The sequence below is a fragment of the Eulemur rufifrons genome, chromosome 28 (genome assembly GCF_041146395.1).
Source record: "Eulemur rufifrons isolate Redbay chromosome 28, OSU_ERuf_1, whole genome shotgun sequence".
NCBI lineage: Eukaryota > Metazoa > Chordata > Mammalia > Primates > Lemuridae > Eulemur > Eulemur rufifrons.
This window is the reverse complement of record NC_091010.1, coordinates 61,697,813-61,986,170: the sequence shown is the minus strand read 5'-3', so window position 1 is coordinate 61,986,170 and position 288,358 is coordinate 61,697,813. Positions and strand designations below refer to the sequence as shown.

Below are 288,358 nucleotides of genomic sequence, written 5' to 3'. Positions count from 1 at the left end.
TCTAGGTGCCTATATATAGAATAGGTATCACAGTTAAGACATGTTATATCTAGACCTACATAAATACAAATTTAAGAATATGTACTATTTTAATATTGCAAATTATTCCTCAGGAGCCATATGTAATTGTTGCAAATACTGTGCTAATTTATGAATACTCTGGAACCAAGAATTGGAACACAAAGAGAAGAAAATGAACACTTGGCACTACCAAGAAACAATAACACTCTATGCAAGAATCTATCGCAAATTAATTACAGATAAGTTAATTCTCCTTTCTTTACCTTGGTGCTCTGCTGGTCAAATCATTTTTACGCTCTCAGGCAAGTCCAACACAGGCAGCTGCACAACCCCCAAATCTGTGGCATTCAGATACAGTTGCTTTGCTTCAAGGACATGGGGCCAGAGATACGAAGCAGTGTTCCCCTGGGACCTGAATGGTGTTAGTCACAAAAGCAGATGTTTAGGGCTCTGAATCCTGCTGAGCCTGTGTTGAGAACCAGTTCCTAAGTGGCAGAGCTGCCCATTGGTTCTTTGACATTTGTGTGTGTGTGTTCATGACACACAAGACTCTAAAGCACAGGGCGCAGGACACCTTCTTGTCCAGGTGTAAATGCAGCACTGCTTGTGATATCTCCCTTCAAGTTTTCATCTGAATATATTCACTTTTTTGTTATTGTTAAGATCTGTTAATTTTTAATTATACAAGAAATTTGTGAATATATTTCTTTTTTTTCAAAATTGTTTAGACATTAAAGACAAGGCTGAAATTCAACCCATCCATCTACCCCCACCCCACTGTTAGAACTTTGGCTGTAAGTTCATTACAAATCTTTCTATGCATTATATCATAGTAACAGCTAACACTACCAGTATTCTAAGCATTTTACAGCACCAGCTTTTATCTTTTTATTTTTTTTAAATCTTTGTAACAATCCCATGAGACAACTACTTTACATAAACATATTCATATATTTACTTATAAAGGATCTATAACAGTATGTGTGTGTGTGTGTGCAACATAAAATGTATCATACTTAAGTCTTAGTCCTGAAATATATTTGTACTCTTTATACATCTTAGAGACCTATTCATGTCAGAAAGTTTAGATCATACTTTCCCTCTTAATAGCAAGAGGTAGATGTAAGTAAAATTTGTTTTGGGAAGGAAACAGAAGTTTTCTAAAGACCTTCAGAATTGCCCATTTACTGAGATTTCTAATTTCTTGATTTCTAATTACTTTCAGCCTCTGAAATCCACAGGCAATTAGCCACCAGGTGAAAGGTTAGCCGCACAGCCGGCCAAGGAAAAGCCTCCCTGTGCAAAACTCCAATTTGCTGTGTAACATTTTTCTTCCACTAGAAACATGACAGCTCTCGAAATGAGAAAAAGACAAAAGTCCCACCAGCCTATTTCAGGATGATTTTCTAATAAACACATACCAAGGAGCAGGAATTGTAACGTTCACACAATTACTCTTTCATTGGAGAAGCCCCACCTCCTTCGGACTAAATCACTGAAGTGCCAGAGTCCTCTCAGCCCTTTCTCCCAACTCCCAGCACCTGTACCGGCTGCCACTAGGAATTTTCTCTTGCATTCCGAGAAAACGCTCCTCCACTTTTCACAACTACTCACTCCTCTTCTCCACCTCACACATGGATCTATTCCTAAATGTAGCTTTCACTTGGGTGTAGGAAGAAAAATCATCTAAGTTATGAAAAAAAATAAGAAAAATCATCTAACAAGTGAGTGGCTGATACTTCCCCTCTCAGAACTGTTCAAAGGATGGCTTGTTTTAATCTAAACAACTCTCTATGTGGTAAATTGATGCTCTTTGGGGGAGACATATATAGGGACAGGGAGAACACTCAAATACTTCTTTTTATTGTCAGTAGGAAAGACAAACTAGCTCATTAGTATTTATGATGCACCAAGCAAGATGAGATCGGAGGGTGAGGCAGAGTAGAGCTGAACATGAATACACAAATAAAATGGTCATCATGAAATAACCAAGGTTGCTGGCACCATAGGCCTTCAGGCAAGAGCTGAAAGGAGAAATGGGGCCAAATTTGAATGGGAGATTTAATGAGAATGACTATTTTTATCCTTTCTTCTTTGCAATAGCAAAGGCGAATTCAACTCTTTTAATAATGAAGAATTTGGTTTTTAGCATGCTAGAACTTTTCTGTTTCTTCATGAAAAAAAGTACCTGGATAATTTTTCTAACATTTTACTATTCGCCTCCAGATTCTCATTGGGGCAGTTTTCCACCATCACCCAGAGTCAGTTAAATAAAATTCCTGAAATCCTCTAGGTCCTGTCTCTAGGGAATTCTCCATTGCTTTAAGTTCTCTCACCTTTATGTGTAAAAAAAGATTTGTAACACTTACCTCCAGCAGCTCTAAAATATAGACCCAGTAGACTTCACACAGTCGTTAAGTTTAACCAAGAGAAACGAGGTGGGTGCAGGCCTCAAGAGCACCTTAGATTCCAGAACAACTCTGCCCGGAACACTCAGGCCCCTCCCACCGCCTCTGATGCCCCACCCCTTCCTCAGCCTCTGATGCCCCGCCCCTACACGCCCCAGCCTGTGGTGCCCATCCACTCTTGGGCTGCCTCCACCTGACAACGGTAAACGCTGAAACAGGGAGGCGAGCTGCTTTCTAAACAGGGGAAGGACAACTTCTGCACAGATGGAACCCAGCCTCGATTGAGAGGGAAGCAGCCAGGGAGTCACCCAGCCCCTGAGTAGGGGTGCTATCAGCTGGCCATGAGAGCGGCCTAACAGGTGGATGAGAAAAAAAAGCCTTAGAATCAGGTGTATTTGCCTTCCAATCCCAGCTCTGCAACTCACCAGCTGTGGGAACTTGAGCTTCTCTAACCTCAATTTCCTCATCTGCAAAATGGGGGTAACAGTATCAGTAGTTGACTCATAAACCTGTTGTAAGAATTAAGTGAACTAATGCACGTGAAACCCTTAGTGCTCCATGAATGTTTGCTGCTGTCATTATCCAGTCAGCAGACAGTCTGGGCAGTAGAACCGCCAGCATCAAAGTAAATTTACAAGAGACCGTGCATTCCAGGCCCAGCACAGGAAGCAAACAGGGACCATGGCCAAGGAGTCTGTGCAGCAGATAGAAAATGCAGGGGAGGGTATTCCCAAGGTCGTGTAGAATCCAAACACAACCAGTACAAGGACAAGAGAAAGTGCAACTGTGGGAAAAGTCACAACCCACAGTGCTTCTGGAAGGAGTTATTTATGTAAATTAAGTCCATGATGAAGGCTGGGACTCCTCCTGTCCCAAGTGCCTCGGTCTGTCTCACGGGCACTTACCAGCCTCTGGCCTGCCTCCTGACAACGTTATGCAAAACAGCCTCTGCTTGGAAGACGAAAGGGAAATCTCCCACCCCACACTCCCTCCAGTCCTGCTGGAGACAGGTTTGTCTGATTTGTACTTAAAATATTAAAGAACCTGCTACGGTCTGAATGTTTGTATCCCTCAAACTTCGTATGTTGAATCCTAACCCCAACATGACGGTATTAAGAGGTGGGGCCTTTGGGACGTGATTAGCTGATGAGGGCTCTGCCCTCATAAATGGGATTAGTCCCCTTACAAAAGTAGCCCAAGGGAGTTCGTTCACCCCTTCTACCTGTAAGGACATCCAGAGGTGTCATCATGAGAAACTGGCTGTCACCGGGCACTGAGGATGCTGGCACCTTGATCTTGGACTTCCCAGCCCCTAGAACTATGATCAATAAATTTCTGCTGTTTACAAATTGCCTAGTCTAAGACATTTTTGTTATAGCAGCCCAGCAAGATGAAGACAGAATTCTTCCTGAAATATGTGCTTGGGATGAAGGATTCTAAAATATCTGAAGGATGGTGCTACATAAATACTCTTTTAAACAGTCACTAGCAGCTGAGTATGGTGGCTCACGCCTGTGATCCCAACACTTTGGGAGGCTGAGGTGGGAGGATCACCTGAGGCCAGGTGTTTGAGACCAGCCTGAGCAAGAGCAAGACCCAGTCTCTACAAAAATAGAAAAATTAGCTGGGCGTGGAGGTATGTGCCTATAATCCCAGCTACTTGGGAGGCTGAAGTCTGAGGTTGCAGTGAGCTATGATAACGCCACTGCACTCTATCCTGGGCAACACAGCAAGACTTTGTTTAAAAAAAAAAAAGAAAAGAAAAGAATACTGAGCTAATTTATATTACCTTTCAAAGGAACTTTCTTTGTGCCAAGTCGTGGTGAAAATCAGTGAAAAGAAATGCCTTTCAAACCTTATGGGACTTGGATGTTTCTAAGAAGAGCCTCACCTTAAACCCATCCTATTCAGAAACACGGACCTTAAAAAGAAGTACGCTTCATAGTAATGTATTACTGTGAAATAATCCCATTATTTACTTCACAAGGCAACTCACCAAGTTTTTCTTTTAAATAAACTCTTTTGCAGCATCATAAATAAAATTTTATGTATAGACCATTATCTTTACACAACCTTTCAGAAACATAAAATAATAATAGCTAATATTTATTCAGTACTTCATGAGGTGACAGTCCTAAGTCCTTGATGTGCTTTGATTTATTAATCTAAAAGAGAACTTCACAAGCTAGTTACTACTTCCCCCCATTTTATATGTAAGAAATATAAGGCTCGAAGAAGCTAAATTACTCTTCTGAGTTCACACAACAGGTGAGTGGTGGAGTCAGGATTCACGCACAGGCTGTCTGACTCCTGAACCCATGTTATTATATACAAGGAGGTGCCCTGAAAAACATGAAACCTAAGGTACTACTGAAATACGATGAGAAACTAAGATTGTCAGCTTCACACTCTGGGAGGCCGAAGCAAGAGGATCACTTGGAGTCAGGAGTTCAAGGCCAGGCTCAGCAAGAGCAAGACCCCGTCTCTACTAAAAATAGAAAAATTAGCCAGGGCGTGGTATTGCGCACCTGTAGTCCCAGCTACTCAGGAGGCTGAGGCAGGAGGATCGCTTGGGCCCAGGAGTTTGAGGTTGCTGTGAGCTAGGCTGATGCCACTGCACTCTAGCCTGGGCAACAGAGCAAGACTCTGTCTTAAAATAATAATAATAATAATAATATTGACAGCTGATTTGACATTCTCTTCAGAATCCTCTTTGGGATTATTTAACATCTATGTTGGAAGATCCAATGGAAAGAGACCCTGAGGGGCCACGGTAGGGTGCAGGTTTCTTTTGGTTAGGCACTTCCTGGGACAGCTGGAGACAGGAACAGGGGGGTTTGTGACACCTACTGGTGGGCAGGGACCTCTGGGGAAGGTGTTCTGAGCTCACCCTCCAACACTCGCACTCAGCTCCTGGCACTTAAGCCAGAACAGGCTTCCCAGAGAGGGTGTGGCTAAGTCACCGATCTGCTGTGGGCCAGCTGGGTGACTATGGACAGGTGAGTCACCTTCTCTGAGCCTCATTTTCCTTGACTGCCAGAAGGGACATGGGCCCTTTCCAGGGCTTTGGTGAACCACGCAGAGGCCTCAATAACAGCTGCTGTTCCTGTCTCCTCTCCTGACTGCAGCCAAATTCTCCGTCTTTGCCACAGCGTCCTTACAAAGGCAGCAACGTAGCAGAGTCCAGGCTGAACACCTGCTGTTTGACATAGGCCCATGGTTCCCCCCGCCAAGTGTGCATTTCACAAAACTGCATGTAACTCTTTATTCCCTTTAAAATAACATAGAAAATGTATGGGGAAATATTTTTAGAGACCTACTTTAAACTTGTGTAGTAGTTTATCAACTCTTCTGTGTACCAGGCATTGTGTAAGTGCTTTAGAGACATAATCTTATGACTCTGAGAGTGGATATTATTTCATAAATGAGGATAGGACACAGGTATTGTTACCTCTGCTTTGCACATGAGTAAACGGAGACACCAGGAAGTTAGGTCGTTAATAACAGCAATAGGTAATATTAAGTATTTACTATACACTAATCTGTTTACATATATGAAATAAAAGTATAAATGTGTGTGCATGCCTAGTACATACTAAACATTAAATGTGTATTAATGACTCAGTATTATAAGGAATTTTCATTTTAATCTTCCCAACAATCCTATGAAGTAGGCACTTTTATTAGCCCCATTTTACACGTGAGAAAAATGATGTCATAGACGGGTTAAACAAATTACCTTGGTCACACTTCCTAAGTGGTGAGCAGCGATCTGAACTCAGAGAGCCCAGGTCTCAACTACACAGTATTCTGCTCAGTCTCACAGCTGGCGAGTGGTAGAGGTAGAATGTGAAACCGTGACTGTCTGACTCCAAAGTCCATGCGTTTTACCACCTTGAGAATTTGTGAAGGTCATAATTCACTTACTTAGAGAAAGCTCAGACAGCCTCTGTGTTCAGGCAGGAGCTGAGTCCACACTGACCCCACAGACCCTCGGGACTGTGCCTTATTCCTAAGCCTGCAGGCAGCAGCGCTGTGACAGACAGCCAGATAAACAAGCTAGGCAGCTAGGATTCCGTGAATAATAATACCCATGTCCATCAGACTCTAGAGTAATGCTGCTCTCAAAATTTAGACACCCGAGTTTCTAAAACTTTCCTAATTTGCTCTCTGGGTGAATGTGAACTCTCCAAACCCTCAGAGCACTTATTGGACTCTCTCAAGGAATGTCTCATATTCTGATTTACATTATGGTTCTTGGAGGACAACTCTTCTCACCCCTTCTAGAGCTAAGTGTCTTGAGAACTGTATGGTTAAAAGACGAATTTGGCTGCTGGGTAAGAGGCCCCTTCAGGTAACAATGGCTTAAACGAGATGGAAGTTTGTTTCTCTTGCACGATCATACAGCTACAGAGTGTGGGGCTGACGAAGGCTCTGCTCCACAGTGTCATGCAGGGATCCAGGCACCTTCCAGCGGTGGCTCTGCAGTCCCCAGAGGGTTGCCTTCATCTGCCTACCGTGACTCCACTCCCTGTCTACATTCCAGCCAGTAAGAAGACAAAAAGGCAGCCAGGGGAGGGCAAGCCCTGACTTTTACAGGCAGAACCAAATTAAAAGTTCTGTTACTATCAAAGAAAGGGAGAACATATACCGAAAGGAAATTAGCCATCTCAGGTGGCCATGTCTTAGGAAATACATTCAAAACGATGTTGTGTGCATGCAGACATTTCTTCATTCAACAAATATGTATAAAATGCCACCATATTTCAGAATCCAATGCTAGGCGTTTATAAACAATGGATGGATAAATGAATCAGCCACTTTTATGAAAAGGCAATCCAGAGGTAAGACCATGAAAATTTTATGAGGGAAAATAATTTAAAATATGGACACAAGTAATTTTTTCTCATAGAAAGTTGTAGATAAAAACAGACATATTTAAAGCTGAATTTTCTGTGGCTTGCTGAAAAATATGGAAAATCAATTATAAAGAAAGTAAACAAACAGCCCTGATTTATCAGGCTATGCTGCCACTAGCAAAATATATTACAGAGTCTCAGTCTTGAATTTTTACTTTAATGACTTTTTCTGTATTTTATTCCGAAACACATTTTTATTTTTCCCTATACAAAACAAAACAAAGAAATTGTCACTTATTGCATTTAGATAAATATATGGGTCCAAAATTGAATTCTTTCTGTGTCTTCTATAAGATAAACATTCCAGGGATTTAATCTGGGAGAAGAGCCAAAAGTCCAACTCCAATGTATTATTATTTCTAAATAATATATAAACCACCACATAAAGCCTTTAATAATAATGTTGGCTGAGCTGCCACTGGCATGCATCACTGTCGTCAGCCGCAGACATCACCAACTCAGCTTTTCTCATTTTCCAAATTCCATTAAGATTTATTTCCACCATCTTCCCAGATGGCGCCATCGCCCTCTCCACCTCTCACCACCATGAAACAGTCCAACAAATGATTTGCACTTACCGTTTTAACTACAATGCCAATAGTAATATGCATAGTAATATTAACGAGTGAAAATTTTAAATCCAAATGTTAAGAGATGGTGAAAGTTTTACACTGAATTAAAATGAGTTGTATTTCATTAGAATACAGTTTTCAGAATTTAGGCTTTCGGTTTCAAAGGGGCAAAAATGAGTCTTAGGAATTTGTATTTTCTTCCTTCATGCTGTTGCCATGAGATGTTTTTCTCTGTGTACATTCTCCCGAGAAACCTGACTTAATGCCTCCTGTCTCTCCTGGGCACAAAACCCACTGTACTTACACAGTGTGCTGTTTCTAGAACAGCTGTATCCATTCCGGCAGCTTGCTTTGTGTCAACTGCACTGGGCTTGCCCGAGAATAATTCCTAGACATCAAATAAGACTTTCCCATCTAGGGTAGACAAAGCATTGTCCCTCAGAAAGAATTTTGCAATTCTCATTGTATGTAACTGAATTGAATATGCACATATTTAGCTAGTGCAGGTAAAGTACTTGGCAGTGTATCTGGCACAGAGTTACTATTTCCTTAGGACTTACTATAATTAAAGTAAAATCTAAGTCCTCTGAGGAATACTGCAACTCATTGGTTCATTAAAAATACTGGCTGGGCCAGGCGCAGTGGCTCACGCCTGTAATCCTAGCACTCTGGGAGGCCGAGGCGAGTGGATCGCTTGAGGTCAGGAGTTCGAGACCAGCCTGAGCAAGAGTGAGACCTCGTCTCTACTAAAAATAGAAAGAAATTATATGGACAACTGAAATATATATATATACAAAAAATTAGCCGGGCATGGTGGCGCATGCCTGTAGTCCCAGCTACTCGGGAGGCTGAGGCAGGAGGATCGCTTAAGTCCAGGAGTTTGAGGTTGCTATGAGTTAGACTGATGCCACGGCACTCACTCTAGCCCGGGCAACAAAGCAAGACTCTGTCTCAAAAAAAAAAAAAAAAAAAATACTGGCTGGACGAGGTGGCTCACACCTGTAATCCCAGCAGTTTGGGAGGCTGAGGCAGAAGGATCGCTTGAGGCCAGGAATTCAAGACCAGCCTGGGCAACATAGCAAGATACCATCTCTGCAAAAAATTCAAAATATTAGCGAAGTATGGTGTTGTGCACCTGTTATGAGAAGGCTGAGCCAGGAGGATCATTTGAGTCCAGAAGTTTGAGGTTACAGTGAGCTATGATCATGCCACTGCACTCTAGCCTGGGTGACAGAGTGAGACCTTATCTCTTAAAAAAAAAAAACAAAAAAAAAACCCACTTATGGATCACTAGCTATACATTCATTCACTCAGCATATATTTATGGAGCAAATACTGTGTGCCAGTCATCATGCTAAGTTTCCAAAACAAATACAGTCCCTACCTTCATGGATCTTCCAGGCCCGTGGGGAAAGGCAGGCAATCAAATAATTGCCCTAATGAATGTAGATCTAAATGCTGATTGCAATTAGTGTTATAACCTGTATAAAACCTGTGTCCCTGTCGTTCAACTTCCTAGCAGTGTCACAGTCAGAGAAACACAATCCAGCAAACAAAAGTAATTTCACTAGAGCTCAGGTCTCTGGCAAGGTCAGGAAAAACAAGGAAAGACTGAGAAATTGACATAGACAGAAACTTATCATCGACTGGAGAGATGTGAAAACTAAATACAACGTGGTGCCCTGGTTTGGCTCCTGGAACAGGAAGAGGATATTAATGGAAAAACTGGTAATTCCAAATAAAGTCTGGAGTTTGGCTAATAGACCATATAATTTGGTTAATGAAACTGACCAATGTCAGTTTCTTAGTTTTGACAAACGTGGCAAGGTAACGTAAGAAGATGTTAACAATGGTGAAAACTTGGTGAGGGATATATAGAAAGCCTCTCTACTATCTTTGCAACCTTTCTGTAACTTTAAAATTATTCCAAAATAGAAAGTCTATTTCTAAAAAAATAGGTCATATCGTTACTTGAGTTCTCAAAGACATATAACATTATCTAAATATAGGTAACATTTATAAAAGTCTCTATTTGAGATTTATCTCTTATGTTATCTATGGCTTCATAACAAATGAACCCCAAACTTAGCAGCTTGAAATAACACTGAGTATGTCATACGGTTTTTGAGGATCATGAATCTGGGAGTGGCTCAGCTGAGAGAGCCCGTCTCAGGCTCTCCCATGAGGCTGTAGCCAAGCCGGAAGCTAGTGCTACAGTCATCTCAAGGCTCAACTGGGACTGGAGAGTCCAATTCCAAGCTCACTCGTGTGTTTGCTGCCAGCCTCAGTTTCTTGCTCGTTGCTGGTGGAGTCTTTATTCCTCCCCGTGTGGGCTTCTCCAGTAGGTGGCTCACAAACATGGCTGTTGGCTTTCCCCAAAGCACGTGACCAACACAGCAAGAACACACGTCCAAGATAGAAGCCACAGTCCTTCTATCACCTAATCTCAGAAATGACATGCTAAAACTTCTGCCATATTCTATTCATTCGAGGCAAGATAATAAGTAGAGCCTAACCACAAGGAGAGAGAAATTAAACTCCACCTCTTGCAGGGAGCAATATCAAAGAATTTGTGGACATGTTTTTAAAACTACCACACCCCTACTCCCTCCAAATATCCCCACCAAAAGTACAGAAAAGGGGACAAAGACTAGTATGAATTCATAAAGACAAGGAAATCACAGGAGACAACAGCAGGAAAATTCAGAACTGGGAAATCAGGAAACTGAATCAAACTTAGAAAATCCAAGGATGCTGAAGCAAACGGTGGGGAAAGCCAGGAGGCCACATAATTTGCACCACAGAATCTCAAGAAGTCACATAAATTAGCAGCACTAGGTACTTCTGGAAGTGAAGTAAAGGATTAAGCTAAGCATTCTAGGACTTGGCAGGTCTAGGTCTGTTTAAAAAGTAGTTAGAGTACGTCCCTTCTCCTCAGGCATGGGCTGTACATAGCAGCTTCTTTCCAAAGTATTAATATATCATAAGCAAAGGGGGATCAGAAGAGTAAGTGAAGAAACCTCACAAACACTACCTCAGCTAGGAGACCAAAGCCAACATCAACAGTCATAAATCAATGTCATCAATCATGACATGATGTGACGAAAATGGCACTTTATCTCTGTGGTCTTCCTCCCAGTCAACCATAACCTCAGTCTTGCCATGAGGAAAACATCAGGCAAAGGCCATTAGCAGAGCATCCTACAAAATACCACCTGTACTCTTCCAAACACTCAAGGTCTTAGAAAACAAGGACAGTCTTGGAAACTGTCACAGCCGAGAGGAGGCTATGGAGACATGACAGCTAGATGTAACGTGGTATCCGGGATGGGTTCCTGGAATGGAGAAAGGGTGTTAGGAAAAAACTAAGGAAATCAAAATAAACTCTAGATTTTAGCTAATAATAGTATGTATCCATATTGGTTCATTAGTTATAAAAAACACACCAATGTAAGACGTTAGTAATAGAAGAAATCGAGTTTGGGGCACATGGGAATGCTCTGTACTATCTTCTCACTTTTTCTATTAAGCTAACACCATTCTAAAAAGAAAGCTTATTTAAAAAGAAGTAGATTCCCTAGGTGCTCTCCCCAGCTAGGTGCATCCCGGCAGCTGCCCCTCTGCCACCCTGGCAGAAAATGAGAGGTTTATTCATTGAAGTGGGGAAAATAGACCAAGGCACCAGCCATAGTTGAGGGACAGAGTAAGATACTGAAAATAATTAGATTAAGAGTTTACATATTAATGAATGCTGAAATACCCAGCCCTCCTCCCTGACTCAGAACCCAAGAGGAAACCACGCTTTTACATCCCCAAAAGGAAATTTAAAAATTCTTCTCTGGGCCAGGTGGCTCACGCCTGTAATCCTAGCACTCTGGGAGGCTGAGGCAGGAGGATCGCTTGAGCTGGGGAGTTTGAGACCAGCCTGAGCAAGAATGAGACCCCGTCTCTACAAAAAATAAAAAATTAGCCAGGTGCACCTGTTGTCCCAGCTACTGGGGAGGCTGTGGCAGGAGGATGGCTTGAGCCCAGGAGTCTGAGGTTGCAGTGAGCTATGATCAGGCCACAACACTCTACCCAGAGCAATACAGTGAGACTCTGTCTCAAAAAAAAAAAAAATTCTTCTCTGGACAATTCAAGAGAAAAGAAAGATACTACAATAGGAGAAGGGGAAGAGTTCCCCCAGTGAAACAGCCCACCTTACCGTGTGGTTTACACTCATGCCCAATCCCATACATGGGAGTTTTTAGTGCCCCAGTCTTAAAAATAATTACCAGGTATTTGAGGAAAATCCTTAACATGAAAGAAAAGAAAAATAACAAAAAGTAACCTAGAAGAAACAGACACTACAAAAAGGAATAATGCTTGAAAGCTATATTTAATTTTTCAGAGATATAAGAGAATACATTATCTCCGTGAAACAAGAATAAGATGCCATAAAAATGAACATCAAGAAAGAAAAACAGGGTTCTTGGAAATTAAATTTTTAGCAGCCAAAATGACAAACTTAGAATACTTAGAAATAAGAATAGCAGACCAGTCTAGGAGTTCCAATACTCAAATAAAAGCGGTGCCAGAAGGAGATTACAGAAAAACAAAAGGGAGGAAAATTAACTTATTCATATTTCAAGAACAGTTTTCAGAATGTAAAGAATGAGTCTGTGCATTGAGAGGGAACTGACAGTGGACAGAAATAAATCTACACCCAATCATAAAATCGTGAGATTTTGAAATATGGAAGACATGGTCTAGCCACACAGCAATTCCAGTCCTCCTGCCGGTGACGGGTTTCGGATTGCGCATGCAGTACAGTTCGATCCAATGAGACATCAGGGAGTGTGCTTTGGCCGTCGGGAAAGGTTTCAATAACTCAAACAGGGAGAGAGACTTTCCTTTTTCTGTGTCTAGATGTTCGGACCTGCCTCAGCCATCTTTGAACCACAAGAGCAGACAGCTTAAAGGACACACATTTGGAAAGTGGAAGAGCTAGGTCTTAAATCTGTCTCCAAATCGCATGCTCTTAATTTAGCTCACAGTCCGCACTGAGAGACCAACCAGGGGAAAGGGCCTGCAATGAATCATACCTGTGGCTCCTATTTTGTCACAACAGTTCATATATCAAGTGCCTCCAATTAGCTCATGTCACTTTTCTGGAACCTCAGCAACTTGAATTTGTATACTTCTGAGTGCCAGAAAGTAACCCTAGATCATAAGTCCTTGAATATCAATAGCCTGAAGTCATAGTAACAGCAATTATCAGTTCGACTTACAACTCATTTAAAATGTCATCTTCTATTAATAACAACCAGATGGCCGGTTAAAGCACAGTGCTAGAGAGGCCAAGGCCATGACTTTGAATCTCCAGGTATATACTAGTTTACTTTCATCATGTCGACTGTTATAATCTCCCCACTAATTTCAACCAATAATCTTTCAATCAAATGCAGACTCTAAAATAAGAGGCAAACCACGTGCAGCATGGCTCACACCTGTAATCCCAGTACTTTGGGAGGCTGAGGTGGGAGTTGGAGACCAGCCTGGGCAACATAGTGAGACCCCCATCTCTGCAAAAAATAAGAAAAATTATCCAGGCTGCCACTTGTAGTCCTAGCTACTCAGGAGGCTGAGGCCAGAGGATCCCTTGAGCCCAGGAGTTTGAGGTTACAGTGAGCTATGATCAGGCCACTGCACTGCAGCCTGGACAATAGAATGAGAGTCTATCTCTAAAAGAAAGAGGTGAGATTTGTTAAAGGATACAAAATCACAGAGAGGTAGGAGGAATATCTCTCTTCTCGGCCTTTTGGTTAAGATCAAGCATAGATAGAAAGAATAAGTTCTAGTGTTCTGTGGCAGAGTAGGATGACTGTAGTTAACAGCAGTATATTATATAGGTTCAAATAGCTAGAGGGCGGATACTGAATGTTCCCAACACAAAGAATGATAAATTTTTGAGATAATGGACATGCTAATTACCATTATCCGATCACTATCATTATATGTATCCCAACACCACTATGTACCCCATAAATATGTACAATTTTTATATTATGTGTCAATTTTTTTAATTTCTTAAATTTAAAAAATTAAAAATTAAATTAAAATAAGAGGTGAATTTTATGTGACAAAAAGATGAGGAAGTGGTTGAATTGCGGAAAAAAATTGCCATATTCTTGCAACAAAAAAAGGTATCATGATTAGAAAGTGTCTTCTTTACAAACAACAGGAGGCATTGTTTTTTATGATTCAGGCAATTATCTCACTGTATCCAGTGAAATTAACTACCTCCTGGGGATTGACAACACCCAAATCAACACCTTTGTCCAGACAGCTCTCCTAACCCCAAGTCTCATAGCCACCTGGGATTCTCTGTCTCCTCCTAAATGTGGTGTGGATACCTCAAACTCAACCCGTCTAAAACTGATCTCGTTATCTAACCTCCCAAACTATGCTTTCTCCTTTCAATCTCAATGAATGGCACCTCCATGCAACAAGTTTCCCAGGCCAAAACTTAGAAATCGTTCTTGACCACTCTCTGTCTCTCAACAATAGGTGTGTACATCCTTCCTTCTCAATATTTCTTCACTCTGACCCCTCCTCTGTATCTCAATGGAGGCACCTCTTTCCTGTTCTGTTTCAGTGGATTTCTAACTTGTCACTTGCTTCTAGTATCTTCCCTCTCCAATCTCCATGGTCATGAGAGTCATACTAAAATGCAAATCCAATGGCGAGGAAAAGAAGGAGGCAGTGGAGAGGTGGGTATGGGGTCCCTCATGCAGGCCATATACGGTGTGTGTGTTTTATCTTCTGATCAGGGAACCTCCGAGGGGCTTTACACACGGGGGTGACGTGATTTGCCACCTAATGGGTCTCATCACTATTTAAATGTGTGTTTTTCTGATTGAGGTTAAGCATGTCCTCATATACTTACTCATTCAAGCTTTCCCTTCTGTAATTTTCCTATTCATATAATTCCCTCTTTTTCTTTTTCCTTTTTTCCAAATGTGTTTCCTGTTTCTTTCCATGACGATTTTTAGGCATTTTTCTCTACATTCTAGAAATTAATTTTTTCTCAGTCACAGATGTTGCAAATATATCTTACCAGCTGGCACCTACTCATTTACTCTGATGATGCTGTTCACCTTTCGACAGCAGCCCCCCAAAGTATCTTTAATGTATTCAAATCTATTTTTCCCTTTATTGTATATACTTTGAGGATCCTATTGAGAAATATCTTCCCTAACCAAGACCACAAAGAATACTCTACATTTTTTTCTATTAGCATTTCACTTTTATCCAGGAGTTTGCATCTGGATATGGTATGAGATGAGAATCTAACTTTATTTTTCTCCAGTAAATGACCAACTTTCTCAAGATTATTTACCAAATATTCTACCCTTTCCCTATCTCTATAAAGTATAAAGTTCCCAAATATACAGGTCTATTTCTGGATGCTCTTCTCTTCCATTGGGTCTGTTTTTATGCCTGGATTTATACATATGCCAATATCTAGTAGTATAAGTATCTGGAGCTTTGTTCATTCATCTAATTTGTAGAATCCATTTATTAAGTCCCCCAAAAATACCCACTTTTAACTGGAGTTGCTTTGAATTTGTAATTTATAATTAGATGAGAATCAACAGTGTTATAATGTTGTCATCCTATCCATAGCTCTTTTTTTATAAACATCTTATTTTATGTCCTTTAATAGTTTCCAATTTTTCTTCATAAGCATCTTGAGACTTTCTTATTATGTTAATTCCTAGAAAATGGATAGGTTTATGAGGTTTGGGCTTTTTTGCTATTTTAAGTGGTAGCTTATTTTCTTTTACATGTTATGATTTATTTCTAGAGTAGAAGGTACTATTAATATTGATTTTGTACCTCCAAACCTTGCTGGACTTTTAATTCTCTTATTAGTTTTAATGGTTTGTTTACTCTCTTGGGTTTACTATGTAAATTCTGATGCTATCTAAAATAATGACAATTTTGTCTCTTCAATTCTGTACTAGTTATGATTTAGGTTCAGCCTTATGTAACAGAGACCCAAAATAACAGTGGCTTAAAAAAGATAAGTTTATTTTTCTGTCATGTGAAAGTCAGGATGTAGGAAGTTTGAGTCCGATATGGTAGTTCTACAGTCATGTAGGGCCCAGGGTAGCCCACCTGCCTTAGGATGTGCCTTCATCCTCATGTCTGAAGATATTGCTCCCGGCATCACACCCACAGGATAAACAAAGAAAACACCTCATAAGTTGCAAACACAGCTCTTATATACAACCTACTAGCTAAAATTTAACTTCAGATTTTGAAAAATCATCTATTAGTTATTTATTTTACTTTATAGTTCATTCATTTCTGCTTTCATCCTTTTTTTTTCAAATTAACTCTAATTTTCTATTTCCTAGTTTCCTGCATTGAAAGCTGAGCCCATTTATTTTTCTGTCTTTCCCGGTTCTTGTTGTATTCAACACTATAAACTCTCCTCTCGGTGTAGTTTTAGTTGCATCATACAAATGTCACCATGTCCCACTCTGATTATCATCAATCCTAAGAATTTTGTCGTTTCCCCTTGTCTCCTGGTACTCCTGCCCTCGTGCAACCCTCTCCCCTAGAGTGAGGGCTGGTCCTAGAGACTTGTTTCTAGAATATCACAAAGGGAAGGAGCTGTCAATTCCTAGATGAGGTTGCAAAAGCTACTATGCTTCTCTCACTGGCACGCTGTCTCCTACTCTGATGGAGCAAGCTGCCACAGTTCAACAGCCTGCGCGGTTCTCTGCAATTCCAGATGCCCCTGCCCTGGACTCAACACTCCCCTTTCTCCAAAGAGTTTAGGATCAGTTGCTGAGTGAGGCTTCGAGTGCTGTCACCCTCCCTGTCTCATCTCAGGCGGGGCTGAGATCAGAAGTTGTTGGCTTCCTTGATGAGAAGATAGATTCTAAATAGCCTGTAACAGAGATCTACTGTTCTTGCAAGAAATCGCACAATTGTCTGTTGCCTATAAATCAACTTAATTTCAGTTTTGAGCCTCTCCTGTGGTTGGGCTGGTGGGAGACTACATGCCCTTTTCTTATTTCCATTAGGTGATATATTCACATGGCTCAGAAATAAAAAATATATAAAAAGTGATACTGTGAAAATCTCCTTCCTACTCTCATATATAACCACTAATATTGGCTTCTTATGCATTTTCTAAAGTTTCATTATAAATATACAAGCAAACATAAGGATGTATTATATATGCATATTTCTCTCTCTCTCTGCTCCCTTTTCCGCAAAGGACAGCACACTATATACAAACTACTCAGCATTTTGCCTTTGTTATTTCACTGTAAATGTCTGGTAGATGTTCTCAACAAAGAGGCTGATCATTCTTTACAGCTATCCAGTACCCCATGGTGCGGAGGACTGTAATTTATCTAACCATCTCCCGGGGATAGACATGTGTGCTGTTTACAATCTTCTGCCATTACAAACAATGCTGCACTGAATAATGCCGAGAGTTTAGACAATGGGGGCAAATGTAAAAAAAATAGCTGAGGCATTTCACTATGCATTCCCCAGTAATGTCTTTCCCCTGCTGCTGTTTCTTCCTGCTGCATTTTTATTTTCCTGGAAGCCAAATGTTGATGCTTTACTGCAGTTTGCACATTTTTCGGGGTCATGTTAGCCATTGGAATTACACAATAAAATAGAAAAATGTACGTTTGTGGAAGTCCTGAAAGTTAACAATAACGACAACAAATCTCGCACCCAGCCAGTGCCTCCTGCAGCCCTGGTGCTGAGACAGACAGCAGGCCGGAGCAGGTTTCGCAAGTTCAGCACACAGTGACACGAGCAGAGGCAGACAACCCCCTCCTGTCACAGCAGCCTAAGAAGCACAGGGTGTGCCGGCCAGGCCACTCTCGCCAGAGCTACTGACACCATGGGATTTTTTCCCTAGGTGCTCTACTGATCTCACATACGTACCCAAGAGAACTGAAAGCAGGAACTCCAAGAGAGATTTGTACTTCCACGTTCATAACAGCATTATGCACAATAGCCAAGGAGTGGAGGTGACCCAAATGTCCACTGACCAATGAACGAACAGACAAAAAGTAGTGTAGACACACAATGGAATATTATTCAGCTTTAGAAAGAAGGCGAATCCTGGCACATGCTGTAACATGAATCTACCCCGAGGACATCATGCTAAGTGAAATAAGCCAGTCGCCAAAGGAAAAAAGCCTGCTATATGATCCCACTTACATGAGGTACCTACAGTGATCAAATTCATAGTGACAGAAAGTAGAATGGTGGTTGCCGGGTGCTGGGGGACGGGGAGGGGGAGTTACTGTCTAATGGGTACAGAGTTTCAGCTTTGCAAGATGAAGAGTTCTGGAGATGGATGGTGGTGATGATTGCACAACTATCAGCATGTACTTAATGACATTGAACACTTAAAAATGGTTAAGAGAGTAAATTTTATGTTACATGTATTTTTCCACAATTTGAAAAAAAATTTAAGCTGGGAGACCAAGGCGGGAGGATCTCTTGAGCTCAGGAGTTAGAGACCACCCTGAGCAAGAACAAGACCCTGTTTTTACCAAAAATAGAAAAACCTAGCCAGGCATGGTGGTGCACACCTGCAGTCTCAGCTACTCGGGAGGCTGAGGCAGGAGGATCACTTGAGCCCAGGAGTTTGAGGTTGCCGTGAGCTATGATGATGCCACTGCACTCTACCCAGGGTGACAAGGTGAGACTCTGTTTCAAAATAAAAATTTTTTTTAAGAGCATTAAAAAAACAAATATTGGCAGCCCCTTGGTTGACGTCAGTCTTTCTGTAGAAGCAGCTGTATGCAGAGCCTTTCTGATCAAATCGTTTCTCCGTGATCCATTTCTCCGCAATCAGCGAAGAGAGGTGCACAGAAAATATCTCATCATGAGGATGATACCGGTGAAAATGCAAGTTCATGCTAATCAAGGCCCCACTGAGCAAGGCACTAAGCTGAGCTCCTTACTTCATCTCATCTAATCCTCATTAAAGCTCTGCAAGGTCAACATCATCTGCACTCTACAGATGAGAAAACTGATGTTCAACAAACCCAAGCAAACAGCTGAAAACCATTAGCACTAATCGAAGCGAGGAGTAAGGCAGACGGACGTGCAATACATGAGAAGGAATCAACACTTGCTTAGTGCTAACAACCACCAATTTGAAATTGTTTTTTAAGAAATCCCATTCACAACAACAACAAAAACTACAAAATACCGGAAAAGGGTTGTAAAAATCTACTGAAGAACTATTAATATGCGTAGGAAAGGGATTAGGACAAGAGAGTAAGAAAATTCACTTTTAATCTGGCATATCTCCATATGGTTTGAATTTTTATAACAATCATTTTTGTAACAACAAATAAAACTTAATATAAAAGTGAGGTTAAGAAAATTGTCCAGCGTCAAGATTTGAAAGCAAATCGGTCTAAATCCAAAGGCCTTTATGTTCTGCCATCCTTAGAACCCACCCAGGACACTGGCTGATGCCAGGTTTTATCTAGAGAGGACAGGCATATGGAAAGGACATTCTGGATTATAAAGCCAAAAGGAAAAGAGACGTGATTGGATTGTAGCTTCAATAGGAGACATTGTATGTGGGAGGTGGGGGTGGAGGGATAGGAGGGTTCTGTTTTTGTGGGATTTTTTTGCTCTGTTTTTGTGTGTTTGTTTTCTAAGGAGCATCATCAAAATGAAAACACAAAATCCAGATTGCCGTGGGGGCTCAGTGGTCCACTGCCATGCAGTGCTCACACTCCAGTGTGAACAATGTCACTCTAAAGGGTTCCCTGATTTAGGAACTTTCCATGCCAGGGCCACTGTGTGAGGCTGGTGGGACAAGGCTGGTGGGACCGTGGTCTATGCAGATGGCCCCCTGGGCCACAGCTCCCAGGAGAGCAGTCCAATTTCTCCAGCGCCTTGTTCCATGTCACTGTCCCCAAGGACTGGCTTGGATCCAGTTGTCCCCCTTCCCAGATCCCCTCACTGATACTGTCCACCTTCACCCCTGGGCACGACTCCTGCTTTCCCTTGGCACTGAGGAACTCTGGACCTACCCCGTGACAGGCCCGACTCCAGGAACGCCAGCCAGGTCAGGGTTCTGGGGCTTTCTTGAGAGAGGGGTCCAGGCAGTTTCCTGAGGGTGGTCCAGAAAAATCCCATCGCTTGCCTCTCTGGGGGAGTACATTCCCCTGGGAGGATCCCTCTCATTTACTCTAGTATCTCCCCAAATCCTCAGCTCTTTACAGGCCCCAGAGCAATCCACAGCCCAGAACTCCCAGAAAATGATGCTTAACCACGTGCACTGACTTCTGTCAGTCCCTCTCCCTCTCCCTCCCCCTGTGTGCTGTTCTTCCTGTTCCCCACCCAGACTTCTGGCCCAGCAGGCATGCGCATCTCTTGTATAAATTCATTTTCTGTACAGCAAACCCCTCCCTACAGTCAGTTTCTCTAACAATATAATAACAAACATTTGTAAAACACTCTGGCTCACATACCTTGCTTCACTTGGCCCTTTCGCATGATCTGCCTGGGCAAGCGATGAACACAGTAACACTGATAATAATGCCCAGCATTCCTGAGTGCTGACTGTGTTCCAGGTAATGTGCTAATAATAAGCATTTTATTTAATCCTCAAACCACTCTCTGAGGTTATTATTTTACAAGTGAGGACACTGATGCTCAGAGATGTTAAGTAACCTTCCCAAGGTCACACAGCTAGTAAGTGATGCAGCTGCAATTCAAAGACAGGTCTATAGACTTTGAAGTTCTTGTTACATCGTGGCTCAGAGAGACATGGTGAAAAAAATTACAAATGCCAATGCACGGTGAAGGGGGAAATAGGAGAACTATAAAAATCAAAAATGAATTCAGAAGCACATAAATCCAGGCAAATGACCCTACTCTCCTCCCTGGAACTGAGTAAGTCCCTGTATTACAATGATTGACGCCATTTACTCAGCATCAATGCAGTGCCAAACCTAAGGGCTTCATGTATAATTTTTCTTACTAGATGTGTGATCCTAATCAAATCTCCTGACTTCCCCTACTCCCAATTTTGTCCTGTAAAGAGACAACAATGCCTCCTCTTAGGGCTGCCGAGACGAAGCATGAGTAGCACTCAGCACAGGATGGAGCAGCAACCAAGACTGTTGCAACAACTATGATTCTGATCAAGGTCGGAAAACATCCCATTCGCCCCTTCCTAGGAGCGAGGCAGCCTTCCCAGAAGCACCCGCCCGCCCTCGCCACTGCCTCTCCTCCCCAGCACTGGCCACCCCCAGGCATCACCAACCATCACCAGCAAAGGGGCAGGGGCCACGCTTAGGGCATGTGGGGTGGAAGAACACAGTCCAAACAGGCAAAAATCATTTAAATGAAATTCCTTTCCATTTTATTTTAACTTGAGCCCCTCCAAAAATATTAAAAGGGATCCAATTCATAAACTTCAGTGATATTTCTCATATCCCCCTTTCTCACCACCCCCTTTTCTCCACAGCCCCTCAGGAGACGCCTCCTCCTAAGGCTCTTGCTTAGCCCCAGCCCTTTGAGCTTGCTTTCTCTCCCGCCCCAAACCCAACCGAACAGAAAACCCTCTGGCCTCTGCCTCCAAACCAGGTCCCGAATGCAGCCAGTCCTGACCCTCCCTTTCCCGTGGAGGTCCAGGGGCCACCTGCTCTCAGCCAGACCCCAGCAGGGGCTCCCCGGCTCTGGAGTGGATGCCGGGATACAACACCCAGTCCACCCTTCACACCGAGGCACTCCACTCACTTCTCCAGCTGCCAGAAGTGTCACCTGCTGATGGCTCTCAAGACGAGTCCCTCCCAGGAACTGTCCTCAAAGAAGGCTGCCTGGCCTTCTCTCACAGTAATTCCATCCCATCACATAAATGAATTCTGGGTCATCTCCCTTATAGCAGAAGCCTGCCTTGTAAGTGAAGATGGCCACCAATTTAAGTGACCAAATTTACTTATATTAAAATCATATTTCTGCCTAGCAAAAAAAAAAAAAAAAAGAAAGACAGAAAGACAGAAAGACAGAAAGAAAGAAAGAAAGAAAAGAAAAGAAATGATGCCCTTGGCCCAAAGTAAAGCCTTCTCCATGTGAACCTAAAGACTAAATGAGACCATGGCGATGGCAACAGCTTCTCTTCGCCCAGTGCCTGTCACACAGTGAGTGCTTTATGAAAGGCAGATCTAGCTATTTGTTTTAAATTTCTTATGATGCTCCTCAGTGCTAACCCAGGGAGAGGCAAAATATCAGACAGGTTGATGCCAAGGGTAGTTGGGTTTAGTCTTTGATATTAGATGAAATTTATTTTATTTCCAATTTTCTATATTAGTTATATAATTACAATTTAAATTGTATAAATATGTATTTACCTAAGAAGGAATACAATGAGGGTGCAATATATTTGAGTAAAATACCTAGTATATTAGATGTAAATAATTATAGAAAATATATATGAATTCATATGAACATGTAAAAAATTCTTATGAATACAAGAAAAAAATTCATTAACTAAGAAGTAATAGTAGTAGTCAGGTTAACACACACTTGAGTTAGGAATACAAGATTCCATTAATGGAAATTATTATGAAAGAATTTTCTAATAGAGAAAATTATCGATACATTTTATTCATCAATTTTTTTTTTTTTTTTTTTTGAGACAGAGTTTTGCTCTGTTGCCTGGGCTAGAGTGTCATGGCATTAGCCTAGCTCACAGCAACCTCAAACTCCTGGGCTCAAGCAATCCTCCTGCCTCAGCCTCCCAAGTAGCTGGGACTACAGACATGCGCCACCATGCCCGGCTAATTTTTCTATATATATTTTTAGCTGTCCATATAATTTCTTTCTATTTTTAGTAGAGATGGAGTCTCGCTCTTGCTCAGGCTGGTCTTGAACTCCTGAGCTCAAACAATCCTCCTGCCACAGCCTCCCAGAGTGCTAGGATTACAGGCGTGAGCCACCGCGCCCAGCCTATGCATCAATTTTTTTTAAAGGCAGAAATAGGAAACAAATTTAAATTAGGTCAGAGCAGTTAACTTTTATTATAAAGAGAAAATCCCTTACCCAATCTAGGTGATTTATTTGATCCTATCAGGGTCTGACTTCTCTAGCTCTTTGGAAACTTTTTAAACTTAATGTTCACTTCTTCGTTTGAAGGGTGAGGTACACCAACTCTTGTACATAGATTAATTTTTAAGCTCTCTTCTCTGATATAAAATGTACACCATGTCCTCTCCTTTCACATTCAGTTCCCACTTGAGCAAACCAGGCACAAAACGTTTGAAGGAGCTTCAGCTATTATTAAGGGAGAAATATTATATGTGGCCGCAGATCAGCTGAAGAAATGGGTCAGAGGGATTTAAAAATAAGCCCATCCATTAATTGTTTTCTATATGTCAAACACTCTACCCTCCATGAGCTCATTTAAATCTCATAACAACCCTAAGTAAGTACTGCTGCAATCCTTCTTGTACATTTTAGGGCACTTTGAGAAGTGAGGTAGCTAGTCCAAGATTACATGATGAGTAGGTAACAGTGGAACAAGGACTTGAACAAACATAGACTTGTTTGAAGCCCATGCTCCTCCCCACTATCCTACACCCCATCCAACCCCTCAGTGATACGACACAGGGGGAGATCTGCTGGGCAGATGACTAGGCATCGGCACTGTTTCTCGCCTGAACTGCCCCCTACCTCATGGATGTGTCCTTGATAGCCCCTGGTCTGTTTCATATGCCTTCATACAATTTCATATATTGTGATAGCTTAATTTAAATATAATATTAAACATGTATACTGCCCAAACTCATTTCACTTGAACTGAAGCTGAAAGAAGTACTAAACGAAGAGCCTGCATTATTTTATAAGCTCCCGCTAGTGGTAGCAACAATGTGAAGTTATTTTCAGTGTTCTGTGGGGCCAATACATCTGGGAAAATCTGCAATAGAGTTAACCTTTTAAAGCAGGAAAAAATATCATCAGGGAGAAAAGAGGGCAGAATTTAGGAAGGAAAAAAGTGTTTTCTTGATCCTTATCCCAAAATGAGTTTAGAGGAGACCAATCGGGGCATGCAGAAGCTATCCAAAAGTGCTATGTGAGAGCCCCAGTGACTTGCATGAAGACAGGCAAACAAGCACCACCAACCGCTCCTCCAATCGGAGCCATTGGCTCCTCGCCCTCCTTTCCAATGACTGCACCTCCTCCCAGCTGGCACACCCCACCCCCTGCAGACATCTCACAGGCCTCTGTGAGCAGACTCTAAGCCTCACCCTGGCGGCACTCAACCCTAAGAAACCTGGCCAAAGCACTACCGAGAGAGGACAGGAAGTGGAAGTGACCTGGAATGAAGACCTGGGTCTTCCCTGGACCCGAGTGCTCATGGTAAAAGAACAGTAACAGTAATAATAATGAGTTAACATTTTGTGCACCTGCTGTGTGCTGAGTGCTGTTATACGTATTTTACTCATGTTTTCATTTAATCCTCACAACTCCTCTATGAAGTCGAGGAATTTCAAGATAATAGACACTGAGCAAAAACAAAACAAAAAGCGCTTTGCTAAGAGGTAAGGGGGAAGAATGTTGCACAAGGATTCACAGCTAAGAGGTAGAGCTTTGGACACAAATACAGGACACTAGAGCTCTTTATTATGCTACTAAGTTTTTGGTAAGCTCGATTTAGAGGTGAAATACCAGGACAAGACTGATAACCTGTTGAAAGGATTATAGGAATAACAAGACAAATCAGCTGCAACCCTTCCTGTGCGTTGCAGGGAGATAGTCAACAGCAGGAACACACTGTCAGCACCTCAGTTCATAAAAGCACTGAACTCTATCAACTCCCCTCAGAGGACCCAGCCCTGGGGAACTGACTCGTACTAAGCCAGAATGACAATTTATTAAGTTACAATGGGAACTAGAACTTGGAAGAAAACCAAAACAATCGCTGCAGTTTAATTTACCTTCTTCCCAGATGGCAAAATTCACATCGGCAACCAAGTTACCACCAGAAAGTTGGTTGTCAACACTAAAAGGTACAGCACTAAGATACTTTGACACACCTCAAGTCACAAAAACCTGGAACAATGGTAGTACAAACAGCAAGGCCAAATCATCCTGGATTTCCTGGGATAACCCCGTCTCCAGCACTTCTCTCACAGTCAGACCAAATGTCGCGAGTTACTATTTCAAATAATCATCTCTGCCAAGACAGTAGTATTTACTTTCTCATTTTCAAGGCTCTATATAGATCGTATCTTTCCAATAACATACTTACCTCAGAAATCACGATAATCTGTGGTTTCCTTATAATCATACTGGTTTTGAGAAAACACCCTTATCTGGTTGGATTCAAGAAGCACACGTGTCCGTCAGACGTGGGAAGCAGTTTCTTCTCGTTATATACCATATTACAGACCAGTCCAGAACAGACTAGGCCTGGGTCATCCTCATCAGTATTACGATGACTACTTTACCTTCAATTTCAGACGCTGATGCTTTTTTTTGTGCCAAACTCTACACATCAAACACTTTCGGAATGACTGGAGACTTGACTTTGCTCATCTGGGGAAAACGAGGGCATTAATCCAGACTTGGGGATGGGATGGGAGGTCCCCAGGGCATGAGCTACTCCTGAGGAAAAGGGGAAGGTCAAGTTTCACTCAGTAGCTATACTCTCACCTGGTTTATAGACTGAAATCTGGCAAAAGTTTTCATTAGAGAAAGGGTTCTGTTTTTGCTTTTTAAAAGTTTGCTAACCACAGCACAATTCACAATAGCAAAGATGTGGAAACAACCCAAATGCCCATCAATACATGATTGGATTAGTAAGCTGTGGTATATGTATACCATGGAATATTACTCAGCTATAAGGAATGATGAAGATACGACATCTCTATGGTTCTCCTGGAGAGAGTTGGAACCCATTATATTAAGTGAAGTATCCCAAGAATGGAAAAACAAGCATCACATGTACTCACCAGAAAATTGGTTTCCCTGATCATCACCTAAATACAAATCTGGGAACGACACCAATTGGACATCAGACTGAGGTGGGGGGTGGGGGAGGGGATGGGGGTATGCCTACACAATGAGTGCATTGCGCACCGTTTGGGGAGTGGCAACACTTGAAGGTGCTGACTCGGGAAGGGGGGGTGGGGAAGGGAGGGATATATACCTCATGATGGGTGCAATGTGCACGACCTGGGGAACAGACACGCCTGGAGCTCTGACTTGGGGGGAAAGGCGGTACAGGAGCAACATATGTAACCTGCAATTCTGTATCCCCCATAACAAGATGAAATAAAAAAATAAATAAATAAATAAAACAAATAAAAAAAAAAAAAGTTTGCTAACCACTGATCTGGACTGGTCTTCCAAGCATTAAATTAAATCTGGACTGGTCTTCCAAGTACTAAGTTTTTGATTTTAAAAATTCAGTTCTTCAACAAATATTTGGAAAGTGCCTTACTATGTGGCAAGACTGTGCTAGACACAGTGGTTGCAATAATGAACAATATGTTAATAAATATAGACTGCCCTCAGGCAACCTACTATTTTTTGGTTTTTAAGAGATTCAACAGTGATATAGATATATGTGCATGGGCAGAGTTACCAAAAAATTCTATTTTCTGTTTCCTCAAGTATTAAAACGAAAAGGCAAGATTCCCGACACCCTGCTGCCACACATTTCTGCAGACACCAGCCCAAGGGTCCCTTCTCCTCTGCCCATTACTCAGAAGTCACAGGCTGAATGACACAATCAAAACCCGGGTGCAAGTTGAAAAATCAAATTGGATTTTATTAAAGTATGCATAAATTACCTTCATTTTTCTTTATTTCATCAGTATTGTGAAGTGAAGTGAAAAGTAAGTAAAAAGCAGTAGTCATGGTACAGAGCAATGAAGGCTGAAAGGGAATCAGGGAAACCATAGTCCAGTCCAGATCTGCCACTAACCAGTCTGGGAAAGGCATTAGTGTCTTGTCCTCAGCTATAGAATGAGGTGATTGAAGTACATGTTGTCTGGGGTCAACTATAGCTCTAAAATTTTGCTGTTCTAATTCTATTATTAGGAGTAAATGCTGAGGTTATGAATTAACTATTTAGTGGGTACTAACAACGAAAAGGGAATAAACACTGAACTCATAGGAATACTTTTAAGAAAAGACAAGAGAAATATAGAAGTTTGCTTCTTAAAAAATGCATTGATGTTACTTCTTTATTCACACTAATTAGAATACATACACAAAAAATGTGTATCATGTCACTTTCAAAAAATTCCATGTTCCATGAGAACTATGTAAACAATGTAAAATGTTTCTACTATATAACAAAAGAAGAAAATCAGCATTCTCATGTAGTATTAGGAAAATATTTAGATAATTTGAATTTATAGTAAAACAAAGTGAAATATTACAGAGCGATCTTTTCATAAAGTAGCCTTACAGCCTAGAATCAATACATTTCCTATTTTCAAACACTTTGGTATATAAGTGAAATTAATACAAACCAAAACAAAAAAAAAAAGGGAAAAACTCTACTTTGGTTCTCACATTAATTGGAACTTCAGCAACAAGGCAATTGCACAGCTACCTTGGATGAGAAAATGAAAAATCTCCCATTTGCTCCCCTCTCCTACTGGAGATGGACATGGCAGGAGAGCTTTTTGTAGGACTTTTGTAAAATAAGGTGCATTTCACTTCCTTCCAGAAGGAGCCTTTCAGCAATAGTTTAAAGGCTTTATAAAATCTCAGGTTCGGCCTGAAATATAAGTGATCTTGGTTACTTCCTCTTAACAAATACAAATGACCCTGCATTAAGGCAGCTCAGAACTATAATTCACATTTAAAGTAGAACATAAATTTCTTAAAAATCATATTATTATAGTTTCTCAAGGAGGCCACACTTGAATAAAAAGAATATATTGCATTAACAAAAAGAAAAATGCAAGTTTAGTAGCCCATTGACAATAGTTTTTTAAGAAACAGAAATAACCATTTGCATGCTACAAATATTTCTTCATTGATATTACACATAACTTTAACAACTATACGACTAAACTGATCTGAGGAATTTTTCGCTGCATCATTTTTATAATTCATTTTTCATCTATATTGTCCAAATGTGGTACTGATTTTTTTCATTGTCTTTAGGTTCTGTGTATTGTCTTAAATGAATCCCTACATCTGAGAATTATTTCTTAGCAACTGTCAGTGAATCACTTTTCTGTCATCCATCACAGGAGCACACTGGGAACGTCTTCTTAGGATTTTCCCAGCAATGTAAGTCATACTGGAACTTTCTGTGAAGACAAGAAAGTCTTAAAAAGAAAAAAAAGAATACTCAGTAAACTTTACAAACTTGCAGTCATAATACAATAATGCATTGTTGTCCCTATCTGGAGTAACAGAACACAAAGTTAAGTGCTCAACTTTACTAAACAAATACTGCCAGTCAGGCCCAGTGGCTCATGCCTGTGATCCTAGCACTCTGGGAGGTGGAAGTGGGAGGACTGCTTGAGCTCAGGAGCTCAAGACCAGCCTGAGCAAGAGCGAGACCCTACCTCTACTAAAAAATAGAAAAATTAGCCGGGTGTGGTGGCACACACCTGTAGTCCTCAGTTAGGAGGCCGAGACAAGAGGACCATTTGAGCCCAGGAGTTTGAGGTTGCAGTGAGCTACAATTATGCCACTGCACTCTACCTAGGGTGACAAAGGGAGACTCTGTCTCCAAAACAAAACAAGACAAAACAAAAACTGCCAACCGCCTCCAAGGAACACAGCCTATGAGCACAAGTCCTCAGGCCTTCCAAAGGGATGAGACTGCGCAGGGAGCATTCAGTAATATTAAGTAACATGATAACCTTCATAACAAAGCAAGTATAGGAAGTAAAAGAAAATTTAAAGTTAGTTATCTGTCAGTTAATTTCAAGCTTTTTAAACAAAAATTCTAAAAAGGACTTTTTGGACTTTTAGACATAAACATAAAACAACTACTCAGCAAAACTAATGCTTGAATGAACCACATAGAGAAGGATTAATATTTTAAATGAATTATTTTATGGTATTAGTACAGTATTAGGAACCCAAATTCTTGCCTAAATTTTTCAGCCAAGTAAAAGAAAAAAATAAAACAATTACAGTGAACAAATTATTAGTATATGTGAAATAAAAGGTTCTGAGTCTTTCACATTAGGCAATAGCAAAATCCTAGTATTACTATTATTTATGTTTTGTTTGTTTTGCTTTGTTTTGCTAGGGAAGAAAGTGTCAGGGGCACTTAATTTCAAAATTCATTTGGAATAATGAGAATTTGTATTGCCAGATATTAAAAAGTATAAAGTTACAATTACTAAAACACCATATTTCACCCAGTCTAAGACACCGTCACTCGTAAGATACTCCACTGTTTTATGTACCATGAAAAACAAAGATGCTCAGGAAAGGGAGTCTCAAAGGAGACAGAGACCCTCACAAAAAGTGGGAAATCAAATAGCTACAGCCTTGAGGAAGGGTAAAAGAAAACCATCCACCATGCAGAAGAAATGGCAAAGAAGCTACACACCTCTTCCTTGACAATGGCAAGAGAGAAAAATAATTCCTTGATATTTGAACTCGTACTCCTACCCTACCCCACCTGCAAATTTTGTACGCTCAATTCACACTACCAGCGCAGCCCAAGAAAATCTCAAGCAGGGAAATTAGCTTAAGCAGACTCAGGTTGGTAATCCCCGCCCCACTCCCCCCACCCAGCGACTGGCAGAAGAAAATACAGGTCGTTTCATCCAGGCAACAGCTGATTTTAAGATGCACTTCAAATTTGAAGATGATAAAATGCAAAAAATGTGGGACTTAAAATCAATGAAATATAATAGACAGATAAATAAATATGAGAAACCCTGGAAAATAAATATTAGGCATATGATAAAAATGTCAAACAATAGCAAAATATTTGGCATATGATAAAAACATCAAACCAATGACAAAAGGGTACATTATTCAAATATGTCACAAACAAAAACAACTACATAAGAAAAAGTTAAATCCCTCTCTATACCATACTCTTCTAAATTACAAAGTCAAATTAAAAAACCTTTAAGAACTAAAAGAAAATAAATGTAAATATCTAAAAAAATAACTAATCTTAAAAGACTGGTCTACATATTTTTAAAATATGCTTCCTCCCCTCAAAAAAATCAAAAGCATATGCAAAAATAAAAGGCTAATGTCAAACTGGAAAAAAAATTGCAATGACAAAGGTTAGTATCCTTATATACAATAATTACAAATCAATAAGAAACAAAAGTACCCTACCCCACACTCCAGAAGAATGCTCAAAGGTCAAGAACAGTCAATTGACAAAAATACAATCAGCCAGTTAAAATACACCAAAAGTGCCTGACTTCACTAGTAATAGAAATGTAAATAAAAATGATGAAAGAAACAATTTCTGGCTATCAAATTGGCAAAATTTTAAGAAACAGTAAAACCCAGGGGTTGGCAAGGGTGTTAAGAATCCTGGCACTTATATACTGATGGTAGATACGAAAACTGGGCAACCTTTCTAGAATGCAGTTAACTTAGCAAAAAGCAGGAATAAAAAAGCCTTTCAAAATGTGCAATATTCTTAGAGCTAACCTCTACTAGGAATTTATCCAAAGCAAACAGTCAAAGATGGGCAAAAATTAGGTCAGTTATTTGTAATGGTGAAAATCTGGAATATCACCTAATACACGAGGGATAAATTAAGTATTTTAATAAATAAAATGACTATAAAATGGAATGAGATGCAACTATTAAAATATGTATCATTCAAACACTGTTCATACTAATAAAAGATTGGAATAACCTAAATGGCCATCAGTAGGGGACTGGTTAAGCAAATTATGGTGCAATAGTCCATGGAACACATCAGAAAGAATGAGGCGGCTCTCAAGTTCTGAAATATGTTCTTCTCTCAGCCTGAAATAATCTTCCGCAGATCGCCACCTGCTCACACGACACTGCCAGTAAGAGAGCCATCTCACATAACTGCAACTTGCTCCATCGCAAACGCTCTCCTCTCCTCCTCAGCCTTCTGCTCTGCATTTCCCTCTGGCACATACTTGCTTCTGTACTGTCTGCCTTCCTCAGAGGAAGTAAGATCCTGGAGGGCAGAGACTTTGGTCCACTGTGAACCCAGTGCCTGAAACGGTACCCAGCACTTAGGTAAGGCGTTCACCATCATGAAATACTGGATCAATGGATAGATATGGAACAATCCTTAAATGGAATAAACCAGCTACAAAATAGCAAACAGTACAAAACATACAGACTTAGAAGATTACAGGTGCCTACTGCTGCTGCTTGTTTTTTCTGTATTTTTCTCGGGTTCCTATATGAGGCACTCTTACTTTATTGCTCTTCAGTACACAACGCGTTTGTTTCAGATTGCAGCAGCACCCCCAAGGTCCTGTCACACAGCCACGGCCTGCACTGCCCCAGCAACCCCACTCCAAGGCTCCATTCTCTGGCCACAGGCTCCCATCCTAACCCTTGCATCACTGACTGGGGGACTCCCACCCCTGCAATTCCCCAACCTCATCCTACTGCCGTCACTTCCTTTTCTTCACTCTCTATCACCCCTTAGCTCTCTTGCCTTTTTCTTCCCATCCCATTCACCTGGCAAAACCCTAGCCCTGGTAAACTCAAATATCTGCTTACTCTGAACCTCAACTAAGAGTGGAACATGGCCAGAGAAGTCAGGCAACTGCCCTAACTCAACTCACTTCAAACTTATGACCAAAATAGCAAATAGGCATTCGAGCCTGCAACACAATCTTTCTACACTGTGCTGACAAATTCCCTTTCCCCGCACTTGAGTATCATTCTGCTCCTCGCTCTCCTCAATCTCCCACTAGCCCTCCACTGGTGACCTTACTCTCAATGGATCATCTTCCTGCACACTTCAGAGAGAAAACTAAAGAAACAGGAACCCTTCCCTTTCCCACCACTGATTCTACCACCCATCTGTATCCACATCCTTTGCCTTCCTCCAGAACAATGAAGGACACTTCCTCACTCCTCTTCCTTTTGTTCCCTTTATTTTTATTTATTTATTTATTTTTTTAGAAACAGGGTCTCGCTATATGCCCAGGCTGGCCTCAAACTCCTGCATTCAAGCAACCCTCCCTCCTCAGCCTCCCGAGTAGCTGGGACTATAGGAACCATTACGCCTGGCTTCATGTTCCCCTTAAGGCTAAGCTCTCCAGCTAACCCTGGCCCCTGCCCCATGAGTGCACAAAGAGTTCCTCCAACAATTACCCCCTTTCACTCCTGCCTTATCAAGTTCTCCCCCAAATATGGGCTCATTCTCACTGGCAAACATACGCACCTTAGTATCATGAAATGCCCCCCTCTGCCTGATCTCTGTTATCTCTGATCCCTTACCTCGCTTCAACCACTCTGACCCCTGCCATGACATTACCACAGCTTTGGTCAAGATCACCAAAAATGCCCTATGTCTTCCTGGAGCCAATGGCCAGTTCTTGGTCCCCCTCTGGCTTCACCCCTCAGCAGCATCTGCCATGGCTGGGCACTCTTTCCCTGAAGCAATCTGCCCTCAGCTTCCCTGAGATCACCAACGCCCTGGATTTTCTTTCACTTCACTGGCTCCTTCTCCCCTACATCCCTTCTCTTCTCCACCTACACACTCCTTCTAGGTGATCTAAGCCAGTCTGTGGCTTCAAATGGCAAGTATATGCTGATGATTCTAAAACTCTGAGCTTTAGACCAACATCAACTACTGACTTGACAAAACAAAACTACTCATTCCTCATCCCTCACACTCCCCAAAAAACCTCCTGTCCTACAAGCCTTCCCAGGAAAAGGTCACATCATACTTAACTCTTCTTTCTCTCACACCCCTCAGTGACTTCGTCAGCAAGTCATAAAAAACTCTACCTCCAAAACAGACCTGCATTCCATCACCTCTCACCACCCCTACCACCAGAGCCCTAGCCAGAGTCGTCGCCAGCCTCTTAACTGTAGGCCCTGCCTCCATCCTTGCCCCACTAACGGTGTATCCTCCACCCAGAACCCAGCGCATCTTTCTAAAGTACAAACCAAATCACGTCATTCTTCTTCTTAAAAGCCTCCAACATCGTCACTACACTCAGGCCAGACCCCTGGCGTTCACCATCATGAAATACTGGATCAATGGATGGATATGGAACAATCCTTAAATGGAATAAACCAGCTACAAAATAGCAAACAGTACAAAACATACAGACTTAGAAGATTACAGGTGCCTACTGCTGCTGCTTGTTTTTTCAAGCACCTACCCCTGACTCATCTCACTCCGCTCTCCCCTTATTACCCTCCAGCCACGCTGGTCTGCATCCTGTCCCTCAGACACCACTCGGCACCCCTGCAGCTGCTCTCCCTTCTGCCGGGAGTGTTCCTCCCCCGTGCCACGTCCTTCTCACCACTCAAATTTCAACTCAAATGGCACCAACTCAGCAAGACCTTTCCTGGAAGCAACCCCAGTCGTTCCCACATCTTCCCATTTCATCTTCTCCACAGACGCTATCCATATTTGAAATTTACTTATGTATTAGACTACAGGTTTACTGTCAATCTCATCCCAGTAGAATGAAAGTTCCTTGAGGGTGAGAACGAAATCTTGTCTACTGCTTACCCCTAGCATGAAAACTGGTGCCTGACACATAGCAGGTATTGAATAAATATTTGTCAACCAACTGAATGACTATTTTATAATTGAAAATCTGGACCATTATAAATTTTGACATTATACTCAGCTTATTTTAATATTATAATATCAGAAATGGTGAGAACTGATAAAATAATATGCAGTGTGATTAAGAAATAGTTTCTTAGAGCTTTCACTTCCTCTGTTAACTAAGACTCCCTAATATACAGCATAAAAAACACTAAAGATGACCTCAGTGTTCACTAACAGAAACTAGCTAAATAAGATGGGATGTAGCCATACAGTGAATTGTACACAACCATTAGAGAGAATGCGAAAGGCCTACACGCACTAACACGGAACGCTGTGCAAGCTGTCTGCCTTACTGAAAACATCAAGTTGCAAAACAATACAATGAATGAAATATCTTTGTTTTAAAGGATTTTAAAATGCATGCATATTTGCTTGGACATGCACAGAAAAATTTCTTTTAAGGAAACTCTACTGAAATTGGTTAACCTCTTTAAAATGAGAAGGTGGAGGTTGAAGGAATCTTCATTTATCATTTACCATTAGAAAACCAAAAACACTAGGAACTACCTTTGATTTCAGTAATTTAGAGCTCAAGATGTTGTATTTCACCCTTTCAATGGCTTTACAATTTCTAACTTTTTAAAGAACACATTACCTATTTTTTAAAGTGATGCATAATCTAGTGAAGAAAAATAAGTATCTGGTGTCTCAGGAGGACACTTGGGAATATAGAGCCTGGCAGACTTACAGGTTGGCTCACCCAGCACAAATTTAACCCCTTCTCTATTCCGTACCTCTAGAAAGATTGGGAATGCTTAAAACATCACTTTTGCAACATTCCATACACACAGGCTAGGGTGAAAGGCTGACATGTAACATGGGACACAGGCCTAGTCAATACATATGAATGAATTTTTAGAAATGCTTTTGCTTTGCTAATTAAAAGGGATAGATATGACCACTCTTACCCTCTCCCTGCCTTATTCCTGTTGTGAATGTGAATATGATATCAGGAACTGTGACAGAATCTTATAACTATAAGGCAGCAAGAGCCAACATTCAAGTGGAAAGATGTAAGCAGTCTGGGTGTCTGCTGGTATCATTCAACAGAAAAACTCTTCCTGTTACAGAAGAAAAACAAACCTCTATTTGTTTAAAGTATTGTGAATTGGGTTCCGTCACCTACAGCCAAAGTAATGCCTGGGAATCTGTTTTAAAAAGAAAATAAAAGGACCTGAATTCTATACAGTTTTAGAAAGATTATAACAAGTCAGAAATGTATATTGCAAACCAAGTCCCTTCCTAATGTCTCTATTCTGAATCAAAAAAAAAACAGGCCAGGGGTGGTGGCTCATGCCTGTAAATCCTAGCACTTTGGGAGGCCAAGGCAGTAGGATCACTTGAGACCAAGAGTTTGAGATCAGCCTGAACAACACAGTGAGACCCACCTCTACAAAAAATACAAAAACTTATCCAGGCATGATAGCACGCACCTGTAGTCTCAGCTACTTAGGAGGCTGAGGCAGGAGGATCACTTGAGCCCAGGAGTTTGAGATTACAGTGAGCTAAGACTGCACCACTGTCCTCTAACCTGGACAGCAGAGCAAGACACTGTCTCTTAAAAAAAAAAAAAAAAAAAAAACCTACTCAGAGGAAACAGAAATGAGCAAAGCGAAAATCACAGTGAACATCAACTCCATGCAAAAGACCTCAGAATGCAAACATTCAGAATTTATACATATAATAAGAATAAACTCACATAGTAAAACTGAAGTCTGATCAATGCTGGGGCTGTTCTGGACTAATGTTCATTGTTCGATAAATTTCTTTAAGTAATAACAGGGCAGTATCTTCAGATTCCCTATCAAAAAAAAAAAAAGCACATTTACTTAAGAGCCAATTAGTAGAAACGAGCTCCTATGTACAAAGGTAGAAAATGCAGCTTTTGTTCTATTCAACTCTATCTAAGCAGGGCAAATGACAGCAGTGTAATCTCAGTGTAACAAAGCAGTATAGTCTCACAGCTGCCCTTAAAAACTTGGTGGATACTGATCAGTTCTAAAACAGTGGTGCTGCAATTCTCCTTGGTGACAGGGATATATAAAGGAATGGCTTTTCAAAGTCCCTACCACTGCCACTGTGAAAGGCATTCCTACAAAAACAGTGTGTAAGTACAGAGGGTCTTTGGTCAAAGGAAGATGACATACTGCCATCTTGTGGAAAACTAAAGGGGAAAAATATTGATTTTGAATATTTAAGAGTTCAAATGAATATTCCATAACGTGATCTATCTTTAAAAGAATCTCACTAAAACTAAAACTGCTGCATGTGCTAGCACCTAAAGGCTACTCGAATGTTACGAAGGTTAAGAATACTTACCAATAGCATAAGTGACTCTGAAGAGCGAAAAGATACTCATTAAAGCTCTCTATTGGCTTTTCTTGAAGAACGTAGTCAATTCGGCGGCCTCCGTTTAACATTCCAACCTTTCCTAAGTAGTCCTCATCCTTGGAAAAATCTGGACTTTCAACAATCTTTTCTGCTAGAATTTAAATCATTTCAATATCAAAGTCAATCACTTAATCATTATCCTTTGACTTTAGCTGACTTTCTGGGCTCAATGAGAATATTGCTTGACACTCGTAGCAACCTGGGGGAGCTACATGGCTCACTCCCCATTCCTCCAAAGAGCCAGGGGAAGAGGGGCTGGTTACCCAAGAGAGAGGAGAAAGAGCCAACAGCTGACAGAAGTTGTGAAGATAAGGGGCGAGAGAGAGCATTGCAGAAAGAAAGGAAATATAGGATTAGAATCTGAAAAAGTCAAAAAACATCATGGTTCAATGACCTGACATTGCATAATGAAGTCAATAACGAAACAGTTAAACAACAGTATCAGGAAGATAATTTTTCAGAGTGAGTCTTTAAAATGCCTGAATACAAACTTAGTTCTCAACTCTGATTGGCCTTACTAATCTCAACAAAATTTTTAAATTACAGAGGAAAAAGTTTAGTAACTATTAGGTAAAAACTTAGTGAAAAAAAATATGACATAAATTTTGAAGTAATGCAACTGACAGTACAGTTTATCATAACAGATTTTCCTTTATAGGAAGAGCTTCTACAGTTTAATAAGAATGACTAGAAGGGAAAAGCATCATTATTTAATTTATAAGTATTATGTTCATAAATAATATTTGTATTGGAAAATGCCTCAAATGTCAAATTTACCTTCAACTACTTGCTTTTCTTCCTCTTCTTTGATTTGATTGGCCACCTTCTCCAATTCTTCTTGCAACTGAGTTGAAGAGGTATGAGCACGGGCAAACTCGTTTAATGTCTGCCAAGCACTTTTCAGGGAGCTAATAAAACCCTGCTTCAAATCAGATCCCATACGAGAGAGACTTTCTTTCAACTCTAAAGAGATTAAGTTGATACACCAAGTTAATTAGTCACTAGCTAAAATTCTGCATCAGAAAAATTAAAAGTTAACACTCTTCTCAGACAGGATAAGGCCTCTTCTTCCTCTCTTAAATGTAAAATATATGGAGTACCTCAGCCAAGAACCCTCAATATGTCAAAATGTCACGGCAAGACTTATTCTGTCATTTTTTTTTTAACAACCAAACTAGATCCAGCCAAAACCAATAAATTTCCTCTCTCCAAAAAAAGGAAGTTCAAATATCATAAAAATATAAGCACATTCATCATAGCCTTTCTTTTTTTTACTGTATGTTAAAAAATGGGCCCACAAGATAAAAAAATCACTTTTTCTAATCTGTAAAAATGAAGAGCTTTTGAGAATTTAACATTCTGATATAACCACAATTTGAATTTCTAATTTAGAAAAGAAATCCCTGCCCCTTCACTTTTTCTACTCTTGTCTAATAATCGTATTTGTCAAGGTCTTTGAATTATCAAATTTCTCATCTTAACTTCAAAAGGGTTAAATATTTTTAAAAAGCGAAACAAACAAAGCAAAAAGCACACTTTTTAAATAAGAGGGGGCATGATCACTTTTCCTTCTCTTCCCTATACTCCCATCCCTTTCACCCAAACTTTTAAATCTTGGGATACGTGTTGATACACAGTGTTAAAAGGCAAAAGAGAAATCTAAACCCACTTTGGAATTATCAATCCATTAAGTTTAATGAATTTTTTTAATAGGAAAAGTCTGTCTAGTTAGCAAGAAATAACAGCTCAGTTGAGTTAGACATCAAATTTGTTTATTTATTTATTTTTTTTTTAATTTCAGCTCATTATGGGGGTACAAAAATTCAGGTTATATATATTGCCCATGCCCCCCCATCCTCCCAAGTCTGAGCTTCAAGCATGTCCATTCCCTAGACAGTGCTCATCGCACTCATCATGGTTTGGTAATTAATTTAAATGTTATTCCTCTTCCCAATTTCAAAAATTATAACCAAACTCTATCAAAATCTAATCATGCAACTTATGACCTTATTACCAACACCCCTCCATTCCTAACTATCTCAACAATCAGAATGACATCAAAGAGAAGGAATTCATTCGTAACTTCTTTATAGCTCCTCCAAATCCTTAGTAAAAAAGTTCTGAACATAGCAGGCACTTTAAATAACATTAATTCTATCAGAAAGAATTTAGTGTTAAAATTTTCATAATTCATCACAGATTATAAAACCACAGGAAGGAAACAAGTTTTTATAGTATTGGCTTTTTACCTAAATGAAGTCTTTTTCTGCCTTTGTGATGTGGAATGAGAACCGCTTTTAGGTCCAAATCTGGAACAATCATAGGTTCTAATCTATATGCCACTGGATCAAGCTGTAACCAGAATTTATAAAGAAATGAATAGAAGAAATTTAGGAAAAGCTGTTTTGAGATATACGCTATGCTTTAGCTGAGTAAAAAATAGATAACTGGCAAACCATAAACTTTGATTTTTTTTCACACCTTATTTAAATACTGGCAATTATAACATTTTCAAGTTTGTGGGTAAAATTACTTTGCAAGCAAAGCAACAGAATTATCTCCTTGAATAAAGGCTTCTGGTAGAAAAGTTTATTGGACAGTATTGAACTGTATCTCTTAGGCCAGAGAGCTGAGCCTTACAAAATCAAAGTCAGTATTAATTCCCAAGAATAAGAATCTGAGAATCTATTAGGATAAAGAGGACAGGTTCTTCATCTTTTTCAAAAAAGAAAGTAAACTCAATTCACTCACTGGATGGTAAATATTGAAGAATCCTTTACAGGTAGGAAGCCTGTAATTCTCATCTATCCTATCAACTCCTCGAATGGTGAGAAACATACCAATTGGAGATCCCAAGGCAAAGAAAATCTCTGGTTCAAAGTCTAATGAGTTGTAAACAACAGAAACCTAGAAAAAAATCAAATAACAATAAAAGACCATTCCAATGTTACATAATACAAAATTCTATTGAATTTTCAAAAGTTCTTAGAACTGCACTTACTTAAAAGAATCCAAACACAGATGATATGCTGCGTTTTCACTGACAGCTATTGCTAGCTTAAAAAGACTAAAAAATTTCTGTTTAAAATCATTATAGACTACTACATCCTCTCACTATTCTTTTATTTATTGTCTAGCATAATATATATAGTATATAATTATATATATATATTTATTATGGTTATAAATGTGGTTAAAACAGCAGACTCTAGAATCGTGTCACCTGGTCTGAATCACGGCTCCACTCCTTACTCACTGTGTGACCTTGGGCAAGTTTCTTAACCTCTCTTGCCTCCACCTCAGTTTCCTCATCTATACAATGGAGACTGAAACAATGCCAAACTCACAGGGTGGTTGAAAAACAAGTAACTTGATCCACATAGTGTGCTTAGCACAGAGTTTAGCATATCTTAAGCATTCAATGAGTGTTACTTCTAACTACCACCCTCTCTAGTTAAGGCAAGTTTCTTTTCATCAGAAAAATGATTTGTCCTGAAAAAGCCCCTGTTTGGGGTAGCTTGCATGTAGTCTCTCAAGAGAAAGCACCAACATTTGAATAGCACTCTGTCATCTACAAAGCTCTTTCATTTCTCAGTGGCAGGAAATGTGTCTTCTCAATGTGGTATCTTAAAAGCAAAGAACAATGAACAGCATAACCCAAGGGAGCAACAGAGATCCACAGAAAGAGGGAGATAAGGCAAGAATCATCATGCCTACAGTGAAGCTCAGATATGTGATGTGACTTACCCAAGAACACACAGCCAGTGAGTGGAAGAATGAGGACTTAGATCCAGGACTTCTAATTCCAAATCCAGTTCTCTTTCTACTACACCAGGCTGCCCCTTCTAACAAAGTCTAGACTTCACATTTCTAGGCTTGCCCTTATATTTGCAAATTCAATAGTTTTGCTCCAGCAAAAAGAAAAAAGAATCTTAAAAGAAAAATTACATGATGGAAAAATTATTTACAACATATATGACAAGGGGCAGATGGCTTAATATGCAAGTATTTGTTAAATATCAGTAGAGAAAAAAGAAACCCAATAGAAAAGCAAGTAAAACCAGCGGTTCACAAAAGAAAAATGTCTAAAATACATATGAGAAAATATCTAACCTCTCTTTTGCTCAAAGAAATACAATGTAATTCCATTTTCCCTGTAAAGTTATCAGAAACATAAATGAAATACTGAGAAGAAAGTAAAAATCTATTTTCATATTAAAAAAGTTTCTTGGCCGGGCGCGGTGGCTCACGCCTGTAATCCTAGCACTCTGGGAGGCCGAGGCGGGTGGATCGCTGGAGGTCAGGAGTTTGAGACCAGCCTGACCAAGAGTGAGACCCCGTCTCTACTAAAAATAGAAAGAAATTATATGGACAACTAAAATATATATATACAAAAAATTAGCCGGGCATGGTGGCACATGCCTGTAGTCCCAGCCACTCGGGAGGCTGAGGCAGTAGGATCGCTTAAGCCCAGGAGTTTGAGGTTGCTGTGAGCTAGGCTGACGTCACGGCACTCACCCTAGCCCGGGCAACAGAGTGAGACTCTGTCTCAAAAAAAAAAAAAAAAAAGTTTCTTTAGAAGAAAATTATGAAGGTGAGACCGCTACATATTTTTAAAGGAGAATGATGACACCAGTACTGGCAAGGGACAGGTGAGCAAGGCAACCTTATGAACTGCCAGTAGAAGGGCAAACTGGTACCTTTCCAGGGGTAAGTAACAGAAACTACCCAAATTTTCACCTGTACATTCTTTGGCCCAGCTACCCTACTTCTACCAATTCAACTGAAAGAAATATTAATATTAATAAAAAATGTGTACAGAAAATTGATTTTAAAATGTTTATCACTGGATTGCATGAAAGACTGAAAAACTGGAAATTGCATACATGCTAAATGTTATAGGTTGAACTCTTGTCTCCACAAAAAAGATTTGTTGAAGTCCTTACCCCCAGCACCTCACATCATGTATAACTTTGTTTGGAAACAAGGTCTTTATAGAGGCGATGAAGTTAAAATGAGATCGTTAGTGTGGGCCCTAATCCAATATGACTGGTGTCCTTATAAAAAGGGAAAATTTGGATACAGAGCCAGACATTCAGAGGGAAGATGATGTGAAGAGGCAGGGAGAACAAGACATGAAAATGCAGGATTAAGGTGATGCATCTATAAACCAAGAACTGTCAAAGGTGGCCAGCAAACCACCAGAAACTAGGAAGAGACAAGGAAGGATTCCCCTCCACTTTTCAGAGGGAGAATGGCCCCGCTAACACCTTGATCTCAGACTTCTAGATCCACATTTCCACTGTTTAAAGCCACCCAGGTTGTGGTACTTTGTTATGGCAGCCCTAGGAAACTAATACATCCAATAATAAGGAGAAAAGAATAAATTATTATCTTTCCAAACAGTGAACCAGAGCAGTTACCAAAAATGAAGTTGTAAAGGAATATTTACTTACTTGGGACTATATTCATAATATGCTGTTTAAAAACAGCAGTATAATGTCTTAATAAAACATAATATATTTTCCTATTTTTGTTAAAATATGTACATAAATGTATGCTCAAACAAAAGTCTGGAAGCCCTTGCTTAATTAATGGTGGTTGTTGATTAGATTACAAAGTTTTTAAAGTCTTCTTTTGCTTATCTGTATTTCTGGACTTTCTGGAAATGAATGATGCACATGGTAGTGGTTACCTGGATTGTCCAACAACCCTTTCGTCAACACACCATGGAGGTGACATGTGACCCAGGCTCAGTCAATCAATCTGTGCCCTAGGCCACAAGAATTGGTCCAGAATGGACTCAAACCAGGTTAAGTAAAATCTCTCCTTGAAATTTTCTCAGCTGGACCTAGCAGGCTAGATTCCTTTTCCTCAGAGCCACCAACACCCTTGATTCCTGTTTTGTGGAGGAGGCCACCTCCCAGACAGGCATGCAGCAAGTGTCCCTTCTACACGCTCACTCTTCACAGGAAGGTGAGGAAACCCCTGCCTTTTGTTTGCTAGAATATGTTCAAATTTGCTCATGTTTTAAAAAGACAGACATTTTAAAAATGCAATCTTTAAGAAGGAATTGGGCTTAAACAGGATATATCAAACATCCAGTTCCATTTAATTCCTTCATGAACACACTTAGGGCAATGGACCCCTACATATACAACTGTAAATATACTGAAAGTAACACTGTCTAAAAGGATTTTAATACTTCTAAGCCATTCAGATACAAGTACATTAAAGTATATTATCAAATGCAGTATTATCAACTACTTGGTCAATTTTTATAGGAATTTTTCTCCAAGGGAAAAATTATGAGTACTTTTAGAAAACTTAAGTTGAGTGAATACAGCAAGTTTCTCTCACAGAAATTTAAGTATAGTCTGAACATAATTTTCTAGCTGTAGCCACTTTTGTTGTTAAGTGGCTATGAAGACTAATGCTATAAAATTATGAGTGGTGGAAAAACTGAAATAAAAACAATTTCAAAAGTTAGATGACATTGTTCTGCACATGTTTAATCCCTTACTTTGACTATTTATTAAAGAACCATAAAATTTTTACTAAGGGAAAAATCCGTTTTCTCCACACAGCCCCAAATAAATGTTAAATAAATATTTCAAGAATTTAAAGCCAACCCAAATGATAAAGATGTATGATTCCAACATAAAATACGCCACACTCTAGTCAATATGTAAACTTACCTGTCCTGTGCCAACTTTGAAAGAATCATAATCAACACGCACAGAAGAAACGTAAGCACCAACTGGAAGTTTCCTCTGCGACTCGTTAGATTCTGAGGGTAGAGAAGCCATTTCTTTAGTTTTCTGAGTACTTTCCTCTTTTGTAGAAGCGGCCATCACTGCCTTCTTTTCTGATGCTGCTTTTTTCTGTTCCTATGAAATAATAAAATTTCATAATATAATCTTGAGGAAAGGTTCAGTTCTCAGCTATCACTACAAGATATGCTATCTCAACATTAAGGAACGATTAGTAATTTCTTAGCCATAACAACAACATTGTTATTGAGACACGTCCTTTTTAGAGATACATACTAAATACTTAGGGGGAAACAGCCACGATGTCTATATTTTAAAATTCTAAAAAGACTAAGAAGCAAAAGAAAAACACGGCAAAACAGCTACAATTAAACATGCAAGTACTATCATTAGATGAATCACAAAAAAATTATTTTGAGCAAAAGCAGCCAGGTACACAAGAGTACATAATGTTCATTTTACTTATATGAACTTGTAAAATGGGCAAACTCGTCTATAGTAATAGAAATCAGAATAGTAGTTTTGTTGGGGGAGAAGTTAACTAGAAAGAAGCATGAGGAAGCCACCTGAGGGACAGAAATGTTCAGTTCTTGTTTTCGGAAGTGATTACACAGGTACATACAATTGTAAAATCTTTTATACCAAATGCTTAAGATCTATGCATTTCCATAAATAAATAAACAAAAGCTTTGGGGGCATCTATATAAAAGGTGTTATCTCTGTAATGAAACAAAAGCCATTCACATTGGTTTGTAATTATGCCTTGAAGACAGCCACAACAATAATATCAGCGGAAGGTAAATAGTTGTCATGGGGGACTTATCTATTCCCCAGAAGCATGGAGTTTCAGCAACCCTTATTCCCCAGGCTGTGAATGACTGTTAGTCTCTATTTAAACAGCTGCCCACAGTGCCTAAACGTTGGCCAAACAGGCCTTATCTATTAATTAATTCCAAATACCAGGAAAATCAGAAAACAAGTCCAACTGGTTAATTCAAAAGGCAATATAGAAAAAAGAAAACGTTGGATAACTGATTATACCATCAACATTTTGGAAGGCTTGATTATCTCTGCCCATTGGAGGCAGCAAAAAAAAATAATATAAAATCCAAAATAAAGCACATTTTCCGGGTTCTTCTGTTTAAACTGTCTTTCTCACAAAGAAGTACTTTCCATTTTAGTCATAGAACTTAACATTCTAAATTGCTAAAAGAGCTGTCTAAAGAGATCATAAACTGTCCTATTGCCAAGAGTTGCTTTGTTCCCTTAAGATTATCTGCAATAACTTTAAAACTAACTGAATCAACATATACATACTTGACTGTAAATATTCCCAACACTAAGAGCTATTCCTTTCTGAATGAAAATCACTGATGGCTTACAGACAAAAGAAAAAGCACATCCGCCACAAATATTTGATCTCCTTATTATAAAATAATGGGCTAATTTTGGTCCCATTATTTCAGTTACAGTAAATCAATAGGACACGCCATATTATCTTCTTATTGATCTGGCAGCACCTTGTTATCTGTGAGAAATGTAGAGCAATCAATGGCAATGCGACTGAGAAACTTTCATGGCTCATCCAAAGGCAATTACTTTTGAATTTAAAAAATAAGATCACTCTATAGATTTCTACTCACTTCAAAACATTCTTCTAATGCCATTAATTTATATATCCAAGCAACTGCAGTCTATAAACCAGGCTCCTAGAAATTTTTCAAGAACTATGGAATACTTTTCTAATTTTTTTTTTTTTATTACAGAATAAAATTAAGAACATAATATAGGGCCTGAAAAAAAAAGCTTCTCGTTTCTTGTTTTTGTCTTTTTGACAGGCTTTTGCTTCACTGATGTGTACATGGAAACAAAAAATTTTAGGCATGGAGCACCCAGCCTGATATACAGGAAAAATACTAACACACTTGTGTTCTACTCTCAGTCTAACCACTGTGCTCATCAGAGACAAATATCTGGGGATCTGCTCACAGGGTCGTTGTGAGCCACAAGTGAGACAAAGAGCTCTTTGTAAGCCAGAATTACAGAATGATTTGACATGCAGGGGAAAATGAGATGAAAGACACCTATCAACTGCCAAAGCTAATAACCTTTCTCAACACTTAATCAAGTGTTGAGAAAGAACATGCTCCTGCTATGTCTCCAGTGCCTTTGGAGTTGCTCCCTTCCGTGCCACCTTCAAGCTCATGCCCCTCCATCTCTCACTCAGACACTGCACACTGACAATTACCCATCTAAGAGATTCCCCACAGCCTCTCTATCTTCAGCCCCTTCCAACTCCATCTGTACACTGTAATCAAGAGAACTCTCTAAAACACAAAAGTTAAAATTAAAATTCAGAATAAATAGACGATTTGGTGCTAAATCCTAATTTGTGATAGAGTTAATAAGCAGGTCAGCATTACCATGATTTTCATGGCCACAAGAACATACATGAGAACCACTCCCTCACAAGAGAAAATCCAAACTTTCACGCCTGCCATTCAGGCCTTTGGAACCCTCTGCCCCACCCCATTCCCAGCTCACCTGAGGTTTCAGCTACAGGAAAAGACATGCCAGCTCCTGAAGGCCATTTCCCTGATCCTACCCTCCAACTTGAGCACCAACACCTTGGGGAAATATTCTCTCACAAACCCCAGTCCACTTCTCAACAAGCCAAAACTGCCACCCCTCGTCTGGCACTGTACAGCACAGACAGCACTCTATTAGGGACTGAAGTGTTGTCATTTGTGGCCAACTCTCTCCCCCTAACTAGACTGCGTACTCTTGGTTCATCTCCAAATCTCAAGAATTGAGCACAGTGCCTGACCTAAAAGAGATGTTCAATAAAATGGTAAATGACTCAATTCCTTAAGCTAACTACAAAAAAAAAAAAAAAAAACCAGTTCTATGACTGTATAGTCATTTTCCACATAAAGAAGTAACATATGTTAAGTTCCAAATAAATAGCACAAATAATAGAACCCCAGAAATCCAAATGATGGAAGGATCGTCATAGATCATGTTAATAAAATAAAAATAAAATAGCCACCCTAAGTATTACCTAATTAGAAAATCTCTGTAAAATTAATTTGACCAATAAACTAAAATCAAATAAAACAAGTAAGTTTTTCCCAGTTGTTTTATTTTGAAATGCTTTTTGGTTCTTGCTTTGTTTTGTACTGTTAAGAATTTTTGCTGTTTGGTGATTATTTAACACATTGACTGCTACTGAGTTGTATTTAACTCAGGCCAGTTTTGAGACCAGGGCCTCATGAAGCAAAGTCTTGCAGTTGGTTCACAAAAATCTTACTTGCTGGTGTTCTCACTGTTACAGTTAATACTGACAATTTAATTCTAAAAACATGGATTGTGTTGCATACAATTCACACATAACAAATAATAAATAACAAAAATTAGAAAGGATCGTTTGTTTCAATAAAACACTGTGGCCCCAGGGAAAAATTTTTTTTTCTACTGTGGTGGTCAATGTATTAATGAGATTTTAACATTTTATTTTGTTTTTTTTTCTTTTGAGACAGAGTCTCGCTCTATGGCCTAGGCTACAGTGCCATGTCATCAGCCTAGCTCACAGCAACCTCAAACTCCTGGGCTCAAGCGATCCTCCTGCCTCAGCCTCCTGAGTAGCTGGGACTACGCCCAGCTCATTTTTCTATTTTTAGTACAGACGGGGTCTCACTTTTGCTCAGGCTGGTCTTGAACTCCTGACTTCAAACAATCTTCCTGCCTTGGCCTCCCACAGTGCTACGATTATAGACGTGAGCCACCACACCCAGCCTACTAATGAGATTTTAATACAGATATGTTTCCTCATCTCATTTCTGCAGTCCCCGACTCCTGGGCCACGGACTGGCACCGGTGTGTGGCCCGCCAGGAACCCGGCCACACAGCAGAAGGCCAGTGGCAGGGCAGTGAGTGAAGTCAGGCCCCACCCCCGTCAGATCAGCAGGGGCATTGTACCCTCACAGGAGCGCAAACACCACTGCAAACTGCACATTCCAGGGATCCAGTTGCACTCCCCATGAGAATCCAACGCCTCATGATCTGAGGTGAACCCTCCCCCCATCTGTGGAAAAACTGTCTTTCATGAAACTGGTTCCTGGTGTCAAAAAGGTTGGGGACCACTGCTTTAGAAGAGGAGGAGGACTGGGAAGAGAGAAAGCGAGCTATTACTGGGAACTAACCTTTACACACATTATTTCATGCTCACTCCCATTTTAGAAATGAAAGAATCAAGGATCAGAAAAATTAAGCAAATTGTTCACGAATATGTAGTTAATGAGTGGTTGAGCTTCGAATTAGGGTGACCAACTTAACTATTTGCCCAGAACTTACCAGTTTTGCAACAGAAAATCCTCAAATATTAGTTTTAAAACTGAAAGGCCTTTGTCCCAGGAACTCTCTCAGTCTCAGGAAAACCAGAATGGTCAGTTAGCCTAATCTGGATTTAAATCCAGTGCTGACTAGCTTCAAAGTCAGCTCCATTACTGTGCCCTGGACAGGGAGCAAACTAGCTTACCTAACCACACCAGTATTAAAAATTTCTAAAACATAAATGAGCTGTTCACATCATGAGTTTTAGTTTTTTTTCAGAACAGATATGAACTTTACCAGTTTGGCTGCTTTATGTTCTACAAAGTTAGCTATCTTCTTTCTGGGTCCAAGGGGTATCCCCATTTCCTTCAGGTCATCAACTGTACACATAAGCTTTAAAAGGAAACAAACAAACTGATTAATAAATCTAGTGATAGAGGAACTGAAATTGGAATAGGAAAATTATAAAAAGAAACTGTATCATCTAAAGTAATCTAAGAGCCAATTTTTTTAAAGTTAGTTTTTTGGTTCTTAAACCATGTATTAGTTTAGGCTTTAAAATCTCTGGCCTCCACACCTAAATCATTCTTTTAACAGAAAACACATGCATTTATTTATTTATTTATTTATTTTTGAGACAGAGTCTCACTTTGTTGCCCAGGCTAGAGTGAGTGCCGTGGCATCAGCCTAGCTCACAGCAACCTCAAACTCCTGGGCTCAAGCAATCCTACTGCCTCAGCCTCCCAGGTAGCTGGGACTACAGGCATGTACCACCATGCCTGGCTAATTTTTTCTATATATATTTTAGTTGGCCAGATAATTTCTTTCTATTTTTAGTAGAGACGGGGTCTCACTCAGGCTGGTCTCGAACTCCTGACCTCGAGTGATCCACCCAGAGTGCTAGGATTACAGGCGTGAGCCACCACGCCCGGCCAACACATGCATTTTGTACAAAATTCTAAAGCTACAGTCAAGCATAAAATGAAGTCTCTTCCCTCCATTCTTGTCCCAACCATCCAATTCTCCACTCAGCAGTAACTGCTGGTAATTTGCTCTCTTTGCAAAGATAATCTTATATATACACAGCATCTGTGTGTACAGCCTATAGCCTACTATGCACACAGCACTGAACTTTGTTCTTTTCATGTAATGTATCTTACAGATCACTATCTCTGACATTGCCTCATTCATTCAACAGCTACAGAGTACTCCATTACGTGGATGCACCATAAATGATTTAACTAGTGTCCTACCACTGAACACTGAAGAAGTTTCTAAGGTTTTGCTGTATTACAAACAGTGCTTCAGTGAGTATCCTTGTAGATATTCTTATGTGACTATTTCTCTATAGGAAGTATTCCTGACAGTGAACTGCTGGGGAATTTTTATATTTTGCCAAACTGCCCTCCATGGAGGTTGTACCAATTTACACTCTGACCAACAATATACAACAGTGCTTACTTCCTTTCATCCTGGCCACACAATATATTATCAAACTTTCTATTTTTTTAAACTGATAGGTTAAAAAGAAAATCTCATTGAGCTTTTAACTTACATTTCTCTTATGAATTTTCATATGGTAAGAAACATTTGTTATTTCCTTTTCAGTAAACCAAGTTTATAGTCTTTGTCTATTTACCTATTACACTGATGGTCTTTCTGTAACTGACTGTAGAAGCTTTGTATATAAAAGAAATAAACCCTCTGTCTATAATGTGTGTACCAAATATTTTTCCTATTCTATCACTGGCCTTCAGATGTTGTTTACGGTTTCTACTGCTAGACAATTTTTTCTTCTATGGCTTCTGGGTTCATACTTAGAAAAGCCTTCCCAGATTATAGAGAATAAAAATTCTTCTGTGTTTTTCAATCTTTTAAACATTTCAGTCTTTGGCTTATCTGGAATGTATTTTGATATCAAAGTATTTAACTCATTAATTTTCAATCTTATGCACAGGGAAACCAGTTTTAAACAAAAATGAATCAAACTATCATCCATACCAGAGATTCCATATCAATCTTTTCCTTTTCAAAAGTGCCAACATATTCAGCAAGGTTAAGTGCTTCCAGAGTTTCTTGCAAAGATAGGACTTCACTTTCAACATCAAGATCACATGTCTCATCCAAAGTCAGCTTCGGTTCTTCAGGTATCTTCAAGAAAAGTAGCGGAAACATTACAAAGCTCAGAAAAACTCCCAAAAAATGTCTCCTGATCTATGGAAAATCTTAAACAATTTTGCTCTATAGACAAATCATAATTCAGATAGAGTACTTTGCCAAAGTTCAAATATTCTGAAATTATATAAATTTAATAAATCATCCATTCCCCACTTTCCTACAATTTATATTATTTAAGATCATAAACTTTCACATTTAAATTTATAATCTATAAGGAAGAAGAGAAACTCAAACAATGAGCCATCTGATTCCACTACACTTCTAAACCTCAGTGTATTTTGATATTTAAAAACAGTTTCAGGAAACAATTTGGGTTTTGGAAAACTGTTCAGCTCCAACTCTAAATCTAAATGTTACCTGGGCCATGTGCAGACATACCTGCTTTTCCTGAAAATATGGCTGCTTCACAACTCCATTAGCAACAGCAAGAGGCCCAGGAGATTTTGATAAAGTCAAATCTTTTTGATTAGACAGGATGTCAAACAGTATTAAAGAACCTAAGAAAAAGAAGTATTTTGCTTTATAAAGTACTAGGTGCTTTTATAATGCTAAATAAACTCTCCTTTTTTTCAAAGTTCATAGGCAAAAGTATAAAAAGCATGTAACCAAGACCTGATAACCAATATTCTTACTTTAACAAACAGTAGAATAAATTAAAATACAGGGTATTCCTAGGTAATACTAGAGGTTAATAGCAAAGGCAAAATCTAAACCCAAAGCATTCATTTCTACCCTTTATAAAACTTAAGATCTGTAATTCTAAATTTTGTACTAACAATGTCACCTACACTGAAAACAGTGATGACTCAACAAAAGTTATGTTTAAAATGTTACCTAAACTGTGACCAGCAACAGAGACTCCTCCTTTGAAGTCTGGGTTCCGACTCATAAAGAGTGCATATAGACGGTTTATCTCCAGTCCTACTTTTTCCACAATTGTCTGACAGTAGGTGGGGCTATTATAAAATAAAATATCTAGCAATGTTTCATTGGTAAAGTGACGAAACCGACCAATACTGGATAAGGTGATTTTTTTGATATTCCTGTTTAAAAAGGAAAAAAAAAGTATGTTCAATCAGTATCCACCTTAAATCTAACAACTTTTAAAAGTTTAGATTTTGATTCCCAAAAATACAAGAAACCCTACAGACTAAATATGACTTGATTCTCTAGAAAGTTATAAATCAAGATAAAGCAAAAAAGAGTTATTTGTGACTATAACTATACTACGAATTTTGGGATTCTCTCAGGAGTTGGTATATAAAATGTCACATGCAAAGATTTTAATTTTATTTTTAGAGAGGGAAACTTCCATTTTTCTTTCAGTTAATTGGAAATCTGGACACGTACAAAAATTGTGTGTGGGAAGGACAAAAGAGAATGTCACATGGAAAAAAAAAGGTGCTTGATGGAATGAAAACTTTTCTTGATTTGAGAATGACCAAAATAAAGTTCACGAACATCCACAGCGAAAGAAAACACCCTCATAATGGGGCCTAACATAGACAGAATGCTGTTTGTAGAATTTGTTCTATTAAACCATGTGCCATGAACATTATGATGTTCACTAAAATCCAGACATGTTATTAGCCCTGTGTGCCAGCATAAATATTACCTATATTTGTGGTTCTCAATTGGGAGTATTTAAAATTGAATAGAGTATTATTAGCTGTCACAGTGCATGGTAAGCACTGCTCCTATTTAGTGGCCATCAGACTAAGGATGTTAACATCCTTATGTAGCTAAGAACTGTCCTGCCAAGAGCATCTCCACTGAGAAATAACACTCTGAATGAGTGGTTCTCAGCCAGGAGCTATTTTAACGCCCAAGGGTCATTTGGCAATTTCTAGAGACATTTCTGGTTGTCACATTGTGGGGAAACGGCATGCTACTATTATCTAGTGGGTGGAGAGGCCACTAAGCAACAACTATAGAGATTAGAACAGTATTTTAAAACCAGCTAAAATATCTTATATTCTCTTAAATATTTACAATAGGAATACATACATACAACACACACACATACAGAAATGTAGCATGTAAACTTTACAGCCAATATTTAATCATATGTCAGAGCCAGTATATAATTTTTAAAAACATATCTGAAGGCATAATAAACTATTTCATATTATGGTTTAAATTTTGCATTTAAATTTGGCTAATCTGAAAAACAAGTTACCAAAATCCACAAACCTGTCAACACCTGTGGCATCGCCACCCAAGGAACTGTGCCAATGAACCGGAAGGAACTCCACTCTGCTTATTTTCCCGTCATCTAGAGATTTCTTGAAATGTGTCTGCAGCAATTTGAGAGATACCACCCTAAAATCATCCACTTCAAAAAAAAGAAAATGACGGAAGATAAATTAAATTGATTAAACTGTCCTAGCTGGATAGCTAGTTAGCAATTACCTCAAACATGCCAGTATTTTTACAACATAAAGATACATTTTTAAAAGAAAAAAATGAGGATAACAAAATTAAAAAAAGAAAAAGAACAGCCAACTCCTAGAAAGCTTTTTTTTTTTTTTTTTTAAATCGTGAGTAGCAGTATCTTTGAAGATTCTCCCCTCAACAAGAGATTCGTTATCCAAGAGTTAGAAAGCTCTTTTTAACATTTCATTATTTTAGAGGAATGTATAAATGCCTGAGAAACATCAGGTTAACTACCACTACTAGATGCAGCATGGAACCCTGGGTAAAGACCCTGGAATCAAACTATGTGCTATACGATCAGGGCTTCAGGACCTATTGACTATAAGGGAGAGTTTCACTCACCCCTGGGCCCCTAATAATGGGGATAACAGCCATGGCAACTATACCCCAAAGGTTTATTTGTGATGGTTAAATGACAAATGATTATATGCAAAGTACTTAGCACATACAAAGTATTCAACAAATATGAACTATTATTATATAGATATACAGACATAAAAATAAAACTTCAAAAATTTAAGCCAAGTATACACATTCACGGTTTCCTTAAATAACCTCTTACAACTCACTATAAATCAGTTCAATGCACAGGTGCTCCTAGTTGCTGGAAGTGCTTAGGCAGAGGCTCTCTGTCAGAAAGTATAAATTATTTCCAAGATCCCTTCTAATTCTTCAGACTTTAAGATTTTATGAGTTATATATGTCATAAGAGCAAATCAAGCACAAATTAATATTTCCCACCAATCATTTAAATCTCCCTTACCTCTCAGCAAGTAGTACACAACTGGGAAATAAGCTAAAAATCAATACTTAAAAACTCTTCTATTACTTCTCAGATCATCCCATGAAATAAAATATGACAAACGCTTACCACATTCGATAATGCTTCTAAAGCGCAAGTCACACACAGGTCCAATTCCATGCACCATGAACACCAAATGGTCAACCTGAGGCATTTCCCCTATTAAAAAAAATACACACATACATTCATAAAAGCTGGGAATTTATTTGGGTTTTCCTAATTCAACAGCAATATTCTAAATATCCCTTTTGTCATTACAAACTTGCTAAAGAAATTCATGACCCTTCCAAGTGAATAAGCCTCATTATCCTCTACACCAAATTAGAAGAACAATTCATCCATCTTGGCAATAACAGCAAACTAGAACAAGAGGTGGAGGAAACAGGCTCTCTCTGTCCCCAGTGGCTATCAGCATAGGATGACCAGCATCTTTGTACCTATGAAGGCTCCATAACCTTATGATTGCTTCAGAACTCCCCAAGGCACTAAGCCCCACATGGAGAAGCAATTTGTCAGCATAAAACTTTAAAATCTTTTCTCAAAATCTTTCCCCTTGATGTTAGATTCATACGCTATTGTTTCTACTCTAATACTTCAGATTCCATAATATGTGTACCTATTTTATGATTTTATAAGACAATGAAAAAATCATGAAGTCTATGTAATTGTCAAAATTAAATCCATTCTTAAATGGTATAATAGGAGAAAACAAAGTACATACACTAGAGCAGGAGTTGGCAAACTACGGCCCATAGGCCAAATCCTACCCACTACCTTTTTTTATTAATACAGATAAAATTTTAATGGAACACAGCTATGCCTGTTTACATACAGTCTACAGCTGCTTTCACACTACAATGGAAAAGCTAATTAGTTCCAACAGAGTCTATGTGGCCTGCAAAGCCTAAAATACTAGCTATCTGGCCCTTTATAGAAAAAGTCTGCCAACCCCTGCACTAGAGTAATACAAACCAGTGAGGAATGAAAACATAAGCCCAAAAGTATTGCCAAAGCTTAGTTCCAACAAGCAAAGTGCTTCTTCCTAACAAAACATATTTTAGAATCCGCATTATGCGGTTTGCATATCTTCAACAGAATTCCAGATTTAAAAATAACGGTATGTGCATGTTCTCACTCATATGAAGGAGCTAAAAAAAAAAAAAAAAAAAAGTTGATCTCATTGCGGTAGAGAGTAGAGTGATGGTTACCAGAGGCTGGGAGGGGGAGGAACAGAGATTGGTTAATGGGTACAAAAATCCAGGTAACACAGGAGTAAGTTCTAGTGTTTGACAGCAGAGTAGGGTGACTACAGTCAACCCTACTGACTACAGTTAACTTATTTTATATTTCAAAGTAGCTAGAAAATGTGAAATGTTCCCAACCCAAAGAAATGGTAAATGTTTGAGGTAATGGATATCCTGATTACCCTGATTTGATCATGCTCGTATGCACTGTTTGCATGTATCAAAATATCACATATAACCCATAAATATGTATAATTATTATGTATCAATAAAAAAATAGGCCTTTTTTGTTATGACAAGGGGTCCATTCATCATCTGTGGCAAAATGTACTTCGCTCACTCTATAAACCTATATCTGGCTCTTGTTCCATAGTCCTATCTTTCCCTCCTCAATAAACCTCATTTTCGTGCTTAAAAAAATAAAATAAAAATAAATTAAAAATGAGGATATAAAAATAAAATCAAAAAGAAAGATATGTGCCAAACTAGCTGATTTCTGCAAACTATGTCGGGTAATCCTAATAATTATGTTTCTTTTTTTATCATTCTAAAGAATGATGTTAAAATAGAGATGACTAAAAAAGACCTCAGTCACACACCGTTAGGAATTTCATCAAGGTTATCATCAATTCCACGCTTTACAACTCGAGGCCTTGTCTGTCCATCCTGTGTGGTCCCCCATTCATCTGGCACTGAGGAAGGCTGGAACTGAACAATAACCTTCAAGACACAACAGGATTATGACAGAGCTCATTACAGAAATTCTTTTCCACTCTAGGCTAAGTAATTTATTTTAATACATGAGAAACTATATTTTGTAGTGTGGACAGCTTATAAATCAAGTATTAGTACTGTTCCCTCAAAACCAATTTTGTAAGAGTCCTGCTAGCGTTAATTATCATCAAAATTAATGTTGGAAAATCATACAGCTAAATCAGTAGTATACTTAACTTAAAAATCTAACACAGAACTCCAGGCTTACACATATCAAGGACAAGTTACCTGCAGTTGAGTCATCTTTGTTTTATTAAAAATACAAAGCAAAACCCTTTAAATGGCAAGATTCCCAGTTAATTTACAAATTCAATTTCAATGACAAAAACTCACCACTTTTTAGGAAAAAAATCTATTCTGTTCAATCAACTGTATTAAATTCAGCCTTGTGTCATACAGAAATTTAAAAATATACATACATATAAATGATAGTATGAGGCCAGGCAAGGTGGCTCATGCCTGTAATCCTAGCAATCTGGGAGGCTGAGGCGGGAGGATCGTTTGAGCTCAGGAGTTCGAGACCAGCCTGAGCAAAAGCAAGACCCCCATACTAAAAATAGAAAGAAATTAGCTGGACAACTAAAAATATATAGAAAAAATTAGCCAGGCATGGTGACTCGTGCCTGTAGTCCCAGCTACTCGGGAGGCTGAGGCAGGAGGATTGCTTGCTTGAGCCCAGGAGTTTGAGGTTGCTGTGAGCTACGCTGACACCACGGCACTCTAGCTCGGGCAACAGAGTGAGATTCTGTCTTCAAAAAAAAAAAAGGATAGCATGAAAAATGGTTTTGTTTGTATAAAAAAGCAAAAGTTTACGAGTGGCTACCATTGAGAGGACAATGAGGAGGGCCGAGGTAGAGTTTATTTTTCACTTAATTCCTTTTTAAACTGTTTAAACTTTTTTGACATATGGATGTTTTTATTTAATTATTTCAGTATCAATAAGGACTACAGAAGTGGTTAGACTGAATTTTTGTTTTCTTTTATACTTTCATGTAAAAATAGATAAATAAAATGCCTACTTCTCAGAAACTACTGTGTGCCAAGCCCTATGATAGATACTTTTGCATAAATTACCTCACTTAATAAAAATTATGACCCTTGGAGGTAAATATTATTGCAGGTGAGGAATTCGGAGCTCAGAGAAGTTAAGGATGGTAAATCAAAGAATCAGAACACTACTACCAATCAATATTTTTTAAAAAAACAAGTTCATAGAAACAATACAAAGAAAAAGAAAAAGGACATATTTTTACTTGAAAGATTAAAACAAACCATCATCAAGTGCAGGTAGGCAAACTATGGCCCACAGGACAAATCTGGCCCACTATCTGTTTTTGTAAATAAAGTTTTATGGAAAATATCACACTTATTATGTTATCTATTATCTTTGGCTGCATTCACATTACAATGGCAGAGATGGTAGCTGTAACAGCGAACAAATGGCCTGCAAAACCTAAAATATTTACTCTCTGTTCCCTTAAAGAAAAAGTTGGGGCCGGGCGCGGTGGCTCACGCCTGTAATCCTAGCTCTCTGGGAGGCCGAGGTGGGCGGATTGTTTGAGCTCAGGAGTTCGAGACCAGCCTGAGCAAGAGCGAGACCCCATCTCTACTAAAAATAGAAAGAAATTATATGGACAGCTAAAAATATATATAGAAAAAATTAGCCGGGCATGGTGGTGCATGCCTGTAGTCCCAGCTACTCGGGAGGCTGAGACAGGAGGATCGCTTGAGCCCAGGAGTTTGAGGTTGCTGTGAGCTAGGCTGACGCCACGGCACTCACTCTAGCCTGGGCAACAGAGTGAGACTCTGTCTCAAAAAAAAAAAAAAAAAAAAGAAAAAGTTGGCCAACTGTGATCAAATGAAAAATGTATCAAGTAACTTCTACAGTGTATACTAAACTTCAGTTAACATATTGCCATACAGAGAAACTCCATGAGAAGTTAAATTGTGTTATTGTTTCCATGATCAATGTGAACTATTTTAAAAGCAACACACTTGTTATAAATATACCTATCCCACTGTACAAGTTACTAAAAATGAACATTTATCAAACACATACAGCAAAATAATTATTAAAATGAACCTATCACTTCAGTATCTTAAACAGTATCATTACCTTTGGATTGTGCATAACAATTGTCTCTCCACTTGGAAATTCTAATCTTCGGTGCCACTGATTCGTAGTAACAGCTTTTTTATATTCGGCCTACAACAATGGAAACAACACATAATCCAATAGGACAAGTCTATATCACACTGAGAAAGAGTGTGGAGGAAAATGATAACTAGAATGATGATAAAAATACCAGTAATAGCAGCTCTCATTACTGATTGTTACCATACTTCTTTAAAATCACCTTAAATTATATTATCTTATTTAACTAACTTCTCTCCATCACTTCTAAATAATATGCTCCCCACTATATCGAGAAGAAAACCATGATTTCAGTTTCCTAGGGTACAATAACCTGGGTGTCTTAAAACAGAAATTTATTGTTCCATAATTCTGAAGGCTCTAAGTCCAAAATCAAGGTGTTGGCGGGGCCATAGGCCCTCTGAAACATACAAGGAAATCCTCCTTGCCTTTTCTTGGCTTCTGGTTGGTTGCTGGCAATCTCTGCCTTCATCATCACATGGCATTCTCTCTGTGTATCTGTCTTAACATGGCTGTCTTCTTATAAGGACACCAGTCATATTGGATTGGGGCCCACCCTACTCCAGGATGACCTCATCTTAACTAATTATATCTGCAATGACCCTATTTCCAAACAAGGTCACATTCTGAGGTACTGAGGATTAGTACTTCAGCATACTTGGGGGGAGGGGAGGAGAGACTATTCAACCCTTAACAGACATCTTAAGCACTGTACACAGTTGCACATGATTACACAACTGGAAAGTAGCAATGGCAGAACTGTGGTTCATTCCTACTCAGAACTTTCTGACTTCAAAATCTTGACTGTCCAACCATCTTCTTACTCTTCCTCCAGATACACAGTCTTTCCTTGGTATCCTCAGGGGACTGGTTCCAGGACTCCTCACGGATACCAAAATCTCTAGATACTCAAGTCCCTTATATAAAATGGCATGGGATTTGCATAAAACCTACATACATCCCCCCTCCCATACACTTTAAATCATCTCCAGATTACTTATAATACCTACGATAATGTAAATGTTATGTAACCAGTTGTTACACTGTAGTCTTTCTTTATGTTATTTTATTGTCATATCATTATGTTTTATTTTCCTGAATTATTATTTTTTTTTTAAAGAGACCAGGTCTCACTTTTTCACCCAGCCTAGTTTACGAGAACACCCCTGTTTCTAATAAATATACATATATATGTGTGTGTAAAGTGTGTGTACTAAATCTCAACATAGGCCGGGCGTGGTGGCTCACGCCTGTAATCCTAGCACTCTGGGAGGCCGAGGCGGGTGGATCGCTCGAGGTCAGGAGTTCGAGACCAGCCTGAGCAAGAGTGAGACCCCGTCTCCACTAAAAATAGAAAGAAATTATATGGACAACTAAAATATATATATACAAAAAATTAGCCGGGCATGGTGGCACATGCCTGTAGTCCCAGCTACTCGGGAGGCTGAGGCAGTAGGATCGCTTAAGCCCAGGAGTTTGAGGTTGCTGTGAGCTAGGCTGACGCCACGGCACTCACTCTAGCCCGGGCAACAAAGTGAGACTCTGTCTCAAAAAAATAAATAAATAAATAAATAAATAAATCTCAACATAAAAGGTACTTCTTGGTGGCGCATGCCTGTAGTCCCAGCTACTTGGGAGGCTGAAGCAGGAGGATGGCTTGAGCCCAGAAGTCTGAGTCCAACTCAGGCAATATAGGAAGATCCTGTCTCTTAAAAAATAAAAAATTGTGTTTCTTACTATGAGATGAAATTAAAAATGTTTGAAGCTTCTCTCTCAATAAGCCTCTTTTCCAATTTTCTTAACCCCAACTAAACTGTCTTATTTTAGGCCAACACTTACATTTTGGTATTGATTTGGTTATAGAACAGTATTTTAGAGTCACTACTATAGAGCTTTATATTTTCAGAGTAGGCATAACTAATAATGTCTAAGAACTGCATTTATAAAAATTTTTTTTTAAAAAGCAAAGTATCCCACAAAAAAACCTATAATTGCTAGGAAAAATATGTATATGGATAAAGTACAGTCTAAAAAATATTTTTACATGTAGAGTTTGATTTGAAAGAGAAGACTATAATTGAATTTTTTATTTCTATTAATTATATGTTCCTCAAGGGAAAAAAATTTAGTAACTAATAGTGATATTTGAACTGTCAGCTCCTAAACAGAACATAAGGAGTAGTCCTTGCTTGAAGTTATTCGAAATATGAATCTAGGGACGATTAACATTTTAGAAACCCCTTTTAATATTAATGTTAGAGTTATTTAAAGAAATTTGAAGAATTATTACATTAAAAACCGGTTAACAAAAATATTTTGTATCTCATTTCCCATGTATGCAAGTGAATTCATTTAACTTATCTCAAATATCTAATACTCAACTATTAAGTAGAATTAGCACAAGAAATTAACACAATTACATAAAATAATTATATAAAACATTAATTGCCCCAGTTTGAAGAGGGCTAATAAATCTCATGACACTTCTTCCAATTCTGTTTTGTACTTATTTTCACAAATCAGAGATTAATTTCAAACCTTTTACTAAACATAATTTGAAAATATCCATATGCTTGGCGTCTGTTGTCAACAACATATCCCAGCAGCCTAAGTTCTTTTGAAGGTTTGATACAAGTACCTTATTAATCTGTGCTGTACCTCTGAAAACCATATTCTATCTTTGGACACAGAGGCCACAATTAGTACCCCATGAACAACAGCACCATTTAAAAAGCCATCTTTGTGAACAGCACCAAGACAGGCTGTCTTGTAAATAAAGTCAGTTCCAACGTTAGTGATGTTACATAATGGTTTTTTAAAGAAGAGTACCAAGGAATAAGCACTATGTTTTTTAAAGAAAAGTATAAAAGAATAAAGCACTCATACCTCTAGTTTTTCACTGAACTCCTCTGTATAGGGAATAAATCTGCTATCTGTGTCCCCCTTGTAAAACCACGTACAGCGTCTCACTTCAGCCGGCTCCTCTTCCCAGTATACAGCTTTCCTCATCCGGTCATAGAGGTACACGTCGTAGCGCCCTCCATCCGTCCCTAAGACCACATTCTCAGGGTCTGGCTGCACTAAAGAACAAAATCAACACTTTACCTGACTGCTAAAGGAATATTTAAAAATAATATATAATGAATATGATATCTAGTCAATAAAGACAAAGAACTAAGCTCATTTTTATTTAAAAATAGAAGATTAGGATTAATCTGTGCTGCTCAAAATTATGACTCCTATAAGGTGAAAAAGAAACAGCAAGGACAGGCTGGGCGTGTTAGCTCACGCCTGTAATCCTAGCACTCTGGGAAGCTGAGGCAGGAGGAAACACTTGAGGCCAGGAGTGACAGACAGGCCAGGACAACAGAGTGAGACTCTGTCTCCAAAAAAAAAAAAAAAAGAAAGAAAGAAACAGCCAGGGCAAACTTTAAACATCTGATCATAAAATAGTTCAAATAACTGGTAGGGGTTTTTTTAAATCAAAGCAATAACACCTACATACAGGAATGCTCCATGGAATATGTTTCTAAAGGATAAAACAGGTGATTTTTTTAAGTTACATGATCAAATAACATCAAGATAAACAAAGAAATATATTTCTACCCTGCAAGGCTTCTGACAGCATTAACACATTCCTGCACACCATCACTCTCAAGAGGAGGACATAGTGAGCAGCATTTCTAAAACTTTTTTCACAGAGCATCTCCAGGATCAAGAATTTCACAGAAAATGTTTTATAAATGCCCCCGTAACTACAAACGAATAAGGGAAATAGGAAAATTGAAATCTGGATTATATAAACTACTCAGCTTCTCTGATTTAAAACATCTTTAAACAAAGGACATTGCTACAACATTTCTTCAAATACCTTGCTCCGCTAACTCAGGACTTACATTAGTATCACTGTCTTAAGGTATCGAGTCTGGTGGGGTCTACAAGGATTAAAGTATTTGACATTCACAAAAAATAGGCCATGGATAAATACTCTTCATTTCTTCTCTTCCTAAAATAAGATATGAGTGATGCAAGACCAGTACTTACCTGAATTATAGATTTCTTCAAGATTCAAAGAGTCAAACACACTGAAAGGCAGCCACAGTTGTTTGTATTCTACCTCCTTACAGTAAAACCAGTGAGGCTGAATAGGTTCATATTGGTTTTGAAGGAGAAAAGGAGGTGGCACCTGCACAGAGGGACCCCCAGGTCTAGCAAGTACCTGCTGCTGTGTTGGTGACTGCACGGAAGGAGGAATCTGGAAAGCAAAGTTAAGACTGTCATGCTTGTCCAAAAGAATAATTTTGTTTATGCTTCAGATCCAAACTGACACAAGTAATAATTATCCTACATATATTTCTAGATATTTAGTGTAATAACTGGACCCCAAAGCAGTCAAAAAATATTTTTCATCTAATCAAACCCAAAATCAGTTACAAGATGAACTAGAGTGTTTCACACTGAAGGTAAACTAACACTTTCACAGAAATCAATCCAGCAATACATCTCCTATGATTTTACTTAACCTTTAAAACGTGCATATTCCCTAACTCAGCCATTCCATTTCTAAGAAGTTATCCTACAGATATAATTAAAAAAACAAGTAAAAATTTACCCACAAGGATGTATACCAAAGGGTCATTTATAATAGAAAATCACTGGAAATAATCTAAATGTCTAATGGAAATCTGATTAAATAAACTATACTTCACTCAAATGCTAGATTCTCTAGAGTCATTAAAAATGTTTTAGAAAAAATCTTAATAACATCTAAAATATTTCATAGAAAAAATATTATAAAAAATACAGGTACTAGGCCGAGCGCGGTGGCTCACACCTGTAATCCTAGCACTCTGGGATGCCGAGGCGGGAGGATCGTTTGAGCTCAGAAGTTCAAGACCAGCCTGAGCAAAACCGAGACCCTGTCTCTCCTAAAAATAGAAAGAAATCAGCTGGACAACTAAAATATACACAAAAAATTAGCCAGGCATGGTGCTGCGTGCCTGTAGTCCCAGCTACTCAGGAGGCTGAGGCAGAAGGATCGCTTGAGCCCAGGAGTTTGAGGTTGCTGTGAGCTAGGCTGACGTCACGGCAATCTAGCCCGGGCAACAAAGTGAGACTCTGTCACAAAAAAAAAAACAAAAAAAAAAACAGGTACTATATGATGTTTGCCTAGAAAAAAGATAACAAAGACACATATCAAAATGGAAAGAGTGGTTGTCTACAGACAATTTTTATTAATTTGGCTATTCTGTATTTTTCAAATTTTCTACAGTGAAATGCTTTTAAAATCAAAACACAATTATTTTTAAATTTTTTAATTACTGATTTTGAAGCAGTATATCAACCTTAAATTTACTAAAGCTGACAGCTATACTGTAGTTATGTAAAAGAATACCCCTTTTCTTAGGAAATACACAGTAAAGTACCTAAGAGTAAAGAGTCATAATATATTTAAATAGCCTTCAAACACTCCCCCCAAAATCACATATGTATACATACAGAGAGAGGATGAAAGAGAAAAGGCAGGGAGGGAAAGAGGAAAGGGAAGATGGGAAAAGGGGAAGTGGGGGAGGGCTCAAACACATTAGAGTGTGCACATACACAAACTAAAAACAAACAGGCCGGGTTTGGGGGCTCATGACCATAATCCTAGCATTTGGGAAGCTGAGGCAGGAGGATTGCTTGAGGCCAGGAGTTCAACACCAGCCTGGGGACAAGACCTGTCTCCACAAAAAACTACATAAAAATTAGCTGGGCTTGGTGGCACACACCTGCAGTCCCAGCTACTCGGCCTATGGCAGGAGGATTGCTTGAGCCCAGAAGTTTGAGGCTGCAGTGAGCTATGACGACACCACTGCACTCCAGCCTGGGAAACAGAGCAAGACTCTGTCTTAGGAAACAAAAAAAGAGAGAGAAATAAAATGTTAATGATAGGTAAATCTGGGTGAAGGATATTGAAGTGTTCTCTGTGCTATTTTTAGTTTTGTAATTTTTTCCTTAAATTTGAATTTTTTTTTTTGGAGACAGGGTCTGCTACATTGCCCAGGCTGGCCTCAAGCTCCCAGGTTCAAATGATTCTCCTGCTTTAGCTTCCGGAGTAACTAGGACTACAGACGTGTGCCACCATGCCTGGCTGAAATTATCTTTTCTAATTCTTACTTTAAAAACTTTAAAAAATTTAATCAGTAAACTGTCATTAGTTTGCTATAGTTAGCAAAAATACTAACTATACCACATGCTATAAATCTGGTTACTTTCCAATATGCTAAAATCCAACATGATCAAGAATTTGTATAATTAGTATGATTTAAATGATAAAACAAAACCCATTCTCCTCTTCCAAGAGAAAACTTAGGTTAGACTTTGATCACAATACTGTCATCACTACCACATTGGATTGGGTTCTCAGTTCTTTTTAATCATCTCCCCACTTCTTTTGTTTTCTATCTGGTTGCTTTTTCTTTGGAAGTCAGTTGAATTAGTTGGGAAAAAAACACAAGAGAATGTCACAAAATTTTCCCAAGACAAATGTTATTCCATCACCCCCCCCTTGAGATAGAGGTTGACTGTCTAGGTCCAAACTCTATGAAGAAAAGAAATTATTGGAATAATTAGTTTTAGTCCCTGTAATTGAGTGCTTTGATTGACCTGTATAGTTAAAAGATGAGAACCTGGCAGTCTGTTAGACAATAATTGCTTCACCTCTCACATGTCTCTAGATGACATTTATTACTGGTATCTTACACTAAAAATCTGGAAATACTGGCATATAGCCAATTCACAAAAATCAATTATCACTTCAGTAACAGGTTATATGCACTAAAATATGAGGTATCCAGTGAGCTACCTCTAAAAGAATGTTAACTTCAAGGCATGAAGCTTACAAAGAATACCCTCTGAAAATAACTTGTCATCATATTGATTATAAACTGCACAATGTTTTCTAAAACATAAGCTAAGGTGAGAGAGAAAGAGAAGAAATTAGAGTCTGTAAGCAGGACATAAAAACATGTCTCCATACCGGTGGCAAAGATCCCGGAGGCATCTGGTACATCTGAACAGGGGGTCCAGAGGGTGGAGGATGGGTGGGGTGGCCTGGAGTTTGGCACTGCTGCAGCTGGGGTGGTGCAATGTAAGGATTAGCCCTGCTGCTGACAGGGGTATGGCGATACGGATTGTGTCCTGGTTGGGGGGTTCCTTGGGGTGGGCTCCCAAAATTCGAATGAGGGAGACTACTCGGTTGAGAAGGCAGATAAGTATTTATTCCCATTGGTGAGGAAGGTAGAGCACCATGTTGAGCCTTCAAAATGGATGGTGAAAACGCATTTGACACATCTTGGGATCCAGGTATAAAAGGGTGTGTAGTCGGGGGCTTGGAGAATGTTGACTGTCCAACTGATGTTGCTGCAGTTGTTAACGGTGACTGTCCAATATTGCCAAAAGGATCACTACTGCTTGATACCTGAGAGAAGTAACTAAATGTCTGTGGGGTAGACGTGTGAATCGAAGTCTGACCAAGGAAGCTGTCCTCCTCACCAACATCTGTGGAATCCTCTGAAATAGAACAGGAGAGCAAATGGCTTAAAGGTACTCTATCATTCTGCAGGTATGATTCCACAAGGAAGAGCTAGCAATTGTACTTCTTAATTTGTTATTCAAACTTATATTTCTGCATTATAGAAAAAAACTTTTTCTTTGAAAACTTGTTTCTTTGAAATGAAAAAACTAGGAAATATGAATTTAAAAAAAGCAAAAAGAGGGAAAAACTATAATTCATTCACAAGCCCACCTCCCAGAGACAATCACTGTTAACACTGTTAACATTTTGGTACATACCATTCCATTAATTTTTAAATAAAGGTATTTATTATTTATTTTGTAAGTATACATTTGTATGTAGGAGAAGTTTTTGAAAATAAAAACAAAATTTACACTTACTACTTTTACATATTATTTTTAATCTTTTTTTCTTGGTAAGAAATAAATCAAATGTTACTCCAGTATCCAAATACATATAATTTTATTTCTATAGTCACGATGAGAAACTAAAGCACAGATATTAACTCTGCTGACAAGAAGGGGTGTGCCAAGGCTCTTACCTACAAAGCACTTACTGTGCAAGTGAACACGAGGCATCTGTATTCCCAAGGAAAAGTAGGTCAACTTGGGGATTGCCATCCCCAAAATCATGCAGTACCACACCACGTATCATTACAGAACACCAAATTGCTAGAAAAGTCACCTTCCAACCAAGGAAAGTTCTCCTCACTTGCCTTTGCCCAATTTGATCTTCACTGTGGGTATTAACAACTCCAAACAATTTATCTCCTGTTCTACTACCAAGTTGTAAAATAAAAGCCTTTTCCCTCTATATCACCTCAACAGTCTGCCTTAGTCTTCCTTACTAAACTTTTATGCAACCTTAGCTTACAGCTTTCATCTTTCTCCTCCTAATCTTCTTGCTCCTGTCTCATTCCCTCTTACCTCACTGCTGGAAGCATGGAGTCCATGAGAGGGATGGACCCCCTCTCAGCACACAGGCATACTTTGGTCCCCGTCCTTGGAGACCTGTGAAAGGGCAGCCCTCTTCCAAGCCCTGGACTCCTTCCTGATGTCTACTAAAGGAGGCTACCGGGCTCACAGATTCAGGCTTGAGCTCCTAGGCTGCACCAGTTATAATTCACACATGTCAATTTAACTAAGATACCTCACTATGCAAAATACTCCTCTCACTAGTTTTTGTACCTAAAAATAAAATATCACTTCCTGCACGAGCCCTTTGCTTGTATCATTCCATTTCTCTGATATACTTTCAGTTCCCACCCCTTTTCAAGTCCTTCTTAGTTCATTTACCAACAATTAAAACCATGGAAAAAACCTCACTGGTACCTTTCATCCTTTAAGACAGAGGTCCCCAAACTTTTTGGCACCAGGGACCAATTTCATGAAGACAAATTTTCTACCGGACTGGGAGGGGAGGGGGTGTGGAGCTCAAGTGGCGATGTGAGCCATGGAGAGCAGCTGTAAATACAAATGAAGGTTCCCTCGGTCTGCTCCTGCCCCCGGGGCCACAGCTCATCTCCTCGCTTCCTGCTGTGGTTTCATGGAAGACAAGGTGGGTAGGGAGCGGAGCTCTGACAGCTGGTCCCTAACAGGCCATGGACTGGTCCTCGGACAGGGGGTTAGGGGCTTTAAGAAAACTCAAGATTGACCTAGTCCAAGAAACTTATTTCCGATTAGCACCAATTACAAATGAAATGCTGATCTCCACCACGGCTAGCCTCACCTCAGGGGCACTGTCTACTTTAATACAGACACATAGAGCATCTAGAGCCATAACTTTAAAAGGCACTGGTACACTTGTGACACTCCCAACTCCATCTCAAACCGAAACTGTTCTCATGTGTTCCAGAATCTATTTTCCAACAACTTCCTCAAAATACTTTTAGCAGACTCATCCACATATGCCTCAAACTTAGTAAGCCTAAGACTAAATTTATTCTCTTAACTGTTCCTGTGCTCCTTTTACCATATCTCCCCACCTCAACAGAAGTCTGCCTACATCCAGCCAGACATCAAACCAGAAACCTCAGGACTCCCACACACAGCCCTTCCTCTCTCTCCTGCCCCTCATTTAATCATTCAAACACTCATGTGAGAAATATTTAGATAGGACCCATCATGTGCCACGCACAGAGCTTCATCTAAAACTGAACAAGCTCATGCCTGTAGTGCCAGCAACTTGGGAGGCTGAGGTGGGAGGATCGCTTAAGCCTAGCAGATCAAGGCTGTAGAGAGCTATGATTGTGCCACTGTGCTCCAGCCTGGGTGACAAAGCAAGACCTCTCTTAAAAAAAAAAAAAAATTAAAACTGAACAAGAATGGGCCTGGGTGCAGACAGACAGAACTGACGGTCTGGCCTCCTGTGAGTCACTAAATCCCTACAATTGTATAGTCTAAAAATCTCTCACATCTGCTCCCCGCTCTTCATACCCCACGTGGCTGACTTGGGCTAGACTGCCATCCACTCCTGCCTGACTCTTGCACTATGGCCTCCATACTGACCCTTCTTGCTATAGTCAGCTTTATTCCAGCGCAATCAGAGAAAACTCCAGTCTTTCTGAAACAAACCTCTAATTTCACTCCCGTGTTTAAAATCCTTCAAAGGCACCCCCATACCCCACAGGATGAACTACAAACTCCTGAGTACGGTGTATGAGGTCTATAGACCACTGGAGCCACTCCCCTGTAGATACTCTAGTCACAGTGACCTTCTTGGGGCGGGGGTTGGGTGGAGAGGAGAATGGGAAGAGGAAAGAAGAGAGAGGAGACAGAGGGCAGACAGCTCCATCCCTGTCCCATACCACCCATCACCAACTCCTGCCAAATCTGCAGATTTTCTCACGCCTCCAGACTTTTACATATGCACGTCTCTCGAGAATCCCTCATTTCTATGCACCCTTCAACCTCAGCTCAAGCATCACCTCATCTATGAGGGCCTGAGCCTAATGGATATCCACTCCTCACTCAGTCAGCCTGAGACCCACAGCGTTCACAGCAGCCTACCAACCCCTCTAACCCTTCTAAACCTGTATCACCATCGCTTACACGGAAGGGTATTTGTGCACAAACACACACTGTGCAGTCACTGAGGGCAGAGCTGTCTGCTCTTCTGTCTCCCTGATATCTGGAACAGAATCCATGTTTGTTGAGCGCATGAAATTGCTTCCTATGTATCTCTTTCACTGATGTGATTGCTGCTTCTAAGGAGACAGGTTCTTCTTTTGTCTCTGGAAATTCTCCAACTATGCAATCTTTTTTTTAGAAGTAGAAAAATACTTATTACAGAATTTTAGTTCTAAAAATTATTAATGTTCTTACCAAAAAAAATAAAAACCAACTCTGTCTCCAAGAAACAGGAGTTTTAAAGACAGGTGTAGTTATCCTATATTTTACAATGAAAATGTTTAGCATTAATTGATAGTGACACACACAAACCAAATACAATACAGCAAGGATGATGGACATGAACCAAACAACATTCATGAAGCAAAAGATATGAAACCCCACGTATGACCTTATTTATTCCTGCATCATCCCACAGCATCCTGCTCCAGTCACACTGTTTCTTCACCAAAAATGGCAATGCCTAACCTTTCAAACCCATTGTCAAAATGAGACATACATCGTTTGTATGTCTAACTCCCATCTTTCCATTAATTCAACAAATATCTACTGAGTGACCGGTCTACTGCATACCAGGCACTATTCTAGGCACTGGGAATATAACAGTGAATAAAGCTAAGTCCTTGCTTTCATGGAGCTTACATTCTGGTGGGGTAGAACAAACAAACATGTGTAAGTGTTCAGGTGATGAGCATCAAGAAAAAACATAACACAAGGGAAGGAGAACTTTCATGTACACCTGCTTCCAGTATGTCCTTCTTCACTTCTCGATAAAACTTTCCTTAGCTCTCAAAGCAAGAATAAATTATTCACTGGGAAAAAAATCAGCATTTCATGGGGATCTATGTATTAGGCACTAACCAAGATCCTGGAAATAAAAAGGTAATTAAGTCATAGTTGCAAACTTCAAGAAGCCCACAGTCCAAATGGAGGGGGAGATATGTTTACTTCACAAACATTACATCACACTGTATACCAGGTTCCATACTTGGCGCTTTAGAAAAATTGACACATTTCTCATGACAATCCTAAGAAGCTGTACATACATACAAACTGAAGCACAGAGAGGTAAAGTAACATGTCTGTGGTCACACAGCAAGTTACTGGCAGGGTCACGACTGGTACACAGACCATCTGTGCTCCTAAACACCATGCGCTGGGTTATGTCTACATAATCATCAAAAAACAATCTCCCTGGACAATAATAAAAATATGAACAAAGAGCCAGGGGAGCAGATAGGAATGGTTGCCTGAGAGAACAAGAAAAACCTTCTTAGAGGAAATGATAGACTGTCTTGAAAGACAACGAATGCATTCTACCTCTACTATGGAAACACTACAGGTCTATCCTAGGAGATAGCTTACTGTAGCCTAAGAGATATTCTACTGTAGTAGAGTACAGGAGTCTTCTAGTACGAGATGCTCTACTGTATCCTGGCAGACGGCCACTGTCCATCCTAGGAGACATCTTACTGTACCCTGGGAGATATCCTATTGTATCGTAGGAATCTACTAGTGGGAGTAGCCACCTACTGCATCCTAGGAGAGGGCCACTGTCTAATTTATCCCCATCCCCTGCCAGCAGCTGGTACACCAATGTTCACCAAGGACTTGCAGAATGCCAGTACACGAGTGTCCAGACTCTGGACAACTGGGAGAAGAGGGTTTCTTTGACGAAGAGCAAGCTCATCACCTGGTCCCCGCCTCCAACATCCTAAAGCCCTGGCCCACTCAAACCTGGCCACTGGAGGTCCTGCCAAGCTACCCAGAGGGTGAGTCGAGGCAGAAGAAAAACCGCCTGTCTGAGCCTTGTCACCCCCCGACCCCCGCCCGCCGTCCCGCACACACTCGCCTGGCGGGACCGCCCTCCCCTTACTACCTCCGGGCAAGAGCAGGGAGGCCGAGGCAGCGGCGGCTTGGGTGACCGGGATGAAGGGTACGTTGAAACTGAACTCTGTGGCCGAGGAGGAGAAAAGTAAGTTTGTGCCCGACGAGGAGGCGGAGGCGCCACCGCTGCCACCGTTAGGTTTTCTGTCGGCCATGGCGGCGGCCTACCGTCCGTTACACGTCTCCGGGCAGCCGGTGAGACACCACGGACCGGAAACCGCTCACCCTCGGGGCCAGCGCACTTCCGCACTTGCGCACGAGAGCCGGAACTACTGGAGGCTGGTCAGCTGCCCTCCCCGTTCCCCTAGCCAGTGCCGCCAAAAATCAACATGGCGGCGCTGGCTTCACGCCCGAGCCTAGCACGTGACACCCTCTGCGGCTGCGCAGGCGTGACGGGACGCTTAGGGCCAAGGCCGGTGCGGGAGCTTAGAGGAGCTGGCCGTGCGGGTTCGGGATCAGAGCAGGAATTGACGCTTAATCAGGGAGTGCGGGGGCCGCTATGGTATTGTTGAAAGTACACACGGGGTAGTTTTACCAGCAAAGATTTTGGAGGAACAGCGGAAGCCCCCGGGAGCAGGTAGCAGATTGCCGCCAGCCGGAGGGAGGGAGGAGAGGTGGTTGGTGTGGGCAATCCGCAGCCCAGGCCAAGCCGCACCCGCCCACTCGAGCACCCACGTGTCTTTCTTTACTGAACTGAACTCTCGTCGTTGGCCCAGAAATAGAAATGGTAAAACTTTTTAAGTCTTTAAGCCATAGGGGGAAATTGTTTAAAAGAGCAACCAGGGGATTGGGATGTGACTTTTTACATAGTTTTCTATATCCACAGTCTTCTTGCTAGTTCAGTCCAAAATGCATTGTGAATAACTTGGACATAATTGTCATTGTTCATAGTTCGAGATTATGAAAGAAAAGAATAACAGAAGCAATCTTTCAGCTTCTTGCAGAGTGGGAGAGGAAGAGGAGACCCCAAAAGAAGCCTCATATAATGAAACTCCCCCTCCCAGCTGTTTACACATATATAAAAACTAAGTTTATTAATTAATTCAATAGCTAATATGCTTACTGTCAAAAATTTTTTAAAAAGCTGGACACTATTTAAAGCAGTAAGATAGATTTTATTTAGTAATAATTCTTGAAGTCGGGAAGAGGGTCCAGCATGAACTGAGCTCAACTTTTCTGAAACAAAAGGTTGGAGACTTTTTAAAGGCTGTAGTGTGCTAAAGGAAAGGCACTGAGGCCTGTGAAGGGAGGTTGGTCCCCATGACTAGGAGTTTGTTAACTGGTGCTTATCCAGAGGAGACACAAAATTGTCCCATCTTCATGACAGGCAGTGGTGTAAATTAGAGCAAGGAAGCAGCGAACTGGGAGAATGAGAACTATTATATCTCTTTGCATGTTTACATTTCAAAGAAGTGGCTCTCAGGCCTTTGGGAAGACAGTTTTCCAGGGTTAAAGATTTACATCTCAAAGGAGCAGGGGAAGGATTTATAATTGCAAGATTTCTAAAGTAACTGTTGTGAGAGAGGGTTCAGGGGCCTATCTGCCTGTGGCCAGGTTTTGACTGGAACAAACAGTAAATTCTCCTGGCAGTGTTGAGCTTTCTCAGGCAGGCATTTTAAGGAGGTCCGGGGTCATCCCAGATACATGCCCTTAAGCTGGTAGAAGCCATGCTAGAGTTTGGTCAAGGAGAGAGTCTTTGTCATTGTTATGGGTGGACAAGGCATTATACTAAACACCAGGGATACAGTGGTGTACAAGGTAGACACAGGACCTTTCCTTCTTGAAGTTTAGGGTCTGATCAGAAAGACAGACAACTAAACACATAATAACAATAAACTGAAGTGTGATGGATGTTATAATGCAGAATTTCCCAAAATGTGTTACATGGAACATGGACATCATTGGGGAGGGAGGTACAACCCTTTCATGGGGAGAGAGAGCAAATATTTCAAACCTTCAGACCATCAACAAACGACTTAACCTAGTCTGGAGTGATGTGAAAGGCTTCCCTGAAGAAGAAGAATTAAATTGAGACTTGAGAAACAATGAGTACAAGTTAACTGGAGAAGCCTGGGGAAGGCTGAGGTGGGAAGAAGCAGTAGAGACAATTTCACATTAAGGAACAGTATGTTGGAAATCTGAGATGCCAAGTTGGGATGTTTAGAGAAACAGAGGTTACAGTAAGGCTGAAGCCCAGCGAGCAACAGGAGGAAGTTGGGAGATGAGGATGAAAAGCAGACAAAGGCCAGTTGGTGGAGGGTTTTATAGGTTAAGAGAAAAGGGAAATCAAACAAGGGTTTAAAGGAGGGTGGAAAAATTATATTTGTTCTGTAGAAAGTTCGCTCTGACTTCAGTGTAATAAAATAGTTAAAGGAAGAGCAAGCCTGGAGGTCAGAAGAAAGTTGGCAGGCTGTTGCAATGAACCAGGTGAGCAATGATGGTGGCTCAAATTATGGTGATTGCAGTAGGTATGAACAGAAATAGGACTAATTTCTGGGAAGGATGTCAGATTGAACAGATGCATCATCATTTGCTTCCTCCTGAAACTCTGTTGAAAGCACAAATAGGTTTTGTTTTTAAGCATAAACCCATAAGGATGCAGAGAATGGGAGAGAGAATTTGACAGCAAAAAGATTTTGGAAGCAGCAAAAATGATGGACAAGTAGTCTGATTTAGCAAAGCAGCAGAAGAGAAAGCCCAAAGTCAACTTGATTTATACCATAGAATTACCAAAAGGTGCTGGGCACAGTGGCTCACTTGTATAATCCCAGCACTTATAGGAGGCTGAGGGAGGAAGATACTTTGAGGCCAGGAGTTCCAGACTAGCCTGGGCAACATAGCGAGACTGTGTCTCTACAAAAAATTTAAAAATTAGCCAGGCATGGTGGCACACACCTGTAGTCCCAGCTACTTGGAAGGCTGAGGCAGGGGGATCACTTGAGCCCAGGAGTTTGAGGCAGTCGTGAACTAAGATTGTGCCACTGCAATCCAGCCTGGATGACAGAGCAAGACCCTGTTTCAAAAAAAAATAAAAAGAAAATGAAAGAAATTTATTTCTATATACTGGGAAGTCCAAGATTAAGGCACCAGCAGATTCAGTGTCTGGTGAAGGAGAATCTGTTTCCTTCCTGGTTCTTAGCACCTTCTCACTGTGGCCTCATATGGTGGAAGGGGCAAGAGCTCCATCTCCAGCCCTTTATATAAGGACACAAATACGATTCATGAGAGTGTTCCCCTCATGATGTGATCACCTCCCAAAGGTCCCACCTTCTGATACCATCACCTTGGGGAAGAGAATTTCAACACATGGATTTTAGGAGAATGCAAACATTCAGGACACAGCAGGAAGAAAAAAAAGCTAAAAAAAAAAAAAAAAACTCAATAAAATCTTCAGAGAGATAAGAAGGTTTGGAACAAAGAAACAAAATCAGTGTGCTACTGAAAGAAAGAAAGGAAAAAGGAAAAAAAGGGAAAAGAAAGAAAGAAAGCCCCACCTGGGGTTGGTGGCTCACACCTGTAACCCTAGCACTCTGAGAGGCCGAGGAAGGAGAATTGCTCAAGACCAGCCTGAGCAAGACTAAAACCCTGTCTCTACCAGAAATAGAAAAAATTAGCCAGATGTGGTGGCCTGTGCCTGTAGTCCCAGCTACTTGGGAGGCTGAGGCAGGAGATGGCTTGAGCCCAGGAATTTGAGGTTGCAGTGAGCTATGACAATGCCACAGCACTCTACCAAGGCAACAAAAAAAATAAATAATAAAAGAATAAAAGAAATATAAAAGCAAGATAAGAGAAAGTTAAAACTCAGTAGAAGGAAAGTAAATATGAGAAAATTTTCCAAAAAGTAAAGCAGAAAGATAAACAGATGGAAACTAGGAGGGAAAAAAACATAAGAAAATTGGAATACCAGGCAAGGAAATCCAATATCAGAATATTAAGAGTTGTGCTAAGAATAGAGACAGAGAAAATGCAAGGGAGAGAATCATAAAAGAAAAAAAAAAACTTTTTATTTCTAGAAATGAAGGATACCATTTTCCAGACTGAAAGCATTGAGTACCCAGCACAATAGTTGAAAGTGGACCTACACCAGAGCACTGGAACAAAGAGAAGATCTTAAAGGTCTCAGCAGGACAAAAACTGGTCAAACACTTCCAAAATATTTACCTCTCAAAGATACTTTCTATGAAAGCAATTAGAAGTGTGTTACCAAAATAAAGGAACAAACTAACAAAAATCTTTCTATGTGGGATACCAGAAACATGATATCCAACACAGGTATCGTAGGGGACTGCAAGCTATTGTAACAAAAAGACCCCAAAATACAATGGCTCAAACAAAATAGAAATTTATTCTTCACTCACAGAAGAGTACGTGTTGGTGACCAGCTTTTTGTCTTCAACAAGGGCTTCCAAGACTACTCCAGTTGTTGACATCTAAGCCAGCAAGAAGGGTCAGAGAAGTTCAGGGACAAATGTTTCATCTTTTTTTTTTTTTTTTTTTTTTTTTTTTTTGAGACAGAGTCTCACTTTGTTGCCCAGGCTAGAGTGAGTGCCGTGGCGTCAGCTTAGCTCACAGCAACCTCAGACTCCTCAGCTTAAGCGATCCTACTGCCTCAGCCTCCCGAGTAGCTGGGACTACAGGCATGCGCCACTATGCCCGGCTAATTTTTTCTATATAGATTTTTAGTTGTCCATATAATTTCTTTCTATTTTTAGTAGAGACGGGGTCTCGTTCTTGCTCAGGCTGGTCTCGAACTCCTGACCTTGAGCGATCCACCCGCCTCGGCCTCCCAGAGTGCTAGGATTACAGGCGTGAGCCACCACGCCCGGCCCAAATGTTTCATCTTAACAAGGAGAGAAGAAGTTGCACACATCACTTCTGTTCACATTCCACCAGTGAGAACTTCAACAGAAGGCAGTTCTAGGTGCAAGAAGAGCTGGGAAATACAGTCCCCACCTGGGTGGCCACATTCTAACCACATATAACTATGGGGGAAAGAAGACTTGCTGGGCAAACGACAATTGCCACCAAAGTCTGCCCCTCTGGCAACCAGATACCCAACCCTTCCCAGGCATAGAACCTATGTCTGTGTCCCTTACCAGAGGACGCATCCAGCTGCATCCAGCTTAAAAGTCCATGATCTTTGGGTATAGCTCAGCTCTTTCCATTGGATCTGGATGTGGCCTGTTGTGGTCTGTTGAATTATAAGACACCCAATAGACTACAGTGGAGCAAGAGCAGGGTAACTGCCATGAAGACCCCGTTGGAAAAAAGGAAGAATGGAAAACATACCAGTCACTTCCATAGAAATGATTGAATCCTGCTAGGCGTGAACTGAAAATGCCCCCTGCTCTGACGGTGGAGAATTTTCATGGTTAGTCTTGGCTGCTTCTGGTTGGCCCCCTGGAGATAACTCCCAGTCCTCAGTCCTCTGAGGCCCCAGCTTTGCCCTGGGTGGAGGGGGTGGGTTCCTGATCCAGGATCTTCCATAGCCATATCTAAAACAGCATTGGAAAGCATGTCCTCTTTGGGGGCTGTACTGTTTTCACAGCCCGGTTCCTAACTGGTACAAGTTTAGGGCCTAGGACTTGCTTTAAGGCTTGAACAGTTGCTGGCTTTTTCAGGCAAGACTCCTAGTGTTTTATTTCCAGTGAGTTCCAAGTTATTTACTTCCCCGTCTGATTCAAGATTGTTTTTCTCAGCCTAATGGAAGGTTAACTTAAGGCAATTTAAAACAATAGGCTCTGGTGGGAGAGCAACATCCTTAATCCAATCTTTGCCACGAGGCTGGATTCTTCATATTACCTGAGAAGTCTCAAAGGACCCTTGGAAATGCCTTTGAGCAAGAAATTTTACTTCCTTTGGTTTAAGTGCTAAATTGACTGGCTTTTCCCATCCTGTAAGGCTCTAATTTCTCCTATGCTGTCCAACCTGGTAGCTACCTGTGGCTATTGAGCCCTAGAAATGTGACTATCTGAATTGAGAGGTAAGTATAAAATACACACAGGATTTCAAAGACTTACTTAGTAAAAAAAAAAAAAAGTATCTTTTTTTTTTTTTTTTTTGAGACAGGGTCTTGCCCTGTCACCCAGACTAGAGTGCAGTGGTGGCATCAGAACTCACTGCAACCTTAAACTCCTGGTCTCAAGCAATTCTCCTGCCTCAGCCTCCCAAGTAGCTGAGACTACAGGTGCTCACCACCACATCCAGCTAATTTTTTCTATTTTTTTTTTTTTTTTTTTTTGTAGAGATGGGGTCTCGCTCTTGCTCAGGCTGGTCTGGAACTCCTGACCTCAAGTGATCCTCCTGCCTCAGCCTCCCAGAGTGCTAGGATTACAGGTGAGCCATCGTATCCTGCCTGATATCTTACTAATAATTTTTTAAGCGACAAGGCCTCATTCTGTCATCTAGGCTGGACTACAGTGGTATGACCACAGCTCACTGCAACATCAAAATCCTGGGCTCAAGTGATCCTCCCACTTCAGCCTCCCAAGTAGCTAAACACCACAGTAGCATGTCACCTTCCCCCCCCCCCCAGCTAATTGTTTTCTTTTTCTTTTTTCTTCTTTTCTTTTTCTTTTTTTAGTGACAGGGTCTCACTATGTTGCCCTGGCTGGTCTCAAACTCCTGGCCTCAAGTGATCCTCCACTTTCAGTCTCCCAAAGTGCTGGGATTTACAGGCATGAGCCACAATGCCTGGCTGGGTTAAATATTAAAATTAATGTTACTAGTTTATCTTTTTAAAATGTGACTACTGAAAACTTATAAATAATATATGAGGCTTACATAATGTTTCTGAGAAACTGAATATACAAACAGACAATGGCTAGACTATATTTAACAATCAAACTCTGACCCACAACCTTGGTAGCAATTGGCCCAAAAAGGTCAGTAATTGGTCAATGAGTGCCAACTTCCGTATTTTTTGCACCTGTCCCCACAAAAACCAGAAATAGTTAAGAAATTCCCCCAACTTTTTGTGTTTCTTGAGAAAGGATTAACAGCAAAGGACCACTTTGTTCTTTCATATTCCAAATAAGACCCAACTCCACCCTTCCTCTATGACATACTTATTTTATAAAACCTCAAATATTAACCCTCCTCTTTGAGATGTCCCTGAACAAATGCTCTCCCTATTGCAACAGCCTGAATAAAGTCATCTCTTTAATTGTCTGGGGCATTTTTTTCTTTCATATATCACCCACCCACTATTCAACCACTAAACTAGAGCCACACTTTCTGTTTGTTATGATAGCACCCCATTTCTGATACCAATTCATAAATTATTTAGAGTAATGCTAGCAGCTGTATAAAAAGACCTCAGAATGCAATAGTCATATAAAAATCCAGGTGTCTTTAACACAGGTCATTCTAGCCATCACTAGCCCATGCATCAGGAAGAAGGAAAGAACATATCCAGGGCCAAATCTCTTCCATTAAGAAATGGAAGTAGACGTTCCAGGCGTCTCACTCATTCACAGTTCGTTGGTAAGAACCTAATGACACAGCCCTACCTAGCTGCAAAGAAGGCTGGGAAATGTGGTCCCTCACTGGGCAACCACCCTCAGCTATATCTCTATAGCTGGGAAATGCAGTTCTTCACTTGGAAGAAAAGGAGAACAGATTTATTTTTTATTTATTTTTTTTTTTTTGAAATCTCAAGAAGAAAAAAGAGGAAAAGACAATCTTTAGGATAATGGGGTAGCAGATCCCAGGAAGACAATTTTGGACTGTAAGTAAGGGCAACCTTACTTTTGACCTTTGAAATAGGTCAAAAGGCTCTGGAAAAGATGTCCAACAAAAGGAAGTAGATGTAAGTTATGTGTCTAGATGTCTAGAGGTGACATTTAGGCAGTTTATGGGAGGGGTGCATTATTTATTCAGCAATGACTTATTGAGCACCTGTTATATGTCAGGCACTATTCTAGGTGTTGGGGCAAAAACAGCATACAAACACAAAAATCACTGCTTCAAGGATCTCTTATTATTTTCTTAAAATAGATGGATAATGGAGTAGATATTTTTTTTAGAGACAGGCTCTTGCTCTGTTCCCCAGGCTGGAGTGCAGTGGCGTGATCATAGCTCACGGCAGCCTTGAACTCCTGGGCTCAAGAGATCCTCTCACCTCGGCCTACCCAGTAGCTGGGACTACAGCATGTACCACCATGCCCAGTTAACATTTTTTCATTTTTTTTTAGAAGTGTGGGGGGGTCTTGCCATGTTGGCCAAGCTGGTCTCAAACTCCCAGGCTTAAATGATCCCCCCACCTCAGCCTCCCAAGTCTCTGGGATTATAGGAGTGAGCCATTGCACGTGCCCAAGAATCTTACAATCTAGTGGAAATTCTAGTGCACCTGGGGTTGATTAGTGATAAGTAAATGGAAAACTAGCAAATGTTTAAAAGAAACATTTGGCCCAAGGTGGGGGCAACTACTTTGAACTCTTTTGGCTGATTCTTTCAGTATTTCTATATTTCTAAATTAACATGATTCCATTGTCACTTCTGATTTTTCCTTTTTCTTCCCCTTTGCGTTATCTGTTGACTTCCCAGATGAAAGATGAGGATTTTGCTATTTTTGGTCTTCTTCATCCTTATCACATGTGAATGCTTCTCGGCCCCCTAGACTCCCAATATAGTATAATTATAATGTTGGCTAGATCAATATTTAAATTTTAACTTTATTATGAGTATTAATAGACAAATCATATAGTAAATTGTGATTATTTTAGTTTTTTTGTACAAGTTTTTGTTTTCAAGTTCTAGTGTAAATGTCATATTTTCAGGGAAGCCCTGAAGCATCTGTCCCTCACACCACAACCCCTTGCTTGGTCTTAGTCTATTTTGTGTTGCTGTAACAGACGAGATCGGGCACATTCAGAGTGGTATAGGCTGTAGATGTATTGCTGTAACAGAATATCACAGACTGGGTAATTTATAAAGAAAAGAAATTTATTTCTGATGGTTCTGGAGGCTGGGAAGTTCAATATTGAGGTGTCAGCATCTGACAAGGGGCTTCTTGCTGCGTCATCATTGGCAAAAGAGTGAGAGAGAGAGAGAGAGAGAGAACAGAGCTCACTTTTATAACAAACCCACTCTCACGATAACCAATCCACTCCTGTGGATCGAATGAATTAATTCATTCATGAGGGCAGAGCCCCCATGACCTAATCACCTCTTAAAGGTCCCACCTCTTAACACTGTTGCATTGGGGATTGAGTTTCCAACACACGAACTTTGGTGGACACATTCAAGCCGTAGCACCCGCTCAGTAGCATAGATGCCTCTGTTTGTTCCTCTTACAGAATTTCGCTTATTCTCAGCCAGCAGCTATTGTAAATGGATAATCATTTAGTTAGAAGTCTCCATAGTGGACTGTGTGTTCCACACTTCTTACACTGTGTGTAAGAAGTGCCCTCTCTAAGAGGATTGGAGCATCCTTATCTCTGAAGATGAAGGGGCACAAAGACGAATTTAATGCACAGGCCTTGCTAAGTTTTCCCCAGTTTACTACTCTTAGCTGACACCTTTTGTCCTATCACATTCTTCCACGAGGACGCTCTACTGCTCATCAAACCTAACATAAAAGCACTCAGCTTTAACCACTTCTTCAGATCTTCATTTCCTTATGAAGGCTCTGATTTCTTGTAAAGCTTATATGAAATAAATTTTTATGCTTTTCTCTTGTTAATCCGTCTTTTGTTACAGGGGCTTCAGCATAGAGTAGAAGGAAAAGATATTTTTCCTTCCCTACACTAGCCACTGCTGAATGGGTATCAATCTGCAATTTAGATAAAGCAAATATGAAATTATGATGATTTAAAAGCATTTTCATGTCTACATTTAATTTGCCTGTTACTAGCCATGAAGCTAAAATGCAGGATTTCCCTATACGATACCAGGAACTTGGCCACCCTCTCTGCTAAATGAATGAATGAATGGAGTGGTGGTAATGTCCTGGATTTGAAACTCTGTTTTTTCAACTCACCTAAACTTGTAAGAACCAGATGCACAATTTAGTGTGCCAATTAATTAATTTACAATGAGCCCAGGCATGGTGGCTCATGCCTGTAATCCTAGCACTCTGGGAGGCCGAGACAGGCGGATCGTTTGAGCTCAGGAGTTCGAGACCAGCCTGAGCGAAAGCGAGACCCTGTCTCTACTAAAAATAGAAAGAAATTATCTGGCCAACTAAAATATATATATATAAAATTAGCCGGGCATGGTGGCACATGCCTGTAGTCCCAGCTACTCGGGAGGCTAAGGCAGGAGGATTGCTTGAGCCCAGGAGTTTGAGGTTGCTGTGAGCTAGGCTGACGCCACGGCACTCTAGCCCAGGCAACAGAGTGAGACTCTATCTCAAAAAAAAAAAAAAAAAAAAAAAAAGATAATAATTTACAATGAGAAATACAAACTATTCTGCCCTGAAATAAACCACAATGTCACCTGAAAATATGCCATTTTGGCATAAAAATTATTAATAGAGCTGAAGGCAATTGAGAAGAAGTAGATACAGATGGTCCCTAACTTAACAATGATTCTATTTAAGACGTTTTGACTTCATGATGGTGTGGAACCAATACCCATTTAGTACAACCATTCTATTTTTCACTTTCAGTACAGTATTCAATAAATTACATGAAATATTCAATACTTTACTATAAAATAGGCTTTACGTTAGATGATTTGGCTAATATAAGTGTTCTGATCACATTTAAGGTAGGCTAGGATACGGTGTGATGTTTGGTAGGTGAGGTTTACTGGGGTGTCACCCCATCATATGTTGAGAAGCATCTGTACAAGAAAAGCTCCTTGCCCTTTCACTATCTGCTGAAAAGCAGGACATAAATTTTCAAAGGTGTCCCTCCTCCTCTCTCTAGCAGGAAGGACAAAAGTTAATCACCAATGGGAGCACTGCCTTTTGCCTGTAGTCTTGGCTAGTTGGGAGGCTGGGGGAGTAGAATCACTTGAGCATAGGAGTTTCCAGCCAGCCTGGGCAACACAGCAAGACCCTGTCTCTAAAAAAATAGAAAAAAATTAATCATCAGAGATAACTTTAGACCCTTATCAGCCCACAGATGGCACCAGAAAAATCCACACACCAAACTTTACTAACTAGCCTCGGTGTCTACCATTAGTTTCCCAGTATCTTTACCTTCCCACAGTTTGCCGCTTTCGGAAGCCTAAAACTGCATTCCTTTGTCCCGTCATTTCTCTACAAATTTATTGTTCTTTTTTGAAGATACTGTATAAACCCAAATTGTAAGCTACCTCTTTGATTTACTCTTCCTTGAGTTTTTCCCGTGTATATCTGTGATGTACATGTTACTCAACTTCTGTTTTCCTCTTGATGTCTGGCTTTGTTTTTAAGGGCTCCCCAGTGGAAACCCTAGAAGAGTAGGATTTTTCCTCTCCCTTCTTCCCCCAAGGAGGGCTTGAGATGCAGGTTCAGTGCTTGTTCTTCAGCTCCCCACTTTCTAGATGCCATTCAGATCATCTCCCTTCTGTTAACGTGCCCTTTTTCCAGCTGAGTAGATACATCTAGCTGATGAGACTGGGGTTTTCTTAGGTACATTGCAGGCCCAGCAGAAAGAGTTTCATTTTTGGACTTGGAAACTTCCCACATTTCCTCAGCAAGAAGTTGCTGTAGGGTTGACCTGTCCCGTGTTCATTCTCGAGGGTATCCTGGTCCGCATGTTGTGGAGGTACCTGCCACTGCTCCTCCACGGTTGCCAGCTTCTAGGCCGAAGCAGGCCGGGGTGTGTTTTCGCAGTCAGCAGCACAGGGCTGGGCCAGCGGTGAGTTTGTAAGCGCTCACCTCGCAATTAGGAACCAGTCCTCTGCTACGATGCCCGACGCGACTGCAAAGGGGGCGTGGGGGCTCTAAAAGTTCCCCTTATCTGAATGTATATATACCCCCCTTAGGGAGATCTTATCCAGCTGAGGGAAAGTCACCACAGGGGGTATCGGCAGGGCGCCATATAAAAGAGTTGCCACCAGGAAAAAAAAAAAAAAAGGCACGAAGAAGAGGTGGGTGGACACCAAAGGCGGCTTCACCCAGTAACAGTGCCCAGGGAGGACGCTGAGGTCTCTTTGAGCTTTTGCTTTTTGGCTGTTGTGCAAGGACTCGCACTATGAATTAATAAGCCGACTACAGGAGTTTCCCCTTCCACGCCTGCAAAGTATGACAAACAGCAACACGCCCACTCTGGTGCGCGACGCCAGTCTCCGCGCGGACAGCCTCCCGGCAGAAGCGCTTGCACTTCCTACTGCCCGTCTCTAAGATGGCGGCCGTTGCGTCGCGGCCCCGCCCCCGAGCCGGGCGGCCCGCCCCGCCTCCTCGCCGCGCGGGGCCGCGCAGCGCGCTCCCGCAGCCCCTCCCCACACGAGCTCCACCCAGGTCGCAGGCAGCGCGGTCGGCGGCGGCTGTTTCCCGCCATTGTGCGAAGTGGAGGCTGGGGGCTGCACGCGCCGCGCCTGACGGCCTCCAACAGCTCGGCCGCCGCCGCAGCCGCTGCTCCCTAAGGCACGCGGAGGCCGGGCGGCCCGCGCCCCGCTGTGCGTGGGAGGGTGCGGGCGAGAGGCGGCCGAGCCCCTGAGGAGAAGCTGGGCGCCGGCCACCCGGGCCGCGCCGACCCCGGCCCTCCGCGAAATGCCCTGTGGGGAGGACTGGCTCAGCCACCCGCTTGGGATCGTGCAGGGTTTCTTCGGTGAGTGGTGGCGTCGGGGGCGGGCCCGGCGGGCCGCCGAGTTAGCCGAGCCCCAGGGCCTGGCCCCGCCGCGCGGCCCCCACGCGGGACCATCTCGCGGGCTTTCGCGGCCCTAGACGGTTCCCGGAGCCGGGACAGCCCCTGCCCGGGCCGCGGCTGGCCGGGGCCACGGCAGGTGCCTCCCACCTGCCCGAGTCGCAGCTCGCGGCGTCCAAGGTTAGGTCGCGAGGACCGGGCTGTGATTGACGGCCTCGCCCCCGGTTCGTGGCACAGCCGGGGGCCCGAGCCCCGAGTACCGCGAACTCGGAGAGGTCCCTGAACCTCGGGGAGGGCTCGCGGAGCCGTGGGGAGGGAAAACCACTTCGCCTGTGGGAAACCGACAGGATATTTCAAAACTTCCGGTGTGTCGGGGGAGTGCTCGCTGGCTTGCACAGAAGTTAGCTCTAACTCCGGTATTACACAGAGCCTCTCTTTTAGAGATAAGATTTCACGTTGTAGCTTAATTTTTATGCTGGGATGACTTTAAGAACCCGTCTAGCCTGTATCTGCCTCTGTGCCAGAGCTAGCAAGAAACGAGCTACTGAAATGAGTTTCTACATAGAAAGAGCTGAGAATGCGACAGGCTAGTTTAGTAAATTTTAGTGGCAATTGTTTTTTTGTTTTCTTCTCTTTTTTGGTTTTTTACATTACCGTGGCCATGGGGAAGGTTGCAATTGTTATTGCTACTTTTCTGCTAAGGGTACATGAAGAAAAACTTAACACTTGTCGTTAACCGGACATTATGACAACCCCTCCCCCCTTCCCTGATGTCTTCTTGCGCTTAGGAGTGGTGGAGACAAACCCAACCCGAAATCACTGTGTTAGATCGCCATCGCCTGACTTGTCTGGAGCTTAATTAGAGTTGTAGAGGGGCCTTAACTCATTAACACTAGGGAGAAAAGCTAGTAAAAAGCCAAATAATCCTCAGCACCTGAAACTGATGGCATAAAATGCAGCTTGTTTCTTGTAGGTAAGCCTCTAGTGCTCACCCAGCAACTCTTTATTCATTTTACCTGTGATTCTAATTTGTGTATTTATATGGTTTCTCGGGCTGAAACTGAAGGCAGCACATGTTAGAAGAAAGCCTGGTTAGACATCCGGGTTGTAGCCAGTAAACACTGGCAACCTGATAGAGGGAATAAAAAGTTATGTATGTATTAAAAAACAAAACAAAAACAGGCAGATTCACTATATAGCAGTCAAGGGTGCTTTGGGAAAGTGGCATATATTCCTCCACTAAATCCTGGTAATTGATGTTCATAATACTGTGTGGGACTGATAATTGATGTTCAAGAAATGGCCCCTAAATGTCAAGTCAAGATTAAATTGTATTGGTTTAAGAGAGTACAGACATGTAGATACTTTTTAGGAAAAATTCTTCCAAAGTAAAAAGGGTTAGTGCTTAAAGGATTAAATTACTGATATTACAGAATTTATTTATGAGAAATACCCCATATCCTGGTCTTGGATAAATGAGATCATTTTATATTTGATATAGATACGAATGTATTTGTGTCAGATTTTGTCTCTTATGTGTATCATGCTAAGGGGCATATCTCATAGTACAGAAAAGTATAATTTGGTTATAAAATACTGGCTTTATAGTATTTTATAAGTTCTGCAGATCATTGTGGGAACCTGAAGCTTACTGATGTGTTTCTCACCCGAATGTCCTATTCTCAGGTTGTGTCTTACAGAGAAGTCATAATGTTGTTGTTAGAAGCTATTCTGAAGTACGGTATAAATTTTTGCTGTATTTTCCTATCACTGTGACTATACTGGATAGCTTGTAAAATGGCATTATAAGTATTTGTGCGATAAGTAAGTTAAATTTATAGACACTTTTTGGTTTAGTGGGAAATTATTTTAAATCTATTTTTTCCCCAGATAGAAGGGTAATGCATGTTTGTTGTACAAAAAAAAAAAAAATTCAGTAACATGTAACAGAATACAAAAGGCCTGTATAATCCTTCATTTTAAAGATAACTACTGTTTGGTTCATGGTTGTCCAATTTATTTTCTTTGCATATATTTAGACAGTTTTTTTTGAACTGAAAAATGCAATTTTGCTGTGTATATTATTCTAAAATATACATTTGTTAATACATCTTGAACATCTTTACAACTGAGGGGATTTTTTTCACATTCTTACTGTCTCTGTCATAGATCGTCATGTAAACTTATAAACCCTGTCATATTATTTTAGGTTAGATATCTCAGTCTAGAGCTGAGCTGTCTAATACAGTAGCCACTTGTAACTATTTAAATTTAAATTAATTAAAATTATACAAAATTAAAAGTTCATTTCCTCAGTGTTACCACATTTCAAGTGTTCAGTAGTTACATGTGGATAGGATGCTGTTGGACAGTACAGATACAGAATACTTCTCAGTCCTGTTGTACAGTGCTGATCTAGAGTACTTTCTGGTTTAGAATGTGATGCTAGTTTTTTTGCTAACCACGTGTTTACCAACTCTTCTTTCTCTTTTAGGTTCTGAATTCTGTCATGTTACCAGTTCTAGTTCTTAAGTATCTCTTGAATCTGTCCAGAGACCTTCATCTCCAACGCTACTGTCATAAATCAGGCCATTTTAGTCTCTTTCTTGAACGACTGGAAGAGCCTCTTAACTGGTCTCTTGCCTCTAGTCTTGCTTCTTTCTTCCACTCTGCACACTGGAATCAAGTCCTTTGATGACTTCTTGTTGCCGTTAATATCTGATCCAGGCCTTTTAGAGTGTTTTATGAAGCCCTTCTTGGCTCCATCCTTGCCTATGTCTCAGACTTCATCCCTGCATTCTCCCTCATATTCTCCATCCCAGCCATACTGAACTCGTTCAGTTCTTTGATTTTGAATCTCGTGTGTAGGCCTTTTGCACCTGCTGCTGCTTTTGCCTGGTTCTCCCTACCATCCCATGTCTGCTCCCCTGGCTAAATCGAAACTTTTCCTTTGGGAGCCTAAGTTAGGTACCAAGGTGGGTACCCCTTGCTCTGTGTTCCTGCAGGATCCTGTGTGTACCTGGAAATGAACCTGTAGAGTGCATTATTGAATTTCTTTGTTTCAAGGGTCCCTTTGCTAAATTTTGGCTCTGCGAATTCAAGGCCAGAATCTGCATGATTCACCATTATATCCTCATTGCCTAGCATATGCCTTGTACATTGAAAGTGCTCAGTGGACACTTGTTGAACAGAGGCAGTGGAAAGACTGATTAATCAGAAATGTAAATTGGGATGGTTACTATGACCACAAATCTTAAGTTTAGGACACTCCTGGTGGGCCTTATGTTGGTTCAGAGAATATGATCATACAGGGCATGAGTTACTTTCACATGTAAATCCTAATTCTTCTTGGTTCAGATAAGAAACTTTGAAATTCTGCAGGTGGCCAATCCTAGCTCTATGAATCATAATTCATCTTTGTGAACCAATCTGTGTTTTGAATTTATATCTGTCATATTACAGTTGTTCTTGTGTAAAATTTTTCCTGTGAACCTTTATAAAATGCCTCTAATGTTTCAGTTCTATTTTCTAACTGATTTTATATATAGAAATTGAGGTCCAAGGGCTTAAGTTTTAGGAATACTTACTTCAGTTCAGCAGATCTTTATTGGGCTCTATTATGTGTATAATGTTAATGGCTTAGTCCTCACAGTGAGTGTTCATTTACTGACCCATATCAAATTGCTTCCCTTAAATAAATGTAGGAACCTTAAATTAAAAAAAAAAAAAATTTTTGTACTCTATTTTTTCTTATAATCATTTTTTTCACCTAAGAAAGAAAATTTTCTTTCTTTGAATTAATAACTTCAATAAATAACTGATTTTAATTCAGAAGTAGGAGTGTTTATCAACTGATTTCTTTCACTGTTTTCTCTTTTGGATGTTGGTTGGACCAAGATGATTATTTTTGGTTGTATTTAAAGTTCTTTGGTTGTATCCGATAGAACTAGACTAGCTCATGCAAAAACACAGTGTTTTGTGGAGGAGGGCAGGGTGGAGTATTTTATCACCAGCATTTTAGAAAATTTAAAGCAATAATAAAATGAACTAAAAGTTGGTCTGCTTTGTATTATCAAATTCACACCCTTATTGTATGTGTCCAGCTTTGATCTCTCCTACCACCCTGTCCTTGATAGGCCACTGAAAAAAGTAATTTATTAATTTTTTAAAGTTTTATTTTTTAGAAACAGGCGTCTCACTATGTTGCCCAGGCTGGTCTCAAACTCCTGGGCTCAAGTGATTCTCCTGCCTCAGCCTCCTGAGTAGCTGGGATTACAGGTGTAAGCCACTGCATTTGGCTCAAAAAAGTAATTTATATTAAGACTATAGACCCCAAAGGCAGAGAGAGTGGTTGGGTATTCTAAGAGACTGAGTGAGTGGACTGAGGACTGGAAAGCTAGCAGGAATCCAAGCAACTCTTCTCAGTTTTTCTCTTAAGCTACATTCATCTCTGCACACTAACTTTCTCTTTCTTTTTTTTTTTTTTTGAGACAGAGTCTCACTCTGTTGCCTGGGCTAGAGTGCCGTGGCATCAGCCTAGCTCACAGAAACCTCAAACTCCTGGGCTCAAGCAATCCTACTGCCTCAGCCTCCTGAGAAGCTGGGACTACGGGCATGCGCCACCATGCCCAGCTAATTTTTTCTATATATTTTTAGTTGTCCAGCTAATTTCTTTCTATTTTTAGACCAGCTCAGGCTGGTCTCGAACTCCTGAGCTCAAATAATCCTCCCTCCCGTCTCGGCCTCCCAGAGTGCTAGGATTACAGGCATGAGCCACTGCACCGGGCCTAACTTTGTCTTTATCCATTCTGTAGCTACTGAATTCACTCATTCTCAGTTCCAATCCACATTAGCTAGCATCTTTATATCTTTATTCTTTTTTTTTTTTTTTTTTTTTTTTTTGAGACAGGGGGACATCATCATAACTTACTGCAACCTCAAACTCCTGGGCTCAAGGTCTCCTCTTGCCTCAGCGTCCCAAGGAGCTGGGACTGCAGGCACATAACACCACGCCTAGCTAATGTTTTTTATTTTTTGTAGAGATGAGATCTTGCTATTGCCCAGGCTGATCTCAAACTCTTGGGTCACGTGATCCTCCTGCCTTGGCCTCCCAAAGTGCTAGGATTACAGGTGTGAGCCACCATGCCCACCCTCATTTTTTTTTAATGACTGAACATAACATTCTGTTTTATGTTTATATACCACATTTTGCTTATTCATTCGCTGTTGAACACTTGGGTTATTTCCAGTTTTTGTGGTTTTTTTTTTTCCTTTTTTTGGATGCAGAGACTTACTCTGTCACCCAGGCTTGAGTACAGTGGCACAATGATAGTTCACTGCAGCCTCCAACTGCATCAGGGAATCCTCCTGTCTTAGCCTCCCTAGGACTACAGGTACATGCCACCATGCCTGCTAATCTTTAAAATTTTTTTGTAGAGACAGGGTCTCACTGTGTCGCTCAAGCTAGTCTTGAACCTCCTGGCCTGAAGCAGTCCTCCTGCCTCAGCCTCCCAAAGTGCTGGAATTACAGATGTGAGCCACGGCACCTGGCCTATTTCTACTTTTTAGCTATTGTGAATAGTGCTGCTATAAATATTCGTGTACAAGTTTTTGTGTGAATATATGTTTTCAGTTCTCTCTGGAATTTACTTAGAGTTGGGATTGCTGGATCATATGATAATTTTATGTTTAACTTTTTGAGGAACTCTACCAGTCTTTTCCATAGTGGCTGCACCATTTTCCATTTCCACTAGCAATCCACATCCTCTACAGTTTCTCCATCTTCTCTCCAACACTTGTTATTTTCTGCTGTTTTGTTAGTTATAGCCATTCTACTGGGTGTGAGGTGGTATCTCATTTTTAAGTTTCATCTGCCTAATAATTAATGATATTAGCATCTTACTGTGCACATTGATCATTTTTAACATAGAGCTTTCTTAGAGAATGTCTGTTCAAATTCTTTGCAAATTTTTAAATTTTTTTTTATTGTTGAGTTATAAGAATTTTTTATATATTCTGAATTTTAGACCTTTACCATATGTGACTTGCAAATATTCTCTCCCACTTTGTGGGTTCTTTTCATGCTCTTGATAGTATTCCTTTGCATGAAAGTTTTTTTTGTTTGTTTGTTTGTTTGTTTTAATTTTTTTTTTTTCTTTTGAGACAGAGTCTCGCTCTGTTGCCCAGGCTAGAGTGAGTGCCATGGCGTCAGCCTAGCTCACAGCAACCTCAAACTCCTGGGCTTAAGCAATCCCACTGTCTCAGCCTCCCAAGTAGCTGGGACTACAGGCATGTGCCACCATGCCCGGCTAATTTTTTCTATATATATTTTTAGTTGGCCAGATAATTTCTTTCTATTTTTAGTAGAGACAGGGTCTCACTCTTGGTCAGGCTGGTCTCGAACTCCTGACCTCGAGCGATCCACCCGCCTTGGCCTCCCAGAGTGCTAGGATTACAGGCGTGAGCCACCGCGCCCGGCCTGCATGGAAGTTTTTAATTTTGATGAAGTTCATTTTATTTTTGCTTATGCTTTTGGTGCCATATTTAAAAAAAACATTGCCTAATCCAAGGTCTCTAACATTTATGCCTATGTTTCTTCTAAGAATTTTAGTTTTAGCTCTTACATTTAGGATTTGATCCATTTTAAATTAATTTTTATATATGGTATGAGGTAGAGGTCCAAATTCATTCTTTTGCACATAGATATCCAGTTGTCCCAGATTTGTTGAAAAGACTATTCTTGGCTTGTTGAATGGTCTTGGCACCTTTTAAAAATCAATTGATCATAGATGTGCAGCTTCATTTATGAGCTAACAGTTCCATTTCATGACCTATATGTCTGTTCTTATGCCAGTACCATGTTGTCTTGATTACTGTAGCTTTGTACTGAGTTTTGAAATCAGGAAGTTCATTCTTCTTTTTAAAGATTGTTTTGGCTACTCAGGGTCCCTGGCATTTCCATATGAATTTTAGGATCAGCATGTCTGTTTCTGCAAAATAGGCAATTGGATTTTTGATTGGGATTGCATTGAATCTGGGGTGCTTTTGAGTACACATTTAATGGGCTCTAGAGCTAGATTGCTTCTTAACTCCAGGGCCATACCCAGGGTATTTGACTGTCTGAGTGAATCAGTCTTTAACACTTGCCTTCTCTATAGTACACAATTATTTTCAGTAATAATTATAAAATAGAGTTGTACACAATGCTGGAGGTATTACGTATTTCAAAATAGACCCAGACATTCCTTCTCTCCCCCACAGTATTTATAGCTACCTAGTAGTTTGAATTTTGGTCTTTTAATTATAGTTTAATATAATAATATTTTATATAAGTGATAACTAGTAAGTAAATTTTAATAAAATTGAAATGTCACAAAAGACACAAGGAGGGTAACTACCAAATCATACCACTGGTGGGGCTAACACATTTTCTTAATTCTTAACTGTGCCTTATCTAGATATTTACCTAAAGAAATGAAAGATTATGTTCATATGAAAACCTATAGATACACGTGTTTATAGTTGTTTTGTTAATAGGTATCAAAACCTGGAATCTAAATGTCCTTCAGCAAGTGAATGTTTAAACAATTTTTGGTTCAGCTATACAGTGAAATAATACCTAGCAATAAAAAGAAATGAAGTGTTGATTTATGCATGTGTTTGGGGGGTATCCCAAAACCAGCCCTGTGTTCAAAGATTTAGTGGAAGAAGTATGTGACTCATTATATAGTTGTACCCATAAGACTTACTACAGCTGTGCAGTAAGGATACACAGTGGGATCATAAGGGAGAAAGACACAGATGGAGTCTGGAAGAATCCAGATGTAGTCTTCCTTATTGCTCTCTCCCATGGGAGAGTTCATGGATCAAAGACTTGATATGAGGCATCATTTCTCAAATTAATTTATAGATTCAACACAACCTTAATTAAAATTTTAGCAGACTTTACATAGAAGTTGACAAGTTGATCCTCAAAATTATATAGAAATATTGAGGATCTAGAATAATCAAGACAAAAACTTGAAGAACAAAGTTGAATACCTTAATTATCTGATTTTAAGACTTAATACTATCAAGCTACAGTGATTGAGACAGTATAGTATTGGCATAAGGATAGACAAATAGAGAATCTAGAAATAGACTAACATAGTGAGTTGATTTTTGACTGAATTGCCAAAGCTGGAAGGAAAGTCTTTTAATAGTTGTAGAACAAGTAGATACCTGCTTGGAAAAAAATGAGCTTTGACCCCTATTTTGCACTATAAACAAAAACATTTATTTCATTTGGATTAATTATGGCCCTAAATGTGAAAAATAAAAAACATAGAATATCTTCATGACCTTAGGATCAGTAACCATAAAAGAAAAAAATTGACAGATTAATTGATCAATGAAAAAATTCTCATCAAAAGACACGGTTAAGGCTGGGCCCGGTGGCTCACGCCTGTAATCCTAGCACTCTGGGAGGCCGAGGCAGGAGGATCGTTCAAGGTTAGGAGTTCGAGACCAGCCTGAGCAAGAGCGAGACCCCCGTCTCTACTAAAAAAAGAAAGAAATTATCTAAAGAGCTAAAAATATATATAGAAAAAAATTAGCCGGGCATGGTGGCACATGCCAGCTACTCGGGAGGCTGAGGCAGAAGAATTGCTTAAGCCCAGGAGTTTGAGGTTGCTGTGAGCTAGGCTGACGCCACGGCACTCTAGCCCGGGCAACAGAGCGAGACTGTCTCAAAAAAAAAAAAAAAAAAGACACGGTTAAGAATGTCAAAAGGCAACCTACAGATGAGGAGAAAATGTTTGTACTACATATATCTGATAAAAGGCTTGCATCCAGAATACATAAAAGAATTCGTAGAAATTAGTGATGCCACAACAAAACCAGTTTTTGAAAATGGGCAAAATTGTGAGTAGGCCCTTCACAAAACGATTTATTAGAATGGTCAGTAAACATCTGAAAAAGTATACAACATCATTAGTCATTAGGAAAATGCATATTGAGACACCACTGCATACCCAGCATAATGACTAGAGTTAAAAAGATTGACAAGACCAAGTGTTGATGAGGTAGAACAACTGGAACCCTTGTACACTATGGGTGAGACTATAAAAGCCTGTATATTGTCTCTCAGTTCCCCAGACTACTTAAACTAGGGCAATATTGAGTGCAGTGGTGCTCAAATTCAGATGGCTAAGAATTCATGGTGCTCTTTGTGGAACTCTGGACATACAGTGATATATGATAGCGTGGTATCCAAGTGTGCTAAGCAGGATTTTTGGTTGCAAATGACCCAACTTGGTCTTACTTAAACCAAAAGATGAATACATTGGTTCATGGGTGGGCTGTTGTCAGGCTCACTTAAAAACAAGTACATAAATGATGTCTACAGGAATTGCCTGTTTACTCTGCTTTCCTCTGGGATGGCTTAGCCTTTACAGATTTTGGTCACAGTGGCCACATGTAGCTTCAGGATTATAACCTATCAATATTGCAACCCCCATTACTAAACCTATTCTTGGAATTGTCTTTGATTCATTCACCCCGAAGCCAAACAGCAGAATCATTGTGAGGCCTAAGGTCAGGTACAACCTTGAACTGAAAAGTGAGGGTGCAGTGGTTGCTCCCTCATAAAGAAAGTACGTGACAAAAGGTGGGGAATGGAAGCTAGTCTTGCAAAACAACATATTTTCACAACGTTAATTCCTTGGTAGCTCTTATGTCCCAGTCTTTGCTAGTTCCTGGGGACATGAAGGTTAATTTTGAATAGAGAGCAAATTTGTGGGCTGGTATTGAAAACTTGATATGTATGGCCTCGTTTAGTTTTTGTTCATTGGTTTTATTCTCTTACAAGCACTTAGTACTCCAAGTACTTGACTTTCTAGTAGTGCCCAGCCTTGTCCTTGGATTACCATTATTCTTCCCTCAGGGTGCTCTACATCTAGAATATGTGATTCCTTTACACTTCAGCATGTTTCATGTCTACACCTCTTTCAAGGCCTGGCTCAAATACCATCTCTTTCAGAAACCCTCTCTGAGATTCTTTGATCCATCTTAGTTTTTCTTCTTTGCTTTTAAGCCATTATTCTATTCATAGCTTATTTTAGCTCTAAATATCCTTGTAGCACCTGGCAGAGTGCTGGGCAAACAGTAGGCTTAATAAATAATGAACAGTTATTGCTGCACTCTAGATTTTGGGGGATTATCTATTCCTTTAATCGTCCGGCAGTACCAGGTACTTCTAAGTTGGCCTTTACTTTAGACAATTGTGTTGGTATACCTGCAAGTTACTTAGAAGTAACTTACTGCTCCCCAATTACTGCTTTTTTTTTTTTTGAAGACAGAGTCTCACTCTGTCACCCGGGCTTGAGTGCACTGGTGTCATCATAGCTCACTGCAACCTCAAACTTCTGGGCTCAAGCGATCCTCCTGCCTCAGCCTCATGAGTAGCTGGGACTACAGGTGTGCACCACAGTGCCCAGCTAATTTTTTCTATTTTTGGTAGAGACAGAGTTGTTCTTGCTCGGGCTGGTCTCAAACTCCTGACCTCAGCTGATCTTCCCACCCCAGCCCCCCAGAGTGCTAGGGTACAGTTGTGAGCCAGGGCCTGGGGCCCCCAATTACTGTTTAATGTAGCTCCATCACCCGTTATCTGGTATGCTCATGTTTCTTACAGAAATGCAGTCAGAATAGTATTGCTGAGGTCACAGTCATGGCTGGGTAATAAGTCTTTTCTTTAAACATCCATTTTGGCTACATGCAGAAATACTCCTTTTTTCCCCCCAATTCATTGATCATTTATTGGTACACGTCTAGTAGAGCAGTGATTCTTAAACTTCAGTAGAGTCACCTAAAAGAGTTTTTAAAACATGAGTTGTGAGGCTCCACCCCAAGAGTTTCTGATTCACTAGGTTTGGGATTGGCTGAATAATTTGCATTTCTAACAAGTACTGAGGGGATACTAATGATACTGGTCAGGAAACAGGCTTTGAGGACCAGTTTACTAGTGGGTTTAATCCTCATGCATCAGAATCACCTGAGGAAGCCCCCACTCTCTCACTTAATTTTCAGAACTGGTCTTTGTCCAGTTAAGTAAAAATGTTTGGAAGCTCTGCTAAAGCATGGTGTTAGCAGGATTTTATGAGCATTTCTAACAGAATCAGCTCCATAACTAACGTGGACAAAATTTTTTTACTCCACATCTCCATAGCACCTGTGTGATAAATATGAATGGTGGCAGGATTGGCCAACTGTGTGGTTTGGTGGTTTTAGTTCACATAAATCTGTATTCCATCAATAACTCACTCTTTGGGGTCTTGGCCAATTCCTTTAAGTGCCTTCTGCAGATTGTTTATTAATTGTAAGGGATAAATAGTAGCTATACAGTGCAGAAATTGACTATCACTTTGACTGGGTGATTAAAATTACCATTACCAAAGAGGGAAAGATGGATATCATGTCTTTCCAGATACCATACCTTTAAAAGGACACAACATCACTTATATAATAGCCTGATTGGTCATACTTGACTGGAATCTATCTAATTATAAGAATTGGACAAATCCAAAATGAGACGCATTCTATTTTTTTATTAAAGGACCTGTCTTATTCTTAAATAGCAATATCATAAAAGATAAAGATTGAGAAGCTATTCCAAATTAAAGGAAATTAAAGAGATGTGATAGCTAAATGCAATATATGATCCTAAGCTGGGTCCGGTACTGAAGGGAAAAAAGTACTGTAGATCTGCAGTCTCCAACCCCTGGGCTGTGGACCGGTACTGGTCAGTGGCCTGTTAGGAACTAGTCACAGCAGGAGGTGAGCAGCAGGCAAGCAAGCGAAGCTTCATCTGTATTTATAGCCACTCCCCATGACTCGCATCACAGCATAAGTTCCACCTCCTGTCAGATCAGCAGCAGCGTTAGATTCTCATAAGGAGTGCACAACATAGATCCCTTGCACATGCATTTTATAGGATTCACGCTCCTATGAGAATCTAATGCCTGATGATCTGAGGTGGAGCTGAGGGGGTGATGCTAGTGCTGGGGAATGGCTGCAAATACAGATTATCATTAGCAGAGAAGTTTGACTGCGCAATATATGTAATGCACTTGAATCGTCCTGAAACCACCCCCCACCCCCACCCCCGTCTGTGGAAAAATTGTCTTCCATGAAACTGATCTCTGGTGCCAAAAAGGTTGGGGACCACTGCAGTAGAGGACAGGATTAGATCATGTGACAAATTGGAATATGGAGAGGTAAAATAATGTATAATAGTGAGCTTAATATTAAATGGATCAGAAAAATATATATGAGAGAGCAAATGGGACATGGATACAGGTGTTCTTTGCAACTTTGAGATTATTCTCGAATTAAAAGTTAAAAAAAAAAAACAAAAAAAAAAAAACACCCTCTGCTCTTCATTTCAGGGTAGTTGAAAAGATTTTTTAAAACCTACCTAAAAATGTTTTGAAAAAACAGAATGTTTCACAAATGCTGGCTCATGTGCTGCTTAGTCTAGGTAGCTTCATAGCTCATGTTCTCAGCTAGCTTGTAAGCTCCAGGGAGCTTGCAGGAGGTCAGTGTCCTCCTGATTTGTAGTAATATCCAACCCACAGTAGGGCAGCTTCTTGAGTGTCTCGTGTACTGCTTCAGACACACTGAAGTATAAAATTCATCATTCTATCTAAAATTCATTCTATTGTAGTAGCAAATTTTAGTTCAGTTTTGAACTGGCTTAAACTAATGTGTGATACACCTGATTGTAGTCTGTCATTATATATTGTACCTTTTAGCTTTGAAAAAAAAATATTTCTCTTTCAGCCCAAAATGGAGTTAATCCTGACTGGGAGAAGAAAGTAATTGAGTATTTTAAGGAAAAGCTGAAGGAAAATAATGCTCCTAAATGGGTAAGCTTATTGCTGTTTTAGGGGAGAGGGTTGGGCAGACTATAGTTTCTCTCAGTAGAGTAGTAACCCACATGTAATTTACAAATGCATAAATTACTGTGTACTTCTGCTTTAAATACATTTGTATAATATTAAAAGATTTTGGTCTGTTTTGCAACTTAAGTTCAAACAGTTAAATGCTTCTATATTGTGCCTCTAGGTGGCAGTAAATGACCACATTACTTCTTAAGGCAAATCTTAAATTGCCAGAGCTTCGATTACCTTTGTTTTATTACCTTCATTTTAAAAGAATTGGCATGTACTATTTTGAAGAGAAGAGCTCAACAGTGTATAATGCCTTTTTGCTAACTGAAAAGTATATTCTGAAGGAAAAGCATCCTTTTACATTATGGTCAAATGTTATCTTACAAACTTGTAAGAACTTGGAAAGTACTTTTATCCCAACGGTTATGTTATGTTGACCATTGAGACTATGTGGCTCCCTAATGGAGCCAGTGATGTATGTGTTTACCAGTTTGAGTCTATTATATATGCTTAATGTTTTATAGACAGGATATTTTATTTGTTTTCCTTTAAGGTACCATCATTGAATGAAGTTCCGCTTCATTATTTGAAACCTAACAGTTTTGTGAAATTTCGTTGCATGATTCAGGATATGTTTGACCCTGAGTTTTACATGGGAGTTTACGAAACAGTTAACCAAAACACAAAAGCACGTGTATGTATTGCTTTTTTCATGAAACTTTCTGCTTATGATTTGTGGTATTAATTTTGTTCTTTGTTTATAGTATTGTTGATTCTGGTATATTGATATAATACTGTTATCCTATATTTTGGGTCATAGGTTCTTCATTTTGGAAAATACAGAGATGTAGCAGAGTGTGGGGTATGTATCTTTAAGATATATAAAACATTTTTAATAAGAATTTTTTGCTAAGCAGAGAATTCATTTGATCTTAAATTTATCTTGTGTGTAAAGAACTTTTAAGAAATCATGTAAAATGTTTTCTTCATTTGGCTTTAAGAGTTTTTCTGATATGATTTTTTTTTATTTTCCAAAGTTCTTTTTAGAAGAGGGAATATTGTAAATGATAAAATAAATTTCTTTTTCTGATATCTATATCCTTGGTTAAAAAATTTCACAGGTTGTGATCAGTTCTTTTAAAATGAAAGTAGGCCAGGCATGGTGGCTCATGCCTATAATCGCAGCACTTTGGGTGGCCAAAGTGGGAGGATTGCTTGAGGCCAGGAGTTTGAGACCAACCTGAGCAACATAGTGAGACCCCATCTCTACAAAAAATAAAAAAGTTAGCTGAGTGTGGTGGTGCATGCCTGTAGTCCCAGCTACTTGGGAGGCCATGGTGAGAGGATCATTTGAGTCCAGGAGTTTGAGGTTACAATGAGCTATGATCAAGCCACTGCACTTCAGCCCAGGCAGTAGAGTGAGACCCTGTCTCTAAAAAAGAAAACTAAAATACAATGAAATGAAAGTAGAATATTAACTTAGGGTTTAACACTTGCGTGATTAAATATAATTAAGTCCTGCCCTTTTTTCCTGGGAGAAAAAATCTTTTTAATGAACTTAAACAGTAATAGAAATTCTTACATATCAATAATGGGAGGGAAGAAAGCAGAACATTGGATATAATTATAATTCTGAAAGGGGTAGTCTTAAGAAACTTACTAAAGGAGCAGATGTAGAGGAACCACAGTATATCTGCATTTTGTTTGCATTGTTTCTCTGATATAGGGCAACAATATGCAGAATTAAACAGAATTTCATTCTGACACCTCTTCAACATGCCTCGTGCTATAGCTGGGGAAGGTTTAATACGCATTTCTAGTTTAGTAGTAAAAAAGAGGCCAGGTGCGGTGGCTCATGCCTGTAATCCTAGCACTTTGGGAGGCCAAGGTGGGAGGATTGCTTGAGACCAGGAGTTCAGGACAAGCCTGAGCGAGACCCCATCTCTACAAAAAATAGGAAAAAAAAATAGGAAAAATAATTATATCAATATGTCAAAATAAATATGTTATCACCAAAAATGTCTCCCATAGTTTGCTATTTGTTTTTCAGGTGGTTCTGTTGAAACACAGACCCTGATTTTCAACTGTTGGAAAGAAAACAAGTACCACAGGTGGAGATTGACTAGGCAGGGGCCCAGTAGAAAAGTGAGACCTTTGGGGAGTTACCTACATTCTGGATCTAGTTCTCTGCTTTGTGAATCCTGAATCTTAGTTTATCAGGTTATCTGGTCCTCGGAATCTAACTCCTGCTTACTGAAACCTCAAGAGATGACTATATCAGACCCTAATATTAGCCTGTTAAATTCACAGTAAAAGTTTTTCCTGATTGAATAAAGTATTCTAGATCAGTGGGCAGATCTGGACAGAAGGGCAGCCCTAATTTGGAAGGTTACTGCAAAGATTATATTAAACAAAAATGTAACTTCCAACAATTATTTAGAGTAATGAACTCATTTGAAAGATGGCTCTTCAGGTCTCCCAATGTCTTTTTTCTTTTAGAGTGTTTCCATAAGATAAATGTTGTTCCAGGTCTAATGGATAAACTTTATAAATGCTTACTGTATCCTTTATTTAAGGAGCCCTAATACATTAGGGTAATATATTAATACATAAGTTTTTCTAGTACACAATAATATAATGTAGCTCAGTAATCTCAGCATTTGAAAATGGGCCAGTGAAATAGATGAGACTGTCCATTTGTAACACTACCAAAGGCTAAGACAGGGTTTATATTAGGTCATTAAATATTAAATGTCCGATTTCAAATCAAAAAGGTAGCTTATTGTATCTCAAACAAGCAGTACATTAAGCAAAGTATGCACCTAAACTGGCGACACAGTTTTGCCATCTTAACAGTAGCTTGTTTATGCTAGCAGCGAAGAAGCCTGGAGAGCAAGTGGCAATGAAATTGTGAAAGGCGTTTTCCACAGCTTGTTGAGAATTGAATATTTTTCCTTGGAAGAAGCGGTCCAAAGCCTGGAAGACATGGTAGTCAGTTGATGCAAGGTCCAGTGAATATGGTGGATGACAGAGAGTTTCCAAGTCCAGCTTCTATAGCTTGAGCAGCGTTGTTCGTGCGACATGTGGTCAAGCATTGTCTTGTAAGAGGATTGGGCTGTCTCTATTGAACAATCTCAGCTGCTGCTTCATGAGCATCTTTGTCATTTCATCCAATTGGTTGCAGCAGACATACAGTGTAATCGATTGATCAGGTTTCGTGAAGCCGTAGTGGATAATACCAGCGCTGGACCACCAAACAGATACCATTAGCCTTTTTTGATGAATATGCGGTTTTGGACTGTGTTTTGGCACTTCATCTTTATCCCACCGTTGGGCCAAATGCTTATGATTATCAAAAGAATCCATTTTTCATCACACATAACAATATGGTGTAGAAATGGTTCGCCTTTATGTTGTGACAGCAAGAAAGGCAAGCTTAGAGACAATTTCTCTGCTGATGCTTGTTTAATTTGCATGTATCCAGCTGCTTTACCTTGCCGACTTGTTTCAAATGGTCCAACGTTTTTGGACCATTTGGTCAAACCTTGCTGCACCTGTGAGTTGAGATGGATTCGCTTCCACTGCAGCTTTCAGCTCATCATTATCCACCTTGTTCTCAGGTCACCCATGTGGCTCATTTTCAAGATGAAAATCACCAGAACAGAACTTCTCAAACCATCAATGTACTGTATGTTCATTAGCCACATCCTTCACAAACTCTTCGTTGATGTTTCAAGCTGTCTGAGCTGCACTGGTTCCATGATGGAACTCATTCGAAAATAACACAATTTTTTGACTTATCCATAGTTTCACTAAAATTGCTCTTTAAAAAAACTTGAAAGATAATCACAAGCCGCAAAGTGCGTTTGCAGACTGAGGATATACCTTCACAATAAAATAAGTGTCAAAGTGAAATGTCAGAGATATCAACTATCAAACTTAGTAGTTAAGGAAATCAGACATTTCATACTTAATAATCTATATCTTTGTTTCTAAAGAGTTAAGAATAAAAGCCCCATTTCAGGAAAAGGGGACCTTGGGACTGGAAAGAAGGAAGCAACCAAAAATCCCAGCTTGTATGCATTATCTCAGGCTCAAACTTGATGTCTCTTGAGTCCTTTCTTCCTCTTAGAGTTTTCTATGTATATTTGAAATAGAGAATATACCTTTCCTAAGGAGTAATATCTGACTTTTAAATCTCATCTAGAGCTACTTAATAAGGAATAGGTCATTAAATTCCTGTATTGTAATAGGCTGATTCTGATACTTTTCTCTAAAAGAGGCAGTGGGATTACCATGTGCTTTGTCTTTGAAAGGATTAAAAAGGATTTAATTTTGTAACCTTAGGGTACTGTGTATTATGGATTTAAGAGATAGTGTTTTGATTATTGCATTTGAAATGATTTTATATCAGTTTTCTTTTTAAAATGTTAATTGGAGTTGCTTGTTAATTAAATTAGTTCTATGTAGTATTTGCTGTGGTTATAATGTGAAAATGTGGTTGCTAATTTAATATATTTTTTTAAATTTCTCTTAACGTATTTTAAAAATACTTTTTGTGTACATCACAGCCTCAACAAGAATTGGATTTAAACTCTCCAAGAACTACCACTTTGGAAAGACAGACTTTCTATTGTGTTCCAGTGCCTGGGGAATCTTCATGGGTAAAGGAAATATCCTTTATGTGAAACTTCTTATGTATTGAATGGTTCCTAATTATTTTTTTAATGAAAAAGACCACAATTCAGACTTAGAGTTTCTAAAACTTAGTCTTTTTATCCTAGTGAAGTTAGCTGGAAAAAAATTATTCTTCATTTACAAAGCTTGGCTCTATTTTAATTAAATGTGTTTCATTTGCCTAAACAGGAAAACCTATAAAACAACCTAAATCTTCATCCCTGAGAAATGCTAAAATTGTGGCACATGTTTATAATGAAATAGTGTTAAAAAGATTGAGGTAGATTTAAAGATACTGAAAAAGAGAGTAATCATGATAAGTTAAAAAAAATAGTTTCAGACTAGAATTCATTCTGATTTTCTTAAGGGAAAACAACATGTTGGTTCTTTTGAGAGGAGATTGTGGAAAGATCTCAGTCTCCATTTTTTAAAATTAATTAATTTTAGCTAGTAATTTTTAAAGGCGTGGTTCACATACACTGAAATGCACAGATTTTAAGGATACACTTCAGTTATTTGGGTGAATCCATACACTTATATAATTTATACCCCAGTCAAAGTAAAGAACTTGTACTTGAAAATTCCCTTGGGCCACTTTTCAGTCACCACTTCCTTCTTCTGTAATCACCATCCTGAATGCTTTCACCATAGCTTAGTTTCACCTATTTTTGAGTGTCCCATAAATTGAATCATATAGTATTGTGTCTGACTTCTGCAATTGAGAGTGATCCATGTTGCGTGTATCAGTGGTTCATTCCTTTTTATTGCTGAGTGTTAGTCTCTGATTGATAAGCACATTTATTTCCAGTTTTTAGCCTGGCATTTTCTTTGTGAGATGGTTTTAAGTTAATCAGTTTTGTTTTGTTTTTTAACAGGCATTTTAAGTCAATTGTGATAAATTGTATCTTTCAAGGAATCTTTCGAAGTCATTTAAATTCAGTTGAATTTATTGACGAAGCTTTTCGTCGTATTTCTTTATTTTCCTTTTAATGTCTGTGGGATATCTAGCATTGATCTCTTTCATTCTTAGTAGTGTTAATTTATTTTTCTCTTTTTTTGATTAGTGTTGCTAGGGATTATCAACCAACTTTTTATTCTAATTTTCTCTGTTTGACTGTTTTCTGTTTCATTGATTTCTGCTCTTACTATTTCCTTTCCTTTTGGTTTGGTTTTAATTTGTCTTTTTCTGACTACTTAAGGTGGATGCCCAGGTCATTGGTTTAAAATTTTTCTTGTTTTAACTTGACTCTTGTAACAGTATACTTCTATATATTTCCCCGTTCTTTGTACTGTTGTCGTATATTTCATTGTGGAGCTCATGATATATTATTACTATTTTTGATTTAAACTGTCAGTTGTCTTCTGCATAAATTAAGACATGGGGAAAAATGCATCTTTTATATTTATGTACATATTTACCATTTCTAGCTCTCTTTCTTCTTTGTTTTTTATATGGAATTATTTCCGTTAGCTGTTTTTTTTTTTTCTTTTTAAGTACAGATTTATTGGAGATGAATTCTGTCTGTTTCTATTCAGCTAAAATGTCTTTATTTCACTTTCATTTTTGAAATACATATCCACTGGATATAGAATTCTTGATTGACAGATACTTCCCCATACCAGTACTTAAATGATATTGTGCCATTGTCTTCTGGCCTTCACTGTTTTTTGATAAAAGGTTAGCCATCATTCTTATTGTTCCGCTGTATGTGATATGTCTTGTTTTCCTCTGGCCACTTTTAATATTCTTTCTCTTCAGTTTTCAGCACTTTGACTATGATGTGCCTAGGTATGATTTTTTTAATGTGTTTATCTTGGGTTTTGTTGAAATTTTTGGATCTGTGGGTTGATATTTTTAAGAAAATTTGGGAAATTTCATAATTAAGTCTACTTGTTATTGTTCTCTAGGTGACCCAGGCTCTGTTCATTTTTGTTTGTTTTTTATCCCTTTTCTCCCTTTGCTTCAGTTTGGATACCTATTATTGACCTATGTTCGAGCTCACTAACTTTTTTTTCTGTTATCGCCAATCTGCTGTCAAGCCTACTAAGTGATTTTTTTTCATTTCAGATATTTTATTCAGTTCTAGATTTTTCGTTTTGTTTTTTCATTGTTTCCATTTCTCTGCTAATATTCTTCATCTGTTGACTAATTATATCCATCTTTTCTTTTAAAATTCTGAATTTCGTAATTGTGTTTTAGTGTCCTTGTCCACTAATCCCAATGTCTGGGTCATTTTCTGGATTTGTTTCTATTGACTGTAATCTCGATTATAGGTCATATTTTCCTGCTTCTTCACATAACTAATTAATGTTTTGTTGTATGTTGATTTACAGCATTGTAGAGAGTTTAGTTTTTTTGTCTTCTTTTCAAGAATGTTGCATTTTGTTCTGACATATACTTTATTGGATCACTTTGATCTTATCAAGGCCTGGTTTTGGGATCTGTTAAGATTGGTGTAGAGCAGCGCTTGCTGTATAAGACATAGTCCTTATTCATGAGGTATGCTCTTTCCAGGTCTTACCTAAATGCCTGGGATTCTTGGCAAAGTCCAGCCCTAGTACTGTACTACTTCCAGAGTCTCTATTTAACTTTTGGCCAAACAACAGGTGTTCTCTGCTAGGCTTCAAGGAATCTTGACTTATGCATCCACAGCTTAGTATTTGGCCAAGGATCCAAACAGAACCTGCACAGATTTCTGGGTCTTCTTCCATATGCAAATGCTTCCTTCCTAGTACTTTTCTGCAAATTCCAATTGCTTCAATAGCTGAGCTAAGCACTATTTTTTCTCCACCAGTAAGAGCAGGGAGTTGCTTTTTGTTGCAGTTTGGAAAGTGCCTCCCAGAGAGCTGGAAGAATGTGAAGTTTACCTGGTGTGTTTCTCCTCCTTCGAGGATCATAGCCTTATGCTTCCAGTTGTCCAGTGACTGAAAAGAATGGCTTCATGTATTTTGTCCAGTTACATAGTTGTTTACAGCAGAGATGGCAGAATACAGTTGTTACCTGTTACTCTCATGAACAAAAACTGGCAGTCTAGCCTCCTTTTAAAAATACATTTCCATTTAACTGAATTGCCAAACTAGTAATCTTTTATAAGTTACGATTAGCATAAAATTTAGGATATTCCTCAGTTCGTGGTAGTCTTTTCTTAACCTTTCATTTAACGCCTATGTTAATGCAAACCAAGCTCGAGTCAGTCCCTCAACATCCTACACTCCCAGTCGTCACAAGAGGAGTTATGAAGATGATGAAGATATGGACCTACAGCCCAATAAACAGAAAGACCAACATGCAGGTGCCAGACAAGCAGGTAGTGTCTGCCAACACGCTTCCTGTAGACCTCTGCTCGCTCACAGTCAATTGGTTTTCAGAATAAATTGTTTCATAACACAGCTCTAGATTTAGGTGTTGGTGATGATGTGGCAACCTTGCTTTCAAGTTTATCACTATTATACACAGTTTTGAGAGTTTTTACGGTACTCTTTGGTCAGACTATGGTTTGTAACTGAGCAATTAGACATCACTTAGTGAGAATTGGCTGCTCTAAATATATGTTTTTAGAGTCTCAAGTGGTTAGCTGGACAAGGTATTTTCAATCCTCTTATTTTTTTCCCCAACTCTTAAGTAATGTGGAAGGATGGTACTTTATCCTAAAAATTATTTATGTTAGAAAACATCCTTTCTCATTTTTTTTAGAATATTGGTACTTTTATTTTGTAGAACTAAAAACATCAAGGAAAACAGAATTGTGATGTACCAGAGGCATTTGTAGTGGTTTATTTTTTTAAATATACTTAAAGTACTATTTCTGATTAAAACAAACAGACCAAAAGTTGAAATTTCCTGAGAACATGAGAGAATTAATTTCTTTCTTTCTTGCTTGCTTTCTTTTTTTGTAAAAGGAACTATTGGAACCAAAGAATTTCAGAATTGCTATATATTATTATTGATTTCAATTACAGCTTTTATAAGCAGTGAATTTCTTTGTTATGGCAGGTAGATAAGTTTGTCTTTATTTCTCCTTTCTCCAGTCACTTCCCTTTAGCACCTTTGTTCAGAAGGAAAGGAGGTAAAACAGATGGATCTAATCATTTACTATCTGCAAGAATGGGTTAAGAAGGCAAATTTAACAATCAGTGGTAAACAAAAACTTGCTAAAGAATTTCGTGGAACCATATATTCTACTTTATAAACTTATAAGACATATTTTAATGTTTTTAAAATTGGAATGTTTTACAGTGAGCACATACAAATGAGGTAGTATTCTTTTTCTCCACCCACACCCAAAGTTTATTAAAATTAATGGTGTATCATAATAATAAGTGATGTATTCAAGTCCAGGAAATATGGTAATTCTCTTTTTTATCATTTAAGTAGTTGATGCCACCTTATGTTTCTTACCCTTTTTGTTTGGGATTTTTATACCTTTGAGTACTTTAATTATGTAAAGTTCAACTTGTTGATTTCTAGTCAGTCTTTTAGGCTATACATATTTTTAACCTTTTTATTTTAAGATAAATGTAGATTCACATGCAGTTATAAGAAACTATAGAGAGATCCTATATGCCCTTCTCCTACTTTCCCCCAATGGTGACATATTACATAATTATAGTAGAATGTCAATCAAGAAATGGACATTGATATAATCTGTCAACCTTATTCAGAATTCACTTTTTTTGTGTGTGTGAAGGTGGGAGGAGTGAGGATGGGGGTTCAGTTTTTTTTTTGTTTGTTTTTTTGTTTTTTTTTTTTTTTTTTTTTTTTGGAGACAGCATCTCACTCCGTTGCCCGGGTAGAGTGCAGTGGCATCAGCGTAGCTCACTGCAACCTCCAACTCCTGGGCTCAAGCAATCCTCCTGCCTCAGCCTCCCGACTAGTTGTGACTACAGGCACAGGCCACCACACCTGGCTTTTTTTTCTACTTTTGGTAGAGATGGGGTCTTGCTCTTGCTCAGGCTGTAATCGAACTCCTGACCTCAAGTGATCCTCCCACCTTGGCCTCTCAGAGTGTTAGGATTACAGGCATGAGCCACTGCCCCCGGCCTAATATTAACTTTTGAAAGTACTTAGACATGATTTGATGGGAGGAATTTGTTGCCATTTTATAGTAGGAAAAATATTAAAATTTTCAGATCTTCATATTTATCCTTGTTCTCTTATAGGTCAGAGAACTTTGTTAGTATGTGCCATTTTCTTAAAAACTGTAACAACCTGAACTTTGTGAGCTCACAAGCATCATTTATATCAAACTTGAAAGGCAGTTATGGAATGTTCTTTTTCTCCGGGAGGCCTTAGAAATGACTAAGTGCAATGCTATCCTTTGAATTTAGGGAGTATTGGTGGACTCCAGTGGTGTGGAGAGCCAAAGCGTTTAGAAACTGAAGCTTCTACTGGGCAACAGCTGAACTCCCTGAACCTTTCTTCTCCTTTTGATCTGAATTTTCCATTGCCAGGAGAAAAGGGCCCTGCATGCCTTGTGAAGGTAATAAAAACCTTTCATAGATCTGACATGGACATGTTATATGTCTCAGAAGTTAAAATGGAAAACTCTTAGTATTTGTATTCTTTTATTGCTATAATGAATCACTACAAACTTAGTAGCCTAAAGCAATATAAATGTATTATCTTACAGCCTTTAGGTCAGAAGCCTGATAGGGGTCTCACTAGGGTAAAATCAAGGTGCCAGCAGGGCTACATTCCTTCTGGAGGATTTAGGGGAGAATCTGGGTTGGGATTTTTTTGTTTGTTTATTTTTTTTTTGTTTTGTTTACCTTCTCTGCCTTCTAGAGGTCATCTGCTTGCCCTGGTTTGTGGCCCCTTCCTCCTTATTCACAGCCAGCAACGTTGCATCTGTCTAACCATTTTTTTATAATCATATCTCATCTGACCATAGCCAGGAAAGGTTCCCCGATTTTAAGGACCTGTGTGTGATTACATTGATGATCCAGGATAATCCCCCATTCTCGAGGTCCTTAATTTAATCACACCTGCAAGTTCCTTTTGCATGTAAGGTAGCATTCACAAGTTCTGAGATTAGATTGTGGACATCTCTGGGTAGACCCTTATTCTGGCTACACAGCGTTCTTAAAGAGTCAAATATTTTAAATGTAGAAGTGGAACAACATTTTAATTTATGTCTACTTCCTTCCTATATCATTTCTAACTTCGTAATATCTTCTTCATTGTTACCATTCGTCTTTCTCTTAGCAAAACTCATTTCGCACTTGTATTTAAAATAAAATAGAAGAAGAAAACCTTCAATGGTTTTTTGATCCTGATAATTGAACACATGATAAAAGTTTCAAAAATGGTCATTGACAATTTCCATTCTTATTCTTGGTGGTTTTCATTTAAATAGCCCTTCAGTGATATGTAGCACAGGGGCTGGAATTTCCACTTATTCCCCTGCCATACTTCTGTCAGGTCTCACCAGTAAGAAGCTTTGACAGTTACTAATGTCCATCATGACAGACAATTTTGAAAGTTTTTTTTTTGTTGTGAAAAATCTTCTAGCCAGTTTAAATTTTGTGTTAATCCTTCAAATGTTGCATAGTTTATGAATAAGCCCGAAGTTAATAATCTTGGGGGGTTTTTTCCCTTCCGTTGGTATGGTTAACAAGTTTTGAGATGATGCGTGTTTGTAGTTTGAATTGACCATCAGCCTTGAGAAAAGTCTTTTCTTTGAAGTAGTGTGGTATATTGAAATCAGACATTGATCTAGGAGTTAGGAATCCTATGTTATAATTTTAAACTTATTTGGTAACTAGCAGAATGACTTTAGACAGGTACCTTACTTCTTTTGGTCTCAATTTATGAAGTAAAGGAGTTGCTTTAAGGTCCATTTCCTGATCTGAAATTCTAAGATAATATTATTAATGTTACTTCAAGACTAATAGCTTAGCCTTTTTTTGTGTTAGCCCTAACAATGTGATTTCATGTGGGTCTCTTGTTAGGTCTATGAAGATTGGGATTGTTTCAAAGTAAATGACATTCTTGAGCTATATGGCATACTATCTGTGGATCCTGTGCTAAGTATACTGAATAATGATGACAGGTGAGTCTGTTTGCTCTTTTTGGTTATTTTTTATTTTGCTATAACTCCAGACTTTCAGGAAAGTTGCAGGACAGTTATCAAGAATTCCCTTTTTCCCCATTACCCAGATTTACCAGTTATTAACACTTATGCCCCATGTGCTTTCTCATTCATTAGTGGTCTCTATGTACTTTTTTTTTTTTTTTTTTTTTTTTTTTGAGACGTAGTCTTGCTCTGTTGCCTGTGCTAGAGTGCCATGGCATCAGCCTTGCTCACTGCAACCTCAAACTCCTGGACTCAAGCAATCCTCCTGCCTCAGCCTCCCAAGTGGCTTGGACTACAGGCATGCACTACCACGCCTGGCTAATATATATATATATATATATATATATATATATTATTTTATTATTTTTTTTTCTTCTTCTTCTTCTTCTACTTTTAGTTGCCTGGCTAATTTTTTTTTTTTTTTTTTTTTCTATTTTTAGTTGCCTAGCTAATTTTTTTTCTATTTTTAGTAGAGACAGGGTTCTCACTCTTGCTCAGCTGCTCTCGAACTCCTGACCTTAAGTGATCCTCCCAGCTCGGTCTCCCTGAGTGCTAGGATTACATGATCTATGTACATGTTTTTCTGAAACACTGAAAAGTACATTGCAGACATCAAACCCTTTTATCCCTAAATACTTGAGTCAGCATTTCCTAAGAACAATGACTTTCTCATATATAATCAGAGTATAGGTATCAAAATTAGGAAATTTATCTTAAACACATGATACACTAATCCACAGTCCATACTTACTTTTGCTAATTGTCTCAATCATGTTCTTTTTTGTACTCCCCACTCCTTACTCTTGGTCCAAGATCTACAGGATCACTCATTGTATGCATCTGAAACAGTCTTTAGCCTTTCTTTGTCTTTCATGGCCTTGACACTATTTGGGGAGAGAGGGATGGGCTTAAACAACAGAGATTTATGTCTCACAGTCCTGGAGGCTGGAAAGTCCAATATCAAGGCACCAGCAGATCTGTTGTCTAGCAAGGGCCCACCCATTTCCTGGTTTGCACATGGCTGCCTTCCGATATGGTGGAGAACAGAGAACCTTGACCCTTTTTTAGAGTATAAGCTAGTTATTTGGTAGAATGTTTCTCAGTTTGTGTATCTGATGTTTCGTCATGATTAGATTCAGCTTATGCATTTTGGGCAGGAATACCCACGTTCTTACAAAAAAGAACATGAAGTGAGGTGTCCTCAGTGCATTGCAGTAGGAGGCACATGATGTCAGTTTGTCCTATTACTGGTGATGTAAATTTTGCTCACTTGGTTAAGGTGGTGTCTACCAGGTGTCTCTCCTATAAAGTTACTGTTTTTCGCTTTGTACTTAACAAGTAAGTTAGAGGAAGATACTTTCAGACTATGTAAATATCCCATTTCTCATTAAACGTTTACCAAGTTATCTTAGCATCCATTGATGATTCTTGCTTGAATCAAATATTGCTATGTTGGCAATTGTCTAACTCAATCATTCTTTCTGTGTTTATTTTCTGGCATTCTACTGTAAGAGAGATTTCTCTTCCACTTGTTTATTCAGGTAATTTATTTTCTTATATCAGTATGGACTGATTCTTGTTTTATTCAGTATTAGTATCATTATTTTGAGACTCAAATTTTCTCAGATTTGGCTAGTACAAGCCATTTTAAGCAGGCTCTGAGTCTTTTTTTGAGATGACCTTATCATTTGTTAACACGTTTATTGTCTGGCCCATTAAGCTGTTTCAGCCTTATCTTGTACTTTCCATGTGCCAGCCCCAATGTTAGCCATTTTTTTCAAAAAGTACCGGTTTCTTTAAGTGGGGAATTGTTTTAAAAATCAAGATCTGAGTGCCAGGTGTGATCATTGGTACTGCATTAGCTTTGCTTCTGTGCCCTTTTAGTGGACAGAGCTGGGATACATACACATATCCATATATGGATATACACATTTACACACACATATATACTCACATATACATATGTCTTCGTATATTTCTACATCAATGAAAAAGCACGAGTTCATACTACACCTGTGATTCCAGTTCAACACCAGAGAAGCCATTCTCATTGTCCTTTCCAGATTTGTAACTCTCTTTTCTAATAGAAGCTTGACTCTCATTATCCACAGTATATCATCTGCTCATTTCTACAGTGCACAGAAGGAAATTTTAGAATTGGTAGCCCTAGAAAACACAAACCTAGTAACTAGAGTTCAATGTTTATTTCTGTTTTGGTTTTTTTTTGTTGTTGTTTTTTTGTTTTAAGATGTGATCTGTCATACAACTGGAGTGCAGTGTTGCGATCGTAGCTCACTGCAGCCTCGAACTCCTGGGCTCAAGCAATCCTCCTGCCTCAGCTTCCTGAGTCGCTAGGACTACAGGCACATGCCTGGCTAATTTTTCTTATTTTTTGTAGAGATGAGGTCTCACTATGTTGCCCAGGCTGGCCTCAGAACTCCTGGCCTCGAGTGATCCTCCTGCCTTGGCCTCCCAAAGTGCTGGGATTGATGATTCTTGTTTGAATCAGTTATTGCCATATTGGCACTTGTCTAACTCAGTCATTCCTTCTGCATTTATTTTCTGGCATTCCTTTTACATTTATTTCCAGGGCAGCCACTGTGCCTGGCCTCATTTTTATTTTGGTAGGAGGCTATATAGTCAGAGTACTATGTTCCAAGGTTACTTGGTTAACTTTCCACCCCCTTCAGCGTGATTCCATTATATGTTTTATAGAGGTTCATTTGGGTCTGATTGTGTTTCACTTCAGAGTTTTTTCTCCACCCCTATTGTTTTGATTTTTTTTTTTAAGTGTAGGAAATGTTAGCATTGTTGCCAAATCAAAACTATACAGAAAGCTGTCAGGAGTACTATTCCCTGCTATCCCCATTCCTGCTTGCCTATTCCCACCCAGCCTCCTTAGGGAACCTTTATTCTCGGTTTCTGATTTATCCTTCATGTATTTCTGTTTTACAAAAATAGGTGGATCTGTGTATATTCTGTTCCCACCATTTTCTTCTATAAAAGGTGGCATAGGATATGTGCTCTTTTATACTTTAATAAGAATAGAAAGGGGGGAGGTAGTGAGGTTCAATTTCCCTTTTTTTTTTTTTTTTTTTTGAGACAGAGTTTCATTCTGTCACCCTGGGTAGAATGTGGTGGTGTCATCATAGCTCACTGCAACCTCAAACTCCTGGGCTGAAGGGATCCTCCTGCGTCAGCCTCCCGAGTAGCTGGGACTACAGGTGCATGCCACGATTTTTCTATTTTTAGTAGAGACGGGTCTCACTCTTGCTTAAGCTGGGTTCAAGCAATCCTCCTACCTCGGCCTCCCAGAGTGCTGGGATTACGGCATGAGCCACCGTGTCCCACCTATACTTTTGTGTTTTGTTTTTTTTTTACTGAACACAGTATATCTGGGAAATCTAGATCTTTCTTATGCTCTTTTGTTCTGAGGTTGCCAAGAGAAAGGACTGATGTTCCTGCTCTACAATAGACTTCCCTTGTTGAATACTGGATATTTGTCTTGATTTCTGCATAGGAAGAACTTTACATTTTTCATACTAAAAAGAAATGTTGCAAAATAAAAATTTTAAACAACTTTAATAAACTTGAATAACAATCTCTTAATTATAGTATATAAAATTGCTGATATTGGCAATTTCTGGTTATGATGACTTTCCTGCTTTAGTTACTTCATTATTGAGGCAGTTTATTTAGAGGTTAACAGCACAGACAGGCAGATGGCCTTGGGTTGGAATCCTTATTTGCCCACTTACTAGCTGTGTGACCTTCAGCTTGGTTTCCTCGTTATAAATAAGGGTAGTTGTGAGGTTTTAATGAATTTATGTGTGTAAAGCGTTGACCGTTGCCCATCATGTGTTATGTACTGTGTAAAAGGTTGTCATTCTTGTAGTAGAAGGAAATAGTCGTATGAATTTATTACTCTAGAGTCTGTAGAATCTATAAAAGTCTGAAGATATAAAAACATTTTAGTCATTTGTTTCAGTCATCTCACAATAAATCTATCATCTGCTAATTTATTTAGCAAATCTGAAAAATTTCGCCTTTATCTTCATAGCTTGTCCACTCACTATTCAAGGAAAGTATCATGCAAGAATAAAATTTAGGAAACATAATGAGCAAGATAGAGATGAATAGATTCTCCACACAATGAATAATAGATACCAGATTGCATTTGAGAAAAAGACCCCAGGTTTTTTGTTTTTTTGCTTTGTTTTGTTTTGTTTTTCCAGAATATTATGGGGGTACAAATATTTTGGTTACATATAATGCCTTTGCCTCATCCGAGCCAGGGCTACAAGCGTGCCCTTCCCCCATACAGTGCGCTTCGCATCGGTTAGTTGTAAGTTTACCATCCCCCACCAGCCTCCTCCCACCTGACCAGCACCCAATGAATATTACTACCATGTGAGCACCTTAGTGTTGATCAGTTAGTACCAATTTGATGGGGAGTACATCTCGTGCTTCTTTTTCCATTCTTATGATACCTCACTTCGAAGGATGGGCTCAAGCTCTATCCAGGATAATACAAGAGGTGCTAGGTCAACATTTTTTTTGGTGTGGCTGAGTAGAACTCCATGGTATACACATACTACATTTTATTAATTCACTGATGTACTAATGAGCACTTGGGTTGTTTCCACATCTTTGCTATTGTGAATTGTGCTGCCATAAACCTTTGAGTGCAGATGTCTTTATTATAGAACGTCTTTGTTTCCTTTGAAGACCCCAGTTTTTGAGATGTGCTGTGAAGTGTTTGATATCTCAGCTGATAGTTAAAGAAAGAGTATCTGTATTTTGAAATAATGTTAAAATGAGTAACATCCTGGATCCCATTTATTGCAGTGATAGCATACTGAATAAGAAATATTATTGTTCTTAAAGAATGGAATAAATACATTATATCATAATATGACCTAACTAGCTCGAAATCTGTGTGATATAACATTTTACAGTGAGAAGCCACTTTCTGTTCTTACAGGACATGTATAGGTAGAAATATTCTTGGCTTGAATTCTAATTTTGTCTTCAGAGATGCATATTATTTTTATATCTGTACAGTTGATATATCTCCAAATTGAAGCCTCATTGTCTCTCCACAGGGATGCCTCTGCACTGCTGGATCCAATGGAGTGCACAGACACAGCAGAAGAGCAGAGAGTACACAGTCCTCCTGCTTCATTAGTGCCAAGAATTCATGTGATTTTAGCCCAGAAGTTGCAACACATCAACCCATTATTGCCTGCTTGCCTTAACAAAGAGGAGAGCAAAACCTGTAAGTGTAAGTGTTAAAGCCTAGTGAACTAGTGACTGTTGGCCTCAGCGTGTGTCTGGAGCTGCCTGTAACATATGCTTATAGTGGAATCGAAAGTCAGGTCCTCATTTGTCAGAATAAGTTTTTCCAGTAATCTCTGTTTCTTTCCCCCATTTTCCTCTTAATTGTCTTCATTGAAATTAGGCCACTTGATGTGTGTTCAGATCGATTCGGGGGAAAGAAAAAAGAAAAGAAATTAGGCTGGAAAAAGAGCATACAAAGCTGTCTTACTTTTAAGATTGGCATCACTTACTGATCAATATTTCAAGTCTATACTAGTCATATACTGAATTGTACTTTGTTCACATAGTTATTTTTTACCACAAGACACTTGCAAGGAACTGGTGTTTGTATTCTGAATCTGTTCTCCCTTCCTCCTCCAGTTGTTTCAGGTTTCATGTCCGAGTTATCTCCAGTCAGGGCAGAAATGCTTGGGTTCCTCACTCATGCCCTTTTGGGGGATAGTTTGGCTGCTGAATACCTTATATTGCATCTCATCTCTACAGTGTAAGTATATATTCCTGGTGGGAATTCAGGGAGTTTGATGTGTGTAGAAAGTGGAAAACAGCAGGAAAATTTATGATGTAATTTTTATGTTTTAGTTTATTAGGCCTCATCAAGTGGTTTTTATTTGTTCAGTGCAACAAGTATTAGACCAATTCGTAAACAAATTCCTTTTTTCACCTTTTCTCACAGTTTCACATTTAGCATTTTGATTATGTCCCCTTAAATATTAGAGCCAAAATAAGATAAAGAACTTAGCTGATGAATAAAATGAACTATTTTATTCTTTTTGCATTCTGAATTCTCTGTTTATACATCCCAAGGCTCTGCTTCTAAAAAACAGTCAACAAGGGTACATCGCGTGCACATTTAACATTTCTTTGTTTTCTGATTTGAAAACTAATGTACTGCTTTGACAAGTTTCAAGAACATATAAAAGAAAATAGAAATCATCTGTAATCTCACTGCTTAAAGATAATCCTGGTTAACATTTTGGTACATGTTCATCTTTGTTTTCTTTCTGTGTACGGATCTGCACAGAGCTCAGTTATACTCTAAGCACAGAGCTATATCTTGTTTTTAGCATTTAATATATATTAAACATTTTCCCACCATAACACTTTGTGAACTTTGTATTTCATTGTATAGTTGTACCATGCTATAACCATTTCCCTAGATGTTAGGTTTTCCTAGTTTTTCTCTATTATAAATAACACAGCACTAACATCTTCAGATGGGATGTTATCTTTCCTCAGATGGGATCCGAGGCAGTAGTGCATAATGGTTGAGAGTACAGATTCTGCAACCAAACTACTTGGGTTCAAATCCTGTCACTCCCTGGGTAGCAGAACATGTTACATAAAATCTCTGTGCCTCAGATTTCACATCTGTAAAATGAAGATAATAGTACCTACCTCAAAATCTTTGGGGATTAAATGAGAAAACATTTAAGACTTCAGAACAGTCCGTGGCATGATCAGCACTTATAAGTATTGGCTATGATTTGTATTGCTGTTATTCTGATAAATAACTGGTCAGAATGTTCTTTATTTTTAATGATAATATTAAGCTAATTTTATTTGCTTTTCAGTGGAAATCAGGAAATAACTTCAGTATCTTATTGATTTCTTTCTTTTCCCCCCCAGATACTCAAGAAGAGATGTTCTTCCACTAGGAAAATTTACAGTTAACTTGAGTGGTTGCCCACGGAATAGTACTTTCACAGAACACTTATATCGAATTATTCAACACCTTGTGCCAGCTGTAAGATCAATATAAATATGTATTATAAACCTAAGCACACTTAACACATCTAGCTAATTGCCTTTTATTCAACCTAAATATTTAACTTTGAATTTTAGTAGATCTCATTTAAGGGGAAACAAAGCCTGCCAACATTATGTAATTTAAAATCTCCTCTCCCCGAAACATTTCACTTTTTAATTGCCTTAACACAAATTTCTGTTAAGTCTAACAATTAACACAATTATAATAATTGCTTTAAAATTATACTCTGTTGATGCCAATTTTTTTGTGCAATTTGGTATCCTTTGTGTTAAAATCTTAAATCTAAATAAACTCTAAATTATAGGGGCATAATTCTTTTAGCTGAGGTTATAAAGATCTTTATCTCCATTGCCTCAATTTTGATTCCTGTTTGGAAAGTTGAGCTAACTTTATTTGCCAGGCCATCTGGAATACAGTATTTGTGTGGTGGTAAGATCTTGGGAAAGGGGGAATTGCTTCTGATTAGTTGTGTGGCTAAAAATACTGATCACCTCTTGGGAAATTTAAGAGGTTGCACTAGATCATTCACTGAGTGAAATTTTGTGTGTCTCTGAGTGCTAGCTCTCTTCCAGGCCCTCAAGAAGCAGCAGTAGACAAGAGTAGACCAGCAGTTCTTACTCTCCTTAGATTTACTTTACATTCTGAGAAAAGTATTGAGGATTCAAAGAGTTATTTTTAATGTGGGTTATATTTATCATTAATTTACCACATTGGAAATTAAAAATGAAATATTAAAAAGAATAAATTGATTACATATAAACAAACATTTTTACAAAAGCAACTTTTCCAAAACCAAAAGAAATTAGTGATAAAAGTGACATTGTTGAACATTTCTGCAAATGTCTTTTATGTCTAGATTCATAAGAGTCGATTGGATTCTCATATTTGCTTCTGTATTCAGTCTGTTGTAATATGGTGTTTTGATTGAAGTATATGAAGGAAAGCTGGCCTTACACAGATGGAAAAATAGTTGGTAAAGGAAAGACTGTTTTAATAACTTTTTCATACAACTGTGGATATTCCTTTTTGATATTAGACCAAAGATGTCCACATGGCATTTTCTTAAATATAATTGAAGTGTGGAATCTAAAATCTTTTCTTTTTTTTTTTTTTGGCAGAGGATAGGGTCTCACTCTCTCACCCAGGCTGGAGTGCAGTGGTACAATCATAGCTCACTACAGCCTCAAACTCCTGGGCTCAAGTAGTCCTCCTGCTTCAGCCTCCTGAGTAGCTGGGACTATAGGCATATGCCTTGCTAATTTTTAAAATTTTTATAGAGATGGGATCTCGATGTGTTGCCCAGGCTGGTCTCAAACTCCTGGCCTCAAGTGATCCTCCCTCCTCCATCTCCCAGAGTTCTGGGATTACAGGCATGAGCCACCATGCCCAGTCTGAAACTTTTCATACTCTGCTATAGTAAAATTCATTGATCTATATCGCACATTGAAAGGATCTTTTATCCATGCATGATTTTGACCTGATTAACCCCATAAAAGGGTTTCAGCAAGTCCCTGAGGCTTCTTTAGACCACATTTTGAGAATTACTGAAATTGTCAGATCCTGTACACTTACAGAGTTTAAATTTTTGTGGTGGAAGACCAACAAATAATATGTATAGTATGTCATTTAAGTGCCCTGAAGAACAATAAAGCCCCAGGAAGGCGGGGAGAGGAGTGCTGACAGTGGGCCCGGGGGCAGCTGCCAGTGTGTACGGTGGAGACAGGGAAGGCCTTGCCGACAGGGTAGTATTCAGGAGAGACTTCATGGAAGTACAGAAGCAAGCCAGCCTCATGGCTGCTGGGAAGTGTCCATCCTATGCAGAGAGAACAAGTGCAGAGGCACCGAGGCAGCAGTGTGCTTGGCGTGTTTGAGAAGTGCCCCAGAGAGGCCAGCGTAGCAGCTGTAGGATAAGCACTGGTGAGAATGGAGAAGGTGAGGTTGGAGCGGCAGCCTGGGGCCACTCACTCTATGAGGCCAAGATTTAAGTAGCACACACATTATCAGGATATGAATTATATTTTTAAGTGTGAAATGGTTTTCTGAGGAAGGTACTAAAGGTTATAACATGATAAGGTATTTCCTTTTGATTCTTTATCACTTTGCAGTGGGTTTGTTTACTTTTTAACTTTTACTATATCTCATTCCCTTACGTTACTCCTGTGTTTATGTCTGGCTAGCACTGTGAACTTTTTCAAAACACTTGCCTCTAATATTTTATTTAGTTTTCACAACAGGTTAAGCATGAGTGACCTGCCTGTGCTTATATGGCAGAGCTGAGGCTGGACCCCACCCACAGGCCCTGCTTCTTTAGGGGCTGTTCATTTGTATCTGTGATGTGGTCTCTTCCCTGGCCCCCTCAACCTCCATGTCCACCCCCACCACACGTCCTTTCTCAGCTAGAGTGGTAGGAGAGGGGGCTGGTACATGAAGCAGTGAAGAGAGTGTTGAGAGTGGCGGGCTCAGGGTGCTGGAGGAGGAGGTGTCACTGGGTTGGGTAGATAGTGTGTTGGTCTGGATGAGAAGGCGGCACACAGCCTGGGTGGCGTAAGTCATGAGAACTGCAGCACCTCACCACAGCTTGGTGTGCTGTGCTCCTTGGTTTTTTACTGAAAAGTTTGTTCAAAAAAAGTCTGTAGTAGTTTCTGATGAATGAATATAACTCAAAGAGCTTAGAGGAAAATTAAATTCCCTCCCTATCTTGATGAATAAAATAAACTTTTTTTTTTTTTTGCTAGTTTGTATTACATAAAAGAAGTTAAGCTTCTGGATATCCAATATTGGTATGTCAGTTGTCTACCATCTGCATCATTGGTGATAAAAATTATTCTTCAAGAATATTGAACAAGAATTTGAGAATAAAGCAGCTCATGGGATAAATGAAATTCTAATGTATGATATAGATATTATTTTTGCTTCCAAGAATTCAAGAAACCATATCACTATATCACTGTTCCCTTAGAAACTTATTTTTTCCATATAAAACACAGTGCTTAACTATAAATGTATATTTTCTTAAAACAGGGAAACTTACTTATTAAAAAATGTTTCTTTGCAGTCTTTTCGTCTACAAATGACTATAGAGAACATGAACCATTTGAAATTCATTCCCCACAAAGACTACACAGCCAATCGGTTGGTCAGTGGACTTCTCCAGCTGCCGAACAATACTTCACTTGTAATTGATGAAACTCTTCTGGAGCAAGGGCAGCTGGACACCCCAGGTAGATACATAGATGTTTCCCTTCCATTTCTAAATTCTCTCCTGCTGAAGCCAGCTCTAGTAATGACTTTTTAGAAGAATGTCTGTGGACAAAGACAAATTCACATTTAACAAATATTTAAGATAAAGGCTTGACATGAATTCGATTAAGCATATATTAAAAACTAAATTATGCACCACAACTATGTTTTGTCATAGTATTTTGGAAATAGTACCGTAGAACAAATAACTTTTTAAAGACTGAAATGGGAAGTTTTGTCTTTAGTCATGTTACCCCCCAAAGAGAAGTGTAGAAAAGATATATATATATAATAAAATGTTTTTTATTTCCCATTATGAAGTTTTAAACATTTTTCAGAAAATCACTGAAAAAAATATTTAATAAATCAGATGATTTGAAATAACCTGAATTATGGTACATGTTATAAAATTACAAGCAGCAGACTGCTTTGTCAAATGAAGAGAATTAAGAAGACACTGCTGGTTATAAAGAGGTAAAGGTAGAAAAAATAATGGGCACATTTGAGGCAAAGGTATAAAAGCAGTAAAGTTCACTTTTATCTATGTATAAAAATAGCTTTAGTCCTACCATATTATTTTAGCCCTGTGAACACACCTAGAAAGTGATCATACTTAGTGAGAACCTATTTTATGTCTGGTTGCATACCAGGTGCTAGGTATTAGATTTTGGGAAATGTTAGCCTCAGAAAGTTCTAGCTTAACTAGTGCTGTCTGTGAAGACTATTACCTAGTGAACATTTAGCTTAGTGGTTTAGCTTAATAACCGCATTTCCTTCATTAAACCAGTAGAAACCTCATGTCTTATAATCAATGTCAGCAAAACTAATTTGTTTAGGTGATTAAAGTCAAATGACTGAAAATTTTCTTTTGTAGGTGTTCACAATGTGACTGCCCTGAGCAACCTGATAACTTGGCAAAAGGTGGATTATGATTTCAGTTACCACCAGATGGAATTCCCCTGCAATATTAATGTTTTTATTACTTCGGAGGGAAGGTCACTCCTCCCGGTATGATGAGTCATTTTTAAATGGAGGGAGGTTGATATTGGAAAGATATCTACATTTATGTTGTTTCTTGGTGCTCCTTATTATTGATAAGTTACAATTGTTTAAAAAAAATTGTGACTTGACTGCTGATTATTAAGGGAGTTGATTATTTTGTACTGCCATGGGATGAAAACTCAGCAAATCACTAGATGAGCAAAGCTGTTGGCAGCAGAAACTCCCACACGTAAGCATAGAAAGTAGTTGTCTATAAATTGTCTGATTAACTTCTAGACGTATATTCTTATTGCCTTTGACCTGTTGTTTTCTGCCAATCTTATGTGACAGATATTTTAGTTCCTTTTAATATGTCCCTAATCACTTGGTAATTATTTTTATGCTTTATGGAGAAGATAAAGAGATCTTTTAATTCTGAGGATGATGAGAAATACTCCCACTTGTTTAAAAGGTGTATAGTTTCTCTGTATAATAGTGTTCACCTATGATTGATGAGAAACAGTCTTTGACTAAGAATGAAATGGCTCATTGGTAAATTTTCTGTGGGAAAGTGTGATAAACATTTTTAATTTGCTGCTCTTTGGAGGTTGGCTACTTTTTTGGTATGCTTACTGATACTGCTGAGGAAACATAAGTAATCAAGAAAATGCTAACTTTTGTAATTGTTGCTAAGATGTAGTTATAAAGAGCATGTAAATTACTGTTACAAATTGATTCTTCCCTCGTCCTAAGTAATCAGTGCTATATTTTCTAATTCCTCTAGGGGCTGATAGAGATGATGCATCTCCTTAAAAATGTAGATTAATTTAGGAACTTGAAAAATACTGTGTACTGTTTTCTCTTTTCAGGCAGACTGCCAGATTCACTTACAACCCCAGCTAATTCCACCAAACATGGAGGAGTACATGAACAGCCTTCTCTCAGCGGTGCTGCCTTCTGTGCTGAACAAATTCCGCATTTATCTAACCCTTTTGAGATTCCTGGATTATAGCATATCTGATGAAATAACCAAGGTATGTTTGGGTTAAAATAAAAGATTTCCCTGTGTTGAATTTAGTGTTTAACTAATATACATTTGCTATAATTGCTGATAATTTTGCTGTTTGTTTTCTATATGTCGTATCTTTTTTGTTTCTCTGTTACTTCATTGTCTTTTTTTGTTTGAAGTAGATATTTTCTATTGTCCCTTTTAATTTGCTTGAAGTTTCCCTTACAACATTTTTAAAGTTACTTTCTTAGTGGTTGCCCTGAGGGCTAAAATTAATGTGTTAACTATAACAATCTGTTACAGACTAAGGCCAGTTTAATTACAATATACAAAAACCTTGCTCTTTTATAAGTCCATTTCTTCTTCTTTGTTCGGTTTTTGTCATACAGGTTACACCTTTATACATTGTATGCCCATCAACACATTTATAATTACTGCTTTTACAATTGCCTTTAAATCAGAAAAAAAGAATTGTAAACAAAAAATACATTTATACTCTTTTTTTTGTATTTATCTATGTACTTACCTTTACCAGCATTCTTTATGTGGGTTCCGGTTAAAGTTTTTGTTTATCTGGAATTCCTTAATTTCTCCTTAAAGCCTGGGATGTAGAATTTGTGGTTTATAGTCTTCTTATCACTTTGAATATGTGCTCTGACTCCTTTCTGGCTTCTGGTTTCTAATGAGAAATCAGCCAATTTCTGATGAGAGGATTTTTTATATACAGAGTCATTTTTCTCTTGATGCTTTCAAGATTCTGTCTTTGACTTTTGACAGTTTTGACTGATGTGTTTAGGTATGTATCTCTTTGAATTTATTCTGTATGGAGTTTGTTGAGCTTGGAGGTATTAGATTAATGTACATTTGGGGGAAGTTTTCAACAAATTTGGGAAGGTTTTGGCCATTGTTTATTTAAATTCTTTCTGCCCATTTCTCTCCTCTCCCTCTGGCATTCCCATGATATGTATGTTGGTGCATTTGATGTATCCTGCAGGATGTCTGTTCATTTTTTCTCATTCTTTTTTCTTACTGTTTCATAAACCAGATAATGTCAGTCAACCTGTCTTCAAGTTTACTGATTCTTTCTTCCTGCTCAAACTGCTAAATATCTCTAGTGAATTTTTTTTTTTATCAGTTACTGTATTTCTCAACTCCAGAATTTTTTTTTTTTGAGACACAGTTTCGCTCTGTTACTAGAGTGCAGTGGCGTCAGCCTAGCTCACAGCAACCTCAAACTCCTGAGCTCAGGTGATCCTCCTGCCTCAACTTCCCAAGTAGCTGGGACACGTCACCGCACCTGCCTAATTTTTTCTATTTTTAGTAGAGATGGGGTCTTGCTCTTGCTTAGACTGGTCTCCAAACTCCTAAGCTCAAGCGATCCTCCCACCTCGGCCTCCCAGAGTGCTAGGATTACAGGAGTGAGCCACCACGGCCAGCCTCAACTCCAGAATTTCTATTTGCTTCTTTTAAAAAATTATTTATGTATTTTTATTAATATTCTCTATTTGGTGTGACATCATTCTCATATTTTCCTTCAGTTCTTTATATGTAGCTCCCTTTAGCTCTTTGAATGTATTTAAAAGAGCCAGTTTAAAGTCTTTGTCCAGGAACCCTGATGGTCGGGTTTCCTCAGGGAAAGTTTTTTTGATTCCTTTTTTCCCAAATTTTGGGCCATACCTTCTTGTTTCTTTCCATGTCTCATTTTTTTGTTCAAAATCAGACATTTTAAGTATAATAATATCACGACTGTGCTCTAGAAATCAGATTCTGGACATTAAACCTCCCTAGAGTTTGTTGTTGGTTGGTGGTTTAGTGACTCTTTGGCACTAATTCTATAAAGTCTGCTTCATTGCATGTCCATTAATTATTGGACAAAAATTTCCTTAAATGCCTGGAAGTAGTAAGTCTCCCCGTGTAAGGGTGAGGAGCTCCGCATACATGTTGGTGCATGCCTTCAACAGTTAGCCGTACAGTTTACAACCTGGCCTTATCCTTCATTTCCTGCTTACACAGAGCCATGAGGTTATCCAGAGGGTGTGAGCTTAAAGTCTCTCAGCATGCGTGTGGCCTTCTAAATTCCTAGAAGGCCTGGGAGGTTTTCAAAGCCCTCTGTGGACATCTCATTCCCCAGCTTCTCTATTTAAGGGTTTTGGTTAGCCTGTCATTTGCCACAACTATTACCCCCTGTCTGAGGCAGCCAAGAGGATCAATAATTTCTTCTGATTGTTTTTGATAAATACCCTGGGGAAAGAGGCTGTTCCTCCTGTGTAGGCTTCAAGTCAGGTTAAAGAAAGACAACCTTACAAGTGGGTTCTTCCAGGGGACCACTCTGGGAGTGGCACTTTGAAGGAGCTCCAGGCCTGTTCTGCCCTCTCTGGTGGTTGCCAGGCTGTTGGTTTTCAAGGCTGTTGACCCAGTGGGACAGGGGCTGGAACATGGGAATAGGGCAAGGTAAAATGCCACAAAGGTCAACATTCTTACCAAGAGTCACCTGGTTTTCTTGCACAAATGCTGTCTGGATTGCTGGAAGTGTGTGGTTTATTTCCAGACTTTTGAAGAAGTTAGTTTTGATCAGTGTTCTTGTTGCTTTAATGGTGGAGACAAATTTTAGAGGTCCTTGCTCTGCCATTTCACTAGTATCACTCTTCCCTTTGTTGAAAAGCATCATGTTTGCTGTGCTAGTTGCTGATGTATATGTGTGACCTTCTCAAATTAATCTGAGTTTCATTATTTTGTTTAAAATATTTTCATCAATAGCATTATTTCATCAGTATAAAGTTTTGGTTCTCAGTGTTTTCACCCATATTGTCTCCTTTTGTCTAAGGCAAGGCTGACATCCTCATTTTTAAAGCAGTCAAGAGACCATGTTACTTTCCTTAACCTTACAACACCACAAATGTCATTTCTTAAAACTGTTCATTAAGGGGTAGTTTTAAAATCCATTTACTCTTTTGATAAAGGCAGTTGAGGATGACTTTGTGGAAATGCGTAAGAATGACCCTCAGAGCATCACCGCTGACGATCTCCACCAGCTGCTTGTGGTGGCTCGGTAAGTGGCGCACGTCCGTAATTGCTCTTTCAGTAAGCTGTGTGCAAGTCTCCTGATTATTCAGCATTAACTGAGGCAGACTTCTAAAAACGGAAACGAACTTTTCCTTTTAGTAACACCGCATGAAAGGGCTCATTGAGGGAGAACTGTGTTTGGCTGGTGATCTGGTCAGTGAAACAGGCGTGCTGCTTGTTCTCTGCGTTTCAAAGAGCGAACCACCCGGATGCCTTTGTAGAACCATAGCTTGCTGTTGACTTGTGTGTAGCTACCAGACGCTCTTGTCTCCTAACATGGACTGTTACATTTAAAAAGTATTCCTAGGTCTTAGAAAAAATTAAAAACTTACTATGCTGGCTCTAGACTTAAATTTGTTTCTGTATTTCACACCAGGTGTCTGTCTCTCAGTGCTGGTCAGACGACACTGTCAAGGGAACGATGGCTAAGGGCAAAGCAGCTGGAGTCTCTAAGAAGAACCAGGCTTCAGCAGCAAAAGTGTGTGAATGGAAATGAACTTTAAAGATGGGAGGCCTATGAAGAATAATGGGCAAATTGTAGTTGCATTATTGTAAAATTCAAGTATCATTTATACCACATTGTTTTATAGATGATTTGTATCACAAACCAATGACTTTTCCTGAAATTAAGCCTGGTAACATCTGAAGTTTATATGATACTCAGTAAGGGCTTTTACCTTACTGGTTTTATGGAGCTTTTCAAATTTGTTTTATAATTATATAAATTAGTAATGATGTAAAAATATTTGATATTAAAAGTTTAATATTGACTAATATTACTGATTATACCATTTCCTTAGCTTCAGGTAAGTCATAGGCCAGACTCTGTTGAATTGCTGATGTTAATTTCATACGAGAGTTGTGCACTTCATATTTCTGTCTTTCTAGTTAACGACAGGGCTGGGTGTGCTCAGTGGTCCAAAGTTATGGGACTCGGCTGTGATTGCCCTTGATTCACAAGACGATGTGAAATTCTGTCTTGTCGTTTCCCAGGCACTTGGCCACAGAAACTTCTCCCCACTTAACAGTTATCAACAGCCTGCAAAACTAGTCTTCTGCATGGCAGTGGTTCCTAAACTTTTGGAATTCATGGGTCAGCAGTAATATTCCCAAAAAGTTTGGGGACTATAGAGTTACCAATTTATTTTACCAAGTAATCTAAAAGAAATAACTGCATTATCACTTTTTTTCATAAAAGGACAATCTCGGAACACGAGATAAACCCCACATTGTCCTTATTCTTCTCATTACATCCCAATGCATTTGGGAACCACACTTAAGGGAATGCTGCCCCACAAAGTTTTGCCCAAGTATGAAAACAAAATAGTACCTCTTTAGAAAGAATGGTTTCTAATTATCTTCCTAATATCTCATTTACTTTGGTTGACTGTATTAGATTTTTAGCTTTTTATATGAGTTTATCAGTTCTAAATGTGTTAAATCAACTAATATCTGCTACTTCAGTAATGGCCTGATAGAACTGCAGGTAGGTTTTCCCGAGACCAATTAGTTTTAATATCCAACTTTTAAAGGAACAAAAATATCAGAGCAAATTACTATATGTAGTATAATTGGGGCAACAAGGATCTTCAGAAAGGTTAGAATGTTACTTTAAGCTATGAATGGTAGGTATAAAGATTAATTTCTTCTAGTAAGTAACTTACCTAGTTGGAAACAGATCAATTAAATGATCCCTTAAAGTTTTTCCAGTAAGGCCTAAATTGACATTGTTAACCAAGGAAACAGGGTCAGCCTTGAAAAATCAAGGAATTCATGCCTAATGAACTGAAGTAAAAATTACTAGTTCAATATCAACTTTTCCTAAATTTAAATCTATTTTTATAAACTAATGTAAATAATGTTTATATTAGAATTCTAACTGGTTTTCATTTTTATAACTGGTAGACTAGACCTTCCTTAAACTTTTAGAAATAAAATGAAAGCTTAACTGGATTTGTGAGAATGAAATACATTTTCTTTAATTGTCCTAGAACAAAGTAGATTAGTTACCGTGTGTTTATTGTGCCAATGTAAATTGTAATTCACCAAAGAGAAATACGTAATTTGCTTGGTCTTGGACAAACGTTCCCTTGAAAGAACCCTCTTTCCAATAAATAAAACTTCCCAAATTACCAGTACCTTGGGCTCTTGTTCATAAACTGTAAGATTCAGCATCCCATGTAATCTTAGATCATGGCCTCTTGGTGGAAAAACATGACCGAGCTACATGGAAGTGTGGAAGGAGATGCCCTCCTACTCAAGGCCCTCCCAGGCAGCACAGTGGAACTCTCCGCTGCAGAGCTCTTTTCTCCCTTGCCTATGGGTGTGAACAATCAAGTTTGTTGCTGTGATTTAAGGCAAGATGTTAGTCCTATGTGAATGACCAGGGAACTGAACAAACGTGTATATAACCCTGGTTGGAACTAAACACTGCCTTAAGGTAATTTTAGTTTTGAAAAATCTCTTTGGAACTGATTTTGGTGGCGCTTAAACATGGATATTTTATCACTTAACATTGGCTTTTACTTTCTTTGTTGGGAATACTCAATATTTTCAAGACCCAGAAGAAAAGTCGGCAGCAACAGAGTAAAAGCATTCAGTTTAGAGTGTTTGGGTTTTAAAATAGTTTGTGATCCATGTCATCATTTTTGAGATCATGAGAATACTTCAAAGGAGTAAGTAAAATATTTGGGACAGCTCAGACCAAGTGTTGAGTTATGACAAATTCACCATTTATGAATTCTTTGATTTAAAATCAAATCCACATCTTTATTATGCAAGGGATTCTAACACACACTGTCACTTTAAATTACAATGGTACTTTAATAGTCACAAGATTTGACATTTCAAAAAAAAATACCACTAATAAATAACAAAAGTGGAATGCTTATCAAAGTTACAACAGACATAAATGTTCAGCTGAGAATCACTTCAATATAGAAAGGCTCTAAAGACACCAGACAAACCGATACTTGTTGAAATACTCCAACTTTCCTATGTGGGTTACAGAGGTGGCCCTTGTTCTGCGTGGGCAGGGTTATAGTCATAACACCGGTTTTAGCACAATTGTGCTGCAGACCAAATTTTCAGTAGTTGTAGAGTCTGTAGACAGTATGTTGAGGAATGCCCCATTGGAAAAAGTTAAAACTTTTAAGACTTCTAGAATTTCCAGTAGCCAATATATGTACATTCTTATATTTCTAAAACCAGAGCAAAATGGAATTTAGTAGATGCTAGTATTCACGTTTGACCTATCAGATTTATGACAAGTCTTAATGCTCCTAGATTTTTGGACATATAGGCAGCAGAATATTTTAAATTTGTAAAAGGCAGAATGGGGGGAAATTAGGATCAAATGAAAATACATTTCTTGACTTTAGTGTCATCCCTCAATCAACTCACAGGGAATGGCTAAGCCATCAAAACTAAAATAGCTTTTTATATTCAAATGCTTCTCTGTACTAGTTAACACTTTAAAGTCACGAAAAACTTAAGTGTACAATTTACCCTGTAGAGGTAAGACACAGGAATGAACTAATAAACAACAAATTATGAAAAACACAATTCCCTTAAGTCTGTCCATGTCCATCCTTTATGTGTCTACTTCATATACTCCACTCACCCCAGTCCAACAAAGGTTCAGGTTATATCCCAAAGCGACCTGTTCCTGAATTACTTTCAAGTGAGCAAAGTGCTCTGTAGTGTAGAAGCTACTCAGGTCTACCCATTCGACGGTGATGCATTCCTGTAGTCCTTGCTCTCAAATGTGGAAATCTGCTCAGGTTCAAACACCTTTTAAAACCCTTCCCCAAAAAACAAATTTGGGACCCCTAGATTCAGACAGTACAAGTTTAAATACCCTAATATGTGAAAACTTTTTTGAATTTTTAAATAAAAACCATGGAAGGATTCTTTGTGGCTAAAAACTAAATCTGAATTATACGTGTCTGGCATTGTGTAAACATATTTTTAAGTTCATTTTGCTGGACTTCATTAACCACTTCAGGTTCTGCAGGACTCTTTTGAACTTTTGCCACTGCAAAGTTTATCCCATGGGTTAATCCAGCTTGGGTAATATTAGCAACCTGGACCATGGAACTTCGAATCTTTGCAAAAGGAGAGACTGCTCTGCTACTGCTCTCTGAAGGAGGAGTTATATGAAGCCCTGTCTCAAGTTCAAGCATACTGGAACCGGAGCTGGGGGTCTTTTGAGATACGACTGAATGTACTGGTTCAACTGACAAAAACTGTGGACCTGTTGCAGAAAAAGACACATCTAATTGAGATGGTCGGGAAGGTGTCTGTTCCGTTGATTCAAATTGTGTTTCTTCATTGGAAACTTGATTGGTCATTTGATTTCCTTCCTCACTAGCCTGCTGAGACACAGATCTGGACTCTGACAGCTGGGTCATTTTGTTTTGTGCATCTTGCACAAATCTGTGGCAGTAAATATCCACAGGCTTCGCAAAGCTAGTCAATATGTGTATGTTGTCGGCAGAAGGACTTTTTGTCAAAGGAGACTCCTGGCCTTTTCCAAGCCCACTCCCATGAGCAACAGTAATCTCTGAAGGAGCATGGATGCTAATGTCATTGCTGCTAAGAGACTGGGATCGACTACCTAATCGAGGTGCTGAAGCAATAATACCACAGCTAGGAAGAACGTAATCTATCGGCCCTACGCTTTCTAAAGAATTAGCTAGCTGCCTGTCTTCATCAGACTTGGAATTGGTAAGGAATTCATCAGAGTGGTATGAGTCATTATCTGAAGATACGTCCCCATCAGACTCTGCCTGGACCTTATTGTCCATCACTCCTGTGTTTTCCATGGTTTCAAGACTATTATCTGATTTCCAAAGATTTACTTTTAAGTTTGGTTTTAGAAAGTTAACTTTCATTTCAGGTTTTGTAAAATTTCCTAGCTTTCGTAGGTTGCCAATATTTACATTGGATTTGGTTTGCTTCACTTTTTGATTTAGAGATGAAAATTTGCTCATTAAAAAATTTTTCCCCTGGGCCAAAGAGCCTTGGTTTTGAGATCTGATACCAATGATGTCTTCGTGAGGTTTACTGCTCTTCCTACAAATTAGAACAGAAAAATAGTTAATTCCCCATGGAATCCAATATACCAGTTCCAATTATTAATACGAAGTGAAAACACTTTGCTTATTTCAAGAAATTGGTTCTAATTTGTTGAAAACAATGCATTGCTAATTGATAAACAACAATCAGTATTCACACCTTTTAAATTGGATTCCCAATTTTGGGATGCTATTCTCAGGAAATTATCCTAAACATGAAAAAATACATGACAAAGATATCCATCATGACCTTTTTATACAAGGAAAAAAAGCCTGCAGCAACCAAAATTTTTAGCAACTGGGTTTAACAGCTGTGTGCCAGGTGTTATTCTAAGTGCATTATCATTCAATCCATGCAACTCTGACACAGACTTTGTTATCTTACCTTATAGATAACAAGTGGAAGTAAAGGAATACTAAGTTATTAAAGACAAGGGAAGATTGAGGAACTAACATAAATTAAAAAAAGTATGGAGACAACTAAATGCAATGTGGGATCCTGGAATGAAAAAAGGACATGAGTGGAAAAACTGGTGAAATCCTATTAAGTTCTGTTCTCTGGTTGACAGTATCATGCCAAAGTTAATTTCTTAGTTTTGATAAATGTCCTATGGTTATGTAAGATGGTAACAAAGGAAAGCTGAATGAAGGGTAAATGGAAACACTCTGAACTATCTGTGCAACTCTCTGTAAGTCTAAAAATAATCTGAAAATTACAGAGAATTTAAACAAAAAGTGTCATTTTTTGATCCAAACATATGGTATTTACCTCTCTAAATATCAACACATTACCCTAATGTGATCCCCTCCAACTCCCTGCTGCAAATACTTTTAAAGAAGTAAGACCTTGGATGATAACGTCTTTATTCTTGAGAGACAATCCCAAAGAAAATCTTGAGAGACTTAGTATACTCACCTCTCAAGTTTTTTCTCAATTATAGGTACATCCAATCCCATGGCTTGCTTGGTGATCTGCAGCATCTCTGCAATGCACTGAAGGGTATCTGAAACCCAGAGATAACTGCTTGCCAATTTCTCCAAAAACATACTAAAAAAAATAGCAGTTCTAACTCATACAACCTTGAATAAAATCTGTGGTTGTACAATACAAATTTATTTGCTACAATTTATAGAAAATTACTACCTGTTCACTAATCCCCCAACTAATTCAAAATGTTCTAAAACAAATTTTAACAGAAAAGCAAAGAACAAAAGAACTAAAAAAACTGGAATTAAAAGTGTGTTTGCACTTTGCTAGATGCCAAGGCAAGAGCTATAAACAAGTCCTGACTACTGCCCGCCAGAGAAGCATGAGGTAGGAAAAGCCCTGACACCTATATGGCTTCTGACGAGACCAAACACACTGAGAATCCCCACTATAGCGTCTCTTGCCAAAAAACACACAATCCATACAAATCATCTCCCTGCACTGCTGGAAACAGCTGCTATTTCATGGTCTCACATCCCAAAGCTATTCCCTGGATCAGTTCTCATTCCAGTAGGTTACATTATAAAATGTCCCCAGTTCTATTTGGCCTCGTAAGAGCAGATACAAAGTTATCACTGCATACTTTCAGCTTTTCCTCTTTTTACCTTTTCCATCCTCTTCTGGATTTCGCATTACAGCTCTCAGTGTGTGGAAATAACCACTTGCTTCTTTGTATCTGTAGTGCAATCGCATGCAGGAGAACTTTGGCTTACCAAAAAGAGTGGGTTCAGGACCTAAAAACCCAAATGAATGTGTGCAGTTATATCGTTCACGTAACATTTGCTTTCTTCTATATCTTCAAAAGACCAATACACATTCACCAATTAGGTATTTAACCCATTTTTCTTCATATCTAAATGAGAGCACAAAAAATATGAGCTTATCATGATCATTTGGTTTGATGAGGCTATAAAAACTGTTTCAATTATTTAAACTAATCTTCACAAGGTAAATAATAAAAGGAACACAGTTACTATCATTAGACTACACATCTGTCACTAACCTCTAAAAATAGAAAGGAAGTCCTAAGAAATAGATGGCTTGGAATAGCCCTTTCTGGTTTCTAACAGATGTTATACCAGTTGCTTAAATAATTTGAGCCACTCTTGGAAGCAACACCATTTGCTTTCTATGACACTTTGTTAGTATGTTAAAATTTACCTATTTCTATTTTTTCCAGGTCTTCTAGACTTAGTCGTTGATATTGGTTTACTTTATCAACTTCATCATCATAACTAGATAAATGGAAAAAAAGAGGGTTAAAATCAAAAAGCATATATGGCTTGTCACCTGAGGTATAATACTAGCAAACTATTACATGCAGTTAAGATAACAATCTTCCACAGCACAATACATACCTGTTGAAAAGTTAAACATAAGAACTATTTTAAAAATTTGATTAAACAAGAATAACAGAGTTCAAAACGGCTAAAGAAACCTCAGTTTGTAGCTCTTCTAGTAAACACAATCAATTACAAGGTAAAAATAATTTCAGTTTTATAAAAACCTGTGTAAAGTGAAAATGAACCTAAAACCTCATCTAAAAGGCAAAACACACACACACAACTATGTATTTGGGAATAATACAGCAGATAAATTTGATATCCAAAATCAAGAATGAAAAATCCATGTGATCTATGCCAATAGGCATCTGGGCCAATGACTAAAAAAATGACAGTTCATACAAATCCAAACTAAAGTGAATATTTACTTAGAAAATATACTTTAAAACTCAAGTCTGGTGTAAGGTATGAGGAAACAAGTACTTGTATTTTGCTAGTGGCACTGTTACTCAGTAGTCTTTCTGGAGATAAATCTGACAAATCACTAAAGTCATATAATTCATCATACCCTTGTGACCAAAGAGAAGCACGCATGTGTGTACACACACATACAACAAGTTATCTGCATAAAGATAGCTCATCATTCATAATAACAAAAAATTGGAAGTAATTCAATACCTAACAATGGGAAATACATTATAGTAATACAAACTGATATATGGCCATTAATGACAAAAATATATGGAGTACATCAAAACCTGGGAGATATATAGGAAATAATACTAAATGCTGAAAGAACACAATATTATATAAACATTGATTTTAATTTTAAAATCATTTTCAAACCATAAAAGGAGGTCAGAATGATGTTAACAGTTATAAAAAAGTAAAGGGGTTCAATGAGGTTTCATAAAATATACAATAAAACCAGATTCTTACAATTTTTCTACTAAATTCTAGGAAGAAAATTTACTCAAGTTTAAAAAAATCAAAAGCTTTAAATCAATAAGCAACTTACTAGGCCACGTAGTAGGCAGAGTTAGAAAGCAGTAACAGCACATCCACATCTCTGTGAGTAGCATCAATGAGGCTAAACAAACATGACACAGGGAATTAAATATTTTCATTTTCATCTGCATTTTTTGCCAAGAATATTTCTACAGCAGAACCACTCCGGACAAAAGATTGGCCAAGGGAAAAAAAAAAGAAAATCAAATAAATCAATCAATGAGTTCTACTTCTGAAGTTAAACATAACACAATCTATCCATTTGGAAAATCTTTTAAAAAACAACAAAAACCAGATTTGGGAAGTGGGGGAAGTGGAAGGAAAGGCTGGAGCTGAGGGGGAGGCAGGAAACCAAAGGAGAGGGGGGCTCAGGAGAAACAAGATAATGTGGGAGGGGGATTGGCGAGAGTCGGTTATTGGGAAGAAAGGAAAACGTGAGACTGAGAAGGCATTATCTATTCTTAAAAATAACAGACCACATACTTAGGACATTTTTACACTCACGCAATATTCATCTTTTGAAAGAATTTTACATAAAAATAACATTTATGTGCAAAAATGGAACGAGTCCAAGCTACTTTTGCATTTTTCTCACTACAGATTAATTTACTTGGCTTTCAAAGAACAAGCAAACATTTTCTTACTCTAAGTCCATTTTACCATATTTATACCCACTCTAAAATCAAAGATCAAATGAAGACTTAGAAACTAGGTTGAGTGTTGATGAACCATTAAATCAAATCTACAGTAAAATGTACATCCTTGTAAAATTACTAGTAAGAAAACAGTCAATGTATAAAATCTACAAATAATCAACAAATAGGCAGAATGTGAATTAAAATGAAACTTTTAAGATTAATAATAACAGCTTCTTTTTGTTAAAAGGTGGAGATTAATCTGCATTTTTATACTGGTCTCCAAATGCCACTGTAAGAACCACCAATATTTCTGCCTTAGGATTTCATACCTATTCATCCTAGACCTTATCAAAATGCTACTAAAAAACAAGACGATGGTGAAAAAAATCATTTGTAGACGAAACTTAAACCACATACTTAATCTGCATAAGATTGAGGTCACTGCTTCACGGGTACCGCAGAGAAGGATTTACCAAAATCTTAAACTGCAGTTTTCTACATCAGTGGCACCTTGGTGCAGCTTAAGTCTAACAGAATCTTAATCTAAAATAACAAATTCACCTCAATTTTCATGTAAAATCATATACTGAAAAATGCAATGAGATAATAAGACGCCAAAACCCGATAACACACAGATGGATTCTAGGAGCCAAAATCTGAGCACCAACCAATTAATCAACGGGAAGAAGAAAACTACAAATGTAATGATCCCGACAGCTTCACCAAGAACACCGTAAAACGAAATTTAGTTTTGTGCACTGATACTTACTCTGAAAATTGTTGCTTGAGCCAAGTCATAAAAATTACGTCACAACACATATTTTACTATGAAATAAATTCTATTGTTACTAATTACAGTATTACTTTTTCCTGGTTTCCTGTTTCGGTATTAATATTTACATCAGCTAAACATGATAGTCAAAAACATCATGTCCTTAATGAAAAGCACTAGGGCACGTAACAAGCGGTCGAAAAATGTCAGCCCTCCCACCGCCCATTTTTACTTTAGTCTTAACTACAGTAAATACTCAATTCCCCTCCCCAACCACCTTTCCCCTTAAAAAAAAAAAAAAAAAAAAAAAGCACGCTTAATACGACCAAGTTGAGCAAAAAGAAAACCCCTTTAGGCACTCCCCCGCACCCCAGGTCTGCAGCTTTGTGAGAAAGCTGCTCTATTCGTTTTTGTTTTCCCGCCACTGAGGCAAGCCCTCCTTCCACACGATGAAAACAAAAATTGCCAGCACCACATGGAGACCGACCACTGCCACGATCGTCGCGTAAAAGGCGCTGTCTTCAGGGGACATTAGCATGAGACTTTGGAAAAGTAGTAGTTTGCAGGAAAAATACAACCCGACGGGAACTTTAACCATAAGTCCTGCAAAAAGGAGAAAAATCTTGAAAGTCATAGCCAGGACACCGTCAGCCTTGGGCTCCGCGGCAGCCGCCGCCGCCCGCTGCCCGGCAGGAGGTCTGTGAGCGCGCGGCATCGTCAGTCCGTCAGACCGTCACTCCGCCCATCGAAGCTCTCACTCCGCTGCCTGCAGCCAGCCTCACCCCTGCAAGCGAATGCGGTGAACGCCGCAACTGCGAAGCGGCCGCGCAAGTCACGCCCAGGGGACGAGTCTATCTTCCGGCCCCCGCTTCCGGTTGCGGCTGGCACCCAGTGCGCATGCGCATCCTGTACTGCGCAACCTGTACCGCGCGTCCCATCCCGCATCCCACGCCCTCTATGGAGGATGCGGATCCCGGTCCAGCCGGGCTCCCGCGAGAATTCGTTCCCGCCTTTGCCTTCACACCGGACAGTGTTCGCCCCTTGAGGGGATGCCTTGAGGGAATGCTGGGGGTCGCGGGACACTGGAGGGCTAGCGGGGGCACCACGGCGGAGTGTCCATCCCCTGCACCACCACATGCCTAAGGGACAGTGGCTGCTAAGCGCCTGGCCACTCAGCTACCGCATCTGACTTCAGGGGATGAAAAGTTGCAGGAGGTTGGCAAAGCGAGTTGGCTTTATGTAGATGCTGCCGGGCAACCGGTGCAGTACCCGATTCCCTTCCAATTCCAAACTCCTCTTTCCCGCTGTCAATAAAGTCAGAGGTTTTCCTGCTGTAAACTAAAATAAAATTTTAAGACTCACCCCCCACCACCACCGGCTAAACGGACCCCTTCATGGCCTGAAATGATTCTGATTTATAATATTGAAGATCATCTTCTTAGATTTCAGCCTAAAGGCAAGCATTCCATCTGGTGGATAAGTTTAGATGACACTGTTCATTGATATTTTGAAGAACCACTTGAAACTGGATGCTTTTTGTTTAAAAAAAAAAAAAAAAAAAGAAAGAAATGTTAAGTATTTGTTGGCCTTTTTATTTTATGAAAGGCCAGGACCACTTCCTAACTGATAAAAATAGCCAGCGTCGCTGTACCTCTTGCTGCACTCACGGGGAGTACGTTACTACAATAAACCTAGAGTCCGGAGGTCCAGGAGAGGAGGTGGACCCACACAGCCAGCTGCAGGCTGTAGTTTGCCAATTTGAATTTCAAAAAATCAAATATTGCCTTAAAATATTTCTCTTCATTACTGAGTTTTTAGCACCCCCTTGATTTTGTACGCATGGCGAGTGCCTCAGTCAGCTTGCCTTAGTACCAGGCCAGTATTGGAAATTGCCACACACCATGCATCCATGCCCACAGCTGTACGGACAACTGCTAGCGTTAATCATGACAACTTACAACATCAGAAATTAAGCAAATTAGTCATCAGGAAACAAGTCTGACGCACCTGGGGTCACAGTCAATGAGGGCCCAGCCCCCGTGGAACTTTTCATCATCAGGCAATAGTAACTTCATGTAACTCTGTAAGAGCTGGCTGATCAGTTCCTGGTGACTTCTCTGGTTTTCCTTATGCAAAGCTTCATGCTCTTTCTCCTTGGTGAATATGGAATAAAGATCTTCTGTCACTGGAATGCCTTGCATCAAATCTAGGGTAGAAGTGTTAATATCTATCATCATCTTAGTTTACTAATATATTTTTAAAAAACAAAAGAGAGTGTAAGACCTAAAATTATAAAGCCCTTAGAAGAACACACACACACACAAATCTTTGTGACATTGGATTAGGCATAATTTTCTAGATGTGACACTAAAATCATAAGTAACAAAAGGAAAAACAGACAAACTAGACATCATCAAAATTAACAACTTTTGTGTTTCACAGGGCACTATTGCAAAACCGAAAAGATAACCCACAGGAGAAAATATTTACAACTCATTTATCGGGTAAGGGACTTGTATCCAGAATATAGAAAGAACTCCTACAATTCAATAATAAAAAGCCAATTTAAAATATAAGCTAAAGATCTGAATAGACAAGCTATTAATAAGTTCCTCTTGGTGGGGCATGCAGCTCAGGCCTTAATATAATAAATCATCATACTCCCTTTCCCAGCAGAGTTATTTGGGACAATGAGACTCAAGGAGGCTTCTGAGAAAGAAGATCTGCCAGCCACTGGCCCTACAAAGGGAAGTGATGAGCCCAGACTGCTACTTCCTTCTCTCTTCTCACCCTTGAGGAGAGCAGCTTCACGGGGGATCAGGAAGAAGCTGACGCTATGGATGGCTGAATTGGGGGGAGGACAACTGAGAACCTGGGTCCTCAGTGACAAAACTCAGTTGCCAGATCAACCAATGGAAGCAAGGTATCTTATTTTTTCCTTAAATAAACTGCTAAACCTTGTGCTATTCTGTAGTCAATAGCACGCACCACCACCTCCCCATCTCTGGCAAATAAATCAAACATCTTCTTTATATCAGAAATCCTTAAGTGGCTTGTACCTACGCCCTATCAGACTAATGTGTATGCTAAATAATCAGGTAAAAAAATGGGATTTTAAAAAGATTCGTGGGGACCACAGATCAGCTGTTACATGTGGTTCTAATCTAGAATATTCTCCATTAACTTTAATCCTATAAGGTAATATTTTCATGGAAATTAAATTAAAAACATGTCAATGCATAAACTCTACTGGATCATCTACTCTTCCATTTCTTCTAAAAAATGATAAGTTGGTTAGGATAATCTCTAAATCTGGTACCTTAAAATCCTGTTAAACCCTGCTATGGAAAAGGATAGTGGATTTGTCCACATCAAGAACATAAGATAAATGGCGCACAGGAAGAGAAAAACCATCTGGTTTTCTTAGCCTTGCATAACAGGAAAGCAAACAGAATATGAAGTTCTAGTTATTGTGGTTGAGGGCACTTATTCCACACCCCAGGAGGTTCCAATCCTGCTTTCCATTACATGAGTACCAAAGTGATGATTATGTATGGAAATGGCTTCTTTTGTTGCTCCAGTCAAAAATATTTCAAATTCTAATCTTCTAAAAACTTGAATTTGATTTATTGGGTAAGATGCCCAATATAGAGACACAAGTATATTACAAAACATAATCTATGTTAATGAAGTTGGTTTCTGTAAAATGTTGCTCACAGAAGGAATAATAAATTTTGAGGAAAGAAAAACATTTCTGTTCCTTACCTATAACAGCTTGCCTATAAGCATCCTTAAATCGATTGAGGTAATACCTATTTGCTGAGTTAACTCCATCTTTCATAACTCCTGCTAACTTCCTTTCTCCTGTCCTTGTAAAGTCACCCTGTCAAACAAAAAGGCATTTTGACTATTTATTCAAACACAAGAATGTTCTCCCAAAATCAGTTGTGGGCTTTCAGTTCAAGACTTCAGCATAAAAGCCAGAATTCTACAGGCTTTTATAATTTCCAAACTTTTATAATTTTCAAACAGTGTAGTTAAATTAAAATATCTACTAGTATTTGACTCTGATCTAAGTATGTCAAATAATTAAACATGCTGTTTGTGACATCAGGTCTTCACAGTTAGTGCTTTAGGGTAAAGCCATTTTTGGCAAATTGTAGAATTTCTAGAATTTACAGGTCAAAACCAATTATATACCAAACACAAAAACAATAAAGATTTCAAGCCTCAAATTGGTATAATATTCAAAAACCAAATTTCTGATGTACGAAATATGGACAGTTCCCTAGAGTTTGTAATAATAGGCTTTAACCTGTATGTGTAGATGTAGACAGAGAGCAAGACCAGGGGTTTCCATACCTCACTGAATATTACAATCACCTGTAGAACAATCCAATGAAGATTTAAATTGTTTTGTTTCCCTTGCTTTTCACAACAAAGGTGTCAGAGGAAGTCCCTAGAGAGGTGGTGACTTAAACTTGAGGCAAGGAAGGTATAGTCTCTCTTTTCCCTCATTCCAACCCCACTATTTCTACCCAAGGCAATCTCAGAAATCTCAGGCCTTATTCTAAATCTGACAGTTTAGGTAGAACATGCTGCCACTTAGGCCATTCACAGGGAATATTAGTGTAGCAACAAGTATCTATTACAGAAGAGAGAGGCATGAATGCTGATCCCAAAGAAGTTTAAATTCAAAGGGAAAAAAAAGTATTTCTCTTATTAAACAATAACTTGTACAAGGACTTCTAAAGTTCACTTTCCTTATTAAATAAAATGCTTTTGATATTTATCACTCAACCAAAAAGAGAGACTATCTGATGCCTGTTGAGTCCTTGATGGTACAATTTGTTATAAGAAATATCCTGAAATGAACCATTACCTTAAAGAATGATTAATATGAACCTAAGTTAAACTAATTCAACCACTTCCTATTGCCCACCAAGGGCAATGCCCTCAGAGGGACTATTTAGTTACTAGGGACTACATTTAACATTTAACTTAAAATTCTGTGAAGACTAGCTCTGCAGGATCCTCAAAAGACTTTATTTACAATAACAATATTTTTTGTTATTATAACCCAAATTTCTTCAGCATTTACTATGATGCATTAATGAATATAATTCCCTGACAATCTTTTGAACTAGGCCCAGTAGTACTCCCATTTGACAAACAAGACAGAATAAGCAACTAGTCCCAGGTCACAGAGCTGGTAAGAGGCAGGGTTGGGATACAAACTCAGAGAAGACAAAGTATCACACTGGGGGCCTAATCCCACCAGTAGACATGTTTTGCCTGTATACAATTTTAAAAACTAATCATTTCACCTAAAATTCTCAATTTCCAGACCCCCTTGAAAAACTGGAAGATCTGACAACACAGTACCTCACAAGAAACAGCAAACTGGCCCCTCCCAAGACAGCATATGCTCCTCCTTGGGTCCACACAGCCCCCCTTCTCCCTCTGATCTAATGGGTGTCCTGCTGGAGTCACATTACCTGGCCCCTGACCCCTGCTTTAGCAAAACATTCCAGAAAGGAGTCAACTACCCAGACCTAACACCTGTAGCCCACGCATGTACCTTTTTAACCCTGTGTCCTACAAAATGATCCACAAATGCTTGCTGCAGGTATTTACCTTCAGAGCAGCTGTCCCAGCGTACTGTCTGCTAATGGAGTCACCATTGTTAGCCCACATTATCTGGTAGATCCGATTACATTTCACAGGTAATGGCTGCTCTGGGGGCATCACACCTAATTTTTTCAGCTAAAATGAACACATTGGTGGGTTAACTATGTACTGCAGAAAAAGGAAACATATTCATATACAATTCAGGACCCTTAAATTTTTAAAAAATGGTCTTTTCATACTTTTTAAAAATTAAGTACTGCTTCAAAGACACCTTTATGAAATGCTACAGCTGAATAAATATAATGAAATATACTGTTTTCATATACATTTTAATGTGTAGGATCATACTATTATATTGTCTTTGTTTTAAATTCCCCTATGTAGTGAATCTATCAAAAAAGCACATAGAAACAATATTATCTGATCACAGCATGATTGAAAAAAAAGAAACAATAATAATGTTAATAGTAGCAGAGTAGTCAAGTGCCCAGTAAATGGTAACTCTGTGCCAAGGCTTTTACATAAATTATCTCATTTAATCATCATAACAACCCTATGCAATCAATCCTGTTATTACCCCCATTTTAAAGATGATGAGACTGAGGTTTAGAGAGGTTCAGTTCTTTGTACAGAGTCAACACCTAGTACATGATAGAGCCAGGGCTTGAACTCAAACCTGGTTGCTTAAATGCTACATTAGAGGAACAGATTCCTGTCCTCAAAGAATAGTCACAAGGTTTTATAAGAAACAAAACTAGAAACCATGCTAGGTATTTCTACATTGGGAATTTAATACAGGGACTTTGTCATCCAGATGTTGGAGGGCTGAAAAATCTAAAAGGGGACACTAAGGTAACAGAGATGATGGAAGACCATGAAGGAAGCAGCTGTCACCCCTAGGGCTGGGGCACAAAGGGAAGAGGCTGGTTTTGTGGTGTCAAAGGAACCAACAAGCTGCGGACAGGAATAACACAGGTGAAGGGCCTTGTGCCTTTTTCCTTCTCTCGCCTCATGGTCTTCCTTTGGCGGCCCCTGTTGGCAGAGCCAGCTGTCTAAGCAGAAGTGTGTGCAGACTCCCAGTCCCAAAGACACAGGAAGGGTGAGTTTGGCGGTGAGAGGAAAAAGGTAAATGAACACACAATGCCATCCAACAGATTTTAAAACGTTGGCCCTCACATTTTTGAAATAATTAAGAAAATGCCACTTTGTTCATCTTATTTCTAATGAATATTGTTATTTCCAAGTTTTAATGCAATAAGGATGGTTGTTATAAGTATTCTACAGATCATTTGATTTTTGAAAAAGTTCTCATACTGCAAGTATTGGGAAAAAAGAGAAAGAATAAGAAAAAGATTCTAGTTATTTAAGTACTCGTGAGACAAAGCATTTATTAAATAAGTATCTACAATCCAACGGACTCTAAATTACCTGCTGTTCCATGACCACTCTTGAAATGGCAGCTTGAACCACGTTGGTGCGATCCAGGCAGTCCATACAATTAACGCGAAAAATCCCTTCTTGTTTACATATTACCCCGGCTTCGTCAACCCTTTTCAAAAATAGTATGGATTATTTAACAATATAATAACTTTAATATGTTTTTCAAAAGACAGTTCTTTAAAGCATAACAATAATAATAGCAGCATTAGCTATCAATTTGCTTGGAATATCATTATGTGCCGGGCATTACTGAATCCTTTATAGACATTATTGTTAATTTACACAATAACTTGGCAAGGAATATATTATTATCCCCACTTAAAAAACACACAACTGAGGGGAAGAAAGAGTGACTATTACCAAGTCCTACAACTACCAGGCAGAGCTGACAAGACCCCAAATTATGCTTTCCTACACACTTAAAAACCAGAAGGTACTTTAAAACATCTTGTTCCTTTTGACTCAAAGTAGAAATGCATCTCAACTATCTGAAAAAGACTAATTTACTTTACCACCCAGGGAGGAGTCATGCAGCATGCCTTGCTCATCTAATTTCTCTGGCCACCCGCATAGTCTTCAAATCTAATCGAATGTTCTCTCCTGTCCTTTAAGCCAATTTATGCCTCCTGTAGTCTGAGAATCATTTCCCTTTTCTGATAATTTTGAAATGCCTAAAAACTGAGACTAAGTACCTCTAAGCCTTCCATCTTAGGGATGGTGAGAAAGAGGAGAAAGATAAAACGTGGACCACAGAGCAAGAGAACAAATAAACTTATGTCCTTAAAGAACGGCCACAGAGCATTTCACTTCATTTTGCCCGACTGCATGACACCTTCTCCCTGTTCAAAGCTAACACGCCTATGATCAATGACATTCTCTCGAAAAGAAGAATAGGAACTGGGAAGCAGAGCAAACAAAGCTTTCTCAGCATGCTGCTATTATTTTAATGCTTAGTGGTACTAGACAAATACATATATTTCACAGACCAAGAGTTTGTCAAAATGACTTGTTATGAAATACCCACCAACACCACTTCATGTCCAGAATAATGTCATAAATGGCATCTGTGAGTGTTTGAACATTCTCAAACTTCATCCCTCGGCTAAAGCCCATGCCAAAGGAAACAAAAAAATCTTTAATATGATGACAGAATTATTTTTTGAAAACTTACTTAAGATATGACATTTAAGGTAGCTTGGAAAAATTAAGAAGAATTATTACGGTATGTATGTGAGGTTATTACTACTATATGTTATATGGACAATTATATAAATGTTTTTTAATTATTCTGCATTGTGGAAAAAAGCATGCTTAAGAATACATTGAAACGTATTATTACAGATATCAAAAGCTTCTTTCCCCATCAAATTTCTAATACCTAGGTAAATTAACCCAAATCAGAGTCAGGATTATGACAAAAGAAACTTGTTCTCAGAATACACACAAGTTAAAAGCACCATCAAAATAATTCACAGATTATTTTTCCAGAGCAAACCCTAGTGCAGTTTATCCACAGGGAAAGAAATATTACTAACAGAGCATGAAGATGAGCCAGCTGGGTAATTTTTAAGTAAGGAAACTCCATTACTTCTGCTCAGACTCAAGCAGAAAGGAAATGCACCAGAAGTTCTTTAACTGGTGTGATTAAAGTAAAAACGGAACTATAAGTCTCCACGTCATTTTGGAAGAGAAAGACTAAATATTTTGGGAACAAGTAACTCAAAATTTGAGCCAAAATAAAGCCCATATGAAAATTAAGACTATGTAAACAAATGCTACACTTCCCTTTCTAACAACGAGGAGAAAAAATTTTTTCTTCCCAGCAGAGAAGAGAAGCTAAAGCTAAGGTCCCTGGGGCAGTATCTACCACAAACATTGCAACTGATCAAAACTCATCTCAGAAGTGATCTTACCAGTGCTCATGGAAGTCAAATGAAACGTAAGTGAGGTGTGAGTTGTTAAAGAGCAACACTTGCTTCAGGTAAGCGTCACCAATAATTTTCTCTCTTCCTGCCTGGTCTACCAAGTTAATAATAACCTGTAAGAGTAAAGAAAAGGAAAAAATTAAATTTAATTAGACAATAGAATCACAGTGTGATTTTTAAATGATTTATTTGGAATTATATTTTAGAAATATTTTATAGCCATGCTTAGAAAGTAATCCACTCAAGCATCAGTTTTTCCCTATAAAATTAAATTTTCATTTGTTTCATAAATTTAAGTTTACCAGAATTGCTTATATCAGTAGCATTAATAGTTTTTCTATATATCTGCAATAAACCAGCCAGAATACATAATGAAAACAAGGTCATTTATAACAGCAAATATTTTAAATATCCAGAATAATTTAAAAAGAAATATATAAAACCTACATACTGAACACTATAAAAGAAAATATGCTGAAATACATAAAAGAAAATCTGAATAAATGGAAATACATACCATGTTGATGGATGGCAAGATTCAATATTGTAAAGATGTCAAGTTTCCCCAAATTAATCTATACACTCAACAATCCCAACCAAAATTCAATCAGGATCTTTTTATCAACTTGACAAGTTAATTCTAAAGTTCATCTGTAAGAGTAAATATGTGGAAAAAATTTGCAAACTAATAATAATAAAGGGGACTTACCCCATTGGAGAGAAAAATATACTCTAAATCTATAGCAACTGAAACTGTGGTACTAGTGTAGAAATAGACAAATGACTCAGTAGAGACAGATCTATGTACACTGAGGAATCTAAGATATGCTAACAAGACCACTGTGGAGGCAAACATGGACTATTCTATAAATGGTATTGGGATAAATTATCTATATGGGGAGTAGCTTACATCAGCTCCCAACATCTCATTAATTATGCACAAAATTCTAGATGCATTAATGATCTAAATATTTTTTCTTCAAGTTATAAAAGAGCTAGAAGAAAATTTTAATGTTTCCTTAATTGTAGGGTGGGGCAAGACTTTCTAAGCATAACACAACACTCAGAGGGCATAAAGGAAAAGAGGGGCAGATGTGATAACACAAAAATTTTAAGCCTGTGTACCAAATGACAGGATAAGCAAAGGTAAAAAAAAAAAAAAAAAAAAAATCAAAGTAATACCCAGCAGAATATATCTGCAACATAAAAATCAATAATATATAAAGAGTGCTATAAATTCAATAAGGGAAAAAAGTAGACAAAGGATACAGGAGATTCACATGAGAAAATATACAAACAGCCAATAAACATGAAACTGTAAGTTTTTTAATAGTCAAAGGAATGCAAATTTTAAAACAGAAAACTAGTTCTCACCTCTACACAGGCAAATGTGAATACTAAATGCAGACAGCATTGGTGTATATGTGGGGAACTACTGTTGCCGGGAGTAAAAACTGGTTTGATCTTTTTGGGAGCAACAGAGTGGTAGGTATCAACTTTAAATATATATACTGTTTGATCTGGCAATGTCATTTCCAGAAATGTATTTATTTTGGGACATTTGTGTCCCAAAATAAATAAAAGATGTTTTTTGAATAATTTTTATAATAGCAAAAATAACTAGTATATCCTAAAGGTCTACCAATGGAGAAATGATTAAATAACAGCCATTAGATCTTAAGTGAAAACAGGTGCAGAATAGCATATATGGTAAAGCCCTCTTTTTATTTCTATTTTGAATTGTTTATATGCACGTGTCAAGGTGTTTTTTCCTGCAAATGACAAATAATTGACTCAAAGCTCAGAACAAGTCTGGAGATAGCATGTTCTAGAATGGCTTAATTCAGGGGTTCCCAGTACATTTATTCTGCCAGCTCACTATTTATCCTGGGGCTTGTTCCTGCACAGTCTTGACATAGCTGCAGCAGTTCCACATCAAACTCAGATACAGCAACCACAGGGGGACTATTGGTTCCTGTGTCTCTTTTTATTAGAGCAGGAAACCTTTCCCCAGAAGCCTCCTATGGGACAGTTCCCCCACATCATACTTCACTGGCCAAATCCCCGGTGAACACACATAGGCCCTCGCCTAAACCAATCACCGGCAAGAGCAATGGTGTCACCACGGCTGAGTCAGACCAACCGTGGGCCCAGCGCCCTGGAAAGTAATCAGCCAGGAGAAGGTAGATAAATGAACACTGCTGGGGTACTGTTAGAAATCAGAAAGTGTCTGCTCAATACACACACCTATAAAATTGATGTGAAAGTCAAGAGGGAACAGGGACAAGCATGGGAAGTGGTTATTTCCTTTGCTTATACACCTTACTACTGTCTCATTTTTAAGATTGTATGTTACAAAGAATAAACCACATTTTAAATGTAACTATTAACACTTATAATTACACATATTGCTAATTACACTAATTTATTCACATTGAAAGAAATTCAAATGTAGAATAAGGTAAAATCCCTCCTGACCACAACCCAATCCCACGGCCCTCCCTGGAGGTAACTCCTGTTATCAGCTGGGTGTGTGCTCTTTCAGCTCACATACTGCATCTCTATGTAAATGTGCATGCCATATGTGTGTAGACACAGATGGAATAAATGGAAGATAACCACATATATGTAAAAATGACACGATTTTGTTTCGTGGGATTTTAAGTGATTAACATACCATATGCCATTATAGTATTTTCTCGTCTCACTCCAAAATGTGATTTTAAGATCTTTCCATGTAAGTACACATAGATCTACCTCATTCTTTTTACGCATTTATAATCAATCCTTGAGATATGCCATACTTTATTTACCCACTGTTTTCAGGATGAATGATGTGGTTGTTTCTATGCTACAATGAATGTTCTTGTACATGCCTCCTTGACTGGACACATCTCTCTTGGATAAATTAAAATTTTTATCTATTAAAGTTCGAATTGCTCCGCATCCTTGCCAAAACTTGGTATTTCCCATCTTTTTTATTTTAGCCATTCCATTGTGTGAGTGGTGGTTTTAATTTGCATTTCTCTGATAATTACTGAAGTAGAACATCTTTTCATATGTTTATTGCCTTTCTGGATATAATTGTTCATGAAGAATCTGCTCAATTCTTTTGTACAGTCTTCTTTGGGGTTGCACATCTTTTTAAATGGATTTAAAGTTTTAAAAAATATACTCTAGATATGAGATCGTTGTCACATATAGGCCACCAAAAATCTTAAATATCTTACTTTGTGAACTGCCTTTCCATTCTCTTAATGATGTCTTTTAATAAACAGCAGTTCTTTATTTTAATAAAGTCAAACTTATCAATTTTTTTCATTATGGTTAAAGCCCTATTTAATTTTAACAAAGTTTTAATAAATAACATTTATAGTATTTAAATATTTAAAATTAAATAAGTTTTAATAAAAATAAATTTAAAGTCAAATTTATCAATGTTTTTCATTACAGTGTTATTGTTTTTAAAACAAAAACTATTTCCTAAATGGGCATTAGCCTTTATTAAACTAATAAAATATGTGATAAATAACAATACATTGAAAACACGGGACAATAGTGCTTTCTTAAGTTCTATTTAAGACTCATGGTCAAAAAGATATTCTATATTTTCCTCTAAAAGCTTCATTGTTTAAACTTTTCACATTTAAATCCATAATCCATCTCAACTGATTTTTATAAAGGGCATATAGGATAGCTTTCAAAAAGTAAAATCACTGGGTTAAACAGTATAAGCATGTTTAATTGATAATGCTATACAAAAATGGCTGTACCAACTTATGCTCTTTCTAACAACGTGAAATTCTCCTTTTGAAACTCAAATGCCTGCCTTTATCTCTTAGTATCAGACTTCATAAATTTCTTAAATCTAAGGGTTTGCTTTCTATTTCCCTGCTGAGATTTTGTTTGGGATTGCATAAAATCTATATATTAATTTGGGAAGAACTAAAATCTATTCAATATTGAGTCTTCCCTTCCAGGAAACATGGTATTTCCTCTCCATTTAAGTCAGGGTTTCTTTTGTGTTCTTCAGTAATTCTTTTTTTTTTTTTCTTCTCCATATACATGGTATTTTTTTGTAAGTTTATTACATTTTAGGGTACTTCTGCCTGTTTTATTTCTGTTGCTGTAAGAAAAATGCATTACACATTCATTATACATTCCACGGCATTACACATTCAGACTGGTCATTACTAATGGATAAGAGGGTTACTGACTGTTACATATTAACCTTGTATGGAAATGACCGAACTTGTATTTCACCTAACAGTTTTCAACTGATTTCGGTTTATATGATTGCATTCCTATATTGAGTGTATGAATACATATGGGCAGAGAAAAAAAGATATTGAAAGATACACACCAAATTGTTATTTCCAGGAGGCAGAACTATAGGTGGTACTGAGGGATGACTTTCAATTCTTAGTCTAGATACTTCTTGGATTGTAATAATTAACTGATAACAGTCTAATCTCTTTACGTTATCCAAACACAGTCTAAAGTATCTGACTCAATGATTATTCTTAAAGAATATTAAGAATACTCTTAGCTTATGTGTTTTTTAACTTCATGATAAATGCTATTTTAATTATGAATAGTACAATGTTATTTTCATGAAATTTAAAGAGATACACAGTCATTTCTAAATATTAAGGAACATTTACTACTACAGATCAAAGCCCACCTGTTTTTTGTAAATTTTCAGTTGTTCTTCGAAATGGGCACAGAAATAGGCAACAGTTTCCTTTTCACCTACAAAGAAGTGATACAAAATCTTTTTTTCCTTCCCATGTTTAAAACAGATATCAGTGTCTATTCCATCTTTACTCTTAATTTTAAATAATTTATTGACAGTCCAAATGTAAGAAAATTGTCTTAAAACCATCATTTTAAAGTGAAATGCTAAGCCAAAGATCCGATTTTTTTCCCTATTAGACTAAACTAAAACATATCTGAAAGTGCACACTTTGAAATTATGAGATTATGTATCAGTCTACTTCTCCAAAAAGGTTCTATGTGGCTTACAAGAATAAAAACCCCAATAAAACATTTTAAAAAATCAAGTTATACTGAACTCTCGCAAATACAAATTGAGTTTTGAGAGACAAATATAACTATTTTTAAAAATCAACTTCATTTAGTAATCTTATTAGATTTAAATGATTTAGCTATTCCAATACTAAAGTTAAAATACTGGAAGAAATTAAATGCTCAATATTTAAAAAAAAAAAAACTATTATGAAGAAATATTTGAGTAAAGCCATCTTATGGATTTTTGGTAGATTCCATCTTAAGACATTTTCTGCTTCTACAAATATTTTCTATCTTTACTCTTTTCCAAAGTTGAACATTCAACAGAGTATTCTTTAAAGCAAGAGCAATTTAAATCTGTGAAATAAGTTGTTTTGATTTATTAAAGAAATTTTTTACTGTTAAATAAATGACTTAGTCAATTATTACTCCAGTGATTATTACATTTCCCAATACAAATTATTATTTTGAATGAAATATCTGGCAAAGCAAATCCAAACCTATCAGGTATCTAATTTTTTAAAAAAATCTTCTATTTGAAATCATCATTTGCAAACCAAATACTTGACATGCTTACTTCTGTCCAGACGAGGTCTTGGATTATATCGATACCCAACTTGGCTCCAAAAGACAGGCACAGAGCCTCGTGTTTGAACAAATGACAGCGTATGGTTATGAACGTGAATTAACTGCTCTGTCTCCACATAATTTGCAACATTTCCATTTTTATCCACACCTCTTCGTTTGTAACGCATTCCTGAAAAGATTTAAAACAGAATTCAGCAACATTTTAAAAAATTTTTTTAGTCTGACTGGATTACTCTTCCTAATCAAATGTGTATCTTCCAGGAAAGCCTTGGGGATTAAATGTGCAACTGCCAAGCAGAGCAGTATCAACTTACCCAAAATCACAACTGTACGCATCATCATTTTTAACAAGTTGAAGCTAAGATAGTTCCTCTGAACTAAAAGAGAAGAGTTTTCCCAATGGTATTAGCACTCAGGAAGGATTTATCACTGTGATACAGGCTGTCAGTTGGAATGCTGGTATGCAAAAGCACATCCCAAGCGATTTTCTTCTCTTCTCTCTCTATATTTACTATGTACCTCCTTTTCTTTCTTATTTTGCTAACACTCCCCTATTCATCCCTCCTCAAAAATTAGTCTCCAATTACTGCACAGTATTTAGAGTCACCAAGCACTCTGAGGCCAACTATGCTTCCAAATCCATTACTGTCATTAGCATTTCAACACATCTGCAGCTCTTCCATTCTTGCCAGGATTTGATTTGCATGCTATTACAGCCCTCTACTCACCTGCTCTGTGCCTACTTCGGCGTGAAATGAGAGCCACTAGAAATCGTGGGTGAATGTCATCTACACAGGTGGACTCCTGAGGCGGGGTCTCTGGGCTGCTTTTCTCATCATCAGATGATTCATTATAATTAACCACAAGTTCTTCAATCTGCACAAAACCTTGGATAATGGGGATAATCCAAAAGTCCACATCTGGTGTCTGAAAATAATATTAATATATTGTTTCTATTCTGTACAGCACTGCTGCTTTCTTAAATCCAAACAGTAGCCAGCATGTTTGTCAGTTTATTAGAAGCAGAAACCTTCTATCCTTCAACCATATTCTCTGCTTATTAGAGAACACTATGGAAGGCAGGGAAGGAGGGAGGGTCTCTCCTTTTCTTTATGGTGATAATTCAAAAAGAGCTGAGAGGGAACACAGCATAGAAGTCACACTGCTGGGTACAAATCCAAGCTCCACCACTTACTAACTCACTGAGGGGAACCACCCTCACTGTACCTCGCTGTCCTCCTCTGTGAGATAGAAATAACAACTACCTCACAAGGTTGTTGTGAAGATTAAATGGATAATACACATCAAGTGTTTAGCACAGTGCCTGCCACATGGTATTTAACTAATGTAGCTATCATGATTATCCCTATTGGTATAGAAAAATAAAGCTTAAAGACTGATTCTCAACTCCCAGTTGTATTAAGCCTTTAATAAAATACAGCCAACTCTGATCACTTTACTATGAAACACATAGGTCTACTTTATTTTCTAGTGTAGAAAAAAACCTGCTTCACACGCTAAAACAAGCTACAATCTAAGTAGTAAATGAACCGGAAAAAAGCTCCTTTCCATAAATGTATTTTAAAATGTCACCCAATATAATTAGGAGAGTATTGATTAAAGTTAAAGATATCCTCTTCTGTGTCTTTCAGATTCAGAATACTCAGAGTTCTCAACTGATGGCACGCACAGACAGAACAGGATAAAAAATGCTCCAGACAGTCGTTCTGGAGTCCTGCTTTTCCTCTTATCTCCATAAGCAGTACCCAGCCTTAATCTCAGCATTAACTCCAAATCCACATCTTCTTCCATCACCAGCTACTCCAGGTCCCATCTCACAGTTTTGTTTTGTTTTCTGAGGCCTGCAGATAAGATCTCAGGAAGGCTGCTAGAGTTAAAAATAGTGAGGTGAAGGGACTATCTGCATTCATTTTTCTTATCACCATTGCCATTATTTATATTTTTGTTCTAGCAATAAATGCAAAACACTTGACAGAACAGAGAAATGTATGTTGAAATGTATGTCACCTTTATTTTGAGTTGTCAGTTTTAAATGGTAATGGAAAAGCATCTGCCAAAAACTGCAAAATGTTTTTAAAGCTCAATACTGTCGGCATACAGGACAAATGCTCATTACAGGTGCCCTTATTGTCTCTTCTATCACTGGGTTTTGATGTCATAGTTTGATCAGCATCATAAACAGAAGTGAAACAATCTCATGACTCATTCTCAATAGAGACATGATAGATATCTGGTGGCAGACACCGCTAGATAAAGTAAAAATCATTTATGCTAACCACCACTAAGGGGGAGAAACAGCAAGAAAGAAGCTTTGAAATTTCTGAAAGGTTAAGAAAAAAAATACATCGTCCTATTCAGCTATTTGCCTGCTCTGTTTAAGTGTCCAAAACAGTAAGTGACACACAGCAGGCCTTCCATAAATATACTGATCAAATGAACGAACTGTCTTTGGACAGTCATAATTTTCCAACATAAGCGACAGAGCTGAGGAAGAAAGTAATCATCAAACCAGAAGCAATTTCGTGCAATAATGTCACCATATTCTGTGTCTTCCCTGAATCGAATACTAGCAGCACTGGAATGGCCTTAGAGAGTTGTCTACTCCCATTCCCAGGTGAGAAAACAGAGGTCAGGGAAGGTAAATGACTGGTATCATTACAGAAAAACTGGGCTTCAACAACCCCAGGACAAACAAAATACCTCTTACAGGAAATGCTATAGACATTAGCTCCACAGTCTTAAACCACTCCTAACCTATAGGAACCTGCTAAAAAGATAGGCCTATGGGTAGGCAATGGAATTGTAAAGTGCCTTAAAATAATGCCTTGGTTTTCCCTAGCTAAATGATTCCCATTCTATAGGGGAAAACATTCCAGTGAGATTTTAAAATTTATTTTATAAAAGAAAAAAAATAGCTGGGCATGGTGGCACGCACATATAGTCCTAGCTACTTGGGAGGCTGAGATGGGAGGATCACTTCAGCCCAGGAGTTTGAGGCTGCAGTGAGCTATGGGCAACAGAGTGAGGCCCTGTCTCTAAAAAATTAAAATATAAGTAAAAAGATAAATAAAATTTATCTTAATGCAATTAAAAAACACTCATTTAACAACTATAAATTTAGGACATTTAAAAAACAACTACTCACACCAATCTCAGTAAGGTCTTGTATCATATATTTATTCCAAAAAAATCGATCATCAACCTAGAAAAGGTAGAGAAAAACAGTTCAGAAACACAGTATTTCAGTTTTCCCATAAAAGCCCAAACAGGCCATCATTTGTTCCAGAGGGTAAACCCTGTTCTTTGAGCTGTGAGTGGTACCTTTTGCCAAAGGGGCCGGCCATCCCTCTCCCCAGCGCTCTGTCTCTGCACCGAATTGGTCAGGTCATAGGTCAAGCTGTAGTAAAAGGATTCCGAGTCCATGAACATCTTCAGCAACTCCTCAAGTAATCTTCTCTCCAACTTTTCTTTTTCTTTACTTTCCTTAACCTGTAAGAAATGAATCTATTACTACAGGAATTAAATGGAAAGTATTTTGTGGATAATACGTGACTTCCAAGGAGAGAAGTGAAAATAATCCCAAGGACATGAGCAGACAGTACTTCAATATAACAAATGGTTTGAAAATAAATTTACTGAGAGGAAAATTACTCCTCAATTTAAAATTAAAGATAAATTCAAAGCCTGTATCAATTAAATTCTTACTTTCTTTTTATTAGGAGCAGACACATTGGATTTAATATGTGTAAAGGTCTTCAGTAGAAACTTCGAGTCATCGGGAGATGGTATAATCTTCTCTGGTTTGTTAATCCCAAAGTGATGCTTCTTACAGAGCTAAATAATTAGGAAGAGAAAGATGATTTGTTATTACTTATATCTGCTTGTTAAATGTTCAAGTTGGAGTGCAGAAGTGAATGCTACTACTCATGCATTTGATTAAAATGACCTAGTAGACAACTGACGGAAACGCAGCTGTGGTTTCCAAACCAGAAAGCCACGAGCAGAAGACACAAAAATACAGGGCAGCATATACTTAGGATTTAGAGGTGGAAAATTCAGGTTAGGATCACAATGATAAGTTCTTATCTAATGTAACTGAAGAATAAAATGTTCTGGTTGAGGTTACTAAGGCTTTGAAAATTAGCATCTAGGAATAAAAATGTTGAAAATACACATTTGCTGTGCTTCAGGGTCATCACTTTACAGGTATCTGTGCTGAATATTCATTCATGCTAATTAACTGAGTGTTCTGGTTGAGAAGATGTCTTAAGAGTCTGCTCTAGGGGAATCTCAAAAGCTGGACATTTCAACCACTCGCTCGCCTCCCATCCTCACTAATGAAATCAGCTTATAACACACGCTTTGGGTCCAGAGAGAGTAGTTAAAAATTTGAAGAAGCAGTAATTGGGGGCTGCAGGAAATGTGCAGGCCCACTGACAGAGGTGAGGAAGACAATGGGAACGTGGCTATGTTAAGAGAACCCATGGAGGGCTCTAAAGAAAGTCAAGGGTTTCACATATAATTTCATGTGGCTCAACACACAAAACAAATATTCTCAAAGGTACACAAGAAGTCTATTAAAAATACACAGACCAATTCCATTTTTGTCAACAAACTAATTTTATTGCTACACTAAGAGGCAGACTCCTAGCAAGAGCTAATAGTTACTAAATGCTTATTACTAGTGTTTTACTTACAAGATAACTATTAACAGATGATAAATGAGGAGAACAAAAGCTAGTTCAAGTCTTGATTATTAAAAAAAACAAAGAGATCATCCCTGTTTTATCAAATTTAAAAGTAGAGACAAATAACAGGACCAAGTTTTCAGATGCAATGGAATCTCCAGCTAAATTTATGCCTTTCAAAATGACAGCTATCAAAAACTAAAAGCATTCACACGGGTTTCATGCAGCTTTAAACTGCTACTGCCCTACCATTAAAGACAAAGGAACTAAAGATGAGGCAGAAAAGATTTATAGTCCTACTGCCAAAACTGAGCTAACTTAATTTTCCTCCAAATAAGCAAAATTAACACGATCTTGAGCTGAAGGGGAGGAAGGAGCAAAGAACCAAACCTCTCCTTGCCCTGCCCTGATCCGTCTGGCCAGCACACAGGTGGGCGTTGCTCGCCTCTCCACACCTCCGCGCGGCCTCTTCCTCAGCTAGCCAGCAGCCCCGCACTTTGTACTCCCCGCCACCTCCAGCCCCACTCGCCCTGTTCTCTCTCCCCAGCCCACTCCAATCTGGCTTTGGCCCCCCGACCACTCTCTCAACCTGCTATCTTCAGCATGATCAATGACCTCCACTTCTAAACCCAACGGTCAGCTCTTGGTTCTTATCTTAACCTCTCAGTAGCATCTCATGGCTCCTCACTCCCTCGTCCTGATACACGGCTGCCCTTGGCTTCCACTGGGGGCCCCTCTATCTCTTCAACTCGATCCTTTCCAACCACCTGACTTCTTGATGTCCAGGCTCCCCGAGGTTCAGTCCTTGGTCCCTTTCTCCATTTGCATTCACTCCTTCAGTGACTTCATTCAGTCTCGCGGCTTCAAATACCACCCATGTGCCAGCCCCTCTCTCCCAAATGTGTATTTCCAGCCCAGCTTGCTCCCCAAACTCCAGCCTCACATATCCCAATGTTTCCACTTGGGTTTCCACCAGGCATCTCCAACTCATTATGTCTCAAGACCTGACTCGGTATATCCAAGACCAGACCTTCACCTCCACCACCCTCACCTCCTCCCCTCCCTCCCGTGCTCTCACTCCACCCACACTGGCCTCCCTGCTACTCCTCAGCGTGCCAGGATGCTCCCACCCCAGGGTCGCTGTTCTTTCTGCCCAAATGCCCTCTCCCCAGATATCTTGCCAGTCTCCACTCCTGGGCACTCCCCCTCCACTACCCTCACTGTGCTCAACTTCTATTTCCATTAGCATGTGTTACTTTCTAACATGCTATGTAATTATCACATTGATGTTTATGAGCTGTCTCCCCTTTCTATACATAAGCTCCATAATGGCAGGGATCCTTGTTCTGTGGACTAATATCTCCAGTGCCTTAGCAGTGCCTGGCACTGGAGGTTTCAATAAATATTTGTTAAATGAATGAACGGGCTCTGATGCTGTTAATACAAACACAAGTGGAACGCCATATCCACATATGGGGCACATAGTAGTCCTGGGGAAACCATCACTCCCCTGCTTCCAGGACCACATGGTACACACCCCACCCTCCTTGATATGGCATCACTGTGGCAGCAGAGAAGCAGTTTTTAAAAGCTGCTCTCCCTTTAGTCCCTGCTGCTGCTTTGCTTGTGGCACTAAGCAATTGTTGGATAGCAATTTTTATACAGAATGTTGGTAATTATTTAGTCATTCACAACACTTTCTTTTAAATATCTGAAAACATGCCCCAAACCTAGTTATACATTATTGCAATTTTAATATTCAAAGCAAGATATTATGCAGTTGCCAGACATAGTTATCCCTTAAGAGCATTCAAGGCAGCAACACTCCCCACCAGGAATACATCAGAGCTCAGCTATCCTGAAGTACACCTGCAGTGGCACGCCCGGTCTGCACCCACATCCTCACCCTCGGAAGGACGAGTCCGTCCTCCTCGAGGGTCAGGACCTTGCCTCATCATTCACCCCTTTCTCCTCTCCCAGCCTCTCTCCTTCTAACAGCCCCTTTCCTAACACCTACTGACATGTTTACGTATGCCAGAATCTTTTGTTTAGATCCATTCCTCAATCCTGGAATCCACTCCAAGAGTCAGTAGGATACAAACACTGTCTGTCACAGTCCCTGGAATTCTGAGGACTATAGTGGGACTGAGAGAGCTCAAAGAGTGAAGGCTCCAAGGAAATGGCTCAGGCTTCCTCAACTCAGAAAAAGAGAGAAACGTAAACGTAGGGCACTGATGACCACTCCCTTTTGTCTCCTCCTCTGGTCTCCATGACACCCATCTGAGGGAAAGTTCTTCCCCCACCTGTAGCTGCTCCTTCTGTTTCCTCTGTTGATGTCTTTCTGTCTCTAAACGTGATGGTGTTCTCAACCATCTATCCTCAGCTCTCTTGTCATTCTCCCTGCTCTGTCTAGAAAATGTCACCTTCTTTCCTCATTTTAACTAGTACTATGCTTGTTAACCCCACTTGTTCATTCTGAGCTTGAGACCCTTATATATGACACCTCCCTCTCACTGAGACACACTCGTCCCTCCAACGCAGCATCTCCAAAACTGACCGAAATCTGTTTCCCAAATCTTGTCCTTTCTTTTGTATGCCCTGTGTCAGCTACAGACTACATCACACTCACTGGACTACCTAAGCAAGACAACTTGGAGTCATCTTCCATTATTCTCCTTTAAGTTCTCCTACCAACCCCAACCACTTCATGCCCACTGCTACTGTGTTAACTCAGATCTTTATCTTTTGGCCAGACCAGCGCTTCTCCATGGAAGTGCTCCTGGCACAGCAGGCAGGAGATTCTTTACGCAGGATTATCCTACTCAGTGCAGACAGTCTGACAGCCACCTCTCATGACCTGGGAGCTCTACCTGAGCACCAAGCTTCAGGTACTAAGCATGGCTCCAGGCTCCCACCTCCCGTGAAGCCCTTTTTCGCCCCCTTTACTGTGTAGGGGCCAAATTTCCACCTGCTACTGCCGGCTTCTGGATCTAGACCCAGAAGGCCAGACTTTAGTTCGATCTACTGTTCCATTTACAGTCTATGAAGATGCTTCTTAAAAAGCCTGGCAATGTCTTCTTTGTTTTCCTGTTTTTCTTTCTTTTATCTACCCTCATCTCAGGCTTGGAACAGAGTTGATATAGGCCCATCATCTCTTAACTTCCTTATCTATAACTCCAAAATCCAGAAAACTCTGAAACCTGAAAGTTTCTTTTTTTAAGTTTGTTAAAAACTCACAGTTAATGGCAAAACATGCCCTGAACAGATATGAAGATATCGATAGTCATCATTTACCTCCCTTCATATGAATATTCACACGATTCTTTAAGAAATATTAACGTGCTGTATTGGGGGTAATGCTCCAGACCCATGGGAGTGTAAAGAGTATGTGGAATAAACTTTTGAAAACCCCCCAAAACCTGAATTCTAAAACCAATAAGGCCCCAAAGTGTTTGGAAAAGGATCATGGGTCTGTATGACAAAGCACAAACTCACTGAACCACCTTCACTGGAAGGCCTTCTCTCCCTCAAAACTGATTTTTCTAAATAAACATTTTGCATTACTATAAACACAAACATTCCCAATGAGTATTTTAAATCTTTAGAAGAGAAAGTACTATAGACCACTATTCTTCCTGAAATGGTTAAATTCAGTCCTGCCAAAAAAACAGGGATAGAGAAAATTACTTCTTGGGATCCCTTCCAGTCCTAAGATATTTTGTTTAGACAGAGCCCTTGGGATTACAACGCAGAGTGCTGACAGCAGATCACCTTCCCTTTTCCAGAGGCCCGGCCAGTTCTGTGTGGTGTGTGGTGTGTGGTTAGGCCCTTATCACAACTTCGATATACACAGTCTCAAAAAGAAAACCACTACCACCAGCTCTATGGAACTCCCCTAGTTTTTCTATTACTCTTGCAACTTACGTTTCACAGCCAAGATTAAGGCTTGATATTGCTGCTGCTATCTCAGAAAAGGAAAATAAATGATTTTGCTTTAAAAGTTGGTATCTATATCCATCTGGAGCTAAAATTTCAAACAGATGTCTGATGAGAAATTAAATATGGAAAATGATACCGTTATCTATTAAAGCAATGAGATATAGCAAACAAGATATGCCGACATGGAACAGAAGCCTATAAAACTTTAAAGGGTATTTTTTCAAAAGAAAGAACATCTATGTTTTCATTTATTTGAACCCTACAGATTCGTCATACTTTTGTATAGATCATTTTTTTAAAAATGGCACCTTGCTTTGAAAAACTGGTAGTTCCTCAAAAGGCTAAACAGTTACCATATGATTCCACAATTCCATTCCTAGGTATATACTCAAGAGAGATGAAAACAAATGTCCACCAAAAACTTGTATGCAAAATTGTTGATAGTCATATTATTCATAGTAGCAAAAAAGTGGAAACAACTCAAATGTCCATCAACTGATGGATGGATACAATCTGGTATACCCATACGATGGAATATTATATGACAATAAAAAAAATAAAGTACTGATACATGCTACGACAAGCATGAACCGTGAAAACATTGTGCTAAGTGAAAGAAGTCAGTCACAAAGGCCACATATTATATGATTCCATTTATAAGAGATGTCTAGAACAGATGAATTTAGAGAGACAGAAAGATTAGTGGTTGAAGAGGGCTGGGGGAGCTTGGGTTTGCAGGGAAATGAGGAATGACTATTAATGAAGACAGGGTTTTCGAGGGAGGTGACAAAAATGTTCTAAAATTGATTGTGGTGATGGTCACATGACTCTGAATATACTAAAAACCACTGAATTATATACTTTAAATGGGTAAACAATATGGTATGTGAATTACAAAAAAAAAATCTGGCAAACAAATAAGGCATACACATGAGGTAAAAAGGCAACTGAGGCAGAAAACTAGAAACTCTATTAACACCAGACTCTGAAATACAATTGCTTCTGCTCGAGTTGCAGAGGACAGACGAGGCTTTAGCAAATCTGAGAACAGCGACCACAATAACGAGCCCGAGGGTGCTGCTGGAGAGAATAAAAGCAGCCGATTACTCAATGTGCTACACAGACACCCAAATCATAAAGACATACAAAGAAGACAAAACAACTAATTTTGTTTAACAAAGTCTTTTTATGTGCATATGTCTGTTCATAAAAATAGGAGTTAAGTAGGAAAAAATATGCAAAAATGCAAAATATAAAAACTGTTCTGAAAAACTTAAAAACAATATTGTTCCTCCAAAGAGCTTGGGGGCAAATGGAAACAACCACTGAGACTCCCTAGAACACTGACAATGACTGTTTCTAGGGGGTGGGATTTTTTCCTTCTCTTTACAATTTACTGTATAATCAGAGAAACATAAAAACGATTAAGCTTTCAAAAGCTCCTTTTAAATGGAGTGATTTGGAAACTGAAATAAGGACAGCACTATTTAAATGAACATGTTAGAAGAAAAATAAGAAATTCATGATTTTCAACATAGCTGTTCTTTGCCCTTATTATTCACTGCTACAAAGTTCCTTTACTATAAAACAGGATTTAAAGAGGCACAAGTACAAATTTCTAAAATTATAATCTCTTGAGAGAAAGATGTACCAACCTATTCACTGAGATAGGACGCAGAAATGCTTTCTCCAGTTACTTTTACCCCTAATAGCAAGAGTCATTACATTACGTAGATCCAACTCTCTCCACGGACCATAATCTTTGGTGCCCTGATAAGTGCTGCGGTTTACACTGTACAGCCCACAGCTACAAAAATACTCAACTATGTCATGCGGGGGAAATCTTATTTTCCTTTCTATTTGAAGATAACCTCTTTTCCTTAGCCTATAGGGAGAGAAAAGGAAAAGTCTGAAGAATAAAAAAATTCTTAAAGCTTTCATAGTATTCCCATTTTTGTTTAAAAATTCCATGTAAATGTTGTTTTCTTCCCCACCCCCCCCATTTATGCTATAGTCAGCTACTAGTCTCAAAAATATTACAGATTGGTGGCCATGAAGGATGTCAGAAAATCTCCTTGAAAAGTCCAACAAGGGCCCCAATCTTCTCCGGAGGAGGCCTGACATTTAATTTCCCCAGGGCTGGGACTGCCAAATATGCAAATTGATGACTGGGGGTGGACAAAGTGCTGGACAAGCCCGTTCCCTGCTCTCCATCAAACTGCCAGAGACCCCAGGCTTAATGCTCTCAAACTGTGTGCCGGCCCAGTGGGAAAGGTGGGTGACAGGAAGTGATGCTGATCTTTCAATCCATCAGCAAAGCCATTCAAAAGACACTGATGACAAATTTACTGGCTTAGGAAACCAGTACAATTTTTGTTAGTCTGGCTGCTCCTCCCCCAAATAAAATGCAAACAAAAACTGCCAATATCTGCTTTTAACAGGCCTAATTAATGGCCACCTAAATTCTTTGTCTCTGGATCAGCAACAGCGAATTAGTTAAATGGTATGCTAGCACTAGTACTAAAAGGAGAAGTACTCTAATCTTTTTTTGATTCCTGTAACAAATAGTTAATATCAGGGTCCTCTTAAATTCATTTTAGTTTCTTAAAATTAGATTGTCAAACTTCCAGTGAAATCTAAAGCATAAAAATAACTATATTTTTACTTTTTTTTTTTTTTAAAGCAATTTAACCCTATCCCCAAACATCTTCCCCAAGAATTGAGCACGGAAAAACATGTATTGAGTTGTGGGGCCGTATGTGCTTTCCTGTCTGTTACCTGCTGTTCGGGCGACAGGGAGGCAGCTCAGCAGAGTGATACAGGCCCAGACTGGTCGAGTCCAGATCCAGACTCGTCTTGTGCCAGCTGTGCGACTTAATCTGTAACAGTGCCCACCCCATAGGGTGGTCCTAGGGACTAAATGTAATGATCCATGTAACTCACAAGGCCTGCCTGGCACATCACATAGTGAACAAAACAGGCTATGTCAGAGAGATGACAATCTCTAGATGTCAAATCCCCACACCCATAGCAGACAGGATATAAATGCTTTCATGGGTTACTGCTACCGGGAGGCAGCACCTTGTGGTAAAAAAAACAAAAATCATTTAATAATGAAATTATTAAAAAATAATTATTATTTTGGCTTTAAGTCACTTTACTTGGGGGCTTAAGCCCTTCCCTGTAAAATGAAAAAATTACACTAGATCAGTAGCTTTCTTTCTTTAAAAAAAAACTTAAAAAAAAAATTACAAGAGAAATATATGCTTTTGAAAAATTTCAAGAAATATAGATAAAAGAGGACATAGGCCAGGCACCATGATTCATGTCTATAATCCCAGCACTTTAGAATGCTGAGGCAGGATTGCGTAAGGCTAGGAGTTTGAGACCAGCATGCGCAACACAGGGAGACCTGGTCTCTAACAAGGACAAAAAAATTAGCCAGGTGTGGTGGCATGCCTATAGTCCCAGCTACTTGGGAGGCTGAGGTGGGAGGAGGATCTCTTGAGCCTAGGAGTTCAAAGCTGCAGTGAGCTGTGATCTCAACACTGCACTGGGTGATGGAGTGAAACTTTGTCTCAAAAAAAAAAAAAAAAAAAAAAGGATATAATGAAAGTTAAATCTCTCCATTTTGACTCTACGGTTTCTCCCAAATCAGGAGTTTTCAAACTATACCGTGCAAAGCCCTAGGGCTCCCCGGAAGCAGAAGGTGGCTTCCTCAGGAGAGACCAATTGGACAGGGTCCCAAGGAGCCCCCCCGGCCCCACCCACCAACACCACCTCAACCAGAGCAGTCCTGCTTTTGTGTGTCTTATACACTGATTTTCACAGATTTTGAAACAAGAGTTCCACTACTAAAATGTAATTTGAAAACTACAAGATTAAATTATTTTAAAGATATTATCCAGCTCTAAAAATGCATGTTTCTGGCAAATCCTCATATTTTTGCTATTACATTTATATAAGGTTTCCATAAAATTTCCTTTGATTTCACTTTACCTCTAGTTCAAGATCCTGAGGTTCCATTTCAGAAAGTGACAGCACAGCAATTTTGGTAACTTTACAGACCTCATGGTCTCCTGGGAGTTTGCCCACCAATGCTTTCTGACGAATTAGAATAAGCCACCATGGAAGATCTGTAAAAGAAAAGTTATATTAATGTCTGGTATTTATAGAGTGCTGTTGTTCTGGCAAGTTGAAGGTGAATAACCTAACAACAACAAATAAAAAAAATGTTCGTCACATATAACCTTTTACAGAGAAATTTAGCAATACCTAACAATACAACATATGTACTAACCTTTTAATACAGCAATCTCACTCTTAAGAATTTACTCTGAAGATATACCTCAAAAACAAAAGTATATATATTCAAGCCTATTCATTGCAGCAGTTTATAACTGCAAAATGCTAAAAAGAATATAAATGCCCAAACACAGGTTGAGTAAACTATGACACATCCATGCAACAGGATACTATGCAACTGAAAAAAATAAAAATAAAAAATAAAATAAATTAGAACTGTTCTATGAACTAATGAGGAATGATTCCTGAATGCATTAAGTGGATAAATTGAATATATTATTAATATACAGTTATCCTTTGGTATCCGTGGGGGACTGGTTCTAGGACACCCCCCCGCCCCCGGCTCTAGATACCAAAATCCACAGATGCTCATGCCCATTCCATAAAATGGTGTAGAATTTACACATAACCTACGTATGTCTTCCCATGTGTACTTTAAATCATCTCTAGATTGCTTATAATACCTAATACAATCTAAATGCTATGTAAACAGTTGTCATTCTGTATTATTTTAGGGATAATGAAAAGGAAAAAAGACTGTACATGTTCAGTACAGATACAACCATACACTTTTTTTTAATATTTTCAATCCATGTTTGGTTGAATCCATAGATGCAGAACCCACAACACAGAGGCAGACTGTATATAATAAGGCCATATTATAATGATACAATAAAATATATTATTAAATCAAAGCACAAAAGAATATCTCGAGTGTGCTACCTTTCAAGTAAAAAAGAAAATATGAGGTTATGGAGTGAAAGAGAGAGAGGGAGGGAGGGATATGCACCACATAAGACGTTTTGGTCAATGACAGACTGCATACCCAATAGTGCTCCCACAAGATTATAATGGAGCTTAAAAATTCCTACAGCCTAGTGGCATCATAAGCATGGTAGCACAACGCATTATTCACGTGTTTGTGGTGATGCTGGTGTACACAAATGTACTGTGCTGCCGGTCTTATAAAGGTATAGCACATACAATTATGCTCAGTACATAACACTTGGAAATAAAGGACTATGTTACTGGTTTATATATTTACTATGCTGTACTTACTATTATTTTAGAGTGTACTCCTTCTACTTATTAAAAAATAATTAACTGTAAAACAGTCTCAGGCAGGTCCCTCAGGAGGTATTCCAAAAGTTTAATTAATTATTGAAGAAAAATATTTTTACATAAATGTAGTGTAATCTGAGTGTACAGTGTTTATAAAGTCTATAGTAGTGTACAATAATGTCCTAGGCCTTCACATTCACTCACCACTCACTCCCTGACTGACCCAGAGCAACTCTAGTCCTATAAGCTCCATTCATGCTAAGTGCCTTATGCAGGTATACTATTTTTTATCTTTTATACAGCATTTATACTGTACCTTTTCTACATTTAGATATGTTTAGATACACAAATACCATTGTGTTACAGTTGCCTGCAGTATTCAGTACAGTAACAGGCTGTACAGGTTTGTAGTCTAGGAGCAAAAGGCCATATACCATATAGCCTAGGTGTGTAGTAGGCTACACCATCTACGTTTGTATAATGTAAGTGCACTCTAAGATGTTCCCGTGTGATGAAATCACCTAATGACGCATTTCTCATCCCCATCATTAAGTATCCCCATCATTAAGTGATGCATGACCATATATATCTGCTCATTTGTACCAAAAAAGAAAGAGGAGAGATATGCCAGAAGTTGATGAGATTGGACACCTAGAGGGAGCAGGTGGAAATGGGGTAGGAAGGAGGAGGAAATGGAAATGGGATAGAAGGGATGAGGGAAATGACAGTTCTCTGAGGATACCCTGGCAAATGACTGGTCTCCCAGTATAGCTCTGACTCTTAGAACAATGGTAACGTTTCACATGTCCCCCAAAATAAAGAAATGTGGGGGGAACTCAAAACAAAACACAAACCCAACTCTATTACAAATTGAAAATCGAACCACACGGTAAGGAAACAAGGAAGAAAGTTATTTATTTTCTAAATATCCTTACAAAATACTTTTTTCTAAAGTTAAAGACAAAAAGAACTGTATGCAATATAGTATTTTGGTTGGAAGACAGTATTTTGTAAGGATAAAGACAAAAAGAATTGTATACAATATAGTATTCTGGTTGGAAAACAGTATTTTGTAAGGATAAAGACAAAAGAACTGTATGCAGTGTTGTACTCTGGTTAGTAAATTTATTTTTCAGAAGGATATGAGTTGGCAATTTCGAAACTACTTTATGTGTACATCAGGATTGAGCAGATAAGTAAACATTGAGGAGAATGTGGGGAAAATGGTAAAACAAATGAAAAAAATCTTTAATAAATATCAGAGAGAAAGAAGCAAACACCCAAAGGCCCAATGGTTATCTTTCCAATCCAAATTTCTACTTCTCACAAAAGATTTTTAATTAAATGAAAAGTAGTCTACGAAAAAAGCAATTTTTCAGTTTATGAGGCTATACTGTTAAAAAAAATTACACCGAAAACCAGAAATTATTGAAATAGTGTTTCAAGAGTTTATTATAGAAAAACAACATGATATATATTTCCCATATGAAAAATATTTTTAAAAAGATATATAGTATTTCAGTTTACCCTATTTTCCCCCCAAATATTAATCAACCCTCATTTTAAGGATAGTGCTTTAAAGATATGCTTTAAGCATTTCATAAATGCAACAGTTTAGAACATTTCATAATCTTTTAAAAAGTAGGGTAGAAATTTACTCCAAAGTTTCAAGGCTTTTACAGGCCATTTCACTATTCATTATCCCAAAACATTAACTGAGGACCTATCACGTGCTGGGAAATTCACTGGGCATGGAGAGAAGTTACCAAGCACCTAACTTACAATAAACCTAACACATAGCATATAATAAAGCACATAGCATGTAATAACCTGTTGCATGTCAATAAATTTTGTTGAATAAAAGGAAATTCTTACAATAGGTCTCTTAACCTCACAGGAATAATTTATATTTTACAGTGAGCAATTCACAGTCTGCAGTTGACCAGACAAGCCAAGACAAAGCTCTCTTCCTAGTTTGCATCTTCTTGCCCTGATTTCCTCTGGATTCATTTCATAATACTGTAAATTATGATTTTAATAAATTCAGCAATGACAAAAACACAATGTGCATTATATCAAATATAATAAATCTTTCCAATAAGCCATATAATGGTATAATACCAAAAATATAAACATTTTAACTTCTATTTTTTTTTTTTTTTTTTTTTTGAGACAGAGTCTCGCTTTGTTGTCCTGGCTAGGGTGAGTGCCGTGGCATCAGCCTAGCTCACAGCAACCTCAAACTCCTGGGCTTAAGCGATCCTACCGCCTCAGCCTCCCGAGTAGCTGGGACTACAGGCATGCGCCACCATGCCTGGCTAATTTTTTCTATATATATATTTTAGTTGGCCAGATAATTTCCTTCTATTTTTAGTAGAGACGAGGTCTCGCTCTTGCTCAGGCTGGTCTCGAACTCCTGACCTTGAGCGATCCACCCGCCTCGGCCTCCCAGAGTGCTAGGATTACAGGCGTGAGCCACCTCGCCCGGCCTCATTTTAACTTTTAGACAGAGGTTTTACTCCATACCCAAACTCACTTGGAAAAACAAAAGGCATCCTTTTTTCAACAAAAACATTGGTACTGCCAATATTTAAACTCAACTTACAAACTCAAAATATGCATATTTTTAGAGTTAACTACTCATACACAAAAATGTGAAAAACTGAGGTGCTTCTTTAACAAAATGCTACAGACTGACATTCGGTATGCCTTAGAGTTATGAAGAAGAGTAAATCTGAGAAATTACAACATAAATGATCTCAAATAACAGAAACAAAATTTCATAAATAGCAGTCTTCCTTTTTCAAGGAGGCTTCAAATGTCCTGGACTTTGAGGTCAGAATTCAGACTCAAATTTTAGTTCCATTACTTATTTCCTGTGTACTTCACAGCATAATATGTAACTGCTCAAAATCTGTTTTCTTATCTGAAAAATGGGAAAAAACTGCCTACTTTGGAGAGTAGCTATGAGGATTAATTTTTATAATTCACGTTATTATTACTAAGAGTTAATGTTTACTGAACATCTACAATAAGGTAAGTATCACAAGGTAATTTACTGATGCTTCTTAACACAACACCCTGGTAGCAGATGCTATTTCCATCTGACAGTTGAAAAATTAAAAACATTCAAATAACCTGCCCCAGGCAACAGAGCTGGTAACTGGCCAGATAGGATTTTCAAAAATTTTCCATTATAGACATTTTCAAATATACACAAAAGTAGAGGGAACAATAAATCCAAATTCACCCACTACCCAGGCTCAATAGTCATCAATGTATGACTCACAGTCTTCTATGACGTTCAACTTTTTTTCCCCAATGACTCTGTACCTCTCTTTTAATTGGAAAAAAAATTCAAATCTGGAAAATAAAGAAGAAACCCCATGAGCTCTGGTTAAATGCCTGAGTCACAATCCTATTTGAAAATCCAGTTTCTTCAAAAAATAAATGGCAAAAAAGGTTTTTGGTTCTACCATAATCATATATACCAATATTTTTCTTTTTTTTTTTTCCAAGTAAATTTAAAGGAAAGTTGAGAGAGAAACAAATTCCAACCACTCATCATACCATTTTCCAAAGAAGAGAGAAATTAAGGTAGATTAATTACTTAGATTATAACTAGTAAGTATCTATTTCCTTACAAATTTTACTTCAGTTTTTTCTTTTTGATCAACTGTGAGACTGAAAAGAATAAGGGAGGAAATTAACATCAAGCCTTTACCATGTGTTAGATCATTTTCCATTTTCTAAACCTTGGCCTCTGGGAAAAAGCATGGGCTCCAGATGCAATACCAAAGGTGAAAGAATACATACAGTCAAGAAATGAAACCATATTATATACTTGGAAAAATTTTTAAACCTTGAGAAACCAATAATAGTAAAGAAGAGAGTCCACAGATATAAATATAAACATACAATAAGCATTAATATAAGCCACTTCATATATAATAGAAAAAGGTCTCGAAACATTAGCAACAGGAGAAGTAAAATTTCTGGTAATAATTCCAATTAGAAATGTCTAATACCTATATGAAAAGTACCACAGAACCTTTGTTTAGAGCATGCAAAAATTAAATAAATGAAATCACAATATGTCTGGATGAGCAGGCTCAGTACTAGTATTTCAAAGTTGCTGGTATCTCTCAAATTAATCTTTAAATTTCAAGCAATTTAAGTCAAAATTCCAGTGAGACTTTTAGTGAAATTTAAATCTATTTTAAATTTCACTTGAAAGACTTAAATGTGTGAAAATATCCAGCAACACTTTCAAAAAGAAATTGAGAAAATACTTGCCTTCCCAGGTAGCAAAATGTACTCTAAAACTACAGTAAATAAAACAATGTGAAACTAGTAAAGGAATGGATGATAAATGAATCACCAGAATAGAGAAGCCAGACACAGACCCATGTAAACATGGGCGCCTAATAAATGATGATAAGGATGAGGAAAGATTGGTGTGTCAGCAAATGGTGTTGAAATAACTGGTCTCCATATGGAAAAAAGTTAAATTCCTTCTGCAAACCATACCCAAAAATTAATTATAGATGGGTTAATGCTAAAAATACAAACAGAAAAAAACAAAACATTAGTAGAGAATATAGGAGACTTTTTATAATCTTAGAGGAGAAAGACCTTTGGAAGCATGCTACATAATCCAGAAATCACAAAATGGACAGATTTGATTATATGAAAATAAAACATATCTGGATGGTAAATGACACTGTAAACAAAATGAAAAGCAAATGACAAATAGGAAATTATCTGCAACACATATGGCACACTAAAGGTTAGTATCTGTAAAATATAAAGAGCTACATCAATCAATAAGAAAAAGGTGATATCCCAATAGTAAAAAAGATATAAATCTGCACTTTACAGAAGGAGTACAGACAAACATAAAACACATAATTAAGCTCAGCAAAATACACATTAAAAATAGGAAGATCACTTTATCAAATTGTCAAAAAGAAGGCCGGGTGCAGTGGCTCAAGCCTATAACCTCAGGACTCTGGGAGACCCAGGCAGGAGGATCACTTGAGACCACGAGTTTGAGAGCAGCCTGAGCAACATAGTGAGACCCCTATCTCTACAAAAATAGAAAAATCTGCCAGGTATGGTGGCACACACCTGTAGTCCCAGCTACTTGGGACGCTGAGGCAGAAGGATTGCTTGAGCCCAGCCCAGTCCAGGAGTCTGAGGCTGCAGTGAGCTATGATGATGCCACTGCACTCTAGCCCGAGCGACAGAGTGAGACTCTGTCTCAAAAAAAAAAAAAAAACCTATCAAAAAGAAATCTCTGGTGAAGATAATACTCAGTGTTGCGGATGCATCAAAATTCAAACTGTAGATGCTTTATCCAATCTGTTCCTCTCCTAGAAATTTATTCTATAGAATTATTTGGAGAAGTTGGAAATACACATATATGAATTTTTAGTAGCACTTTTGAGACACTAAGTGAACTTTGAATATGAAATAATTTTTTTAAGATGTAATAGGATTGTAGTTATGCTAAGGAAGAAAACCCTTCGTATTTAGAGATACATACTGAAGTGTTTGTGCAGATAAATATGATACCTAGCATCTGGTTTGAAATAATTTAGCAGCAGGGAGTGTGGGGGCCACGGACTTGTTAGGAGTCCTATATACTAAAGAAGGGACTATAAAACTAAAAAGTGTATTTTCTGCCAAAAATGGAGGTTATGGTAGTATAGCCTATTAATTCTCGAAATATGTCAACATTTGTAAAAAGATGTAGCTGTCTCAAGTAGTGTTCAAAGGAATAATCAAAATTATCACAGCGAAAAGAATAGAAAAATTATGACCTGAACACTGAGCTATTTCTAGGCAAAATCATTCACTCTAGACAACAAAACAAAAACAAAAACCAGTCAAGGAAAATAATGGCAATCTCTATTCCTGTAATTATTTGGCTTTAGGTGAAACAAAACAAAACCACTCAAACACAAAAATCTGAGAAGACCAGCAGAAATATGTATATTGAGTTACAGGGTTAAATGATCTAAATAATATTTTTTATACTCAGAGTTTTAAAACAAGACAAATGTAAAAATATAGCATCACTATTGTTGAACAACCCCCAGTATCCATCAGGCATAATTTTAGAATAAAACTTTTTAAAAGCACCAAATCAGGCTATCGTACCCACCAGGGGAAAAGACCCTTGTTTCAATTAAAGCTGCCATGTTGAGATCAGGATGTGCAGTGTAACAAGGAATCAAAAGCTGATTTAATCTAGCAAGGTCTGATAGCATAAAGATTTTTTTTTTTTTTTCAACTTTTTAAACGGGATTGAGGGTAGGAGGAAGTCAATTTTGTAACCCCGGATCCTCCAGGAAAAGAGAAACAAGGAAACCTGACTTCCCCATGATAAGAAAACTGATTAGGAAGTGATTATCTTGAAAAGGATGACCAGTAGGGCAAGCTAGAACAACATCCTGGAAAAGATTCAACTGTCTGCTCTGTACAAATTAAGTGACTCATTTAAAAGGGAATGAGCAATTGCAGGATACAGATTTTAACTTTTTTTTTTTTTTTTTTTTTTTTTTTGGTAGAGATGGGGTCTCGTTATGTTGCCTAGGACAGTCCTGAACTCCTGGACTCAAGCAATCCTCCACCTCGGCCTCCCAAAGTTCTGGGATTATAGTCATGAGCCACTGTGCCCAGCCACAAGATACAGACTTTCATTCAACTTTAGAAAAAAATACTTTCTTCTGCATTAGGGTTCTCCAGAGAAACAGAACCAATAGGATATATACATATAAGAGGAGAATTATTATAGGAATTGCTCAAGTGTTTATGAAAGCCAAGAAGTCCCACAATCTGCCATCTGCAAGCCTGAGTACCAGGAAAGCCTGTGGTGTCATTCAGTGCAAGTCCAGGGGAGTCAACGGTGTAAGTTCCAGTCTACGGACTGAAAGCTGAGCGGTTGATGGTTTAAGTACCAGTCTGAGTCAGACGGCCTGAGAACCAGGAGTGCTGATGTCTGAGGGCAGATGATGATGGATGTACAGGCTCAAACAGAGATAGCAAATTCACCCTTCCTCCACCTTTTTGTTCCATTCCAGCCCTCCATGGATTGGATGGTACCCGCTCACAATGGTGAGGGTGGCTCCTCTTTACTCAGTCTACTGATTCAAATGCTAATCTCTTCTGGAAACACCCTCTCAGACACACCCAGAAATGTTTTACCAGCTATCTGGGCATCCCTTTCCTAGTCAAGTCACCACATAAAGTTAACCATCACATCTCCCTACTCATGACCTTACCACTAGGGAGCCCTGCATCTACGTATTTCTAGATTTGGCGAACCACCCTACCGACATATAGAAAAGACATTTCCACAACAATGCACATCTACCAATCATTTTTATTTTTATTAAAATTATAAAGGGAATATATGAATATATTCCCATTTTTTAAAAGGTTAAATATTACAGGAGAACTAAAGTTCCCTTTGACTAATCGCCCCCACTCTTATGGAAATTCTTCAAATGTAATCCAAACCCTGCTGTGTTAGTTCTCTCATATGAGGAGACCAGCAGAGATGGAAAGTACTGGTTACCATTCTTGGCATTAGTCCTTTTCATTTTACTTGAGAGCTTAAAAATGACTTCTGTTCATAGCATGCAGCCATGATTTATTTTGTAGATTCTATTTTCACTGCTCTTTTGGATGCTTTCCAATTTATCTGTCTACAAACATTCATGTGAAGAACAAAGGTAAAGATGAAGAGGAGGTACATTTGCTAATAATGATTGTCATGTGTTTACCTCCTTACAAGCTCCAATACTGCAGACTATATTCCTGAGGACAAAGAGTTACCCCTTCTAGGTCCACTTCTCCAGAGCATCCACGGAGGACACGCTGGGAGATGACAAAACAGGAAGCATGCAGCTGCCTTAGCACTCACCTAGTTGTGCAATGACGACTCAAGGAGCCAGCACAGGAGAACTGATAATTAGTTTTTCTTTCTTTCTTTCTTTTTTTTTACCACCCTCCCCCCTGGAAATGGGATCTCGCTGTGTTGCCCAGGCTGGAATGCAGTGGCTATTCACAGGTACAATCCCACCACTGATCTGCATGGGAGTTTTGACCTGCTCTGTTTCCAGCCGAAGCTGGTTTACCCCTGCTTAGGCAACCTGGTGGTCCCCCACTCCCAAGAAGTCGCCGTATTAATGCCCACTTTGGATGTGGACACCGGATGGGCAGAGTGCACTACAGCCCAGAACTCCTGGGCTCAAGTGATCCTTCCACCTCAGTCTCCCAGTAGCTGGGATTACAGGCACGCATCACCTCACCCAGCAAGAATTTTTAATTATATAGACATAGCAATAAATACTAACCAAAGACAGAGATGGATACTACAAAGTCTTTTGTAACAGTATTCAAAAATACAAATATTTTTCTTGAAGGGCTGTTGCAGATAATGCTTAGAGAGCCATAGAAGAATCTACGTTTGCATCAGTTAAGTCAGAGGATGTGTTAATAAAGAAGGAAAAAGAATTCTGGAAAGGTCTGCTCACCTTTCCTTTCTTCTCTTTGAAGCTACCAACAAGAATACTCACATATTTCTCTGTCGTTTGAAGTTGACAGTCTAAACAAAAAAACGTAAGCCAAATGACTCACTGTTCTTTATATACTTTGAGTTATGCTTAGGTGCATACAAATTTTATATTGTCATATCCTTCTGGTGACTTGAACATTTTGTTATTTTTGAAATGTTTCTCTCTCTATGCTTCTTGCCTTACAGTCTACTTTGATATCAGCATAGCTACGTCAGTTTTCATGAGGTTAATGTTTGTGCAATTTTTTCCTCCCCTTTCATTTTCAATCTTTCTGTACATGCATCTAAGTTTTTATCTTGAAAGCAGCATGTCGATGAATTTTACTGTTTTCCCAGCAGGAAATCTTTGGTTTTTAGTTGGAACATCACGTCTATTCACATGTAATTACTGATATATCTAGGAATCAATATACCATCTATTTGTCCTATCTGTTCCACATATACCTTTTTTGCCTTCTTTTGGATTAAGTTTTTAAATCATTATTATTACATTTCTCTCCTTTATTAGCTTTTTACAATCTTGTATTAAATATTATTCTGTTAGTGGTTATACTGTAGGGGATGATAACACGAACCCTAACTCATCAAAGCCTGATGTAAATTCATACTTTTACCAGTTCCTGGACAATGAAAGGACTTAGAATACCAACCCTTCTAACTCCTTATCATTATTATTATTATTATTGCTGTGTATTTTAATTCTACATTAAACTTAAACCCCATATGAAGCAAAATTCATTTAAATGTACCAACTTATTTCCCCTTTCCATTGCTCTTCATTCCTTCCTACGTCTTTACACTCCCATCTGGAATCACTTTCCTTTTGCCTGAGGAACTCTCTTTAGTATTTCTTTTAGTGCAGAGACTGCCGGTGACACGTTTAGTTTTTGTGTCTCAAAATGTCTATTTCCCTTGCTTTTTGAAGGTATAAAATTCTAGACAGCCACTTTGAAGATGTCATTGTCACTCCATTATCTTCTGGCTTGCATTATTTCCATCAAAGCTTACTAACTTGCCTTTGAATTTAATGTGTGTTTCCTCTTTGGTTGCTTTTAGGATGTCCTCTTTGTAGTTTTCGTTAGTTATACTGGGAGGTACCTGAATATGGTTTTCTTTATATTTTTCCCCTTGGGGTTCCAAGTACCCCCATCTGTGGCTTGTATTTATCATTATAGTTGGTTTTGGAAAACTCTTGGCCATTATTCTCATCAAATACTGCTAGTCCGTTGCTGTCATGAACAGAATCTCTGACTACTCTACTTCATCTTTTTTAAAGTGTGTGAAATATCTTTAAATGACCCTGTGATGGTTAATTTTATGTGTCACCTTCACTGGGCTGATGCCCAGGTAGCTTAGTAAAACATTGTTTCTGGGTATGTGTGAGGGTGTTTCCAGAGAGATTAGCATTTGAACTGGTAAACTGAGTAAAGACTGCCCTCACTAATGTGGATAGGTGTCATGCAATCCATTGAGGGCCAGAATAGAACAAAAAGGCAGAGGAAAAGCTGTCTGTCTGTCTGTCTGTCTGAGCTGGGACATCATTGTCTCCTGCACTCAGGTATCAGCACTCCTTGTTCTCAAGCCTTTGAGTTTGAACTGGAACTATGCCATCACCTTTCTTGGTCACCCCCTTACACATGGCAGATCCTGGGACCTCTCAGCCTCCATAATCACATAAGCCAATCCCCCATAATAAATCTCTTTATATAATAATCTCTATATATATTAAATCTCTTTATATATATATATATATATATATATACACACACACACACACACAGTTGGTATACACAGTTGACCGCTGAACAATGCAAGGGTTAAGGGTGTTGATGCCCTCCCACCCCCCGAAGTAAAAAATCCAGGTATAACTTTTGTCTCTCCAAAAACTACTGATAGCCTACTATTGGGGGGAAGCCTTACCAATAACATAAATGGTTGATTGACACATATTTTGTGTTGTATGTATTTTATACTGTATTCTTACAATGAAGTAAGCTAGAAAAAAAGGAAATGTTAATAAAATCATGCGGAAGAGAAAATATATTTACTATTCATTAAGTAGAAGTGGATCATCATAAAGGTCTTCATCCTCATTGTCTTCACATTGAGTAGGTGGAAGAGGAGAAGGAGGGGCTGGTGTTGAGGTGGCAGAGGTGGAAGAAAATTCACATGTAAGTGGACCCACATAGTTCAAAACCATGTTATTCAAGGGTCAACTGCGCACGCGCGTGCGCGCGCGCTCGCTCTCGCTCTCTCTCTCTCTCTCTCACAACAGGTTCTGAAAAGCCCTAATACAGATTTTGGTACCAAGAAGCAGGAGTTCTGCTATAAGATACACTAAAGAGTGGAAGGAGCTTTGGAACTGGCTGAAAAGAGTCTGGAGGTGCATGCTAGAAAAGGCCTACATTACCATGAATGAACCTTTAAAGACAATTCTGATGAGGGCTCAGAAAGATGAGAAGAGAGCTGTAGAGAAAGCCTCAATCTTCTCAGAGAATACGTAATTCTGAACAGAATTTTAGTAGAAATATGGACAGTAACGGTCATTCTGATGAAGTCTTAGATGGAAATAAAGAAGTCACTGGACGATGGAGAGAATGCGATCCTTACTATAAAGCGGCAAAGAACTTGAAGAGTGTTCATGTTCTAGCATTTTGTGGAAAGTAGAACTTAAGAGTGATAAAATTGGATATTTAAGCTGAAGCTATTTCTAGGCAAAATGTCAAAGGTACAGTTTGGCTCCTGACTGATTATAGTAAAATGTGAAAAGAGAGATATGACTTAAAGACAGAATTGTTAGGCAAAGAGGAAGCAGAACTTAAAGATTTGAAAAATTCTATCCATACTGAAAAGGATGAGAGTGTTTAGGGGAGAACACTAAGGGTGTGGACAAGTGCTCCTTTGATAAGATCAGTATGGGGGTGGACCATGGACTTCACAGGCCACCCCAGCAGAATTGCCAATTTGAGCTGAAGGGGAAGCAGGGGGGAGAATGCAGGATGGCCGTGAGACTTCTTAGATTTCACACGACAGGACCATAGAGCTATCTGGCTAAGCATGTGCACTCTTTTCAAGACAAGGGAAGAATGACCCAGAAAGTGATTCAGAGATTGTCAAGGCTGCCTCCTTGGCTTCAAAAGGGGGGCCATTTCCTTGCTTTCAACAGTTTAGATGGCCTTTGCCCAAAGCCATCAGGACAGAGCCACCCAGCAGAGCCCTGGGGGCACAACCCTTGCTGGGTAGAGCTGTAGAGGCAGGACCCCCATCTCAGTGGGTCTGGAATATGGAACTTCCATACCAGTGGGCTTAGAGTCAGAACAATGACCCAAAAAGGAGTATTCTCAAGTTGGACTTACTTGGGCTCCATTATCGCTTTCATCTTTCCCATTTCTCTCTTTTGAAATAGAAATGTCTCTTCTGTGCCTATCGCACCACTGCAGTTTGAAAGTACATAATTTGTTTGGTTTTTCAGGCTGGCAGATGAAAAGCAATTTGCCTCAGGATGAATCATACCTTGAGTCTCACCCATATCTGCTTTAGATGGTATTTAGATGAGACTTTGGATTTTAGACTTCAGAGCTAATCTAGAACAAGTTAAAACTTCTGGGCCTGTTGGGATGTGGGATGTAATAAATGTATTTTGCATGTGAGGACATACATTGGGGCAGGGGGTAAGGGCAGAATACTATAGGCTAAATGTCTGTGTCCCTCCAAAAGTCATATAGTCATTCCTCACTATCCACTGGGGACTGATTCCAGGACCCCTCACTCCCGCAGATACCAAAATCCACAAACGTTCAAGTCCCTTATATAAAATTGCATAGTATTTCCATGTAATCTACACACATCCTCCTGTATACTTTAAATCATCTCTCGATTATTTATACAATACCAATATTATATAATACTTATACTAATACAATGTAAATGCTACGTAGATAGTTGTTAATCCTGTATTGTTTGATATAATTTTACTATTGTATTGTTATTTTTATTGGTTTTTTTCCTGAATATTTTCAACCCAAGGTTGGTTGAATCTGTGTGTGCAAGACCCACAGATATGGAGGGCTGACTGTCTGTTGAAATCCAAACCCCCAATGGTTATGGTATTATGAGGTGGGGCCTGTAGTATTAGGTTATGAGGGCTCCACCCTCACAAATGGTCTTAGTAACCTTATAAAAGAAACCCAGGAGATCTTCCTCACCCCTTCTGTCACATGAGGACTCAGTGAGAAGAGGCCATCCATGAACCAGGAAGTGGTCCCTCACTAAACACTGAATCTGCTAGAGCTTTGACCTTGGACTGCCCAGCCCCCAGAACTGTGAGAAATAAATTTCTGTTATTTATAAGCCACCCAGACTATGATATTCTGTTATAACAGCCCAAATAGACTAAAATAGAAATATTACATACAGTTGACCCTTGGAAAAAAACAGGTTTGAACTGCATGGGTCCACTTATACTCAGATTTTTTTCAACCAAATGCAAATCAAAAATACAGTATTTGAGGAATTCGAAACCCACACATACAAAGGGCTTACTTTTTGCATACGTGGTTCCACAAGACTGACTGCGGGACTTGCGTATGCATGGATTTTGGTATATGCAGGTGGTCCTGGAATTAATTCCTCCCCCTATACTGAGGAACCACTGAACTATATATATTAACATGCAATACATTCTAAGAGAATCTAATAATTGGGAAAATATCTTAAATCCCAAGGCAAATTATGTTCCAATTTGAAGGATTCAGACTTATTTACAAATCTTTGGTAAGAACCTAAATTCAGTCCTAAGTGTCCATAAAAGCTACTTCATCGATACCTGTTACATAAGCTATTAATTGGCCATTTAGCACTTTTAAATGAATATAAGCCTGAGTATAGAAAGCAGGCATTATACACACCGATGCATGAATTTAAATTTCTACTAAAGATATGAATTCGTGGTATGTTTAATAACTTTTTTGTTTTATATTTACAGTCATTTCAATTTTTTTGAACTACATTAACAGAAAATGCTTTTTCTTCCTCTAATGGAAATAGGGCACCACATATCCCTGAATATATTTCGGGAAGCACCATACATCAAGTAAATGGAATAACAAGTAATGCTACCACACCAGTGCTGGTTTTTTCAATGTCAGGTACCTGGTAGCTAAAGTACATTACATTAGACTTTTAATGCTCTCAGTGACTAAAGAGCTAATTATTAATTTGTTCATCTTCTAAACATAGTAGCTATTCAATGTTTCTTGACTGGTTGCTCTGTTGCTTACTAAAGTTTCCTAAGTCAGAGTTTATAGAAAATTGACAATGACTCATAGGCACAGCATCTAGGGCAAGAAAGATTTTTAATAGGCTCTATTTCAAAAGCACCAAATGGTGCAATTAGAAGCATATTCAGCTTAGCCTGTTAAGCTTAAGACTGAAGTAAAATCCCTAATAAAGATCTTCCATGAAATGAAATAATCTTGAAATAATCTATTATATTCTATAAACTCTTTTGTACCTACAAAAATGGAAAAGTCTTAGGAAACTAGAAAAGTCTAACTTATAAAGTACCATTAGGCAAAATGATTTTTCTATATAATAGTATATTTTTTCAGATAATTATAGCTTATCCCACCTAAAGGGCTAAGAAGTTTCCTTGTATGTTTATTGAAAACTTTAATATATTACATAATTTTCCGCCTGTTAAACTCCAGCATACTAAAGATAATCAGGATTTTATTCAAGAAGCAAATTTATCATGAAGATAAATTATTGATTTGAAAAGTGGCATAAGAATGCTTCCAGGTTGGAGGTGATTGGTCCCTACACAAAGGGACTCAAGCCCACAGGCTGTTAACAAACCTGATAACCAAGTCCATTAAATAGTCTTCATATTTTGCTCTTGCTGGTTGTTACTGGCCAAGTAAATGAGAACTTATTACATTTATCAAGAATCCCCTTTCTTAAAAAATAACCGCTGACAATAATTTGACTGGAACTATTTAAAAATGTTCAATAAGAAAAAAAGTCCAAAAGTAATATAAAGGAGGGAATATATACAGAAAATACTTTTCCTTATAGGTGGCCCACATAAGTCATTTTTACCTTAACAATCCTCTCTTTCTGAGGCTAAAAATCAAACTTCTAATATCACCGCCATAGATATCACTGAGGAAAACAACTTCAGTTTAAGAACAAACAGGTTTGTGACTAGAAAAAGGAATGATAGTGGACTAACATATGAGGCTAGGCTGGCCTGCCTCTCGAACATCTGCCTGAAAATATAAAAATCTCTCACGCCACTTAGATATGCTCAGGAATAAGCAGCACACCTGTTTAAAGGCCCTCTGGAGAGCTCAGAATTATGGGTCACGTTCCCAGGACTAGTTCAAGCACTGTTTCTACCAGGGAGGTGGACTGTTCCAAGGAGCCTCGAGCTCAGATTAGGGATAAGAGGGGTGGGAAATTCTGAAGCATAAGATGATGGAACAAGCTGAGGGGAACAAACAGAGAAGGGTGGACCATTTAGCACCAAGGTACCTGGGGAGAGAGGAAATGGAATAGGAGGGAAACATATACAGTACAGATGAGAAGATGCAAAGAATGGAATCCTCTCATACACTTAGCTGCCTGCTTCCAAGACTCAAGGCTATTCACTGAATGGGTCAGCTGAAGTACAATTAAAGAATCTCTTAAGGGCTAACCAGGAACCTAGTCACCTGTAAAATAAATAATTCTGAGATCTTCATGAATTAGAAAATGAATATAAAATGATTATTTTAATTACATTTTAGATAATTTATATTTTGGTAGAGATGTTATGTTACCAATAATATTGTTGCTTTGAGGAAAGAATTTTTTTTTTAATCTATCCAAGATAGTAGTTGAGGAAAGTATTCTAAAGAAACTTTAGTACATGAAAAAAAGTCACCTATAAGTTACCAAATCAGAGATTTCGTTTTTTAAATTAAGAAAAAATCAGGAGTAATGACAACAGGCTACAACAAAAGCTACCCTCTGACTTACATGGTTTTAATAGTTTTATTTAAGACATAATTTATGTACCATAAAATTCACCCATTGGAAGTACATAACTCAGTGATTTTAATAAAATTGAGTTATGCAATCATCAGAATACCTGTATGTTTTAATAACGTGAGTTGTTAGTAGACAATAAAACAAGCTACTTCTCCCACACAATAATTGTACACAATTAAACTCATATTTAAACAAAAGCAATATCCACAAGGCTTGTCCCAGGAACCAGGCCTCCAGCAGAGGCCCCTGCCAGGCTTTTCTTTCTCTCCAATGCCTTGAAGGAGTGGAGTCTTCCAGTGGTTTTTTAGGCAAGTACTAAAACAATCTAGTGACACTCAATTCATTCATCACTAAACTATATAAAACATTTCACATCATTAGTGCCATAGCAAGGAAGTCTCCATAAAGAGAAGACGAAAATCAGTTTTAAAATCATATGCATAATGCATTTTACCATCTTAATGATTGAGACATCTTCACCACTTCAAAAGTGGAGGAATAGCAGATGGTGAGTACTATTTTAATGAATGAGATCTACTTGAGTGAATTTCGTCTATGATTGTTCAGTACTATGAGTAGCAATTCCCTCAATTACTAAACAAAGAGCCTTTATTGCCCCATTAATCAACACTCCTGACAATTTTCTCTTCAAACTATTTCTGAATATATCATTTTTGCTTTTTACATTCAGATACTTCTTACCCTAATTGAGCTTATCCTCTTCTCAATCTTGAAAATACATTTTAACTTGAAGAGCTTTTGTGATCCATTAAAATCTCCAGCCTAAAGCAATTTTTTCATGGATATCTGTGTGAAGATATGGCTGTACCCCGGACATTATACAGAAAATGGAGAAAAGAAACACATCGCTCACATGGGCTTCGTGCACAGTGGCTTGCTCTGCCAACGGCCATCTCTCCTCCACTCCCCACCTCTCCCCACACCCCCGCCCTGTCCATATGAGATGCCTTCCACCCAGGAACCCCAGCCCCGCCCAGTCAGGCCCCTCCATCATATACTCCACAACACCCCATACTTTTCTTCAGAAGCCTAAGTTTGTAATGATAAAACTGTGCAACTGACACATTAATGTCTATCACTCAGATTCTGAGTCTATGCTCCAGGAAGCTTCAGGTTCCTCAGCACACAGTAGGTACTCCATAAATATGTGTTAAATCAATAAGCACTTGTTAAAACATTTTTGAATAGTCCGTGTTGTGGGCCAGCACACAGGGACGTAGCAGGTGAGCAAAACAGACACAGCCCCAGCCGCTGCTTTCTTGGACCTTATCCTCCACGGAGGGGACAGACAAAAAAAGAAAACAAAAAATTAACATGTAATTACAATCATGATAAGATTTGAATATCATCATCATTTCCGGGTGGACATCACAATGAACAAAAAACTGTTGATTTTTCAGGGAGCTATACTTTTATCTGTTTGACACATTACTCATCCCTCCTACTTTGTTCCTCATACTAATAAATCTCAGCTGGTCAAACCAAAATGAGACACGTTCAAGTTATCAACTGTATTATACGCTGGCTCAAAGTCCACCTGCCTGCAAATGTCTAGGGAATAAGCCTTCCAACTTGAAAACAGGCTAATGGTTGTAAACAGATATTTTCTAGGCACTAGGTTTAATAGAACAATGTTTTGGCAGAGCTTGCTGAAAGGGTGGGCAATTACTAATAAGGGATACCACAACCAAAAAATACTTTGAAATTCCTCCATCATGTTTTTTTTTAAAAGGGACACATGGATTATAAAATATAGCTTTCACTAATGCTAATATTTTACTACTAAAAACATTTTTTATAGATTCTTACAATGTAGTCTTTTAGTGACTTGTTAATATTTGTTGCAACTGTAATGATATTAACATTGGAAAAATAGTTTAAGTTTAAAATGTGTTAACTCTTAAGGAAAAAAAAATTACAGTACATATTGAATGCTTACTATTACCAAGAACTCACTTTATGTGAGTTTTATTAAATCTTCACAACAACGATATCAAGGAGGTATTATCATCTTTGTCTTATAGATGGCAATGGAGGCTTATGTGAAGTGTCCTGACTCAAGGCAATTGTGTGATCTTTCAGAATTATTCCACCTCTGGGGTGGTGCCTAGTCAATGATATTTAGGGAATGGCCTATCACACCATGAAATAAAGGGTAATGGCAGGAAACAGCAATATTGGACTAGAGGGAATTCTCTTAGACATGCTTCATGATAAACATGTTCGTGGACATTAAGTTGTGTTATGGGCTGAACTGTATCCCCTCAAAATGCATATGCTGAAGCCCTCACCCCCAGCACCCCAGACTGCAACTGGATTTGAAGATAGGGTCTTTACAGAGGTAATTAAGTTAAAATGAGTTCCTTAGGGTGGGCTCTAATCCAGTAGGACTGGCATCACTGTAAGAGGAGGAAAGGTGGACACATACAGTTACAGAAGGAAGACCAAGGGAAGGCGCAGGGGCAAGGAAGGTGACCATTTACAACCCAAGAAAAGTGGCCTCGGAAGAAACCAACCCCACGAACACCTGACCTCGGACTTCTGGCTTCCAGAATTGTGAGAAAACAAAATTCTGTTGTTTAAACCACCCAGCCTGTGCTACTTGTCTGTGGCAGCCCTGGCAAACCAATACGGTTCCTGTCACGAGAGCTTGCTACATTCCCCAGCACTCGGAGTTCAGTGACAGTCAGTTACAGCGGCATGGCTCACCCACGCCATTTTAAGACTGTCAGTGACATCTGTTCAAATAAATTTATGTTCCCATCTCACTAGGCAGGAACAAAAATTCATGCATTAATATGTAGAGAATAAGTAGGAGGGAAACAAGAGTGAGAAAGAGTTTAAGTACAGACATTTTATTCCCCTCATCCACTACCCCCAAAGATGAGATGTTCCCATGGGGAAATGCCCCCGAAGTGATCATCTCAGCTCTAGCAAACTCAGCAGCACCCCTCCCTTCCTGCCCATCTGACCCAGAGAGAGCTTCAGTGGGGCCCAGAGAGAGGAGGTGGGGAAGCAGCCCCAAGGACAGACAAGGAGAGTAAGATGATGTTCACGGGCAGGAGCCGGGGGCGGAGTGATACACACAGGGCTCGGTTGGAAGAAAGAGCAGCCAGGAAAGGTTTTCCGTGGCTCCTCCCAACTCCACTCCCTTAAGAGCCAAACCTTCTAAGTGACGTGACAAAAAGAGAAAAAAAAAAGTTCAGCGATTAGGACAGTGAAAAATTAGACTTTGCCTGTCCTTCATTCTTTTTTTAGACTTTCTTTTTCCAGTTCACTCTATTCCCCACCTCTGCCTCTTCCAAAATATCCTCTATTATGGGTATTCCCACTGCCTATCAACCACCTGTTTGGGGGCCAGGGAAAGACAAGGATGGGAAGTACATATCAACAAGGCTGACCCCTGATAACCATACTCTCACTGCACCATAAACTCATCAACCACTAACTTATATTTGTACATTGTTTGTAGAAGACAACTTTTAGATTCTCTGCCAAGTCCAAATCCTCCTGCTTTGACTGCCTCTCCCACCTAGGGGAGTGGGCTTCTGGAGCATGTTTGACTTATTTGACCAGGGGAGGCCCCAGGCCCAAACTGGGCCAGTAAGTCTCTTTCCTAGGAGTCTGAACTAGACTAACTGCTCGATTCTTTTTAATTGCTGGTCAGTCTCTAGTGATGACAGGGAACATGAGATGTCTGTAGGTTTGAAGGCTGAGGGTGCTGTTTTAAAGGCAGAAACTTCATCCTACATACACACAGAGAAAGCAAAAAAAAAAAAAGAAGAATGAATGAATGAATGAAGGAGAGAGGGAGAACTGGTCATCAGAGACAACCTGCCTAAGAAAGTAATCTCAGATCATGTTTGGTCCTCTGAGTTCCTCATAAAAATGTATTTGTTTTTGCATAAACTGATAGGTTTGTATTTGCAACCAAAAGATAAAAGTGATTTACAATTTACTAAGCACCTTCAGGTATATTATCTCATTTGGGACTCACAATACCCTACAGAAATAAAGAGACCAGTTACTTTTACTCTTGTTTTATATTATAGCTTAAGAAGTAGAGGCCCTTATATATATATATTAGGACTTGTCTTCTTGACACGCAGCCACCACTGTGAAAGGACATCCAGGCTATCCAGAAGACAGAAGAGAACCCAAGGAGAAGCTCTGTGAGATGAGACACAGAAAGAGTGAGGCCACATGAAGGGAAACTGAGGCAACTCAGGCAAACTCTCAGGTGAATGTTGCCACAGGAATGACCCCAGCCAACAGAACACAAGAGCAGAAGAGCTGCTTGGTCAACTCACTGAACGTAAGATATTACATGCTATTGTTGTTTTAAGCCATTAACTTTTGGGATGGCTTGTCACACAACAACAGATAAATGAGACAGATGTTAGGTAACTTCTCCTATATCTCAAAGCTAATAAACAGAGCTTGTATCCAGGTCTCCTGACTAATTTCAGTGATTTATTCACCGTTCTAAGATATGACTGAAATTGAAGAAAAATAACTCAAAAGTTTCACACGTCATTTAAATAATAGAAAACGAATTTTAGCTGAGAACACCCAACTGTGAAATTATCCTGTCAGCATGTAAATGAATTAAAAATATACGTATGTAAATGTGGACAGGTAGGAGAGTGTTATTAAAATACTTAGCATGATTACACAATGACTAAATGCTTTTCTCCTGTGCTGCAAGCATTTTTTTAAAACCTACCAAAGACAGAATATACAACAATGTTCACAGCAGTATTATTTCTAATAACTGGAAAAAAAAAAAGGAAACACATAACTCGATCACCCAATGACAGGAAAAAGGACAAATCATGATATATTCATACAATAGTAAAAATAAGAAACCACAGTTTCATGCATCAACATGGATAAATTTCAAAAATATAAATAAAAAGTGAAAGAACACAAATAGCTTAATATCATTTATATAAAATCCCCAAAACACAAGCCTTAGCAATATATTGTTTAGGAATACATATGTAATAAAAGCAATAATGAAAATCAAGGGAATGATAAGTATAAAATTTGAAATAGCAGGTTCCTTTAAGGGAAAAGAAACAAACACTCGGAGAAAGGCACAGAGGGCTCCAAAGACATTGGTCATATTTCATTTCTTAATCTGGGTGGCAGAGCTATGTGTGTATTATACAACAACCTATAGCATGCATCTGTGATAAACAGCTCTTTGTATTTATAAAGTAGTTCATAATAAAAGCACACAAAAAAAAAACAAAGAAACTAGCAAAGGAAAATTAGATTGTCCTGCAATACATGTTTTCCAATACACAAAAATCAAACTAGTTTCCAAATGCTCCATAATTTTATCTTAAAATAAAAAAGGACACACTACAGAGATACACTCCCAATTACATAAAAACAATGGCAAAACCTCCCATAGTTCATAACTCATTAAAATTGTTACCAAAGGAAAAATGTTTATTTAAATATAGTGCTTAAAATATTTCATTTAGCCCTTTTCAGTTAGTTTTTGGGACCTGCCTATATAATACCTGCTATGTTTTCCCACAACAAAATTCCCTCTGTCTTTCCAAGTAAGGGCCTAATGAATGACCTAGACTTCCCATGAATTTGCCTGCACTGGATAGGGGCCCCCAGTAGGACCACACTGCAGACTAAAAGCCCTGTTCTTTCCTGGCCAGACTTGACTATATCAGGAATGAACAGCTGACCCAAAGCCAACCAATCCTGGTCTGCCACCTGCCTACCTCTCCAGCTGTATTCCTACTAGTCTCCCCCTTAAATCAATGCACCTACTATATCTTTCCTTCATGGCATCTGCCACAATTGTAAAATAATTACCCGTTTTTTCAGTGATTACTCATTGATATTTGTCTCTCTTCCTAAACCATAAGATCCATAAGAGTAGAAAAAAGTCAGTTTTTCTCACTATTGTGAGAAGTCAGCTCACTATTGTGTTCTACCAACCAACACAATTCCTGATACAGAGTAAGCATTCAAGAAGTTTTTTGTTTTTTTTTTTTTTTTTTTTTTAGTAAAAGGAAGAAAGGATTATAATATTATGCCTCCTTTTCTCTAAAACTTTGTTTTTATTTCATTAAACTTATACGGAAATATACCCATTTTGAGCAGACCCAAAATTAAGACAAAAGAACACAAGTCCTAACAGAATCTACATGTATCCTCAAAAAGGAAAACTTCACAGAATGCCACACTAAGTTTGACAAGTTTAAGGAGTTTATAGAAACATACCTGAATGAAGTTGAATTTTCCCAATAACACCTTCTACCAACCCCAAACAAATGGGATTCCAGGCAAGAAGTAGATCAGTAGCTAAAATAAAAGAAGCAGTCATGAGAAAACATTCCCCAGAAAACATATTAAAACAATATCTTTTTTTTATTTTATTATTATTTTTTTACATTACCCAGTTTCAGGAATAAAACAGTATCTTTAGCAGTGTATTAAAAAATGATCAACATCCCCAAAAAGCAGTATGAACATCCACAACTGCTTATATTGCCATAAAGTAATTTATGACAAGGCATTAAATCTGAGGCCTGGATAAGACTTCTGATACAAGGACAGGTATGGGGAGAGAACTGACATGCAGAAACTATACCCAGATGGGAAGTGGTACCTTGGCGCCCTACAGTGGAGGAAAGAGGCTGGTACACTACAAGGCAGCAAACTGAGGAATTATCCACATTCCTAGAGCACAGAGCCAGTCCCAGATCCAAAGAGAAGGCCTGGGAAATTGCCATAGAGCCATCCACTTACTGGATCACACTCTGGAAAATATCTTTTCCTAAACATACTTACACCAAGCAAAGAAATCATGAAAGCCAAGGGCAAAAACAATAGACACTATTTCCATTTATCAAGTGCCTTCTATGTGCCAGGCATCTCAATCAGGGTTCTTCATTGAGCCACAGACCAGACAGCGATTTGAGTGACTGTGTTCTCATTTCTGCCATAAGAGAAATAAGATGGCAGGCACATAGCTGGTACCATTCTAGACACACAGGAGAAAAACAAGTTCATTACACACAACAGATGCGTAAGGAAAAGAGGGCTTAATTCTCTCTTGGAACTCAAGTTGCAAAAGGCTGTTATATACATGGTGATAAACATAACATTTGTGGTAGTTCAACAGCTGAAAAAGATTAGCAAGAATGAAAACAGTATTCCTCTTGGCAGACAATTAAAGTTACAATTTAATTACTACCATTTAAATGTTATTTTAGTGAAACTTATACTCAATAAATAACTCAGGGGATAATTATACAATTAATAAGTTTAGCCTCCAAATCCATTTGCGTTTTGACTATTGTATCTCAAATGTCTTTGTTGTTATGATATATTCAATGGGCGTCAAAAACGACTTAATTGTTTTGATTGCAAGAATCAGGAATTTTTCTTTTAAAAAAGGCTATTATATATACATTAACATTTCTGATTTTGACAACTCTGAGTTAGGTATTAGGAGTCCCATTTTACAAACAAGGAAATGGACTTAGAAAAGAAACACGGCCAAGTCATACATGAATCAGAGGACTATAATTAGTAGCCAAGCCTGCCTGGTTCACAGCCTGTGTTCTAAACCATCCTGTTACACTGCCTCCCTCAGACACTATATGTGGAACTAATCAGTATGACAATAATTTTTAAATAACATGCATTATTATAAAACTATAAAATTGGAAAACAAATATATCACCCCATCTCACCACCCATAGTTCTTTTCCTACATTTCAGGTAATATGTTTGTATGCATACCAAACTGCAATAATATAAAAACAGCATTATATAGTAATTTTTTTCTCCTAACATTTCATGAGTATTTTCTTCTTTAAAATATTCTTCAAAATTATAGCTTCATGGTGGCACAATTTTCCACTTAAGGAAGTACTTCCTCAAAGAAAGCAGTTAAGTAATTTCTAGTCTTTCCCCTATGACAAAAACACTGTGATAAATGATGAACATTATGCAAATATTTCATTTGCCTCCCTAATTAATAGCTTTTGGACAGATTCCTAAGGAAGGAAATTAGTAGGTCGAAACATTAAAAAATGTAAAGCTCTCAAATATTAGCAAATTACTTTATACAAAGGTTATACCAAGTTAGATTTCTGCAAGAAGCATATGAAAATGCTTGTTTTAAAGTATTCTTGAGGGCCTAGCACTTTAGGAGGCCGAGGTGGGAGGATGCCTCGAGGCCAGGAATTCAAGACTAGCCTAAGCAACATAAAGAGACCCCCATCTCTACAAAAACAGAAAAATTAGCCAGGTGTGGTGGCACGTAGTCCCAACTACTGGGAAGGCTGAGACAGGAGGATCACTTGAGCCGAGGAGATTAAGATTACAGTGAGCTATGATCATGCCACTGCCCTCATGCCCAGGTAACAAAAGACCCTATCTCCAAAAAAAATTATTATAAAAAATTTAAAAAATAAAGTATTCTTGCCAGAATTTAGAATTTCTTTTTCAATTTTGCTAATTGGATGGCCTCTACTTCCTAACATGATGTTTGCTTTCTTTCAGTTGCTGGTAAGATTAAACACTCAGTTATAAAACTGGCTGCTTATGTTTCTTCTATTATGATTTTCTTGTTCCAATCTTCTAACAATTTTTCTTTATAGTCCTTATTGACTCACGAGTTCTACTTGTATTAAGGACTTTAACTCTGACATGATTGCAAATATTTTCAGTTTTTAATTTTTATACAAATTTAGCATTTTCATTAACTTTAGGCTTAAAAAGTTATTCCTTACTTAATATCAATTACTGTATGTATTTACTGATTTTATCTCTTTGTTAATTTTTAAATATTTAACTCCAACTCCATTGGAGTAAAGACACCCTGATTTATTTCCAAATAGTGAGCTGCAATCCCTCTGTTAGGCAGGCCACATCTCAACATCTGCTAACACAGATGCCCCTGCTAAGGAAAGCTCTAGCTATCCATAATCCTGCCAGCCTGAGCTCAGATGAATGGACCACAGTGGTAAGACGCTGGATGCCACAGTCTGTGGGTACCAAATGAGCTCTAGGAATAGGGAGAAGGAAGTTAGAGCTAATGTAGTCATCAGGAAGAGTCACATAGAAGAAGTGAAACTTCATGCATAGGGAAAGCAGCAAGAAAAATAATACAGAGGAAAGAAAGTACAAGATTTGGTCTGGAATTTGTCCTATTGCTGGAGACCAACACATGTCAGAACCAGGCACTGTATCAGGTTAAGATGACACAAAATAAAGGAGCAAACAGTCTAGATAACAGAGGACCAGCAAGTACACTGGGGATTTGAATTGAAAAGCAAACTGAGGACACTAGTACTTTGAGACGGGAGTCTGCCAACCTCCTCATTTGCTGTCGGGACTTAATAAACTCTTCTTTCCTTCTCCTCAAACCACTCGTCCTCATTCTTCTGATGTGGCCTCAGGGACAAGTGCCGAACTTTTGGTAACAGAATTTGGCATCCCTGGGTACGCGGCCTCATCGGCTCTCCAGTGGATCAGCATCTTATGACTACTGGAGGAAGCAGGGAGCAGCCCCAGGACAAGCCGTGGGTCTGCACTGGAAAGAATGGCTTCTTTTCAAGGTGAGAGAGCAAGGGATGGCCCCAGCAGTTGAGGGAGCCTGTTTTAACTCCAGGGAACTCCCGTCTCTTTCTAGCCAAAGTAGACGTAGCTCCCCATAACCTGAACTGAGTTGAGAAGGAAACAGATTTGGGAAGCATCGCGACAGCCACAGCCACTATGCATGAGTTTGCCTCTTTCAGGTCTCTACCCCAATTAGAAACAAGTAAGTGAAAGAGACCCTATGAAGTGCCTCTAACAGCTCACACTTCATTGAAATTGTAAGTGAAGTTCCCTGGGATGCCGAGACCCTGTTTCCACCCATATGGGGGGTTTTCACACCACCCTGTTGGATTTGTTTTGAGGTGCCAGTTTGGGGGTGGAAGACAAGAGGTTGAGTGGAAGTAGAGAAGCAGGTTTGAATTTGGAGCTTATGTGCGGTGGTTCCCAGGGAACCAAGGGGATTGGGAGATGTTGGTTCTCACTTGAGAATTTGGTTCTCATTTGCATGGTTCCCCTTTGGTCAGCCATGGCATTTTGTGTTGAGAATTTTCTGTATTTGTATTTGTTGTTGTGAGTTTTGTTGCAACATCAGGAAGCAAAGTCCCTTGGGAAAAAACATTGGATGCCAATGTACATGCTGGAGTGTGAGGAGAAGTGGCTGTCAAATGAAAATTCCTATTTAATCAGTAGGCCATGGCATTTTAGATTGTTTGTGTTGGGAATTCCCAGGAATTCGTTGTTTGAATCCTAATTTTGATTTGGAGGTACATTCTAAAGGGTCTTCTCCATTGCCTCTTCCTCCCAAAAGTTAATTTCAATTAGCTGTTCTGTGCTTTTGCAAGAGGAAACCAAACTGCCTTGTTTGTAGATAAATAAGAGCCTGTGTTACACATAAGAGGGTGGGAACGACTCAGTGATGAAACACTGTGTAGAGTCCCACCCACAATCAACAGGCTGTGACCCACTACACTAAACCCTAGACCACAGCCCAGTTGCTTCTTTTAAAGAATGGGAAACAAATTCTTTAAAAATAAGGAAAGACAAGGAGAACAACCCCCTTGGAGAACCCCAGTTGGTTTATGGCACCTCTACTTGCAAGTATTTATATAAACGAGAAGGTTCAAAGGCATGCCAGGTTTTCTAAGATGACCAATTCTTACGCACAAGTTTTTACTAAAGGGCAGATTATATCAAGGAAAATTCAGAGCTCAAATGGTTGACCTGCCACTACAGAGTTAAAATGTTGAGTCTCAAGCTCTCTGCTTGAGATAAACTCATTGTTTATGGTATACACAATGATTGGTGTTTGTATGATTTTTGATAAATGAGGTCCTCTCACCCCCACCAGAACCCCTGCAGCTAGCCAGGGCGAAGCACTGGGTGGGGCCACAGCCCAGCAGCGTACAGGACGGGAAGTGGGGAATCGGTGTCACAGGCACTTGGCCCACCACCAGCATGCAGCAAGGGGGAAGGGGGAAGGAACGTCTGCCACCACCGCCATCTTGGCACCAGTCCCATGCCCAGTAAATTATGATTTGGGGTTCGGAATGGTCTTTCCTGGCAGCAAATTCAATTTGGCCAGAGAGTTCTCATAACCAGAGGAAAATTTATGTATTCAGAGGGAAAAGGTAAACATTTATATGGATTCTAAATACGCTTTTATGATTGTACATGCTCATAGTGCCAATTGAAAGAAAAGGGGTCTCCTGATGGCAGGAAGTAAGAATATTAAGTATGCCACTGAGATAATGGCCTCCATACAGGCCATGGCTGAGCCCAAGCAGGTGGCCAGCATGGCAAAAAGAAGTCAGGCCCCTGGTAGAGCTGCTAAGGAGGCCACTGGAAGCAATCCGTTCCTCAGGGCCTTGACACCCCCAGCTAGATTTAGATCCCCTTTAAAACTAAAGACTGAGACTCTGACATTTGGGATGGCACAGTTAAGTGGAGGCGGAATTCTCATGAACTCGTTCTCCTACCTGAAGTTTTGGTTTGGCCTCTCATGAGGCACCTACATGAATGCACACATTAGGGGTGTGATGCCTTAATGAATGTGGTGGGACCTCATTTAAGAGGACCCTGTTTGCAACTGTTTATGTGCTTGGGGTGGTCCAAGGATAGGAAGGTGACCCACGACACAGGAAGCCCAAAATGTGAGGGTCCAGCCTTTCGATGATTGGCAGCTTTACTCAGATGCCCAAGCTTGTATTTGTAAATACCTTTTCAGGCTCAGAGAGAACATCTGAGGTTCCGAGATGGGCTCCTATCAGGAGCCACTGACCTGAGATAGGGCCTTTGCTGAGTTCCTGCACATGTACGCCAGTGTGGAACAGAAGCAGGTCTCAGAGGATGATGGGATGACAGGCATCAGCAATCCAGAGAAAGAGGCAAAGCAGATAATGACATGCTGGTGATGGACAGACAGCTGCAGAGATGGCTCAACAGCTTCTCCTCCTATAGTGAGGATGTCAACAGACACCCCATTGTCAACAGGACCCAGAAACACACGCCACAGAGCCCTGGGCATTTCACAAGAGTGATAACAGACCCTCCTTTATGGCAGAGGTAACCCAGCATGTAAACAAAGCCCCGAAATTAATGCAGGAAACCCATCTAACATGGGATAAGCTATTGCTGCTTGCCCTTCTCTGGATGAGGGTAGCCCTTTAGAAGCAGGCTTAAGTTAAGCCCCTAAGAAATTTTTATGAGACACCTTTCCTAGCACTCGGAGGTAAGTATGGTAATATAACAGGAAGATAGTAAGGGGTCTCCTAGGGACCAAAGTGGGTGCTGTTGCTTTGATGCAATTGCCCCACCTGGAAAGAAGGTCCCCATATTGGTTCTGCCCAACCCAAATCTCCCAAGTGACTGTCATACCTGGGGAGGAGGGAATTCCCTATGAATTGGCCAATCATAACTTCTCATGCCAGCTGCAAAAGAATGCAGAGGAAACTCTAGCCCACGGGCCAAGCAGCACAAATACCATAGAGTCCGAAAATTGACCTAGAACCAGCCAAGTGTAGTAATGCAACTCCAAACTGTCCAAAGTGGTTCCACGGTGACCTCTGAACCACAAAGGAGGTCCCAATCCAGGCACTATAAAACAGGATGCAGACCAGGACCTTTTTTGCACCTTTTCTTTTTCTCTCTTTGTTGTGACAGTGGGTCTGGCCATCATCTGTGGCATATGTATCATGCTCTGTAAAACTATATCTTCTTGGTCTATAATCCTATCTTTCTCTCCCAAATAAACCTCATTTTCGTGCTTGCCTTACTTTGGTGTGTCTGATCATTCTTTGATCATGGGTGTGACAAGAACAGACATTTTCACACTAAAACCTGACGTAACCACAAATTAAAGAAAATAGAATAAAACAGTATGTCAAATGAATGTGTCAGGTCCTAACCACTATGCATGAGTTTGCCTCTTTCAGGTCTCTACCCCAGTTAGAAACAAAAAAGTGAAAGAGACCCTATGAAGTGCCTCTAACAGCTCATACTTCATCGAAATTGTCAGAAATGAAAACTTTGGATCCCTCATACCAGAGTAAAGAGGTGTCCCATGGAAGAGGAGGACCCAGGCCCCCAGTGGAGGGGCCAGCCTTTAGGCAATCTAAAGCATCTGTTAAAGGAAAAGGGAAAAATAAAACTGTTGATAGTTTTGCTAATGTTTGATTATTTGTTCTGTCTGTAGGATGGAGAGACAATGCCTTAGTGAGGGTTTCCCCGGGCTATTGCCTCTTCTGTTGATGGGTCTTGCTGCTGAGTTGTCATCCTAACCCTTGTTCAGTGCTGCATATGATTTCTGATTTTGCAGAAGCCGGTCTCTCGGATCACCCACAAGGTGCAACTAATAGCTCTGCACTCAGGGGTTCCATGTTTCTTTCCTAACCCAGCCCTGTATCAGACGTTGTGTGCAAGGCAACAGTCCATTTTGCCTAGTCAATCCTCACTGTTGTTATTGCTTATGATTTTTTTCACCTGGTAATCTGTTGCTGTAAATATACTGCCAAAGCTTTGCAATGGCAAAGAAAAAAAAAAGAAAAGAAAAATAAACTGAGGCTAATTGTGGAGAGATCTGAATAAAATATAATGAGCCTGGGCTTCCTGGAGACCATGGCAAGCAGATAATGACATAAGTAAAACAAGATTACAGCCAGGACTGTATTACAAGGTTGATATAATGAACACTCACCCAAAAGTTAAACAGCATTCTCGATTGTTTGAGATCCATCATAAGAAATAGTTTTTACGTCATGACCCATGAACACACATATATGTATGTATCAGAAACAACAGTTTCACAAAATAATATTTGAAAGGAGGTGGAGATTGGTAGTAGGGACCCAGCCAGGAGGATACTGCAAAAGTCTTGGCGTGAAGTGACACAGGAGGTCATGACAAGTGAGCATGGGGGAGTGGGCTGGTAGTGGGTGAAGCATGCACAGGAGGAGAGTAACACAAAAGCCCTCAGAGGAAGCTATGTGGCGGACAGGAAGAGAATAAATCAAAGATGACACTGAAACATCTATTCTCTCCTGAACGGGAAAAGATGAGGACACAGGCAAAAAAGAGTAAGAGGGAGCAAGGCACAAAGGACCGGGTCAACAGCAGCTGGAAGAAAAGGCAAGTAAGAACCTCCTAGCTCAATACCCTTTTGCATCTTTGGCATTTTGAACCATGTGAATACATCACTCATTTAAGAAAATAAGATTTTAACTTAAAAAAACTGAAAAAAAATATAAAGATGACTGTGTAGTGGTCTAATGGCTAAAAACAATAGTCACTGATAATCTTTGAAGTCCAGAATGAGAACCAGGTAAACCCAGTGAGGCTGAGTTCATAATGGATGGTCAAGAACGAATGTCTAGGTCTAAGAATGAGAGGAGATACCAAAGGAGGAAAAGAAAGCAGATGATGAAATCAAAAATACAGGTGGTAAAAGTTAACCTTGGAACGGAAGAGATACTATGTTTTTTTTCTTCTAAGTCTGGAGGAAAAGATGAAAGACTAAATATAGAAATGGAGAAGAGAAGCAGATGAGTGTATCAGATGGCCTTTCAGTAAAAATAGAAGTCAAAGTCGTCTTTGTTTTAGCAAGGGGAAGGACAGAGGGGAATTTGGAAAGCCAATTTGAAAATGTTCTATTGTGCTTGAAAAGCATGGTTTTTTGTTTTTTTTTTTTTTTTTAACTCTGTTTTCAAGAAAAAGGGTTTCAATCCACTATTGGGTCAAGAATTTAATTTTGTATAATGAGATCAGCATTAACAGCAATGAGATATAACAGAAAATAGAAAAATTGCAGTGTAAGGAGAAATATTGCTTCATGAAACTTGTTTCTGGTACATACATACATGCACGTGTTCACTAGGTCAGGATGTAGAAAAGTATTTACTATAAACCTCTAGCAATTGAAATACTATTTAACTTGTGGGTGAGGGTTCATTATGTCAACCGGGTAAATTATTTTGTTCAACTCCTCTGAGTACCTCCTAAATTTTCTGACTGCTTAACCTGTTAGCTTTTGAGAAGCCTTATGTTTTTTAAGTCTCACGTTCTGTGTATTTTTTTCTTCTTTATTTTTGCTTTATATCTTTTGAGACTAGTTGTCAAGCATATACAGATTCAGGGTTATTATCTTCCTGGTGAACTGCTCTGTTTATCAGGATATAATAACTGCTTTTATTTCAAATAATACTCTTTGCCCTAAAGTCTAGTTTGTCTAACATAAATATTATTAAAGAAATACATTGGGCATTAAAAAGAAATAAATATGAACATTGCTAATTATTTCTCCTACTCCCCACAGAGACCCTGCATAGACTGGTCCAGTCAACCCAGCCCCAGCACCATGACCTTCAATCGTCCTGAACTATGCACAGGCTAGGCCTGGAATGCTGCTCCCCACCCACTTCTGCCTGCCCTTCATTCCAGACTCAGAACAAGGGTCACTGCTCTTCCCAGACACATTGCCCACTCCACCCACCCAATAGAACTGACCAGGCTCCCCTGAACCCCGCACATATGCCCCTCATGGCACCTTATTTGCATTTAGTACATGTAATCACTGACTTGCCTGTCTCCTTAGCTGAACAGGAATTCATGAAGAGGAAGCTCATTGAGACTTAGCCTCCTTTAGCTTAGGTTCCCAGTGCATGGTACACAGCAGGCTCCAAAGTGGACGGGGGAACATATGATGTGGAAAGGTGAGGCAAGTTGAAGTCAAAGAATTTGCATGGAGTCACATAGGAAGGATTCACTGAAGTGACAAAAGTTAGAGTCATCTGGTCTACTTCAAGTAATGACATCAAGGCTGACAGAGGTAAAGTGACCGCCCAACACTACATAGCTTGCTAACATCAGACCACAGTTTCCTACTCTAAGTCCAGGGCTCTTTCTAACATACTTCTAACACCTAAGTTTCCCTACCAAATTTTCTCTGGTATAATACTCTCATATTTGTTTGGGGCTTTCAGCTCACCACCATCACCCCAGGTGTCCAAGCCAGAACCTAGGAGACATCCAAAATGCCCTTCTTTCTCACCAAGTCCTATTGATTCTACCCCTCAACATCTGATGAACCTTTCACTTTTCTCCATCCCTAATGCCACTTACTATCCTTGTCCAGAGCCAAAACCTTCACCATCTGGATCATTTTTAAAGCTGCTGTCAGTCTCTAGCGGGCGGCTTATCACATGACAGGCACTCAAATATTTATTGAATACAAGGAGGACTCTAAATATTAATAGTTTGGTACTGCTGGGCCACAGGTGTAAGGCAGGAAGCTTTAAGAATAAGGCTGAAGAACTAAACAGGGACCCATTCAGGAGGACAAAAGATGGTAAACTGAGGAGTCATTTACTCTAGGCAGGGCAGATCTGCATGTGAGATAGAACATTAGGACAAGTGTGCAGAGGATGGACATGAAAGGGCAAGCCCAAAGCCAGAGACCCAGGTGACAGGTGAGATCGTACAAGGGTGACCTTGGGCAGATTCCAGAAATGGAAGGCTGAACAGATATTTGGATGTGATATGGACATGGACTGCATTTGCTGTCCCAGGTAAGGAACCTCAGCTCTACTGTAGTCTCTGAACCTCTCTCAGCTTCAGTGTCCTCTTTTGCAAATGAGAATTCCATCTAACTTCTAGGGCTTTCATGAGGATTAAATGAATTAGGTGAAAGTGCCCAGCACCGCATCTGTCACATAATAAATGTTAATAACTTTCACCTCAAGTTAGAAACGTCTATGTTTTTAAAACTCCAGGTTCCTATGGCTCAATGATCTTTCCATAAATTTTTATTTTAAAGGTCTACATATGGCTTAAAAGAAAAAAAACATAAAATAACCAACTTCAGTATGTTTTTTAATTATTAAATCTCATGGTAGGGCGATAATTCCTGAAAACCTTCTCAGTAATAAATGCTTTATGGAAATATCTTACTGCCTAGATAGGACCCAGAATTCTATTTCCTCAGAATATGAAACACTGATCTGCAGCTCTGTTGCAGCTCAAAACTGAGCAATCTAGTCTCAGTCCCAACAACCTAATTCTGGTCTAAACGGCAAATCAAGTATGACTGCCCTCTTCCTCCCCCAAACTTTCTACATACATAGGAAAGAAGAAGAATCTAGAAAAGGTGGAGTCTCAAGGGAGGTAAAAACATGCTTGGTGGCATACAACTGCGAGCCCAGCACTTTGAGAGGCTGAGGCAGGAGGATCGCTTGAGACCAGGAGTTCGAGGCTAGCCTTGGCAACATAGCGAGACGCTGTCTCTACAAAAAAAAAAAAAAAAAATGCTTGGGAAAGACACAGATATTGGTAAACTTCAGTTACATTCATAAAATAAGTACTGGGTTCTAAGTTTCGGGACATCACAGAAGAATATACATGTTAATGGAATGTGTAACTTTTAAACAGCAACAGAAAGACACCTGAGAAAATTTGAGCTATCCAATAGAAAATATGGCAAGATGGCAGAGGAAAAAATATTAAAAAACATGATAAATAGAAAACAAAAATAAAAGATGCAAATAACTCCTAATATGCTAATAATTATAACAAATGTAAACAGTTTCAACTAACCAATTAAAAGACAGATTAAGTCTCAACATCTCTATCAGTTTATCTAATTCTATGGCTATCTAGTTTACCACAGTATACCTGTCGCCTACCATAACAGGCACTCATACAGTAGTTATTGAACCAAATAAATGGATAAAAATAAGCAAAGAGTAAAAATAGATTTCTCCTACCAATTGCTTATTTTCATTGACTTGTAATAAGACTAATATCTTAAATTTTTAATGTTTTTAAAGTTAGCCCCAAAATACCAGTCTTTGCTATACAGGTACTTTTAATAATAAAAGCATTTATCTGGCCGGGCGCGGTGGCTCACGCCTGTAATCCTAGCACTCTGGGAGGCCGAGGTGGGCAGATCGTTTGAGCTCAGGAGTTCGAGACCAGCCTGAGCAAGAGCGAGACCCCATCTCTACTAAAAATAGAAAGAAATTATATAGACAGCTAAAAATATACATAGAAAAAATTAGCCGGGCATGGTGGCACGTGCCTGTAGTCCCAGCTACTCGGGAGGCTGAGAGACAGGAGGATCCTTTGAGCTCAGGAGTTTGAGGTTGCTGTGAGCTAGGCTGACGCCATGGCACTCACTCTAGCCTGGGCAACAGAGTGAGACTCTGTCTCAAAAAAAAAAAAAAAAAAAAGCATTTATCTTTCAATAAATATAATAAATGATGAACATGTGATTTCTCACAGTAAAAGACTTACCTAAAAATTGTGGGCAACTTTTAAACTATCTTGCAATCTTGAAATTATCTTAAAGTCTCTAGCAGATGCACACAGCTTCCTATACCAATATAGAGACAAGAGACACAAGACAATAGAGGAAGGCCAGAAGCAGGCATTGTGTTTAACACAAGGAGACAGCTCAGTGTGTCTTGCTGAAGCCCGTGACTTTGCTGCCTGGTACAGTGCCTGGCATACAAGAGACACTTCAAAGTGTGCGTGTGTACATATACATGTTTTTAATCTGTTACTCTTCACTAAGGAAATAAAACAATTTGGCACTAGCAGAATCTGCTTGTATAGAGGACATGTGCCGACAATATTAGTCTAGGCATATGCAGCAACTACACTTAGTAGTGGTGAATACCCAGTGGCCCATATTAATGGCTCCTCTGGGGGCAGAAGGCACTGGAATGGCAAAGAAAATGGCCAGTGGACTTACACCATCCTTCCACAAAGAACCACCACCTAACTGAACTGCTCCAACAAACATACTGTTTTCTAACCTTTCTTCAGAAGGTATACTTTAAAGTGCCATCCAAGTTCAAAAGAGAAACATTTTAAATTCACAAATAAGTTTTAAAATTTAAGATTATCAAAGTTATCTAATAGGGAGCAGAGTTGCTTATAAATTACAAAAGTATAGCATTTTAGAAATAATGCCAAAATTTAACTAGTGAAATAATAAAGTAATATATGCCCAAAGTCATAAGTATGTGTAATAAGCTCAATTGTTTGATCCATTAGGTCAACATTTCCACTCATTTCAGATGTATTTGGTGGTATGTGGCTTCTGTTTTCATATGCCCTCCTCTTCCTGGTACACAGAAAACAAGTGATTAAGTAGTGTGTCTATAGACAGCATGAGTCATTCATTCCAAGATCATAGAGTGAAGGCACTTCCTCAACCCGAGAACAAGCCTGGGTTTTGCACAGCTGCTGAAGTTTATAGGCACTTTCACTGTGTCTTTAAAAAAAAAAAAAAAAAAAGGTGCCAGAGTGTGCATAATCAGAACCATGTTTAATTTCCTGCTAAAGACAAAGGATATTACTGCTCTGAAAAGACAATCACCAACACCAAAGTCAAACAGATGAGGAAAAGGGTTTTCAGAATGAGGAACTGAAAGAACCAATTGTTAGCTCATCAATGCTTTAATTCTCAGAATTTAATTAGGCCAGGAAAACAGGTTAAGGATTAATTTGATTCAGATGCCATCTTATAAATGCAAAGTTTGATATATATTTCCTTGAACTCTCTAATGGTAATTATTCTCCAGCATTCAGCAAGCTAAAGAGCTAATCCAATTAGAAGTTCCAGCAGCTGGTGATTTCCCAGTGTGACATCTATCTCAACAGTTGTCAATTCGGCTGCTCATTATTATCATCTAGAAGTTTTATAAAATACTAATGCCTGGGCTCCACTTCTCAGAGATGGTCTCAATTGGTTAGGGTGGGGCATAGGTTTTTTTTTTTTGCAAATGTCTCCCAGGTGATTCTAATGTATAGCCACCTTGAGAATTACTGGCCTAAATGATTATAGGTCACTGGGAAGAACCTGTATTAGTAACTCAGTCTTATCCTATCAGTCTAATAAAAGATGATGCCTGTGGCATGCACAACTTTAAATTCTGTCATGTAGTAAAGTGTCATAAACTATAAAAAGATGTCATAATACAGTGAGTTGGCATAAAAGCTGGTCTAAGCTATCAGAAGGAAATACACCTCAAAAAATGACCCCAGGAATACTTAAATGATGAGACATATCACCTAAGAAAGGGACCTAATAATTTCCAGACATTCCTATGAAAATAGGGATCCAGTTACAGTGCAGCAAGGCGGCCACAAAGTCTCAATCGTCTTGATGGAAATTAGAAATTGTTTCTTAAACTCTACAATGTCCAAACACTAAATTGTTATGATTCTTGATATGAAGCATAAAGTCCTAATTACATCTCAAGAAAAGATCCAATCCAACTCAAAGAACAGAGAACTAAAGAAAAGGATTTTCATGAAAGGTCAATGTAATTAAGACTTTTCAGCCCAGGAGAACCTGGTGGAAATGTATAAAATTGTGAAAGGCATAGACTTAACAGTACAGAACACCAGTATAGAAGACCTACAACGTTTAAAAGTCATGGTTTAGAAATGAAAGGAAGTACAGCTTAAGTTGTAACTTTCCAAACTCACGACCTTAAGAACCTGAATGTAAAACCACTTCGAACAAAAATTAGATAAATCCTTGGATCATAAGTTCATAATGTATCACCCAAGAAACAAAGCAATGTGTTGGGATATACCCCTCACCTTCTGCTCTTCCAAAAATTGTCCTTTGGTATCACTTTCAGAAACAGGATTCTGAGAGCTAAATCAAAGCACAGATGAGCTAAGAATTGGTATTTTCCTTTCCTCATTTTAAAGCGATTACCAGATGTGTAAAATTAGCACTTCCATCATTAAATAGATGTAACCTTTCTCCCAGCTGGTGTTTAAATAATTTCCTAGCTTTTCCTGAAAGTTTTGTTCAAAATTAATTTACTCTCTCCCTTCTAAGATTGTTTGCACAGTCATTCTGCCACCAAAGTCCTCACTAACAAAAAGCTCTGCCTTCAAACCCATCATCAGTTCTAGGATTTGCCATTTTATTTGGCCTCCAATGAAAAACTGCTTCCAGATCAAACAAGGGCCACAGCATAGTGTTCTGGGGGAGTGGGGAGGAAGGAAAAATATATACTATTTCTTATAGTTTGGCCTATTAGGCACTATTTATCCTCAAACTTTTTTTTTTTTTAACACCCAATTAGAAGAAAGGCATTATATATACAAAGTGTTATTTCTGGCAAGACAAACAAAAAGTCCCTAAGAGTCTAGTAGTGCATAGGACACCCGTGTTTTCCAGGGCTTTCCACTCATAGAGCAATATAATCACAGACTATTTACAGCTGGAAGGAACATCATAGAATCAAAGAACACCTTTCTTCCCATTTTATTAGGAAAGAAAAGAGATTTCCACCATCTTTAAAAAAAAACCACTAGACCTCAAACCTCCAGACCCAGCTCAAATCTCCTACAGAACTCTGTGTTAGAGCTCTATCACAGTATCTGTCGCAATAGAATCATGTGTGTCTCTCTTCCATTGGACTACACCCTCCACTAGGGTAAAGACAGTGTTTTAGCCATCTTTTTACTTTGCCACTGACTAGCAGACAGGTCTTCGATAAATGTTTGTTGAAGGAATAAATAAATGACTTCACAGAATTTCAGACAATGTAATTTGTTAGGAGAAAGAAATATAATACTAAATTAATTGAGGGGGCGGTGCATGCACTGTTTCTTCAAGAAAAGGGAGTATGAAAGGCGCAATTGGGAATGCATGACTGGCACAGCTACTAGGGATGAATCCTGGAAGCTAGTAAGTACAAACGCCTAGAAGAGAGACCAGCAAACTACTATTCTGCTGAACACTTTGGCCCACTCACCACAGCTGTCCCCTGGGGGAAGGAAGATACCTTAAGCTGCAAACAGGGAGAATAACTTCATATCTGGCATAAAAACAATATATAATGATAGTGTGAAACAATAATACTATACACTGAAAGCATTATAGCATGTTTAAAATTTCCTAACATTGCAGTTAGATAACTGCCTCAAATTTTACATATTGACCTTGCAGAACTATGAAATTTGAAATTTCAGTGTAAAAAAGTGAAAAGCTGTTTCAAAGAATGAGATTCATAAAGAAAATCAGCACAGCACTTTAAAGTGTCCCACTACCAAGTTAAAGAAATGCAAGAGTAAACTTGAAAGAACCTGAAATTAAAAGAAAATAACTTAAAATAAAAACAATCAATGAACACTGACCTAAAATCAACCTGTATTTCACTCAACCAGACCTATCAAAGAAAGCAGGAGCAGATGCTTTTTTGTGAATGGAAGCAGCTCCCTTAAGGGTCTACAGCAAGCAGAAGATGAGTCATTCTAACATAACACACAATTTAACTAAGATACTACCAGTATGTCTTATGACAGTACCATAATGCTAAATGTTCAGTGTTTATCCTCACTTTAAAAATACTCTTTTTATATATTACTTAATGTATTATCAACAGCTATTGATGATTTTTAAAATTATTTCCCTATTTGCTTAAACATACTGATTCAAATGTTCTCAGCTCAATTATGGTCAGTTGTCACATGATGATTAGGACTTAGATCAGCTAATGAATAATTATTTGTTAGAGGCTCTGTGAAACTGCTGTTACTTCTCAGACTTGCACTTGCCAGGCTAGATTTTTTAAAAGGTTATGTTTTAAAACATATTTGAACAGAAATAGAACAGTTTACAAAAAGACACACAGAGAAATAGCAACAGCTTGTAAAGATCTAACGCATTTAAATCCCCATAAAACCAGGCCAAATGAGGTTAGACTAAGATGCTGAGAATATACTGAATCAATAGCACAGCCAAACTAGTTTGATTTTCCAATAGTCTAGATCTATCTGAAAATACATCAACCAATCCCATCATAAATCACAGAGACCAAAATTAGCAACAGCAACCTTTTTTTGCACAAGGGCCAGTTTGGGAAAAATAAAGATGCCCATGGATCTCATTTATTTTCATTCAAAAAGATTTATTGAATCCTGCAGGCTTAAAGGTTAGATTTCCCCCTTCATTGAATAAAATGACAATGAGAAATTAGCATGACATTTTTAGGTGGCAAGAAAGGCAGTAAGTTCTAGTCTTTTGTTTTTATATTCTCCATTTAATCCTCCCAACAACTCCTTTGTTATTCAAACCATACAAGGTAGACCAGGGACTAGAAATATTTCAATTTATTCAATAAAACTTTTACAGAAGACTTGCTGTGGACTAGGTGCTAGGGATCCCTCCATGACATCTTCTTTTTCCCTATGCTAGGGCTGTGTTAGGCTGGGCAGGTAGGACAAGCGGGAACCTGCACCAATACAGCCAGGTTCCTAAAAGACCACGCTGTCCAGGCACCTTGGTTTCTGGCACCTGCATGATCTACCCTAGAAGGGCTTGATACTATCTCTCCTCTGTCCCCTGGCCTCTGCTGGGCATGGCCTGGCCAGAACACACATGTCCAGGAACCAGTGATTCTACAAAGGTTCCTCCCTTCTTTGAAGGTGGTTGCCCTAAAGGCTTTTTCTCCTCCACTCCATCTCTGCTTGATATGCTCTGAAAGGATGCCCATGAAATCGGATCTAGAGCTCTTGCAAAGCTAGACTGAGAAAGGCTTCAGGTTGCTTATCACTGGAAGAAATAGTTCCCACAGAGTACATATCAATGTTCCTGCTCAAAGATCTACCCTATATCTATTCCCTTCCCAAACTGCAGATGTTCTAAAAATTTAAGAAGAGAAACCTGATAAACTGACCATGGGTGGAAAAACTGCTACTAGTCAATCTACTACATAGGGACATTCCCCATAACTATATAAACTAATTTTACAAGAAAGGAGCCAGAGCAGACACAAAGTCAAAGAACAAACCTATTACCCTATTATCAGTCTTTTCATTCTGTGTAGATCCTTCTCCGATGTGCTTGCTTTGACATTGAGAGGCTATTTTATTCTCTATATAGGCTACACTTATTGATTAGGATAGCTAAGATACATTTCAGCTATTACCCATGAAAATATAAATCCTATAACTTTGTAGTCAAGGAGGTAAAAAGGTTTATAAAACATTTTTGTCAAAACTGAGGAAAACTTGGCCTGGGCGTCAGATACTGGCTTAGAAGCCTGGCTCTCCCCCTCTTACTCTATGAACTTGAGCAAATTACTTATCTGTGCTTCAGTTTCCTCACCTGTAAAATGAAGATGATAATGAAACCCTCCCTCTTGAGGTTTACTGTGGAGATGAAATGAAATAATACATACAAAGGGCTTAGAACAGTGGCTGGTTCCGGAAAAATGCTCAAAAGCCACTATTAACTACTCTTAATCTCAGCTGACAGTGTGGACAACAAAATATGCATAAAAACTTCTATAAAATCTGATTCCAAAAATTGTCAGTCACCTTACAAAGACCCTGTCTTTTATTTTTTGACGCTAAAGGGGGGTAAGTCTTTTCTATCTTAAAATAGGAAATAAATGCACATTCGTACAATATGTAGATGAATAAAAATAAATGAACATAAAAATAAATATACAGACCTATTCAACCCAACTGCTAGCCTCTTAGTAAGATGAAACATGGGGTTAAAAAGTAGCGTAGGATATAAAACTGGCAAGCCATTTTAAAGAAACTGAAGTCTAAAGACACTAAGAAAAAACCTGGTTATTCAACAATAACAAAAATGGTTAGAAAGATTTAAAATATATACTAGGTAATTTCTTTTGGTGATAGTAATTGATTTTTTAAATTAAAATACCCTCTCACATTTTGTCATGGTAATGTGTGAATTTTTAGCAAACTCAATTTTAAAAAAAGAAAGTTAAAAATCCTTTTTTAAAAGTAAATGCCAAATGACACAAAACTCTAAACTGAATACAGTTTCATAAAAATGATTCCTCAAAAAAGAAATACTCTATGTGGATTTCAATTCCACAATGATAATTTCTCATTCAAAAGAAGTTAACTTCATATGACACAAGTAAAAATAACTTCATTATCAAAAATTAACTCTAAGAAGAGCAGGAAAATTTTTTTACGTTTCTACGAATTCTGATAGCTATTATCCCCTCCAAAAACAAAAAATGTTCATGTAGTATTCATCATTCAGAGTATCACCTTTCTATATATAGATTATATGCTTATGAACGTTATATGTATGACAGATGCTTTGAGATCTCTTCGTGGTCAGTCTCAGAATAGAATGAGGCAACACATGGCAATAAATTACATAACACTGTCATATCAGACAAAGCCACAAGGACTAGTGGAAGCAATTTTAAGACTGAAGAGATAAGACCATATCACTATTCTCCAAAAGTGGATTGTATTATATTTCTTTTTAAGTCTTTAAATTACAATTCTTATCCTTAGATATTAAACTCTACCCTCAGGAGATTATGGAATGTTTACACAGAGCTTTATCATTTTCCCTGCTAGATAATAAAATAACCTAAATATCTGTCTCTAGTGGTCATTACCTTACAATAGACATAAACATCTATCAAAAAGCAGTGCTATGTATGAATGCAGACTACTAAATACCCTTTAAAAAAAATGGAAACACCAGAAAAATAACAATACTCAGTTGTCTTGCTAAAAGAAAAAAACTGAAAAATTTAAACAATGTTCAAGATGAACATAACAAGGACTACTACCACAAAGATTAAAAGAGAAAGATGATGCTACATCAGACAGAAATATAACACAAGTGGAAGTGCACATTTCCTGTTTCTTCACCCAACTGGACAGAGATTTTCAGCCCCAATTAAAAGTTATTCCAAACAGGGACTAAAATGTGTAATAAGCATAACAACATTTTATTTTTAAGGCAAGGATATTACTGAGAGAAAACTTGGATTTGAAGTTAATTCAGCTCAACTCAACCAAAACGCCTTCCATGTCCCAAGCACTCTAAAGCCTAGAGACACCAAGATGAATAAAGAATGGTCCTCGCCTTGAGGAAAACACTGGGGAAGAAGTAGACAAACTACTATTACATGACGCAGCAAGGGCTACAACTGAAGCGTGTACTTAGCGTAGAAAGTAGCTGGAAACACAATAAAGATGGCCAATAATCCCGCCCCAGGGATAAACGCTGGGTGAGCACGGGGTTGGGTGCTCAGATAGGCATTTGAGGAGTGCCTTGCAGAATGAACTAGGCAGGAAAAGTGGCTGACAGTAGCAGACATTCCAAGCTAAGGAAATGGTCATTTTAACCTTAAACAACATCATTTCTGATTGTTCTAATGTCTCTAGGAAAAAGAAAACTCTTGTTTCAGGTTGTTCAATAGCCACAAATGTAAAAACCACAATACCCACAAACTTTTTTGGTCTTATAATACTGCTCTTTGGAAAAGAAAAGGACTTGGTCATTAACTATTCAGTTGAAGAACCAACAGGAAACAGTGAAAGATTTTAAATGCTGTCACTACAAACAATAGCAAAACTTGCCATAAAAGCAGACGGGGAAAGTCCAATAAAGAGAATGTTAAATGATTCCAAATATAGAAAAAGATCTAAAAAGTACTTATTCAATTCAAATATTATTATTATTTTTTATGCGTAGGGTGTTTTCCGGTGAGGACCAGAAAACCTGCTAGACAAATTCTAAAACAGCTGTAACACTTCAAATATCATTACTAAATAGCCATTACTTAGAAAGGATCTTCAGTCCTAGACAGGATAAACTATGGTAAAATCAAGTGCACGGGATCTTTATTCACTTGCAATACTTAAACACTTAAAGATCAAAACTGGTTGTTACTTCTGAAACATAATGGCCTCTTCCTTCCTCTAGATTTCTGGTCTACCTTAGTCTGTGGTCGGCTATATACTAAGAAGTTAAATAAACTTAATTGCAAAGGCTATGGTCATTTTATTCAGAAAAAAAGTTTTCAGTTTGCCTTCTGATATGGACTTTGGACAAATAAACAGTAATCCAAACCACAAAGCTTAATCCAAAATCTAGGCCCAGGTTACCCTTCATAGTTGAGGAAACTGAGGTGCAGAAAAGTTTGTTCTGTCAGATAAGTTGGAGATGATCTCAAGTTCAGAATCCAAAAAGTTAGCTCTTTTGACAGCCTGGGAAGTTTGCAGCCTACTTCAAGCTGCACTGAAGCCTTACCCAAACTTTGGGGGGTGGGGGGAAAAGAGCCAAGCAAACGGTCAAAGCAGGAAAAACAAGAGAATGACAAGAGACTGGCCAGAATTAGCCTATCTTCAACAACTTCTGTCCTAAGATCAAGAACCTTATCTGGGCACAATAGTTTCTCCTGCCTTCTCAAAACAGAAACTAAAATGTAATAGCAAGAAAATAAATACAACCAGAGCCTAGGAAAAAAATAAGTTCTCCTTCACTGCTCTAGCAAAGCAATGAGCAGGCCTTCATAAGAAAGCAATGGGGCCAGCAAAAAAGGGTTCTGGAGCTCAAAGAACTGCCCTATGTCAGTGTCCCAACTCTACTCTGTGACCTCAGGCAAGTTACTCAATCGCTCACACCTTCCTCCTCACCTGAAAAGGAGGGTATCACCACCACCTGTTCTGTAAGGTTGTTGTGGGGATTGGGAATAACATTAAATGGCCTGTTCTTGGAAGCCACTCTATAAATGGTGACCAGCTGTGATCTGAAAAAGCTCACCTGAAACCTTTTATACTTTTCAGTTCGTACCGCGCAATTCTTTTGTCTAGATTGCATATAAGAATTACAAGTAAATTAGAAATGCTCTGGCTATTTCTTTAAAGTGAAGGATCTCTGAATGATTAGGGAAGAGGACTGACAAGCTAAAAGGGGGAGATGCCACTCAGTCCCCTCCTACAGGAAACCGGACTGGTGGCTCTCTGAGGGCAGGGCTGCTCTGTTTAAACCACGACTGCAAACAAATTTTCCTAAAGCAAGCTAACCGCTGTAGCCTTAGGCTTCTCCTAACAGCTTACATGACTCCCAAACATGGGCCCACAATAATTTTGTATCACACAACACCGAGTCACACAAAAATCTCAAAATTTTACAATACTTTAATTGTACTGCAATATTAAAATCAAAGACACGTGCCTTAAGCTGGCTGCCTATGAGGTAACCATGACAAAGTTACACCTGTAATAATGAGACCAGGACCACCTGGTGAGCAGGGAGTGAGTGTCCAGCAGAGCACTCGACCGAACTGGCACAATCCCTTGAGGTCAGAATTGGAACCCAGAACTTCTCGCGAAGGACATGTAAAAAGATCCTCCAGGGTGAAAGAGCCCTTTCAGGCCAAGCTCACCTGGCTGGAACTTTCTGCTGAAGGTGGACCCCCACACACCCACATCCCCACCCCGGGCCTGGGCCCCGGGGTCCCCGACTCCGACGGAGGGCGCGCGGCGCGGGAGCGCGCCGGGAGGGACTCGGGTCGTCAGCCCTTCCTGCACCGCAGAGGGGCAGGGGCTCGGCGATGCTCTCCGGGCAAGGCCGGGGCTCCCCCCGTCAGGAAATCCTGACAGCCCGCGCGGCCCCGCCTCGCCAGGCCGGCAAGCGGCTTCTCCCGGCGAAGGGGCCCGGCCGCGCCCCCTCCACTCCCCGCCCGGGCCCAGCGCGCCCCCAGCCTCACCCGGTCGGAGCTGGAGGCCGCCGTCGCGGCGGCTGCACCACAGCGCGCGCTCGCCCTGCTGCAGGATGTAGTGGTCCTTGGCTTGGAAGAGCTCCATGCCGGCCCCGCGAGCCGAGGGAGGCGGCGGCCCGCTGGGGGCGCACGGGGCGTCCCCGTCGGCCGCGGCCGCCAGAGCCCGCGTCCCGGGAGCAGCTAGGAGGGACGGCGCGGGGGAGCGGCTGCGGGGGAGCGGCTGCGAGGGAACGCCCCGGGGTCCCGACCGGCCGGCGGAGACGCGCCCCGGCGCCGCGGCGGCCGTAAAGGCCTCTCCCCCAGCTCCTCCCCTTCCCTGGCCCCTCCCCGATCCGAGCCGGGCCACTGGCTCCACCCCGACGCCGCCAGGCTCCGCCCCGACTCCGCCCCGAGTCTCGGCTCCGCCCCCTGTTCCCTCTCTTTCCCGCCTCTTTCTCCTTTCGTTTCCCTCTCTCTTCCTGCCCTTTCCTCCGACTTCTCCCGCTTTCTCTTCCCTCTCCTCCTTCAGCTCGCCTCCCGCTCTCCCGCAAGCCCCTCCCCCGGCCGGCCCGCCTTCCCGCCCGCGGCGCCCGAGGGCAGACCCTGAGCCTGGCTGAGGGTGGCTGGGCTGGCAGCGGTCCTCAGCGTGGTCTCGGGGCAGACGCCCACTGGTGGGGTGTCCCCTCCCATACCGGCAGGCTACTCCTGCCTTTCACCAGCCCCGACGGAACCCAGGCCGAGCCCCCACACCCAGCCCGACAGCCCCTCCTCCCGCGGGCCTTAGCTGCCCGCAGAGTCCCCCACCCAAGAACTGGAAAATGCGACCCACCGGGCTGGGTACAGGGGTTCGTCCCCAGACACGCTCTCCGCCGAGCGCAGGCGTCTTCTGTCGTGGTATTTCCTACTAGAACAGACTTTTGACAACAGCAGGCATTCAATAAATGCACGAGGGGAGCATGTAACAATAGAAAATACACGAGAATTGGCAGCACGGGGCTAAATAGAGAGGAGGAAAGTACAGGTGCTATTGTGTTCCGAATTAAGCAGGATGAGCCTGAGAAGACTTCACAAAACGAAGCAGTGAATGAAGTGGAAGGGACACAGCTTGGCGAAGGTAAGATGAATAGAAAACTTGTGGAAGGAGTCTCCCCCAAGCATCTCTTGAGCTCAGCCTATCTTGAAAAACCAGTTGGTATCTTGAACAGAATGGATTTGGGGAATGAGGCCCCCAGTTCCAGGCCCAGTTCAGGTTCCATGCAGCTGTGTGATCTAGTTCCTTGGCCTCAGGTGGCGTTTAACTAATGACCTTTAATTACACTCCCAGTTCTATAAATCAGTGAGTCTTTGTAGTCCTATCTCCTGTGGTCTCTAATGCCTGAGGCAGAATTAAGAGAAAAAGACAAGAGGTAGGAGACAAGAAAGGGGAGGCAATACTTCTTTTTTTTTTTTTTTTTTTTGTGGTGACAGAGTCTCTCTCTCCGTTGCCCAGGCTACAGTGCATTGGCCGGATCACAGCTCACAGCCTGGAACTCCTGGGCTTAAGCAGTCCTCCTGCCAGCCTCTGGAGTAGCTGGGGCTGCAGGCACCCACCACTATGCCTGGCTAATTTTTTTTTTTTTTTTTTTTTTTTCCTGTAGAGACAGGATCTGCTTTGTTGCCCAGGCTGATCTGGAACTCCTGGCCCCAAACAATCCTCCTGCCTCAGCCTCCCAAAGCGCTGGGATTACAGGTGTGAGCCACCATGGCCAGCAAGGAGGCAGTACTTTTTAAACTTCCTCAAATAAAAGTGAGAGGGCCCAAAAGCAGGAAGGAGTTCCACATCACTAATTATTCCAGCCCACAGTGATTTCATTATTGAATTTCCATAGCACAGAAAGTCCCATGACAACAAAATATCCTGGAATCTTTTCTGGTAAGTACCATGCCTTCTGGGCTGTCCAGACATCTCAACATACAGGGGGTGGTTATTATACTAAACCTTTGTGTTGTGATTTGGACAAAGACAATAAAGATAAGGTTCAGTGGAATTATCAGTTTCCGATTTATTGTTGAATTCAGCCATATGTTGACTTTCCTTAGCAAAAATGAGTTATGAGAAATCCTACAAGACAGAATGTCCTGCAAGTTATTTCATTATAGTTTTAATGAATCACATTGTCGGATGTGAAGAAAGCAATGCTGTTGCAACTGTTTTAAAACAATTAGTTGATTGAAACTTTCCCTGATGTTTCAGATCAGTGGATTCAACCCTGGTTACCTAGTAGAAACAGTCGGGTAGTTTTTCCAACCATACGATGCTCGGACCTCAGACCAATTAAACCAGAATTTAATTGGGATGGAGCTCTGGCATCAGTATTTTTTTCCAAAGCTCCCCAGATGAGTCTAATGTGTAGCCAGGGTTGAGCACCACTGTTTTAAATGAAATTTTTTTTTTTTTTTTTTTTTGAGACAGAGTCTCACTCTGTTGCCCGGGCTAGAGTGAGTGCCGTGGCGTCAGTCTAGCTCACAGCAACCTCAAACTCCTGGGCTTAAGCGATCCTACTGCCTCAGCCTCCCGAGTGGCTGGGACTACAGACATGTGCCACCATGCCCGGCTAATTTTTTGTATATATATATTTTAGTTGTCCATATAGTTTCTTTCTATTTTTAGTAGAGACGGGGTCTCGCTCTTGCTCAGGCTGGTCTCGAACTCCTGACCTCGAGCGATCCACCCGCCTCGGCCTCCCAGAGTGCTAGGATTACAGGCGTGAGCCACCGCGCCCGGCCTTAAATGGAATTAATTAGAAAAACCTGCCTGATTGCAGCTTAGAAGAAAACAGTGGTCAGTCATTACTAATACCATTGTATGGGGTTGTTTACCTGTAAATCCAGAGTTAACAAGCAAAGTCCTTAGGAAAGAGGAAAACATGGAGGGAAGATGTTCCTGTAATCCATCTGACCCAAATGCACACTGCTCTCCCCCTCGGGGGTCAAACAGATGCTCTGCTTTGAGGTAGGCAGAGCCCTCGCCTGGCTGAGCAGAGTGAGTGAAAAGAGTAAATGTTCTCTGTCCCCTGCAAACATCACATCCCCAGTCCCCTGCCACAGCTGCCCTGCCTTACTCCCGATAGGGACTTGCCGAACCTTGGACCCTACAGCTTCTGCACTCCCTGGCTGACCGCTCCATCCTTGGCCTGTGGCTACCTGCCAGCCTTCATCACCCTCTTCCAGCTTCCTAATTCAAGGTCCTCCTGCCCTGGTGTCCCCCAGGTTATAGTAGAAAGTTCATGTGATGCTGCTCTCTTTTTTAAACATGGTACAAATTATATGTCTTCTTTTACATGTATGGCATATTTACACTAATTTAAGTATATTCACTAAGGAGTCAGGTTCTAGCCAGTTCTGTGCGATCAATTCACTTAATCTCTTTAGTCTCAGTTTCCTTATTTATTAAAGAGATGATCACTAAGTGTTCTGCCAGTGGTGAAATCAATGAATGTGAGATGTGTTCACATAGTTAGAGCTACACAAATAACAACGGTAAATATCCCCACTCTGATTATCGATTTGGCCTTTCAATGTCAGGTTTATTATTTATTTCTCTCTGAGATATTGGGGTTTTGATTAGACTTTGGTGTACTCTGGTGAAATTTGACTTTTAACATCATCTCCCGTCTTCTACTTGTCCCCCGTCTTCTATGTTGTTTGTGAGAACTTTCTTCAGTCGTGTCTGTGTATGAGAACTCTCCCTAAGGAGAGATTTTATATATAAATTTTTTTTCCACCTACCAGGAGGCTGCTTATTTCTCAGGTCAGCAGTTGGGATGGCTTAACTTTAGGGATAAGGGCCTAAGACAGTCACAAACTGTGATGATCAGTTTTGTCAAGTGCACTAGGCTAAGGGATGCCCAGAGAGTTGGTTAAATGTTACTTCTGGGTATATGTGTGAGGGTATTTCCAGAAGAGATTGGCATTTGAATTGGTAGACTGAGTAAAGGAGATTGTCCTCATCAGTGAGGGTGAGCATCGCCCAATCCTTGAGGGCCAGAATAGAACAAAAAGGCAGAGGAGGGGCACGTTTGTTCAGCACTGCCACGTCCGTCTCCTGTCCTCAGACAGCTGAGCTCCTGGTTCTCAAGACTGCAGACTTGGACTGGGGCTTACACCACTGGCCTCCCTGGATCTGGGGCCTTCAGGTTGGACTGGAACTAACTATCCCACAGGCTTTTCTGGTTCTCCAGCTTGTAGAAGGCAGATCGTGGGACTTCTTAGCCTCCATAATCTCATGAGCCAATCCTTCATAATAAATTTCCTTCTATGTATCTATATCTATTCTACTGGTTCTGTTTCTCTGGAGAACCATAGGGACAGAATACAAAGGGCTGAATATTTATGTCCTCTTCAAATTCATATGTTGAAATCCTAACTGACTAGGCAATAGTATTACGAGGTAGGGCCCTTGGGAGGTGATTAGCTCATTAATGCCCTTACAAAAGAGACTGCAGTGAGGTACCTTGCCCCCTCCACTATGTGAGGACACCGCAAGAAAACAAATGTCCATCTATGAACCAGAGAGCAGGCCCTCATCAGACACTGAGTCTGCCAGCACCTTGATCTTGTACTTCTCCAGAATTGTCAGAAATAAATTTCTGTTGTTTGTAAGCCACCCAGTCTATGGTATTTTGTTGTCAGCCCAAATAGACTAAGACACGAGCCAAATGTTTACATTTGACCAATCTCAGCCAATTTCCCATGAGTTTGTCTGCCAGTAAACTTGTGCTACCTCCTCACATAACCTCATCAAGGACAACCAGAAATTGTAACGACTATTGTGGAGCACATTGACATATATAAAGCTGTTCAGTTGAGAAGTACCATAGAAGAAAAAGGAGGAAACTCCCTCATAAGGAGACTATCATGTTGGTCTGAAAGAGAGGGAGATCACTTTGTCTAAGGTAGAAGACCACCTCTTCTTCACTTCCATACTTTGGAGGTTAATAAGTACCAGCTTTTGGGCCAGGTGAGGTGGCTCATGCCTGTACTCTTAGCACTCTGGGAGGCCAAGGCAGGCGGATCGTTTGAGCTCAGGAGTTCGAGACCAAACTGAGCAAGAGCGAGACGCCATCTCTACTAAAAAAATGGAAAGAAATTAGCTGGACAACTAAAAATATATAGAAAAAATTAGCTGGGCATGGTGGCACATGCCTGTAGTCACAGCTACTCAGAAGGCTGAGGCAGAAGGATCTCTTGACCCCAGGAGCATGAGGTTGCTGTGAGCTAGGCTGACGCCACGGCACTCTAGTCCTGGCAACAGAGTGAGACTCTGTCTCAAAACAAACAAACAAACAAAAAATAAGTACCGGCTTTTGTATGGCCTGATAAAATTGCCAAGGACCCAAGTTATTGTTTAAACTAGCTATAATTATTCTTTCGTGTGTGTGTGTGTGTGTGTGAGAGAGAGAGAGAGAGAAAGAATGTATTTTCTGCATCTAATATTTCTTCTTTCTCCTTACAGAGGCAAGCTAATTAGCCTTTTACAGTAATAATTTCATATTTGTCTAAAGCCAGCTGTCTCTCACTTCCTTTCTGTTATGCATTTACTTTTCAATTAAAAATCAAACCAAAAAAAAAAACAAACCAAAAAGACGGTTTTAAAAAAAATCGGGTAGTCTTAAATAAACTAATTTGGGAAAAAAAAGTCCAAGATACACTGTTAGACAGAAAAAGTCCCAGTTGTAGAATAGTATTTTGTAGTATCCCATTGGGGTTTTTCAAAGGGGGGAATGGAAGAGAGATTATATTTTTATAAGCCCAGGATATTTCTGAAACAAAACACAACAGGTAGTCACCTCTGCAGGATGGAAACCGTGGGGAAGGGGTGCGAAAGGGAATCAATCAGGCATATAGGAGGGAAGGAAGAGTCTTTCCACTTTATATTACTGTACACTGTTTTGATTTTTTAAAACCACGCACTTTTAACGTTTTAAATCTTAAAAAAACCTAGTTAAGTGTGCATATATGTGTGTCTAAAAATCATTCCTTCACCACACACAAAAACATATTTTTAGGCAGCTTATTGCCTAAGGATCTAGAGCCTTCTGCCCCGGCAAGCTGGGAGTCCAGGGGCACAGCTCTTTTTACTAATTCTTCATTCTCTGCTTAATTTTTTGGGGCCTCCCTAATACCTTACATGCTGTCAAAGAGAGGTACACTTAAGTATATAAGCCACCTTTGCATACTGTATACTTTTAAATGGAGTATGAGAAACCGTTTTTTCTTACCTCCTTACCCCATTTTCTAAATTTTTCTAAGCTAATAGCTGTGGCTTGTTTTGCTTCTCTGCCAATTGTAATTCCCAAGCAGGCTGATGTCCTGTTGGGGCCTGTTCCTATCACAAGTCAATAATAATTGTCAAAAATGCCTTCTGTTAGATAATCATGCTGGAGATTTTCTGAACAATGCTTTGCATTGCACCAGAAAATACGGGGGGGGGGGGGGGGGAGTTACTGCCATAGAAAGTTGGTACATCCTTGGAAAAGCTGACCAGTGGATTTTGAACCTATTGATTCTTCTCCTGGTTACAGAAAATAATAACGTCTTACAGTGTTTTGCTATTTCATAAGAGTGGCACTTAGTGACAAGGAAATATGGGGTTTGGGTGTTCCTAATACTGCTCCATTCTTTCCCCTCAATTCTACAGTAATCCTTCAATGAGCTTGAAGAAGTACAGCGAAGGGGGGTGTGTTGAGGGGTTGGGGTGTTTGGACGGCTCCTGCCTACAGGAGCAGAGGCAGAGGGGGTAGAGAAGTGGGAAGAGCGAAGAGTGGAACTTGACTTGCAAGTTTACGAGATGGTGATTTTAAGTATGATGGGTAACCAGAGACCAGCTGGAAAAATGTGGCAAATATATTTTCAAAATTTGGCCCTCACTCTAATTTCAGGATTAGAGTGCTGTGATGCTTCTTATATATGGCAAGAGATGGACAGTCAAGTTACCCCCAGCCAGCACATCATTTCTCGTGGCCTTTCTCATTGCTATTTATTCAGACAGGGATTCTAACTTGTAGTAAGATGTTTATGAAGCTACAACCCAAGGAGTTCATTCTAGGCCAGCCTTGAAGTTAAGAAAAAAAAAAAAAAGTCCAGTCTACACAATTAAAAACAATTTGAGAAAACTCAAGTTCTTTGTATTTCTCAAATACTATTATATAATGTCCTCTGCAAGTTTTTAAAAATCTTATTTCTTATTTCTTTGTCCTTGTAGAACACAATTACTCCCATATCGCTCCTTGCAAAGCTCCACCAAGGCTTTCTCTCTCCAGCCTCATTTCCAGCTCTTTGTTGTGAGATCTCAGCAAAGCACTTAGGGCTATTTTTCCCAGGCAAAGCCAGGCCTTTGTCGGAGGCAGGGAAAGGGGAATAAACAGCACAGAGCTAAGCCAGAAAACTCTCTAGCTGTGGGGAACAGGGGAAGGCTGGAAACACTCAGACATTAACAAAGTTAAGGCCATTACTCCAGCATGAACAGATTCTCCCCCTTGGGATTCAGTAAGAATATTTCCATTTTGAATGATAACAAAATATGGCTGTAAACAATTTTATCTGGAGTCTTTACTTTTAAAGGCTGCAGGCAAATCTCTGGACTTTTCTTCCCTGGTGATTTCCTGATTGGAACTAGACAGTTCAGAGGAGGACAGCAAGTTTCAGGGGCTGGTGTCCACCTGTAGAGTTGGACAAACACTAGGTCCAAAGTGATTCCCCAGAGCCTCACCAGTCCCTAGTTTACTGCTGACCTGGCCTATTTGGAGAAAATTACTTATTGTTCCACTTGTGGAGCTCAGAGTTGAGAAATACAAGGTGGGTGGAGAGAGACAGGTAAGCAGGATCAGTGCAGAGGCAGGCAGCTGAGGTGGCCCCTGTGGTCTTGTTCTCCTTAGCCACCCCCCAGCCTTGGTAAGTAGAAGTGCTTGCCAATTGTGTTTACACCCCTGTCAACGCTGGCCAGCGTCACCTGGGTCCCAGCCCACCTCCCTATTAACCAATGAAATATGCATAGGCAAACCTCCCAACTCTCTAAGGTCAGTTTCTCCCTTTACATAGTTTCTGATCTCTAAAGTTATCTCCTAATAGAAGTGTGTGTGTGTGTGTGTGTGTGTGTGTGTGTGTAAAGTGGGGATAAAATATAAAATCTTCCTCGAAAGGTGGTTGTCAGGATTAAATGAAGTAAAGTCTTGGAAAGGGTGTCCTAAACTATAAAGTGTTACAGAAATGTTATTTTATACTTTTTTTCTTAAATCTGCTTTATGTATAAAATTTTCCCCTCCAGATTCATTATTTGACAGATCCCTAACATTGTATCTATAATGTTAACATATATGTACATGTTATATATGCATAGTTTAAAACATTTGAATCATGTATGTGTAAATATACAGCTCAGATCACTGGGCAGTAGCGGTAACAGGCATCAATCACACAACCATAAGATGAATATCGCCTGGATCCCCAACCAGAAACAGAGGATTTACCCTGAGGCTGAAGAAGCTTAAGATTCCAGACTTCTTGATTTCATCCAAAGCCCTAATTCTATATTCATTATTTTGTATTGTTTCTAAAGAGGTCTCTCCTTATATGAAAAAGCTTCAGGCACCATAATCCTTGCCCCCACCACTAGCATAAAAGAACATAAAAGGAGGATTTTGTGCCCACTTGTCATCTTCTCTTGATTGTCCTCCCTGCTTTGATCATTCTCACGGATCATTTCAGTCCCTCCCACGTTTCCAAGCTCCGATATACTTTCTGCTTCCTCTAATTCTCTGATCCACTAATAATCATGTAGCTGGATTAACACACACACACACACACACACACACACATCTACACACACTTCTGTTAGGCGATAAATTTAGAGATTGGAAACTATGTTCAAGGATGGCACCATTCGTCCCAATGACTCAGACAGAGCTATTCCCAGTTCCTATGGAGCCCTTATATTGCAAATAGAGCTAGGAAGAATCCCCGATTCATAATGCCAGGGTTATAGATTTTCCAGGAGTGGATTCAAAAGTACTATTAACAGGAGGAGAGTTTTCATCGTGTGATGTTAGACTGGGTTGTCTGAGGAGGAAAGGTCACACTCAGTGGCAAGGTGTGCTTGCCCTTGGGTGGCTCAGGAGGAACCTGGCCACAGCCATTCCTGGTCAAGGCACTGCCTGGAAGCAGCAAGGTACTAACCTCAATCCTCCCCCAATTCACAGAAATCCAAGCTCACTACCCCGCAGCCCAGAGCTACCGGAGCTGGAGTGGTAGAGATCACAGGATACTTGGGGAGCTAAAGAGCAGGTCCCAACCCATGGGAAAGGTTGGAATTTCCAAGGTAGGGGTTGGGAGATGTCACACTGGGAGGTGGATTAAGGGGGGTGTTAGGGGTGGGAGACAATGAAAAATCGGGGAGCTAGAACTGAGGAAACAGGTAGTATCCATTCAGCATATTCTCTGAAGGCCTAAACTGAAGGCCCCACCCTGTTCCCACACTGGGTGGTATGAGCAGAAGAGTGAGTTAGGTGAAGGTGCAGCTTCCAGCCCTACCATGGATGGCTTTAGGCTACTTCTCTGACATTTCAATAAAAGCCCAGTCTAAACACCTGTAGTCAGCTGAGTAACAGCTCTCAAAGATATTAGGAACCTATTGGCTAAGCATGGTGGCTCATGCCTGTAATCCTAGCTTTTTGGGAGGCCAAGGTGGGAGGATCACTTGAGGCCAGGAGTTCAAGACCAGCCTGAACAAGAGTAAGACCCCATCTCTACAAAAAAAATGGAAAAATTAGCCAGGTGTGGTGGTGCACGCTTGTAGTTCCAGGTATTTGGGAGGCTGAGGCAGGAGGATCACTCAAGCCCAGGAGTTTGAGGTTGCAGTAAGGTTGTATGCACTGAAGCCCAGGAGACAGAGCAAGACCCTGTCTCAAAAAAGAAAAAAAAAAAAAGATATCAGGAACCTGTTACAGGAAAATGTTATATGGAAAAAGGGTCTTTACAGAGGTGATTAAAGAGCTTATCCTGAATTACCCAGGGGGGCCCTAAATGCAATCACGTGTATTGGTATAAGAAGGAGACAGAGGGGTATTTTACACCCAGAGAAGATGACGTGAAGACAGAGCTGAGAGAGACATTAAGGTGCGGGTCTTTCAGATGGGCATGATGCTGCCACAAGCCAAGCCATGCTGGCAGCCACTGGAAGCCAGAAAAGACAAGGAGCTGATTTTCACCTGGAGCCTCTGAAGGGAGCAGGCCACTGCTGACACCTTGATTTTGGCCCTGTGAGACTGATTTTGGACTTCTGAGCTCCAGAACGATAAGAGAATAAAAGTGTGTTGTTTTAAGCCTCCAAGTCATCCCAATTTGTACAGCAGCCAGAGGAAATGAATACAACCCCTGTCGGAATTCTCGGTGTGTTTGGTCTAGCATCTCGTCATCAGACATGGTGGTGATTACCTGTGGGTGGCTAGTGGACGAGGCCTATTGTGCCAGGGCCCTCCTAACCTGTAGGAGACGGTATTAATTTGCTAGGGCTGCCGTACAAATGACCACAAACTCGGTGGCTTAAAACAATGGAAATTTATTCTCTCACAGTTCTGGAGGCCAGGAGTCCAAAATCAAGGTGTTAGCAGGATTGGTTTCTTCTGGAAGCTCTGAGAGAGAATCCCTTCCCTGCCTTTCTCCTGCCTTCTGGTGGCTTCTGCGATCCTTGGCTTGAGGTGCATCATTCTGGTCTCTGCCTCCGTTTTCACATGGATCCTCACACAGATCCTCACATGGCCTCCTCCCTGTGCTTCTGTGTCATCTTCTTTTCTGTCTCTCATGAGGACACAGATCTGTTTGTATTTAGGGCCCACCCTAACCCAGGATGACCATATCCTGAGATCTTTAGATTAATTGTATCTGCAAAGACCCTGTTTCCAAATAAGGTCACATTCACAAGTACTAAGAATTAGGACATGGATATATCTTTTGGGAGGACACTATTCAACTCACCGCAGAGGCTAATGTCCCCCCGACACACACACTCAGTGTAGGAAGGACAGAGAACTCCAGCAATCACCTACCTAGCTTAATGAAGACTCAGCAAATGGCATTAACTTGCTTACAATCAGGCAGCAAATTTCTGACATCAGGCCTTGTAGAAAACAACCTCAGAACTCCTGACCCGGCCTGATTTCCATCACACCACCCAGCCTCTCAGGGCATCCCCCACCTAGGAACAATGCTGTTTCATTTAAAAATCAATTTCAAACGTGTACCTTGCCAATCTTCACACAACCCCTCTTGGCAGAAAAGGCGAGCATACCATATGCTAAACATGGGCTTCATACTTGAAGTTTACATCTGAAAGATTTCAGAAAACATTGCAATTCCAATGTTTACCTTCCCATAGCTGTTGCTGAATGATGATTCCTTCTCATAAAGAGAAAAATTTCTCCAAATTTAGCTGAATTTACATCCCTAAGCAGGTATCCTGCCGTTTCAGAGTATAGAAGTTTCTTTACACTGGAGGAAAAAATCATTGCCTCACACTTTGTGATGCGTTCTCTGGTCCTAAAGCCCTTTGTATGTGTTATGCCCTCAGGAGATGCCCTCCAGGGGTTTCAGCATGGTTTCCATTCATCTCCTAGTGTGTTTCAAAGGGAAGAGAGGCGTGTCTGTCAGTCTATGCTAGATGCTTCACCGCTGGCATAATCCTAGCACAGGTTTGAAATCTCTGTCATAGAGAGCTGCAGCTACTGTGTGACAGTCATAAAGCAACAAGCACTTGTCAAGCACTGTGCTAGTCCCTGAGCTGCTCCCTGTAGCAGTTCCCTTGGGCTGCCAAAACAAGGTGCCACAAACTGGGTGGCTCAAAACAACAGAATCTATTCTCTCACAGTTCTGGAGGCCAGAGGTCTGAAATGAAGGTGTTGGCAGGGCCACGCTCTCTCTGAAGGCCATCGGGGAAGGTACTCCCTTGCCTCTTCCTAACATCCAGTGGCTCCGGCAATCCTTGGTGTTCCTTAGCATGCATCATGTCACTCCAATCTCTGCCTCCATTGTCACAGGCCTTTCTCCCCCTCTTTTGTCTTCATGTGTCTCTCTCAGTTCTCCTCTTCTTACAAGGGCACTAGTCATATTGGATTTAGGGCCCACCCTAATCTAGTAGGACCTCATCTTAACAACTAATTACATCTGTAAAAAGCCCTATTTCCAAATAAGGTCACACTCCCAGCGTCCTCGTGGACATGAGTTTAGGGGGATGCTATTTAAGCCAGTGCACACGGCCAAGGGAGATTTGTAGCTTTGGGGAGACAGATTGATTTTCTTTTACTGCTCCTTTTAATACACCAATTCTTTATGTCACTCAGAAAGAAAAAGCCATAGAGAGAGGAATCGAAGCTTGATTCTGCTGGGAGAACATTTGAAAAAAAAAAAAGAGAGAGAGAGAGAGTAATAGCAGCCTGTATAAAGTAATTGTATTATTTCCTTCTATTTTTAGAGAGTATGGATCTATTTACTCTTAAAGAAAAGTAAAACATCAGCCATCAGGGAATGGAGTATGACGGCAATTAAATTATTAAAGCGTGAATATTTGCAGCCATCTCCCTCCGCCCAGCCTACTTGCACATGTTGTTACCCTCACTCTCTGCCCCCTTCCCTGCCCTGTCTCTGCCAGCCAGCCTGTGTGTGATGACTTACTCGGAGCCTTCAAAGCCATACTGAGCAGATGCCCAAATCGATGGCTCTGCCATTCATCCTCCTCCTCCCCACCCTGGAGCGTGTGGCCAGGACCCAACTGTCTTAGGCTGCTCGGGCTGCCGTGACAAAATACAACAGGCCAGGAGGCTTAACTAACAGCAATTTATTCCTCACAGTTCTGGAGGCTGAAAGGCCAAGATCAAGCTGTCAGCAGAGCTGACTTCTTCTGAGGCCTCTCTCCTTGGCTTGGGTGGGCCCCTTCTTGCTATGTCCTCACATGGTTGTCTCTCAGGTTATGTATTGTGTGTGTCCTGATCTCTTCTCAAAAGGACATGAGCCACATTGTATTAGGGCCCACCCTACTGACCTCATTTTATTAATGTAATACCTTAATCAGCTCTTTAGAGGCCCTTTCTCCAAACACAGTCATGGTCTGAGGGACAGGGGGTTAGGACTTCACCATATGAGTTTGGGGGAACACAATTCAGCCCACAACTCGTCATCGGCTCAGCTACTCTTACCACCCCCCACCATCCCCTGCCCATTCTTGAGGCCCATCCGAATTGCCGTATGAAATGTGGAATCCTTTCTCTATGCACAATATGAAATACATGAAACCACCTATCTGTGACCGATACACTCTGTAAGGTGGACAATGAGAGTACCTATTAAAACCAATCATTTTAGAAACATCTTTAAAAAAAAATTTTAACTGAGAAAATGGAAAAAAAATATAATCAAGAAACTGATTTAATTTCATTATTATTCTCATCTAAAACAACAGGTTTGCCGGGTGCTAAAAATAACACTAAGACTCTCTGAATGAGTAACCTCGCTGAGAATAATCACAGGGTTTTTGAACAAAATCATAAAATCCTCAATCATAATCAACACCTCATCTGGGAAAGCATCATCCTCTTCAAACATATTTTTTAAAAAGGTAAACAATGGGTAATAATAAAACTCTACATTTTAGAGACAGAATGAGAGCCCAAAGGTTATATGTGTTGAAAAATAAAACCAAATAGCCATTCATATTTTCCTTTAGGGCATGAGGAAAAAGAAGCATTTGTAATGTTCTAGAAAAGGGTTAAGCCTGAAGCCAGAAAGTGAGCACACAAAAATATCCCCAGCGCCAGGACAAAGGATTTCTCTTTCAAGAGGCAAAATGGAACCCTTTTGGAATTAGAAAGTAGGAGATCAGGGAGCTTCTCGCTAACAATGGTGATGGCATAATTAAGCAATGGATCCCTTTTCAGGTCATCAGCTCAGTGTCAGTTCCTGGTTCCGTCTGACTCATTAGTTGTGGGAGGTGTAAAAAACAGGAGGTCAGCTGGGTTTACATCATTTTCACATATTGCAAACAAAAACAGTGCTAGGCATGCATTTCATTTACACTCATCTTTACAACCTAACAAGTAACGGAACACATTCAACCGAAATATCTTTCTCTGCTACAAGTCTATGAATGGATTGAAATAAATAGCGGAGTTCCTCATAGAATGCAAAACAACACCTTTGCTTAGGTGTGGAATCACCCAATGACATGAATGAGAATTATCATCATGTACTGAGAAGAAGACATCTTGAGGAAAAGATGTAAATAACAACTTTGGAGGAAGGAAAATCAGTCCAAAAAAAAAAAAAAAAGAAGAGGCGAAGGAAGATAATCATGCTATTTTTAATTTTCTACTGCAGCCTCCATAGAGCTCAAAATACTTTAAAGATGTATTTTTATTCTGAGGTAGCACGAAGTAAATATCAGCAGCATTTACAGATGGTGAAACTAAAAGCTCCACACCTTTGGGTGGTCCTATGTTCTCCCTGCAGCATCTGGCCGCAGGGAGGGGACCTGGAGAGGGAGTTTCTCTCTCTTTCCTAGCAGCTTATGCACTCAGTCATCAGAAGGTGCCCCCAGTCCAAATATATATTATTTTAATATAAATATAGAATATGTTAATAACTATGTTAAAATTTCCATCATAAATCTCAAAGCTATTGAGGGCAAGGATTAGTCCTACTGATTAAATGAGAGATGGGAAAAAGAGATGTGGTCATTTGGTCAGTAGATTAGCTTTCTAGGGCTGCTGTCACCATCAACTGGACTAGAAGTCCAAAGTCAAGGTGTTGGCAGGACCATCCTCCCTCTGAAGGCTCTGGAGAGGATCTTCCCTTGCCTCTTCCAGCTTCTGTGGTTGCCTACAGTCCTTGGCAGTCCTTGGCTTGACCATGCATCAGTCCAACTTCTGCCTCATTGTCACAAGGCATCCTCCCGGTGCGCCTGTGTCTGTGTCCATGTTTCTCTATTCTCATACGGACATCAGTCATTGGATTAGGGCTCCAGTATAACCTCATTTTAACTTTTCTAGATCTACAAAGGACCTATTTCTAAATAAGGTCACATTCACAGGGACCAAGAGTCAGGAGTCAAACATATCTTTTGTGGGGACATAACTCAACCCACAGCAATCAGTTTAAAAACAAGATATTGCTACCCAGTGGTAAATACACTTAAACTACCGAAGGCCACGACTCTCCAGAAAAAAGAGAGATAGCATCATGTTTACTGGTGAAGTAGCCCCGAATCTCTTTCTGAATAAGCTATCTAGGAGTTCTTCCCATCTCTAAGACTCACGTTTCCATGATTTGAAACTTACTGTCCCACAGACTCTATCTATAAAGTCTTACATGACTTTTCCATCACAAAATTTTCACATTTCCATCCCTGAAGCTTGAAACAGCATTTTTCAGAGGAAACTTCTCCCGAAATGGGAGGGTCTGTTCTAAACAATTCATCTATCCTTTAGAAGGAAAGGAGAGGGATGTCCACAGGGGAAACAATGTCCAACATTTTGAGCTTCCATTCTGTGTAAGACTGTGGAAGGCACCATCAATCAGTCTGTTTAACACAATCCACACGACCAGTCCCATTTAAGGATGTGGCAAACGAGAGGCAGAGCACAAAAGGAAACTGCCATGGTCTCAAAGGCCCTAAGAGGGTAAAGGGTGAGCCACAGACAGGTACACCCTACTTCTGACCCCAAGAGCAAGACAACTAGTGAGATGGGCAGAGAGGATGCGATGGGAAAGGCCCAGAATAGAAGCTTCCTTCCTCTCCTCTGTATGAAGCAGCGGTTTGCGTAGAAGCTCCTGTTTCTATGTGTGCACTGTTGCCTCTGGCATCTCAGCAAATTTTTGACCAACCAACAGAATCAGAATAAGCCACTCATACAACCCCCTACAACAGGGACCCATTGTCATGTAAGTCAGGTGGACGAGAGCTAAGCATTATCCTCCTGATCTGTCCCGTGCATTGTTTCGAGGCTACATGAAATCATGAAATGTAAGCATTCTTTCCAAGTCTGGAGGAAATCCAACATAATTGAATGATTCATTCCTGAGTGACCCCAATTATCTCCTTTTATGCCATAACATTCTTCCTCCACCTTCCCCTTAAAAAGCATTTATTCTCTCAATAACTACTATGTGCTAGTTTTAATAAGCTGACAGCTCAAAGTAGCAGTAGATATAGGTCTCTTTTTTTTCTTTAGAATTGCTAAACCCTAGAGAAGCAAGTCATAATTCCAGAAGATTTCCTCTTAATGCAAGAGAAATACAAATAACCAGATTTCTTCTTTCTCTTCAGGCTGAAAAATGAAACTCCATATGATTTACATTTGCACTTCCAAGAAAACATTCACTCTTTCATTTCCTCCCTTTAACCTTACTTTATTCCCTTACTTTCTACTGTTCTGGGTTATTTTATTGCCTTCTTTGGTCCTGGAACTTTCCTTTGCCCCCAGTTTCTTTTTCTTTCTTCGGTTTCCTAATTGTCCCAGCTGCCTGACTCTCTCTTCCTATGGCTCTCTCGAGAATCATAAATGTGTAGAAATTTAAGGTGAAAAGAGATTTTTGGTTAGTTTAGCAGCATCATTTTACAGATGAGGAGCTAAAAGGTTTAGGGAATTTAAGGTATTTTCCCAAAATAATGCAGTTAGTTTGTGGGAGGACCTGCACTAGAACCCAGGTGTCTTGATTACCTGAACACAGCCCCAATTCCTTCTTTGCACCTACTGCCACGTTCATGTAAGAACCCGTCATCTCCCTGCCATTCTTGCTGATCTCTTGTGTTACACAACAGTGTCAAATCCTAGGCTCTGGGTCATCAAGTATAGATTTAGAAGAGTTATTCTGGTGCTTAAAATTTTTGAGGAATCATTTTTCTAAGTAGGTGGTAGAAGATTTCCTAAAAGTTTGTGAAATGTGGCATCCTTATTATTTAACTTTATAAAAAAGAGAAATGCAAAGAATAGGGGAAATTTTGATACAATAGTAAAAGTGTTGAGAAAGAAAAAGGAAGTGAAATTCTACAACTCAAAAATATGCTTATGGTATACTCATAGATTTCAGTCAGGAGCACAATCTAAAAATAAAACATTTGGGTCATAGGTCAAACAAGTAATTATAATCGGCCGGGCTCGGTGGCTCACACCTGTAATCCTAGCACTCTGGGAGGCCGAGGCGGGTGGATCGCTCAAGGTCAGGAGTTCGAGACCAGCCTGAGCAAGAGCGAGACTCCGTCTCTACTAAAAATAGAAATTATATGGACAACTAAAATATATATAGAAAAAATTAGCCGGGCATGGTGGCGCGTGCCTGTAGTCCCAGCTACTCGGGAGGCTGAGGCAGTAGGATCGCTTGAGCCCAGGAGTTTGAGGTTGCTGTGAGCTAAGGCTGATGCCATGGCACTCACTCTAGCCTGGGCAACAAAGTGAGACTCTGTCTCAAAAAAAAAAAAAAAAAAAAAAAAAGTAATTATAATCAACAGAGGAAAGACAGTGTTTCCCACTAACTAGACGGGGGCCAAATTTTCTTCCACGTTGTGTCCCCACAGTTCTCACAGTTCTCAACGCATCCTCAGTGCTCTGTGCCCTCTGTCTAAAAAATGTTGACTGGGCCGGGCGCGGTGGCTCACGCCTGTAATCCTAGCACTCTGGGAGGCCGAGGTGGGCGGATCGTTTGAGCTCAGGAGTTCGAGACCAGCCTGAGCAAGAGCGAGACCCCATCTCTACTAAAAATAGAAAGAAATTATATGGACAGCTAAAAATATATATAGAAAAAATTAGCCGGGCATGGTGGCGCATGCCTGTAGTCCCAGCTACTCGGGAGGCTGAGACAGGAGGATTGCTTGAGCCCAGGAGTTTGAGGTTGCTGTGAGCTAGGCTGACGCCACGGCACTCACTCTAGCCCGGGCAACAGAGTGAGACTCTGTCTCAAAAAAAAAAAAAAAAAAATGTTGACTGATATAGATATGATGTCTACAGAAAGTTTAAGTAGGAGATTGGTTCCACTCTGGATTCAGGGTTCTTTTAATGCCAACATTCCATAATTCTAATTTGGAAAAGCAGCACAAGAATATTACTAGTTAGTAATAAAGAATCCCTAGTTCTGAGCTCCCCCCATTTACTAGATGTTGAGATGCATGGTAGAATGTGTATGATTTGAATTCTTTGGTTGCAAGTAACAGCAACCAACTCAACCTAACATAAGCAAAAAGAGGATTTATCACATGACAAAAATGTGTCTCATGGGACCTCATGATCACAAATATTCCATGCGCTCCCTATATTTCTCAACCTCCCTTGCAGTTCGTTTGGGGCCATGTGACTAGATCTAGCCAGTAGATTGCACTGAGTGTCACTCTGGGGCTGAGGCAGTGAACAGTGACTGTACCTCCTTGAAGACATTATGCTAAGTGAGATGCTAAGCCAGTCACAAAAGCACAAATATTGTACGATTCCACTTACATGAGGTACCTGCAGTAATCAAATTCAGAAGAGACAGAAAGATGGTTGCCAGGGGCTGGGAGAAGGGGAGATTGGGGAATAAGTATTTAATGGGTACAGAATTTCAGTTTGGGAAGATCAAAAAGTTCTGGAGACGGATGGTGGTGATGGTTGCACAACAGTGTACATGTACTTAATACCACTGAACTGTACACTTAAAAATGGTTATAATGGCCTAGCATGGTGGCTCATGCCTCTAATTTTAGCACTTTGGGAGGTCAAGGTGGGAGGATTGCTTGATGCCAGGAGTTCAAGACCAACCTGAACAACCGAATGAGACCATACCTCTACCAAAAAAAGTACAAAAATTAGCCCAACATGGTGGTGCATGGCTGGAGTCCCAGCTACTCAGGAAGCTAAAGCAGGAAGATCACTTGAGCCCAGGAGCTTGAGTTTTCAGTGAGCTATGAGGATGCCACTGTACTCTAGCCCAGGAAACAGAGCAAGACTCGGTCTCAAAAACACAACAAAAAAAGGCTAAGGTGGTAAATTTCATGTTATACGTATTTTACCACAATAAAAAGAAAGAAAGAAAAAAGCAAGGTAGAGAAAATTTGAATAGTATTGAGTAAGGAAGGAGAGGAATCCATATATATAATTACTTATATTTTTAAAATAAAAATAAGCATAAATTTTAATTGTTAACTTTAGCAGGAAAGAGGAAATAGGGTAGAAAAGAAAGGCAAACAAGCTGAATGTATTTGAATGTACTTTGCTCTGTAGATTAGATTTTGAAACTGTGTAGTTATTTTATATAATTATGAAATAAAATAAGCAATTTCAAAAAAAGAAAAGGAGTGACTACACCTCCTCTCTCTCTCTCTCATCCTCTACTCCAGCAAGCATGTAGGCCACCTATCCCAGATGACAGATGTACAAGCTAGAAGGGGTTGCCTGACCATCGAGGACTTCAGATGAGGCAAGAAATAAACTTGTGTTGGGTTAAGCCACTGAATCGTGGCAGAAACTAGGGCACATATCCTACCAGTACCAGATAGCACAGGTAAAGCACTGGGCTCTGGTCCATGCTGAGCTAGTTTTATCTTTAACTAGCACAAATGCAGCCAAGCCTCTTCCTATCAGCACTGGAACCAAGAGTGAGAACCATCCAGACTCCCTGTCACACTCACATCTCTTCCTCTCTTTGAACATCTGCTTTATTTTTTTCCCACATAGAGACCAGTTTTCTCTGCCTCTCTCTCCACATGATAAATAGAAGGTAATTAGTCCACAACCCATAAAATAATTTTTCCTCCATTGAATAGACAAGTTCAGATATTGGCTGTCTCCCAGTCTAATTCCCTAAAGCCTCAGTCGCCTGAGGAGAGAATATCATTGCCTTAGCTTGAGTCAAGTGTCCATTTGTGGTCTAACAATGTGGTCATTAGAGGAGGGTCCTGCCACCCTGCAGTCCCTGCTGTGAGTGAGGCACATAGTCACCCAACAGTCCCCTGCAGACCCCACAAGGCTAGCCCTCCAGAATGATCTCTTGGTTAAGATGTGGGTTCAGAGATTCCCAAATAATAATGGCATAAATAAGGGAAAAAAGTCTTTTTTTCTTCCCTTGAAAAGCTGTATGTAGGCAGCTTAGAACCTGTGTGGTGGTTATAGTGGGTTACATAGTATCTCCCAAAAATTCATATCCAGCCAGGACCTCAGAATGTAACTTTAGCCTGGCATGGTGGTACGTGCCTATAGTCCCAGCTACTCAGGAGGCCGAGGCAGGAGAATCACTTGAGCCCAGGAGTTTGAGGCTGCAGCAAGCTATGATCATGCCACTGCATTCCAGCCTGGGTGATAGAGCGAGACCCCGTTTACCAAAAAAAAAAAAAAACAAAAAGAAAGAAAGAAAGAAAAAAGAAAAGAAAGGGCCAGTCGCAGTGGCTCATGCCTGTAATCCCAACACTTTGGGAGGCCGAAGCTGGAGGATCACATGAGGCCAGGATTTCAAGACCAGCCCAGGCAGCATAGTGAGACCCCATCTCCATAAAAAATTTTAAAAATTTCCCCGGGCATGTTGGTGTGGGCCTGTTGTCAGGAGGATTGCTTAAGCCCAGGAGTTCGAGGTTATGGTGAGCTATGATTGCACCAATGCACTCCAACCTGGGTGACAGAGTGATACTCTGTCTCTAAAAAAAGAGAAGATGATGAAGAAGAATGTGACCTTTTTTGGAAATAGAATCTTTGCAGATACAGATATAATTAGTTAAGGATCTCAAGATGAAATCATCTTTAACTTAGGGTGGGCCCCTGTCTTTATAAGAAAAGGAGAAGACACACAGAGAAGAAGGCCATGTAAATTAAAGAGGGAGGCAGAGATTGCAGTTCTGCTGCCACGAACCAAGGAGTGCCTGGGGCCACCGAGAGCAGGAAGAGACAGGAAAGATTCTTCCCTAGAGCCTTTGGAGGGAGCACAGCCTTGCGGACGCCTTGATTTCAGACTCTGAGCCTCCAGAACTGTGGGACAATAAGTTTCCATTGTTTTGAGCCACCTGGTTCATGGTAACTTGTTACAGTGACACTAGGACACTAATGCAGTGGCTTCCCAGGCATCTGGGACCCAGGCTGCTTCCAGCTTCCTGTCCACTGTCCCTGCGAGGTGGCTCTCCTCCTCATGATCCAAGATGGATCCCCGGTCTTCATCAAGCATTAGGATGGGAAGGAGAAAAGAATGAGCCCACCCTCTCCTTTTAAGGATAGATACATCCTGGCAGTAGTATCCCCCACTTTCCCCTGCATCCCACAGCCAAGCCCAGATGCAAGGGAAGCTGGGAAATACTGTCTTTATTCTGGGTGCCAAGGGTCCAGCTAAAATTTAGGTTTCTACTACCAAGGAAGAAGAAGAGAAAGGATACTGGGGACAATGAACAGTCTCTACCCCCACGACAAAATGATTTCTTAAAGGTTTGGTTTTTGTTTTTTTTTTTTTTTTTTAACTTGCTAGCATCTTCTTATTTTATTTTATTTTTTTATTTTTTTATTTTTTTTTTGTTGAGACAGAGTCTCACTTTGTTGCCCAGGCTAGAGTGAGTGCCGTGGCGTCAGCTTAGCTCACAGCAACCTCAAACTCCTGGGCTCAAGCGATCCTACTGCCTCAGCCTCCCGAGTAGCTGGGACTACAGGCATGCGCCACTATGCCCGGCTAATTTTTTCTATATAGATTTTTAGGTGTCCATATAATGTCTTTCTATTTTTAGTAGAGACGGGGTCTCGCTCAGGCTGGTCTCGAACTCCTGACCTTGAGCAATCCACCCGCCTCGGCCTCCCAGAGTGCTAGGATTACAGGTGTGAGCCACCGCGCCCGGCCTTCTTATTTTATATTTTAACGAAAAGACCAAGGACAGACTTCAGGAGATTTTGCAGTCTCTGGATGTTGAATGATGGCTGGAGGCCAGAGAAAATCAGCAGAAAAGACATTCCAGCCTACATGGGGCCCTAGTAGAGGCACATGGAGACCTCAGCTTAAATCGATCCCTTCTTCAGGAAGGTCTTCCCTGGCCTCCCAAATCACGTTATGCCCTTCTGTCTCACTCCAACGTCAGCCAGCAATTCTCCCTTGTAGAACTCACTGGACTCGTTCAAATCTGTTGATCCCCAGGCAAGGGGAAGTTCCTTCAGAGCAGGGACTGTATCTGTCTTCACCTGCCATATCCCCAGCACCTGGCTCAGTACCCAGCATACAGTAGTTGCTGCATAAATACTGTGGCTGAATGAATGCAGAAACTAAGGAAAAGTGCATGTTTCAGCAAGATCAGTAACGCGTATGGCTGATACAGAGGCACGTCGACGAGTGGGACAGAATGAAGATCAACTAGAGACGGGGCCAAACTGTGAGGAGTGGGGAGCTGCTACCTTTTTAAAGCAGAGATTTGCTTTAGGATAGATAATTCGGTAGTGGTCTACAGGATATCCCTCTCCCCTCCTCCCCCCTTTTTTTTGAGACAGAGTTGCCCAGGGTAGAGTTACAGTGGTGTCATTGTCATCATAACTCATAGCAACCTCAAACTCCTGGGCTCAAGCAATCCTCCTGCCTCAGCCTCCCAAGTAGCTGGGACTACAGGTGCTCGCCACCATGCCCAGCTAATTTCTTTCACTATTTTGGTAGAGATGGGGTCTCACTCTTGCTCAGGCTGAGGGATATCCTTTTTATAAAATGAAAATGATAATACTTATTTGATCGGGTTCTTGGGGGATGCAATGAGATAACAAATAGCACCTGGCTCATGGAAGGAACTCAGTCAATGATAGCTATTATTAAAGGTGGGAAAGGCTGGGGTACATACAGAAGTTCATTCATTTATCCAGCAAATGTTTATTGAGAGCACATACTCAGTGCCAGCATTAAGGGTCTCTCACTCACCCTCCCCTGACTCTACGATTCATACCAACAGATTATATGTCCAAGGATCTCTACCCAAATGGGAAACTGAAAACCAACCTTAATGCAAAACTCTAGTAAAAGCTGAATTTGAATGTGGCTTAAACCTAGACCTAAGGGAGATGTAGTCTTCCTCCCTCTCCACTGAACTGAATAGAGCAGGACTCACAGGGCAGGGGTCACTGGACCTACCCATCCAGTCACAGTGAAGAAGTTGGAAAAAAGAGAAAGGCAGATCCCTGCTTCCTCCTCCTCCAGAGGTGGCCCTGGAAGCGATGCTACGCCACAGGAGCACTACATCTGAGCTCAGGAAGTGCGAGAAGGGTGGGACCTGGGGCTTGCCTTTAAGACCAGGTACCCCACCCACTGATGAGAGTGATGCAGTCAGACCTTCCACCTCTCCCTGGGAGGGAGCAACTAAAGGAAAGAGAAGGATGATGAAAGTATGTCCTCCAATATTCTCCCAAATGGGGAGAGAAGTAGGAATCTTCTTCCCTATGTCCAGGGTCTAAAGAGAAATTAAAATGTTATCTAGTTTTCTTTCAGCTGCCAGACCTTTGAAAGTTGGGAGGATGTTCCTGGAATGAAGAGAAGGATGTACAAAGACAGGAAGCCACAAATGATGACGGCAATTCCAGAAAATAGTCTGTAATTTATTTTGTCTGCAGCATAGTCAGTGCGTGGAGGAGACAACAGGAGAGGTGTCTAAGCAGGTGGGCAGGGACAAGATGATTTGTCAAGACTGATTAATGTGAAAAAGGGTGGCTACCAGAAACTCACAGCAAACAGCATATTTACCCATGAATTGCCAGGGGCATTCTCATTAAGTTAAGGAACAGGACAAGGAAGTCTGTTATTCCTGATGTTATTAGCATTCTTACTAGACAGTGTAAGAACACAATAAAAAAAGAATAGGAGGCATAACAATTAGAAGGGATAGGACAAAATTATCATTATTATAGATGATATGATTGCTACCTCTTGCTTTCTTAAAGAAACAGCTGGATTGGAGATTGTTTTAGTTTGCTAGGGCTGCCATAACAAAATATTATCGACTGGGCAGGAATCTATTTTCTCACAGCTCTGGACCCTGGAAGTCCAAGATTAAGGTATGGCAGATTTGGTTTCTCCTGAGGCCTCTCTCCTTGGCTTGCAGATGGCCTTTTCTCTGTGTGGGCACATCGCTGATGTCTCTTTCTCTTCTTATGAGGACATTGGTTCTATTAGATTAGGGCCCCATCCTTATGACCTCACTTAACTTTAATTACCTCTTTTTTAAAAAAAGATTTTATTTATGTATTTATTTGTTTATTTGAGACAAGATCTCACTTTGTCACCCAGGCTAGAGTACAGTGGCATCATCATAGCACTACGGGCACTCCTAAAAAAACTGCTCTTAAAAAAATAAAGTATTTTTTAGGCCGGGCATGGTGGGCTCATGCCTATAATCCCACCATTTTGGGAGGCCGAGACGGGAGGATTGCTTGAGGCTGGGAGTTTTGGACCAGCCTGGGAAACATACTGGTGCTCCATGTCTTTACAAAAAATAGAAAAATTAGCCAGGTATAGTGGCGTGTGCCTGTAGTTCTAGCCACCTGGAAGGCTGAGATGGGAAGATCACTTAAGCCCAGGAGTTTGAAGCTGCGGTGAACTATGATTGTGCCACTGCACTCTAGCCTGGGTGACAGAGCAAGGCCTTGTGTCTAAATAAATAAATATTTTTTAAAAAGAGAGCAGGTTTTTAAAGTTCACAGCAAAATTGAGAGGGAGGTACAGAGATTGCCCATATACCCCTTGCCTCCATATATTAATCACCTCTTTAGTGACCCTATGCCCAAATACAGTCACAATGAGGGGTAGGGATTCAACACATGAATTGGGCGGTGGGGAGGGACACAATTCAGTCTATAGTAGAGACTAAGATCTATGGCCATAACTAGGCTTCTTGATACCTTTCCCACTGAACTGATCTGAGAGAGGGAGGAGAAAGAGAAAAAGAGAGGGAGAGACACCAAGACAGAGACGCAAGCCAAGCAAGACAGTCAGTCCCCGCCCAGTCCCCTACCTCTTGAAGGCAGAGAGGAAGCACATCACTCCAACAATGGTTTTCAAGCCTGAATGCTCTTTAGAATCACCTGGGAAACTGTACAAACACGTCAAAGCCTGGACCCCACCCAAAGCCGGGACCCCACCCACAGAGTTTATGATTTAATTGGCCTGGGGGAAATCTGGGCCGGTGTATTTTTTTATGGAGATGTACTTCACATACCATACAAGTCACCTTTCAAAGTGTACAATTTAGTGGTTTTTAGTATATTCACAGAGTTGTGTAACCATCACCACTCTCTAATTCCAGAACATTTTCATCACCCCAAAAAGAAGCCCAGACCCATCAGCAGTCGCTCCCATTGCCCCTACTCCCAGCCCTGGCAACCACCATCTCTTTCCTTTCCCTATGGACATGCCTATGCTGGACATTTCATAGCGATGGAACCATACGTGGCCTTTGGTGTCTGGCTTCTTTCATGGGCTTGTGTATTTTTAAAAAGTCTCTCTGGTTGTACAGCAGGGTTAAGAAGCACAGTGATAACAGAAGTCCCTTCATGGAAACAAGAGAACTTCCAAAGGAATTCCTCTGAACCTCACCTAGGATCAATCCACAGTGAATGAGATTCCCAGCAGCTCCAGTAGAAAAAGCTAGGAAACGGCTCTGATTGGCCCAGCTTGGGTCACATGCTCACCCCTTGACCAATGACAGTGTTCAGGGAATAATCACATGACCACTCCTTTGGGCTCTAGCCTAAGGAAAATGGAGGGCCTTGGCAAAGGATTTTAAGTAGGGGAGGACATAATCAAATTTAGAAACATCCATTTGTCCAGGAAGTTTAAATGCTAATGAAAACCAATTAACCTTAATACCCATGTATTAAGTTCATGAGGCAATGATGCCACGAATAAACAAAGATAATCTACCAAATATAGGAAATCCAGAAGACTGAGGATCTTGTTAAACGATACCATGGGGGTGCAATGCACAAAACCCAGACTGTGGGAAACTACAGGACAATGTGTTTGTTTCTTTAAGTAAATAAACTGTAAGAACAAGAGAAAAGAAATAGAAGGAGAAACTACAGATTCAAATGCATTTAAAGACCCAGCAACCAATCACAACCTATGGTTGTTACTAATATTAAGATCTTAATTTTTAGGGGCTGGGCACGGTGGCCTGTAATCCTAGCACTCTGGGAGGCCGAGGCAGGTGGATTGTTTGCGCTCAGGAGTTCAAGACCAGCCTGAGCAAGAGCGAGACCCTGTCTCTACTAAAAATAGAAAGAAATTAGCTGGACAACTAAAAATATATAGAAAAAATTATCTGGGCATGGTGGCACATGCCTGTAGTCCCAGCTACTTGGGAGCCTAAGGCAGAAGGATTGTTTGACCCCAGGAGTCTGAGGGTGCTGTGAGCTAGGCTGATGCCACAGCACTCTAGCCCGGGCAACAAAGTGAGACTCTGTCTCAAAAAAAAAAGAAGAAGAAGATCTTAATTTTTAGGCTGAGTGCCGAGGCTTGCACCTATAATCCTAGCACTTTGAGAGGCTGAGGTGGGAGGATTGCTTGAGGCCAGGAGTTCAAGACCAGCCTGAGCAAGAGCAAGATCCTGTCTCTACAAAAAATAGAAATAGAAAAATTAGCTGGGCCTGGTGGTGTGGGCTTATAATCCCAGCTATTAGGGAGGCTGGGGCAGGACGAATGCTTTTAGCGCAGGAGTTTGAGGTTGCTACAAGCTATGATGATGCCACTGCACTCTAGCTTGGGCAACAGAGCAAGACCTTGTCTCAAAAGAAAGATAAATAAAAATTAAAAAGAAATAGATATAAATTTTTTACAAATTGATGACTCTTTTGAGACAATTGGAAATCCAAACACTAGATATTTAATGATATTAAGGAATTATTATTCATTCTTTTAGGTATGATAATAGTATTTTAAAAATCTTTATCTTTTAGTGAAATATTTATGAATGAAAACATCAGGAGAGGAGAAAATTTGAGGGGGTGGGTTCAATTGTGCACACAGTGACTCTGAGGTGCCCATGGGACGTCCAGGTGGAGCTGTCCAGTGGTTAAGAGGTTTGGGAGGAAGTGAGCTGACATATATGATAAAATCAGGAGGTGCCAGTGTGGAGCACGCGACTGAGGCCATGTGTGAGCACGAGGCTGCCTGGAGAGGAACTGGAAAAGAAGAAAGGACTCTGGAGAGGAAAGGACAAGCCAGGCCCAGTGGAAGGCCAACTGTGAAAACACAGGCAGAGAAAGAGGAGCCCCAAGACAGGCTGCAAAGAAACAGCCACAATGTAGGAGAAAAACTAGAGTGTAAATTTCATGGGAGTTAGGAGCAGAAAAAGGATCAACAGTTCCAAAAGCCACTGACATTCAAACAGAGAAAGAAACGAATGCTGTCACTAGATTGAACAAGACGTCGTGTATGGCCTCAGAGAAAGCAGCTTCCGGCTGCTGAGCACATCAGCCAGCTGCCGTGGGTCGAGGAGTGAAGGGAGGCACACAAAGGTGCTCTGCAGGCCTGCTCTCCCCCTCCACAGCCCCTTCTAAGGGAGGCTGCCCAGTCCATGACCTGGTGGCCCTAAACAGCCACATCCTGTACTTTGAGGCCAGTGACCTTTGGCTTGTCTCATCACTTGAAGAAATTGCTAGGCTAATTAGATTTCTGCTCTCTTGGGCATCTGTCCGTTGACAGTGGGAGCTGGAGTGGTCACTATGGGATGGGGCTAGATGGGTAAGTAGAGAGAAGAAGGAACAGCAGAGATGGTCAGAGAGAAGTAAAGAAGGAGAAACGGAGATGAGGGAGAAGAGGAGAGACGAGGAGCTCACCCTGCTGAGCCTGCAGTCCCCGTTCCAAGTTTCCATGAGGCCAGCTGTGCCGCAGTGTCTTCTCTCTAGATTTGCACATGATGGATTCTTGTGTCCCTGTAAGAAGCAGCTCCTTAGAGCTAGCCAGGTGGGTCTCTAATCCAAAGGAACTTGAGCAGAATAGGAAGTGGGGAAGTAGAGGCAGTCAGTGTGGATAACTCCTTCTAGAAGTTTAGTTTTGCAAAGGAGGAGAGAGAGGGGACAATAACCAGAAAGAGTGATGAGAGCAACTTAAAGATATCTTAATGTTGCTAGGGATAAACTGAGAGACAGAGAGAAGTTGGACGCAAGAGAGCTGGGACTACTGATAAATCAAGGTTTCAGAAGAGGTGGATGGTAGGATCATTCTCAAATGACCTGTGAACCCGGTGTCGTTGGCCCCAGTGTATTGGGCTCTCTGTTCCCCAAGACAGAGCAGGTCCCCTCTCAGCTGCCTCTTCTGTTCATACCTCCCTGGTAAGAAACAAGCCACAGTGACTCCTGCTCTGTCTTCATCAACCGCATCTTTCTAATCAGGCTTTTCACAGCTTGGGTTGGATGTATATATCACTTCAAATGCCTCCCAGACTCGCCAAGTCACTTCCAGGTGGCATCTGACCGCTGTATACAACTTACTGTTGGACTCTGTAGCGGCACCCAGCTCCAACACAGAGCTTCAAAGATGAGTTGGTTCTATTCTGGCTGTTTCCTCACCTTGAGTCTTAAGGCATAAAATGGCCCCAGGTAACCTGACGGACATATTTCCCACTACTTCTTTGCACATATGGCACGCTCCATCTCCTGCGGACAGCTCTCTGTAGAATGTCTCTGCATCAGGTCCTGTGATTACGTGTTTTCTCAGGTCTACCAGGTAGACCCTAAGCAACTTGCAGGGAAGGAACGAGTCTTGTTTACTGAAGTACATCTAGCTCCTAGCACAGGCCTGTACAGAGCAGGCTCATACTAATAACTGTTCAATAAAGTTTTCCCTGAATGCATGTCACACTTTTCTACCGGCTGGCTTTTATTCATGTGACTCCTGCCCTCACCCCAGAAGATCCTTGTCCCGTGTCAAAGCCTTAACTAGATTCCCCTAATCTACTGTCTCTCCCCCCAGGCCCCACCGTGAACTGCTCATCAGAGTCCCCATCACTCTGCATCTTATCCGCCAGTCAAGCTCTGTCCCGTGCAGCCCAGCACACTGCACTGGCACTGCTGGTTTACTTGTTTTACTGCCCTCACCCCTCACCCCTATTGGGCTGAGAGGAGCTCCCCAAAGACGAAGGAAGGAAGGGTCTTATCCATCTCTGTATCCCTGTCTTACACTCTCTGTTTCTTAGCAGCGATTAGAATAATGTCTGCCATATACAGGTGAACACTACATGTGTAGTCCAGGTGGGACAGGTCCCTCTTTTGTGTCCTGGAGTACTTACTGCTAAAATATTAGGGTGGGGAGAGTAGGGACAGGAATTACATATTCAGTCCTGTCTCTCAATTTGGAAACTGCCCTCAGACCATAGGACCCTCTAAGTCCGGTGACACCTGGTGGTACCTCCATGGCAGGGGTAGAGGATCGGGGTGGCAGGCATCAGCGCTGTTGGAGACACTCTCCCAAGTTGATCAGAAAGTGCTTCCCTCCCCTTTGCCTGCCTTACTAGTCTTTGCCAACCCAAACCCTGCTGACTACCGAAGAGACCACAGTGTGGACTGAGAGTGCAGATAGATCTCACAGGGCAGCCTACAGTCTTTGGGTGAAGGAACAAAAGAAATGTCTGCACTTACACAGTTCCCTTGTACCACCCGTGGTGATGAAGTCTTATAGAATTAGGCCTCCAGAAGGAGGAAGTCCACAAAGATACTCCTTTCTCCCCATCTCTGTCCATCTCTCCTGAACGCCCCCCCTTCCTCCCAGCCCCGTGTTTCATGCAACCAGACCTGATATCCTCCTCTTTCCCTCCAGATACTTACCCTCTTCACAGCTTACCCTGTTTCCCAAACCTTGCTGATTTTTTTTGGTCTACTTATTCTATCAGCCCCTGAGAAATGAGTCCTCAAATGACTGTGGATTTATCTATTTCTCTTATTTCTGTCAACTTTGTCATATATTTAAGGCTATGTTATTTATTAGGTGCTGGACATCATTTGTGAAAAATTATAGCTATAATTTGAGGGTCTGGATGATGGTAAGATTTATTTTTGCCTCTGGCAGGCTGTTAGGGTCTGGGCAGACACCCTTAATCCAATGGTTTTCAACCAGAGGCGATTTTGCCCACCAGGGGACATTTAGCGACATCTGGAGACAGTTTCGGTGGTCAGGATTTGGGGAAGGGCAGTGCTACTGGATCTGGTGGCTAGAGGCTGGGAGTGCTGCTAAACACGGCACAGGACAGTCCACAACAGAGAATCATCTGTTCTCTGATGACATCAGTATCAGTGTCAACAGCACTGAGGTGCAGAAACCTTGCCTTAATCTAATCAAAAATTAAGCTGAGGCCGGGAGCAAGGGTTCATGCCTGTAATCCCCGCACTTTGGGAGACCAAGGGGGGAGGATGGCCTGAGCCCAGGAGTTCAAGACCAGCCTGGGCAACATAGTGAGACCTTGTCTCTAAAAAATAAATAAATAATGAGCCGGGAGTGGTGGCACACGCCTGTAGTTCTAGCTACTTGGGAGGCTGAGGGAGGAGGATCACTTGAGCCTGTTAGTTGGAGGTTGCAGTGAGCTGTGATCATGCCACTGCACTCCATCCTGGGCAACAGAGTGAGAACCTGCCTCACCAAAAAAATAAAAATAAATTAAGATGATTAGAAGCTGGGCTTCAGTCTTCATGAGGATTTCTCTATTTTCAATCCCACTCCTTGGGTGTAGCCCTGTGGAAGTCCCAGATGAAAGCCTGCATGGGCTCTTCCTCCTTGGGGGCCCTCCTTGTCCCCTTACCATGAGACTGCTGGAAGTTTACCTGCTTCTTAAGCTGGGCAAATGCCTCGAAGTTCAAAGCTCTGCTAACCTTTCTCTCCAAAGTCTTGGCCCTCGAATCCTCGCCACCTTGATAGCTCACCTTGTTTCACCTGCTTTTCCAGCTGTTCTCGATAGGAGGGCTGATCTGCCAATCTGCACAGCAAGAAGAGGTTTCCTCTTAGTTTCTTCTTGAGGCTTTCAAATATGCAGGCTTCAGCCCTACTGTGACGCTAATGAGTTTCTGCTCTGTTCATACTTTGCCATTCTGCACGGAGGGGCGGCTCTAGTCCCCAGAGAGGAGAGATGATGCTCATCTCCAATAGTGACTGCCACCAGCAAGCGCTGCGGGGTGACGGAGGGGCGGGTTTTCATTAGTTATCTAAGAAACAAACATGCCTCTTGCTTAGTTTTTCCTTTCTCATACAAAGAATCACAGTTTTCCTCTAACATTATTTTGGTCCCACTCCTTAGGAAAGAATAAACGTGGCATTAAAGTGCTGAGAACATTGGCCTTTCCCCCCAAAGCCTGACTTACATTGTTAGAAAACCAGCCCCAGGTGACTGGGCCAGATCTCAGATGGATGTGGATTCGATTATTTCTGACTCACAAATTTCCCCAATTTTAGAAAATGAGGGTGTCTCATTTATTCTTGGAATGAAGGAGTGAAGGAATGCTTGGCTGCGTTCTAATCAGCTAAGATCAACACCTGACCGGACCAACGCCACGTCCCGTCTTTGCTTTACTTGGTTTTCAAATAAAGTCTTGGTGTTTGTTAGCGTATCCCTTATATTATAAGAAATACAAAACAATGAAAGATATACTTCTTCAGGTGATTCATCCTAAAATGGAGCCCACGACCGGCTTCTCGGGAAAGCAGGAAAGGAAAAATAGAAGGCACAGTCATGGTTCGCCCCCTACTGGTCAATGGGGTGAAATTCCTCACTGCAGATTTTAATAATTGCTGTTGAGTTCTTCATTAAGAATCATAGCACTGAAGCAGAATTTCATTAATCCAAGGGGACGCGGCGTGCTAAAACAGGTTGCTTACTGGGGAGGCTGGGATGAAAAGCCGTATCTCAGGACTCCAGGGCCTAATTTAACAGCCACAGTCTACCAAGGTCCGAAGTAGCCTTAACCTGTACTAGGAAATCAATCCCCCTGGAGATTTCAGACCTTCAACTAGCTTTGGGAAAGACTTAGCTCTAAAGAAAGATTTGAGTTTCACATTCCAGTGGATCACAAAAAAAAAAAAAAAAAATGACATTTATCCCAAATCAACCGTTTACATTTTATAGTAATTAGTAAGTTACTCTTGGGCCTCATGTTCTTATTTGTACCACATGTGCGCTCTCTTCCGTTCTAATCTGAAACTTTACCCTTAAAATTGTTCATGCAATGATTATATGTAATTTTATTTTTAAACTATATATTTTCTTTTATTAATTTCTTTAATTTTTTATTGATATATCATAGTTGTGAATATTTGGGGGGTACATGTGATATTTTGATATAGGTATACAATTCATAATGAGTAAATCATGGTAATTGAAATACTCATCACCTCTATATATTTTCTGATATCTTGATCATTAGGGTGAAATATAATGAATGAAAAATCAAAATGGAGGCATTACCATGTTTTTAATATTTTTAAATACTGAGAGTTTACAATGTATATATTTGGGATAAATATCTCTTTGTCTTTTTTGTCTGAAAGAAATTTGTGACCCAATAATTAGTCAAAATTATCTCCAAAAAAATGTTAATGTAACTGGGCACCTATTGGGAGACATTTTTAAATTATGCCAGCTGCTTCTACTCAGAAAGTAGACAAAGAGTCATCTCAGAGCTCTCATTATTCGGGCAAGAGCCTTTGTGTGGATTCTTTTAGTTATGAAAACTTAGGGCAAGCTGGCACTCGTTGCCCTGAGTGAAAACTGAAATAAAATTTTTTTTAAAGGGTTGATGAAGCCCGTCCCTCCCTTAATACCTCTTGATGAGCAAAGCTTATTGTCAGGGAAAAAGAGTTTAAACTTGTCTAACAGTCCAGGAGCCTCCCGGGGGCAAAATCTGTGGATCCCAGGCTTTGCTCGCTGAGATTCAAAGACAGAAACTTGTGGGATGGATGAGGGATCACTGATGGGAAAGAACGCAAAGGCCCCAAGGGGAGCTGTGCGAGAGGTCTGAACTGGAGACCAGCGGTGTTGGGGGTAGGGGTGGAAAGATGGCAGGGGGTTTAGTGGGAAGACATACCTGTAAGCCCAAGAGTGGATGGCCATGGGTAAGAATTAGTTGACTGCCCTCGGCTGTGTTCTGTTAAAGTTGGCTAAGACTTTTGTCCAGGTGAAGGTGTTCAGAAGAGGCTTGTTATGATGATAAACACCGCATTTGCATCGCACCTGGGAGAGAATGCAGGTGCTCAATACGCAGCCCAGTAGAGGCTTCTCAGTGCCACTCCTGGGTCTTCCACGGTCCACGTTCTGTGAATTTGCAGGCTCTGATGTTAGCAGAACATTCTCTCACCTCTCTCCGCAGCCATATTCTTTATGCTAAGTAAACTGCTTATTTGCTTATACTCACAGGTTTGTGGGTTTGCAACCCAGTGAACTGGAAGGATCCATGTCTGTTATTCTTGGACCTTAAGCCTGGCCTCAGTCTTCATGGGGGATACTTGCTGGTTCCAGCACCACGTATGGCTGAGGAGGGAGCTCTGGATCCGACTGCTGAATGTATCAGTGTGGTCCAAGAGGGTGCTGAACTCAGACCCTGGAAAGTAGCCCCAGGTTGGTGGCCTTAGGGATCTAAGCCAGGTCGGTGCCAAAGGGGCAAGAAGTGTCCATCCGACAAAGAAGGGCCAGCTTTCAACAGCAACACTGTGGGTGCTTCCAGAGGACTGGGAACCACTGAGACCTTCCGTTCTCTCTGTCTACTGGCACCTGCGGCAGGATTGATTCCCATGGACCTGAGTGAGCTCCTGAAGTTCTTGGACAGTTCGGGGAGGGAGAGACCTTCGGATAGAGGCACTAGACTTCTTGCTAATGAGGTCATGTAGATACTCCAGTAATTCATTGGAAAATTTAGAGACCTGACTGTATATTGGCCCCAAAATGTTGGTTGAAGCAGATCAATCTAGTTACCAAGTCTCCTGATTTGCCTTATTTACAGTCCCAAGAAAAACCATATATCATTTTCTTTTTTTGGCCAGCTGCCCTCCTTGTGCACATGGCCCTGAAATGGAGCTGGCATCGTCCTCAAGTGCTCTACCTTCAGGGAATCGTGTTGTTCAGACCTCTTCTCATCTCCACGGGCTCTGCTGGAGGGACAGGCGTTCAGTAGCCATGTTTTGTACCACATGACTCTGCTGTGTCACTCTGGCCCTAGCTGGCTGGACCAGGGTGAGTACTGGCCCCAAGGCAGGCAATCCATGAGCTAGCTAGTCAGTGAACTCTATCACCTGCCACTAAGAGGTGAGTTGTCAGTTACATCTAGGTTTTTAAACATTTAACTAAAATATGTAGAAAATGAGATGCAGAAAAAATTAGAACCTTCCTATACTACTGGTGGGAATGTAAAATGGTGCAGCCACTTTGGAAAACAGTCTGGCAGTTTCTCAAAAGGTTAAACACAGTTACCACATGACCCAGCAATTCCACTCCTGGGTACATACCCAAATCAAATGCAAACATATGTCTGCACAAAAACCTGTACATGAATGCTCATAGCAGCGTTATTCATAACAGCCAAAGAGGAGAAGGAATCCAAAAGTCCATCAACTGATGAATGGGTAAATAAAATGTGGTACACCCATACAGTAAATGTTATTCAACAATAAAAAAAAATGAAGTACTGCCACATGATGCAACATACATGAACCTTGAAAACATTCGCTTAGTGAAAGAAGCCAGGCATGAGACAGGATTATTAATATTATATGATTCCATTCGTATGAAATGTCCAGAATAGGCAATTCTATATAGAGAGAAAGTAAATTAGTGGTTTCCAGGGGCTGGAGGTGCAGGGAGGGTTAGAGGAACACGGGAAGTAAATGTTACCGAGTTTCTTTTTGGGTGATGAAAATGTTCTAAAATTGGTTGTGATGATGGTTTCACGACTCCATGAATATACCGAAAACCATTGAATTGTACACTTTATTTTATTTTTATTTTGTTCTAGAGATTTATTCTTACAGACACCGATTATCCTGTTTAAAAGTTCCTGGTAAAGGGACTTGACTGGATGGTGTTATTTCTCTCACATTCTAGAAACCAGCTCCCTTCTCACCTCAATTGTATGATCCTTTCTTAGCCAAACAGGATTAAGATGGTCCATCCATCATTTGTCAAGAGGAAGTCTGAATTCCTAGGAAACGGGGACTTGGAATCAGCTATTTGCTCAATGCTTGCACAAACCATCTGAAGATGCCCAGTGAGGTTGCTGGAAACCCAGCAGTAAAACAGATCACCAGAAAAGGTGATAGCCCAGGGAAATCCTCACTAAGGAGTTGTCCCTCTGTCCCAACAAATGGCCTGGCATCTGGACACTTCCTAAATTTATTTCCTTCTCTTCAACTCAGTTCAGATTGCAAGGAGCTGCATCTACTTCAGGGAGACAGAGATGGGAGTTCCCCGGAGCAGCTGCTGGGGCCATCCCTTGCTCCCCTCACATTGAAAAGAAGTTGCTGCCACCTGTGAAGACTCACAGCTTTGACCCGGGGCTGCTCCCTGCCTCTTCCAGCAGTTGCAGGCTGCCACCCCACTGGGGTGCCGATGGGTCCCACCAAGGGATGCCAAATTCTGTTACCGAAAGTTTGGCACTTGTCCCTGAGGCTGCATTAGAAGAATGAGGATAAGTGGTTTGAGGAGAAGGAAAGAAGAGTTTAGTAATTTGCCAGCAAATGAGGAGGTTGGCAGACTCCCGTCTCAAAGTACCAACGTCCTGAATTGTGCACTTTAAATGGGTTAATCATATGGTATGTGAATTATATCTCAATAAGGCTGATGTTAAAAAAAAGACATGTAAAGGCTGAAACAGTGAACAGTGGGAGAGGAAGCTAAACGGTTCTGATGTAAAGAGAGACCACTGCAGCCACAGAGAGCCTGTATAAGCCAAAGTTCCTCGTAGACAGAAGCTGTATCTCTAGGGAGGGATTGAAGGGGAGGCAGGTGGTAAGGTCTTCTAAACCTGTCTGATTTTATGACCAATTCAGTTGCCACCATCTCTAAAAGGCTCTTCTATGACCTTCCAGAACTCTCTGCCTCACACAGCTGCAAGCCAGCTGAAACACATCCTTGTCCTGCAGAATGCAAGAAATCAGCATCAACGGCATCCAACTTAAGCGTTAACAGCACTGTTCACTTTATGTGCACATTGCAGTGGTCATTGGAAGCTAAGCAGTTCCAAGAATCTATAGCTCATAAAGAGCCACATGATAGACATTCCTGGAACTTGTCTGCTGGGAATTTCCATGGAACTGATTTCCAACCTAGCCCTTTTTGCTGGAAGTTTGTGCAGGCACAGGTACTGTGATATTGTTATGCCCTTCCTGTATTAGTGGGAGCGCGGTAGGAAGGTGCGTGAGCATCTGGGGTTTTGTGGGACTGAGCACATGTGACTTTGAGTCGCCAGGGCAGGAGCTGGCCCTTGAATCTGCTCTGTCTAGCCCAACACCCCACCACCTTCAGTTGAATTTTCTTAAATTTTATCTAGCTATCTATAAAAGAGCACCTGTTTGTGCCTTGATTTTGGAATTGGATGGCCTCCTTAATCATTAGGCATCCACCTATACAATGTTGCGGGGCCCTGAAAGGTGACTGCCATGGATAGGTACCAAATGCAAGGGGCATTAAGGGTCAGTGTGCTCGTGCAGCCCCCATCTCTACATTTCTTTGTTTTACTAACAGCAGGTTCCAGCTCCCAGAAGCCATGCTGCTTCCTGGTCTCCCTTTGCTGAGGTCATTCTCCCTAAAGGCCCCATCTCGTGGGAATGGCTAGTGATTTGCCAATTTGAGTGCTTCCCTGACGGCATGATGTGCCCTGATTCTGATGTCCTAATCATGGTTGGGAGAGAAGAGCAACTTCAGGAAGAGCTGGAGGCTCAGTTCGATGGCGGCTCCTTGGCCTCCCTGGCGCTGCCCTCTCTCTCTTTAGCTCCTCTCCCCTCGAGGCCTGGCCTGGGAGTTTCCTGGATTCCAGGGCCCAGAGATCTTTGCAATGAACCCCACTGACTGAGGTCTTTTAAGGGGGTCTCTGTCCCTGCTCATTCCAGCCACAAGATCCCTGCCTAGACCACTGTAAAAAGATGCCATGCAGACTTGAGCGGGGGTTACAGAGGTGGAGAGAAGAAACCAGAGTGATGTCCCATTACCCCTGCCCTGGACCTGCCCAGATGCCACCTTGAGGTGGGAGAGCTCTGGACCTGCTTCTTGCCTCTTTCTCCTGGTCATGGGGTGGTGTGAAGGGAAGAGTTGTAGAAACAACGCTCCCAGTTATTGACTGTTTTGGGCAAGTAGGTGTACTCAAAATTAAATATTTTACTTCATGTTAAGTACTCTTACCATCGCCATTTAACTAAGGGAGAAACTGAGGCTCAAAAAGGTCAAGAATCTCCCCCAAGGTTGCACAGTCATTGAGTGAGGAAGCTGGAAACTGGGATTGAAACCCGGCTTGCCTGACTCCAGAGCCAACCTCAACCAGTACCCTTAAAATTCCTGTGATGAACAGGCCAGCAAAAAGAGCATGAGGGTTTCAAGGTGAGTTTTGTGTACACCAGAGGATCCTGCAGGCAGCCCACTGACTTCTTTAGAATAGAGGAGTCAGGGCTGGGGACTCCAAACGAGCTGCAACAGGGTGCTGTTGGAGATCTTGGAGCAGGATGAAGGCCTTGGGTGGGGGTTTGGGGACAGAAAAGGGTTGCAGCCAGAGGGAGGCGTGCTACCTCTCCCTGCTGCCTTTTCTCACAGTCCTTTATCCGCACCTGCCCCGCTCCCACCGCCCAAGCGGGGTACAGCAGAGTCAAAGAAGCCCAAGTCACAGCCTTTGCCCTCACAACACTCCCAGGGGTAGCAGGAAGGACAGGAGGGACTGGAGACAGAATTAAATATTTATAGCTCAGTGGGACTTGGAACTTGCTAACTGGCAGCCCGGAGGCTGAGTCTGGCCTGCAGATGGGTTTTGGTTGGGCCTGCCTTGTTTTAAAAAACATTTAAAAATATTTAAAAATTGAGAGATTTCACAGGAACAGATTTCTGGTCTTTCTTGAAGATTGGAAAGCTCCTACAACACTAGACCTCTGTCCCCACATGTCCCACCAGCTGGGGCTGGGTGTCATGTCTGCCCCCGTTCCACCCCCACTTGTGACAGCTGGCTCTGTCACTCCCCCACCTGGCTGGCCTCTGTGAGCTTCGAGATTGCACCCCGTGGAAGGCTTGCACTGGGCTACAGCTGACTGGGTGCTGGGGAAACCCCGAGGGAACCCCAGGATTTGAATTCTAGCTTCCTGGAGGCCATCAGGTGCATGCTCACCTTTCCGTGTGCCCTGCAGGCAACTGTGCATTAAGTTTGGTGTTTGGGAGAAAGAGGGTTCCAGAAACATAGACCGGGCGGTGACTGGGGTCTGGGAGGAGGAAGCTGGGGAACCAGTGAGAGTGTGAACAGCACATATCAGTCAGGCTTCTCCAGAGAAACAGAACATACCTATACTCTGTGCGCGTGGCTTTTGGTAAGGAATTGGCTTAGGCGATTGTGGAGACAGGCAAGCTGGAAGTCTGTAGGGCAGGGTGGCAGGCTAGAAACTCAGGCGGGAGTCGATGCTGCAGTCTTGAGGAAGAGGCAGAATTTCTTCTCCTCCAGGAAACCTGTTTTTGCTCTTAATGCCTTCAACTGATTGGATGAGGCCCACCCACACCATGAAGCGTAATTAGTCTCCTTTACTTAAAGTCAACTGATTGTAGATGTTAACCAAGTCTACAAAATACCTGCATGGCAGCATCTAGTATTTGATTAAATAGCTAGTGTTTGATTAAATAGCTAGATACTCTGGCCCAGCCAAGCTGACATATAACACTAATCATCACATGGTGGTGAGTGCAGTGGGGGGAGGGAGGAATCTGAGAGACCTTTTAAGAAAGGCAGGAAAGAGGGGAGTCCAAGGGGTCTGATGGGAGGAGAGCTGGAGAAATTGTGTACCGACTGCAGCAATGTGCCTGCTCATGGGAAGTTTCAGCAGGGGTGATGGGGTGGGTCACAGCAGGTGGCAAGGGGGCCCTAGCTGACTGTTTCTCCATGTCTGATAACAAAGTGGGTAGGCTGGGAGGGGTGAGAAGGAACTGGTTTTTTTCGGTTCGTGCTTCTTGTATGCTAAGGAGAAGGAAGGGGGCAGTTGAGAGAGAAAGAGATGACGTGCAAGGAACAAGCAAGGGGCTGGTGGCAGGATCTCCCCTCTTCCGACTAGAGGAGGCCTTCTTCCCTCCACATGGCCAGCGAGGTCCTCAGGGCAAGCTCTGGCTAGGGATGCAAGGACAGGAAAAGGAGTGTTCTAGAAAAAGGCCCTTTCTACCTGGAATGCTTTTTCCAACTCCCTCCGCACATCCTTCAGGCTGCTGGCTTCCAAGTGCACCATGAACTCTGGCCCTGCTTGTCTTGGGATGACCCCCGTCGGGAGGACCTGTGGCTGCCTCTTCGTCCCCTCCACTGAGGGTGGAATGGCAGCGTGGCAGGCTTCTGCTGCACTCTCCTGTGGTCCTCCCCTGGGACTGATGCAGCTCTTCCTGGTCTCCACTGGTTCTTACTGGGCAGCGCTGGGCAACAGTACCAGGAAAGCAGGGACATGCCCGTGACTGGAGGAATCACATAACTGGAGAAGTTTTTAAATTTTTTAAAAAGCAACAAAGTATGACATGGGAAATTCAGATCTTCCTTACACCTCTTTTCTGGATTTCTATTTTGATTTACATATCGATAGCGGCGCCAGAGTTTTTCCCCACGCCAGGCTTCCAGGGGCTTCTCCAGCCCTGTTCTCCCCGCTCCGCACGCTCGCTCGCTTCCCAGAGCCCAGAGGAGGTGGTGCACGGTCCAGACCGGGACCGCCGATCAGGAAGAGCACGCGCAGTCACAAAGGGGAGTGTGCCTGCCTGAGCTTTTTTTATGCTGCCTGAGAGTTCAAAACATGCTGGAACACGGAAAGAAAGGTATTTGCCCAAGTGACTAAGACATGTTCCAGCATTTTCCCACAGGCTCCTGCACATCCCAAAATAACTGCAACCCTGGATGCTGTCCGTTGGCATATGATTACACTTGTATAATGTTACAGGACAGTGGGCAGACGGGCCACACTCACCCGGGGCTCACAGGACACGCAGCCCACAATGGAGTCCATGCTATGCTTCCTGGCCGGGCATAAGGAAGAAATACCATGGGCAGAGACCACAACAGGAACAAGCACAGACTTACCAGAATCATCCAGACCACCAAGAGGGGACTTGGTCAATGCCCACCTTTCATACGTGGGAGGGGAAAGGCCCACAAAGAGGAAACAACTTTCCCCAAATCGCATAACCGGGAATTACAAGAGGAAGTTGGTGAAAGAGCTGCTCCTAAACTCCCATTTCCTGATGATGGTATTTATTTCTGAAGGGACGTCAATTTAGCCTTGGAATCATATAACGTCTTAAGCGAGGGGGACTTTTAAGAGCTGCCTGGCCATTCCGGGTGCCTGTGTGCCCAGGTCTGGACGACACTGTGGGAGTGAGGCTTGCTGGGGATGGCCCTGCCACCCTCGGGGGATTTACAGTCTTGCTGAGGAAGTGACTAAGGATGTTGAGAGTGCTGGCAGAAGGAAGGGCACCGGCAGTTTTGGGAAAGGAAGGTCTGAGAAGGAATTTGGTTCAAATGGGGGAAATCTCACAAAAAGGGGCCCCAAGCGGGGGCAGATCTGGACACACTGGTAGGGAGGGCTAGTGAAGGACCACAGAACCTCTGACACTCAGTAGGTAACTGGCCCCCCAACTCCTGAGGGGCCAAGAGTTACGTTAGTAAGTAGAGCCTTGCAGCTACTCTAGGCCCTGCCCCCATGGAAGGCCCAGGGACCACCAACACAGGCCAGGTAACGCCTGCCCTGCTGCCCGGGCTGCATCTAATGTGGATGATTGAAAATATTCCAACTACATTAAAGAGCGACTTATTGATGTTTAGTGATAAAAATACTATCAACCTAATTCAGTAACCACTCAAGGAACTCTAATGTTGTTTGAGGTCCATTGAGAATAGATGCCCAAGTCCCAAAAAGAACTGGTTACATTATCTTTGGTTCCTTTTTAAAAATAGTCCAGTAGGGCTTTTTTTTGTATTTACATGTTCACATTTCTAGAATTAGTGGCATGTCGGCTTGTATTCCCCAAATGAGTTCACCCAGGAATGATGTTGGCAGACTCCCATCGGAATGACTTCAGCCTTTCTCAGCAAGCTAAGAGCGGCAAGTACACCAGTGGGTATTTTTGTGCAGCATCGTCAGGCACCAATATTAAACTCAGTACAGTCATGAGAAATTCAGTTTAGCGGCTTTTAAGTCAGCACTCTCACTGGGGCTTCCAAGTTCTCAGGCCTTTTCCTTTCCACTTTCTTTGGCAAGCAGTTAAAAAAACCAAAATCCAGCACATCTCCACATTTTGGGGCTGAGGTTCTTCCCAAGCTTCAAAAAATCACTGGCACAGAAACAAGGATCTTCTTCTACTCAGTGACTTCTGAGTGCATCTGGTCCCTAACCCCGAAGGCTTCTAGGAACCCAAATGGGAAGACAAACCTGGCCCTGGTCTGGTTTGGTGACTCAGAGGTGTCAGATAAAGATGACCCCAAGACTCTTAGAGCACATTTCCAACCCTCAGTGACCTGGACTCCAGGGAACACTTTGGTCAGTCTTGGGCAATAGTAGGAGCTGGTCTCCCTGTGCACTTTCCAATTACTCCAGCCTCCTGGTGAGGCCTGAGGGTAGCCCGAGGCCAGGTGGGCAGAGATGCTGCCTAAGTGGCACCTTGGCTGTCAGTGGGGCAGTCTGAAGGGGTGCACAGCCCCAGGCCTTCCCAGGTTCCAGCTGTAATCTGAGACTGAAAAGTGGCCAAGACAAATACTCTCATGAGCCAGGCTGGTAGAGATGTCGCGAAATCTCAGAGCAGGCTTGTAAATTCATCTGCCATTTACTCTGACTGAAGCCAGGAATAGACAATCTCAACGCTACCACTGTTTTCAAAGGTTTAGAAACCACAAAACACGTTTTGAGTTACAGTATTACTTTATTTTCCTTTTTTTAAATGTAGCATTAAAGTCATCCAACATACAGATAATTCCTATGGCTCCTTACACATTGTGTTCTAGCTAAAGTTAGGTATTTTAATTATGAGATGAAGGAAATCATCCCACTAAATGGCAACATTTCTGAAAAATAAGTTTCATATTTATGTGATGGGAAATTGACTCCCCATCAAATCCTCCAAAAAACTTCTTCAGTCCAGAGCTATAGGAAGACAGCTCCAGCCACAGCTAACCTGTGGTGCCCATGTACAGAGAGGGCCCCAGAACAATAAGCAATGGAATTTAACTTCCGAAACAACAAGCAACTTCTTTATTTGTACAGAATATAGAAGAAAAGCATCATTTTCCTTTTAGCCCTTTTATTAGTGTTTTGCCTCCACGCAAGTTACTATGTACCAACCTACAAATAACAAAATCCAACTGACTTCAAGTCCCTGAAATACATGCAACTTAAAATTCCCTAAAGCACACATCAGTTCCAAGTCTCCGAGTCTCATTTGTACGGCGCAGAGACTATGGTGCTGCTGGGTTACCAGCTGTGTCTGTCGTGCTGCTGGGGTTTGAAGTTGCTGCTGCTTTGGCTTCTGGATGCTGGGTTTCCGCTTGGGGACCTTCTCCGCTTCCGGCACTTTTCTCTGTCTTGTCTGTTGCCATCTCTATGATCGCCTGCAGAGGCTGATCGGTTCCAAGGTTGCTGGGCTGAAGTTCATAGACCTGCACTTGACCTGGGACATCAATTGCTTTCTGTTCAAGTTTTTCCAAGATGGTCTGGACCTTCCTGACACCATCTCTCCTGGCTTGACGCACATCAGCTCGTCCTTCAGGGTCCACCGAATCCAGGGCCAACAGCTCTTTGGTCAAATACTCTTCGATCATCAGGTACTTTTTGTCAGTCTTCTTGCCTTCGAAGTTGTCTACAGCCTGCTCTAGCCCTTGTACCTTCTCCAGGATGGCTTCTACTTTCAGCACACCTGGATGTTTTGGGGTGGCCTCAGCTTCTGCTGGTTTTGGGGGTATAGCTTCTGCAGGGGCAGGGCTGGGGGATGCCCTCTCTTCTGCAACCACATTCTTGGGGGAAGAGGGGACAGCAGAAGGGCCAGGGCTGGGAGGAGGACAAGGAACAGGAACAGAGGAAAGCTTTACTTCCACCTTCTCAGAGGGAGGTGGGGGCTTCTGAGAAACAGGTTTAGAATCCACCTCCTTGCGGATCACTTGAATCGGGATGTGTCCAGGATGGAGATCTGGTCCAGCTGGGCCTGGCTTACTTTCTGGTTTGATTTCAGGTTGGGGAACAGGTGGAGATTCTCGATGGGTCATGGGCTGCTGAGAGAAAGAGAAAAGGACACAAAGATATTTGTAATAAGTGGCTGAAAGTCACAGACAGTTGTTTGTAGCTAATACAGATTAGAAAGAAAACTGGGAAAGTGGATTTTTTTTAAAAAAGTTTAACAGTATAAAGATTTTCAAAGTCAACCAATGGGCTGTTACAAAATAAAAACATATTAATTAGGTAGGTGACCAAACCATTAGTTAGGCTTCCACTGATCACCTTGGGTACGAGTTTGTTACCTCTCACCAAATTTCTCTGTAGACAGTATTCTTAAGGCAATGAAAAGAAAATCAATATAATTTTCAAAAACGGAAATAACAAAAACTCATGCTGACTGCTGAACTAGGTTAGCTCAGAGCAGAGTCCCGAGTGACTCCAGCCCTCAGGTGATGCAGCCATGGACTGGCTGACACTGGTCCTTCCTCCTTACGCTGCGTAGACAGTCTCTGCTCACGGTGTGACCTTCTCATCTCCTGTTTCAGAAAACGTAGGATTGTTTTTTTAAACCTATGACAGCCTAGTGGTTTAGGCCCAGACTGATGTATTTTTTGAGAATAAGCAAGATGCTTAAAATAGCTAATACTGTAAGAATTTTGCTTCAGCACGTTTGTGCCAAAGCCTAACACTCAGCTATGATGCAGCATCTCGGTGCTGACCTCTGGCTGCAGTTTCTCACGTGACTGGTTTTTAAATGAGCTATGCTCAAAACAGAAATATCCTGGCTCTTCTAGCATATCAGGGAATATCTAAAACCTCTAAAAATCTCACATGCCCTAATTTCGTCAACTGGAAAAGTGTCAGACTATATTACTTCTAAAGTACTCCCAATTCGAAATACTAAATTCCACTATAATGTTCAGTTAGGTCACAAGTCCTTGAAAGCGTCCCAGAAGGGATCTTTGAGCAAGCTATAAAAGGGAGGTTACTATAAACAAGGTTAATGGGTATAAAAGTAGTATTAAATATTCTTTCATTGATTATGAGAATAGTATGTGGGAAAGTAGCTCTCTCTCTACAAGTAGTACTTGCTTCCTAGGATCGCAGAACCCAAGTATGGACATGGTATGACCCTTCACTATCTAAACACAAGCAACCTCCCCTTCCATCAAATCTCTTTTGCCAATCAGATGTCCTCAACTTTGGCCGTCACCACTCACCAACCAATCACACTGCCCTTCCTTGGGGTTTACAAACAATGGCTGTGCAAGAAGTGACTTCAGAAACACTTAAGAGAGGATGCCCTACGGCCTGAGCTCTTCAAAAACATCAAAGCCACAGAAGCACAGAAAGGCCAAGGGACCGTTTCAGACTGAAGGAAGATTAAAGAGAAGCGACATCTAAATGCAGTGCTCATGACCCTGGATTAGATCTTGGCATGGGAAAAACTGCTGTAATGGAGATTTGAAAATGGACTGTGTATTACATAATAATGTTTTAAGAGTGTTAAATTTCCTGAATCTAATAATTCTACTGTGGTTATGAATGAGAATATCTTTTTCTTAGGAAAATATGTGCTGAAGTATTTAGGGGTAAGGAGACATGTCATCTGCAACTAACTCCCAAATAGTTAAAATACACAGGGAAGAGAGAAGAAATGACAAAGTAAATGCAGCAAAAAGTTAACAAACAGTGAACTCCCAGTGAAAGGTATATGGGACGATTTCTTTGTATGATTCCTACAACTCTAAGGGTGAAATTATTTCCAAATAAAAAAGCTTAAAAATTTTTAAAAGGAGGTGCTCTGATCCAGGGCCCTGGACAGTATCAGTGTTTGTGGTGATACCCTACACTTGTTCACAGGGATTTCCTTTTAAAAACTGGGGCAAAGAATTAATTCAGCTGCTCAAGTTGTAGCCAGAGGGGGCCCAGGGCTGCCGAATGTTCTGCCGCTAAGCTGGTCAAACTAAATGATTTCCTCCTCCAGGAACCAGCATCCCACATCTCCAGTGGAGACTAAGCAGACCCGTGCCCACAACCTTCAGCAGGCCAGGATGGCTTCCCCGTCGCCACAGCCAGCTGATGCATCAGCCAGGCAACGTGGTATCCAACTGCAAAGGGAGGCGAAAAGTAGAAGACATGGTCCCTGTGGTCAGGCTCAGTGCTGAGCTGAAGAGATAAGATGAACACTTTTGAAATGCACAGAATAATCACATGCTGAACCACAAGGAACTCATACAAGGCATCCTGAGAAAGATAAGGCTTCATGGAAGAGACAAAACTGGCTTGTCCCTTAGAGGAGGACGGGGAGAACTTGGATTGTGTGAGCATTTCAGGGAGTGGCTGAACATGATCAAAGACACAGAGTAGGGAATGGGCAGAACAAGCTCTCAGAGTGGAGGGGTAACAGTGAGGAAGGAACCAGAGAGGAGACTGTGGCTGGAGCATGCATGGGGTGGGAAGAACCCTGAAAGGGTGTGGTGGGCACTAAGGAACCTGGTCCCAGGTGTGTAAGTTCTGCTGAGCCTTTTCCTCTGTCCCTACAGCCGCTGCAATGGAAAATGATCAGCCAAGCAAAAACTGCAGAAAGTGCTGAGGGCTCAGAGCCTCATCCTGCATTTCTGTTGATGACCAGCAATTCCCCAAATCTCACTTTCCTCCAGTTACACACAGGCACAGCTGTGGGGGAATCCATGGCACAGCAGAGCTCCTCCGTCCCTGGAGAGATGCCACTGTGGCCAGTCTGCTGACACCTAACTTCCATACCTGAGGCCTGTCGACCACGGTGTGCACACGGATGGGCGACGGGGAGTGCACCGGTGTGCTGCCCCTGGCTGGCGAGCCCTCCCGGCTTGATGCGCCCCGGACAGGTGACCTGAACGGGGATGCTGCCCGCAGAGGCCGGGGCTCCCAGTCATCCCCCTGGATCTTGTGGTACACAGGCTGGTGGGTCTGGTATTCACTCTGCTGTGCTGGGTAGTGGGTCTTCTGGGCTTGGTGGAAGGAGGGCTGAGCTGCTGGCCGGGTGACGTTCTGCTCATGTATCACAGGGATGGGGATGTAGCCCCGGGGGAGCTGGTGACTGCCCAGGCTGCTCCTGCCAGAGGAGGGCAGGCTGGCGGAAGAGGACGAGGACGAGCAGTCAGAGGCAGCTGGAGACTGGGACCGCTGCAAGAGACAAAAGGTAGAGGGCGTGGCCCCATGAACAACCCCTCTGCCTTGGCACTCCAACTGGGCCTTCCACTGTGCACCTGCTCAGGGGAACACATTTCCTAAGACCTGCCATCAGTAAATATTTCAATTTTCAACACGTGCCGGCTAAGACTGAGAGGTTCAGGCAGGTGTGGTGGCTCACGCCTATAATCCTGGCACTGTGGGAGGCCAAGGCAGGAGGATCACTCAAGGTCAGGAGTTCAAGACCAGCCTGAGCAAGAGTGAGATCCCATCTCTACTGAAAATAGAAAGAAATTAGCTGGACAACAAAAAATATATTGAAAAAATTAGCCGGGCATGGTGGCACATGCCTGTAGTCCCAGCCACTCGGGAGGCTGAGGCAGGAGGATCGCTTGAGCCCAGGAGTTTGAGGTTGCTGTGAGCTAGGCTGACGCCACGGCACTCTAGCCCAGGCAACAGAGCAAGGCTCTGTCTCAAAAAAAAAAAGAAAAAACAAAAACAAAAAAACCCAAAAAACTGAGAGGTTCAAATTCTTAGTAGCTCTGTAGCTTTTCTCAGCTTCCTTTGATATAGGAAAAGAGTATGCCCCCTTCCTCACTGGGCTGCTGTGAAGATTAAGTAAAATCCCCTGTGTACATGCCTGAGCATGAGTCCAACACACAGGAAGCGCACAGTACATTGCATTTGTTGTTATTACATGTCATCTCATTTCCTCGTACCTTAACCCTTTCTCTACTAATCTGCAGTGAACTCAGCTGAGTGGGAGCTGCTGCACCCCCCACTCTCCCCGTGTGGCCCGACGCAGGTCAAGCCCCTTTCCCTTCTGTGCCACCTTTTAGTCACCTAGAAAATGAAAAAGACATTTCCCTAGCTGGTTTTTAAGGGCTTTGTTAGCTTACATTTGCTAAGATTTCTCTGATTGATGTGTCACATTGATTTTTTACAGTAAAAGCACTACAAATACAGGCACTGCTTTCTCCAAGAAAGCAAAAAAGCCTCCCAGTATCCCACATTAACTATGACTGTTCATTCCCAAGCAGGCTGTGAAACTGAACAGATTCAGAGCAGAGCCGAGAGGCAATCATGACTCTGGGTGCAGATAGGAAATGAGAATTCGTGCTGGAGAACAATGCCAGTAGACACAACTGCAGGCATGATCTGCAGACAGGAAAATGAACAGGACTTACTGCTCAGGAATCCTATTAGGGACTCCTCAAATCTCTGCTAAGAACCAGATTAAGAACTATTTTTTAGCTATTAATGCACTGAATCTATCACCACACCCTGAAGTGTTTCGTTTCAGGATTAAAACCCCATCTTAAAGCAGCTGCCTTCCTGACTCATTTTTTTTTTCTTTTCTTTTCTTTTTTTTTTTTTGCATCAGGGTCTCGCTCTGTCACTTGGGCTAGAGTGCAGTGGCATCATGATAGCTCACTGCAACCTCAAACTCCTGGGCTCAAATGATCCTCCTGTCTCAGACTCCCCAGTAGCTGGAACTACAGGTGCACACGACCACAACTGGCTAATTTTTTCTATTTTTAGTAGAGACAGATCTTGCTCTTGCTCAGGCTGATGACTCCTTCTTTTGAACTTCCTTTTTAAATGTGGTACACTGTGAGGGCAGGTATGGAGTCTCATTTTCACATCAACGTAGCTCCAGGAAGCTAAGCTTTATCCATAAGTACTGAACTCAACAAAATAATACACAACTATCTCTTCTGTTTCTGAAATAGAAAGCCCAGCGTGAATAAGGAGCAGTGAAATCGGGAGCCAAAAGGCCAGGTTTCTGGTCTCTGCTACTCCCACCAGTGTGCATTTGAACCAAGCAGTTTACAGTTTCCCCTTCTGAGCCCCGATTCCGTAACTATGAAAATAAGCCATGTAATTCCTGCCTTGCCCACCTGAAAAACGCGCCTATGAAACGTTGCGGGATAATGTGGGACTGTCCACCTGTCTTTGTTGGGTGACCTCTGATGCTGCAGGCCAGGCCCCGATGCCCTGCATGTTAACAGGTGCCTGGCCCAGGACACCGTCAGGGGCGGGGACCCAGCCTAAGCAGCACAGCAACTCGCTCCCAGCCCCGGGCAGGCCCGCCTTACCTCAGGTCCATGCGAGGCTGGGGGCTGGGCTGCCTGGGCTGCCGCAGCTGCCGCCACCTGTCCACACTGTTTGTCTGGCTGGGTGGCTTCTGGCATGCCGCGCAGAGGTGACTGGGACCTCTGAGGAGCCACTGCTGCCGCCTCCGTTCGGAATCGCTGCGTCGCAGGCTGGGGATAGGCGTGGAAAGGGTGTGGCTGCCGGTTCTCAGCACCTTCATGGAGGACGGGAATGGGAATGTAGCCTGGTCGGAGCTGGGGGTACACAGGGTGGCCTTCCCTAGCGAGCAGCAGCCTGGAGCCCTCCCGGGAAGGGCCATTGGCAGAGGACGCAGTTTCCTGAAATAAAAAGAGGAGAAATTTCAGACCAGTTTCTTTGGGAAGACTGGGAAAAAAACACCCCTGGCAGAGGAGAGTGTGACACTCTTCCAGAGCGATTTGGGCCCCACAGTCAGCCAGGACGGCCAAGCACAGGGAGCCCAGCTGCTCCACAGCCCCTGCTCCCATCAAGCCTCCCACCCAGCCTCCCACCCAGCCTCCCACCCATGCCCCCACGGAGGCTGCTGCTTGGCTGGCAGCTAAGAATCAGGGGCATCAGGAGAAGGCAGGTGAGCCAAGGTATCCGTTGAGCACAGAGAGCTCCCAATTTCCCAAACTGGTAAGACAGGTTTCTCTTCTGGGTGACAAAGGGCAGCAGTGTATGTAGGAGAGTCGCTGACCCAGACCAGAAGGTGATCCCCAGGAGCAGGGTTCAATCCCAACTGCTGAATGACAGCAGGCTTCTGCTTCCAAAAAGGCCCTCACGTTTCCCAACAACACAGATTTGTATTGGGCCCAAACACAGAACGCAGTTTGGATATCCGATCAGGTTGCGCATCCTCTACCATCCCCTAGGTGATGTCTGGCCACCCGGGCCTGTGTTCGGCAAGAATCCTGTTAAGTCAGTTTAGCCAGAATCCTCCTCACTCCTGATGTTTCCTCTTAGTAATTTTCCATCCACTGACCCCACCCTGCTCCTTGGCTGTAAATCCCCACTTGTCCACGCTGTATTCGTCGTTGAGCCCAATCTCTCTCCCCCACTGACAGACTCCACTGAGGAGGTCCCTAAACCTATCTAAATGGTTCTAAGCCAAGTCTTCATTAGCACGCTTTAACAAGCATCATTGAATTATTTTTTTCTTTAACACAACAAAGCCTGTTTGGGAGAGAAACAGTTGGGGTCTCCCTCTTATATCCTCTCATGAAGTTCTCCCTTCAGTGGCCTGGCTATTTTGGGACCCTTGAGAAGGCCAAGTTCCAGATGTACCACAGGGAAAGATCTTATTTCAGACAACAGGGCTGGCCAGTCACTCACTGGGCAATGCCATCTCTCACCAAGCAGAGGCCATGCAACAGAAGCCTTGTCTCCTAAACACTAGAGGGTCCTTTTACAGAGGAGGGGACCTATTGATCTGTGTCACTTGTACATATCTGAGTAGGTCAATTATTAAGGAGAGTGATCCTTCCTTAAAGAGGCATCTCTCTGAACAGCAAACACCAAAGGCAAAGAATCTATGAGCCTGCAGGGTACAATTTCTACTGCTGCAAAATTGGCCAAAAGTAAGGACACTGAAGGCTGATCTGCATTTTGAGCAAACAGACCATTAATTTTGTGATGTTTCTATTTGTGTGCAGGCCTGGGCACCAGGTGGCTGACCCTGGAACTTAGTCCTTTTGGGCCCATCAACTGCCTCCCTCCTGCTGAGACCCTGCCCCTTGGAGGGCCTCCAGCTCACAGGAAAGGCAAGGGTGTCACCGTGTCCTTGGGGACATGGGCAGACAGGCATTCTCAGATTAGAATACCCACGTGCTTAGGGTGGCAGCATTATGTTAGCCTGCTTAACTTTCAGGTCACCCAAGGGCCGGGAGTGGGTCCAGGCCTCACATTCAGAACCAAATTCCTGCTGTGAGACAGACACATGAGGAGGCCGCCAGCAAGAGGTACTGAAGAAACCCTCTGCTACTCAGCATTGAGTCAAAACATGCCTTGGGGCATTTTGTCCACTCATGGGGCACCCTTCCCTCTAGGCGAAATCGGGGCCTGTATAAGTCCTTTCATGTCACCTTTGCTGGCTGCCCTGGGGCCTGTTGTTTCTTCCTGGCCATCCGCACACCCTACCTAGCCACCAAGCAGTTAGCAAACTCTCATCCACTGACTACCCTGCGCACATATCCTGCCTCTGTGCTGATGAGTCCCACGAGGCTACCAAACCAGCAAGGCACAATCCCTGCCAACAAGGGGCTTGTGAGAAGGCTTAAGGATGCGTGAAGGGGGCGCGGGGCGCCGAGGTCCGGGGAAGGGTGGAGGCTGGCCTAGAGAGGGTCTCAGTTCCACTCTTACCCCTGCTGGGAATGCTTCTGTGAGCCTGGATAACTCTCCCACTTCTGTAAGCCTTTATTTCCTTTTCTAGAAAATAGAGCTGGCAACACCGGCCCTGCAGAAATGTTGTCAAGTTTTATAAGAGCACAGCAAGAGGGCAGCCCGGAAGGCTGGCAACGAATGCGAGTTTCCTCCCTAAACAGGCACAAAATTATGCTCTTTAGACTCCAAAGTGTCAAAGGGATAAAAAGTGAAAGACAAAGTTAATCAATGGTGACAAAAGTCAGAATGGTGATCACCTCTGGAGGAGATGGGAGTGGCCAGGGAGGGTCTTGAAAGGACCTTTTCTGAGGTGATGGAAATATTCTCTCTCTGGGTGGTGGTAAATGGGGGCACACCTCTGTAAAGCCCATCAAACTGCACACTTCCCTGGACCCCACACCACCTATCCCCTGCCACACCCCACCCACACTATCTGGTTTTAACTGGGGACAGCTTCAAGCACAAGTCCATCTCCCTGGCAGCCAGATCCTTCCAGGGCCTGGAACCCTTGGACAGGCCTGGCTGAGGCTTGGCTCCTCCTGGGGAGAGTCCTGGATCCAGAAGGCACTGGAGCGAGCCTGCTAAGAGCTGTGCATTTTATGCATCTCACTGAATCCATTTTGCGCCTCAATGGAAAGAGTAAAGGGAAGAAGAAAGGAAAAGGAGAGGAAGGAAGAACAACCCTGCCTGCACAAGGAACTGTGGCAGCCAAGCCTCTTCCTGGAACCATCAGCCTGGGTCTTTCCAGTGTCGTGTCTGGGTCAGTGAACAGAGAAGGTGGTCGCTGTAGGGATGGGGCGGTGCTGTCAGAGCAGCAGCCAGAAGCTGAGCTCATTGAAAGTCAGCACTGAGCTGAAGATCGGGCTAGAGGATCCAGGGGCCCAGCTGGAAGTGGGGACCGACATCCACCCTCCCGGGTGTTCTGACCACTACAAGAGATGCCCCAGCAAGGTGGGAGGGCATGGAGAGGAGAACTAAAACACGTCAGGCAGTGAGAGTGACGCAGGGCTGAGGACATTGAAGGGAAGGGGCCCCCAGGAAGAAAAGTGGGCAAGGAGGCCTCCACGAGACTCATGTCTGAGCGTGGGGTCCACTGAGACCTGCCGCTGCCGGTAGGCACAAGCTGGAGGGCAGGGATGGTGAGGCTGGGCATGGGTGGCCTGGGATGTTCTTCCTACAATCCTGAGATCTGGACTCCTGGGTCCCTGTGAATTAATGACCCACTATGTCATATAATAAAAAACCATGTGTCTCATTGTAAGCACTGCATCTAAAAGTTTTCCTTCCACTCTGGTGGGGTTTTGTTTAGAAAAACACTGTTTAGGTAAGTTAAAAAAAAAAAAAACATGAATTTTGCAAAAGAGGCAATTAAACACTTCCATATGAATGAATAATTTAAAACAAAAATTAAACTCCCATCCACAACAAGGTCTGTACTGGAAATACAGGCCCCACCTTCTAATGTTCCTACTCCACGAGAGTCATGACAGTAAATGCTTCTGTTTTTACTAAGTAAAAAACACTGCCTGGAAGAATTAAATTGCCCTTTCTCTCTTTTATGGTGTTTCATCACAATCTAGCAAAAAAAGACATTTTTTAAATGAAAAAAGTAAAAGAAAAAATGTGTAATATTTATAATTCCCCTAGAATGTGACTAAAGCATGTCTCTTTAGTCCATTAAGTACTCTCAAGTTCAAACATGAGTCCAGATGCTTGGTTACATGAGCATCTTTGTGGTAAGACTCCACCACTTGCCCCACTGTGACTTTGGGGGACCTGGGTTTCTGCTCCCTCGGGGTGGGGGCAGCTCTATGCGACTGTGTGACAGGGACAGGGGCGCAGTCACAGTAACCAAGCAGATCTCTGCCGCCACTTAATCACAGCAGCAGCAGCTCAGCTCATTATCCTTATCTCTGGGTAAAGACGTCAGGAATATATATTATATAAAATCCAATTAGGAAATAAGAGCCCAAGGGCTGAGTCCTGACTTCCACTGCTTATCTCACTACATTCATTAATTCATAAAATCAATTGGTTAATTCTACCTCCTTGTTTGTGCATTGCATAAAAATCCTCTGAGATGCATCTCAGGGTGCCAAACAACTCCATGAGATGGCCAAGATGAAAATGAAAAAATTACCCCAGATGAACCAAAATTTGTCCTATTAAGTGCAAGATATTATTTTTAGAGAAAACCTGAGGTCAGGTTTTGAGCTTTGGTGAGCTGTTGGACTTGTTTGCTCAAGAGCACGTCTAAACTGTGTGACTTGTTTTTAACAGCAACATGAGTGCCACGAGGACAGACAGGAGACCTGGGAAGAGGCTGCACTTGGTCCTAACTCTAGCTCTGTCCCTAAATACGAGTGTTATGTAAGCAGCTGGCATTCCCTCTCTGGACCTTAGTCTTCTCACCTGTAAAATGAAGGGGAGGCCCAAAAATGTTCTACAAAGCAGTGGTTCTCAAATTCCAAGGGGCATTGGAGTATCCAGGAAATGCAAAAAAGAAAGGCAGACTCTAAGCCCAACTCCAAGAAACCCTGATTAAGCAGGTGTGTGATGAAGCCCACAGAACTGCACTGAGAAATGGTGATCGAAAGTTCCTTCCAGCTCTGACACTCTCCATGGCCTGATTTCCAAGGTCCCATCTAGCTAAACATTTACACAAGGCCCCCAAACAAGGAAAAGTTAATGTCACAGAAATCTAAAAATGACCACTTTTAACTGCACTCAAATCACATCAGAAATCGCTGGAATCCAATGTACCCCAAAGTTTTGTGTCCCAAATAAAGAGGAAGCTGCTGACCCCAACCCCCGTGCCTTTAGTGCACAGCAGGAACAACAGCTCTTAGGCACCTGCTAGGTGTCTGCCTAGCTAGGTATACACTGGGCACATGCACATTCACGGGACCACCGTGGAGAAGGGTGTGCCTTGACCCACCCACAACTGGTCCCCTGTACACAGTGGCCTCCCCCAATCTTGGCTCAATGGCGCAGCACTCTTCGAAAAGTGGCCTTAACACCTCCAAGCCACAGCTCCCCTCACTGTGGTCTGAATGAAGGGTAAGAGTAACAAAGGCAACGCTGAGGGCTGTCCCGCAGCACCTTCGACTCGACAGCCCTGGACTCTTAATTAAGTAGGACACAGATTCTATTAACTGGGTTTTTAGGCCAGAAGAGCCTTCACAGGGTCAGATGTTGAGTTTTACTAGCAATACTTCAAAATGTCTAAAACAAAGAAAAAAGATGGAGGAAAATAGGAATCTTGGAACTTGCATATGGCCAGGACCCGGAGCAACAACAGGTGGGTTGGTTCAGCTCTACCAGGGAGGAAACAAACAAAACGAACTTTCTTCTAAAGCACAAACAGAATTGAGCTTCAACACCCTACGAAACTTTCTGCTTGTTATGACAGGCCATGAGTGAATTAGGTATTATTGCCCATTTGATACATAAATAAACAGCCATTTGCATCCCTATAGCCAAAATCAAAATTCCTTCAGTTCCCACTGGATTGTGATATAGGGTCTCCCCCACCCCTACCCCCACCCCCATTTTGGGCTCATAACAGACTCTGGGCAAATTCTGAAAAATAAGCTAAGTCCACATTCCACCAAAGTCCATTTATAGCACATCCAAGGAGTTAGGTTTTGTCATGAGACTCCTGGTGAGACCGGAGGTCTGTGCTAACCACAAACTCTGTAAGCAATCACAAGTCACAGGTTATTGGAGGCTTTATCTGATACGCCTGTTATCAAAACACATAAATTTTATCTTGGGATTGAGATGGATGTCCCCATGTGTTTCTACTGGAGAAAACTTTTTTTAGAAGATAAAATGAACACTGCTTGTCTTTGCAGCTAAGTCCAAATGAACTGGGACAAACCAGCATGAGCCCTGGTCTCTGAGTTGCTACCCTGGGTTCCAGTCCCTCCCTGGGCTCACCAGCTACGTGGACTCAGACACGACTCCCTACTACTAAGGTTCAGCTTCCTCAGCTGTAAGAATCCCCATGTCTCCCAGAGATTTTTGCAAGATGTTAAGTGAAATAAGGCATGAGTCTTTGTAAATTCCGAGCTGCTCCGTGCTCTAGACAATCATGCTCCTTCATTCCACAAATGGTTACTAACAGACCCAGCTTTTCTGGAGCAGTAGTTAGTTGGGCTTATTGTTTACAAAGCCTAATTCTTCAGTGGTTCTCACTAAGTTGGTTATAAGCTGGTTAGAGTTAAAGCCCCTTTATCTGAGAGTCTTAAGAGCACATGAGCAAGGATGCCACTTTCTCTACTGAGGACTATACCTGAAGTTTCACAACCTGGAAACAAACACAGCCAAAAACACTCAAGGAACTGAGCCCTAAACTGCCCTCTCGCTCCAACAGGCTCATCAGCTGCTCTGGGGAAGGGGCCTGCACCACAGACAAACCCACCGCTGAGAAGCAACACCCAACTGCACCGATTGTAGTCACTCTCACACACACACACACACACACCCGCCCCCGGCCCTAGGGGAGAAAAGCCCGGCCAGGCTGGGGCACAGGAGGATCTGCCTGGCAGCAGAACACCTGCTGGTGTCTCCTCAACATCCTCTAAGGGACATGTAAATGGTCCTCAGGCCGGACACCATAGCAGCTGCTGGGTAATTCCCCTGCTGGGGGCATGCTGGGAACTCCAGTCAGCATCCAGCCTCTTCACAGGCCCCACCCTGCAACCCTCCTCAAGGATCCCCTGCAGCACAGGTGGGAACCGGGATGTGGGCCAAGGTCACACAGGAAGTGAGTGCACAGGCAGCAGCTCAGGGCAAAGTAGAAATGACCTGCCGCCTCTTCAGAGAAAAAAAAAAAAAAAAAAAAAAAAAGCAAAGCAGGGCCACCTGCTTGAATCAATCCAAAGCCACAACCCACAGATGGAAAAGTACCTGAAATTTCCATACCAGGAAGCAAACTCTGTCTGATTTTACATAGAGCCCAGGAAAAGAGATTCTCCCCATCTGGTACCTTTCCAAGGATTTGTCTCATACTGGAAGCGAAAATACTGGCCAATCACTGGCTATTCCATCTGCTAGACACCAACCACTCAAGTGTTTGTGAGTTATCAGTGTGTAGGGCATCAGTAGGTAGGCATTTTGTACAAAATACAATTTTCCAAAAGGAAAAAACCTCCAATTCATCAGCTGCAGCTCTGGCAGGGGTACCCTCTCTGAATGATGATGAGACCTTTGGGGGGAATTCCTGGGGGGACTCCTGTCCCCACCCCAAGCAGCTTCTCAATGCATTTCTCCCACAGCCGCCATATTCCCCTCAAGAGGGGTGGTGGCAATTAGAAAAACCCTCCCTCTCCTTTCATCTGTGGTGACATTTATAACCCTTAGAGCTGGGTCCAGAACAGCTGTGCAGATGACCAGCCCCTCATTATGGCAGCCTGGCTTCCCCTCAACACAGACTGGGAACCTAGGCCCTGCCTGGTACTGTTCTTGGGGCTGTATAGCCATGGGTGAGAGAGACCACCCGCCTCCCCAACTCCTTGGTTTCCCCACACAGTGGGCTGTTCAGGCTCTACATGGATTTTGCAGCTCTCAGACAGGCCCGAAGTCTTGTTTCTTAGAAGGAGTTGGGGTGGAGGGCAAACACAGCACTCCATACAGCTCAGTGCAGGAAACACAGTCCCCCCGGCCTGTCCTGGGCAGAGGATGGGGTTGGGGCCTGATCCGGGTCCAAAAGGCCCACAACCTTCATCTGATGCCTGTGTGTGTGTTACTGCACATCTACACACTACACTCATAAGGGGCACAGGAAGCCCCAGGGAGGGCTTCTGAGGACCATGTGAACACTGGTCAAGGGGAGTCGGTTAACCTAGGTACAACGGGAACAACAGGAGGCCTAGCTTCTAAGAAATAAGACTTCTATCTGAGAACTGCAAGATCCATTATAGCCTGCACGGCCCACTGTGTGGGGAAGACAAACACCTATCCACCAACACCTTTCCATTCCACAGCAGCAGCTGTGTTTCCAGGGGCTGCACACATGCTTCAGCTCAGGCCTTGAACTAATCGCCTCCCACGCACCATCTCCCCTGATTCTCAGAACCCTGCTGGACAGGACTATTGATATGCCTATTTTACAGGAGGGCAGACCGAGGCTCAGGGAGGGTGACTGATTTACCTAAGATCTCTAGAACCCAGGCTTCTCTGATGATAAGGCCAGGTATATGCCAACCTTCTTGCTACTCCTGTCACACCTGTATGCTGTGTGATAACATTTGTGAGACTAATGTCTTCAAAACCTTCATCTTCCCAGGGTAAAATGCAGCAGCGGGGAAAGCATTTCATTTTGCCCAGCCAAGCTGCGCTGAGGCTCAGACCTGGAACATTCAGTTCAAGTGTGCTCTGGGTCAGGGAGCCAGCACAGCGCTCTGTGCTGACTCATCGGCCCAGCCAAGGCAGGGCAAGCGAGAGTGAGGGCACTCGGCTCCAATCTGAGTCACCACAGCCGCGGGACTGCACCCACACCCAGCATGGGGACACTGTCAGAATGGAGCCTCTGAAGGGAGAAGACCCCGTTCAAGTCACATAGGAGAGCTGGCCCCACTCAGATGCTGAGGGTCTGCTGCACTGATCCCGAAGGTCCAACCAGGGAAGTGGCTGCCTTTTTCTGCACATGTAGGTGGTTTCCTACTCTCCCACTGTTTGGATATTTAAACCATTCATTCATTTATTCATTGTCAAAGAAAAATTTTTTAAATAACTGAAAAAAATATATTATTCTACTTTAATGAACACTGAGGAAGTTATTTTGAAATAGGAAATGTTTTTTTCCCCAGTAGGAAGCTAAGGAATTTTCAGTGGAAAGTCTCACCTCAACTCACTAAGGGCACCAGCTCTGTGCTGGGAGCTCTTGGGCAGCTGAGCTGTTTACAGGCTCCTGACGCAGGCAGAGAGCAGTCTGCAATTCTAGGATTTTCTGAATTAAGAGTGAATAAGAAGCTTCATGTTTACAGTGTCTGATCTTACTGCCAGCCACACGAAGAAAACATCTTTAAAGAGACTCCTTTCCCAGCACTGGGGGCCACTGTCTGTGGCCACGGATCAGCAGTGTCTGGCTGCTGCCAGCTCCCAGCCTCCCTCTCCCGCAGGCCTGCTCGAAGATGCTGTGTCACTGGTGGAAATGAAAGAGAGCGTCTCCAGACCCATAAGGATGAACTTAGGGAATCAATACTGAAGTCCTTTGTGCAGAAAAGGCCATTCAGAAAGTGATAAAAAGGAACAGGCCTTTGGGGGACATTCAGGAGCCCAGGATAACACTGCAGTCTTAGGAACCAAGAGAAGGCTTGCTGTGACACACATCCATCTACACTCATTAAAGGCAGCTTTTCTTTTATTTATTTTTAATTTTTTTGAGACAGGTTCTCACTGTCACCTGGGCTAGAGTGCAGTGGCATCATCATAGCTCACTGCAACCTCAAATCCCTGGGCTCAAGTGATCCTCCTGCCTCAGCCTCTCCCAAGTAGCTGGGACTGCAGGCACATACCACCATGCCTGGCTGATTTTTCTATTTTTTGTAGAGATGGGGGTCTCACTACGTTGCTCAGACTGGTCTTGAACTCCTGGCCTCAAGTGATCCTCCTGCCTCACCCTCCAAAAGTGCTGGGATTATAGGCGTGAGCCACTGTGCCTGGAAAGGCAGCTTTTCTTTAACCAGCCTGTACACTCAGGGCCCAGGCCCACGTTTTACCCGTCTCCACACAGAATCATTTGTTCGATTTTTTCTGAGCCTGTAGACCCTGCCAGGCACCGAGAGACAGACAGATGAAACAGACTCTGCCCCCAGATCTCCCAAAAGGGACAGGACCCCAAAGCAAAGCAGGAAAGTGCTGAGCTTTGAAAAAAGATTCAACTTAAAGTAACAAGGAGTCCAGAGCAGGATAGCCTGCTTCTGACCAGAGAGAAGCAGGACATCCTTTGTGGCGAACAGCATTCCAAGGGGGCAGAGATGTTCTCCACATGGTGTTTACCACTATGACTTGCACACTGTGGGCACTCACTACATTTCAGATGGGATGAATGAGTGAGTAGAGACTCCGGCCCATCTCCTAAGTTCAGACCCAGGCTCAAGAAATAGGCCAAAATTTCTGCTTAACTGTACAAAGATGAACTCGGTGCTGTTTATTACTTACAGTTGTGCCTGAATGGGAAGAGCCAGGCCTCCTGAAAGCAAGTCTGCCTGGCACCCCTTCAGGAACCCAGGTAGGGTTAAAGCCACAAAAGTCTTTCTGTTTTGCCATAGGCCAGGACATTATCTCTCCAAGTCTGTTTCCTCACGCGTAAGACACACCTAATAGTTTCTATCTCAGAGAGCTGTTTTGAGAATTTAAAGAGAGACAGTTCGTTAAAGCACCTACCCATATCTGGCACATATATATAAATATGTTGACAGACCAAAAAAACGTTACATTCATTCCTTCCCAAAGAAATTCTTTCTGATTAAGCTTTTGCAAGGTGCCTGGCTTCCTAAAAAGCTGCCAAGGTCCCAAAGATATCTTCATTGAAATACGTGAAGACTTAATACCACCAAATATCTCACACAGTATCTTAAGTGCCGCATGAGGGACAGAGATCAACCCATGCACCTGCAAAATGAGGGGCTGTGGAGCCGAGCCTCAAAAGTCCCACTGTGAGTCTATGTTCTGAGGCAAAAGCAGATCAGCGGTGTGGACTCGATTCACCACAATGAGGAGCCAGAGAAAGCCTGGAGAATAACAGTCGAGAGTGACAAGATGATTCACAGGGTTCGTCAGTACTAGAGGGTCCCAGAGATTCCTAAGAAGCAAGGCCTTCATCCTGAGCTCCCAGTTTTCCTATGTAAGGTCTCTTAAATGTCTAAGAGCAATATCAAAACAGGAAAACTTAGAGAAAGAGTAGGTGTGGATTATGTATGGCTTCCTATTTTAGATGATAAGCATCAGAATATCATTTTTAAATGTCAATAAAAAGTAATAAACATGTACAGTGGTTTATATAAGGCAACTGTGCGTCATTCCAGAAAAAAGGACGGCGCTAATCAAGCCTCTCGGGTGGTATGAAGCTTTCTGACTCACAACCAGCCCCGATAGCATCCAACAGCTAAGCCTTCCCAGCCCTGGCTAACGTCAAACGCCGCCACAGTTCCTGTGTACTGACTCTTCTCTCATAAAGGGCAAATCTACTCTGCAAAACAGGGGACAAATTACGTTCTCAGAGGTGCAGTCAGTTCTTGTATGAGCCAGACACAGGCTGTTCTTCAGAGAGAAAATGAAGGCCTGGATGAGCCCAAGGCATCTGGCCATGCTCCTCATCTGCCTCTTCCCTCCTCCCCCCAGCAAATCACTGTTCATCCAGTTGCAAAGGAATTTGCTCAGCCATTACTGCAACTTGCTGGAAATATGAAGGAGAGAATGGCCACTCATTTCCTGATTGTGCTCTGACTCTGTTAAGAGGCACAATAGCTTACAATCGATATGGAAAGAGCAAAATGATCTCATCTTCAAGAAAATTCAGGAGGCTTGCTGAACCTGAAGCAGAATAAATGGGTCTCTCTACTTCAATCATAACTTAAAACATTTCCAATTTTCTCTGAAAGGATGTTTCTACCTCCCTCTCTCAGCGCCTAAGTATAATCTGTCAAATTACTATGGTAAGATTCTGCAAGGAGAGCAAGACAAAAGGCTCTGGCTTGCTTCTTCCTGGGGTATAGGAGGGTCTTGGGACTGCCCTGAGTCTGACCACCTCCCCCACTCTTGTACTGCCACTCTGCCAGACGCACATGGTGCTGTGTCCACTCCCTCCCCATGTTACCCCCCCCCATTCACACCTCCAGAAGCCCAGGCATCCATCAAGAGAGTTTCCCCAAGGAAAAAAAAAAAAAAAAACCAAAAAACGGAGGCTGGGGTAGAGGCTCTGCAGGTTAAATGTTAAGCAGGCACTTCTTGAGGGATTCCAGGGCCTACATGTAGGCTAAGCTGCAGTTCCCCCTCCCCAAGGTGGGACCACAGGCCATCTGTGGCTCCCAATGCCAGTCTGGCACAATCAGAACCACCAGAAAATCTTTTTAGACTTGTGGATTTCTGGGCCCTACCCTGAGCAATTCAGATTTAATATGGGGATGGGCGGGATGGCGAGTATGCAACACAGCTGCAATCTGTGTTCTTAAAAGGCTCCCCTGGAGACTGCCAGGCTGGTGACCTTACACATGCACAGAGCTAGAACAGCCCTGCTCGGTGAGGGAGGTCTCCCATCTCAGGGAGGTTTGTCAGAGAACAATACTCCAGAGTATCTGCCTCTGTTTACTCAGGGAGGAGAAGCTGCACTGGAACTGTGCATCTCCTGATGCCAAAGTGAATGCCAGCCTCTGCCAGGAAGGGGCCTGGACTGGTATGAACTTGCCAGATTAGTGGGGCGTGCAAGAGTGCAGAAAATCAAAATCCAAGAAGACTGCAGGTGGGGAGGTCCACCTGCTTAGAATGGTGCTGGATGACACCCAACATCTTCGCCTGTAGCTGTCCTGCCTCTGCAATGACTGTAAGACACTTGCTTTCACTTGCTCCCCCTGTAAAAATGGGGATAAAAGAATTGCTCTGACCACTTCAGGGGAAAGCAGAGCATCAACTGTGAGACGAAAGAGTGTAAGACTAAATAAAACACACAGTTCTAGTCTTTTTCTTCTTTCCATAAAGGCCATTTATTTACTAACATGGTTAGATAGTAAACATCCTGAGCTGAGTCCTCCCCAAAGGGAGAGGCTTCTCTTGTTTTCACCCTCAATGAACAGCACTTTAGTGACTGACAGCACTGCCTCTTGAAGATGAGGCTGCTTGGAAGGGCCTCAGCTCAGCTCCTTCAAAATTGCCCTTTGTTTTATGACAGGGCCCTTTCCTCATTATGTCTCGAGAAGCCACTTTCTAATGTAAAATAATATTGCAGGATTTTCCACTATAGTCTGGAGTCAGATGTAATTCATATATGTGAAAATGAATTAGTCATTCAGATATTCCATGTGGATCAAAGCACAGTTGAAGGCAATGAAGCCCAAACAGCTCAAGGACCGAATGTTAATTTTCACCTTACGTTTTTGTGCCAAGCTGACAAATCCCAAGTAGTTAATGTGGTAAAGAGAACTCTTTTCTTGATTTGATCACACTGAGTCATCAAAATCCAAGCAACCACAGCACAGAGGTCAGCGACCCACTACCTTGGTGACCAGGAGGACACAAAGATAATCAAGTATTCCAGCCTGCATGCTTCACAGTTTCATAAAACATTCAAGCCACTTCTAACTTCTACACAGGTACTTGGCTTCTTATCAGGACTTTCCTTATATTAGTTCTCTCCTTGCCTTTGGTACTAGCTGGGTGCCCTTCAGAAACACACTTGAACTCTCTGGGTTTCTTTATCAAAAAATAAAGAAGCTGGCCTGGCGTGGTGGCTCGTGGCTATAATCCCAGCACTTTGGAAGGCCAAGGCAGGAAGATCACTTGAGCCCAGGAGTTCAAGACCAGCCTGGGCAACATAGCAAGACCTCCTCACTGCTACAAAAAATTTAAAAAGTAGCCAGACATGGTGGTGTGCACCTGTAGTCCCAGATACTCAGGAAGCTGAGGCAGGAGGAGCGCTTGAGCCCAGGAGTTTGAGGCTGCAGTGAACTATGATTGAGCTGCCACTGCACTCCATCCAGCCTGGGTGACAGAGCCAGATCCTGCTGCAAAAAAAAAAAAAAAAGAAGGGGGGGTTGGGGAGGGAAGGGGAAGGGGCAGCAGGGACTTTCCTGTCTCAAAAAAAAAAAACCTGAACTAAAAGATCTTTAAGGGCCTTTCAACTTTAAAATGTTGACTGTTATATTTTCAAATTAACTTTTCCAGCATCAGACTTCTGATTTAGTATTTCTTAATTTCTGTTTGTTGAGAACAACATTAGTAATTCAACCTGTTTTTTTCCCCTTAATAAGGTTTATGAAACCACAGACTAACCCATCTACCAGGTGGGTACAGGAAGATCCCAACTTGTTGGGTAAGTTTCATATTGACAACAAGTGCTAGTAATGTTTATGTTCAAACTTGATCTTCACTCACAACAAAGAGTGACAGCAGATTCTGACTGTCTCTGTGTCTACAGGAAGGCGGCCTTAAAATAAAGTTGTACAGCACACTAATGATTGTCTACAATCCATGCAGACTGCAGTAAGGATGGTTTGAAATGAGCTTAGGTTTCACCCAATAATGGACTGAACAGAACACAAAAATGTATATATATAAAATTGTGCCCATCCCAGCTAATTACACAGCCTTTTGTACTAGTTCAGGAATAAATACACAATCAATTTCTTGTAAATGTAAACTGCTTGAATGTACAGTATCTCACTGTTAGGCACCAGTTTTAGAAATATTTTTAAGAAAAAAAAGTGAATAAAAATGAAGGGAGATAATACAGGGTCTTTCTTCTACAATAACTGTTTATAAAGCACTTTTAATTTGGTGAGTTTTTAAATCTTCAAAATAATTTACCAGCTCTTTACTGCATTGATTATTTTGCGCACACAGCAGTAACAGTTACTTAAAGTATATTTATTTTTCCAAACTCTTAATTTGAAAGAGCCCAAATTTATAGAAAATTGCAAGAGTACTGCTAATTATAATTTTTTAAATTAACAGACTCGTTCCAAATTTATATTTTCAAATTTTCATGCTCCTGAGTGTTAAGAAGTATACATCCTTGAGTATATGTAAATGAGGCATACTTCTGTATTCACAAGAGTATCACTACCCAGTTATTTGTAAACTGGAAACAAATCCTAAGTATTTTAATACCATAACAAGGAAGGAAACTTATGCCATTATAAACATATACATACACATATATATGTACGTGTATATATATGTGTATCTCATTCTTCTCTGTAGTGTAAAGCAATGGCCAACTATGAGAGACAGTCTCATCTCTAATCTAGAAACTAGGAGAAAAGCACACAGTTTTTTATTTTACAAGTCATACTAGAAAACTCTCTTATTGAAAGCAGTTTCAAACAATAACACAATTTCAATTTCAAATGCAGAAAGGAAAAAATGTTTTTACACCAGCCTATTGAGTCACTCAATGCCTCTGACAGGCGAGTAAAGTCCCCTCAACCAAGTTGTGGAACCCGAAGAGTTAGTAAACATTGCCCAGAGACCACCGCCCAAGGGTGCGGGTGGCGCCCTCGCGTCCGCCGAGCAGCGGGTCAAGGGGCTCCGGCCCGGGGCCGAGCGGGCGGCAGAGGCCGCGGCCGGGCCCGCCGGGCCTCCCGTGCTGACCAGGCCGGCCGTTCCACTCCGCGCCCGGGAACACCGGGCCAGCTCTTGTCCCCCGGGCCTCCGCCCCCCCGCACCGAGCCGGTGGACAGGACCCGGTGCCACCACGCGGGTCGCACGTCCCGGGCCACCCCCTCCGGGCGCCTCCTCTCGCCTCACCGCGTCAAGGGCGGGTCCGCGGGGAGACTCTTTGGGGCGCGGCAGAGCGCGCTCGGGAGCGGCCGGTCCACCCCCGGCGTGTGTGGGGTGGTGCCAGTGTCCCCCGGGAGGTGGCCTGCGCCGACCCCCGGGGACCGGGCCTCGCGTGACCGCAGCCCGGCCCAGTCCGGCCGGCCCCGGCCCGGGCCTGCTCCCCGCCGACCGTCGAGGGCGCGGCTCACCTTGGGGCCCTCAGGGGGCACGCGCGGGTCGTTCCACGTCGTGGTGCGGCTGTTGTGGTCCACGAAGAAGGGCCAGCCGGTCTGCGGGTCGATCTTGATCTCCCAGCCGGGGGGCAGGGGGTCGCGGTCGCCGGCGGCGTTGCCGGACGCCATCTGCATCATGGGCGAGTGGGTGGCAGCGCTCATGCTGGGTCGGGGTCGGCCCGGGAAGGCGGGTGCGGGTGTGGGGCGCGGGCCTCGGGCGCCGAGTCGCTAGCCGGGCCGCCGCGGGCACCTCCTCGTCGCGGGAGCGAGAGCCCTGCGCGCCGCCGACGTGTCCGGGAAGCCGGCGCGGGGCACCTTTATGAATTAAAGGAGGGGGATGACGTGGCCGGAGAGGGCTGGAAGTGTCTGGAAATAGCCTCCGCGCTGCCAAAGGGGAAGGAGGAGATAAAGGGAGGTAGCAACTGGCCGGCTAGAAACTTCTGGTCCCAACCAGAGAAGTTGGCCGCGGCCGCGGGTTGGATGCGGAGCTCCGCCCTGAGTCATCGGCTATAATCGGGCGCTCTGGGCGCGCGGGGCGGGGCGGGGCGGGACCGGGGCGGGGCCTGCCAGGCCACGCCCCCACCTTCCTCCTCCTTCCGCTTTAGAGCCTCGGCCCCCGCAGCTGCCCGGTGGGCGTCCCGGGAGAAGTGGCCCCGGGTGGGCGGGACGCACCTGCGGGTGTGCCGCGGGACGCGCGGGCTCGGGGGCTTCCCGCGTGCGCCCGGGGCGGGTTTCGGCTTTCGGACTCGCTCCCACTCCTTGGCGCCGCGTGGGCGTTCCCGGGGCTGGGAGGCCGGGCGCCAAGTGCCCGCTACGCCTCCTTCCTAAGAAACAAAGTTGTCTTAGAGCTGGAGGAGTGTCGCCCACCCCACCCCTTCTCTCGCATACGCTGATACTCCGAGAGTTACATTTTAATCACTTGCTTCCCTGAGCTGGAGGGCTATCCCAGAGGCGCTCTGGAACGCTCATCTGACACCATGAGGAAGCCAGTGGAAAATGGAAGTGCAGTGGAAACTCACTTTCCTTTCTCTGGAAACTTAAAGAAAAAAAGAAAGCCTGCATCCGCTGATGGTTTTATTCTCCTTGAACCTCGTATCTCAAATATAGAAACTTTCATTGCAATGAACAACTTTAAAGAAAAATCACACTCTTTTGGGTTTGAATCTTTTTTATGGTAGAGGTTGGTTCTTCCTAAATCTTGACCTTCCTTTGAGAAGTAGGGACCAACCCCAACCATGAAATTTTTTTGTTTGGTTGATTTCAATGTCATTTGCACTTGCAACCTGTCAAAGGACAAAATTACAATCAATTTAGTTTAAAGATCTTAATTGACTTTATTTGCAGTTCTGGAATCGGGCAACCACCTGATTCCATGAAATAGAGTAAGTGTTCCATGAACTGAGCAGAAGAGGTTGGTTTTATAGACAGAGAAGGGCTGAAGAAAGCAGAAACAAAGAAGGAAGAGTAGATGGGTCCATTCAAAAGTTACTTTCCTTGTAAGGAGGGGCCAGGGAGACAGAATAATAGGAAAAGAACTGGTTAGTTAACATCAGGTTACATATTTAAGATTATACAGTGGACCCTTGAACAATGCAAGGTTTGACCTGTGCAGGTCCACTTACATGTGAATTTTTTTTTCAATAAAAGTTACACCAAGTGTGCTCGCCTCTCCTGCCTCCCCTTCTTCCTCCTCTACCTCTTCAGCCTCTGCCATCCCTGAGACAGCAAGACCAACCCCTCCTCTTTCTGCTCCTTCTCTTCAGTCTACTCAATGTGAAGACAACAAAGATAAAGACCTTTATGATGACTGGCTTCCACTTCATGAATAGTAAATAAACTGGGTGCAATGGCTTGTGCCTGTAACCCCAGCTATTTCAGTGGCTGAAGCAGGAGGATTACTTGAGGACAGGAGTTAGAGACCAGTCTGGGCAACATAATGAGACCCGCACCCCCTGCCCCCCACCAATCTTTTCTAAAAAAAAGATGAATAGTAAATATATTTTCTTTATGGTTTTGTTAATAACATTTTCTTTTCTTTTCTCTAGCTTACTTTATTATTAAGAATACAGTGTATAATACATGTAACATGCAAAATATATGTTAACTGTTATCTGCAAGGCTTCTGGTCAATAGCAGGCTATTAGTAGTTAAGTTTGGGGGGAGTCAAAGATTATACACAGATTTTCAACTGCATAGCGGGGAGGAGGTTGGTGCTGTGTTGGTTAGGATAATAAGTTGGGCAGTTATCTCTCTTTCCAGATTTCTTAGGTCAAATAACATGGTTTGGTAACATGGAACTTTAGCATGAGTAACTTTATTTTGATTTTTAATCTGATCTGTTGGGGCCTAGTGCAGGAGCTTAGTCCAAAACAGTAGCCTCCTATAATTTTTATAATTTAACAAACGTTAATGAGCATCTCAATTCCCCTGGAAGAGAGACAGTGTGCTATAGAAAGAGAAGTTTAGGAGGTTCCATTTTAAATCTTTAGTTAAAATTCTGATCCATTCCCTTCTTCAGAAACACTTTGGGCTGGCTGGATGCAGTGGCTCACTTATAATCCCAGCACTTTAGGAGGCCAAGGTGGGGGGATGGCTTGTGTCCAGGAGTTTGAGACCAGCCTGGGCAACATAGCAAGACCCCACTCTAAAAAAAATTAACTGAGTTTGGTGGAGGGTGTCTGTAGTCCCAGTTACTCAGGAGGCTGAGGCGGGTGGATTGCTTGAGCCCAGGAGTTGAAGGTGGCTGCAGTGAGCTATGATGGTCCCACTGCTCTCCATTTCAGCCTGGGTGACAGAGTGAGACCCTGAAACACTTTGGAATAATATTGGGCTGAGTTTTCCAACTCAGATTCAGAGAATATCCTGGAACCCTCCAGTCTCTTCCTGCCCTCAGATTTCTCCTTCTGGAGAGAGGCCTGCCAATCATTTCCAGTGGAATGATCCCCACTTACAAAGGTCTGCATATCAGCTTTGAAGTACAAACACTCAGTTTTGTAAAAACACAAAGGTGATTGGGCCCCAGGGACTGACTCAGGTCACCAAACACACAAGAGACTAGTGTATAAACCTGAATGCCAATGAACTAATTTACTATGTGAAGAATATTACTGTGGAAGGAACTGGAACCCCAAGTTCACTGGTCAGTGTCTGTCTTATGCTTCCTTATATCTGAAGCCCTGAGCACAGAACTGGACCCAAAGTCCATATTCAATAAATGATGTTTCTTGAAGATTAAATCCAAATTGAATTTTTATTTCTATCTTCTTCCTTGCTCAATTTGCTTTCAACTACACCTGCAGTTTAAACACTGGGAGTGCTCTTTGCTGGCCACTTTTCCCCCATATAGACAAGTCAGGGAGAAAGCAGGTTTCTCTGGGATTAACATAGCTGCTTATGATGGCTGTGCTCCTCCAGGGACTTCCAGGGGGTTTGTCTAGAATGGAGCCACACATCTTGGAGAGCTGGCTGGATGAAGCTCCTTCAAACCATGCTGACTAACAAGTAGCATGTCCGTCCTTTGTGGAGTTTCTTCACACGGCCTTCGGACACTTGTCCTATAGGCCTCCTGGGGTTCATTTGCCCAGGTCCAAAGCTTAAGCATGACCCTGAATGTCCCTTTCCCACTCACCATTCAGTCGTCATCAAGTCTGTGGATTCCACTTCCTAGATATTCCTTGACTCTGCTCACTCTTGTCTGCCTTCAGTGCCACCAACCTGTCCAGGTCACCCTTGTCTCTATCTGGACCCTGGCAATAGCCTCCTAATGCATCTCCCAGCTTCTGACATTGTCCATCTCCAATCCATTGCCCACGTAGCAGCCAGAGTGACCCCTTTTTTTTTTTTTTTTTTTTTTTTTTTTTGAGACAGAGTCTCACTCTGTTGCCCAGGGTAGAGTGCCATGGCGTCAGCCTCGCTCACAGCAACCTCAAACTCCTGGGCTCAAGCAATCCTCCTGTGTCAGCCTTCCGAGTAGCTGGGACTATAGGCATGTGCCACCATGCTCGGCTAATTTTTCTATATATATTTTTAGCTGTCCATATAATTTCTTTCTATTTTTTTTAGTAGAGATGGGTCTCACTCTTGCTCAGGCTGGTCTCGAACTCCTGAGCTCAAACAATCTGCCTGCCTCAGCCTCCCAGAGTGCTAGGACTACAGGCGTGAGCCACCGCACCCAGCCCACAGTGATCTTTTTAAGCACAAATGGACCTTGCCCTTTCTCTGGCTGGCTTCCTATAATGCCTTCTTGCCTCCACACTCCTTGGCCCTCCCTCCCCTTGCCCTGGTGCACACTCTGGCCTACCTTGCTGAACTGTACCATGTACACACTGACGTAGCCTTCCCTGCCTCTGCACACTCTGTCACCTCTGCTTGGACAGCCCTTCTCGCCCACCTCCAGCCCTCTCCCACTCCTCTTGCCTGCTGACTCCCCTTCATCGGCAGGTGTTACCTTTGACATCACTCCCCTTTGTCCTCCTGGTCTGGGTCATGTGTCCCTTCTACGTGCTCCCATCCACAATCTGTGCCACCCTATCAATTGCACTGCATTGTAATTACTTGTCTGATGGTTTGAGGTGATCGTGAAATGAGTTTCTTCAGGGCAGGAGCAGAATCTCAATGGCCACTGTGTCCCCAGCCTCTAGTACGATGCCTGACAAATAATCGTTATTAGAACAATAACAGCAATTGTAATGGTTGCCATTTATTGAGCATTTACTGCATGCCAGGTACCGTGTTAAGGGCTTTACATGGATTATGGCATTTCACCTTTGTGGTGGAGGCTGTGATGTGCTGCCCAGATCCCCTTTCATGAATGAGGGACTAATTCCCACTGCTGGGAGTGCTGCAGGAAGGCCAACCTAGGATGTCCTTGGGGACTAGCCCAGCTGAAGAAAACCACTTTGCCCAAGGTCACACCTCCTTCCAGGGACAACCTGCAGGCAGTAACTGATCTACCAAGGGGCACAAGGGCCCAGCCCCTTCGGTCCTACTCAAGACGGGGCTGACAGGCTATCATAGCTCCCGTGCACTCCTGGGGTTGCTGCTGCTTCCTGTGGGACGGATCACAGCTCAACTTCTGCCCCTGCCCAGTCCTGCTTCTTGTGCTGCTCCTGAGAGAATTCCCTGCTGAGGTCCTGTTTGCTCACTCTCAGAGTCTGCTTTCTGGGGAAACAAACCTGGAACAATGCTCTCAGCACCCTTCTGGGTGGGCGTTATTGTGACTCTCCTTTTACAGACGAAGGAACTGCGGTATAGAGCTGACACAAAGCTCTTGATTTGTGGAGGTGGGATTTGAATTGAGGCAGTTGACGTTGGAGCCCACGCTATTAGCCAGGCACTCAATAAATGTGATAAATAAATCGATGCCTTAGTCCCACTAGTCACCAAGGAAAAAATGTAAAAAGCTATAACTGAGAAACAAAGCTTTGTGTACATGATTTTTCTCAATGTGAAGGAAACAAGAGCCACAGCCAGCTGCTGTGGAAGGTCATAAATCGGCACTATCAGTGATGTGTCTGAGCCTGGCTGACTCATAGCGCAGGTCACAGACGAGGGAGTCAAGCTATAATGGTGAGTTTGAAATGAAAATGTCACCCAAAAGTTCCCCGAGTCGGGATGATTTAATCCGTTTCTAATGGAACACATGAGCTGGCATCGGAGAACAGCCAGTTCTCCCCAATCTGTACAAAACGCTGATCATCCCAAGTCATTTCCATTCGACTTTGGGATGTTGTCAGAAATCAGCAAATGCAGCCACGCACACCTTCACCAGCCATCCCCTCCCAGGGCGTCCTTCTACTGGGGGCAGCATAGATAAGGGGGGGCCAGGGCCACCCGGATGGAGGTCATGGCCCCTCTCTGACCTCCTAATGACCAAGCATGTCTGGAGAGAGGGGCCAAGGTAGCAGGTGTTAACACCAAGGGGTACAGGTCTGGTTATCCTGTGGGGACTTCGATGACAAGCTCTATGAATACACTCTGGTGAAGGTGGAGAGGGAAAATCAATATGGCTCAGGGGCAGAGTTTCAGATTGCAGCACTAATTTTGCATCTGTTTGCTATTAAAAGTTAAAGTCTGTGTCTGCTCCAGCCCAGCCTCTCTGTACTCTCTGACCTTGTGTGGCAGGTACATCCTGTAACAAGCATCTGGGCCTTTAATCATAAACTATTCTGTTTTGCTATTTTACTGTCTACTTTCTTCCCTGAAAGGATAGCAGGAGCAGTGGAACTGGGGACTTTAGCATTAAAAGTTAATTTTTTTTGAATATTGGGCACTGTCAGGTCCTGATGTCATTTATCTGCCCAGCAACCCTAGGAGACATGGGCTTTTACTAAACCCTTTGCGTGGTTGCAGAAACAGGCTTAGAGACGTTGACTACCTTGCCCAAGTTCAGCTGACCAGTAGGTAGAACCAGGATTTGAAACCAGGTCTGTCTGATTCCATGGCCTATGCTTAACCACAAGCTACAGCCCTCTGCCTTTGGCAGCTTCTCCTTCCTCAGTGAGCCCTCACTGAGCAGCTGTACTGGATTAAATAGTGTCCCCCGCAAATTCATGCCCAGCCAAAAACTCAGAATGTGACCTTACTTTGCAGATGTGATCAAATTCAGGTGAGGTCATAGTGGATTAGGGTGGGCCCACATCCAATGACTGGTATTCTTACAAGAAGAGGAAACTTGGACACAGAGACACAGATACAGGGGAGAACACCATATGATGATGGAGGCAGAGATTGGAGTGATGCTTCTCCAAGCCAAGAAACTCTAGGGATCTCCAAGCATCGCTGGCAACCACCAGAAGATGGAAGAGGCAATTAGGAGTCTCCCAGAGACAGCATGGCCCTGCCCACTTGTTGATTTCTGACTTCCGGCCTCCAGGACTTTGAGATAATACATTTCTATTGCTTTGAGCCACTCAGCTTGTAGTACCTTGTTACAGCAGCCCTAGGAAATGAATATAGCAGCCATACTAGCAATCTTTATTGCCCAATTCCAATGTCACTTTTGTGATCATAGTAAGAGCCCTCCTTTGAAAGGAGCATGATTGACAAATTGTCTCATTTTCATCAAGCGCTGTGGTCCAATGGGAGACTTTCTTGATTCTTCATCTCTCTACCAGGCAAAAATTAACCCTCTTCCCGTTTGAATAACTGTCTCCCCTGAACAGTACTAAATTCTCAGCTCATTTGAAATGAAGCTCTTAAATTTGCTTTTAAATGAGTTTTTTTCCTTCTACCTATTAAGATCGTCCAAATCTTAGGGTCAGGTTTCAGTTCTGTCACCCTGATTAAACATAAATGAAAGGATAGCTTATCAAACCAAAACCCACATAATTTCAGAAATGTAGGAAGGTAGTGAACAATGTCTAGTTACCCATTTATTCATTCACTCCAACAAACATTTGAGGCCGGGCTCTGGGATTACAGTGGTGAATGAAACACAGGCTTAGCACCTTTAATGATTTTTTTGAAGGTGAGAACCCTATGAACAGTTAAATTACCTTACAACCTGGTAAATGCTGTAGCAGAGATACAGATAAAAAGACAGAAAATCAGCCTGGAGAATCTGGGAAGGCTTCAGGGAGGAATGGAAATTTGTGTTGAAAAAAATGTTTCAATCAGTAATACGCGCACAGGATACAGAACTGAAAGTGCTAACGGGTAGTGTTAATAGGTGTTAGTTCACCAGGGCAACTGTAACAAAGTACCACAAACTGAGTGGCATAGAACAACAGAAATTTATTGTCTCACAGTTCTGGAGGTTAAAAGTCCAAGATCAAGGTGTCAGCAAGGTTAGCACCTTCTAAGGGCTGCAAGGGAAAAATCCATTCTGTGCCTTTCTCCCACTTCTAGTGGTTTGCTGGGCATAATCCCAATTCCTGCCTTCATCGTCTCATGGCATTCGCCCTGTGTGCCTGCCTGTGTCCAAATATCCCCCTTTTGATAAGGATCCCAGCACAAGTCATACAGGATTAGGGGCCCACCCTACTCCAGTTTGACCTCATCTTAACTAACCACATCTGCAATGGCCCTATTTCCAAATAATGCCATATTGTGAGGTCCTGGAGATCAGGGCTTCAACATAAATTTGAGGGGGACACAATCAAACCCACAATAGGTACTCAGTGCAAAATAAGCCTCCCTTCCTCTGATGTTCCCCAGTTCCCTGCTTTAGAGGTGACCAATGTCCCCAGGTTACTTGGTGCTCTTCCAGGGGTCTTCTATTCATTTATCAACATACGTGTGCACATTCTTCCCTCTCATACATGATGGCACACTGTGTGCACTGGTGTCTACCTTGCTCCTTTTACTTAACAACATCCCTGTGAGGGCCGGGCGTGGTGGCTCATGCCTATAATCCTAGCACTCTGGGAGCCCAAGGCAGGAGGATCGCTTGAGCTCAGGAGTTTGAGACCAGCTTGAGCAAGAGCAAGACCCCATATCTACTAAAAACAGAAAAATTAACCAAGAGTGGTGGCGTGTGCCTATAGTCCCAGCTATGTGGGAGACTGAGGCAAGAGGATCGCTTGAGCCCAGGAGTTTGAGGTTCCAGTGGGCTGCAATGACACCACGGCACTCTAGCTGGAGTGACAGAGTGAGACTCTGTCTCAAAAATAAATAAATAAGTAAATAAATAAACAAAACAAAAAACAATATCCTTGTGAAATTTTCCATATCAGTCCATGCAGAGCTTCCTTATTCCTTTAAGTGGCTGTATAGTACTCCACAATTTATTGAACTGATTCCCTATTAATAGACATTCAGATAGTTCCTGGTATTCTTCTATTACAAACAATGCTACAATGTACATTCTTGTGCACACATCATTTTGCATGAATCTATGAGTACATCTATTAACACCTGGGAGTGGACGTGTTTGGTCATCGGGCCCGTGCATTTTAAAATTTGAGTTATTTTGCCAAAATCCTCTCCAAGGAGGTCAAAGAAGGTCAGCCTTGCACCATCATTTCAGAGTGCATATTCCCCATGAACATGCTGGACTGTGTTAGCTAATGTTCTGATCTTTGCCAATCTGATATATTCCCCTTGTGCTTTTAATTTGCATTTCTATCTTATGAGTATAATTTAGCATCTTTTCATGTGTTCAAGAGACATTTGGATTCCTTTTCCATGAATAGTCTGTACCTATCCTTTGCCCAGTTTTCCACTGGGACTGAGAAGGAATGAAAAGGATTTTTACAGATGCAGGAGAAGAGATAAAACAGAGACACTAGATCATTGCAGGGCACAGGACAATGGGGCCTGGCACTGAAAAGTGGTCTGAGTAGTTCTACCTGGGCTCCAGGGCCTTGAGATTTCTGACCTAGGACTCCCCTGCTCCTCCTCCTGGCTAAGCAGCAGCCAGCTCTGGAACTAAGAGGAAGCCTGGAAATTAAACTCTGGGTGTAGAAAGATTTGAGCTTGGAATGTAAATTGGCTGAGAAACCACTAGGCCCCTCCTCCAAGCCTGGTTTACCTCCAGGGGGATGATTTAAGCTTGGCTGGGGATGGAGGGAAATGAGAGGTAGGAGCTTGTAGCATGACTTAGGAACAGGCTTGGGAGAAAGACGAAGATTGAAACAGGTGTATATGGTATAAAATGATGGTCAGAGACCAGTGTCAGGAATTTCTCCCTAGGCCAAAATATTCTGTTGCATTGTTCTTTTGTCTTTACTGGCTAGTGCTGGGCTTAGTTCAAACTCAAATTGACAGACATTTCTATCTAAATCTGTTACCATTATATTGGAAGGTATGAATGTGTGTGGCTGAAGAGTTGTTTTCAGGATGGAGGAAGGATCAGGGATGTGCTTTTGGGGTCTCTGCCGCCACATGGTTTGCACTCCGTGGTTTTAGCAGTTATTAGCGACACACTCTCTATTATTTCCAGAAGGTAAATGAAGTTGCTTCCAGAGGGTCTGTTAGACCTCATTGTTATATTCTTGTACTCTTCAGGGATTTATTGAACACCTCCTGACAATAATCCCTCGGCTAAGCTCCATGGAAAGTTTTAAGGACGTGCAAGAGCTGATCCGTGACTTTAAGATGATAGACTCTAGTCGGGAAGGTAGGACTAGATTAGGCTGTGCCACAGTGCCCAGATATTTGGTCAAACATTATTCTGGATATTTCTGTGAAGATGTTTTTTGGATGAGATTGACATTTAAATCCATGGACTTTGATTCCAATGAAGGATTTAATAAGGGGGAAAAAAATCTGTGGACTTTGAGTAAAGCAGACTGCTCTCCACATATGGGTGGGCCGCATCCAATCAGTGGAAGGCCTTTTACAGAAGAAAAACTGACCTCCCTGAGCAAGAAGGAACTCCTTCAGCAGATTACCTTTGGACACTCTTCCCTGCGGCTCTAGCTTGCCAGCCTATCCTGCAGATTTTGGACTTGCACCTCTGCAATCTTGGGAGTCAATTCCTCACAATAAATCTCTCTATGTATTTACACATCCCATTGGTTCTGTTTCTCTGGAGAACCCGGGTACATACAACTACTAATGGGTTGCATGATCCTCAAGATCAGTGGTCCCCAAACTTTTTGGCACCAAGGACCATTTTCATGAAAGAAAATTTAATTTTTCCACGGACCAGAGGGAGGGATGGTTTGGGGATGATTCAAGCACATTACATTTATTGTGCACTTTATTTTTATTCTTATTACATTGTAATATATAATGAAATAATTATACAACTCACCATAGGTGGGGGACCGCTACTCAAGGTGATATCTGATGTAACATCAGGATGAGAGAGATGCCAACTAAGGGAAGCTTCCAATCAGAGAGACCTTGAACAGGAACTGGACTGGAGACTTGAGCAGGATTCCAAAGCAAAGTCAAGTTTGACTGGGTAGAGGAAGGAGTAAGGGACTTCTAAGTGGGGAAATACGTTTGTAAAGGCAAATGTATGGAGCTAGGCCCAAGCAGGAGACCAATCTTGGGGGTCACAGGTGTTCCTAGCACTGGTACCTCCTCCAAGGCAGCTGTCACAGTTGCAACTGGACACTTGCTGGTGGCAGTATGTGTTCCACGCCTGTATCTCTCTCTTTAGACCATACACGGGTATTTTTTTGCACATATACATTCCGAAGTGCCTACTTAGTTCCATTCTTAGCACAAGTTGGTGTTTAATAAATATTGTGGAATGAATGAATTCACTTTGCCCTCCTAGTGAATTATATAATCCATGGCAGAATTAATTCTCTACCCTGTTCTAAAAGGTGTCAAGAAATGGGCAATGATGATTATAAGAATTGCTTTTTCCTGGTGGGGAGACAATTTTATTTCTTTCTATTCAAAATATGTACTCATAAATAATTCAGACAATGCATAAAAAATATAAAGTAGAACATCTGTAGTCCCATTGCCCAGAGATGAGATGCAAATGAAATAATGTTAAATCACCATTGACTATAAAATGTTATTATTGTCACTTTTTTTTTTTGAGATAAAGTCTTGCTCTGTTGCCCTGGGTAGAGTACAGTGGTGTCAGCCTACCTCACAGCAACCTCAAACTCCTGGGCTCACGTGATCCTCCTGCCTCAGCCTCCCCAGTAGCTGGAACTACAGGCTCATGGTACCATACCCAGCTAATTTGTTTCTATTTTTAGTAGAGATGGGGTCTCACTCTTGCTCAGGCTGGTCTTGAACTCCTGACCTCAATCGATCCTCCTGCCTCAGCCTCCCATAGTGCTAGGATTACAGGCATGAGCCACCATGCCCGGCCTATTATCACATTTTCAGATCTTTCCTTGTTTTTGAACCAAGACTCTCATATTTATGGAGCACTTGCTGTGTGTTAGCCAGTGTGTAGCGTCTGAAACACAAAGGTAAACAAGATCGTCAAAGGGCATCCTTCCCTGTCTTCTGAAAGTTTCCAGTTGATTAGAGAAAGTTTTACAGACTCTGGTATTTCTGGGTCATTTCTTGGCTACTGGATATACACTCTTATTGTTGCTGTGCTTGAAAGCACATTTTCCTTTACCCAAGCTGTGGTAAATAAACCTCTCAAAACATTTCTCCAAAGCCATTTCCATTTTATAGAAAATAGGTTGTTAAATTTTGAAGGGCTCTTGTTATTGCTTCCCTTAGACCTTTCTGGAAACTCAGCCTCCTTAGTTTAATGATTTTTTTTTAAATTGTTGTTGTGTCTAAAGAGCACATTCTTTTACCGGGAAGCAACTATTCACACTGACAGGCAAACTGGCTTAGTTTTATTACTCTTCACTAATAAAAAGAAGCATTGCTTTTAGTAAGTAGAAAGGAATATTTAACACCATTTTCCTTGTTTATGTTTGGATTTTTTTAAATGTTCCAATTTTTAAATAATATATAAAACATATACTTGTTTGAAAATGTATTTAAAATTTTAAACAATTGTGTAAAGGAAGCATTTCATCCAACAAGTCTTGATCTGGCCTTTTTTTTTTTTTTTTTTGCATTCTCAAGTTGTTCTTATAGGATCTTATAGGGTTGTTCATAGGGTCTAGGCATGGAGCTTAATCTGCTTGCACCTGGGGAAAACTTGTTATGACTTTCCAAAGTTCCTCTGTTTCCCAGATTTATTTTATTCAAAACCTGTGGGTTACTCGTCCAGCTATCCTGTATTGCTGATTGGCCACAGGATACCAAGCTCTATCCATGAACTGAGCAAGCAGTCTTTGCCCTCGAGGGTTCTATAATCTCTGTACCTTCTGGGAAAAGCCTGGTAGCCTAGAGGCTGCTCCAGGCCCCAGCATAGGCTGGTAAAGGCACATTTTGAAAGTTGGGAAAAGCATTCACTGGTTAGTGCCAGCTCGCCATACGTGCAAATAACAAGGCCAAGTCACACTTGTGCTGGACTCAGTCACCAACTTAATGTGGGAGAGGAGGCAGTGATTTAGGTCTTTCTCTTTTTTCTTTCCTTTCTTGTTAACATAAAGGGCAAAACCAGATTTGGTGGTTAGAATCTTTAAAAATTTATTGTTTTCTCTTTAATTACAAAAGCAATTTACATATACTCTATCAAAGTTGGAAAATACAGAAGCCACAGCAGAAAATAAAAATCTCACAAATGAGTGGGAACTTTTTTTTTCAAGATACAGGGTATTTTTCCAGGCTGGTGGAGCACAATGCCGTGATTATAGCTCACTGCAGCCTTCAACTCCTGGGCTCAAGTGATCTTCCTGCCTCAGCTTCCCAAGTAGCTGGGACAACAGGTGTACACCACCACATCCAGCTGATTTTTACATATATTATTTTTTTAGAGATGGGGTCTCGCTATGTTGCCCAGTCTGTATTGAACTCCTGGACTCAAGCAATCCTCCATTGGGAACTTTTAGGGAGATAGGGTTAAGGTTGATATCAGGAAGAACTTGCTGACAATTAGGAGTGAGCTCCTGGTCACCGGCAGTATTAACAGATCCGAGGACTAGATGATCAGCCTCTCTAATGATTTCTGGCTCTGATTTTTGTGAGAGGGACAGCCTGTCCTCAGCCTGCTGGGTTCTAAACAGCATGCACCTCCCCCTGGCCACCACCACAGAGCAAGGGAAGGCAGAGTGAAGCAGGGCTCTGCAGAGTGGCATTTGCAGAAGAAGGTTGTAGATCCCAGGGAGGGAATTATCTGTTTGTTCGTTCATTCATTCATTCATCCACTCAATCTTCAAATCTTTAAATATTTATCAAGTGCCTACTATGGGCTGGACATCACACCAAGCTCTGGGGATGTTCTGTGAACAGCACAACCCTAGACCAAGTTCCTGTAGGGACATTACAATTGTATAGGTAAAAATTTAATCACATGCATTAACACCAAGAAGGAGCAGAATAAGATGCCTCGAGAAAGTAATCAGGGAGGAAACTATCCTAGTCAGGAAGTCGGGGAAGGTGCCTTAGAGGAAGTCACCCATACACTGGGCCTTGATGGATGAAAAGGAGTTAGCTGGGCTGGAGAGTGTGGGGAGGAACCACTCCACAGCACGTGGAGGGTCTGTGTTAAGGAACCTTCCGGAAGGAGATGAGGCCGTGAAGTCGGGGCATGCTGAAAAGTGGGGCTCTGGCTGTTAAAGTAGGCTGGGTGGAGCAGGTGGGGCCAGGGAAGCCTCCAGAGGGGTGTGAGTATTTTATCCCAAGGGTAACAGGGATCATTTGCAGAATTTTAAGCAGAAGAGTGACATGATCAGTTTTGTGCTTCTAGGAAATCATTTGGCTGCTGTATGGAGAATGCCTTGCAGGAGGGCAAGATTGGAAACAGATTCGGGTCCCTGTGTAAGTTTCGAGGCCAGGTGAGAGGACACCACACGTGTTTAAGTGAGAGATGGTGTGGCTGGGATTAGAATAAGGATAATAGTAATGAAAACTAGGTGTGACAGACTGTGCAGGTAAGTGCCAGGCGCTGTCCTCAGCATTTCGCCTGCACGATCTATTCAGTCCTCACAAACACTTAGCAGATGGTACCATTAGGATTGTTGGTTTATAGAGAACATCGAGGCTCAGAGAAGTTAAGAAACTTGCCCAGGGGCGTGCAATTGGTTCAGTGGGGAGCCAGGATTTCAACTCGGGGCTTAATTGACACATATAACAGTACCCCCACCCCACCTATACTGGAGAGAACTAGATAGACTCAAAACATACTTCAGAGTAAGAGGCAACAGAACTTGGTGATACATTGGACAGTTTCTCCCATGAGCCCAACTAGACGATGAGTTCCACTTGTTCTCACTGGGACAGCGAACTCAAAATGAAAAATGGTTGTGGGTGCAGCTTAATGAGAGAGAAGTTGCAGATCAATTAATTTATACAAAGGTAATGATAATAGAAAACACACAGAACTTTCCAGGCACATAAAGCTCTTCTAAGAGCTTAATCTCTAGAGGATTCACTTAATCCTCACAAGAATTCTAAGCAGGAGGTGCCGTTGTTATTATACCCATTTCACAGACGAGGAAACTGAGGTAACGAGAGCTCGAGGAACTTGCCCAAGGTCACACAGTAAGAAGTGTCAGAGGGAGGATGTAAGCCCAGGAAAGCCACCAGCTACCCCGCTTCCAGGGGCTTCTGCAATGTCATGGTCCCCCTAACCTAGGCCAGGCCTCACCAGAGCAACTCGTTTCTCTGAGTGAAAGCCCAGGAGCTTGTTTTTGCTTCTGAAGTCACTCTATAAATGTGGTCGGTGAGACATAAAATCGGCTGAGGACATTTAAATAACAAAGCCTGCAGGCTGGCATGTTCAGACCTCACTGCCCTGTGTAGGAAACTCCAGCCCGCTGTAAGCTGCTTGTTGGTGCGGCCCGAACTGGGGAAAGGAGTATGTTTTCCAGACGTCATGTTCTGAATTGGTTGGGAGGTTGTTCGTAGGAGGATGAGGAATTATTTAATGAGGAGTCCACAGGGAGACTTTTCTCAGGGTTCCGATTAAATCTTTTCATTATGCAGATGTGGCCTTCTTGGTGCCTAATAAAGCTTTGCTTAATTTGGACGCCTGTGAAATTATATTTGGAGGGATTGCTATTAAAGGAAACCCGTGGAAAAACAGTCGTTAATTCCTCATAAACTGGGATCTTTCCGTAATGGAGAATACAGCTTTCCGAAAAGTCATAGACGGCCCCTTGCGCACTAGAATCTGAAGATACGCCTGTGCTCCCTTGTCCAGTGAAGCCTGGGACCCGGCCCCCCTTCCTGAGTTTCTGTTGGCTTGGCCCCTGGAGATACCTCAGCCCTCATTTCAGATCCTTCAAGGTCTCCCCACTGCTCCTGAGTAGGGCCCCAGCTCTTTCCAGAGCCCACCGAGCCCGTGGCAGTGCACCCCAGCTGGCCTTGCCAGCTTCCTTCCCCCCGCCCTGCTTGCAGTCCCACCCGCAGATCTCGCCTTCCCCACGAATACCCTGTGCAGGTTTCTGCCCTCTCCATTCTGTTCATCTGTAAACTCCATCTCACCCCTCAACACCTGCCAGAAGTCTTCTTGGGGGGACTCCCCCATCTGCCCCAGGTAGAGGGCGTCATCCCCTCCAATAGTGCCATGGATGCACTTCTAGTGTAGCCTTACTGTGCACAAATTATTTGGTTATCGGTACCTTCCTCTCTAAACGGAGAGGCCAGGGATCAAGTTAAGTGCCTTCATTTTTCTTTCCTCTCCCCACCTGTGGCCCTTCCATCCAGCACAACACCTGGTGAGCGGTAGCCATACTTCCTGAGCTCTGTCCCACCTGCTGTCTCATCTTAGCAAGACTGTCCTGACCGTAGCCCTGAGCTAAGGTGCCTATGTTTCGAACCATGTGAACTTTGCCTCCCCCATGTCCAGGCTGGGAGTGAATCCTTGGAAGCTAACTCATAGGCTTTGGCATGTGACCTGTGATGACTTGAGAAAAAAGATGAACCAAGCCAGCAGGCTCTGCTTTTAGGAATGTGAACTAAGAAACATGGGAAGAGCTGGCAGGAGCAGACAGGAGAGGTGTGGCTGAGTCACATGAAGAGGATAGAATAGGCGTGAACTTGGGGTTGCCTGCCCCTGAAGTACCCAGGGCTGCCGTGGCTCCTCCTCCTCGTGTGACCAGCAGGATATTGCAGAAGGGATGGTTGTGACTTCCAAGGTAGATCATAAGAGACATTGCAGATTCTGCCTTAGTCTCTGGGGGAAGCCAGTAGCCATGTGGTGAAGACGCTTGAGCAGCATGGTGAAGAGACCCACATCAGAAAGCAACCAGCACCGACTTAGCAAGCGTGTGAGTGAACTACCTTGGAAGTGGATCCACCTGCCCCAGTCAAGCCTTTGATAACTGCAGACCTGGCTGACGTCTTGAGTGCGTGACACATGGAACCAAATCCACTCGGCTAAACTGCTTGCAAATTCCTGACCTAGCTGTGTGAGATAATAAATGTCTGCCACTAAGTTTTGGGATAAAGTGTTAAGCAGCCTCAGATAACTAATATATATATATTTTTTTTCCAGTACAACAAAAATTCCTTGTATTAGCTTGTGTGTAACCACTTGCTATTTACTCACTATTGTCTCACGTGGTTGCTGGCCCATCTACAAACTAGGGGCAGTTTAATGCCCAGGAATTAGTAACTGCTCCACTAGAAGCACAGAGAGGAAGAAATCTCTCTCTCTCTCTTTCTCTCTCTCTCTGTCTCTGTATTATGTACCCCAGTAACGCGTTACATATGAGGGCTGTCCGGATACACGGATACAATGGCTGGATACTTTCCAGGCAGCCATTGTATGTTTGCTGTGTTACCATTTTTGAAGAGCTTTTCATGCACATGTCATTTGACTCTCTTAGCAATTGACATGGTTATATTGTTCTAGATCTCAGATGTATTCACAGTTATAGATTAAGTTCACATTGAGAACTTCTGCATTAATGCAGAGATAAAGCACATTTTGCAGTTCTTTCACTTGTATATAGGATCAATAGGTTCATTTATTCAACAAATACTGAGTTCCTACTATGTATGGGGAGTATGAAGACACAGAAAGAAAGCAGAAATTAATCTTACCTTCAAAGAATTTATAATTCAGTAGGGACATTAAAGCATGCACATGAATAACTAAAATGCTATGCAGAAATGTCAAAATCCCTAGCACCTGCGACTGAGAATTGGCCTTGTTCAGGCTGTTGTACTAAAAGCTTTACATGGATAATCTTCCCTGCTACAATCTGATACCCGTGAGGGCAGGGATTTGTCCTTAACTCCAACACTCAGAACTGTATTTGGCACATTTTCTTACATTTGGCACATTTTCTTACATTTGGCACGCAGTTAACATTTGTATAATGAATCTCATTGTATCCTCACAACAACCTTATGAAGAAAGCAGAGTGGTTAGTGTGTAAATTCTAGAATCCCTCTCCTGGATCTGTTACTTGCTGGGAAGTGATTGTGGAAAAATTTACTGTCTCTGTGACTCAGTTTTCAGACATGAAAAATGTGATAATAGTAGTACCTAGCTGGCTGTGGTGGCTCACGCCTGTAATCACAGCACTTTGGGAGGCCAAGACAGAAGGATCACTTGAGGCCAGGAGTTCAAGACCCGCCTGGGCAACACAGACAGACCCCATCTCTACAAAAAATTTAAAAATTTAGCTGGGCATGGTGACACATGCCTGTAGTCCCAGCCACTTGGGAGGCTGAGGCAGGATGATCACTTGAGCCCAGGAGTTTGAGGTTACAGTGAGCTATGATGATGCCATCATACTCTAGCCCAGGCAACAGAGCGAGACTCTGTCTCTAAAAAAATAAAAAGTACCTAGTTATAGTGCCTAATAATTGTATCTTACAGAGTTATCATGAGGATGTCATGAGATGATTCATGTAAAACACTTAGAACAGTGCCAGACACACAATCAAGACTAAAATATCAACTGATTACTGTCTCTATCGCGATTCCCATTTTACAGACAAAGAAATGGAGGCTTGGAGAAATGGAGGTCACTAAACCATGACCATGCTTTTAACTGTGTCACTCTAATATCTCCAAAAAAGGTGGTAAAGGAAGGCAGACCGAGATTGGTGTCCGAGTACGTTCTTGTAAAGTAAAGATAAGGAAGAGTTAGTTCACATCCAAAGATGATGATCAAATGAGTGGACAACCTCTTGAAAACACTCTGTTCTAAACCAAGGCCAACTGGATTCCAGCCACAAGTTGCTTTTATCACTTCGCCTCTTCGAAGGTTGGTTGTTTCTGGCAGAGAACCCCTACTGGGATGGGGGAGATAGACTCGCTGTTGGCGCGGCCATTTTTGCACGACTCACCAGGCAGTTTATAGCACAATTTA

The 288,358-nt window shown here is 41.0% G+C and overlaps 4 protein-coding genes and 1 non-coding gene across 13 annotated transcripts; 1 reads left to right on the top strand and 4 right to left on the bottom strand.

The window, feature by feature from the left end:
* Positions 1 to 26,772: 26,772 nt before the first annotated feature.
* Positions 26,773 to 69,584, bottom strand: SEC23IP (SEC23 interacting protein). Of its 4 annotated transcripts, none has more exons than XM_069460327.1 (19): positions 69,387 to 69,584; positions 63,843 to 64,375; positions 60,866 to 61,076; positions 59,708 to 59,901; positions 56,783 to 56,872; positions 54,492 to 54,612; positions 52,718 to 52,807; positions 51,604 to 51,745; positions 50,245 to 50,453; positions 49,789 to 49,907; positions 49,234 to 49,383; positions 47,530 to 47,625; positions 42,826 to 43,017; positions 38,879 to 39,034; positions 38,377 to 38,479; positions 36,905 to 37,090; positions 36,056 to 36,218; positions 35,436 to 35,537; positions 26,773 to 28,274 (listed from the first exon to the last, which is right to left on the bottom strand). In XM_069460327.1, exons 1-18 carry the CDS (start codon positions 69,547 to 69,549, stop codon positions 35,456 to 35,458), a joined length of 3,000 nt encoding a protein of 999 aa, XP_069316428.1. In that variant the 5' UTR covers positions 69,550 to 69,584; the 3' UTR covers positions 26,773 to 28,274; positions 35,436 to 35,455. The 4 variants fall into 4 exon arrangements, with proteins under 4 accessions (XP_069316428.1, XP_069316430.1, XP_069316432.1 ...); XM_069460329.1 differs by having other exon boundaries at positions 26,773 to 28,256; XM_069460331.1 differs by having other exon boundaries at positions 36,056 to 36,215.
* Positions 69,585 to 75,704: 6,120 nt separating this feature from the next.
* MCMBP (minichromosome maintenance complex binding protein) lies at positions 75,705 to 124,337 on the top strand. 3 transcript variants are annotated; one of them, XM_069461157.1, is made up of 16 exons: positions 75,705 to 75,730; positions 94,951 to 95,036; positions 95,614 to 95,754; positions 95,881 to 95,922; positions 99,632 to 99,733; positions 102,901 to 103,045; positions 105,066 to 105,217; positions 106,689 to 106,789; positions 111,919 to 112,097; positions 112,514 to 112,637; positions 113,780 to 113,897; positions 116,977 to 117,142; positions 118,036 to 118,169; positions 119,012 to 119,176; positions 122,112 to 122,200; positions 122,591 to 124,337. In XM_069461157.1, exons 3-16 carry the CDS (start codon positions 95,680 to 95,682, stop codon positions 122,715 to 122,717), a joined length of 1,719 nt encoding a protein of 572 aa, XP_069317258.1. In that variant the 5' UTR covers positions 75,705 to 75,730; positions 94,951 to 95,036; positions 95,614 to 95,679; the 3' UTR covers positions 122,718 to 124,337. The 3 variants fall into 3 exon arrangements, with proteins under 3 accessions (XP_069317258.1, XP_069317257.1, XP_069317256.1); XM_069461156.1 differs by lacking the exon at positions 75,705 to 75,730 and adding an exon at positions 81,795 to 82,098 and having other exon boundaries at positions 111,919 to 112,091; XM_069461155.1 differs by lacking the exon at positions 75,705 to 75,730 and adding an exon at positions 81,795 to 82,098.
* Positions 124,338 to 124,989: 652 nt separating this feature from the next.
* Positions 124,990 to 205,021, bottom strand: INPP5F (inositol polyphosphate-5-phosphatase F). 3 transcript variants are annotated; one of them, XM_069461151.1, is made up of 20 exons: positions 204,862 to 205,021; positions 182,507 to 182,587; positions 159,244 to 159,380; positions 150,323 to 150,451; positions 149,939 to 150,106; positions 149,763 to 149,819; positions 147,325 to 147,523; positions 146,586 to 146,765; positions 145,662 to 145,729; positions 140,966 to 141,090; positions 140,077 to 140,154; positions 139,041 to 139,161; positions 137,619 to 137,747; positions 135,747 to 135,864; positions 133,989 to 134,187; positions 130,582 to 130,653; positions 129,442 to 129,515; positions 128,886 to 129,014; positions 128,209 to 128,296; positions 124,990 to 127,290 (listed from the first exon to the last, which is right to left on the bottom strand). In XM_069461151.1, the coding sequence occupies exons 1-20, from the start codon at positions 204,956 to 204,958 to the stop codon at positions 126,141 to 126,143; spliced, it is 3,399 nt and encodes a 1,132-aa protein (XP_069317252.1). In that variant the 5' UTR covers positions 204,959 to 205,021; the 3' UTR covers positions 124,990 to 126,140. The 3 variants fall into 3 exon arrangements, with proteins under 3 accessions (XP_069317252.1, XP_069317253.1, XP_069317254.1); XM_069461152.1 differs by lacking the exon at positions 140,077 to 140,154; XM_069461153.1 differs by lacking the exons at positions 133,989 to 134,187; positions 135,747 to 135,864; positions 137,619 to 137,747; ... (10 more) ...; positions 182,507 to 182,587; positions 204,862 to 205,021 and adding an exon at positions 131,979 to 132,020.
* Positions 202,839 to 202,902, bottom strand: LOC138376732 (U7 small nuclear RNA). The gene has a single exon (XR_011231709.1). It is a non-coding gene; the product is annotated as a U7 small nuclear RNA (small nuclear RNA).
* Positions 205,022 to 246,905: 41,884 nt separating the features above from the next.
* Positions 246,906 to 270,081, bottom strand: BAG3 (BAG cochaperone 3). 2 transcript variants are annotated; one of them, XM_069460238.1, is made up of 4 exons: positions 269,574 to 270,081; positions 253,485 to 253,820; positions 250,978 to 251,379; positions 246,906 to 248,267 (listed from the first exon to the last, which is right to left on the bottom strand). In XM_069460238.1, exons 1-4 carry the CDS (start codon positions 269,757 to 269,759, stop codon positions 247,458 to 247,460), a joined length of 1,734 nt encoding a protein of 577 aa, XP_069316339.1. In that variant the 5' UTR covers positions 269,760 to 270,081; the 3' UTR covers positions 246,906 to 247,457. The 2 variants fall into 2 exon arrangements, with proteins under 2 accessions (XP_069316339.1, XP_069316340.1); XM_069460239.1 differs by having other exon boundaries at positions 246,941 to 248,264; positions 269,574 to 270,018.
* Positions 270,082 to 288,358: the final 18,277 nt, after the last annotated feature.

What these genes read in the sequence shown, in the direction of transcription:
- SEC23IP (XM_069460327.1), bottom strand. Translation starts at nt 69,549, where the DNA reads ATGGCCGACAGAAAACCTAACGGTGGCAGCGGTGGCGCCTCCGCCTCC. An exon ending in AGTTCAGTGAAAAACTAGAG is followed by an intron (nt 56,873 to 59,707) that starts GTATGAGTGCTT and finishes CCATTGTTGTAG; the next exon opens with GCCGAATATAAAAAAGCTGT. An exon ending in CATATTTTCAGGAAAAGCAG is followed by an intron (nt 49,384 to 49,788) that starts GTATGTCTGCAC and finishes CTTTTCTTGAAG; the next exon opens with ATACCTGAAGAACCGAAGCT.
- MCMBP (XM_069461155.1), top strand. Translation starts at nt 82,041, where the DNA reads ATGCCCTGTGGGGAGGACTGGCTCAGCCACCCGCTTGGGATCGTGCAG. An exon ending in AGGGAAGGTCACTCCTCCCG is followed by an intron (nt 118,170 to 119,011) that starts GTATGATGAGTC and finishes TTCTCTTTTCAG; the next exon opens with GCAGACTGCCAGATTCACTT. An exon ending in TATCTGATGAAATAACCAAG is followed by an intron (nt 119,177 to 122,111) that starts GTATGTTTGGGT and finishes CTTTTGATAAAG; the next exon opens with GCAGTTGAGGATGACTTTGT.
- INPP5F (XM_069461151.1), bottom strand. Translation starts at nt 204,958, where the DNA reads ATGGAGCTCTTCCAAGCCAAGGACCACTACATCCTGCAGCAGGGCGAG. An exon ending in GCCGGCCCCTTTGGCAAAAG is followed by an intron (nt 149,820 to 149,938) that starts GTACCACTCACA and finishes TACCTTTTCTAG; the next exon opens with GTTGATGATCGATTTTTTTG. An exon ending in GAGTGGTCATGGAACAGCAG is followed by an intron (nt 137,748 to 139,040) that starts GTAATTTAGAGT and finishes TGTTCATTTTAG; the next exon opens with CTGAAAAAATTAGGTGTGAT.
- BAG3 (XM_069460238.1), bottom strand. Translation starts at nt 269,759, where the DNA reads ATGAGCGCTGCCACCCACTCGCCCATGATGCAGATGGCGTCCGGCAAC. An exon ending in TGCCCCCTGAGGGCCCCAAG is followed by an intron (nt 253,821 to 269,573) that starts GTGAGCCGCGCC and finishes TTTTTATTTCAG; the next exon opens with GAAACTGCGTCCTCTGCCAA. An exon ending in CAGCCTCGCATGGACCTGAG is followed by an intron (nt 251,380 to 253,484) that starts GTAAGGCGGGCC and finishes TGTCTCTTGCAG; the next exon opens with CGGTCCCAGTCTCCAGCTGC.